Raw genomic sequence first — 205251 nt, 5'->3', positions numbered from 1 at the left:
AGCTGAAGACTTTTTGCATAATTTTATATCAACCGTGGCCACACAGATGAGTACTCCTAGTGGATTCTTCCAAAGAACAGTTGATTCTCTTTTGGGCCTAGTTTGGTCAACATGTGTATCAACAACCAGATGAGGCTGGGCTAATTGCCAGCTCCTCATTCAATATGAGGTCACCCTGACCAGGACCACTGTCTCTACAAGAGGTTCAGTTCCAGGACTGGTGTGACCCTAAAGATAACCCATCCCATAGAAGATGCCCTCATGTCTCCTTGCCTGAAGTCAAATGGCCATAGAGAGGGAGGGGAGGTTAGAAGATGAAATAGGAAGAGCAAAAAGGACAGTAGGGAAGGAAAGAGAAAGAAGACAAGGAGGGAAAGATGGGGTGGGGGGAGAAAGAGCTAGGAAGGAGGGGTAACAGAAATAAGCAGATGTGCCACCTTAAATCAGATGGTGGATGTTTTAGGTATTAGCTAATTGTGCCATCCTCATGTAAAATAATATCCATTGAATTCTAGTCATACACTCTGACTAACAATAAGCACCTGTGCCCTTTACACTTTGCAAGAATAGTAGCAAGGTACAGTTGACATAGGCTCTTGGTGTGAGGCAAATATATATTCAAGCCCTGAGATGTGTGACTTTGGGCATAGAACAACTCTCTGAGGCTCATTTTCCTCATATTTAAGATGAGAATAATATCTACTTTGAAAGATTGTTTACCTTACAAAGATTAGTGGTGCTATACATAAAGTGTTTGGTAAATAGGAGGTCAACAAATGATAGCTACTATTATTATGTGCTTTCAGGAGGCTGCATAGTGAAAACACACAGACTTCAGAGACAAATCAAGGTTTGAATCCTATTTATGCCATTACCAGCTGGATTTCACATCCTCTTTCTGAGAATTAACTCTGTCACCCTTTGAAGTGCTACCTAGGAAGTACAATATAAGAGGTAGAAGCATGGTCTCTGGAGTTTTAAACCTGGTTTATTGTGTAACCTAACATTTCAGAGCCTTAGTTTCCCCATTTCAAAAGTGGGGGGAATAAAAATAGTACCAATTTCCTAGGGTTGTTGTGAGGATTAATTGAGTTAATTTATGTCAAATGCTTAAAATTGTTTCTGGTAGATACTAAGATCTCAAAAAAATTACCTATTGTTATCCTAAAATACTTTCTACACTTACCATCTCATTTATTTCTCATGGCATCCTGTGAAACGTGTATTCCATTCTCATTTTACAGTTAAGAAAACTGACGCTCAGGCCTCTTCAGACTCCTATAGGTAGTAAATGACAGAGCCCAGACTAAAAGGAGTTTTCTCAGTAGCTTTAATTTGTCCCTCTTCTCCTCCATTTTAAACCCTAATACCTGCACTGTTTCTCAGTGCTTTTCATTGAATGCCATGCAATGTGTCAGGTGTGCCAGAAACTCATTCTGGAAATGCAATATAGACTCATTCTCTACAGACATGCTGATGGACTTTGAGCCTACTTGTTAAAAGAGACATGACTCTGAACATTCACCTACATATCTATCATCTTCTATGAAAGCTAGATCTACCACTTCCTGCTTTGCAGGAGTCATTGAATATTGTCTTCCTCCAGAAATCAGAATTCTCTTTCTTTGCACATTTGGTCATCCTGCCAACATGCTTTCACTTTTGTCTGGCCTAATCAGCTAGAATCTAAAGCTCTAAAATATTAATTTCCATAAACACACTTATAATCCAGCAAAGTTGGTTAAAAACACACTTATGTAAAGAAAATTCTAATTCTCTATTGACTTCCATTATAAAGTTAACAGCATGTTTCCATGGAAACTGTCCCCACAACACACTGAATCAAAGCTCTTGGTGAAGAAGGGTCAACTGTGCTGTGTTGCCTAGGACTGGGCAAGACTGGGCAGTGTGTGAAATGATGTACATGAAAACAAAGTGATATATAAATAGAAGATAGTATTAGTAAGAGCAGTAGAAGCATCCACTCTTGGCCTCACAGCCATTCTTGTCTACTTTCAGTTTCTGTAGGGGCTTCCCTACCTTTGATCTTTGTAAGCTGTACTCTGCCCTCCACCCCAATACCTATCATGAGCACTCCTTATCATGCCTTGTTGTTTTTTGACCTCCATAGCACTTACTAATACTAATTGTTTTACATATTTATGGGGTTCTTTGGTCCCTCTCTCTTTAGAATGCAAGCAATATGAGAATGAAGTTTGTTTGTTTGATTTCACTGTTGTATCCCAGCACCTGGAACATCTTGCCCGATATATATAGGTGTTCAATAACTATTTTTTGTGTATGATGGTTACCTTTACTTATTTTTTATTGACACACAGTTGATTTATAATGCTGTGTTAGTTTTTGCTGTACAGCAAAATGATTCATTTATGTATACATTCTTTTCCATTATGGCTTATCAAAAGATATTGAATATAGTTCCCTCTGCTATACAGTAGGACCTTGTTTATCCATCCTGTGAATAATAGTTTGTATCTTCTAACCCCAAAATCCCAATCCATCCTTCCCCACCCCCTTTGGCAACCACAAGTCTGTCCTCTATGTCTGTGAGTCTGCAATAATTATTTATTGAACAAAGGAAGGGATGAATGAATGATTGAATGATGACTGTTGCTCCCTCTGTATGAAAAATCTCATCTATATGTCTCAACCTCCTCCACAACCTCTAGAATGCAGCCGAAGTATCATTTCCTCAAGTAAGATTTCCTGCTGCCTTAATGTTGGTTGTATCACCCCATCAAATCTTGTTACTACAGCCTATGCTTTTCCTATAGAACACACTTGCAATTAATTAAATAACAAATTCTATCTTATTTGTTGTCTGTCCCTCTCAAGACAGACACTCCATGTCAGCAAAGATTATACTGTGTTCAACTCTATATCTTTAGTATCTAGAGTAGAGCCTGACACATAAGAACGGCTTAGTAAATAAGGTATGAATGACTGAATGGAAGTTGTGTCAGTTATGGAATGGAACAGAGGGTCTCAATTTAAGCACTTACTGTTTAGCGTAGAATTCAGACATGTCTAGAGGAGTGGTGGATTAGTGTTTTTGGACTAAAACTAAATAATAAATAAATAAATAGTGATCTATTTAGATGAGGGATTGAGACTTCTGGGAAATAATTCAGCCTAAGGAAAAACAGAATGGAAGCTGACAAAGTTGGACGGAGAGCATGAGAAAGGTAAAACTGAATAGAACATTAGTTTCAGTGTCTACCACTTAGTTTTCTCTTTGTCCCAGGTCTTAGGACACTCAAGCCTGAGTTTTAAAAAGTGTGTGATGGGAGGAAAACCAGTGACAGCTCCTTTGCGAAAAAACAGCAGATTTTAAAAACATGGTGTAGCCCTGCTTTGGGAGCTTTATTATTAAATATAGCCTAAACATAGAGCTACAGGAAGACCCATGGTGGCTTCCAGTTCAAGATGGCAGAGTAGAAGGACATGAACTCATCTCTTCCTGCAAAAGCATCGAAATTGAAAGTAGCTATTGAACAAAAGTAGCTATTTCAGGATGCTGAAACCAACAAAAAAAAAAGATACCCTAAGTCTGAAAACAAAGAAGAAGCCACAGTGAGATGGTAAGAGGGGTGCAATCATGATAAAATCAAATCCCATACCTGCCTGGTGGGTGACCCACAGACTGGAGAACAATAATACCAAAGAAATTCTCCCACTGTTGTGAAGATTCTGAACCCCATGCAAGGCTTCCCAGCCTGGAAATCTGACAAATGGACTGGGAAGGCCAATGGGATTTGATTATAAGTCTTCCAAAGGACTGAGGGAAACAGAGATTCCAGGCTTGGAGGGCACAAACAGAATTTTGCATGCACCAAGACCCAGAAGGGAGGAGCAGTGACACCACAGGAGACTGAACCCAAACTACCTGCTAGTGTTGGAAGGCCTCCTGTGGAGGAGTGGGTTGGCAGGGGCTCACCACAGGGACAGGAGCACTGGAAGGTCCCCCTTGGTGTAAACCATCTTGGAGTTCACCATTAACCTGTAGAGCCTGTAGACTCTCCAGGGCTGGGTTGCCTCAGGCCAAACAACTACCAGAAAAGGAATGAAACCACACTCATCAGCAGATAATTGGATTAAAGCTTTACTGAGCAAGACCCGGCTCACCAGAGCAAGACCCAGTTTTTCCCATCACTAGTCCCTCCCATCAAGAAGCTTACATAAGCTTCTTAGCCTCATCCATCAGAGGGCAGACAGAATAAGCAAGAAGAAATACTGTTTCACAGCAGCTAAAACAAAAACCAAAGTACAGAAAGTTAATCATGATGAAAAAGCAGATAATTATGTCCCAGATGAAGGGACAAGATAAAATCCCAGGGGGAAAAAATAAAAAACCAAATGGAGAGGAGATAAGCAACTTTCCAGAAAAAGAATTCAGAATAATGATAGTCAAGATGATCCAGGATCTCAGGAAAACAATGGAGGCAAGATTGAGAAGATGCAAGAAATGTTTGCAAAGACCTAGAAGAACTAAAGAACAAACAAACAGAGGTGAATAATATACTAGAAGGAATCAAGAATAGAACTGAGGCAGAAGAATGATTAAATGACCTGGATGACAGAATGGTGGAAGTCACTGCCATAAAACAGAATATAGAAAAAAGAATGAAAAGAAATGAAGACAGCCTAAGAGACCTCTGGGACAACATTAAACACACCAACATTCGCATTATAGGGGTCCCAGGAGGAGAAGAAAGAAAGGACCTGAGAAAATATTTGAAGAGATAACAGCTGAAAACTTCCCAAACATGGGAAAGGAAATAGTTAATCAAGTCCTGGAAGCACAGAGTCGCAGGAAGGATAAACCCGAGAAGGAACACACCGAGACACATAGTCATCAAACTGACGAAAATTAAAGACAGGGAAAAACAACAAATAACACACAAGGGAATTCCCATCAGGCTATCAGCTGATTTCTCAACAGAAACTCTACAAGCCAGAAGGGAATGGCATGATATATTTAAAGTGATGAAAGGTAAGAACTTACTACCAAGAATATCCCACACAGCAAGACTCTCCCTCAAATTTGATGGAGAAATCAAAAGCTTTTCAGACAAGCAAAAGTTGAGAGAATTCAGCACCATCAAATTAGCTTTACAACAAATGCTAAAAGCACTTCTCTAGGCAGGGAACACAAGAGAAGGGAAAGACCTACAGAAAATAAACCCAAAACATTAAGAAAATGGTAACGAAAGGGAAGTTGCTCAGTCGTGTCTGACTCTTTGCGACCCCATGGACTGTAGCCCACCAGGCTCCTCTGTCCATGGGATTCTCCAGGCAAGAATCCTGGAGTGTGTTGCCATTTCCTTCTCTAGGGCATCTTCCCAACCCAGGGATTGAACCCGGGTCTCCTGTATTGCAGGCAGATGTTTTAACCTCTGAGCCACCAGGGACTGGTCATCTCTAGTTTAGGCAGTTTGGAGGCATAGCAATGTCAACATGTCCCAAAATTCGGCCACTACTCCTTGCAACCCTTCCCACATACTCCCTCCCTACCTACTTTAACTTGGTGAACTGATGCCACTATCTGCTTAGTCATCTAGGACAGAATATTCCAGATCTCTATCTCTGCTGCCTGGATTAAGTCTTCAAACACTTCCCAATTTAGAAACAACTGGTTTAATTAACATTCAGGAGTTTACTCTCTAGATTTAAGGGAGGGAAATGGATATACTACTGCCAACTGAACAAAAGCAAAAAAATACCCATTTCCTTCTCTAGGAGATCTTCCCAACCCAGGGATCGAACCCAGGTTTTCCACATTGCAGACAGACGCTTTACCATCTGAGCCACCAGGGAAGTTTCCTCATTAAGGAAGAGAGGAGAAGGGAAATAACAAGTGAATTTTCTTTCTTTTTTTTCATCCTTGCAAAATTGGATTGACTTGAGGTCTGCTACAGACTCAGAAAAAAAGAAATGTAGTTGTCTGTGGATCCCCCCCTAGAAACTTTGAAGTTTCTCTGTCTCTGAGACCTGCCAGCAGTGCCTGGCCTTTGCCCGGCCCGGACGCCTGGCACCTCCAAGTGTGCCCTTCTTAAACCCTCCCTCTAACACACGACGCCAGCATTCATGCAAGCAGCAGACAGGGTTCAGCCCTTCTGCAGACCCTTACAGTTTCAGGGAGTGCCTCCCCACAGATGAAACACCTGGGCCTCTGCTCTCCTTTACTCTCAGCTTTTCGCCCCCACACTCCATACTGATACACCAAGGCCTCTGACTGTCCTCCGCTTCGGGCCTCTCTGGCCACGAAACAGCATCTCTTGCCGGTATAGCCCTCTGCCCAATTGCTATTCATCCTTTAGAACCCTTCCAGGACGCCCTTCCCACCCGCGCGCCCCTCCGCGCATACTAACAGATCTTGCTTCTTCCTTTTGTAGAACTCTGGTCACTCTGTCACTCTGTGCTGTGACCACTGCCTGGTTCCCACATTAAGAGATTTCACTCGTTTTCACCCATACCTGCCGCCAGGCCGGCCGACCCCGCCTCTGTACGCGGGAGCCAACGGAGGCCCCTCCACCCCAGTGCCTCACCTTGCGCACCACCAAGAAAATGGTAATAGGATCATACATATCGATAATTACCTTAAATGTAAATGGATTAAATGTACCAACTGAAAGACATAGACTGACTGGGTGGATGAAAACATGTTCATATATGTACCTCCACTTACCATATCACTATGCTTTACCCACCCCCACAAATTGTATGTTATTGTTTTATATTGTTAGGTTAATGTTCCCATAATGGCTTGTAATTGCAATCATCTGTCTTTTTTTCCTGGCTATTGATTGTGAAAACTGATAAACATCTTTTTACTATTGTGATTATGTAACTATTACTCACTTGATACCATTGTATCACAATTCATCAACAGAAAAATAATAGAACTTTATATCACCAAAACTAGGATCTAATAGAAAAACCTGTAATCACTTTTTAAAATCCAGATGCATATTAGTTGAACAATATGAATGCTCAGGTATTGCTTTTTTTCTCCAAAACTCCAGATATATTTCTAATGAGCAGTCATGTTTTAAAAAAACTGGACTATATGATGATTGTTTACTTTTATATCTAGCTTGTTTCACTTTTTCTATTTTCTATTCAGTGCTCCCGTTTCATTTGGTTTATGTTCTCCAATGTCTCAATCTCTTCTTCTTTTTTTTTTTTTTTGGATGTTCTTTCTCAAGCCTTTATCAGGTGTAATAGAAAAGCTTTTGTATACATATATATGTATATATATTTTAGAAAACTTATGAATTTTTGCCTAACTAAAAAACTGATGACATTTTTGAGTCCACTTGTTTGACTTAGTATGATTAGAATGTTAGATTTCTAATTAAAAAATAGATATGCAACAAGCAACAAAGTTTTACTGTATAACATAGGGAACTATAGTCAATATCTTGTAATAAACTATGATAGAAAATGATTTCAAAAATAATATATTTATCTTTGTATAACTGAATCACCTTGCTGTGCACCTGAAACATTGTAAGTCAACTATACTTCAATAAAAAATATATATTTTTAAAAAAGAAGACTCATGGTGCAGAAAATAAGGTCCTTAACATCAGCTACTGGTGGCAGCACCATTTTTGGCAGACATTCGCTGTGGTGACAGTGATGCCAGCAGTGGCTGCAGCAGCTCTGGAATATAAGATGCCTGCAGTTTAAGTGCCCCAAGGAAGAAGAAAATGGTGGAGATAAGTTTCAACTGAAAGGACGGTGTTTTGTTTGTGAGCACATTTCTTGGCAACATCTAAACACAATTAGGTTACAATATTCTAATCCCTACCTAGTAATTTACTTTGTAGAATTTATTTTGCCAAGTCTAGGATATTCTGTTTATTTTGGTAATAACCAGGGACAATTTAGCCTCAGTTGCCCCAGTCATGCCAGCAATTTTCAGCAACATTCACATCTCTCTCCTTCCATGCTTTCAACTGACTGTGTTTTTTTAATTTAATTTTTTATTGAAGGATAATTGCTTTACAGAATTTTGTTGTTTTCTGTCAAACCACAACATGAATCAGCCATAGGTATACATATATACCTTCCCTTTTAAACCTCCCTCCCATATCCCACCCTATCCCACCCCTCTGCCCCTGTTGAGTTTCCTGAGCCATACAGCAAATTCCGGTTGGCTATCTATTTTACATATGGTAGTGTAAGTTCCCATGTTACTCTTTCCATACATCTCACCCTCTCCTTCCCTCTCCCCATGTCCATAAGTCTATTCTCTATGTCCGTTTCTCCATTGTTTCCCTGTAAATAAATTCTTCAGTACCATTTTTCTAGATTCCATATATATGTGTTAGAATACAATATTTATCTCTTTCTGACTCGCTTCCCTCTGTATAATAGATTCTAGGTTCATCCACCTCATCAGAACTGACTCAGATGTGTTCCTTTTATGGCTGAGTCATATTCCATTGTGTATATGTACCACACCTTCTTTATCCATTCATCTGTATGTACATCTAGATTGCTTCCGACTTCTAGCTATTGTAAAGAGTGCTGCAATGAACAATGGGGTACATGTTTGTTTTTTTGTTTTTAATTTTGGTTTCCTCAGAGTATATGCCTAGAAGTGGGATTGCTGGGTCATATGGTGGTTTTAGTCCTAGTTTTTTAAGGAATCTCTGTACTGTCTTTCACAGTGGCTGTATCAATTTGCATTCCCACCAACAGTGCAAGAGTGTTCCCTTTTCTCCACACCCTCTCCAGCATTTATTGTTTGTAGACTTTTGATGATGGCCATTCTGACTGGTGTGAGGTGATATCTCATTGTGGTTTTGATTTGCATTTCTCTAATGATGAGCTCGGAGAAGGCAATGGCACCCCACTCCAGTACTCTTGCCTGGAAAATCTCATGGATGGAGGAGCCTGGTGGGCTGCAGTCCATGGGGTCACTAAGAGTCGGACACGACTGAGCCACTTCACTTTCACTTTTCACTTTCATGCATTGGAGAAGGCAATGGTACCCCACTCCAGTGGTCTTGCCTGGAGAATCCCAGGGACAGGGGAGCCTGGTGGGCTGCCGTCTATGGGTTCACACAGAGTCGGACACAACTGAAGCGACTTAGCAATGATGAGCTATGTTGAGCATCTTTTCATGTGTTTGTTAGCCATGAGCTATGTTGAGCATCTTTTCATGTGTTTGTTAGCCATCTGTGTATCTTCTTTGGAGAAATGTCTTCAACCAGTTATTAGCTTTATTGAGATATAAGAAACATAACAATTTACCTTTTTGTTTTTGGCCACACCACACAGCATGTCAGATCTTACTTTCCCAACTAGGGATCAAACCTGCATCCCCTGCAGTGGGCACAAGGAGTCTTAACCATTGGACTTCCAGGAAGTCCCTCAACAATTCACGATTTTAAAGTGTATAACTGAGTGGTTTTAGTATATTCACAGAGTTGTAAATCACTTTTAGAATATTATCATTGCCCACAAAAGAAACAAGAAATTCTGTACCCATCAGCAGTAATGTTCCATTCCCCCCATCTCCCCCTGAGCCTACACAACCACTCATCTATTTTGTCGCTATAGATTTGCTTATTCTGAACATTTCATATAACTAAATGGGTCATACAATGTGTGACTGCCTTCTTTCACTTACTATAATGTTTTCAAAATTCATTCATGCTGTATCATGTATCAGAGCTTCATTCCTTTTAGTTGATAAATAGTATTCCATTGTATAGATATTTATCTTTATTTATCCATTCATTAATTGATGGACATTTAGGTTTTTCCATTTTGGGGCTGCTATGAATAATACTGCTATAAACATTCAGACTAGTTTTTATTTTCATTTATCTTATGTATATATCTGGAAGAACAGTTTCTGGGTTATATATGGTTATATTTCATCTTTAGAGTAGCTACCAGACTGTTTTCCAAAGAAGCTGTACCATTTTACGTTACCACCAGGAACATATGAAGGGTCTAATTTCTCCACATTCTCACCAACACTTGTTATTTGTCTTTTTGATTATAGCCATGCTGTGCTGTGCTGTGCTAAGTCGCTTCTATCATGTCTGACTCTTTGTGACCCTACAGGCTGCAGCCCACCAGGCTCCTCTGTCCATGGGATTCTCTAGGCAAGAATACTGGAGTAGGTTGCCATGCCCTTCTCCAGGCAATCTTCCCAACCCAGGGACTGAACCTACATCTCTTATATCTCCTGCATTGGCAGGCGGGTTCTTTACCACCAGCACCACCTGGGAAGCCAATAGCCATCCTAGAGACTGTGAAATGGTATATCATTGTAGTTTTAATTTCATTTCCCTAATGGCTAATGACATTGAACATCTTTTAATGCACTTATTGGTAACTTGTATATTTTCTCTGGAAAAAAACTTTATTCAGATCCTTTCCCCATTTTTAATTGGGTTATATGACTTTATAATTGTGTTGTAAGATTTCTTTATGTAAAATGTGGTTTGCAAGTATTTTCTCATTCTTTTGGTTTTCATTTCAGTTTCTTAATTATGTCCTTTGAAACACAAAACATTTTAATTTTGATGAAGTTCAATTTATCTATTTTTTCCATCATCACTTGTGCTTTTGATGTCTTGTCTCAGAAACTACTGTCTAATTTAAGGTCATGAATATTTATTCATATTTTCTTCTAAGGGTTTTATAATTTTAGCACCTACTTTTAGATCTCTGCTCAATTTTAAGTTAATGTTTTTATATGGTGTGAGGTGAGTTCCAACCTCATTCTTTTGTAGGTGGATACCCAAGTAGTTTGTCCCAGTACCATGTACTGAAAACACCATTATTCCCCACCCCATTCAATTGTCTTGGTATGGTGACTGCAGCCATGAAATTAAAAGACGCTTACTCCTTGGAAGAAAAGTTATGACCAACTTAGATAGCATATTCAAAAGCAGAGACATTACTTTGCTGAATAAGGTCCGTCTAGTCAAGGCTATGGTTTTTCCAGTAGTCATGTATGGATGTGAGAGTTGGACTGTGAAGAAGGCTGAGCGGCGAAGAATTGATGCTTTTCACCTGTAGTGTTAGAAAAGACTCTTGAGAGTCCCTTGGACTGCAAGGAGATCCAACCAGTCCATTCTGAAGGAGATCAGCCCTGGGATTTCTTTGGAAGGAATGATGCTAAAGCTGAAACTCCAGTACTTTGGCTACCTCATTGGAAAATACTCGGATGCTTGGAAGGATTGGGGGCAGGAGGAGAAGGGGACGACAGAGGATGTGGTGGCTGGATGGCATCACTGACTCAATGGACGTGAGTCTGGGTGAACTCCGGGAGTTGGTGATGGACAGGGAGGCCTGGCGTGCTGCGATTCATGGGGTCGTGAAGAGTCGGACACAACTGAGTGACTGAACTGAACTGAACTGAACTGAACCCTTATTGAAAGTCAAGTGAGTGTAAAGGTTTTTGTTTCTGGGCTTTCAAATGAATTCCACAGATCTACATTTCTGTCTTTAAGCCAATACCTCACTGTCTTGAATACTGTATCTTTGTACCAAGTTTTTAAATTGCAAAGTGTGAATCCTCCAACTTTTGCTCTTTCTCAAGAATGTTTTGGCTATTCTTGGTTCATTGAATTTACATGTGAATTTTACGATCAGCTTGTCAATTTTTCTAAAGAATCCAGCTTGGATTTTCATATGGACCTGTAGAACAAATTGGGGTTGTGTGTGCATGTGGGTGCCCAGTCGTGTCTGACTCTTGGCTACTCTGTGGGCTTTAGCCCACCAGGCCCCTCTGTCCATGGGATTTCTCAGGCAAAAATACTGCAGCAGGTTACCATTTCTTTCTCCAGGGGATCTTCCCCACCCACAGATCGAACCTACATCTCTTGTGGCTCCTGCACTAACAGGCAGGTTCTTTACCAGTTGAGCCAGGGGTGACCTAGAGTAAAACAGTTTAGAAAAGTTTTCTCAGCAAATCAATAGGTTTCAGAAGTTTACAAAGAACCTTCATACTAGAGCATGTGGCTCTATCTCTCTCTCAGAGAATTTTCAGTAGCTGGTCCTAGCCAAAACTGAAAGAGAGACTCTGACATAAATGTCTAGCAAGCATCCTGCCATAAGACTATCTGGAATATATCTCTGAACTGCATAAATGTGCCAACATGCCCTCTCTACCTAGCTATTTTACAGGTACTTCAAAATGAATTTGTTACTTTCTCTACAATTCTACCCTGTCCCCTAGAAACGTCAGAGTCATCCTTGTCTTTCCTTTTGCCTTCATCCAAATCCATTCTACTTCAGCAATCTCTACTGAATATGCTCCCTGCCCCACCCCCTCCCACCTTCTTTTTGTTCCTACAGCCACTGCCCTAGGTCAGACCTTGATTCTGGACTATTATAGAAACCTCATCAGTTTTGCTATTTCGCTTTTGTTGACCTTATGTGATTTTCCATATCACAGCTGGCATAGTATTTTTAAAAGTGTAAAACTCATCCTATCATTCCCTTGTTTAAAAACCATTAATGGCATTTCAATGCTGACAGCAAAAGCATCCTACATCTTTAGCGTACAAAGCTTTACATGACCTATATCTTAGCTATCTTTTCAGCGCCTCTTCTCCTTACCACATAATTCCCCCATGTATACCCTCCAGTCATATCAACTGTATTGCTGATCATCCTGATCGTGATGCCAATTGTCTTGCTGTTCACACTGTCCACAGTGTTAGCTGAACCCGTGGTAGGCAAGGCGTGAGCTAAGAGGCTGGAAGAAGGCTGGAGGAGCCATAGAACTGCAGACACGTTTATTCTCTCCTGGCTGATGCAGCAGCAGTAGCAGCAGCCATAGCATAACCTAACAGAACACAACCTCTCCCTGGCTGACACACCAGCCATAGCAGTATTCTCTCCTGGCTGATGTAGCAGCTGTAGCAATAGACACACTATAATCTCTTCTCTTGTGGCTGACCCAATGGACACAACTGTAACGCAGCAGTAATGTCGCTGATTTATGGCTGGAGCTCACATATCCCTACAGAACAAAAGTAGCTCGTGACCAAGCTTGAGTACCTCATTACACACATGCGCAGTGCTACAGATGATCTCAGTTGTTAGTCGCTATTTACAAAACGTGGGGCGAAAGAGCCTGAACACGCCATCTTGGCTAATTTGCTCTCTCCCCACACAAACCTTCTTAAATTTTCCTAATATGCTATGCTTATTCATACCCCATGCCTTTGTACATCTTATTTCATTTCCTTCCCATGGTCTCTGCCTGGTGAACTCGTATTTATCTATCAGTCCAGTTCACAAGTCACTTCTTTTGTGAGGACTTTTCAAGCCTGAGGTAATCAGTTTGTTCTCTATGTCATGTACAATTCACTGTTATAAGCACGTCGTGTTATAATTGCTTTTCTAATAGTTCTGACTACCCACTAAACTCAGTGGTGGAAACTGGGTCTAAGTTGGAATCATCTTTACATCCCCAGCTTCTAGCACAGCACTTGGTACAAAGCAGACATTAAGAAAATCTTTGTCAACAATCAATCCTTCAACAAACAGTATGGTCTTATTATTGGGGCTTTCAGCAAAGTCACATTAGCAAATGGATAGAAACCTCATGAACACCTGGATTCAGATGCTCACAGTGATAGATCTAGATTTTAGTACCAGAAAGCTTCTTCTGCAGATAAAAAGGGATTTTTTCCCACTAGACAAATTCATTTTTGAGAAGAATTTTTAAAAACATTTAAAAAGAATATTAGGATTTCACATGTATAAACAAATAGGAAGCTAAAGATGAAAACTGTATTCATTTCAGAAAATATTTTCAGTCTTTTGGATGGAAAGGGACTTTATTTAAAATTATGGTTGGAAGCAACCTAGATGTTCATTGGCAGACAAATGGATGAGAAAGCCATGGTACATATACACAATGGAATATTACTCAGCTATTAAAAAGAAAGCATTTGAATCAGTTCTAATGAGGTGGATGAAACTGGAGCCTATTATACAGAGTGAAGTAAGTCAGAAAGAAAAACACCAATACAGTATATTAACACATATATATGGAATTTAGAAAGATGGTAACAATAACTCTATATGAACAACAGCAAAAGAGACACAGATGTAAAGAACAGACTTTTGGACACTGTGAGAGAAGGTGAGGGTGGGATGATTTGAGAAAATAGCATTGACACATGTATATTACCACATGTGAAATAGATCACCAGTCCAGGTTTAATGCGTGAAATAGGGTGCTCAGGGCTGGTGCACTGGGATGACCCTGAGGGATGGGATGGGGAGGGAGGTGGGAGGGGGGGGACACATGTATACCCATGGCTGATTCATGTCAGTGTATGACAAAAACCACCACAATATTGTAAAGTAATTAGCCTCCAATTAAAATAAATAAGTTAATTTTAAAAATGAAATTGAAAATATAAAAATGCAAAAAATATAAAATTATGTTTAATTACACACACACACTAATCATTAAATAAACAATTTGAGAGTTCATATTCATATTGTATTAAAAAATTATATGTGTCTTAGCAAAGGGAAACAAATATGGTTGTTTTTGTTGAAATAAAACACCTTAATTCTCTTTTTTAATACAGCTTGGCAAAAAAATAACACCAATATTCACGATTAACCTGTTGAATAGTAGATGGCTTGTCTCCTAGTGACCTCACAAGTACCTGCTTCAATTAGCCATAGCAAATAAAAAAAATTTCATCACTTAGTTTCCTTATGTAGGTGCAAAATCAGTCTGAAAAGAGGAAAAATATGTCATTACTTCAGAGTGTCTTGGTGTGTACCTTGTAAAATGAAGCCTACATCTACTGCTGAGTTGTGGAACCTCCGTTAATACTATAGCAAACAACAAGAAAGCATTTTTCCATGAAAAATGTCATGATGTTGTAGTTAATAATCTGATTCATGAATCAGATAGATAGAGGGTTGGTCTCAATGACCTCTTATTTTCCTTCCATTCCCTTCCCTTATTTCCTTCCATTGCCAATATTTTATAGTTCCATGAAACAAAGTCTTCCTAGCCTGTGATTTAAATATATTTACTTTAAATAAAAACTGCTTTACTACAAAGCACATTTGTATGTCTTTCATTACAAAACCAGAGATGGACTTTCATAATAGGGAAAATCAGGACCAAATTATAATTTTAAAAGCACACACTCAAGAATGCAAGAAGTCTTTTCAAGTGACAGTTAAAGGGGGGAGGGAAAGGTCATTTTCTGATAAAGTATTAATAGTACTTCTCAGTACAAATCAAACAGTACAAATAGTATCTTGCATTAGAAAAATTAGCATAAGGTCAGAAACTACCTACCTCTAGTAAATCCTTTTAAAATAGCAAACTATTTAACTATTTTTTATTTAATTAATATTTTTGAATTGCTTATAATTTAAAGTTACAATCTTTTTGATACACAGGGTATATTCATCTTTTAAAATAATTATCTTGTGATTTCTTTTAGGGTTAATTTTCCCACCTGATGGCTTTTCTCTATATGTAGAAAACCTCCAGCAAGGCTTTGAGAGGAATATAGCATAGTCAAGGTCACTGGTTCTGGTAGCAGTCTTAGGGATTCAGATCTCTTATAAACTTAGGTTAGCTCCTTATGAACTGAAGTAAAGTTTTACTAGTTATAAAATGGGTTGTAATAAGGATTAGGTGAGATAACTTTCTTCCAATAATAAATGATCAATAATGGTTGGTATTATTAGGGTGCAGCTCGCAAATGATCATTGTCATTTAGAGCTGCTTGAGTCTTCATTTTGTAGGGCTATCTCAATTAAACATATCTTCCTTTTTTTTGTTTTTACCTTTTCATAAAACTGTTTTATTTTTCATACATAAAGAGAGAAACAAAAAGGAGCAGGAACTTTTAAAGACTACAGATGTGAGCCTGTGAGGGTGGCTAGAGATTTTAACTGTTCACTTGGATTTATAAGGGGTTTCCCAGGTGGCACAGTGGTAAAGAACCTGCCTGCCAACGCAGGAGACAAGAGATGCAGGTTTGATCCCTTGGTGGGGAAGATCCCCTGGAGTAGGAAATGGCAACAAACTCCAGTATTCTTGCTTGGAAAAATCCATTGACCGAGGAGCCTGCAGGCTACGGGCCATGGGGTTGCAAAGTCAGATGCAACTGAGCACACATGCAACTGGAGTTGCAAACAATTTCACTCACTGATTTTTTTCACTGTGGAAGGGAACAAGACTGCCTTTCATTTCACTTCACAAAAATAGAAAACAGGATGAGAATCACTGACTTAAGTTGTAGCTGACAAAAAGAGCGGATTGATTTGTTGAATAAGTAATTACTTATCTAGTGTCTCTAATGTGCAAAGTTCAAGGCAACTTCCCACTATAGGGAACCTAGATGAGGAAGATGTCCTGTTTGCTTCTGAGGAGCTTACAGTTCTGTGGATGAGGTAAGAAAACATAACTTTATTTTAAAATGAAGTATTGTTGGCCTTCGCAAATGGCACTATTGGTAAAGAACCTGTCTGCCAAGGCAGGAGACATAAGAGACATAAGAGATGCAGGTTTGATCCCTGGGTTGGGAAGATCCCCCGGAGAAGGGAGTGAATACCCACTCCAGTATTCTTGCCTGGAGAATCCAACTGACAGAGGAGCCTGGTGGGCTATAGTCCATAGGGTTGCAAAGAGTCAGAGATGACTGAAGTGACTTAGCATGCGTAGTTGATTTATAATGTATGTTAATTTCTGCTGTACAACAAAGTGACTAAGTTATATATGAGTGTGTGTATATATATATATATTCTTTTTTATATTCTTTTTCATTATGGTTTATCATAGAATGTTGAATATAGTTCCCTGTGCTATACAGTAAAACCTTGTTGTTTATCCATCCTATATGTAAGTTTGCCTCTACTAACTCCAAACTCCCAGTCCATCCTTTCCCCACCCCCACCCTACCCCCACCTTGGCAACCACAAGTCTGTTCTCTGTGAGTCTGTTTCTGCTTCATAGATTAGGTTCATTTGTGTCACACTTCAGATTATACATATGTGATATTATATTGTATTTTTTTCTTTCTGTCTTATTTCACTTAATACAATAATCTCTAGTTGCATCCATGTTGCTGCAAATGTGTTTATTTCATTATTTTTATGGCTGAGTAGTATTTTATTGTATTATGTATATATATATATATAAAACACACATCTTCTTTATCCAATTCATCTGTGAATGGACATTTAGGTTATTTCCATGTGTTGGCTGGAGAAGAAAATGGCAAGCCACTCCAGTATTCTTGGAGAATCCCATGGACAGAGGAGCCTGGCAGGCTACAGTCCATGGGGTTGCACAGAGTCAGACATGACTGCAATGACTTAGTATGCACACATGTCTTGGCTCTTGTGAATAGTGCTGCTATGAGCATAGAGGCGCATGTATAGTTGAGTCTTATCTTCATTCAGATATATGCCCAGGAGTGCAATTGCTGGATCATATGGTAACTCTATTTTTAGTTTTCTGAGAAGTCTCCATACTGTTTTCCATAGTGGCTACATCAACTTACAATCCCATCAACAGTGTAGGAAGGTTTCCTTTTCCCTGCACCCTCTCCAGCATTTGTTATTTGTAGACTTTTTAATGATGGCCATTCTGACTTTTGTGAGGTGTTACCTCATTGTACTTTTGATTTGCATTTCCTTAATAATTAGCAGGGGTGCAGGAGTGCCTAGAGGAGCTATTCCACATTGAAGGTCAGGACGGGCGGCGGTGAGGAGATACCCTTCATCCAAGGTAAGGAGCAGCGGTGGTACTTTGCTGGAGCAGCCGTGAAGAGATACCCCATGTCCAAGGTAAGAGAAACCCAAGTAAGATGGTAGGTGTTGCAAGAGGGCATCAGAGGGCAAGACACACTGAAACCATAATCAGAGAAAACTAGTCAATCTAATCACACTAGGACCACAGCTTTGTCTAACTCAATGAAGCTAAGCCATGCTCTGTGGGGCCACCCAAGATGGGCGGGTCATGGTGGAGAGGTCTGACAGAATGTGGTCCACTGGAGAAGGGAATGGCAAACCACTTCAGTATTCTTGCCTTGAGAACCCCATGAACAGTATGAAAAGGCAAAATGATAGGATACTGAAAGAGGAATTCCCCAGGTCAGTAGGTGCCAAATATGCTACTGGAGATCAATGGAGAAATAACTCCAGAAAGAATGAAGGGATGGAGCCAAAGCAAAAACAATACCCAGTTGTGGATGTGACTGGTGATAGAAGCAAGGTCCAATGCTGTAAAGAGCAATATTGCATAGGAACCTGGAATGTCAGGTCCATGAATCAAGGCAAATTGGAAGTGGTCAAACAAGAGATGGCAGGAGTGAATGTCAACATTCTAGAAATCAGCAAACTAAAATGGACTGGAATGGGTGAATTTAACTCAGATGACTATTTTATCTACTACTGCGGGCAGGAATCCCTCAGAAGAAATGGAGTAGCCATCATGGTCAACAAAAGAGTCCGAAATGCAGTACTTGGCTGCAATCTCAAAAACGACAGAATGATCTCTGTTCGTTTCCAAGGCAAACCATTCAATATCACAGTAATCCAAGTCTATGCCCCAACCAGTAACGCTGAAGAAGCTGAAGTTAAATGGTTTTATGAAGACCTACAAGACCTTTTAGAAATAACACCCCAAAAAGATGTCCTTTTCATTATAGGGGACTGGAATGCAAAAGTAGGAAGTCAAGCAATACCTGGAGTAACAGGCAAATTTGGCCTTGGAATATGGAATGAAGCAGGTCAAAGACTAATAGAGTTTTGCCAAGAAAATGCACTGGTCATAGCAAACACCGTTTTCCAACAGCACAAGAGAAGACTCTACACATGGACATCACCAGATGGTCAACACCAAAATCAGATTGATTATATTCTTTGCAGCCAAAGATGGAGAAGCTCTATACAGTCAGCAAAAACAAGACGAGGAGCTGACTGTGGCTCAGATCATGAACTCCTTGACTTAAATTGAAAAAAGCAGGGAAAACCACTAGACCATTCAGATATGACCTAAATCAAATCCCTTATGATTATACAGTGGAAGTGAGAAATAGATTTAAGGGACTAGATCTGATAGATAGAGTGCCTGATGAACTATGGACGGAGGTTTCGTGACATTGGACAGGAGACAGGGATCAAGACCATCCCCATGGAAAAGAAATGCAAAAAAGCAAAATGGCTGTCTGGGGAGTCCTTATAAATAGCTGTGAAAAGAAGAGAAGCGAAAAACAAAAGAGAAAACGAAAGATATAAGCATCTGAATGCAGAGTTCCAAAGAATAGCAAGAAGAGATAAGAAAGCCTTCCTCAGCAATCAGTGCAAAGAAATAGAGAAAAACAACAGAATGAGAAAGACTAGGGATCTCTTCAAGAAAATTAGAGATCTCAAGGGAACATTTCATGCAAAGATGGGCTGGATAAAGGACAGAAATGTTATGGACCTAACAGAAGCAGAAAATATTAAGAAGAGGTGGCAAGAATACACAGAAGAACTGTACAAAAAAGATCTTCAAGACCAAGATAATCACGATGGTGTGATCACTCACCTAGAGCCAGACATCATGGGATGGGAAGTCAAGTGGGCCTTAGGAAGCATCACTATGGACAAAGCTAGTGGAGGTGATTGAATTCCAGTTGAGCTATTTCAAACCCTGAAAAATGATGCTGTGAAAGTGCTGCACTTAATATGTCAGCAAATTTGGAAAACTCAGCAGTGGCCACAGGACTGAAAAAAGTCAGTTTTCATTCCAATCCCAAAGAAAGGCAAGCCAGGCTTCAGCAATACACGAACCGTGAACTTCCAGATCTTCAAACTGGTTTTAGAAAAGGTAGAGGAACCAGAGATCAAATTGTCAACATCCGCTGGATCATCGAAAAAGCAAGAGAGTTCCAGAAAAACCTCTATTTCTGCTTTATTGACTATGTCAAAGCCTTTGACTGTGTGGATCACAATAAACTGTGGAAAATTCTGAAAGAGATGGGAATACCAGACCACCTGACCTGCCTCCCGAGAAACCTATATGCAGGTTAGGAAGCAACAGTTAGAACTGGACATGGAACAACAGACTGGTTCCAAATAGGAAAAGGAGTACATCAAGGCTGTATACTGTCACCCTGCTTATTTAACTTCTAGGCAGAGTACATCATGAGAAACGCTGGACTGGAAGAAACACAAGCTGGAATCAAGATTGCCGGGAGAAATATCAATAACCTCAGATATGCAGATGACACCACCCTTATGGCAGAAAGTGAAGAGGAGCTAAAAAGCCTCTTGATGAAAGTGAAAGAGAAAAGCAAAAAAGTTGGCTTAAAGCTCAACATTCAAAAAACGAAGATCATGGCATCCGGTCCCATCACTTCACGGGAAATAGATGGGGAAACAGTGGAAACAGTGTCAGACTTTATTTGTTTGGGCTCCAAAATCACTGCAGATGGTGACTGCAGCCATGAAATTAAAAGACACTTACTCCTTGGAAGGAAAGTTATGACCAACCTAGATAGTATATTGAAAAGCAGAGACATTACTTTGCCGACTAAGGTCCGTCTAGTCAAGCCTATGGTTTTTCCAGTGGTCATGTATGGATGTGAGAGTTGGACTGTGAAGAAAGCTGAATGCTGAAGAATTCATGCTTTTGAACTGTGATGTTGGAGAAGACTCTTGAGAGTCCCTTAGACTGTAAGGAGATCCAACCAGCCCATTCTGAAGGAGATCAGCCCTGGGTCTTCATTGGAAGGACTGATGCTAAAGCTGTAACTCCAGTACTTTGGCCACCTCATGCGAAGAGTTGACTCACTGGAAAAGTCCCTGATGCTGGGAGGGATTGGGGGCAGGAGGAGATGGGGACGACAGGGGATAAGATGGCTGTATGGCATCACTGACTCGATGAATGTGAGTCTGAGTGAATTCCAGGAGTTGGTGATGGACGGGGAGGCCCAGAGTGCTGCGATTAGTGGGGTCACAAAGGGTCGGACACAACTGAGAGACTGAACTGACTGAATAATTAGCGATGTTGAGCATCTTTCCATATTCCTATTAGCCATCTGTATATCTTCTTTGAAAAAAATGTCTATTTAGGTCTTCTGCTTATTTCAGTTGAGTTTTTTTTGTTTTAATTTTTGTTAAGTTATATGAGCCATTTGTTTATTTTGGAAATTAAGCCCTTGTCAGTCACATTGTTTGCAAATATTTTCTCCCATTCTGTAGATTATCTTTTCATTTTGTTTACAGTTTGCTGTGCAAAAAGCATTTAAGTTTGATTAGTCCCACTTGTTTATTTTTGTTTTCATTTCTATCTCATTGGGAGATTGAGTTAAGATAACATTGGTAAGGTTTCTGTCAGAGAATGTTTTGCCTATGATCTCTTCTAGCAGTTTAATGGTGTCATGTCTGATGTGTAAGTCTTTACACCATTTTGAGTGTATTGTTGTATATGGTGTGAGGGTGTGTTCTAACTTCATTGATTTACAGGCAGCTGTCCAACTTTCCCAGCATCCCTTGCTAAGAGGCTTTTCCCCATTTTATATTCTTGCCTCCTTTGTCAAAGATTGACCATAGATATGTGAGTTTATTTCTGGGCTCTCTGTTCTTTTCCATTAATCTGTGTGTCCATTTTTGTGCCAGTATCACACTGTTTTGATTACTGTAACTTTGCAGTATTGTCTGAAGTCCAGGAGGGTTCTGCCTCCTACTTTGTTCTTTTTTCCTTTTATGGTTTCATATGAATTTTAGGATTATTTGTTTTAATTCTGTGAAAAGTGTCATGAGTAATTTGATAGAGTTAAATCTGTACATTGCTTTGGGTAGTATGTTCGTCTTTTTTTCTAAATTACTTTTTAATTGCAGGAAAATCGCTTTACAATGTTCTGTTGGTTTCTACCATACAACATCATGAATCAGCCATAATTATACATACATCCCCTCCCTTTTGAGCTTCCCTCCCATCTCCTAATCCCACCACTCTAGCTCATCACAGAGCACCAGGTTGGGCTCCCTGTAATACATAACTTCTCACCAGGCCATCTTAGTAATATTAATCATCCTAATCTAAGAGCATGGGATAGCTTTCTATTTCTTTGAATAATCTTTAATTTCCTTTATTAATGTTTTACAGTTCTTGGCATATAATACTTTCTCCACCTTGGTCAGGTTTATTCCTAGATATTTTTTCATGTGGTTTATATATATATATATATATATATATATATATATATATATATACACATACATTACATTCTTTTTCTGATATTTCATTATTAGTACAAAGAAATGCAACTGCTTTCTGTATTTAATCTTGTGTCCTGCTACCTTGCTGAATTCATTTATCAGTTCTAATAGTTTTTGTGTGAAGTCTTTAGTTTTTTTATATATAGTATCATGTCATCTGCATATAATGACAGTTTTGCCTTTTTCCTTCCAATTTGGATGCCATTTATTTCTTTTTCCTATCTGATTACTGTGACTAAGACTTCTATCACTATATTGAAGAGAAGTGGTAACTGGGCATCCTTGTTCCAGATTTTAGCAAGAAGGCTTTGAACTTGTCATGGTTGAGTATTCTATTGGCTGTGGGTTTGGCATAAATAGCTTTTATTGTGTTGTGTTCTCTCTATACCCACTTTGGTAAGAGTTTTTTTATATATATAATGAATGTATGTTGAATTTTGTCAAGTACTTTTTCTGCATCTGTTGAGATGATCATGTGGTTTTACTTCTTTTGATGTGGTATATCACATTGATTGATTTGTGTATGTTGAACCATCCTTGTGAACTTGGGATGAATTTCACTTGCTCACAGTGTATGATCTTTTTTATGTGTTGCTTGATTTACTTTGCTAATAATTTGTTGAGAATTTTTGCATCTATATTCATTTAAAATATTGGCCTATACTTAGAAAACATAAGTTTAAAAGCAAGATTCAGTGTGCTGAATGCAAATAGATTAGCACAAAGTGTGGTCAATTTCTCCTAATACCTTAAAACATTATCTCTTGACATAGAAGGTATTCTTTATTCATTTAAAACATTAATCCATGCATTTCAACTGAAGACCCAGAATCTTGCTTCTATGTACTTGTTCTCAACACAAACAGAGCTTAGGTCCACCTTCAATTTTCCAAGCAAATTGAGAAGGGCAGAAAGTTCTCACATTAGCAAAAGATCTCACTTTTTTGGTAATTGTTGCAACTGCTTTCTTACAAAGCTCTGTTGTCACTATCATTATTGGTATAATTACAGAGAGCCAAACAGGCTGCCATTTCTCTGGCAGGCACCATCTGCCTTTTCAAATTAAATTGAGCAAATTAATTCGTTGCTAAATCTCTTATTGATGTAATGGACATAGTGATCTGTGGTGGTAACAATAGTAGAGAGCCAGGTTTGAGAACTAACTCTACTACTAACCAGCTGTGTGACCTTGTAAAAATCATTTTCCTCTCTTTGCCTTCATTTCCTCATCTGTAAAAATGGGGCTAGTAACAATAATCTCACAGAGCTGGTGTGAGACTGAAGTGTGAAAGTGTTTCATAATCTACACAATTGTGTGTATGTGGGTTGGGGAGTCATTTTGTTTTTGAAAGCAAGTTGGTCTTCCTCTAGTCCAGAGCATCATTACAGTTATTGGGATTTCTCATCCAAATTGATTTCTTTTTATCACAATGGAGTTGTGAGTATCTCAAAGAAAGCTTGCAGGTTCTCATTTAAACACTTGCAGTTTACTCATCTGGATGAAATATTTTAGGACCTTTTCAGGTAATCACTTTTTCAGGTTTCTCTCTTTATAAAAGGCCAAAATTCCCACCATCTCAGAGGTGGGTTTTTTTGTTAGCATAGTATAGGAGGGGGCAAGAAGAAGATGATGATGATAAATAGTGTTGAAGATGTGAAGGGGCTTTAGAAATTAAATAGTCCAACTTCCTCATTTTATGCTTCCCTGGTGACTCAGCTGGTAAAGAATCTGCCTGTAATTTGGGAGACCTGGGTTTGATCCCTGGGTTGAGAGGATCTCCTGGAGAAGGGAATGGCTACCCACTCCAGTATTCTTTCTTGGGAAATCCCATGGACAGAGGAACCTGGTGGGCTACAGGTCCCAAAAGAGTCTAACATGACTTAGCAACTAAACAACAATGAGTCCTGTCTGCCTTTCAAGCTTATCATGAGGATGTAATGAAGCAATGGATATGAATGGGCCTTTTGAAACATTAGGTACATTTTTGTTTTAATATTGCTTATTAGCACAGTAGCAAATGCAGATTTAAGCAGTTCACAACATAGAACCAATCCACTGAGCAACACCTACTCCATGCCTTACAGTTAACAGACTAAGATATTTTACTACAGGTTTTCACAAGGTCATCATTGCATTTTGGGTATCCCTTTACTGTCCAGATTTGGGAAAGCAGAGCCTTCCTGCTTTTAGGAGGGCAAGTTTCCATTCCTGATCCATATGAAAGAAAATTGAAAATGTCAGAATTGAATAAGCAGAAGGGAAGGAATAGACAATGTGGACAAATAAAAATATTGACTTTTATTAGGTGATGCGAAAGTAGGCAATTATGGTCTCAGATTTCTGCTGTTATTACAATAGAAAACTATAAAAATGAGAAAAGTAAAGATAGTTGCTTGGAATTAATTGCGTATGTTCATAGTTTTTGTTTCAGTTGCAACATTTCTATTCATTTAAAAGCCAGAAGAGAAGGAGAGTGCTTTCACTTTTTTCTGATAGAGTGATGGGACCATAGTTAAATAAAATAAAGGGTAGCTACAGGCCTAGGTTTTATTTATGTATATGTGTGCACATATAAAACCACCTCTTGCTAAAGGATGATGATACTCAAAAGCCTTCAGAGACAATGTGACATCTGCTCTGGGGGAGTCACACTTGGGACAACTTGATTGACCATTTTTGGCACATTCTGATCTAAACTGGATTGTCTATTGGCTAACCATCTTTTTTTTTTAATTAGGTCCAACTCTCAGCAGGCACATATTTCCATCTGGTTAAGTTTAGAATGCAAGCTGTTTTTTTTTTTTTTTAACTACCTTAAACCAATACTAGTCTAAGCAAAGGGGTGATATTATATCACTGCTGTCTTCCTTTAAAATGCATTTTCTTTTCCTTTTGCTTTAAATTAGGGTGAATGTCATAGTTTTGAGGGATCTTCAAGCCTGGATTTAAAGAAGCGCAAGGATAAATATTTTTTAAAGATATAAAAAGAAATGGAGAGAAAGAAAATGCTGACATCTACAAAAAATGGTGCATTTGGATGGTAAAACAAGAAGCTAATGTGTTAGGTGCCTGCATTCTCTCAGGGGAGGGAGGTAGCCATAATGAACAGGTGCTTAGTGCATAGAAAGCTTTCTGCTACTTGGGTCTCTCAATGTTTCTATGTCAAGTACTAGCTTTTGAGACAGTGCATCATATTACCGAGTCACATAGAGATACCGAGTCACATAGAGATACAAGAGAGATGACAATAAGCAAAGCAAATTGGTGTATAACATACTAGGGCAGGACAGTAAATCAGAGGCTTGAGGGCTTTGCTTGAAATCAGGTCAATAACGGTGTTGTTGGCCTTTGCTTAACCTCCTCTGCCCTTCATTTTTGGTATTAATTCCCATAGGAGAGCTGGCTTGTTTAGGGATGGAAGGTGAAGGGCAAGTCAGACAATTGAGAAACATGGTTACTATTTCTTTAGAATGTGTTCATAGCCCTGATATTGACAGAACAGCCTTAGGCAGAGCCTCTTATACCCAGGTGCTTTGTGATTCTGTCATAGGCTGGGGTTTAGTGGGTGTCGCATGGTTGTTAGAATTTTTTAAAAACACTATTCATTTGACCAATAGTCTGAATCAGGCTAGCAATGTCAGGAAGCAAGTTCTGGCTGGTGTCAGAAATCCAAGGGTGGTTTTTTTCAATTAAACATTTTAAATTTTGAAATATGTAGGCTCATAAGAAATTGCAAAAATATAGAGTTCCTGTGTACTCTACATCCAGCTTTCCCCATTGATAACATACTATATAACCATAGTACATTATCAAAACCAGAAAAATGACACAGGCACAATATTATAAACTACATACATGCCTTATTCAGATTTCATCAAATTTTACATGCATTCATTTATTTGGGTATTTTAAAGTGAAATCTTATCACATGAAAATTACTATTACCATCAGGATATAAAAACTTGCCATCACCAGAAATAAGTTCCCTTGTGCTACCCTTTTATAGTCAGTCACACCAAGAGTGTTCAGTTTTAACTAAATTTTAACCTCTCTGAAGAGGCCTCTGTTAGGAAATACTCTCCTGAAACCCCTCTTCCAGATCAAACTGCCATGTCTGACCTCCAGAGGAACACTGTTTTCTCATTAGTCTCTGGTACAAGTGTGAAAATTTTTCTCTTTGCTTGGTTTCTCTTATCACAGCTATAAAAGGCTGAAATTTTTAAAAGACAAAAAAAAAAAAAAAAAAAAGAAGGGAGAACACAAGGAAAATAAAGAAGCACAAAACATACACACAAAAAAATCAAGCTTCCAAAAAACTTGTTTTTAAATCCACCCACTCAATGGACATGAATTGGAATAAGCTCTGGGAGTTGGTGATGGACAGGGAAGCCTGGCGTGCTGCAGTCCATGGGGTCACAAAGAGTTGGACATAACTGAGTGACTGAACTGAACTGACTTAACTTGCTTACAAGGCTCTTAAGCCATATCCCATGCTTTATTCTGTCTCCTTAGCTACTTGTGCTTAAGCCCCTAGACAGTGGTTACCACAGCTCCTAGATACCTTGACTATTTACTCACCCTCTAAATCTCCATACGCCAAGTGTCACTATATTTCCTATTACCTATTCCTTATTTTCCTTTCTTCCACCAAGTACCCCACACCCTCAAGCTTATATGGCCTCAGTTATAGTTTCCCATCTAACATTATATCCACAAATGACTGGTGACTAAAACAACTAGTATTCTCATCCTTCAGGTGAGACCCTGAACAATAATATATAAGCACACCTCACTGAGAGTCAATTTCTAGGTAGGTTGATAAGAAGTCCAAGGTCCCTGAGGAGGAGAGAGGGGTCTGGGGCTCTCGAAGAGGAGATAGGGGTCTGGAATTCTCAAGGAGGAGGAAGGGACAAACATCCCCCCCCCCCCGCCCCCGCCAACATCCTTTGTCTTAGTCACATAAAATGTGTTTTTTTTTTCCTTTAAGCCCTGAGCTGATGATTACACAACGAAACAACTGTTTAAACTCTTTACTAAGGATTATATAACAACAATGTATCCTGCTTGAGGACAGTTTCTCCTTTTTGAAAACCTTCTGACTAATCCTTTTATCTTAAAATGTATATTATTGGAATGGGTCTGGTAAGATCTTCCTAGTTAGTTCTAATCCTGTCATCTTAAAATGTAAATTGTGGGAGTGGGTCTGGCAAAATTTTTACAACCTTGAGACATTCTTTGATTTATTTTAATAATCAATTAGAAAACCATATAACTTCCCTTCTAAGTCTAGCAAGTGGGGTACTCTCCATCCCCCCTCTGCTGTCTATGTCAGAAGCTTTCTCTGGCCCTTTTCACTTTAATAAAACTCTGCTACATGGGCTCAGCTGGTAAAGAATCTGCCTGCAATGTGGGAGACCTGGGTTTGAACCATGAGTTGAGAAGATACCCTGGAGAAGGGAAAGGCTACCCACTCCTGTTTTCTGGCCTGAAGAATTCCATTGACTTTATAGCCCATGGGGTTGCAAAGAGTCCGACACGACTGAGTGACTTTCACTTTCACACAAAAGCTCTTGAGTGATCAAGCCTGGTCCCTGGTCCTGAAGCTAAATCTTCGGAGATCATGAATCCGACATCGTTCACTGTAAGCTGTCATCATTTTATTACACTTTGCTTTACTGCTTTGCAGATATCAGTTTTTACAAATGAAAGGGTTTGCCATTCCTGCATTGTCAGATGATGGTTAGCATTTTTTAAGCAATGAAACATTTTAAAAATTAAGGTATGCACATTGCTTTTTAGACATACTGTTTTGCACACTTAATAAGCTACCGTATAGGGTAAACATAACTTTTATATGCCCTGGAAAACAAAAAATTGGTGTGACACACCTTATTGTGATAATCACTTTACTGCTGTCATCTGGAATGGAACCTACAGTATCTCCAAGATATGCTTGTGGCAGTAGCATAAAGCCTAAGATCTCTTGCTACAGAATTCCACAAAGTAACCATAACATCACTTTGAGTTATACAGCATGTTCTCATGTATTTGTCTATAAGAGGGTCTTCTCTTACAGACAAATGTGTGAACTCGGGGGAAAGGACTATATCATTTTTCTATGGCTGTGTAACAAATTACCACAAACTTAGGTACTTAAAGAAACATTCATTTATTACTTCACAGTTCTATAGAAGTCCACACATAGTGTAGCAGTGTTCTCTGCTCAAAGGCTCACAGGGCTGAAATTATGATCTTGGCAGGAGACTTGAGCAAAGAATTTGCTTCCAAACTCATTCAGGTTGTTGGAGAATTTATTTCCTTGAAGCTATAGGATAGAAGTCCCTATTTTCCTCCCAGCTATTAGCTGGGGAATGCTCTTAGCTCCTAGAAGCTGCCCCTCTCCATTGGCAGTTCACAACATGGATGTTTGCTTTATTCCAGACAAGCTGGAGTTCACTCTCTGACTTTTTCCTTGGAGAAAACTCTACTTTTAAAAGTGCTCATGTGATTAGGACAGGCCCACTATATAATCTCCCTATTTAAGATCAAGTATGCCATAGGATATAACATAATCATAGGCATAAAATGCATCATTTTCACAGTCCTTGGGACTATTCAGGACATGAACACCAGGGAGAGGGAAATCTTGAGGGATATTTTATAATCCCACCTACAACAGGACACACTTTTTCTTTCTAATTTCCCTTGAATGCCTTATTCTCCATCCAGAATGAAGGTTGAATGAAGTATTAATATATCATAACTTCTCAATTGATATGCCATGAACAGGTAATATGTAAGGTCATATATTGATTCCTTCAATCTTTGGGAAGATAAATCAGAGCCTGGGGTGAATGAACCCCTAAGCTTAGTGAACTCAAGCTATGAGCTGTCTTGGTCACATATCTCAGGAAGCTGTGAAAATATTAGAAATTTTCTATGTGTGCTTGATACAAAATAGATCAGAAACAACTGTAATAGTTTTGGAAGATCTAAACAAGCTATTCAGACCAGTAAGAAGTATGTTAAGAACTTAGATTTGACAACTGTTCTGGACAAGGACACTGTGATACTTGACAATGACTTGAATGTGCAAGGTACTATTTAGAATACAGACATGCTACCCAAGAATTGTGTGTATTATAAACATTAAAATTCAAATTGAATTTTCCCCATTATTTGACTAAATAGGAAAATGTATGAAGCAATAATTATAAATCTATGTTAATAGGCACATACAATGTGCTGTGTGCTTAGTCACTTAGTTGTGTCCAACTCTTTATGACCCCATGGACCATAGCCCAGTGGGCTCCTCTGTCTATGGGGATTTTCCTTGCAAGAATACTGGAGTGGGTTGCCATGCCCTCCTCCAGAGGATCTTCCCAACCGAGGGATCGAATCCAGGTCTCTTGCATTGCAGGTGGATTCTTTACCATCAGAGCCACCAGGGAAGCCCCAGTTTGTGACAATAACAACATAAATGTGGATGGAAGAAGTGGTATAGGAGGAGAATTTTGTGTAGGACTGAAGCAAAGTTTGTATTAACTAAAACTAGATTGTGATAAATTTAAGAAACTGATTGTAATCTTCAGGGTAATAATTAAGAAAATAACTAAAAATACATAAAAGGAAAAGAGATGGGACTCAAAGTTACAATACAAAACAAAAATCAGTTAAATACAGAAGAAGACAGTGTTGAAGTCAATGAATAAAAAAAGGCATAAGACACAGAAAACAAAGAGCAAAATGGCAGTATTCCTTATTAGTAGTTACTTTAAATGTAAATAAATTAATCTTTCCAGTTAAAAAGGAAGAAACATGAGCCAACTAACTATACACTGCCTATAAGAAACTCACTCAAATTAAAAAACATAAATAGGTTGAAAGTGAAAAATTGGGAAGAGATATCTGATGCACGCAGTAACCAAAAGAGGGTTGGGGTGGCCATAGCAAAGTCATAAAAAATAGACTTTAAGTGAAAAATTGTTATAAGAGAGAAAGAAGGACATTACATGTTGATGAAAGGATAAATCAATAAAGAAAGTATAACAATTATAAATATACACATAGCTAACAAGAGAGACCTCAAATAAATTGAAGGGCAAAATAGACATTTCTACACTAGTATTTGAAGACTACAATAATCCATTTTCAGCAATGGATAGAAAAACTAGACATAAGATAATAAGTAAATAATGGACTTAAGCAACACTATAAGTCAACCTAATAGACATGGACAAATACAGAATATTCTAAACAACAGCAGAATACATGTTATTCTCAAGTGTAAATGAAAATTCCTCTGGGTAGACCATACTTACAAACTAAGTCTGAATAAATTTCAAAAGACTGAAACCACACAAAGTATGTGCTCCAAAAACAATGGAATTAAACTAGAAATCAATAACAGAAGTAAAACTGGGAAATTTGTAGGTATGTGTATATTAAACAGCATATTCTTAATCAATGGGTTAAAGAATAAATAACAAAGGAAACTAGGAAATGTATTTTAGTGAATGAAAACAAAAACACAACATACCCATACTTAGAGGATGCCGAAAAAACAGTACTCCAAGGGAAATCTATTGCTGCAAATCCCTGAATTAATAACAGATCTCAGGCAATTCCCTGGTGGCCTAATGATTAGGATCCCAGGCTTTCACTCTCAAGGGCATGGGTTCAGTCGCTGGTTGGGGAACTGAGATCCAGCAAGCCTTGAGGCACAAACAAAACAAAAACAAATAGCCCATGTCTTAAAAAAAATCTAAAAGTAATATGCAAATTTACACCTTAAAGTACTAGAAAAAGAAGAGGAAATTAAACACAAAGCTAGCATAAGAAAAGCAATAATAAAGATTAGAGATAAATGAAACAGAATAGAAAAACAATAGAGAAAATAAAACCAAAAGTTGGTTATTTAAAAAGATCCAAAATACTGACGACACTTTAGATAGACTAAGGGAAAAAAGAGAGAAGACTCAAATTACTATAATCAGGAATGAAAGGGGAACACTGCTATCTATCTATCTCACTGAAAAAAAAAAGATTATGAGAATACTATGAATACATGGAGAGGGACATGGCAACCCACTCCAGTATTTTTGACTAGAGAATCCCAGGGACAGAGGAGCCTGGTGGGCTGCCATCTGTGTGGTTGCACAGAGTCAGACACGACTGAAGCGACTTAGCAGCAGCAGCAGCATGAATACCTGTATGAAAACAAATTGCAATTCTGAAAGAGATGGGAATACCAGAACACCTGACCTGCCTCTTGAGAAATCTGTATGCAGGTCAGGAAGCAACAGTTAGAACTGGACATGGAACAACAGACTGGTTCCAAATAGAAAAAGGAGTACGTCAAGGCTGTATATTGTCACCCTGCTTATTTAACTTCTATGCAGAGTACATCATGAGAAACGCTGGACTGGAAGAAACACAAGCTGGAATCAAGATTGCCAGGAGAAATATCAATCACCTCAGATATGCAGATGACACCACCCTTATGGCAGAAAGTGAAGAGGAGCTAAAGAGCCTCTTGATGAAAGTGAAAGAGGAGAGTTAAAAAGTTGGCTTAAAGCTCAACATTCAGAAAATGAAGATCATGGCATCTGGCCCCATCATTTCATGGCAAATAGATGGGGAAACAGTGGAAACAGTGTCAGACTTTATTTTTTGGGGGGCTCCAAAATTACTGCAGATGGTGACTGCAGCCATGAAATTAAAAGACGCTTACTCCTTGGAAGAAAAATTATGACCAACCTAGATAGTATATTCAAAAGCAGAGATATTACTTTGCCGACTAAGGTCCGTCTAGTCAAGGCTATGGTTTTTCCTGTGGTCATGTATGGATGTGAGAGTTGGACTGTGAAGAAGGCAGAGCACCGAAGAATTGATGCTTTTGAAGTGTGGTGTTGGAGAAGACTCTTGAGAGTCCCTTGGACTGCAAGGAGATCCAACCAGTCCATTCTGAAGGAGATAAACCCTGGGATTTCTTTGGAAGGAATGATGCTAAAGCTGAAATTCCAGTGCTTTGGCCATGTCATGTGAAGAGTTGACTCACTGGAAAAGACTCTGATGCTGGGAGGGATTGGGGGCAGGAGGAGAAGGGAACGACAGAGGATGAGATGGCTGGATGGCATCATAGACTCGATGGACGTGAGTCTGAGTGAAATCCAGGAGTTGGTGATGGACAGGGAGGCCTGGCGTGCTGCGATTCATGGGGTAGCAAAGAGTCGGACATGACTGAGCGACTGAACTGAACTGAACTGAGATGAAATGAACAGATTTCTAGAAATACATAAACTGCCAAAATAGACTCAAGAAGAAATAGAAGATCAGAACTGACATTTATATAAGTGAACAAGCTGGATTAGTAATCAAAAATTTCCTAACAAAGAAAAGTTCAGGAAGAGATAGTTTGAAAACATTTTAAAAATAATTAACACCAATTATTCTCAATCTCTTCCAAAAAAATACAACAGGATAGAACACTTCCTAACTCATTCTATGAGGCTAGAATTATTCTGGTACCAAAGCCAGACAAAGACATCACAGGAAGAGAAAATTATGTGCACCAACTCTGAATGCAAACATCCCAACAAAATACTAGAAAACTGAATCCAAGATCATATTTCAGTTTAGTTCAGTTTAGTTGCTCAGTTTTGTCCTACTCTTTGCAACCCCATAAATTGCAGCACGCCAGGCTTCCCTGTCCATCACCAGCTCCCGAAGTTCACCCAAACTCAGGTGCATCGAGTCGGTGATGCCATCCAGCCATCTCATCCTCTGTCGTCCCCTTCTCCTCCTGCCCCCAATCCCTCCCAGCATCAGGGTCTTTTCCAGTGAGTCAACTCTTCCCATGAGGTGCCCAGAGTATTGGAGTTTCAGCCTCAGCTTCAGTCCTTCCAATGAACACTCAGGACTGGTCTCCTTTAGGAAGGACTGGTTGGATCTCCTTGCAGTCCAAGGGACTCACAAGAGTCTTCTCCAGCACCACAGTTCAAAAGCATCAATTCTTTGGCGTTCAGCTGCTTATTTAACTTATATGCAGAGTACATCATGAGAAACACTTGGCTGGAAGAAGCACGAGCTGGAATCAAGATTACTGGGAGAAATATCAATAACCTCAGATATGCAGATGACACCACCCTTATGGCAGAAAGTGAAGAGGAACTAAAAAGCCTCTTGATGAAAGTGAAAGAGGAGAGTGAAAAAGTTGGCTTAAAGCTCAACGTTCAGAAAATGAAGATCATGGTATCTAGTCCCATCACTTTAGGGGAAATCGATGGGGAAACAGTGTCAGACTTTATTTTGGGGGGGCTCCAAAATCACTGCAGATGGTGATTTTAGCCATGAAATTAAAAGACACTTGCTCCTTAGAAGAAAAGTTATGACCAACCAAGACAGTATATTGAAAAGCAGAGATATTACTTTGCCAACAAAGGTCCATCTAGTCAAGGCTATGGTTTTTCCAGTGGTCATGTATGGATGTGAGAGTTGGACTGTGAAGAAAGCTGAGCACAGAAGAATTGATGCTTTTGAACTGTGGTGTTGGAGAAGACTCTTGAGAGTCCCTTGGACTGCAAGGAGATCCAACCAGTCCATCCTAAAGGAGATCAGTCCTGGGTGTTCATTGGAAGGACTGATGCTGAAGCTGAAACTCCAATACTTTGGCAAGCTCATGCGAAGAGTTGACTCATTGGAAAAGACCCTGATGCTTGGAGGGATTGGGGGCAGGAGGAGAAGGGGACGACAGAGAATGAGATGGCTGGATGGCATCACTGACTCGATGGACATGAGTTTGGGTAAACTCCGGGAGTTTGTGATGGACAGGGAGGCGTGGCATGCTGCGGTTCATGGGGTCACAAAGAGTTGGATGCGACTGAGCAACTGAACTGACTGATAAACATAAATATCATAAATATCAAATAATACCAATATAAATACCGTATCAACATAACCATATTTGTATCCTAAACCTACTACCTTAGAAAATTCTAGAAAACACAATAAAATACACATTAACTATCTGAACAATGATGTCATTGTATATCATATACACTCTGGAAAACACTATACTTAGGAGAGGATGAAAATGAGAAAGGCAAATAATGTCTGAAGGTAGAGTGGGACCTGGCATATTTTGCTGCAGTGCTGCAATGCTTGCACCTGGACATAACTCTCCTGGAGCAACAAAATAAAAAGAAACTATATGGGACTAAAAAGAAACCGTATGAGACATTACTTTGCCGACTAAGGTCTGTCTAGTCAAGGCTATGGTTTTTCCTGTGGTCATGTATGGATGTGAGAGTTGGACTGTGAAGAAGGCTGAGTGCCGAAGAATTGATGCATTTGAACTATGGTGTTGGAGAAGACTCTTGAGAGTCCCTTGGACTGCAAGGAGATCCAACCAGTCCATTCTGAAGGAGATCAACCCTGGTATTTCTTTGGAAGGAATGATGCTAAAGCTGAAGCTCCAGTACTTTGGCCACCTCATGCGAAGAGTTGACTCATTGGAAAAGATTCTGATGCTGGGAGAGATTGGGGGCAGGAGAAGGGGACGACTCAGGATAAGATGGCTGGATGGCATCACGGACTCGATGGACATGAGTCTGAGTGAACTCTGGGAGATGGTGATGGACAGGGAGGCCTGGCATGCTGCGATTCATGGGGTGGCGAAGAGTCGGACAAGACTGAGCGACTGAACTGAACTGAACTGATATGGGACTAAAAATAACAGCATGCATGTGCAACGAGACCAAAAAACCCAACTGCCAATTCTGAAGAGCCTGGTGCTAAAACAGGGTATTTGAGTAAAATCAAGGTATTGGGCATGACCCCTGTACTCAACCCACCTGAGGGGTGAGCAAACCACCTAAGCCATCCCTCTAGCCTGACACCTGGAGACACCCCTACCTTTTCCCCACATAAGGAACAAGCACATACTCCCCATTAGCAAGTGAGCAAGGGAAACTTTTACTTGTTCTTACTCCCCACTGCTTCAGCAGGGACCCCAATAAAACCTTGCCTGAATTTCTTGTCTGGCCTCTAGTTGATTTCTATTGATTGGGGACAGCCAAAAATCCTGGCCAGTATCTGATTTATGGCACCCACCATGAGGCAGGTGTCCCCTTCTGGGAAAAGAATTTAGCCACCTCCAGGAGCACTGAATGCAGCTTCCCCATGGTGACATCTGAACTCCTTGTTTCAACATCACCACATTTGATAAGTCTACTTTCTTGGCTCCTGGTGGCCTCAGTACACTCATTTAAGCAATACTTCTCCCTCCTCCTTGTCCTTTGCCCTCTGCTGAAATCTGCTTCTTCTCTATCTTCTCTTCTTTCTGTCCTGCTATCTTTCTTTTATGTAGTTTTGTCTGTCCAACTGCTCCTGCAAATCTCTGCCACAGTTGTGGCCACAGTGGAGCATTTAAACATTGAAATACAAAAGCACCCCACATTGCCTGAGATTCTAGCCTTGGGTTGCTTGGTAGGATCTTAAAGAACAAAAAGAAAAGAAAGGAGCTTACATTTTTCCCTCCTCTGCTTTTACAATGTATTAATAATTGTTCTACCTGGGCTCCAGGAGCTTGCATCTCTCTCTTCTGCTTCTGCAGTGTAACTATTCTGCCTAGGCTCTCAGGAACTACCTAATTCATCTGTGGTCCCCAGATTGAGGAGGGGAAAAGGGTCGTTTCAAATTCAAGTGGGAAAACTATGAGATCTCTGATTCTTTCTGTCCTTATGTAAAAATTAACTAGTAAATGACATATATTTAACTGGAAAGGAAATGAGTGTTTATATACATTTTAAGAAATATAAAGGAGGCTCACCAGAATATATTCTGTGTTCATGCGAACTGGTAAATATTCAATATTTAATAAATATCTGGTATTAGGGCTAGCTTAAGCTTGTGGGTTTAATACAGGCCTGTCTTAAGAGTCATCAACATTAAGTATAATACTTTTATTACACCTACGATTACTGAAAGTCAGTAAGTGCACGTAATTTTTGTTATGAAATTTGTCAACAGGGAAAATAACCTGATATTAAATTTTTAAGTAAATGTAACTAGGATAAGCAGAGAAGGCAATGGCACCCCACTCCAGTACTCCTGCCTGGAAAATCCCATGGACGGAGGAGCCTAGAAGGCTGCAGTCCATGGGGTCGCTGAGGGTCAGACACGACTAAGCTACTTCACTTTCACCTTTCACTTTCATGCATTGGAGAAGGAAATGGCAACCCACTCCAGTGTTCTTGCCTGGAGAATCCCAGGGACGGGGGAGCCTGGTGGGCTGTCGTCTATGGGGTCACACAGAGTCGGACATGACTGAAGCGAGTTAGCAGCAGCAACTAGGATAAGAACTTTTTGGTAAACTCTAGAGCAATAATTATGTTTTGGAACTGTCCATCTAAAACAGTCTCTCCAAATCTTGGTAAATCGAAGCTAAGTTAAAATGATAGTAATGGATTTAATATCCAGGCCATTTCAATAAGATAAAATACTGGAACTTTAATTATTAACAGGTCTAAATTTACCTACTTTTGTCTTCTTGTGAGAGAAATTAAGCTGTTTGTGCCACCTTGAGATGTTGTCCACCAATCTATAGGATGCTAATGAAAAAGATAGTTCATAGTTGCTTAAGAAAAGTAGAATTGTGTTTTCAGAAAGGAGGAATGGAAAAGTATTTTGTTAAAGGGAAAAAAAGGGTGATTTTGTCCTAAATCCAGTTGTTTCTGAGTGGAAAGAATAAGGGACAAAGTATGGCTTCAAAGTTGCAGGTTTGTGGAAGAGGAACACTGAGAAGAGTTAGGTATATAGTCAGGATTTTCTAAGTTTGGATCATATTTAATTAGGTAAATGGATTTATCTGTTACCCCAGAAGGGAGGGACTAGTTCCTCCAGGGTTAACTCTTAGCAGAACTTCCTGCCATCCAGGATCAGGAAAAGTATGCTATCTTAAGGAAGTGGCAAATGGAGAAGGGACAATCAGAGTATGTTGATATGCCCTTCCTTTTAATTGATTTATCCCAATGCAAACAGTCTGGGCAAGTTTTCTGAAGACCCTCTTAAGTTTGCTGAAGGTTTTCAGATCCTAACTCTGGCCTTTGATTTAAATTGAAAGGATATCCAAATAGTCCCATTTACTTGCTGTACCCTGAGGAAAAACAGAGAATTTTGGCCGCAGCCCAGGAGTATGCTGACCAACTCACTAAGGACTAATCCAAATATTGTTTTATGGGTAGAGATACAGTCCCACTTCAGGAGCCTAATTGGAATTATAATTCCTGGGAGAGAACAGAAGCCAGGAAGCACATGATCCAAAGTGTATTAGAAGGGACGAGAAAGTATATCAAAAAGCCAGTTAACTATGAGGTTAAAGGAGTGATCCAAGAAGAAAATTTAGCCATCTTTTAGGGACAACTTGTGGAAGCTTTTAGAAAATTTACTAACATTGACCAGTCCACTCCCAAGCATCAATCCAGGCTGGGACAACATTTTATCAGCCACCCTGCCCCTAATATTAGGTGAAAACTCCGAAAGTTACAATCAGGCCCACAAACCCCAATGCCCCAACTCCTAGAGGTGGCCTTTGGGGTATTTAATAATCAAGATCAAGCTGAGGAGGAAGAGAGAAAGTGACATAAAAACAGGCAAGCCAGGGCTTAAGCTAAACTGATGGCCATAGCTGTCAACCATGCCTTGCAACCTCAGGACAACCCAAGGAGGCCAAGGAAGTTTTAACCATTTGCTTGGAGATAAACCAGAAAAGGGGAATGCTTCAAATATACGTCAACTGGCCACTGGGGATGAAAATGTCAGAAAGAGACTCCTGTCCATGCCCACTCTACCAACAAACAGCTCATTGGAAGTGGAAAATGTCCTCAGTCCCAAAGGGAAAGGGGGCTTCCACTCCTAAGACAGCCATGCTGGATGACTTAGGTGGCCAAGGGATTCTGGTGGCTCCTGCCAATGAGATGTCTATCTCTACTGAGGAGCTCCAGGTGGTCCTGGATGTGGCTGGTAAGAAAATCAGCTTTTCTAATTGATACAGGAGTTACCTATTCTGTCCTGATCTTCCTCACTGAGCCTCTTTCCTCCAAAAGTTGTACTGTGACAGGTGTTGACAGAAAGCCTCACATTCATTTCTTCACTGGGTCTCTCCCTTGCCATTTTAAAGAGTGTTTGATCTCACATACCTTTTTAGTTGTGCCTGAATGTCCTACCCCACTAGTGGGGAGAGACCTTGTGGACTCCCTCAGAGCCATATTATAATTAGGAAGCTCCAAAGCAGCCCCTTTTCTTGACTCTAAGACAAATCAGCTAGAAGAGCAAGGTTTTATTCCTAGCCATATTCTACACCCAGTAAACCCTGCAGTTTGGGACAAAAGAACTCCCAGAAGGACTATAAGTGCCCAATCTGTAAAAATTAGCCTTAAGCCAGAACTCGCTTATCCTAACAAGAGACAGTACCCCATAAAGTTGGAATCACACAAAAGTTTGAAAACCCTCCTAGAAAAATTCTTACAACATGTTCTTTTATTGCCTTCTCAGTCTCCATGCCGGAGAAGGCAATGGCAACCCACTGCAGTACTCTTGCCTGGAAAATCCCATGGACGGAGGAGACTGGTAGGCTGTAGTCCATGGGCTTGTGAAGAGTCAGACATGACTGAGCAACTTTACTTTCACTTTTCACTTTCATGCATTGGAGAAGGAAATGGAAACCCACTTCAGTGTTCTTGCCTGGAGAATCCCAAGGATGGCGGAGCCTGGTGGGCTGCCGTCTGTGGGGTTGCACAGAGTCAGACATGACTGATGCGACTTAGCAGCAACAGCAGCAGCAGCAGCAGCAGCAGTCTCCATGCAATACTCCTATTCTACCAGTTGTTAAGCCAAATAAAGAATATCAAATGGTATAAGACCTTAGAGCAGCAAATGAAGCAGTGGTCCTTATACATCCTGTTATGGCTAAAGCTTATAATATATTAGTCCAGATTCCTGGAGATGCTAAATGCTTTAACTGTGCTTGACTTCAAGGGTGCCTTCTTTTGCATACCAGTTTATCCCTCATCTCAGTATCTGTTTGCCTTTGAGTGGACTAACCCTGACTCAGGCCAAATGCAACAATATACCTGGATAGTATTATTGCTTCAAGGGTTTCAGGACAGCCCACACTTGTTTGTCTAGACCCTAAGAAAAGAACTCAAATAAAGGAAAGGGTATGTAGATGTGCATAGCATGGAGATAATATATTAATATGTAGTCCCACCATGGAGGCCTCAGATCAATCAGAATACCATTCACGTTCTTAATATCCTTGAGGCCCAGGGCTATAGGATCTCCCAGAAAAAAAGCACAAGATCTCAAAGCTACAAGTTAAATATCTGGGATATATTATAAACCCTGACAGTCATCTTCAGATAGAAAACAAGCTATATTAGGCCCAAGTGCCCTGAAGACCTAAAAAAAAAAAAATACCCTTCATACTTTCTTAGGCATGGCAGGATTTTGCAGAATTTGGATTCCAGGATTCAGACTAATAGCTAAGCTTCTATATGAATCCACTTAAGGCCTAGATACAGAACCATTACTTTGGACTGGAGAACAAGAAAAGGCTTTAAATAATATCAAACAGGCCCTCACCAGAGCTCCTGTTCTAGGTCTCCCCAATTTAAAATAATTTATTTGGTATATGGCTAAAAAACTTGGGACAGTCTTGGGGATCATTGTACAAAAGTTACTAGAAGTTCCTCAGCCTATAGGCTATTTTTCCAAACAGCTAGACTCCATGGTCCAAGGCTGGTCTGGTTGCTTTATTAGTGGAAGAAGCTAACAAGCTTAACTTTGGACAGCCACAGTCCAGACTTCCAAGGGATTCTGGAGATTAAAGCCCACCACTGGCTAACTGGAGACTGCCTTAGTAAGTATCAGGCTTTACTTGACTCCTCAGAGGTAACCCTCAAAACTTGCCACACTCTCAACCCAGCTAAACTAATGCCTCTGGAAAGCCCAGAACTAACACATTCCTTGAAATCCTAGACCAGGTTGAAGCCTAGAGGCCTGATATAACAGGTCAGGCCATAGAAAAGCCTGAGGAAGAATGGTTTACTGATGGCAGTAGTTTCATTAAAGATGGAGTCAGAAGGGCTGCTGCTGCTGCTATTGTGAGTGCTTATAGCATTGTAGAAGCAAAATTTTGCCACGTAACTCTTCAGACCAGAGTACTGAGCTAATAGCTATAACTTGAGATTTAACCTTGGAGGAAGAGAATATTATAAACATATATATATAGACTCAAAATATGCCTTCTTTGTTTTACACGCCCATGAAGATATCTGGAAAGAGAGAGGACTTTTAAATGCAAAAAATTCCTCTGTATGGGGCTGAGATTTTACATCTCCCAGAAGCAGCTCAAAAAGCCAAAACTACTGGCAGTCATTCACTGCCGTGGGCCCCAAAAGGAAAGTTCTCAAATTATCCAAAGGAACAACAGGGCAGATTGGGAGGCAATAATGCCCATACCAGGTAGAAAACAACATGGATAAAATTCAACAATGAGCCACTTGGCTTCAGCAGACAACTAATCCTTAATTAACCAATCCTTACTATTCACTGATGTTAGTCACTCAGTCATGTCTGACTCTTTGTGACCCCATGGACTGTAGCCCACCAGGCTCCTCTATCCATGAATTCTCCAGGCAAGAATACTGGAGTGGGTTGCCATTTCCTTCTCCAGGGGTTCTTCCCAACCCAGGGATCAAACTCGGATCTCTGGCATTGCAGGCAGATTCTTTATCATTAGAGCCACGAAGAAAGTCACTATTCGTTATGGGTGGGGAAATTAAAAACTAGTTCTCTGGTTTGTTCTCTTGGATCCCACAAGGTATAAAAAACTTTCTGGCAGGAGATTTTCATTTTCTTATAGCCCTTTTCTCTTTAGTCATCATGATTTATGCTATATTTTGTCTAGTGCTCTGTTGTTTTCCCTACTATTGTAAACCTGTGACTAACACTTTTTGGTCCCCAGTTCAGTTCAGTTCAGTCGCTTAGTCATGTCTTACTCTTTGTGACCCCATGGACTGCAGCACACCAGGCCTCCCTGTCCATTACCAACTCCTGGAGTTTACTCAAACTCATGTCCATTGAGTTGGTGATGCTATCAAGAAGGAGACCTAGGACCAACAAATCCAGACCTTCCATTCTAAAAATAGAGAAACATGTTAAACTTTAACCCTTAGATTAGTGAAAATATATACTGAAGCAGAATGGCTTCCTGGCGGGGGCAACATTGCCTCCCCTCTTTGATCAACAGTTAAGGAAGCCTTCCCAAAGTTACCCTGGTTCCTTTCCTTTATAGGCCCTTTAGTGGCTATTGTTGTTCTTCTCATTTTTAGCCCTCATTTGTTTAACCTTTTGGTTAAGTTTATGTCTTTTAGGCTCCAACAGTTTGAAGTAAGGCTCAGGATGGCTCAGAGAATTCAACTAATTCCAGTGGAGGATGGCCCAAATCCCTATAGGTCCTTGGAATAGTCAATGAGGGACTTTTATACTTCTAGGGTAGGCCAGGGTCTATGGCCCTGATCCAGCAGGAATAAGTTTCAGAAGAGACCTTCAGCCCCCTAACCCCTTAAGAATAAGGGTATAGAGTCTCTAAGGGGGGATGAGACAGATTGGGACCTGGGGCCCTTTGCTGCAGTGCTATAATCCTTGTACCTGGACATAATTCTCCTGGAGCAACAAAATACAAAGAAACTCTAAAGGACTGAAAATAACAGCATGTATGCAGAGTTAGGGCACATTCTGGACAAAAGATACAAAGAAACCAAAAAACCCAGATGCCACTTCTGAACAGCCTGGAGCAAGGGTTTTGGGGGCAAAAGCAAGGTACTGATCATGCCCCCTACACACAACACCACCAGAGAGGTTGGCAAGCCACCTATACTATCCTTCTGTCCCAACTCCTGGACACACCCCTACACTTACTCCATATAAGAAACAAGCTCCACTTAGCAAGGAAGCAAGCAAGGGAACTTCTTACTTGTTCTCACTCCCCACTGCTGCAGCAGGAACCCCAATAAAGTCTTGCCTGAATTTCTTGTCTGGCTTGTAGCGAATTTCTATTGACTGGGGAAGGCCAAGAAGCCTGGTCAGTATCATGAATATAATGATGAAAACTGCCTTGACCTCACAGACTCTGAAGGATCTCATGAACCCTCAGACCACATTCTGAGACTCTCTGATCTAGATTTCCAACTTCCCAATATGACATGGAGCCATTCTATTAATCCATTTTTACATGTTTTCTTACTTGCAAGAAGAAGGAAATTTAGACTGGGTGACTTTCTAAAATTGCTTACAATTCTCAGATAGGAAGACAAATGATTAACAGAATAATTATTCATAATCCTCCCTAAGTTTACTTATTTCCCACTAGATCATGATTATGATTCACTTCAAACTTGGTAATATGACTTCTCCAGTCAAAATTAAAGTATTGAGAACAGAGCGGTCATAGAAAAGGTAGCCTGTACATTTTCTCCCCAAGCAACAGTTTCCAATCCTTCCCTCCTTTCTCCTTAACAAATTAGTTTCTGAAACAGGAAAATAATTATTGAAAAATATCCTTACGTGTCCTGAACAATTAAAATATTTTTATTACTGCTTTTTGGTAACTGTAAAGAAAATACCTATAGAAGTTACACAAAGAAAAAGAGAAAAGAATCAAAACCTATCAGTACAAAAACAAAAACAATGACAACAACCAAACAAACTAACAAAACACAAAGGAAGGTAGCAAAGAGAAAAAGAGGGATAAAAGAACTACAAGACAATCAGAAAACAGTTAACAAAACAAAATGGCAATAGTAAATCCTTTCTTTTGGGGGGGTTCTTTCTTTTTTAAAAAATATAAATTTATTTATTTTAATTGGAGGTTAATTACTTTACAATATTGTATTGGTTTTTCCATACATCAACATGAATCTGCCACAGGTATACATGTGTTCCCCATCCTGAACCCCCCTCCCTCCCCGCACCATCCCTCTGGGTCATCTCAGTGCACCAGTAATTACTTTAAATGTAAATGGAAAATACCTAATAGAAAGCTACAGAGTGATTACATGGACTAAAAAACCAAGATCTCACTGTACGTTGCTTACAAGAAACTTACTTTAAATTCAAGAACACACATAGGCTGAAAGTAAACGGAAGGAAAATAATATTCTTAGCAAATGGTAAGAAAAAGAGAGCAGGAGTGACTACAATTACAGCAGACAAAATATTTTAATTCAAAAACTATCTCTAGAGACAAAGGTCAATATATAATGATAAAAGGGTCAATTCAAAATGAATATATTGCAAATATAAATATATGCACCCAACATCAGAGCACCTAAGTATATGTAAGTATATATATTTACAGATCTGAAAGGAGAAATTGACAGCAATGCACTTATAGTAGATTTCAATAATTCACTTTCAATAATGAATAGAATATCCAGACAGAAAATAAACAGTTGACCTAAGCAACACTACAGACTAAATGGACATCACAGATGTATACAAAACTTTCTACTCAACAGCAGAAGAATACATTTTTTTGAAGGGCACATGAAACATTTCTAGGATAGATCATGTTATGCCACAAAACAAGTCTTAATAAGTTTAAGAATATTGAAATCATACCAAGTATCTTTTCTAGCCACAGTAGAATATAACTAGAAATCAGTAACAGAAAGAAATAGAAAAATCTGTGAATATTTGGGAGCTAAATGACATACTCTTAAAGAACCACTGGGTCAAGTAGGAAATCAAAAGGTTAAAAATGATTTTGAGACAAAAATAAAAATGCAGGATACCAACATGTAGCGGATGCAGCAAAAGCAGTAGAAAGGGGGAATTTTATGGTGAAAAATGCCCACATTAAAAAAGAAGAAAGACTTCTCTAGTAGTCCTGTGGTTGGGACTTTGCCTTCCAAATGCAGGGGGCTGCAGGTTTTGCAGTAAAAAAACAAAACATAGAGCAGAAGCAATATTGTAACAAATTCAATAATGACTTTAAAAATGGTCCACATTTTAAAAAATGAATGTATATGGAAAAGTTCTCAATAAAATACTAGCAAACTAAATTCAACAGCACATCAAAAAAGACCAAGTAGGATTTAAACCTGAGATGCAAGGTTGGTTTAACACATGCAAATCAATCAATAAGATACACTACATTAATGGAATCAAAACTACATGATCATCTCAATAGGTTCAGCAAAATCATTTGACACATTTCAACATCCATTCATGATAAAAGCTCACAAAAAAAATAGGTATGGAAGGAACTTACCTCAATACAATAAAAGCCATTTATGAAAACCTTACATCATAATTAGGGAAAATCAGAAAGTAAAGATGCCCACTCTCCATTCAATATAGTACTGAAAGTACTAGCAAGAGCAATCAGACAAGAAAAAGAAATAAAAGGCATCAAAATTGGAAAAGAAGGAAAATTATCTGTTTGCAGATGACATAATCCTATATATATAGAAAACCCTAAAGACTCCATTAAAAACTCTTAAAACTAAGAAACCAATTCAGTAAAGTCATAGTTTTATCCTACATATCAACATATAAAAATCAGTTTGATTTCTTTAACCCAACAGTGATCAATCTGAAAAGGAAGAAAAATCCCATTTAAATGGCATAAAAAAAAATAAAAAGCTTAGGAATAAATTTAACTAAGGAGGTGAAATATCTGTTCACTCTCAACCAAAAAACATTGGTGACAAAACTGTAGAAGGCACAAATAAATGTAAAGGTATCTGTTTTCAGGCACTAGAAGAATTAATATTGTTAAAATGTCCATACTACCCAAAGCAATCTACAGATTCAATGTAATCCTTAACAAATTCTTACAGCATTTTTCACAGAAATAGAACAATCCTAAAATTTGTATGGGTCCACAAAAGACCCTGAAGAGCAAAAACAATTGAGAAAGAATAAAGCTGGGAAAACTGGATAGCCACATGCAAAAAATCATTGCCAAGACCAATGTCAAGAAGATTTTTCCTTATGTTATCTTTTAAGAGTTTTATGATTTCAGGTTTTACACTTAAGTATTTGATCCATTTTGGAGTTATTATTGTGTATGGTGTAAGATATGGGTCTAATTTCATTCTTTTGCATATGGCTATCCAGTTTTCCCAGCACCATTTATTAACATTAAAGGGAGTGTTCTTTCTTCAAGGTGTATTCTTAGCATCCCTGTTGAAAATCAGTTGATCATATATGCTTGGGTATGTTTCTGGACTCTGTATTCTGTTCCATTGGTCTACATGTTTGTTTTCATGCTAGTAACATACTATTTTGATAGATTTCTAATGTGATTTAAAATCAGGAAAAGCCTCCAGTTTTATTCTTTCTTAATTGTTTCTGCTATTCAGGGTCTTTTGTAGACCCATACAAATTTTAGCATTGTTCTACTTCTGTGAAAAAACCCTAGTTAATTTTGCAGTATGATGCTTTCTGAATGTACTGAAAACAGAATTCCCCAGTGGTTTCTGCTCATACCTTGACCCCATCCTTGGAAATTCTCACCCATTTGTCCTAGGTTCCTCAGATATGAATCGAGGATTGAAGGAGTTGAGAACCACTCCTTGACTCCAACATAATTGAATAGCCTTTGCGGATCATTTGATGTGGATTACTTTGTCAACAAAGGTCCGTCTAGTCAAGGCTACGGTTTTTCCAGTAGTCATGTATGGATGTGAGAGTTGGACTATAAAGAAAGCTGAGTGCCAAAGAATTGATGCTTTTGAACTGTGGTGTTGGAGAAGACTCTTGAGAGTCCCTTGGACTGCAAGGAGATCCAACTAGTCCATCCTAAAGGAGATCAGTCCTGGGTGTTCATTGGAGGGACTGTTGCTGAAGCTGAAACTCCAATACTTTGGCCACCTGATGTGAAGAGCTGACTCATTGGAAAAGATCCTGATGCTGGGAAAGGTTGAGGGCAGGAGGAAAAGTGGACGACAGAGGATGAGATGGTTGGATGGCATCATCGACTCAATGGACATGGGTTTTGGTAGACTCCGGCAATTGGTGATGGATAGGGAGGCCTGGTGTGCTGAGGTTCATGGGGTCACAACTGAGTGACTGAACTGAACTGAACTGATGTGGAGCAGATTCTAGCTCTGCTTGTTGTCAGTTGGCTAACTCTGGGCTTGTTGCTCAGTGATTCAAGATCTCAAATTCATCATAGTTCTGGAGGCTTGATGTCCAAAACCAAGGTGTTAGCAGTGTCATGGTCCTTCCCAAACCTCTGGGGGAGGATTCTGTCTTGCCTCTTCCAGTTTCTGGTAGCCTCGGGCATTCCTTGGCATTCAGATGCCATCACTCTAATCTCTGCCTCTGTCATCAAATGGCTGTGCTCTCTATGTGTCTGTCCTCACGTTTTCACATTTTTCTGCCATATTTAATGAATTAGAGATATTCACACAAACCCTATTTACCAGGGCCTGAAAACTTTTCATTGTTAACCAGGAGGAGTTCATTAAAAAACTTTACACTTGTGTTCGAGCTGGTTATGTTAATCATCTTAGAACATTAACTATAATTTTAAACATTAAATTAGGATGGCCACACAAATGGATGCAGACACCACACAAACAAGATGTATTCTGAGCTAGAGGTCAAATGATAAACTAATAGATTTCATGTGATCTTAAAATATGAAGAATAGTGTTAATACCTCTGAGACCTTATAGAGGGCATGACCACTTGAAATTATTATGAAAGCTTCACTTGATATTATTACACTTTTCATTCTTTTTCTTTTTCTTTTTTTTTAATGCAGATATAAATGGCAGGACCTTCAGTTCAGTTCAGTTCAGTTCAGTTGCTCATTTGTGCCTGACTCTTTGCGACCCCATGAATCACAGCACGCCAGGCCTCCCTGGTTGTCCATCACCAACTCCCGGAGTTCACTCAAACTCAGGTCCATTGAGTTGGTGATGCCATCCAGCCATCTTATCCTCTGTCGTCCCCTTCTCCTCCTGCCCCCAATCCCTCCCAGCATCAGGGTCTTTTCCAATGAGTCAGTTCTTCGCATCAGGTGGCCAAAGTATTGGAGTTTCAGCTTCAGCATCAATCCTTCCAATGAACACCCAGGACTGATCTCCTTTAGGATGGACTGGTTGGATCTCCTTGCAATCCAAGGGACTCTCAAGCATCTTCTCCAACACCACAGTTCAAAAACATCAATTCTTCTGTGCTCAGCTTTCTTCAAAGTCCAACTCTCACATTCATATATGACCACTTGTAAAACCATAGCCTTGACTAGATGGACCTTTGTTGGCAAAGTAATGTCTCTGCTTTTGAATATGCTATCTAGGTTGGTCACAACTTTCCTTCCAAGGAGTAAATGTCTTTTAATTTCATGGCTGCAATCACCATCTTCAGTGATTTTGGAGCCCAAACAAATAAAGTCTGACACTGTTTTCACTGTTTCCCCATCTATCTTCCATGAAGAGATGGAACCAGATGCTGTGATCTTAGTTTTATGAATGTTGAGCTTTAAGCCTCTAGCTTTATTACCTAATTGCCCTGACTAGAACCTCTAGTGCAATAGTGAATAGAAGTGGAAAGACCAAACATTCTTGTCTCATTCCTGTTGTTAGGAGGACAGCATTCAGTCTTTCACTATAAAATATAATGTTAGCTGTTTTTCATAGATGGCCTTTATTCGGTTGACAAAGTTTCCTAGTATGTCTAGTTTATCAAGTATTTTTGTCATGAGAGGGTATTGGATTTTGTCAAATGCTTTTTCTGCATCTAATGAGATGATCATACAGTTTTTGCTCTTTATTATGATGGTGTATTACATTGATTTGTGGAAGTTTTATTAATCTTGTATGCTTAGGGTAACCCCCACTTGGCTATGCTGTACAGTTGTTGGATTACCAGTATTTTTTGAGGATTTTAGTATCTTTACACATAAGGGATATTGTTCTCTAGTTTTGTGATGTTTTTTATTTCGGTATCAGGATGATACAAGTCTCAGAGAATGAGTTCAAAAGAATTCCCTCCTCCAATTTTTTTTTGGGGGAGGGGTTTGTGAGGTATTGGTATTAATCTTTTCTTAACTCTCTGGCAGAATTCAGCGATGAAGCAATCTGGGCCTAGGCTTTTCAATTAGTTTTGGATTAGTAATTTAATCTCTTTACTGCTTATAAATCTATTCAGCTTGGCTATTTCTTCTTCAGTCAGTTTAAGAATTTCCCCATTTCCTCTAAGTTATCTACTTTGCTGTCATACAATTTTTCATAGTCTTTTACAGTCTTTTTATTTCTGTAAGATCAGTAGTGATATCTGCTCTTTCATTTTTTTACTATTATGAATCTTCAGTATTTCTTACTGGTCAGTCTAGTTAAAAGTTAACAATTGTGTTGATCTTTCCAAAGAACAAGCTTGTGATTTTGTTAATTTTCCCTATTAATTTTATATTATTTCTTTTCTTCTCCCTTAAGGTTCACTTTGGTCTTCTTTTTCTAGTTTAAGGCAGAAGTTTATTGATTTGAGATGTTCCTTTTTTAAAATATAGATATTTACAGCTATAAACTGATCTCTAACAAAAATTTTAGCTGCATCCCATGTTTTTGTGTTTTCATTTTCATTCATCTCCAAGTATTTTCTAATTTCCCTTGTAATTTTTTGACCCATATTTAAAGTGTCTGATTGCCTTCTGAAGTCCCCAAGTTTTTTCCCTTTATTACTGATTTCTAATATATAGTGGTCAGGGAATACTCTATATGATTTCAATCTTTTAAAACTTATTGAAGCTTGATTTATGGCACAGCATATGGTCTACGAAGACTGTTCCATGTACACTTCAGCAAATTGCATTTTTCACTTTTATTTCCTTTTTGATCTTCTCTCTAGTTGTTCTATCCATTATTAAGTAGGGTCTTGAAATCTTCCACTATAATTGTTGAATTGTCTGTTTCTTCTTCTAAGTCTGTCAAGCTTTTGTTTCACCTATTTTGACAGGTTCCTAGGTGCATAATGTTTAAAATTGTTATATCTTCCTGACAGATTGAATCTTTAATCATTGTGAAATATCCATTTTTATCTTTCAGTTCAGTTCAGTCAGTCATGTCTGACTCTTTGTGACCCCATGGACTGCAGCACACCAGGTTTCCCTGTTCATCATCAACTCCCAGAGTCTACTCAAACTCATGTCTATCATGTCAGTGATGCTATCCAACCATCTTATCCTGTTGTCCCCTTCTCCTCCCACCTTCAATCTTTCCCACCACCAGGGTCTTTTCCAATGAGTCGGTTCTTCGCATCAGGTGGCCAAAGTATTTTATCTTTAATAACATTTATTTAAGGTTTATTCCATCTGATATTAGTATAGACACTAAAAAAAGTTTATGGTTGGTGCTTGCATGGTATATATATATATTTCCATCTTTTTAGTTTTGGCCTGTTTGTATCTTTATGGAGTATTTCTCCTATAGACAGTGTATTTGAACAAATTGGACTTATGAATGTGCTCTTGGAATGGAACTTGTTCATATGTAGGAGACATACTACATTGAGCTCATCTAGTAAATTTCTTATTTATTGTACTTCTCAACTTCATAATTTCTAGTTGTTTTTTTTTCCTATTTCTTTATTGACAAATCTTTGCTACATCTACCATCTGGGTCCTTTCTAAGTCAACGTTTATTGCCTGCTCCCTGCCCCCTCCTCCCTTGTGCAAATGGGTGACTTTCTTGTTTTCTTTGCATAAAACTGGACATTTTATATAGTACCTTGTAATATCTGTGATCTACCTCCTCTGGGGACTGTTATCTGCTTGGTTATTTTCCCTGCAGTGTGCAGTCTGATATTATCTTTCTCTTTTAGTCTAGGCACCCAAGGGTTGCCCCTGGGTTGGCATAAAGCAATTAGTGGTCAGTAAGATTTTTACCCTTTTACCATTGGATGTGTGTGTCCTTGGAGGGTGCTACCATAGTATAGCATACTTTTGACCTATGTTCAGCCAGGGACTAATACTTGAAGGTTCCTTTTCTGTTCTGAGTGGGCACAGTCTTGGACATACAGTGTTTAAGATTACCAGGAATGCGTGCAGTTTTATTTTTAAGCCTGTGTTCCTGGGAGTCGTATCTGGGTGAGAGCAACTTTTTGCTCAGTCAGTATTTTGTCTAGTTCCATGTGCCAGTCAAACTTCTCCCATGTGTTGATGGTCTGCCTGTATTGCAAAATACTTTTAAGTCTGTCCCATGTTCCATTCTGATTATCCTGAGTGAGTGCAGCCCAGCACGTGCACTCAGACTTTTCAATTCTCAGAGTTGCCTGTGTTCCCAGGAGGCACTTCTGGGCTCCCTCTGGTTTAACTTCTGGCTGCTCTACTGATTTGCTTGCACCAGCTCCTCCTAGTAGCTCTCCACCAAGATCTCCATTGTTTTTGACAAGGCCCTTAGGGATAGAGTTCTCCACGCTTTGTTCCAATGAAGTCAGTACCCTCAGGCAGACCTGTGGAACTTTTTGTATTCACTGAATACCTTCACCTTTGGAAAGAACCTCTGCATCAGTGAACAAGAGCTGGGGGCAGAGGGCCCTGAGTGAAACCACCAGTCTATGAAAAGGCACCAGGACATGGTGGCAGTCCATGGTACTCTTGGTTTTTCTCTCCTTGAGTGAAACCTGAGTTAGCTGAGGTGGAAAAAATCAGGGTCCCAGTATTCTCAATCTGTGCATGGAGTGCTTCTACCCGAAGAGTGGGGGTTGGGTGGTAGAAAGGATCTCCAGTCCTCTTGCTTGTGCTTGCCTGGAATACATTTTTTGCAACACAGGGTTGGAGAGATGAGAAATGCAGGCAGTTACCTTGCAGGGTGAAACTGTAGCCCTACAGTAGGAGTTGAGGAAAGAGGAGCCCTATCTTTCCCTAACATCTTCACCACACTTGAAAAGAATAGAGCACTGAGGGAAGAGCTTCTGTAACAAAGACCTGGTGAAGTGGAGAGTATGTGGGTAATTCCTCAAATGCCAGACTCTTGCTGTTCTTACTGAGACCTAATAGGTTTCTCAAATGAATGTTTCTCCATTAGCTTTATGCCCTTTGGATAATTCCTAGATACTTCAAGTGATTTTTTTAAAAAATAATTTTTTACCAGTTAAGCTATTGTTTTGTTGAAGAGGGTCTACAGAGCCCCTTACTTTACCATGCTGGATGTCTCAACCTCAATGTATTTTTGAATATAACTTCTGGGTGGAAATGTGGTTCAGCAAAAAGCATTGAAGGTTGATGCTTTTGAATTGCGGTGCTGGAAAAGACTACTGAGAATCCCTTGGACTGCAAGGAGATCAAACCAATCAATCCTAAAGGGAGTCAACCCTGAACATTCATTGGAAAGACTGATGCTGAAGCTGAAGTTCCAATACTTTGGCTACCTGATGAGAAGAGCCGACTCATTAGAAAAAGTCTTGATGCTGGGAAAGATTGAAGGCAGTAGAAGGGGAAAAGAGAGGATGAGACGGTTGGATGGTATCACTGACTAAATGGACATGAGTTTGAGCAAACTCTGGGAGATGATGAAGGACAGGGAAACCTGGTGTGTGCATTCCATGGGGTCACAAACAGTCACACACAACTGAGCAACTGAACAACAACAACAAAGAAATGGACTGGATGTCAGGACCCAGAATTTTCAACAACTTGACTAATAGTAAGTTCAGTGACTTCTCCTGAAATAGTTTCCTCATTTTAAGAATGAAGAAATTTTACTAAAGGACCTCTAAATTCCTTCCAGCTCTAAAATCCAACGATACTATAAAACAGAAAGTCATCAATGAAAAACATTCTAGTGTAGCTGTGTGAGAACAGGAAATATGCGAACAATCCATTGCCTTTGTTTTAAACCCAAAATGTTCCAACCTATTTCTAATTAAAGCTAGTACATTTCCAATTCTACCTAGCTAATCAAAATACTAAATTTAATGCACAGTTTTCAGTTAAGGCATTTTTCTACCCTAAAGGTTTCCTTCTTAGTCACTAGAACTGAGAAACTGGGGGCAACAGAAAGTTGCCTTTCAGACTGGTCATTAAAAGTATGACAGCTTAATGTTAAGTAAAAGCACTGTAATTTGCTACCATTTTGCCCATATTATGAGCACTGGAAACAATTACTTTCTCTTTGAGACAATTTCAAGTTTTCACTTTTTGCATAAGGCTGTAAGGCCATACTCCCAGAGTGTCTATTAAATCTGTACTTATTTGGAGTGTGTGAAGAGCAAAATATTAATTCTCCCTATGCATTGCAGAAGAGTTGCATCAATTGGACACCCATTTTGAGCCACAAAGACATAGTTTATTTAGTACTAATTATCTTATCTGCACAGATTGTTACAATAATAAATCTGTGGTAAATAAGCTTCTGCATTATTTTATCTTAACCAATTTTAACCAGCTGATTTGACTTCATACTGTCATTTATTATACAGTTTACATTCAAAATCTATATACTCAAAGCAGGAGAGAAGGGACCTTTCTATAAGAAAGTTGCCTTTGTAAACATATTTAAATGCTTTCAACTACAAATACACAGCAGAATATCCTATGATGAAGTTACAAGGTAAGAGAATTATGAGTATCTACTGGTCAAAGTTGCATTTCCTGAGACATCCAGCAATAAAGGATAGGAGCAAGATGGCAGTGTGTGCAAAGTGATCCAGAAATAAGGAATCATATTAATTTTAAATATCTTGCCTTTAAAAGCAAAACATATTTTTAAACTAACCATCTTCACAAACTGAGCTTTGTCAGCATCTAAGGGAAAAGGCAAAATATTTAACTAAAGGTATAGAAAAGGTTCAAATCCCTGCAGAGGAAAAGTAAATGCATATTTTGAGTTTATCCAAATGCTAAGGCCTCTTTCTGATTCTCACAAGTGACCATCAGACTTGAGTTGTTCAAAAATTTCCAAAGGAGCCCATCTCCTCACCAAAATATTTCTCTGTTAAAGCAAGGCATCTGGCCCAGTTTTTATGATCCCAAATTACCTTGGTTTCAATGTAATCTTTGTAAACTGGGATTCCCTTAGGAAGAAAGTAAAATTTTCAATCTTAAAATTAAGGGATATTAAGAAACAAAACCCTATCCCCTGCTCCATTTTCAAAGCCCATATGCCAAAATTGTAGCTTATTCATCCCAAGACATTAAAAAAATATATTATTTTGTGACATTAACTTAGAAATTCTTACTTTTGTGTGGAATATCTTAATGTAAAATTGCACATTATGATAATGTCCTTTTCTTGGAACTTCCTCTGAGTGAATCATCCTAGGAAACTTTTCTTTCATTTTAATTTGTCTATTATATCAGTGTATAGAACCACCTTAACAAGTTGGAGTTAAGACTTAGTTGTAGCCCCTATAGTAACTGTGTTTTTCAGGTAATTTAAGTTTTTATTAGCTGAAAATACTGGTTAATGACCACAGTGACCCAATGGTCTAGAGACCACCTCCAATCATATAAAAGTACTTTCAAATTTCTTAGTGGGGAAATTATCCCCACCCTAAAAACATTCCTGTCCTTCTTTGACTATATGTTTCCCATATCACAGAACGACTTACTTTGAATACCACTATTCACATTCAAAATGAATATTACTAATGATTATTTCAATTTTACCTGCTTGATTATGCAACAAAGTGAAATATTTTCTATCAGCAACATTAAAAATGTACAGAAGGAATTAACAGAAGCAAAATTTCTATCTAGACTAACCATTATTTCTAGTAATGCAGCTGGGTTAGTCAAAGGACATGGTTTTTTTTGGTTGTTGTTCCCCAGAAAAGCAATCACATCTGTGGTTTTAGAGTAAGAAATGTCCCAAACCTCCCCTCATATTGCAGCTGATTAAGCATCTCAGTGTTAATTTCAACTCCAAAAGCAAGATCCTACCACTTGCTCTAATATCAAAGACTAACCATAAAATACTAGCTTCAAGCTACTTATCTAATCACTTTTATATAACAAAACTGGAGACTAGACTTAGATAAGCTTAGATATCTAAATGACAACAATATAAATTGGAAAAAAATTAGTCTCTTTCATACCAAATTATCATTTAAAATACAATAAAACCACAGACCAATGAAATAAATAACACCTTTTCTGAGAAATAAAGCCTCATTATATACAGTTATGCGGCTGTTCATGAGATACACAAGTTTTTCAAGCTGAATGATTACTACCAAACAAATTAAAGCAAATTCAAGTTGGAAAAGGAAAGGAACTTTCTAAGTGAATACATACCAACATTTTATTAATTATTTCTAGCCAGTAAAACTTAATTATCTTGCTTGGGCTCCTCCTTGTTATTTCAAGCTTAAACTCATTACACTACTGAAAAAGGAAGGGAAGATCTGGTAATAAAGTAATTCTGAAGTATCAACACAGATTAGAAGCTTGATCATCTAAATATTTTTGTAATCATCTCCTATTTGTCTAAAGGTTATTAATAATTGTTAAATAGATTTTGCTTTATACGTGTGTGTGTGTGCACACATCCCATTCAGTTGTTTCTTTGTATAACTTCAGATAGCAAAAGCAGTACATTTAAGATGGAAACAGAAAACCCAATTAACATCCTAAGCTTTTTAGATCACTCCCAGTATAGTAAGTCTCAAATTATATCAAGGTTTGCGAGTTTTTAAAGACAAATTATGAATTTTTGTCCAAAACAGAAGCTACATCTCATTTGGTGGAAAAATAAAATTCCCAGCACTACATGACAGTTACAATGCTGGTTAATGATGAAGATTCTATATACCAACATGAGAATCAAGGTTTTTCCTCTTAAAGATATATGGCGGCAAATATTTCTAAAAATTTAAGCATTGTTATCTATCATTCAAGTATTTCAATGGAGAAAGAAAATCTACATTTTTTAAAAAAGAAATAGATACTTTTCATCTAAATTGTCAGCATAAAGGAGGTTTGAAAAACTACACAAATTTAGGAAGCCAATCTGATTTACTGGTTATGGATATCAAATGACTGTCAGGCCTCAAAACGGAAATGGGGTAAAGTCAAGTAGTAACAACAATTATGCTTTGACCACAACTAAGGCAGTAACAACAAAAAAATTAGGAGATAAATATAGATGCCACATCAAATAGATTGTGAAAGATATAAAACTCAATTCCCTTTTCAAATAAATCTTATCTAAAAGAAGGACTATAGAAAATGGGAATGTCTGATTTTTTTTTTAATAAAACAATTCTGCTTCAGTGCAAATGTGTAGTCAAGGTAAAAAGAGGAAGGAAGGAAGGAAAGAAAGGAGAGAGGGAGGGGGTGAGTAAGTAAGGGAAGGACGAAGGAAGAAAGGAAGAAAAGAAAATGTTTCATGTGATTTAGCAGGAACAGTTTCCACAGCCTTTGACACTGTTGACAATTTCTTCTTGTAGTCTCTTCCTTTCTTCCTCTTTGGACACATTTTCTTTCTTTGCATCCCATTTGGGGTTATCATGGTTCTGCACACGGCTGCTCTGTGTATGCCACATTTCTGAATAGATACTGCTAGGGTTAGCAAGCAAATCATGGTGGGTACCACGTTCAGCTACCTTACCCTAATAAGCAAAAATAAGAGAAACATAGACAAAGTCATATAACTAGCATAATAATTGAAAACACATAATACTTTCCAAGTAAGAATTTTGAAAGACTGTATTCATTAAAATACTTTTCCCAGTTTTTTAATTACAGTATATGTGGGAAAAATCAAGGCAGGAATGCCTTTATTACTGTTGAGCTACCAGTATGATAAAAAACCAAAAACCTATTAAATTCTATATAACATAAAGTATTTCGCTTAAAGAAAATAAAGTCTGAATGTTTTATTTTTCATTTTGAAGAGCAGAAAAGGAAGGTGAAGATTTTCTAAAGGTGGTATTTTCTGTAATCAATAAATCAAATTTAAATCAAAAGCACTGTTATACAGAAATTTAAAGGATGTAAAAATAATATGCCAAAACCCTATGTGTATTTTGAAATAAACAAGATTTCTCCATGATGTTTATTTTTTCCAGTAGCTATTTTTCTTAACAATAGCTATTAAACTTAACATTGCATAGATTTGCTATTGATGCCAAACTCTTATATCTACAATTAATTTGTCTCTTGAAAGCTACTGTTAAACATACTGGAAGACAAAAGTAATTTTGTCACGTTCAGTGGTGGTCCTGGTGATAACGACCTTTAAAAATATAACCTTAAGCTAAATAACTGAAATTTGTATGTGCCCACTTCTGAGTGGTTAATTTAAGCATCTCCTTGATTTCTGGCTGGAGAGTCTAAGAATTATTTTGCTCTGCTATTCGAATTCCTCTGGATCCTGCGTGTAGTCCTCAACCCCAAGGTGTGTGGACAACTTCATTGGCATAAAAGTCCCCATGGTTACATATTTTATAATTTTTTATTTACCACTGTAAAAAAAAAACAAAATAAAATTCTCAATGCACAGATACAGAAAACAAATTTATGGTTACTAAAGGGGACATGGAGGGGAAAAGGACAGTAGGAGTACGGAGTTAATAGATACAAACTACTATATATAAAATAGATAAGCAAAAAGGATTTACTTAATAGCACAGGGACTTCCCTAGTGGCTCAGACAGTAAAGAATCTACCAGTAGTGCATGAGACCCAGGTTCACTCCCTGGGTTGAGAAGATCCCCTGGAGAATGGAATGGCTACCCATTCCAGTATTCTTGCCTGGAGAATTCCATGGACAGAGGAGCCTGGCAGGCTACATTCCATGGGGTTGCAAAGAGTCAGACATGATTGAGCGACTAACACTTTCCTTTCACTCATAGTGAATTGTATTCAATATCTTATAGTAACTTACAATGGAATATAATCTGAAAAAAACACCTGAATCACTAACACAACACTGTACATCAATTATACATCAATTAAAAAAATCTTCTATGAAAGCTGCATCAAAAAGTATTAGAAAGAATGGGAACTATTTTTGCAGAAAACTAATGAAATAAATTACAAAAATTTATCCTGTAGTAAAATTGTGTAGTTTAAATTATTTTTACTTGTATTAAAGCATAAATGTACATAGCTTAAAAATAATTACAAAGCTGATAAAAAGTACATTCTTTTGTCTCCTCCTTCTCTACACTTGAATACCTCCTTCTTATCCCCCAATTTTAGCTATTTATTCTGGCATTTACACACATAGATACATATTAATGAGATCCAGCACTTTCAACTATTCCACTTTCCCATGCCTCAAATTTACTCTAATAATATTGGTTATATCATGTTATTTAATATACAATGTTTGCTTTATCATAACTATGTAAGTATTACCTGTTGTCAGGTACTAGCACTTTATATATATTTTCTCCTAATTTCTTATTCTTCCTGGACTTAGTAATTGCCTTGCTTTTTTCATTTGCTTAGTTCTCTGTCACTAATTCACTCTAAACTTTGTCTGAACAGTGTTTTTCTCATTATCAACTATGTTATGTAATTTATTATTTAGCACCCCCACTGGAAGATATTTCCCTCGCAGCTTTTAAGCTGTTTTCCTTATCCTCAATTCTGAAATTTTATGATAATTTGTGTATTCTTTTTCCTCCCTCCGTTTATTGTGGTGAGTACTTGCTAGGCCCTTTTAATCTGAAAACTCATGCTCTGAAGTTCTGGACATTTGGGGGATATTAGTCTTTGGTTATATCCTTCCTTTTCTGACTCCCTTTTTCTAGAACCACCGTTAGTCAAACGTTGGACCTCTTAGACTAATTTTCTTGTTTTCAAATCTTCCCTCTATTCTCTCTCTTTTTGTTTTACTCTTTAGAGATTTCCTTGACTTTATTTCAGCAATGACAGTTTTGATTTCCAAAATCTCTTGTTCTCCAATTGTTTCTTATTTATTTACCACCCCATTTCAAATTTGAAATGATGTAAGAATGGTAAAAATAAACACTTATATATGCTTCTCCTGGGTTAGCAACTGTTAATTTTTCCACATTTGCTTTCTCTCACTTAATCCTATCTCTAAATTTATACTACTTTTTGTTAAATTATTTAAGAATGAATTGTGGACATCATAAACATTTCATCCCAAAGTATTTCATTAGCATGTATCTCCTGAAAGGGCTTCCCAGGTGGCACTAGTGGTAAAGAATCCGCCTGCCAATGCAGGAAATGAAAGGTTTGATCCTTGGGTTGGGAAGATCCCCTGAAGAAGGAAATGGCAACCTTCTCCAGTATTCTTGCCTGGAAAATTCCATGGACAGAGAAGCCTGGCGGGCTGCAGTCCATGGGGTCGCAAAGAGTTGGACACGACTGAGCATGTACACACACATACCTGAAAACAAGGACATTCTCCTATATGACTGGAATACAACTATATCACACCCAAGAAATTAATCTAATTTATAGTCCATATTCAGATTTTACCAATGATCCCAATAATATTCTTTATATATGTGTGTGTGTGTATATATGTATATATATATATATATATATATATATATATATATATTTCCATCCAGGATCCAATTAGGATCAACATGTTGAATTTATAAGTTTTCTAGTCTGTGTGAGTGACAATAACATTTCTAAAATATCCAGGCTTATTTTCTAAAGAACACACTTCAAGTTGTATTTCTCTAGTTTTTCCTGATTGTTCGATCTAGGCTAAACATTTTTGCTGAAATACAATATAGGTGATGATATGTCCTCAGTGTATCATATTAGGAGATATATGATGTCAGTTTCCTTCATAATTAATGATATTAAGTTTGATCATTTGGTTAAGGCAGTGTCTGCCAGATTTCTCTATTTTAAAGGTATTTTTTTCTTTGTAATAGAAAAGTAATCTATGGGTTAAGTGACTATTCTATTCCCCAATAGATTTTCACCATATGGTTTTAGCAAATGATGATATTTATCTAAATCTTTTACTACAACAGTGGCTGTAAAATTATTTTCTAAACGTATCATTCCTTATATGTGTGTTAACATTCTTTTTTTTTTTTTTAACTGAGTTACAATTATGATACAATATTGGGTGAGATGGAGGGCCATGAAGGAGAGGATATATGTATACATACAGCTAATTCACTTTGTTGTACAACTTTGCAAAGCAACTACACCCCAATTAAAACAAAAGAAAGCATACAATATAAGTTTCAGATGTATAACACAGTGATTGTTTTTATATACTATGAAATGATCACCTAAGTTTAGTTACCATCTGTCACCATACAGAGTTATTATTGACTATATTCCTTATGTGTAAATTACATCCCTACGACTTAGTTTGTACCTCTTAATAACCTTCACCTATTACATCTATCTCCCCACTGGCAATCACCAGTGTGTTCTCTGTATCTATGGGTCTGCTTCTGTTGTTTGTTCATTTGCTCAGTTTTTTTTTTTAGACTCCACATATGAGTAAAATCATATGGTATATATTTTTCTCTGATGTATTTTCATTTGGCTTGGCATAATACACTCCAGGTCCATTAATGTTGCTGTAAGTGGCAAGATTTCATTTTTAAAGAAGAGCTTTCTCTAAGCATTACTATAGAATTATAGGTTTTCTTTTTATTCAGTGTGTTGTAATTCACAAGTATCATTTTTTTAATGTTCAAATTATCCCACATTTGGCCAGTGGGAATCCACTCAGAATGCTCCTTGATTCTTTTTGTTGAGGAATAGCATTCTGTGTAAGATCTAGGTGCTAGTTATACTCATTACTCCTGGGATTTCATTGCTTCTAGACCTTTTTCCTGAACAGAGTTAGGAACTTTTTTTTCATCATAAACTAATATTGATAATTCTGTTCCAATATAACATCACAAGGTTCTTCCTCCTATTCTATTCCATATCTCTTTCTTCTCCCAAATAAGACCTTTATTTCTCAACAACATCAATGTATTAACTCATATGCTCAGTCTTACAATATACAGAAAATAGTTTCAAAATAGCTACTCCCATACTACCAACAACAAACTTACTAAGTTCAAATCTGAGTTATCTTTATCCTTATATGCTACTAAGGCTAAAAAATAAGAGTGACGTGTCCAAAAGTTATTATTTGGGTTAGTTCTGCATGCTATTTTTCTTCTGCATGGTTATGTTATCAATTCTTTATGCAGATAGTTTTACTTCTTTCTGTTTGCTTTAAATTCATATTTTTTTTAAAATTCAGTTTTTTTCACTGTCCTCTTTCACCCTTATCAAGAGGCTCTTTAGTCCCTCTTCACTTTTTGCCATTAGAGTGGTATCATGCATATCTGAGGGTGTTGATATAGTCCAGCTTGTGATTTATCCAGCCTGTCATTTCTCCTGATGTACTCTGCACATAAGTTAAATAAACAGGGTAACAATATAAAGCCTGTTGTACTCCTTTCCCAATTTTGAACCAGTCAGTTGTCCCATGTCTTGTATGCTTCTTGACCCATATACAGGTTTCTCAGGAGACAGGTAAGGTGGTCTGGTATTCCTATCACTTTAAGAATTTTCCAGTTTGCTGTGATCCACATAGTCAAAGACTTTAGTGTAGCCAATGAAGCAGAGGTCGATGTTTTTCTATAACTCCCTTGCTTTCTGCATGATTCAGTGAATGTTGGCAATTTGATCTCTGGTTCCTCTGCCTTTTCTAAATGAAGCTTGTACATCTGGAAGTTCTCTGTTCACATACTGCTGAGACCTAGCTTGAAAGATGTTGAGTATAACCTCACTAGCACGTGAAATGAGCTCAACTGTACAGTAGTTTAACAGTCTTTGGCATTGGAATGAAAACTTATATTTTCCAGTCCTATGGCTTATACTTGTTAAGGTACTTTAAATGTTTTATATTTATAAGAAAAGGCTCTATGCACATGACGGCATACAATTGAAAAGTTTAGTAAAAAGCACAAGAGCAGATTTTACTTCAGATACTTAAACATCAATGATATAATAAAGTATATTTATGAAACTTCCCATTTGAGACATTCTGGACAATCATACTGAAAAAAATCAGTTTACTCTTTAGTGAGTATTAGCATTTTTGAGCAAGTGGTAACATAAAAAAGAAACAATATACATATCATGGAAGTAAACATCCTATAAGAAATTTTAGTGATGGAAAAAATTTTCTCTCAGTACAGAATGTAGAGGAGAATGCTTCTGCTCTCAATTCCCAGTACTTATGCTTTCAAAGTGATAAAGAAGTGAAGGTTTACTTGTTAGACAGTAAAAATAAACATAGAGAACATCATTAGAAATAATCAAGTACAAAGGTGGGTGGAGATAAAATATCCCTACAGAGAGGAAAAAAGTAAAACTATTAAAATTTTCAAATCTACTAATTGCAATAGTGGCACTCTGATCTGTTCAGAATATTTAGAGAGTACATTCTTATAGTAATTCCCTCAGAAATAAAGTAGGCTGTCATTTTTCTTACTTTCCTTATGAGGAAAAATACAAAATAAAAATGGCCATGTTTGAAAATGACCACTTTATTTTATGGTAATTTTCTTTTAAACATCAAGGGTGTGTGCAAATATTAGGAAAATGAAAATATGAACTACACTGAAGACATTAAGCAACTATTCTGTACAGAGCAAAAATGAATGCAGAAAATTGTTTTAAATACAAAACGTTTAAAACTGTTTCTAACATATTAGGATTTAATGCTTTCCTCATCTAACTTTGCTTTTAAAATGTTAATAAAGTGTGAATTAAGCTCCTCATCCTTCTTTCTCCTCCTTCCACCCCCTTTGCAGCCCCCGCCTCCTCCTCCCTGCACCCGCTGAAGAGCTCTGGCAATAAGAGTGGTGGCGGTGGTGGCAGCAGCGCCCGCAGCTCCAGCTCAGGTCCATCTTACTCTGTGGCAGCCATTAGACCCCTGCACCCCAGCTTGATGGGCTGGGAGCCACTAGCTCTACTAGGCCACAGTGACACCGCCCTCCCTTGGTGCTCCTCCCAGAGGAGCTGAGTTTGCTTCTGGCATGCCTGCCTGCCTGGTGCTGCCCCAGCCCTCTCAGCCCGTGTGAGGCAGCCTGTGCCCGGCCCCACTGCCACGGGCTGTCTTGAAAACAGAAAGACTGAGGACCAGCACAACAAGGAGAAGGAGCAGCGTGAGGCGAACAAGATCAAGAAGCAGCTGCAGAAGGACAAGCAGGTCTACCAGACCATGCACCACCATCTGCTGCTGCTGGTGAATCTGGTAAAAGCACCATTGTGAAGCAAATGAGGATCCTGCATGTTAATGGGTTTAATGGAGAGGGCAGCTAAGAGGACCTGCAGGCTGCAAGGAGCAACAGGGATGGACTATATAACCCATAGATGATGGCTTCAATTTCTCATCTTCCTGGCTATGTCCTATCACACTTCACATGCTGGAATTGCCGGTCTTAGGAACTTCTAATAAGAATACTATTCTGTTGGGGGATGGGCCCCAACACCTAACCTCTAAAGATACCTGAAAAAAAAATTTAAAACAAATAAAAAACAACAACAGAAGTAATCCTTAATTGAAAAATATGTAGTGTATCAACCAACCAAAGCTTCTAAATAAACAGTGACTGACAGCTTATTGTACCAAAAGTTGGCATTTGAGAGCTATGACCCCTCTCTATTGAAGCACCTCCCTATTGAACCATCTCCTGTGTACTTCCTAGATGCTATGCTACATCCCTGACTGAACCCTACTAATACCTACTAACAGCCTGCTCTTCTATTGATGACTCTGTTCTACAAGTAAAACTTAAGTATTAACAAATGTGATAAATAAAAGTTCTCTGCATGTCTCAGCAAAAAAAAGAGTGAATTAATACATTTTATTCATTTTTTTAAGTGGCATAGGTTGTTCCTATCAATGGAGGTAAAAATGGAATCCTATTAGGATTCAATCTTATTCAAAGAACACAAATTCTAAAAATTTCTTTAGAAACAATGTAAGTTGCTTGTGTTTGTAACAATTTCTAATGTACTTCAAACACTGAACTTTAAAGTTAAATATCTTACCTGGTTCAAGACAATAATTTCATCTGCATCAACCACTGTTGACAATCTATGTGCAATGAAAATAGAAGTTCTATGTTTCACTGCATCCCTCATGGCACCAAGAATAGTCTGCAAGTTTGACAACAAGAACAGTAAGCGGGGGGCGGGGGGAGATTTATCTATTAGGTAAATGCAAATTAAAAGAACCATATATTTCTTAAAAGAACATATAAAATGCCAGTTAATTTTGCTATATAAACTTTATACCACTACCAAACATTCTACCCAATCTAATAGTTACAAAGAAGAGAATAAATCAATCAAAGAGGGAATGCAAATATGACCACATTATCATGCAAAAAGTTAATTTAAGATAGGCAACCACTTCTTTAAATTAGTTTGGGATAAGGTGGATATTTCCCATACTTAAAAACAAATAAATAAAAATGAATCCACTGATGGCAGGAGCATAGCCAAATATGATGTTTATCTGACCAATGAGAGCAAAAACAAAATAAGGAGGCAACCAAGTGATAGGATGCAGAGAAATTTAAAAAAAAAATCAAGAAAAGAAAGAAGACTCAAAGAGCACAGAAGCATTTGCTTTTCCTTAGTTCTAACTCAGAGGACAGAACGATTGACAAGGACAACAGTTCATGTTTAAGTTGAAGAAACTTCTTTTTCAGAAGTATTCTGACTTCTTAAGGTATTCTGGAAAATACACTTTTTTTTTTGCTTACTGTCTGTAAAATGTAAGAGAGGGCTTCCCTGGTGGCTCAGTGGTAAAGAATCCACCTGCAAGGCAGGAGACACAGGTTTGACACCTGGGTTGGCACAATTTCCTGAAGAAGTAAATGGTAACCCACTCCAGAATTCTTGCCTGGGAAATCCCTCAGACAGAAGAGCCTGGTGGGCTACAATCCATGGCGTCACAAAAGAGACATGACTTAGCCACAAAACAAAAATAACAAAAAAGTAAGGCAGCTGTATATATATATTCAGCTATACTTGGAAACCTGGGTCTAAGTACAACTAGCTAGATGGAAATAGCAACATGGGGGATGGGGACAGGACCAATGTCTTCCTATAGGTATCTCTAATCACTATATTTATTAAAGGAATAGAAAGACCTTAAGCTTTATTATGGCAGACTGAAAATCTAAGAAAAGCTATTATGCTTGAGGCAACTCCTCTATCTTACACTCAAGAACTTAAAACTGCTATCCTAATGATGCTCTGGACCTTTTTAAAAGGTCGATTCAAATTTACTAAATCTTCTGATAATTCAATCCCTCTTCTCTGCTGGCAATTAGTGGATTATGCTCCTTGAGATAATAAAGGTATGTGACTCAAATAATGACTGTTGGGGGGACTCCGAATTTGCGATAAATGTGGATGACATATATTTAGATTTAAAATTCTTGTAAGCAGATTCCTAGTCTGCTCATGAATGGGGTCTAATGCAGCTTAAGGTTCTCTTTAAATATAACAAATTGTCAGATTAGCTCAAGATGGCAGAGTAGAAAGACATGAGCTCACTCTTACATAAACACCAAAATCACAACCAACTGCCGAACAACCAAAGGCAAAAAAAAAAAAAAAAAAAAAAAAAAAGTTTGAACCTAGCAAAAAAGATATCCTACATCTAAAGGCAAAGAACACAACAAGATGGTAGGAGGGGCACAACATGATAAAAATTATACAACAGAAGTTCTTCCACAGGAGTGAAAGTCCTAAGTTTCACACCAGGCTTCCCAGCCTAGTTCCAAAGAGATGGGGAAAGCAGAAATGCCACTCTTGGAAGACAGACACAAAGTTGTGTGTGCACCAGGACCCGGGATAAAAAAGCAGTGACTTCATAAGATACTATGCAAGACCTATCTGCTAATACTAGAGGGTCTCCTGCAGAGGCAGGTGGCAGCTGTGGTTCACAATGGGGATAAAGACACTGGCAGTGGCAGATCTGTGGAGTACTCACTGACATGAGCCTATCGGGAGGCCACCATTAACCCCACCCCACCACAGACAAGTGGCTTCAAGTCTCCATGAGCATGGCCCTGCCCACCAGAGGGACAAGACCCAGATCCACTCACCACAGGGCAGGAACCAGCCCCTCCCATCAGGAAGCCTACACAAGCTCCTTAGACAGCCGTATCCACCAGAGAGCAGAAGCAAGATGAACTACAATCCTGCAGCTTGCAGAACAGAAACCACAATCACAGAAAGTTAGATAAAATGAGATGGCAGAGGAATATGTCCTAGATGAGAGAACAAGATAAAACCCCAGAAGAAAACTAAGTGGAGATAGACAACTATTGGAAAAATAACTCAGAAATGGTAGTGAAGATGATCCAAGATCTTGAGGAAAAAAAAGAGCAAAGATTGAGAAAATGCAAGAAAGGTTTAACAAAGACCTAAAGGAACTAAAGAACAGAGATGAATAATACAATAACTGAAATGAAAAACACATTGGAAAGAATCAACAGCAGAATAACTGAGGCAGAAGAAGAGATAAGTGACCAGAAAGACAGAATGGTAGAAATCACTGATGTGGAACAGAATAAAGAAAAAAAATGAAAAGAAATGAAGTCAGTCTAAGAGACTTCTGGGCCAATATTAAATGTAAATATTCACATTATAGGAGTCCCAGAAGGACAAGAGAGAAAAAGGACGTGGGAAAACATTTTCAAGAGACAATAGCTGGAAACTTTCCTGACATGGGAAAGGAAACAGTCATCCAAGTCCAGGAAGCACAGGGAATCCCAGGCAGGATAAACCAAGGAGGGATATACCGAGACACATAGTATTCAACTTGACAAAAATTAAAGACAAAAAAATACTAAAAGCAACAAATAACATACAAGGAAACTCTTTTAAGGTTATCAGCTTATTTCTCAACAGAAACTCTGCAGGTCAGAAGGGATTGGCACAATATATTTAAAGCGATGAAAGGGAATAACCTACAACCAAGACTACTCGACCCAGCAAGGTTCTCATTCACATTTGATGGAGAAATCAAAAGCTTTGCAGAAAAGTTAAAGCTAAGAGAATTCAGTATCACTAGAATGGCTTTGCAACAATTACTTAAGTTACTTCTCTAAGCAGAAAAGAAAAGGCCACAAATAGAAACAGGAAAATTATGAATGGAAAAACTCACTTGTAAAGGCACATATACATTAAAGGAAGGAAACAATATACACAAAAATATGATATCAAAGCCAGCAACTGTGAGAAGAGGAGAGCACAAATGCAGGGTATTGGGAATAAATTTGAAATTAAAAGACCCACAACTTAAAACAATCTTGCTAATATAAAGACTGCTTTATCAAAACCGGGCTTTCCTGGTGGCACAACAGTAAAGAATCCATCTACAATGCAGGAGACACAAGAGACGGGCTCAGTCCCTGGGTTGGAAAGATCCCCTGGAGAAGGAAACGGCAACCCACTCCAGTATTTCTGTCTGGAGAATCCCATGGACAGAGGAGTCAAGTGGACTACAGTCCATGGGATCACAAAAAGTTGTATACGACTGAAGCACTGAGCATGACACATATACCAAAACTTCATGGTAACTGCATACCACAAATCTAAAATATTAACAGATACACACACAAAAAGGAATCCAAACACAACACTAAAGTTAGTCATCAACTCACAAGAGAACAAAAGAGGAAGAAAAGAAAAAAGACCTACAAAAAAAATCTGAAACAAAACAGTGAACAAATGGCAATTAAGGATATATATATTGATAATAACCTCAAATATGAATGGATTAAATGCTCCAACCAAAAGACACAGACTGGCTGAACAGATACAAAAAAATAAGACCACTCCATATGCTGTTTGTGAGAGACCAATTTCAGACCTAGGAACACATACAGACTGAAAGTAAGGGGATGGAAAAAGGTATTCCATGCAAATAAAAATCAAAAGAAAGCTGGAGTAGCGATACTCCTATCAGAAGAAGCAGACTGTAAAATAAAGAGTGTTACAAGAGACAAAGAAGGACACTACATAGTGATCAAGGAATCAATCCAAGAAGAATATATAATAATTGTAAATATATATGCATCCAATATAGGAGCACCACAATATATAAGGTAAATACTAAGAGCCATAAAAAGGACAAATCAACAGAACACAATAATAGTGGGGGGACTTTAATACCCCACTTTCATCAGTGGGCAGAACATCCAGAAAATTAATAAGAAAATACAAGCTTCAAGACAGACTTAACTGAGATTTACATGACATTCCACCTGAAAGCAGCAGAAAATACTTTCCTCTTAAGTGCACAAGGAACATTCTTCAGGATAGATCACATTTTGGGCCACAAATCAAGCCTCAGTAAATTTGAGAAAACTGAAATCATATCAAGCATCTTTTCTGACCACACTATGAGATTAGAAATCAATTACAAAAAGAAAAAAAAACCTGTAAAAAATGAAAACACCCAGAGGCTAAAATACATGTTATTAAATAACCAAGAGGTCACTCTTCAAATAAAAAAGGAAACCATACAATATCTAGAAACAAATGACAATGAAGACATGATGACCCCAAACCTTTGGGATACAGTAAAAGCAGTTGAGAGAGAGAAGTTTACACAGCAATTCAATCCTACCTCAAGACATAAGAAAAATATCAAATAAACAACCTAACCTTACACCTAAAGCAACTAGAGAAAGAATAACAAAAAAAAACTCTTAAGTAGTAGAAGGAAAGAAATCATAAAGATCAGAGCAGAAATAAATGAAATTGAAATGAAGAAAACAGTAACAAAGATCAATGAAACTAAAAGTTAGTTAGTTCTTTGAGTGATCAACAAAATTGATAAACCTTTAGCAAGACTCATCAGGAAAAAAAGGGAGAAGATTTGAATCAATAACATTAGAAATGAAAAAGAAGTTACAACACTACAGAAACACAAAAGATCATAAGAAACTACTATAAGCAACTATATGCCAATAAAATGGACAACATGGAAGAAATGGACAAATTCTTAGAAAAGTATAACCTTCCAAGACTGAACCAGGAAAAAATAGAAAATATGAACAGACCAATCACAAGCACTGAAATTTAAACTGTGATTAAACATATTCTAACAAACAAAAGCCCAGGGCCAGATGGCTTCACAGGCGAATTCTATTAAATATTTAGAGAAAAGCTAACATCTGTCCTTCTCAAAATCTTTCAAAAAATTGCAGAGGGAGGAACACCCTCAAGCTCATTCTACAAGGCACCATCATCCTGATACCAAAACCAGACAAACATATCACAAAAAAAGAAAATTACAGGCCAATATCACTGATGAAAATACATCCATAAATTCCCAACAAAATACTAGCAAACCTAATCCAACAACATATTGAAAGGACCATATAACATGATCAAGTTGAATTTATCTCAGTGATTTAAGGATTCTTCAATATATGCAAATCAATCACTGTGATACACCATATTAACAAACTGAAGAATAAAAGCCATATGGTCATCTCAATAGATGCAGATAAAGATTTTCACAAAATTCAATATCCATTTATGATTAAAAAAAAAAAAACTCTCCAGAAAATTAGCATAGGGGAACATTTCCTCAACACAATAAACGCCATATATGACAAACCCAGAGCAAACATCATTCTCAATGGTGAAAAACTGAAAGCATTTCTGTTAAGATCAGGAACAAGACAAAGGTGTCCACATTCACCATTATTATTCAATAATTATTGAATTATTCCATTATTTGGAAGTCCAAGCCATGGCAATCAGAGAAGAAAAATAAATAAAAGGAATCCAAATGGAAAAAGAAGTAAAACTGTCACTGTTTGCAGATAACATGATTCTATACATTGAAAATCCTAAAGATGCAATTAGAAAACTACTAGAGCTAATCAAAGAATTTAGTCAAGTTGCAGGATATAGAAATCTCTTGCATTCCTATATACTAACAATGAAAGATCAGAAAAAGAAATTAAGGTAACAATCCCATTTGCCACTGTAAAAAAAAAAAATACCTAGGAATAAACATACCTAAGAAGGCAAAAGACCTATACGCAGAAAGCTATAATGATGAAGGAAATAAAAGATGACAAAAACAGATGGAGAGAGATCAAGTTCTTGGATTGAAAGAATATTTTCAAAATGATTATACTACCCAAGGCAATCTAGAGATTCTGTGCAAGCCCTATCAAATTATCAAAGGCATTTTTCATAGAATTAGACAAAAAAATCTTAAAATTTGTATAGAGCCACAAAAAACCCTGAATAGACTAAGCTAACTTGAGAAAGAAAAATGGAGCTGGAGGAACTGGGCTCCCTGGCTTCAGACTATACTACAAAGCTACAGTCATCAAAACAGTTATGGTACTGGCACAAAAACAGAAATATAGACCAATGGAACAAGACAGAGAGCCCAGAGATAAACCCACGCATCTATGGATACCTTATTTTTGACAAAGGAGGCAAGAATATACAATGGGGCAAAGATAGCCTCTTCAATAAATGGTGCTGGGAAAATTGGACAGCTATATGTAAAAAAATGAAATTAGAACATTCTTTAATACCATACATAAAAATAAACTCAAAATGGATTAAAGAGCCAAATAAATAGATCAGATACTATAAAACTCTTAGAGGAAAACATAAGCAGAACATGCTGACACAAATTGCAGCAATCTCTCTTTTGATTCATCTCACAGAGTAATAGAAATAAAAACAAAAATAAATGGAACCTAACTAAACACAAAAGCTTTTGCACAACAAAGGAAACCATAAACAAAATGAAAAGACAACCCACAGAACATATTTGCAAATGATGTTACTGACAAGGGATTAGTCTCCAAAATTTACAAACAGCTCATGCAGCTCAATATCAAAAAACAAACTGAATCAAAAAATGGACAGAAGACATAGACATTTCTACAAAGGAGACACACTGATGGCCAAGAGGCACATGAAAAGATTCTTGACATCACTAATTACGCAAATCAAAACTACAATGAGGTATCACCTCACAATAGTTAGAATGATCATCAAAAAGTCTAGAAACAATAAATGCTGGAGAGGGTGTGGTGAAAGGAGAATCTTCCTACACTGCTGGTAGGAATGTAAAAGAGTACAGCCACTATGGTCAACAGTATAGAGGTTCCCTCAAAACCTAAAAACAGAGCTACAATATGATCCAGCCATCTCACTCCTTTGAACCATAAAATGGTTCAAAAGGATATATGCACCCCAGTGTTCATTATGGCACTGTTTACACAATAGTCATGGCCTGAAGCAGCCTAAATGTCTATTGACAGATGAATGGATAAAGAAGATATGGTATATATATACAATGGAATATCATTCAGCCACTAAAAAGAATGAAATAATGCCATTTTCAGCAACGTGGGTGAACATGAAGATTATCATACTAAGCGAAATAAGTCAGAGAAAGATAAACATCATATGATATTTATATGCAGAATGGGGGGAGGGTTAGATTGGGAGTTTGGGATTGACATGTACACAATGCTATATTTAAAATAAAATGTCAGACGTCCCTGGTGGTACAGTGGATAGGAATTTGCCTACCAATGCAGGAGACATTGGTTTGATTCCTGGTCCAGGAAGATTTCACATGCCATGGGGCAACTACAACTACTGAGCCTGCATGCCACAAATACTGAGCTCTAGGGCCTGTGAGCTGCAATTACAGAGCCCATGTGCCTAGAGCCTATGCTCCACAATAAGAGAAGCCCGAGCACCACATTGAAGAGCAGCCCCTGCCTGCACATCACAACAAAGACCCAGTGCAGCCAAAAATAAGTAACTAATTTTTAGAAAAGTCATTCCATTAAAAAATATATAAGTAAAATTTCAAATTTTTAAAATAAATGGAACAAATCCTCATGCTAAACAAATAACTTAGAAACTAAGCTGTTTTAAACATATGGCAGAACAACTAGTATCGCCTGAACCTTAACTCCATATGCAAATATCAATATATGTCATACATGTTGTGAAGCTGAATTCAGCCCTATACTTCAACAACATGATTTTACTATATATTCAAGTAAAATGTAGTGAATGGAGGCAACTGACAAATTACATCACTCTTATCTTCAGTACTTGGAGAAGGAAATGGCAACCCACTCCAATATTCTTCCCTGGGAAATCCCATGGACACAATCTTCAGTTCTAGATTAAGGGGATTCATTTATGATATGATTGCTGTCAAGTCTTTAGTCTAATACAAAGATGTTATGAAGTCTACTGTGGTTTCTCGGTAGTACCATGACACCGATTTCATAACATCTTAGAGCTTCACAACACTTGTAAAATGAACATAAATTGGTATCAGCACTGTAGGCTGAGTGTGCCAAGTTTGCACCTTAGTGAGTTGCTCCATGATAAGTGAAAGTTTTTCTGGTATGTACTGTGTCAGAACCATTTACATGACTTATTTCAATGTGTGTTATGTGGCAGATTAGGTGATTCCCAGAGCTTTGCAAGATGCAAACAGTATACAATAAGAACAAAAGGTGCCACATAGTTTCAAAAGGAGATATATTTGCAAACAGACTTAAAATATGTGATAATGTAATGCAACCTGGCATTCTTACTATCAATACTTCCTTTATCGGAGAAAAAGGCTAAGCACCTCCTTTTGAAGCTCATTCAAAATACGAAAGAATGTAGCTACTTACTGAAATTTTCATGGAAAAAAGTTAAGCAATGAGAATTGAAGAGTTTTATGTTTTCACCATCATTTACCTCTTCAGTAATTGAATCTAATGATGAAGTAGCTTCATCATAGAGAATGACTGGGGGGTTCTTCAAAATGGCTCTTGCAATTGCTACTCTTTGCTTTTCTCCTCCTGGTAAAGAGAATTTTAAGATAGTATAACATAAAGACATATTTTATATTTCTAGTATTTCCATTAATCACAACCACCAAGTAATACCTTCAATATTTAGTTTTACTCTTGATTATTGTTCATTTTACCCAGTTTTAAGAGTCTATGTTCATATATAATATCCCTTGACAAACTATATTCCCTGGAACAGTAATGTAATTCTGGATTCTGACTTCATGGCAGGTGAAAAGAACAAAGAAGGGAGGTGACAATTTTGATTCTAGAATTACTTCTCTCACCAAAAATATGCTCATGACATACATTATTGTATATGTACTTTATATTACTTCCCAATGAACAATGACTTCAGGTAGAAAAATTCCAATATGACAGAATCCACAAAGCCAAAAACAAATTCAATATATGAAGTCTGAAAACTTAAAGACATGAAACTATGAATATCTAAATTTGTTTCTTAATATAACAAAGTACCATTTAGCCAGTATTCTGAAAGATTTTTTTTTTACAGAAAGCTATTATTTTCACAGCACTCTTCAATGTTAAGGCTGTATCCTAGGACCTCTTATTTCACCTTAGCTCTTTGCTATAGGGCTCTAGCACAGCAGAATTTTAAAACAGAAAGACTACAGAGGCCCAGAAAAGTTAAGTGATTTGCTCGAGATCACAAAGCAAGTTCTGGCAGAATCTGAACAAGACTCGACTAATTCCCAGTCCAATGCTTTTTCTTTCACAATGTATGAACCCACAATTATTCCTAAATATACTCTAAAGAAAATAAAGCAACCTTTATTTCTTCGTTGGGACTCTCATAGGTCTAAGGCCATCAATCTTACATAAAACTTTGGTTGGAAGTATAAAAGATTCCCTGGTGGCTCAGACAGTAAAGAATTTGCCTGCAATGCAAGAGACCAAGTTTGATTCCTGAGTTGGGAGGATCCCCTGGAGAAGTGAATGGCTATCCACTCCAGTATTCTTGCAAGGTGCTTGCACACAGCATGTACCTAGTCAATGCTGTGATACCAGTTTATAATGAGAAATAAGATTCATTAAAATTCATGTAGATAGTCTTCATTCTCTTTTTCTTACCCTCATTCCTAATCTATAAAGCTCCCCCCAAACTAAACTAGAATGAAGAGTGAATGCAAAGAGTGTAGCATGTTTATATAAGTTACATTAATACTTTCAGGCACTAGTTATCACCATACTTTCAGAATTCAAATAATTCAGGGCAAAGAAACATTTTTCTGAATCCTCAAGAAAATCCAGTCGTTTTAGGATAATCCACTATAAAACTTAATAATCATCTCATAATTAAATACTTAAAACAGAAGCCCTAATATTTACTTGGTCACTGAACCAAAAGACAGGAAAATGAAGCTGGCTATAAGGAAATATACCAAGTATCAGGAAATCTAAAGTTATTGAAAACATTCCATAATAATCTAAGAAATTATGAGGAGATACACTGTGCTGTGCTTAGTTGCTCAGTCGTGTCCAACTCTTTGCAACCCCATGGGCTATAGCACGCCAGGCTCCTCTGTCCATGGGGATTCTCCAGGCAAGAATACTGGAGTGGGTTCCCATGCCCTCCTCCATGATCTTCCCAACCCAGGGATCAAATCCAGGTCTCCCACTGCAGGCGGATGCTTTACCATCTGAGCCACCAGGGAAGCCCATGAACACTGGAGTGGGCAAGGAACTGAACTGGGGTCTCCTGCATTGCAGGAAGATTCTTTACCAGCTGAGCTATGAGAAGATACACTATTTACTATCAAATTACTTGTCTCTACTCTTCTTTCCCATGTGAAGAGTGATCTTGGCTTTCCTTTAAGATAATAAGTTAACACTGATCTCACCATGTATCAGTAACTTACTATTAAGCACTTACAGTGTTTGCAGCTGTGAGTGGAAAAAAAAAAAAAAAGAGAGAGAGAGAGAGACCTGCATGATTTCAGAACAGTTACTTCTAGCATGTTGAATTGTTTATAGTGATAGATAGGAAACTGGGAACTTTGCCAAAAGAGACTAGATAAGCATTAGGTTTGTACTCTGTCATTACATTTTCTAGTAAATGGTTCTGACAAATTAAAGTTTGAAGGGTGAATATAAGTGGGGGCCAGGTCTAAAATCTTTGATTACCTGAAAGCTTGAGTCCTCGTTCCCCTACTTGGGTGTCATATCCATGTGGCATTCGAAGAATTGCATCATGGAGTCCAGCTAATTTTGCCACTGCATATACTTCCTCAGGTGAAGCACTGATGTTTCCATATAAGAGGTTGTAGTAAATGGTATTATGGAAGAGGACAGCATCCTGGACCAGATTTATATATATACACACATAGATATGCATGTTTCATATTTTACAAATTCAAACAATAGTAAAGACATAAAGAGTAAAATGTGATAAAAGGGGTCTTTTATTAATATCATCCCTCATACCTGCTTCATTTCCCTTCCCAGAGCTAATCATCATGAACCATTTGTTGTATATCATTCCAAACTTTTTCTGATACATTTATATGCTTAAACATACACCTTTCTTTTTTCCCAACAAAAGTGGGGCCATACTATACAAGTTGCTTTTTTCACTTAACACATTCTGGGGATTGTTCATGTCAATAACAGAAATCTACCTCATTCTTTTTAACAGTTTTGTGATACTAAGGATGTTATCATATTTATCTTATCTATTCCTATACTGATGGATATTAATTAAAACTTTTGCTACTGTAAACAATGTTGAAATAAAATAGCATTGTATAATGACTTATACACACCCTTCTGTAAGAAGGATTCCTAGAAGCAGACTGTTGGGTTACAAGCATACATTTACCCTTGGATAGTATGGCCCAACTGTCTTCCAAAAAACGTTCCAACAGTATATACTCCAACCAACATTGTATGAGGGTGCCAGGTCCCCATATCCTCAACAACCCTGGATATTAATAAGTTTTCATTGTTGCTACTTTTAAGGGTAAAATGTGGTTTTTGTTTAAATTGGCATTTCTCTTATTACTAATGAAATTGAATATATTTCATATATTAATATCTCAGAAGCTTTTAAATTGGACTTAAAACAAAGAAAGCAAAGAATTTATGCCTTATAGATTTTTTGGGGGAGAAAGTTCACTGCAAGCATTCATTTGATATTTCAATTTATTCTGACATGGCACACTAAAGCTAACTTACTTTATGTGAGTATCTACCTCCCACTTTTCTTTCAGTATCCAATGGTTGTAAGGCAATAGTAAGATGAAACAAAGTGATTCTTTTGATTAACATTAACCAGTACACTCAATTAATTAAGATCTTCTTTAATATCATAATCAGCCCTAGAGTTACAGATATTATTTCAAATCATATTTTAATAACTTTTACACCTAATACTAATATAAACTTTTCTTGTATGGAGGTGATAGTTCAATCCAATGAGTTTAAAGTTCTGCAAAGAGAAAATACTTATTTTTAAATATTTTCTATTTAGAAAAAAATGAAAATAAATGCTAACTGGAAATGTTAAAAATACAAAATGTATAGTAAAATAAAAGTTAATTAAATAATCCATAATCCCACTAACCAGCAATAACTACTATTAACATGTTGGTGCATTTTCTCCAATTTTTTTCTGTTACATGTATTTATTTAATATTATAAAATGGAGATATTACAATTTGTTTGGAAATTCTTTTTCAACAAACTTTGTATCTGAGTATTTTTCCATGATACTCAATACTCTTTATAAATATGATAATTTATATAGTTCCTAACTTCTGCTATTATAAACAAACTATAATGAACAGCTTAGCATATAAAAATCTGTTCACTTCTCTGTTTATTTCCTTACTAAAACTTCCTAGAGGCAGAATTACTGTAATAAAGACTAAATATTTTTCAGACTCTTGTTATATACTGCCAATTTGCTCATCAGGAAAGCTGTATGCTTCCTCCAGCAAGAGACTGGCCATTTCACATAGCCTAACCCAAACTAGACATCATGAATTTTTAAATCTTTACCGGTCTGATAGATGAAAAGTGGTATACCATTGTTGATTTAATTACTAAGATTTCTAATGAGGACGAGCATCTTTTCTTTCATTTATTGACGATGTACATTTTTCCTTAGTGAATAAAATGCTTTATTTTTCAAAATAATTCAACATATAGTCTACAAATCACCTAAATCAAAATCACCTAGGAGGCATATTCACAAATGCAGGTTTCTGGGGCCCATAAATAGTGTGTGAAAGGGAGTTGGAATTTCAATAATCTCCCTAGGTGACTCATGCACTCCAAATTTGGGATTCTCAGTGAAAGGGAGGACAGGGCAGAGTGGCATGCATCAGATCAGTTGAGGACCTTTTACAAGCTATATAACATGGACAGAGAAGTCTGGCAGGCTACAGTCCATGGGGTCGCAAAGAGTTCAACATGACTTAGCAACTAAACCACCTATGCTGCAACTAAGTCCCAGGTCTCTCTATTGGCTTTCAGCATAAGAAAAACTTATAACCTATAAGGCTATCTCCTTATCTTCTCAGAGCTTACTCTGAACTTGTTTCCCCCTACAGTCACTCAGCAAATACTTGTAAATGCTCACTATGGGTCAGGCACTGTGCTTGGTACTTGGGGACAAGGCATACCAACTTGAAGTTGGCAGCCAAACTGTTTTATAATTTTTATACATTTACTATGTCAAAAACTGCTCAAATAATAGTTTTCATTTAATGAACAGTTACGTGAGGGACACTGTACTTGGTGCTTTACACATATATTTCTAATCCATATTAATTCTGTCCTATAAGAAAAATGGTATCCTTATTTTACAGATATGGAAACTGAGGCTCACAACTATACAACATATAAGGGTTAAAGCTGGGCTTAGAATCCAGTTCTGTCTGACTCCAGTCTGAGCTCTTTCCTCTATGTTATGTTTTCTTCCTAAGGCTTAAAAAAAATCTTCCCATCATGAAGATTTTTAAATTCATGCTTTTTTGGTAACAGAATATGGCCTGTAGGGCCTAATGCTTCCAACTTAATTAACATATACTGAGTCCTTGGATCCAAATTATTCTAGTAAAAGATTCAGCAACCCAACAAATCTTCCCCCAAATAGGTTTTTTTCCTTTTTTAAATACCTGAGGTACCACTCCCACTGCCCTCCGAAGGCTTTCCAGGCTCACATCTTGTATATTTTGACCAGCAAGGTAAATGTTACCCTTTTGAGGCTCATAGAAGCGAAATAATAGCCTCACTATTGTGCTTTTCCTGAAATAGAAAACAAGGAAAGGTTATATAGCTCCAACTGGCATTAAGGAACCCCTATTTTAAACTACAGTAATCATTTTATTATGACAAAGAAAAAATATTACATTGGGAATCATTAATCAATGATGCAAAATTTTATAAACAACTAAATTACCCACCCTGACCCACTACCTCCTACAATGGCAACTTTCTTTCCTGCAGGGACTTCAAAAGATATTCCATTAAGGACTTTCTGCCCCTCAATGTATTCAAAATGCACATTATCAAAGGCCACCGTAGCTGTCTGTGGTGTGATCTGAAGGGGAGATGCCATCGCTTTGTCCTAGCAGGGAAGAAAAAAAAAAAGCCACTTTATATACCGCCTAGAGTATTGCTATGCAGATAATTTTCTAATTCACAGAGATAAAAAGGAAAATAATGGGAAAGGAGAAAGTTTATAAGCGGAGTTAGACCACTTCTACGCATGCTTTTAAAGATCTGTTTTTTTCCCCTCACTGCTAAGGGCAAAAATCTTGAATGCTCTGATTTCTGATCAATTTGTTTTGGGGAGGAAGAGAGATGGTGGGCAGGGGAGAAAGGAGGTTGAGAATATAAGGAGAGGCAGTAACATATTGTATCATTATTAGCAAAAGTAAATCAAGTGCAAGTACAAATAATTGAAGTTAACAAAATTTAGTGTCTAGGTATAATATTCTTTGCTAATGTTGTAAGGTTTCTAAACATAGAAATAAGCTGTAATAGCCTTTTAATACACATTATAGTCCCAATTCCCACAAAAGACAAAATTAGTTTGCTAACATGGTGATATAAGACTATTATCCCAGAATAATACCATTATGGGATGATGCTTATATGCTTTTAAAAAGGTATTAAATACATTACTTACTTTAATTCGGGTGTCTACCTTGAGTAGAGTAAACAAGGTGTTCATATCTATAAGTGCTTGTCTAGTCTCTCTGTATACAGTTCCCAGAAAGTTAAGAGGTAATGAAAGCTGAAAAAGCAGTCCATTCACCATTACTAAATCTCCAACAGTAAGGGTACCTTAATATGCAGTTGGTAGAGAAAAAAAATACTTTAGATGTCATGAACTTTTCAGTTTAAGAGAAGTTTACAGTTTATTACTGTGGAATACAGTTGAAAACATACATAATCAGCAACTGTAAGGCCTACTCTAATTCCAAAGCATTTTAACCCATGATTTAGGAATATAGGGAACTAGATATGTACTAAGTGGAATGGGAAAAGTCTACCCATACAATACACATGATATATATATGAAAAAAGAATGGTTTAAAAAACAGAAATGGAAGGCTGAAAATCTTTCCTTTCTTTCTAAGATACTAGCATAATATAAAGTAGAATTTTTTAAAAGTATAAATTAAAACATTGGAGCAAATAGATATCATGATTGGGAATGATAAACCATATATTAAGGTCACAGTGAATGAAAGAATCCTAGCTGAGCAAGCAAGTAACAGAAAAGAGGTAAGGATATTATTTATTTTTGAAATGTTTTACAAATGAACAGCTAATAGATAAAAGGTTACTAGTAATAAGACTGCTCGCACTTTAGTCCTTAGGACTAAACACTAAGTTAATTACACTTCCTTCTAGGTCCACAAGAGAAATTAGAAATATCAGATGCTAAAATGTATGTTACTCCTAAAAGAATCAGATTGTAGCCCCACAAACAGCAATCCCAATCAATTAGAAAATTAGTGCTAAATTTGTAGTGTTAAACAAAAGAAAACAACATACCATCAAGAAAACATATTGTGATACAAAAATGAAAGTACTCCAAGGATGTTATAGTACCTTAATAAATATGCTTTATATTTAAGACTAAGACACATATTCCTTTCATTAATATTTATTTATAAAGGTTAAGTAAAACACTGACAAACGTGAAAACCACAGATCTATTACCTGCCACAATTCCCTGACTGGCGAGCACCATTATGGCTGTTAAGCCAACACTGAAAATAGCACTTTGACCAAAGTTCAGCATAGCCAGAGTAGAGGTACTTTTTAATGAAGCAGCTTCATATGTCTTCAAAAATCCATCATATCTTTGTGCTTCATAATTTTCATTATTAAAATACTACAAAATACATAAAAATAGTAATTATATACAAGTATAATTGGAATCAGACTACATCTATGGATACAATTTTGTACTGCACAGGAAATTTTAAAAAGTAACTTTCAATACATTGGACTATGGTACACCTGCAGTTTTCCACTATGGACAGTATTTTTAGAAGTCCATAAAATTCATCCCTGAAATATTTAAAGAATGCCTAGTTAATTTAAATCTAGATCTATAAAAGCTGGCAAGGGACTTCCTTCACAAAGCCTTCCTTTGATCCCGAGACTCTCTAAATTCACAATTTCATTGCCCCCACCACATTATGCCTTCTTGTGTCATCACTTGCATACTTTAACTCTCCCAATGCTTAGCAAATTCTGGGAGGGCAAGGATTAAACAGCAATCATTGATTTTACTTCCCTCCTCATTATTGGACTTAGTATAGTGCTTTGCACACAAGAGGCATTCAGTAATATTTGTTAAATGGAAAAATGAACAAATAAATGAAAGAATTAGTGAAAAGCACTATGCTAGGCACTATGAAGGATAGAGTCAAAACTCAGTGTGCATTCTGAATCAAATGCTAACTATACTGTCACCACCACTTATAAATTGATTAAATAAACAATAAAGTACTATTATTTCACCATACCAAGATATCCTATCCTAATCTGCAGCTCTAATTTACAGCACCTATAATATTAAATGGCAGAACAAATCTTAGTACAGTGTGAAAGGAAGAAAAAGTCAAATTAAACATATTACCTTCACAGTTTCATAATTCAGCAGCGAGTCTATGGCAGCATTGCCTGCATCATTATCTGCTTTGTTCATTTCTATCCTAAATTTAGTTCTGTAAGACAAAGATGTGCATAGGTATGGAATGTCTGCTATAGAAGTGTAACTAATTTCTTCACCTTGAGTGACCTCTGAGGAATACCTTACCTCCACTGTGTGATGGCAACTGTGAATGCTGTGTATGCACCAAGTGTTCCAAGGGTCACCAATGCAAACTGGGCACCACATCTATAATACTGGAAAAGACAAAAAAAGAAATGAGCTTAGTCATTATTCCTGTCAAATAGTTTATAATATATAATAGCAAACCTCAAAGATTCTAATTAAAAATATGTTGGTATAAAGTTATATATATGAAAAACTAAGTAAGAAAACAAATACCTTAGAAAACCAACTTTAAGTTATACACATACTTTTAATTATAAAATATGAAATGGTGAATCATTATGCCTAAAATGCTATGAATGGTGAATAGCAAGAAACCTAGATAATCTGAGTATACCAGTCCCAAGCCATATACCATAATGTCTGCTAACAACAAAAAAACTGTAAGCATTAGCTAAATGACTGATCTATGTGTAGAACTGAACAACTCTTTACAATAACAACATGATAAAAGACTTTAGATACAGTCCCTTGAAGCTTGTGGCAAAATAATTAAACTGCATAATCCTTCTGGCATCATGGAATTTTGCTTTAAAATCATTAGCATGCAACAGTACAAAAGCTTCAAGTACTAAACATCTACTAACAAGAATGTATGATAAAAGGTTGTCATGAAAAAAGTTTTACCTACCAAAACACCACTGACAAGAGTCACCTCAAACATGATGGGAAGAAGATTAAATACTAAAGCACTCAGGACAAAACTGATACCCCTTGTCCCTCTGTCAATAGCCTTTGATAAAGCTCCTGTCTGTCTGCTCAGGTGGAAAGCCAGATCCAGGTTGTGAAGATGCAGAAAGACATTTTTGGCGATTCTTCTGATTGAATTTTGGGCTACCTTGCCAAATACTGCATTTCGAACTTCATTAAAAAAGGCAGCTCCTGCTCTTGATACACCATCTAACAATACATTCAAGAAAAAATGGGGTGGAAAAACATTAGAATTGTTGCAGTGCAAAAAACAGCAAGGGCTCAGAAAATATTTGTACAATGAATGAGCATATCACAGAATACGTACACTAAAAGAAACCTAGAAAACATCTAGCCTAGTGAGTATTAATTTTTCCACCACTATGAAAATCCTTCATTGTTATTTATCCCCATAAGGTCCCAGATGTTGAAAGATTTTTTTCCAAGTAAATACTTTTACTAAATAGCAACCCAAAAGACCCTGATGCTGGGAAAGATTGAAGGAAGGAGGAGAAGGGGACGAAAGAGGATGAGATGGTTGGATGGCATCACCGACTCAATGGACATGAGTTTGAGTAGGCTCTGGGAGTTGGTGATGAACAGGGAGGCCTAGTGTGCTGCAGTCCATGGGGTTGCAGAGAGTCGGACATGACTGAGCAACTGAACTGAACTGAGCCCATAAGGTCTTATTATAGATAAATGCACAGTATCTGTTGAGGTTTTAGGATCTAATTCAATTCCCCCAAGAAACAAATGATAAAATTGATATCCTGAAAAATCCAAGTGCTTTGACTAAGCATGCCCCAACTCAGGTCTGAATCTCACAGAGTATTCTTTCTATGGCATGGGGACACAAAGCATTATATTCTTTATAAATTGCAGATCTGTGTCATGGCTACTGAACATAATTTAAAAACATTTAATACACATATATCATTATTTAGCCATTTCCTATTTAACAGCTAACAACAACAGCAAGAATATAACTATAGTCTTACTAAAAAGATATAAGGAGTCTATTAGAAGTGGCTGTTATGAATTTAATGTCTTATTTCATGTTATTGCTCTCTAGAACTTAGAAACTTTTATTATATAATTTTTTGAAAGTATATAGTATAAAGAACATTTAAAAATCACATATCAAAAAAAATTGCACATAACACAAATATCCAAAATGCTAAGTTATGTTTGTGGTAAAAGGTCATATGCTCAAGTATGATAAAACCCTCTTGAAAAAAGTCAACACCTGTAGACAGATTAAAGAACCACACATACAGCCAATCAGAACTGCTGTTGCCATGGTTGCAACTGTATTTGGTGCATCACTCAGGTTCAGCATGTTTCCCGACATCTGGTTGAGGCTGTCTACAGCATATTTAAACATGAAGGGAACCACAATATTCATGGCCTAAAAACATAAAAGTAGCAATTATCCATCATATACAAATTATTTTTTTACAAAAGTACAAATATTTACCTTAAACTAGCATTTATGGGAATGTTTAGATATTAACCATTTACCATGGAATCATTTTTCCTAGTTTATAAAGATAAAATCTTTGGCAGTGGGAGAGCCGTCATTTCAGGATTCCTACTTCACACTGTCATGTTAATATTCATTTACAAGCTATGTGCATTAGTCAAATGCTCCTGCCTCCATGAAATCATCCCATCATCCACTCAAAAATTCTTTCTTTGTTATCTAAAATCCTACAGAGCTCATGGCACATACAGCAAATTGCCTTATGTTATAGTTACTTGTGTATATATTTTTCTTTTCTACCAGATTCTTGACATTCTGTATCATATTCCTCTTTCTGTCCCACTTATATTGAGTACAATGCTTTGTAGGTAGAAGGTATTCAATAAACATGTGTAAAATTATTTATTCACCAAAACAATGGTAAAACCGAAATTACACTGCAGAAAGGATCTCAAAAGCAGATAAATTATAAGTATCTGTGGCTGATTCACACACCACTGGCAAGGGAAAAAGAAACAACATTGATAGATACATTTGCCCCAGAAAAAAAATCCCTTTGCTCCAGTACCATATAAAACAAAACCCAATGAATACCAAACTAAGCTTTCAAACACCAACCTATTTCTCCATGAGAATACATAAAAAAAAAATTGGGGGTACAATGCTTTCATATATTCAAGATAAGTTAGTCAATCACTCACATTTCACATTTTCTATAAAGTTATACTGTTAAAAACACTAACCATCATTTAGAAAAAGGAAGTTGGTAAAGCTGGCCGTTTTCTTTGAAGAAATTAAATTCATATACATTAATAATGTGAAAACAATTTCATAAGACTTAACAAAAACAATGAAATCCCAGTTCTCGTTAGTTCCATTATTATATCATTAATCTTTGATAAACAGAAAGAATATGGTCAATAAATCTAAGATTAGCTACAACTGACAGGAACTACGTAAACCTTACCAATCAAGATTTCAAATGTATAAAAATGTCTTAGCATCCAATTAGGTACTGTAACATTTAATACCATTAAAACAGACAGCAGATGTTGGAATATTTTTAAGACTCAATGCTATGGAAAAAATTGCTTAAAACTTTAAGATTTATAACTTCCCAAATATAATCTAATAAATAGTTGGTTTCAAGTAACATAAAAATTTCTAAATTCTGATTCCCATATAATCATATATTCTTATGCATTTTGCTTCTACTTGAAATGGTCTCCCTGTTCAATTTACCTCTCCACTTTGTTCTTCAAAACCCACTTTGAATCGCATTCCCATCATGATGCCTTCTCTAAAATCTGCAGCTCTTTTGGCACTTTCTATTTTCTAACCTTTCTTTTTTTATAGTTTAAAGCACAGCATTTGTAATTTTTATCATATATTTATCACTCACTTTATCTCCAGGTGCATGTGTATGGATAACTCAGTGGAAACCTTCTGCAACAAACAAACATTTTGTAAAAATAGCTATAGGAGTAGCAATGGTGCCTAGGTACCTATCACAAATGTGAGAGCTGAATGAAATGGGTATTACCTCTAAAACTGAGAAAACTCAGGTTCTATGATTTTTAATGAGTTGTTTAGTAAGCAGCTTCCCTGGTGGCTCAGAGGTTAAAGCGTCTGCCTTCAATGCGGGAGACCCGGGTTCGATCCCTGGGTCGGGAAGATCCCCTGGAGAAGGAAATGGTAACCCACTCCAGTATTCTTGCCTGGAGAATCCCATGGATTGAGGAGCCTGGTGGGCTGCAGTCCACAGGGTCACAAAGAGTCGGACACGACTGAGTGACTTTACTCACTTACTTAGTAAGCAGCGGGGCTGGAATTAAAATCCAGGTCTACTTTGAAATTCAGATTTTTTTCCAGTATACCATAACTGTATCAGCAGCTTATAAGGCAGGGCCAATAGTATTTAATTACTTTTGTACCTTAAAATGGCTGGAGAAGGAAATGGCAACCTACTCCAGTATTCTTGCCTGAAGAATCCCATGGACAGAGGAGCCTGGCAGGCTACAGTCCATGGGGTCGCAAGAGTCGGACATGACTTAGTGACAAAACCACCACTACCACCACCACCCTAAATGGATACTCTTAAGTGCAATACTTAAACCAGTTACATCTGGTAACAGCTGAAAAGTATTTAAATAAATTTGCACAAGTAATTTAAATAAATTTGATACAGATTCCAGGTTTTCTGTATAATAAGGCTAAATCCCCTCACTTGCATTCCAGTATACCAGGGACTCTTTGGTGGCTCAATGATAAAGAATCTGCCTGCAATGCAGGAAACATGGGTTCAATCCCTGGGTCAGGAACTTCCCCTGGAGAAGAAAATGGCAACCTACTCCAGCATTCTTGCCTGAGAAATCAAATGGACAGAGGAGCCTAGAAGGCTACAATTCATGGGGTTGTAAGAATCAGTCACGACTTAGCAACTAAAACACCACAACACTTTTGAGTGCAAGAAAAAGTAATAGTTACAGCTAGCATGCAATTCTCACAATGCATAGCCTATTATATCTTTGCCATACTTAGAGTGAATTGTCACCGAAACTAATGTATCACCAAGAAAACTGTGCAATTTTATTTTTTTTGAAAATGTATTTACATTTGGTCAAATTGAGAGCATCCTTATAAGCATATAAAGAACTTGAATGTCATCTGTCTGTAGTTAGCACAGTGTTAAGAACATACACTACCTGTAATGATAATTGTTGATTACTGTCAGTTTCCCCATAAAAGTAATTTTTAAAAGAAAAGGAAAAACACTAAAGAAATGGAAAAGATTACATGTAGATGTAATCTACATGTAGACCATTAGTATACCATTACATGTGGCTTCCACTGATCTTGTGATATTTTGAGGATGTGTTCAGTTGCTCAGTCATGTCTGACTCTTTGTGGCCACATGCACTGTAGCTTGCCAGGCTCCTCAGTCCATGGAATTTTCCAGGCAGGAATACTGGAGTGGATTGCCATTCCCTACTCTGGGGGTTTTCCTGACCCAGGGATCAAATCCATGTCTCAGGTCTCCTTCTTTGGCAGGTGGATTCTGGGACTGGGGGTGGTAGTGGTGGCAAATACTGATTTCTCCCTAATATTCTGCCTTCAGCAGAACTAGACTTAAATCATCTCAGACAACTGTGATTTTTTAACTTTTCATTTTGAAATAATTATAGGCTGACAGGAAGTTGCAGAAGTAGTACAGAGACTCATAACCCTTCACCCAGCATCTCCTAATGATGGCATCTATTATATAGCTTTAGTTCAATATCAAAACCAAAAATGTACATTGGCACATTGCTGTTAACTAGGCTATAGAACTCATTCAGTTTTCATCATTTTTAAATGTGTATTAGTGTGTGTGTGGTTTGTATGTGTTTTCTATATGGTTCTATGCAATTTTGTCCCATGTTCAGATCCATGTAATCATCACAACAATCAAGACACAGAACTGTACCATCACCACAAAAGAACTTCCTTATGCTACTTATTTATATTCCTTCATCAAAGATGATGTATCTATCAGTAGCTCATCTCTTTTTACTGCTGAGTACTAGTCTGTGGATGTAGCAGAATTTATTCAACCACTCATTCATATCTGAAGGACACTATGGTTGTTTCTAGTTTGGGGCTATTATTAATAAAGATGTTATGAACATTTTCATACAGGTGGTCATATGTTTTCATTTCTCTATGATAAATGCCCAAGTGGGTAATTGCTAAGTCATACGGTAAGCCTACACTGAACTTTTTAACAAACTGCCATATTCTTTCAAAGTGGCTGGTACCACTTTATATTACTACCAGTAAAGTATGAATGATCCAATTCCTGTGCATCCTCACCAACATTTGGTCGTCACAGTGTTTTTAAATTTTGAAACTATTTTAATAGGTGTATAGTGATATTTCATTGTGGTTTTAATTTGCGTTTCCATAACAGCAAAGATGTTGAATATCTTTGCATGTACTCTCTGTGATTCATATATCCTCTCTGATAAAATATGTTGGTGTCTTTTGTGCATTCTATATTCGGATTGTTTTTTGCTATTGAATTTTAGGAATTCTTTATATTCTAGATATAGCCCTCTGTTGGTTATGTGATTTATAAATATTTCCTTCCAGTACATAGCTTGTCTTTCATCTTACTGAGGCACCTGAATTCCTACCTCACCTAGAGTCATGAGTCCCTTTCCCTAGGAAACAATGGAGGCCAAGGTAAGAACCAGGACTTTCAAACCCATTTGCAGAGCAGTGCCATGAGAGGCCTGCTAAATAGAAAGATTTAAATGAGATCCAGTCTCATGGTACCCCAAATGCCCAGGTTTCGATAAAAAAGTCACTCATCATCCCAAGAATGCCTAAGATGGCAACTTGAATAAGAAAATGCATAGACAGAAATATTAGAACTACCTGACTAGAATTTCAGAGTAGCTATCATAAAAGTACTTCAAGCAACATTTATAAACATGCTTAAATCAACAAAAATAAAAAGTCTCAGCAAATAGAGATAAAAGAAGAAAATGAAAAAATCTGAAACTGAAAATATAACTGACGTAAAAAAGCCTGAATGGATGGGATCCATGGCAGAATGAAGAGGACAAAGGAAAGAATATGTAAACTTGAAGACAGAACAATAGAAATTACTGAATAGGAACAACAGAGAGAAAATAGACACTCCTCTAATTTGGCAAAGACAAACCCAAGAATTCAAGAAACTGAGCAACCATAAATAGGGATAAATCCAAAGAAATCCACACTTAGACACATCAAAATTAAACTTCTGAAAGCTAAAGACAAAAAACTACTAAAAGAGCTAGACACAAATAATACATTAAGTATAAGAGAAAAACAATTTGAAGACAGATTTCCAGGGAGGCTAGCAGGAAGTGGCATTTTTCAAGTGGTAAAAGAACTGTCAACCAAAATCCTATCACCACAAATTAGCCTTCAGAAATGAAGGGAATAGCAACACATTCTCAGAGTAAAGAAAACTAATAAGAATTAATTAACAGCAGACCTGCTCTAAAAGAAATGCTAAAGGAAATTCTTCATATTCAAGGAAATGCTAATAGAAGCAGTATGAATCCCAGAACATTAGGACTGAAGGAAAAGTAACAGAAATGGTAAATATCTAAGCAAATACAGTAGCATATTCTTAAGTTCTAAAAATACATTTGATGGTTTAAAGCAAAAATTAAAACACTGACTAATGGGGTTTTCAGTGTATGCAGGTGTAACACATATAATGATTTGTAAACATAAAGGGGGGCTTAGAGGATGGAAAGGTTTTTACATTTCACTTGAAGCGATAATGTACTGATTCTAAGTAGACCGTGAAAAGTATATTATAATTCCTAGAGCAACTACTGAAAACTTATACAAAGAGATAGACCAAAAGGCACAAGAGATAAAATGGGATAGTAAAACCTGTTCAAATAATGGAAAATATGGTAGGAAAGGTGAAACAAAGCAACAAAATAAAGAGACAATTAGTAAAAAACAAATAATAACATGGAAGACCACTATTTTCAATAGCTAGGACATGGAAGGAACCTAGTTGTTCATCAACAGATGAATGGGTAAAGAAGTCATTGTACATATATGCAATGGAATATTACTCAGCCATAAAAAGGAACACATTTGAGTCAGTCCTAACGAGGTGGATGAACCTAGAGCCTATTTTACAGAGTGAAGTAATTCAGAAAGAGAAAAACAAATATCGTGTATTAATGCATATATATGGAATCTAGAAAAATGGTACTGATGAACCTATTTGCAAGGGAGTAATAGAGATGCAGACATAGAGAACATATTTGTGGACACTGGAGGAAGGAGAGGGTGAGACAAATAGAGAGAGCAACATTGAAACATGCATTACCACATGTAAAACAGGTAGCTGTAGGGAATTCCCTGTTCCCAAGGAAGCAGTTCAAATCTGGTGCTCTCTGACTACTTGTGGGGGCGGGGCGGGGGGCGGGTGGAGGGAGGATGGAGTGGGAAGTGAGAGGGAGGTTTCAGAGGAAGGGGGCATATGTACACCTATGGTTGATTCATGTTGATATATGGAAGTAACCAATGTAATATTGTAAAGCAATTATTCTCCAATTAAAAATAAATAAATTAAGATAAACAAACTCAACTCAGGTCAGCTCTCAAAAATAAAATGGTAGCCCAAACTTCGAATACATCAGTAATTACCAATACAATTATCATTATAATGAGCAATATAAATAAATAATTATTAATGTATCAATAAACAAGCAATTAACAACTGGAAACCAATATTTTTAAAAATTTACAACACACCTCCCCACAAAAACAAATCCTTAAGTATAAACCCAGGGGTTCTCAACCTTTACTACTAACATTTAGATAATTTTTTCCTATAGGAGGGGCTGTTCTGTGTACTTCAGGATGTTTAGTGTCTAACCTCTACTGACCACAAGCTAGCAGCACTCCCCAGCACTGCGCAAATGTGACCAATAAAATGCCTCTAAAGTGTTAAAGTGTCAGTCACTTAGTTGTGTCCAACTCTTTGTGACCCATGGACTGTAGCCCACCAGGCTCCTCTGTTCATGGGATTCTCCAGGTAAGAACACTGGTGTGGGTTGCCATTCCCTTCTCCAGGGGATCTTCCTGACCCAGGGATTGAACCTGGGTCTCCTGCACTGCAGGCAGATTCTTTATTGTCTGAGCTACCAGGGAAGCCCTAGATACTGCCACATGTCCCCTGAAGAGCAAAATCAGGAGAACCACTGATTTTAATTGGGAACCACTGATCTAATCAAATATGTACAGTATCTATATGCTGAAAGCTACAAATACATATGAAATAAATTACAGAAGATCTAAATAAATGGGGAGACATACTATGTTCATCAACTGTAAGAATCAACATAGTAGGGGGCATCAATTTTCCCCAAATAGGTCTAGAGATTTATTAAAAATCCATTTAAGAGTCCCATCCAGCTTGTTTGTAGCAATGATTGAAGAAAAGAAACTAGAAAAGCCAAAATAATTTTGGAAAAAAAATGAGAAGAACCATACTACCTCTCTTTAAGACGTACTATAAAACTACAATACGGAAGGCATTGTGGTTTTGATGAATGGAGAGACACATAGATCAAACAGAATTCAGAAAATGATGACATACAACTATCTGAGAAAGAATAATGGCTCCCTAAATATTTCCATGTACTAATATCCAGAACCTAGAAGATGATATCTTACATGGTAAAATGGACTTTGCAGATGTGATTAAACTAGAGAATATGAGCTGGGGAGAGTATTCTGGATTATCTAGGTGGGACACATAAAATCAAAAAGTTCCTTATAAGTGCGAAGTAGGAGGGCCAAAGTAAAGAAAAAAACGGTATGACTATAGAATCCAAGAGTTAAAGAGTCAAGAAGACTGAAGATGCTGTTAGCTTCAAGATGGAGGAAGGGGCCTCAAGCCAAACAATGCAGGTGACTTCTAGAAGCTGGAAGTGAAACTGAAAGTCGTTCAGTTCTGTCCGACTCTGGGACCCAATGGACTATACAGTTCATGGAATTCTCCAGGCCAGAATACTGGAGTGGGTAGCCTTTCCCTTCTCCAGGGGATCTTCCCAACCCAAGGATCAAAACTGGGTCTCCCACACTGCAGTGGATTCTTTACCAGCTGAGCCCTAAGGGAAGCCCCAAGAATACTTGAGTGGGTAGCCTATTCCTCCTCCAGCAGATCTTCCCAGCCCAGGAACTGAATGGGGATTTTTTGCATTACAGGTGGATTCTTTACCAACTGAACTACCAGAGAAGCCCAGAAGCTAGAAAAGGCAAGGAAACCAATCCTCTCCCAAGAGACACTGGAGGGAGCACAATCCTGCTAAATGGCTTTATTTTGATCCAGTGAAATCTAATTTTGGACTCCTGACCTTTAGAAACATAAGAAAATAAATTTGTGTTGTCTAAGTATTAAATTTTTTAGAAGTTGTTATAGCAGCAATAGGAAACAAAGAAAATTCAATGGGAAGAAGAGACCCTTCATGTAGGAACAACCAGACAAAATCATGAAACTTCATTTAAATGCAAAACAATAATTAATACAAAATGGAGCACAGATCTAAATGTAAATATAACTTTTAGATGAAAACACAGGGGAGAATCTTAATGACCTTAAGTTAGGCAAATAATTCTTAGACATAACAACGAAAGCATAATCCATAAAGAAAAAAATGATGAACTGAAATCTATTAAAATTTAAAACATTTATTCTATATAAGATACTATTAAGGTAACTGGGAGAAAATATTTGCAAATTATATATCTGGGAAAGGTCTCATACAGAATATATAAATAATTCACTAAACTCAACAGTAGAAACAACAGTTCAAATAAAAAATGGACAAAACATTTGCACAGACACTCCATCAAAGTGGACATAGGGATGGCAACAAAGTACAAGCAAAGATATTCAACATCATTAGCCATTAGAGAAATGTATATTAAAGCCACAAGAAAGCACTATGCCTGATGATACCAAGGGTAGTACTAGGTTTGTGCAAACGTAATCACGGTTTTAGACCATGAACTTTAAATCATTATAACTAGGCTCAAATACATCTTTATTAATCAAAATAAGAACCATTACAATCAATACATTTTTGCCAAAGAGAAATTAGTTTGTTTATTCTTATACCATAAAAAGTCTGTGCTTCAGGATTCAACAAACTTTTTGTAAAGTATTTTCTGCGCCTGCTGGTTGTGGAATCATTTTCCCTGAAAAAATGGTGTCAAAATACTTGAAGAAGTGGTAATCAGTTGATGAGAGGTCAGGTGAATATGATGGATGAGGCAAAACTTTGTAACCAAATTCATTCAACCTTTGAAGCACTGGTTGTGCAATGTACAGTCGGACATTGTCATGGAGAACACTTGGGCTCTATCTGTTGACCAAAGCTGGCTGCAGGCACTGCAGTTTTTGGTGCATCTCACTGATTTGCTGAGCATATTTCTCAGATGTAATAGTTTTGTCAGGATTCAGAAAGCTGTAGTGGATCAGAATAGCAGCAGAACACCAAACAGTGACCATGACCTCATTTTGGTGCAAGTTTGGCATTGGGAAATGCTTTGGAGCTGCTTCTTGGTTCAAACGCTGAGCTGGTCATCATCAGTTGTCATATAAAATCCACTTTTCATCACGTGTCACAATCTGATCAAGATATGGTTCATTGTTGTTACACAGAATAACAGAAGACGACACTGCAAAATGACAACTTTTTTTGATTTTTTGGTCAGCTCATGAGGCATCCACTTACTGAGCTTTCTCACCTTTCCAATTTGCTTCAAATGCCAAATGACTGCAGAATGGTCGAAACTGAGTTCTTCAGCAACTTCTCATGTAGTTGTAAGAGGATCAGCTTCAATGACTGTTCCCAACTGGCCATTGTCAATTTTCAACGGCCAGCCACTATGCTCCTCATCTTCAAGACTCTTCTTTCCTTTGCAAAAACTTCTTGAACCACCACTGCACTGTACATTCATTAAGAGTTCGTGGGCCAAATGCATTGCTGATATTTTGAGTTCTCTCTGCTGCTTTACAACTCATTTTGAACTTGAATAAGAAAATCACTTGAATTTGATTTTTGTCTAACATCATTTCCAGAGTTTAAAGTAAATACAAAATAGACAGGAAGTAATACGTTATCAGAAGAGAAGGCTCTACAAATGGACATCACCAGATGGTCAACATCGAAATCAGATTCATTATATTCTTTGTAGCCAAAGATGGAGAAGCTCTATACAGTCAGCAAAAACAAGATGGGAGCTGACTGCGGCTCAGATCATGAACCCCTTATTGCCAAATTCAGACTTAAATTGAAGAAAGTGGGGAAAAACACTAGATCATTCAGGTATGAACTAAATAAAATCCCTTATGATTATACAGTGGAAGTGAGAAATAGATTTAAGGGATTAGGTCTGATAGACAGAGTGCCTGATGAATTATGGAGGGAGGTTTGTGACATGGTACAGGAGACAAGGATCAAGACCATCCTCATGAAAAAGAAATGCAAAAGAGCAAAATGGCTGTCTGAGGAGGCCTTACAAATAGCTGTGAAAAGAAGAGAAGCGAAAAGCAAAGGAGAAAAGGAAAGATATAAGCATCTGAATGCAGAGTTCCAAAGACTAGCAAGAAGAGATAAGAAAGGCTTCCTCAGCCATCAATGCAAAGAAATAGAGGAAAAGAACAGAATGGGAAAGACTAGAGATCTCTCCAAGAAAATTAGAGATACCAAGGGAACATTTCATGCAAAGATGGGCTCAATAAAGGACAGAAATGGTATGGACCTAACAGAAGCAGAAGATATTAAGAAGTGGCAAGAATACACAGAACTGTACAAAACTTCACGACCCAGATAATCATGATGGTGTGATAACTCACCTAAAGCCAGACATCCTGGAATGTGAAGTCAAGTGGGCCTTAGGAAGTATCACTACAAACAAAGCTAGTGGAGGTGATGTAATTCCAGTTGAGCTATTTCAAATCCTGAAAGATGATGCTGTGAAAGTGCTGCACTCAATATGCCAGCAAATTTGGAAAACTCAGCAGTGGCCACAGGACTGGAAAAGGTCAGTTTTCATTCCAATCCCCAAGAAAGACAATGCCAAAGAATGCTCAAACTACCACACAATTGCACTCATCTCACACGCTAGTAAAGTAATGCTCAAAATTCTCCAAGCCAGGCTTCAGCAATATGTGAACTGTGAACTTTCAGATCTTCAAGCTGGTTTTAGAAAAGGCAGAGAAACCAGAGATCAAATTGCCAACATCTACTGGATCATCAAAAAAGCAAGAGAGTTCCAGAAAAACATCTATTTCTGCTTTATTGACTATGCCAAAGCTTTTGACCGTGTGGATCACAAGAAACTGTGGAAAATTCTGAAAGAGATGGGAATACCAGACCACCTGACCTGCCTCTTGAGAAACCTATATGCAGGTCAGGAAGCAACAGTTAGAACTGGACATGGAACAACAGACTGGTTCCAAGTAGGAAAAGAGAACGTCAAGGCTGTACATTGTCACCCTGCTTATTTAACTTCTATGCAGAGTACATCATGAGAAATGCTGGGCTGGAGGAAGCAATAGCTGGAATCAAGATTGTTGGGAGAAATATCAATAACCTCAGATATGCAGATGACACCATCCTTATGGCAGAAAGTGAAGAGGAACTAAAGAGCCTCTTGATGAAAGTGAAAGAGGACAGAGTAAAAGTTGACTTAAAGCTCAACATTCAGAAAACGAAGATCATGGCATCTAGTCCCATCACTTCACGGCAAATAGATGGGGAAACAGTGTCAGACTTTATTTTGGGGGGCTCCAAAATCACTGCAGATGGTGATTGCAGCCATGAAATTAAAAGACGCATGCTCCTTGGAAGGAAAGTTATGACCAACCTAGGTAGCATATTAAAAAGCAGAGATGTTACTTTGCCAATAAAGGTCCATCTAGTCAAGGCTATGGTTTTTCCAGTGGTCATGTATGGATGTGAGAGTTGGACTGTGAAGAAAGCTGAGTGCTGAAGAATTGATGCTTTTGAACTGTGGTGTTGGAGAAGATGCTTGAGAGTCCCTTGGACTGCAAGGAGATCCAACCAGTCCATCCTAAAGGAGATCAGTCCTGGATGTTCATTGGAAGGACTGATGTTGAAGCTGAAACTCCAATACTTTGGCCACCTCATGCGAAGAGCTGACTCATTGGAAAAGACACTGATGCTGAGAGATATTGGGGGCAGGAGGAGAAGGGGACAACAGAGGATGAGATGGCTGGATGGCAACACCGACTTGATGGATATGAGTTTGAGTGAATATTGGGAGTTGGTGATGGACAGGGAGGCCTGGCGTGCTGTGATTAATGGGGTTGCAAAGAGTTGGACATGACTGAGTCACTGAACTGAACTGAATAAGTTATCAGCAAAAAATATAAAGTGAGAGATGTGCATTAATATTATGTATAACATAACCACATTAAGAATGTATTCCAATATCAAAGGTAAATTTCAACAATGCAAAAACTGCAGTTACTTTTGCACCAACCTAATGAATGATATCCCAGGTGGTGCCAGTGGTAACAAAATCCCTGCCAATGCAGGAGACGAGTCTTTCAATCCCTGGTTCTGAAGGATGCCCTGGAGGAGGGCATGGCAACCAAGTCCAGTTTTCTTGCTTAGAGAACTGAAGCGACAGAACAGCCTGGGGGGCTATAGTCCAAAGGGATGCAAAGAGTCGAACACGACTGAAGTGACTTAGCATGCACAGACAATAAAAAGAAGTGAAAGCAACTGAAACTCCTCATATATTGCAAGCGGAAAGACAAACACAGCCATTTTAGAAAATAACCTGGCAGTTTCTTATAGAGTTAAAAATACACTTACCATAACCCAGCAATTCCACTCCTAGGTATTTATCCTGGAGAAATGAAAACTCACATTCACACAAACACCTGTACTTGAGTGTTTACAGCAACTCTAGTTATAATTGCCAAAGAGTGTGGAAAGAAACAAAATGTCCATCAGTGGATAAATGGATCAACAAACTCCAGTATATCCATACTATGGAATACTGTTCATTAATAAAAGGTAATGAACTAGCGATAGAATCAGCAACTTGCATGAATGACAAAGACATTACATTGAATTAGAGAAGCCAGCTCAAAAGCTTATATATTTTATCATTCCATTTTTATGGTATTCTCAAAATGACAAAACTACAGTGACAGAGAACAAATGAGTGATAACTGGCAGTAAGGGGTCTAGAGAGGATATATCTACCAATGGGTTGCAAAAAGGAGCTTTTTTGAAATGATAACACTTTTCTGGGCCATACTGTGACAGTAATTATACAAATATACACCTGTTAAAAATCATAGATCTATAAATCAAACAGTGAGTATATTTTATTGCATGTATACTAAAAATAAAGCCAGTTATCACAGGTCACACTACATCCAGCTCCCTTAGGGGCTGGAATTATCTAAAAATAATGCTAAATGATATTGTATTTCATAAAAAGTGACTAAATATGAACTTTCATATTAAGAAACTGGTTATTTTTACTAAATTATAACCATATGACAAATGAATATGGAATAACTACAAAGTCTCCATGAATTTAAGTTCAAGAGAAATAAAGGAACTTATTCTCACAAAACTTTTTTCTTTCCTAGATGAAAAACTTGAAGTTATATATATATAAATAATCTGCTAAACTCCTGAATTTTCACAGAGACTGGTATATCATAGGGAATTGAAATCATTTAATTTTAACATCCAAAGGTACAATTTGGGACATGGAAGAACAAAGTTAAGAAAAAAGTAAAATCACCATAAACAATGGTCAAAGGTGCAATGTCAAAGATGACAGATGATCTCTGTTCATTTCCAAGGCAAACCATTCAATATCACGGTAATCCAAGTCTATACCCAAACTACTAATGGCAAAGAAGCTGAAGTTGAACAGTTCTATGAAGACCGATAGCATCTTCTAGAACTAATACCCCAAAAAGATGTCCTTTTCATCACAGGGGACTGGAATACAAAAGCAGGAAGTCAAGAGATACCTGGAGTAACAGGCAAACTTAGCCTTGGAGTACAAAACAAAGCAGGGCAAAAGCTAACAGAGTTTTGCCAAGAGAACACAAAACACTTCAAACAACCTCTTCCAACAACACAAGAGACAACTCTGCTACACATGGGCATCATTAGATGGTGAATACCCAAATCAGACTGATTATATTCTTTGCAGCCAAAGATGGAGAAGCTCTATACAGTCAGCAAAAACAAGACCAGGAGCTGACTGTGGCTCAGATCATAAGCTCCTTATTGCCAAATTCAGACCTAAATTGAAGAAAGTAGGGAAAACCACCAGACCATTCAGGTATGTCCTAAATCAAATCCCTTACAATTATATAGTAGAAGTGACAAATGATTAGATCTGATTCAGAGTGCCTGAAGAACTATGGATAGAGATTCATGGCATTGTACAGAAGGTGGTTATCAAAACCATTCCCAAGAAAAAGAAATGCAAATAGGCAAAATGGTTGTCTGAGGAGGCCTTACAAATACCTGAGAAAAGAGAAGCAAAGGGCAAAGGAGAAAAGGAAAGATAATACCTATCTGAATGCAGACTTTCAAAGAACAGCAAGGAGAGATGAGAAAGTCTTCTTAAGTGATCAATGCAAAGAAATAGAGGAAAACAATAGAATGGGAAAGACTAGAGATCGCCTCAAGAAAATTAGAGATAACAAGAGAACATTTCATGCAAAGATGGGGACAATAAAGGACAGAAATAGTATGAACCTAACAGAAGCAGAAGGTATTAAGAGGTGGCAAGATTACATAGAAGAACTATACAAAAAAGATCTTACTGACCCAGATAACCACGATGGTGTGATCACTCATCTAGAGCCAGATATCCTGGAGTACAAAATCAAGTGGGTCTTAGGAAGCATCACACTACGAACAAAGCTAGTGAGGTGATGGAATTCAAGCTGAGCTATTTAAAATCCAAAAAGATGATGCTGTGGAAAGTGCGACACTCAATACGCCAGCAAATTTGGAAAACGCAGCAGCGGCCATAGGGCTGGAAGAAGTCAGTATTCATTCCAATCCCAAAGAGAGGCAATACCAAAGAATGTTCAAACTACCACACAACTGCAGTCATTTCACATGCTAGCAAAGTAATGCTCAAAACTCTCCAAGTGAGGCTTCAACAGTACATGAACTGAGAATTCCCATATGCTCAAGGTGGATTTATAAATGGCAGAGGAACCAGAGATCAAATTGCCAACATCCACTGGATTATAGAAAAAGCAGGGGAATTCTAGAAAAACATTGACTTCTGCTTCACTGACTACACTAAAGCCTTTGACTCTGTGGATCAGAACAAACGGTGGAAAATTCTTAAAGAGATGAGAATACCAGACCACCTTAACTCCCTCCTGAGAAACTGATATGCAGGTCAAGAAGCAACAGTTAGAACTGTACCTGGAACAATAGACTGGTTCAAAATTGGGAAAGGAGTACGTCAAGGCTGTATGTTGTCACCATGCTTATTTAACTTATATGCAGAGTACATCATGCAAAATGCCAGGCTGGATGAAGCACAAGCTGGAATCAAGACTGCCGGGAGAAATATCAGTAACTTCAGATATGCAGATGATACCACCCTTATGTCAGAAAGTGAAGACCTAAAGAGCCTCTTGATGAAAGTCAAAGAGCAGAGTGAAAAAGTTGGCTTAAAACTCAACATTCAAAAAACCAAGATTATGGCCTCTGGTCCTATCATTTCATGGCAAATAGATGGGGAAACAATGGAAACAGCGAGAGACTTTATTTTGGGGGGGCTCCAAAATCACCGCAGATGGTGATTGCAGCCATGAAATTAAAAGACGCTTGCTCCTTGGAGGAAAAGCTGTGTGAAAACCTAGACAGTGTATTAAACAGCAGAGACATTACTTTGCTGACATAGGTCCATCTAGTCAAAGCTATGGTATTTCCAGGAGTCATGTATGGTTGAGAGAGTTGAACCATGAAGAAGGCTGAGGGCCAAAGAACTGATGCTTTTGAACTACTGTGCTAGAGAAGACTTGGATTCCATGGACTGCGAGGTGATCAAACCAGTCTATCTTAAAGGAAATCAACCTTGAATATTCATAGAAAAGGACTGATGCTGAAGCTCCAATACTTTGACCACCTACTGCGAAGAGCTGACTCATTAGAAAAGACCCTGAAATTGGAAAAGATTGAAGGCAGGAGAAGAGGACCACGGAGGATGAGATGGTTGGATGGCATCACCGACTCAGCGGACATGAGTTTGAGCAAAACTCTGGGAGAGAGCAAAGGACGTGGAAGCCTGGCATGCTGCAGTCACGGGGTTGTAAAGAGTCAGACACGAATCAGAGACTGAACAACAAATGACTATTATTGTACCTAAAGATAATAAACTTCACTGAGTTTAAAATCTGAATTAATTGAAAAGAGTTTTTCTTAAAAACCCAGTCATTATCCTAACTTTATCCTAACTTTGCCTAATTAAAGTGTTTTACTGTACAGTGATGAACTGAGGTGGCTTGTTGTTGTTCATTCACTAAGTCGTTCCAGCTCTTTGCGACCCCATGGACTGTAGCTCGCCAGGGTTCCCTGTCCTTCACCATCTCGTGGAGCTTGCTCAAACTTATGTCCATTGAGTTGGTGATGCCATGCAACCATCTCATCCTCTGTTTTCCCCTTCTTCTCCTGCCCTGGATCATTCCTTGCATCAATGTCTTGTACCAAAGTTCTCCTGTTTTTTTTTTTCCTTTTCCCCACTTCACATCACACTGCTGTTTATCACTTATGACTATCAATGTACCTAAAATGTCTTCATCCTCTTTTCAATTTACTAGGAACTGAGAACTAAGCTTACCAGAAATATGTATCAGTAAGAGCCAAAGGACTCTGATGAGCTTCTTTTATAGTTTATTTTGCTTTGTTACATCCAATGATCCTGCATCTTACACTGGTTTTAGGAGTGAATTCCATTAAGATGAGGCTGTTATAAGTCTGATCCATAGATAAATCAGACATTATCATATAATTTTCTGCTGACTGCACAAAAGAGTTACATAAATTAGGGTCCTAAACCTTGAAAATACTACTCCAAAAGTGGCTTATATCAGCCTGAGTTTCATTATTAGAAAATGTCATGGTATTTCATAGCTATAGCAATAAACAAAACATAATTCTTCTTATTCTTACCTTTGCTCCACCTAAAAATCCCAAGGAAATGGCAACTCTAGCTCGTAGATCTGGTCTGTCTTTGGGCCATACATAAGAGAGCATTGCTTTAATGATTTTCCGAGTATCAACATCTTTTAACTGTTGGAAGAGAGAACAAAGAAGAGTTTAACATGTCCTTCAAATATAAGTATAGTTTAGTAATGCAGAATTATATAAATATTTGAGGAAAATACAAAAAATATTACAAATATAACTTTTATTCTGAATCTAAGGTCAATATCCTTTAAACTGAAACTAATTCAATAGATTTTTAAAAACTACTTATTTCTCTTTATTTCTTACTTTCAGCTATAGCCATCCTCATATTGCCAGAAAGTTATTCGTGTACTGTACATTTATTTCTTATCTACTAAGCTATCAAAATATTATATAAAATTTAAGAAACATTTCTATATTTTCATCTTCATGGTCAAAACCTTATGTATACACACACACACACACACACATATATATATATACACAGATACACATACTCTTTATATGTTTATATAAAATATTTTGGAACCCTAAGTCCAAACTCATGATAGAGCAGAGTTACAATACAGTGTTTAGTAAAGTACAAGTCTTGGGATTGACTATATAGAACAGAAGTTGGGTTAGGGTTATTTAAAAAATTTAACAAAACCATATTTTTCCAGTCATACTTAATCTGACTTAAACCTATTGTACATTTTCTTTTTCCCAAGTTCCCAAGGCAACATTCCCATTAATAAATCTTTTTATTTTAGTTTCAGCATTTGGAAACAGAATAAGAATCAAAATCACACTTTCCAAAGCCAAAATAAGATCAGTGTTTAGTTGGTGAAATAATCCCCATTTTAAAATGTGAGGTATCTACTCAATTTCTCAAAAACATATTAAAAAAGAAAAGTTAATGCTCATTGTTGGTGAAAGTGTATGGAAATAGGTACTCTAATAACTGTTAATGGGAGAGTGCACTGAAATAATCTTCCCGCAAAGTAATTTGATATCTGTCATTATGCTTTGAAAATAATTCTGCCCTTTATGTCAAGAATTCTGGGAACTTAATGCTTTAAAAAAATATATGAATATTCTCCAAGTTGAATCAATCTTACTTCCTGAAAATCTCTTGATTTGTCTAGTTCTTTCTATTTCTACCACAAATGTAATCTATTACCATTTCTCACACAAACCACTACAACAATCTCCTAATTGATCTCTTCCCATCCACTCTGCTCCTTGTCCAATTAGTTCAGCCTGCAAAGAAATATTCTCAGTTTAAAACTCTTCAATGGCATCCTATCACTCTTAGGATTAAGATCAAAGTCCATAACATGGCTTTGGCCTGGCCCCTAGCTACCTCTTTAGTCATATCTTATACAACTGATTTCAGTGTTCATGCCACATTATACCTTTCCTTCAGCTCCCAAAATAGACTATAATCTGTCCTGCCATGGGGCATTTGCACAATACCTTTCACTTTGTCTAGAATAATCTCTTTCTCTCTCTCTGTAATACCAACTCGCCCTCAACTCCTTCCAACTAGTGAAAACTGCCAGCTCACGCAGCACTTCCTCAAGGAGGTCTTCTTCCTTAATCCCGGTCAGGATCCTTGGCTCTATTCTCTCACAGAATAGTATTCCTTTTCTTTCAGGGAATCCATTTCAGTTATAAACTATATATATAGCAATGTGATTACCTGATTAACTGCTCTCCTGCTAGAATGTAAATTCCACATGAGTAGTAACTTTGTGTTTTGTGCTCACTGTTGTTGTTGTTGTTCAGTCGCTCAGTTGTGTCCGACTTTTTGTGACCCCATGGACCACAGCACACCAGGCTTCCCTGTCCTTCACTATCTCCCAGAGTTTGCTCAAACTCATGTCCATTGACTCGATGATGCCACCCAACCATCTCATCATCTGTCACCCTCTTCTCCTCCTGCTCAGTATTGTAACTCAATACTATATACAATGGCTGACACACAGTAGGCAGTCAGTGAATATTTATTGAATAAAGACATGAAAATTTAGCTATAAGGATGTTTATTTCCGTGCTGCTTTGATAGGGAAAAAATTGGATTTAAACCAAATGATCACAATGGGGAATTATGTAAATAAGCCACAGTGAATGCATACAGCAAAATATAGCCATTCAGAAATATATACAGTGACACAGAAACATGTTAAGTGAAAAAATCAGAGTACAAAACATATTTTCAGTGGAAAAAATGTTGTATGTGTATGAGTTTTATACATGCATACAAGTGGGTCTGGAAAGCAATACCCTTAAAGTGTTAACATTAGTAGCTTGAGTAGATGGAATCATTGATGATTTTTTTATATTCTTTTTGCTTTCTTGTTTTCTGTAGATCACATACAATAAGAAGAAAATGTAATTCATTTTGAGAGGGAAGAGTTAGATAATTTCAAGTAGATCTGCACAGCAAAGAATCAGGGGAAACTGTCAACATAAACCCAGGAGAACATATTATACAGGGCAGTTTTTATATTATAGTTATTTTATCCAAGGTTCAGTATACTATTTTTCTAGTCTCTTTAATTCATTTATGGAGTAAATAGTAAAAGAAACAAAACTGTCCATATTTATTGAAAACAAGACTACCTTCTTGAGCTGGTTTAAATAAACTGGATTACAAAGACAGGAAATGCTGAGAGTATAATTCTTAATGCTTTATTTTATACACACATATAATCACACATATGAGCTTTCATAACTGGTAAGGTATTTTAAAAATGGAATTAGGCTGTAATTTCAAAATTCATGTTTCGAATTGAACTATTACTAAATAAAAATAATTTAATGTCTTATAACACAAACTGGGGCATTTCAACCACTTTCCCATTTCACAAGTTTCATCTGTTGTATTTTTCTTGCTGGAATAATGGAAAAAAGGCCTTGTTTCCACATATATTTAGAAATACTCTTTCCTGTCAAAAACCTTCTACAACACACCCCAAAATTTCTTCAATAAGGACACAGAGAAGTTATGGCTAAGAGCAAGAAAATTATCCTAGTTGGCTTAATAGTGCATTAAATGTCACCACTTCATTCAACAAAATGGGTTCTAAAGTTGTGTAATCAGGCATTATGAGTCCATTAGGCTATAAGTACATGCCTTTCAGTTGCAGTATATATAATCAACTACAAAGTTTGGAAAATAATGTCTTTTTTTCAGGACAGGCCAATTCAAACAGCCATTTCAGAGGCTGAGGCACATTTTTAAAGTATTTTAAACCAACTTACTACTGCTGCACAAGAATAAAATAAAACTGAAGGCCTCAATATAGATCCTGAAAATGTCAAACCTTTCAAAATTACCACAGTTAATTCACACTGGACACCCAATGGTAATCTTGAAAGACAAAAAATTATCTAAGCTAAAAAAAGATTAGTCAGAGCTTAGAGACTGAATCAGAAATAATCTTCACATCAACTAATCTTTTCAGACTGAGCAACACAAATAGCATATACACCATTTTAAGATCACATTATTAAAGAAAGGTGAAAAATGCAGGAAATGGTCAAGAAGAATGACAAGAAACTGAATTATCTGAAAACACACCATATGAGGAGTAATTATAGTATGGGGGAAAAACTCCAATTTTCTTAAGAAAAGAAAATTCTTTCTCAGGGTAAAAATTCCTGAAGTAATCAACATAGTTTTTCTTTAAGCCTTGTTTACACATAAACAGAAAATATGAAATTTTATGAAATTCTTTACCTTTTCTGTTTATAGTTTTCATAATAAATACAATTTAAAAGTCATTTAAAAAACATAACCATGATAACTACGTATCAGACAACAAAAGTTCACTAAAATGAAAGCTATAGAAATATTAAAAAGGCCTGTAAAAGTAGCAATCAATCTGCTTTCCTACCCTGCTAATATATGCAACATGGCCTTCCTGCCATAGCTAGATAGCCTCAAATTCAAAACACAAACCTGATATTTTAAGTCCCATTAAACTAGAAAACTACTACTATATTAGTATGAGGAATAAAAGTTTTTAGACAGGTCTCAACTATATACTCGGAGAAGGCAATGGCAACCCACTCCAGTACTCTTGCCTGGAAAATCCCATGGATGGAGGAGCCTAGTAGGCTGCAGTCCATGGGGTCGCGAAGAGTCAGACACAACTGAGCAACTTCACTTTCACTTTTCATTTTCATGCATTGGAGAAGGAAATGGCAACCCACCCCAGTATTCTTGCCTGGAGAATCCCAGGGATGGGGGAGCCTGGTGGGCTGCCGTCTGTGGGGTAGCACAGAGTCAGACACCACTGAAGTGACTGCAGCAGCAACTATATACTGGAATTAGCTAGCCATGATAGAGGGAAACAATTAGATTCAGAATAAAACCACAAGAGTAACTAAAGAAGGAATTCAAACTGGCTCACTAAGATCTCTGAATGGCAACAAAATTGTACCTATTTTTTTCCCTAGAAAGCGTTTTTGGAAGAAAAGGTTTGGAGACATCAAAAAGCTGTCAAAGAAGAGATGAAAGTAAGTGAAAACAAGCTGGACAAAAAGAAAACAGCAGGTCTCAGAGAAAGAAGCTTAATCCATAATAGAAACAATGTCTATAAATATTTATTTAACTAATGAATTAACTGTTCTTAAACACATGAGGACAAGTTCTAAGAGGAATACCTAAATGTATTCAATTTATCAATATAGTTATCTTTAATATCTGAAAATTCTGAATACCTAAATGCTTGATTTATTATCACATCTTTGCACAGATTTATAAATATTTACTTATTTGGTATTAATATACAGTTTAATAAGCTTTATGTGGCTGAACAGATAAGAAAAATAATAAAAGGAATATCTACTTGTACAGAGGGAGCTGAAACTGCAATCATAGCATGGTAAGCCAAAAACAAACATGAACATAACATCAGAAGCACCTGACCCAATAGGGTATAACTAGAAAGCCACAAACTGTACTGCTTATATACAGCAGTGCTTAATTCAGCAGGATGACCTGAGAGAAAGATACAGTTGCTCACAGTCAAAAGTGTTGTAAGTGAATGTTCATGTGTGAAAGTCGCTCAGTCGTGTCCAACTCTTTGCGACCCCATGGACTACACAGTCCATGGAAATCTCCAGGCCAGAATACTGGAGTGGGCAGACTTTCCCTTCTCTAGGGAATCTTCCCAACCCAGGGATCAAACCCAGGTCTCCTGCAATGCAGGCAGATTGTTTACCAGCTGAGCCACAAGGGAAGCCCAAGAATACTCCAGTGAGTAGACTATCCCTTCTCCAGCAGATATTCCTGACCCAGGAACTGAACCAGGGTCTCCTGGATTGCAGGAGGATTCTTTACCAACTGAGCTATCAAGGAAGCTCTTGTAAGTGAATACCTACAGCTAACAACCATGTAGACAGGACACAAAAAGGACAATTAAAAAAATTAAAACACGCCTGGAGTAGCTCACCTGGAAGAATTTTCAGATACTAAAGATAACTGTATGTTGATAAATTGAATACATTTTGCTTCTCAAGTCAGTAACTTCTTATTTCTCACCAGATAAGGTTGTTCAGCACTGAAGCAAGAGCATTTTTTCCTACCGAAATTCCATTCATTTAAAGGGAGTGGAGCAGTCTGGTCTTTGATAGGAAAATGAAAGAGTAAGAAAAGAGAAAATGATCTGTTGATAAAGACAGCAGAATCACTTTTTCTTCAGCTGATATATACGAATTCTAGTTTTAGAGACATTCCTAAATTTCAATAGCAAGAAATGTTCTTACAGAATCAAGGGCATTTGTTTAGAAGGAAACTAGTTAGGGTAAAATTTATGGAAAGGAAGAAAAATATACCAAAAAATTCTGGATGCTTCTTGTTTTGTATAAATGTGAGTCATAGGCTGGATGTTTTCTCCCTAAAAACTAATTAAGCAGAGAAGGTTTGCTTTCTAGGTTCTGTTCGTCTGAAGCTGCAATGAAGAACTTATCTGGCAGTGAAAAGGCCCTAGGAAAAAAATGGCTTATTCTATGAGATAGAGTTGTACCCAAGTCAATTTAATAGTTTTAATTAAAAAAAAATCTATGAAGTTGAATTATATTCACAATGGCCAGTCAGTGAAAACTCTATCCCAAAAGGAGGTCAATTTGAGAAATCAAATAAAAATCACAAGGCTGCTTGATGATGGCTGTTATCAGAGCTGCAAACAGCCTCTCCATGTCATCTAGGTATTCCTGTACACTGGTCTGTGTGTCAACTCATTTTAACAAGTTAGAGGGCTTACTATTTCAGTCTCTCCCCAATATTCAATTTTTTAATATCCTAAGTTGCTATTTCACTTGATTATACCAATATTTATATCAAAGCCTCTGATTGCTCTAGTAAATGCTCATCTCTCTTTTAATACTACTAGCTTCTGACAGTATTCAATCAATGAAGATATCTTTACACTTAAAAATGAGATAATGCTTTCACTGTAGGGATAACAGTAGCTTGATAAAAAACTAGGTCAGAAGATAAGAAAATGCTGAGCAGATATCAAATGGAAAAATTTACAAAGTAACTGGAAGACTTTTCCCACATTATTGGGGATAAAATGTCAAGGAAAATCTGGGAAGTAGCCTTTATATTAAGTTCTGCATTATTCATGTATTTATTCAGTTCAGTTCAGTGTAGTTGCTCAGTTGTGTCTGACCTTTGCGACCCCATGAACTGCAGCATGCCAGGCCTCCCTGTCCATCACCAACTCCCAGAGTCCATCCAAACTCATGTCCATTGAGTTGGTGATGCCATCCAACCATCTCAACCTCTGTCATCCCCTTCTCCTCCTGCCCTCAATCTTTCCCAGCATCAGGGTCTTTTCAAATGAATCAGCTCTTCGCATCAGGTGGCCAAAGTATTGGCGTTTTCAGCTTCAACATCAGTCTTTCCAATGAATGCCCAGGTCTAATCTCCTTTAGGATGGACTGGTTGGATCTCCTTGCAGTCCTAGGGACTCACAAGAGTCTTCTCCAACACCACAGTTCAAAAGCATCAATTCTTCAGCACTCAGCTTTCTTTATAGTCCAACTCTCACAACCATACATGACCACTGGAAAAACCATAGCCTTGACTAGATGGACTTTGTTGGCAAAGTAATATCTCTGCTTTTTAATATGTTGTCTAGGTTGGTCATAACTTTCCTTCTAAGGAGTAAGTGTCTTTTAATTTCATGGCTGCAATCACCATCTGCAGTGATTTTGGAGCTCCCAAAAATAAAGGCAGCCACTGTTTCCACATCTATCTGCCATGAAGTGATGGGACCAGATGCCACGATCTTTGTTTTCTGAATGTTGAGCTTTAAAGCCAACTTTTTCACTCTCCTCTTTCACTTTCATCAAGAGGCTCTTTAGTTCTTCTTCACTTTCTGCCATAAGGGTGGTGTCATCTGCATACCTGAGGTTATTGATATTTCTACTGGCAATCCTGATTCCAGCTTGTGCTTCTTCCAGCCCAGTGTTTCTCATGATGTACTTTGCATATATAAGTTAAATAAGCAGGATGACAATATACAGCTTGACGTACTCCTTTTCCTATTTGGAACCAGTCTGTTGTTCCATGTCCAGTTCTAACTGTTCCTTTCTGACCAGCATACAGATTTCTCAAGAGGCAGGTCAGGTGGTCTGGTATTCCCATCTCTTTCAGAATTGTCCATTTTATTGTGATCCACACAGTCAAAGGCTTTGGCATAGTCAATAAAACAGAAATAGATGTTTTTCTGGAACTCTCTTGCTTTTTCCATGATCCAGCAGATGTTGGCAATTTGACCTCTGGTTCCTCTGCCTTTTCTAAAATCAGCTTGACGATCTGGAAGTTCACAGTTCACATATTGCTGAAGCCTGGCTTGGAAGCTTTTGAGTATTACTTTACTAGCATGTGAGATGAGTGCAACTGTGCGATAGTTTGATCATTCTTTGGCATTGCCTTTCTTTGGGATTGGAATGAAAAGTGACCTTTTCCAGTCCTATGGCCACTGCTGAGTTTTCCAAATTTGCTGGCATATTGAGTGCAGCACTTTCACAGCATCATCTTTCAGGATTTGAAATAGCTCAACTGGAATTCCATCACCTCCACTAGCTTTGTTTGTAGTGATGCTTCCTAAGGCCCACTTGACTTCACATTCTAGGATGTCTGGCTCTAGGTGAGTATTCACACCATCATGATTATCTGGTGTTGGGAGCCGTGTTAGGCATTACTGACAAAATGGAGGCACGGCCCCAACCCCCTCTCTGTCCCGCAGGCACGGACCCAGGATGAAGGAGTAGGCCTTGTGATTCTGACTTGTTTTTTCCTCTCCTCGGCTGAGGTGACTGAAAAGGAATATTAAGGTGCTTATTGTTCTTGAGAGGAGCATGAGAAGGCACAAAGCCTTCTGCAGCTGTGTTCAGAGAATAATTCATAAAGTTAATCATTGACATTTGTTCATGGACTTTTACAAAAGAGTGTTCCAGGAGGAGCACATAAGCCGCAGCTTGAGGCCATAGGAGTAATTGCTATCTGAAGCCTATCTGTGAGGAAAATGTTTATGGCAAAGGAGTTTACTGAATTTAGGGCTTAGAAATAATTAAAATAGTTAGAAGTTAAAGATTTAAAGAATGTTGTAATGTTAGCATATTTTACTATAGCTTATAGAGGTTAGGAATTTTAGAGATACTAATGGCTAGAAGCCTTTTTAAGAGATAGTGAGCTCAGGATATTAGGGGCAAACAGGATTTAGAAAGATAAGAAATAAACTGAGGAATGTAGCATGAATTAAAATGTAATCACAAGTTAACTACAGGACACATAAGAGGAAGTAGGTAATAGATGGTAAAGCTGATTCTGAGAGAATCACTGAAGCAGAAAGTCTGTTTGAGGGGCAACAATGATTTATGGAGATAATAAATCTGGGTGAGGGGGAACTGAAAATGTCAAACCTCTGACCTAATGCTTTTGTAAAAGTATAAAAGAAAATCTTAAACTTGAAATAAATTTGCAGTCCAAGAAAATTGAGAGGCTGCGTCGTTACTCGCTGACACCATCCCTTCCCCTTCAGGTTGAATCCCTGGTTGCTGGAGCAATCTGGGTCATGAAGATCTTTTTTGTACAGTTATTCTCTGTATTCTTGACACCTCTTCTTAGCATCTTCTGCTTCTGTTAGGTCCATACCATTTCTGTCCTTTATTGAGCCCATCTTTGCATGAAATGTTCCCTTGGTATCTCTAATTTTCTTGAAAATATCTCTAGTCTTTCCCATTCTGTTGTTTTCCTTTATTTCTTTGCAATGATCACTGAGGAAGACTTTCTTATCTCTCCTTGCTATTCTTTGGAACTCTGCATTCAAATGGGTATATCTTTCCTTTTCTCCTTTGCTTTTTGCTTCTCTTCTTTTCACAGCTTTTTGTAAGGCCTCCTCAGACAGCTATTTTGCTTTTCTACATTTCTTTTTCTTGAGGATGTATGTATTAGTACAGGATTATCTTCCTGGAGTAGAAATGGCAAACCACTCCCGTATTCTTGCCTGGAGAATCCCATGGACAGAGGACCCTGGCAGGCTATAGTCCATAGGGTCGCAAAGCATCATACATGTCTGACCATGACTGCAGCTTACCAGGCTCCTCTGTCCATGGGATTTTCCAGGCAAGAATACTGGAAATGGAGTGGATTCCCATTTCCTTCTCCAGGGGATCTTCCTGACTCAGGAATTGAATCCAGGTCTCCTGCATTGCAGGCAGATTCTTACCGACTAAGCTATGAGGGAAGCCCCTAAATTAGTATAGGATTATCTAAATATACTAATAATCTAAAGACTATCTAAATATACTAATTATCTAAATATACTAATAAGATTATCTAAATATACTAATAGATGCTTCTTTAAAAGAGGGACATAAAAAAGTTTAAATGCAGAGGTAAAGTCCCAAAAATCCTTTAAAAATTTGAAGATTCTATTATAAAACAAGCAATTCTTTAATTCACCTATTTTAAAAAGAGGAGCTTCCAAATAGTGAAACTGGCACTCTTTTTTTCACAACCTCTTTACTATAGCCACAATGGGTAAGCAAATGATTTAAATGCCTTCTGAGAAGAATTATTAATGCTTATTAAAAGTTTGGAACATACAAGTACAAATGCACAGAAAGTAAAGTGATAAAAATTTCAGTTGGTTATAAGGTGAAATCTGTAATTTGTAGAGTGAAAAAATTTCTATATGGTACTTTAGATATTCTGCCATCTTAACTGTTAAGTTTCTGGGGACTTCCCTGGTGGTCCAGTGGTTAAGAATCCATCTGCCAATGCAGGGGATACAGGTTCAATCCCTGGTTCCACAAGCTATGGCGTAGCTGAGCCCGTGTGCAACAACTACTGAAGCCCTCACACCCTAAAGCCCATGCTCCGCAACAAGAGAAGCCATTGCAACGAGAAGCCTACACACCACAACTAGAGAGTAGCCACTCCTTGTTGGAACCAGAGAAAGCCAGCAAGCAGCAATGAAGAGCCCATGTACCACAATGAAGACCCAGCACAGACAAAAATAAATACATAATAAATTAAAAAATAAACTGTTGAGTTTCTCAATAGCAGGGACTATGACTTCTTCATTATTGTATCTCCAGTTACTTAAGATAGTTATGCACAAGGCAGGTATTCAATAATACATGCATCTAAAATGAATGGGTAATAGTAGAGTATAGGACTTATAATAATCTCACATTGTAGTAACACCAGGTAATATTTACTGAACATTTCCTGTGACAGGCACTATTCAAGAGCTTTGAATGGTGTGAATCATTCAAATTCCCTTTGCTGTGCTTATCATCCCCATTTTAAAGATGAAGAAACTGATACATACAGAGTTTAAGTAAAAGTCTTTCTAGTAGGAAGTGATGGAGCCAAGATTCAAATCTAGGCAGTCAGTCTCCACAGCTCAGGATGTTAAGTAAAACTCCATGCCACCTCTTTCGACATGAGTTTGAACAAGCTCTGGGAGATAGTGAAGGACAGGGGAGCCTGGCGAGCTGTAGTCTATGGGGTTGCAGAGTCAGACACAACCTAGTGACTGATCAACAACAACAACAACACTGCCTCTTTTCTGGTGTGCCTTCATGCTTTACTGTTCTCTCATTACTTTTAGCTAATGAGGCTAAAGTAACACAAAGATGGCAGGGAACAAAGGAAAAAGAGACCAAATATAAAGATTTACAATGAGTTTTGCTTTGCTTTTATTTTATTGGAGAATAAAGATTATCTTGAAGTCTACATTGCTTGAGTCTAAGAGATATGACTGCTTTTCCTGCATTATTCAACATATTTTTGGTACGTTTAGAGCATTACTTATAAACTATCTTTAAGAGGCCTTGCTGACCATCCTGAAAGCTGACAGGACTGATGCAAACAATATGGTGTCATGCCATATCCATATATCAATAATATATGCTGAACAAATTTCAGTATTTATATTCTTTTTTAAAATTCTAAATGGCATTGAAACATGTATAATATCATATGTGAAACGAATCACCAGTCCAGGTTCGATGCATGATACAGGATGCTCGGGGCTGGTGCACTGGGATGACCCAGAGGGACGATATGGGGAGGGAGGTGGGAGAGGGGTTCAGGATGGGGAACACGTGTACACCTGTGGCAGATTCATGTTGATATATGGCAAAACCAATACAATACTGTAAAGTAATTAGCCTCCAATTAAATAAATTTATATTATAAAAAGACAATCAGGACAAATGTTAATATGTAAAAATGGGAAAGAAACATGAATGTGATGTGTTTTAAATTCTGTGAGAGAAGCTACAAGGGGATTAAAGAAACAGGGAGAAAAGCACTGGAAAGGTTTTCTTACCAATCACCTCCCACCAATAAAATACTAACATTTATTTACCTGTCTGAAATTCAGAGAGTGCTTTTACATAAAATTTGTTTACTTGCCACTAACCTTGAAAATATCATTTCTACTTAGAGATACCATGTATATACTGGTTGGGTGAAGTTAAGAGGAAGAAAATAAAGGCAAACTTAGAGAAAGAAGGTCAGATGGAGAACTGTATAAGAGTATTCCAGTGACAGTTCCACTCACAGAAAAAGTGTAGTGCACTTTCAATCTTTTGATTTCAGTGACCCTACTGTTTAATTTTGTCTGTATAATGATAATGATAAAGAATATGGATAATTAAATAAATGGATCCTGTAAATGGAGTATTTACCTTGAAGCTAGGGGACATTCTAGAATCTTTCTAAACCAAGAATATAGAAGGGAAAATGTTATCATTAACACATACATACACACACACACAACTTGTAAGAGCTAAACATAATTTATCTTATAAGGATAGATGATAATAACAAATAACTTCAACAAATACTACTTAAAATAAAGAACTAAAATGTTTAGGTTGGTAACTAAGTTTTTTATTTTTTAGTCAATCATGACATTTTTTGTCTTAAGCCTGAGAAAAACTCATCTACATAACCATATGGTTTTGTATTAGAAAATCTGCAGTTACATGAGTCAATCAAAATATTCTGGAATATAATAATTATATATATATATTTTATATAATTATAGCTATCTTCCAATCAGCTATAAGAATTTTCAGGTACTTGTTATTGTCTCTTACCCCTTCTTTCGGGTCTGTGTGGAGTCCTCCTCCTGCATGACCATGCCAACATGTCCTCTTTTCTATCAGTGGCCATGTCTGGAGAGCCTAGTTGAAGATAATACCAAGCCATCCATTAGCTATTAAAGAATCTCACATCTTTAAAAATTTGACTTAGGCAGTCTAATCTGATGAATGTTCCCCTAACAAATTCAGAGGCATAGCTTTGAGCCTAGCATAGCTAAGTAAAATACCTTCATAATAAGCTTACAGATACACTTACACAAAGAATATTGAGATATAACAAATTACTCATACAGAAGTTACTTTCTCTAAATAGTTTTTGAAATTAATATTTAAAAGACTTAACTTGTAATGTACTTCTATTTGATTTATACCAGCTTTCTTATTGTCATTTGCTACTAAGTACTGTGTAATCCTTAACTCTCATCACTGGCAAGTATATAATACAGTTAATTAGCTATATCCCACTTGCTTTCCATGTGTATAACATGTTTGCTTTGTAATTCAATATAGTTGATTTTATATAATTCATTCTTATTATTCTGACTTGCACATATATATATATAGAAACAAAGTATCTTTAACTACATCACAGTCTATCTTATGTTACAGTAATTTGTATAAATCTTTTGTTTTTACTCCTACATGGCAAATTTCTTAAGATTTGGGACATTCTCTCATATTCTTGTATCTCCTATGGCCCATACCACCATGTCTTGCAGATGGGCTTGTTGAATTAGTTTATAAAACAAAGCTATCTACAAATTTTTCAACTAGTCTAGAAGATATCCGAACATCTTACCTTTTATAATTTTTTAAAAAGCCCTAGATTACTGATCAGTTTAAAAAAATCTTTTAATCACTTGGAAAATATATAATAGTTGAAAAGATAGTAAAGATTAAGCTTTTTAAAATTTTAGGCTTGCTAATTTGAAAGTGTTTCCTCAAAAAAAAACTTAATAAAGTACATGGATATAATAATGCTTCTTCAGTAGCCATAATAATAATTAGTGAACAAGGGCATAGTTCTTTACAATCACAATTGTGTATCAATACTGAATCCTAAGAGTATCAGCTCAGGGCCAAGCTATGAAAGTGGAATTACAGAAATCAAAAGTACCTTCTTGTTCTCATCAGTTGAGACCCAAAAAGTAATTGCCATAAATGGGTCATTAATTTGTGGATCAACAATCGTAAAGCATTTTTAAAGGAAAAACATCAAAAAGGAATATTTACTGTGACAATGTCATTTTGTGACATTTTTTTCCCTTTAAAAGACTAATAAGCTATATCAAGGGATCTGGTAAATAACTCACAAGATAATGAGGTCATCAACAAAGCAAAATATTTTATATATTTATAAAATAAAAATAAACAGTGGTATCATAAACAATGAGAAGATGGAGCACATTCTCTCTTAAAACTTTAATAATGGAAAACCTAATTCATATCTACAGCTTCTGCATAAACTAGAACAATGCCTTGTATCTTAATGGGAAAAGACTGTCTTCTAATTTTCTTGTCTTTCTATCTTAAGAGATTTATTTGTCTCATTTTAAAGCACTGAGAATTTTTAAAGGTGTCTTTCACTTACATTAGCAATGAAAATCAACCTTCATTAACATGTAAACTAAGCATTACCTATCCCACGGACTCTAATAAGCTTAGAGTCCCTTGATATTCTGCTATGTGAACATCTTCTAAGGTAAAAAGAAACTTTACTCACTTAAAAAATATACAGCATTCCATACATCACATACAAATTACCATGATAAATTTAAGCATCAACAAGCTGCCATTACATTTATAAAAGTTTTCTAAAAGTGTTACTCTTGTTGGCACTGATCTCGAAAGAGTCAAATATATCTCTCCAGGGGTAGAAAAATATCAAGATTTATTTTTCCATTTCCAGTAGCAGAAATATATCTTGTTATTCATCTTGCCAGTATTTAGAAAAAAATGAAAAGGAAAATTATTTGAAAAATATGTAATATAAATTAGAAAATGCTCAAAGGGCTTACACATTTTTCCTAGCTATATGTAGAAGAAATGTCTGCTTCATCTTACCCTTGTAGCATCTAATAACTCTCTTGAATAGTCTTTTCCTAGTCTCTGCCATGTAGTATGTCTTAATAACTCTGAGATCTGCAGAAGAGAATAAAAAAAGAGGTCAGAAATTTCAGAGTGGACAGTTAATATTCAAATATTTCTTTTACAGTCCAGGTGTTGTGCTGTACTTAGTCGCTTAGTCATGTCAAAATCTTTATAACCCCAAGGACTGTTGCCTACGAGGCTCCTCTGTCCATGGGGAGTACTGTTCATAAACATGCATAAACTAAAACCATAGCCAATATGAGAAAGATGCTTCTAACACATATCTAAAATGGCAAAAAATATGTGGTCCAGATATAAATTATTTTACTCATTGAAAGTATCAAATTGTACTTTCCATTTACCCTCTTTCTCCCTAGGTTTCTCTTTGTTTCTGAAAGCCTCTGAAGTCTTCAACCCCATTTCTTTCTTAAATGGTTTCTCTGCTCTTATCAAACACTCTTCCCTTTACTGAACTTTATTATGTGCTCCTTCTTTAGTCTTAATTCTGAATGCTAAATTTAGATAATGGTCATAAGATCAGTTTTGTCAAGGTTTATAACCAGGTGATAGACTCTTGGGCCAATCTGTTGTGTTGATAATATTCCAAAAGTGAAGTTGAAAGAAAGCAGAAAAAAAAATAAACATCTCTAAAATGGACATGAAAGTGAAAGTGAAAAGAAAGTGAAGTCGCTCAGACATGTCCAACTCTTTGCGACCCCATGGACTGTAGCCTATCAGGCTCCTCCGTCCATGGGATTTTCCAGGCAAGAGTGCTGGAGTGGATTGCCATTTCCTTCTCCAGAGGATCTTCCTGACCCAGGAATCAAACCCGGGTCCCCTGCATTGCAGGCAGACACTTTACTGTCTGAGCCACCAGGGAAGCCCAAAATGGACATACAACCTTCTAAAATGCACCATCAATTTAGTGAAGAAAAATTTGCATCTTAGGTTAAGGATCTACCAAAAAGCAGGTAATACATTGGCTTTCCCTAAGCTACAAATGAGTTGTAGAAATGATTAATGTTTTCATATAAAAGTCAATGCTGTACACTGCAAAAGAGCAAAAACAACCAAAAAAAACAACCTCCATACACACACACAAAAGCTAATCAAATTACTGAGAAAATTAACTCAGTTGCTTTCTAGAATGTAACCAGTGGGGGCAGTTTCTGTTTATGTATACTTGTAAATAGGGGCTTCCCAGGTGGTGCAGTGGTAAAGAATCTGCCTACTAATGCAGGAGATGCAAAAGAAAAGGTTCAACCCCTGGGTCAGGAAGATCCCCTGGAGGAGGGCATGGCTACCCACTCCAGTATTCTTGCCTGGAAAATCCACAGACAGAGCAGCCTGGCAGGCTACAGTCCAGGGGGTCGCAAAGAGTCAGACACAGCTGAGCACATACTTGTAAATATATAGGCATTCCCTAAATTATAAAAATTTCAAAAATACTAATAGCTATTTGCACTGTCTTGCCAAGCCCAAGCTCCTACAACCTGCGATGTACCCTCAAATCTGTACAAGACTTCTATTGTCAATGATGCCTTTCTGGTGCTTATGTCAATTGTTCTCCTTACAGCTTTTCACCATGCTAAGACCTCAAACAAGCTTTACTCCCTCACTGTCCTATTTTTCATAACCCCCCAGTTCAAGTAACTATAAATCAAGTAAGATATCGCACGTTTACACATGCATATACAATTTAATCTTCTTTGCCTTTCAAAATTCGCCCCATTATCTCATGATGACTATCTATCTTCTTTATTCTCTCTCAAAACACTGCCTCTATATTGTCAATAAGTAAAAGACACATGTTGCTGATACACTCAAATTAACAACAAAAACATACTTTCTAAAGTGACATTAGTCAAAATAAAGAAAATTTACCGTAAAATTTAAGTAAGCCCCTGAAAGTATCCATAAAATCCCTTCAAATTTTCTAGCTATCTATCCTTCTCTAATCAATCCATATTTCCCTTATGCATCAGGATTCAATGTAAATACTTTTTAAATGTCCATATTCACAAAGAACTTCATACTAAGATAGCATTGTAAAATTATGAACTATTTCAGGCATATAAAAAGCTCAGAAAATAATGAATACAATATGTATTCACTACCCCACCTAAGAAATAACAGATAAAAAGACCTTGACATGCTCCTATACAATGTCATCTCTTTCCTGATTCCCAGAGAAAATCATTTAAAACATCTTTCATTGCAAAAGCAAAAACAACAGTCACATAATGTGTTAACTCCTTTTGAGGGCTAGTCCCATCACTATTTAAAATATAATTTCTACAAAAAAAAAAAAAAGAAGCTCTGATTTCCAAACAACAGACTTAAAAACAATTCTGAAACACAACGTATCTGTCCATTAGGGATTACCTCTACTATTAAAAGGACTTCCCTGGTGGCTCAGATGGTTAAACATCTGTCTACAACGTGGGAGACCTGGGTTCGATCCTTGAATCGAGACGATCCCCTGGAGAAGGAAATGGCAATCCACTCCAGTACTATTGTTTGGAAAATCCCATGGACAGAGGAGCCTGGTGGGCTACAGTCCATGGGGTCTCAAAGAGTCGGACACGACTGAGCGACTTCACTTTCAATTTCTACTATTAAAACGCTGGAGAAAAGAGTTTATAGCAAAAAAATTACTTAAAAATGGAGAAGGCGAGAGAGGGGACATATGTATACCTATGGCTGATTCAGGTTGATGTTTGGCAGAAATCAACATAATTCTGTAAAGCAATTATACTTCAAATAAAAATTAAATCTTTTAAGAAGTCAAAAAATGAAGGAGGGCAACAAGAGAAAACAAGATGATTAATTCTTTAAAATTTGATTAGAAAATTAGAGGGTTGAACTAGATGCTCTAAGGTCCCTTTTAACTCTAAAATTCTGTGATTTTTTATGGAATAAAATGATAATGCTGCAGTTATTAACTGGATTTTAAAAAGCTTAACTGGGATTATACTTATTTCTTCAACAAATCTAGCATCTGATTTTATTTATAACCCCACCCCTCAAAAGACACACACAGAAATAAACCATATATTATTGAAAATAATAGACATGACCAATGTACACAGATACTATACAAATGCAGTATACTGGAAATAACAATCTGCCAGTCTGTTTGAAGAGGCAGACAGGTTAAAACACTGGAGAGTCATGTTTATTTTACCTAAAAGAGAAGAAATTCTGGCAGAGCCTAAAAGTCAAAGATTTTGTGGCATCCAAGCATAATAATGTATGCTCTCATTTTTATCAACACTATTTGTCCACTAATTAATATAAATATTAATCTTTTGATAGTTGCATAGGCACAATATTTTACTATGTGTAGACATTCAGTTATTACTTACGAAAATATTATCAACACTAAAACCATCAACCTAGTAGACAGAACCTCCATATGATGAGACTAAGACTCAAGCAAGCAAACCTATTCCAATTACATTTTTCCTTTAAGATAAAAATTACATTTTACTAAAAAATAATCCTATTGGGCTTCCCTGGTGGCTCAGTGGTAAAGAATCCCCCTGCCAATGTAGGAGACACAGGTTCAGTCCCTGATCTGGAAAGATACCACAGCCGTGAAGCATCTAAGCCCATGCACCACAACTACTGAGCCTGTGCGCTAGAGCCTGAGAGCCACAAGTACTGAGCCCCTGCTCTAGAAGTCACCCTGCCACAACTACTGAAACCCACTCGCCCTAGAGACCAAGCTCTACATGAGAAAAGCCACTTCAATGAGAAGCTTGTGCACCACAACCAGAGGATATCTCCTGCTCACTGCAACCAGAGAAAAGCCAATGCAGCAATGGAGACCCACCACAGTGAGAAACTAAACTAATTAATTAGATTAAAAATAATCTTATTATATAATGTTTTAGTGATTATTAAATATGATTGTATCCTTTTTATTTATTTGCTGCACAGTCTTTAGTTGCAGTGAGGGGGGGTTACTCTCTAGTTTTCGTATGCAGATTTTTCCTTGCAGCGGCTTTTTTTGTTGTGGAGCATGGGCTCTAGAGTGCTCAGGTTTCAGTAGTTGCAGCAATTGGGCTCAGCAGTTGTGGCTCCTGAGTTCTAGAGCACAGGTTCAATAGTTGTGGTGCACAGGTTAAACTGCTCCACAGCATGCGGTATCTATCCCGATCAGGGATCATACCCACGTCTCCTGCACTGACAGGAGGATTCTTTACCAATGAGTCCCCAGGAAAGCCCAAATGTATCCTTTTTAGAATAGTTATTTTTCATGATACAAGTAATGTTCAGTGTTTATGACACTTTAAGAATTACCTAATAATAGGTTAAAGAGCAATGTATAAATTGTCAATTGGAAACAAAATAACGTTTACAACTATCCATCCATGATGCATGTACTGCTTAACAATATCAAACAGTCATGCATGAATATTGTTATCATTTGATCATTAAAAAATATCAAACATTTAAAATTAAACTCAATATATTTTAAGGAGAAACTATCATAATTCAAAATTACATTTATCTCACTTTAAAAGTTTAAAAGTCTGAGATAAATGCTATTTGAACTTGGTTTTCTTCCCAATTTCTTCAAAACTAGCTGGGAGTGGCAGGGGGCAGGGGTGGATGAAGAAAAGGAGAGAAGGTAGTAGAGAGGTGGGTGAAGGACTTGAGGGGTAAGAATGGAAGAAGAAGAGGAAAGAAAATGCTAGACTGACTTTTTAGATTTTGTAGCTGTATTTCTTAATTGTAAGTTGAAGGATAAATAATTTCCTTCATTATGTTAGATATTCAATAAATGTGTGCTAAATGAATGAATAAATGGCAGCATAGCTCAAGAATCATGGGCAGCTCATTCACCTAAGTATTCATTCATTAAACCACAAAATCATCGAACTACATCACTGTAAAATTTGATGACTCTAGAACAGGGGTTGTCCATTATTTTTTTCTCTATAAAGGGCCAGAGAGCAAATATTTTGGGGTTTGCAGGCATACCATGTGTCATAACTACTCAACTCTGTCACTGTAGCATAAAAATAGCCACAAATAATACATAGATAAACGTCTGGCTATGTTCAAATAAAACTTTACTTATGGACACTGAAATGTAAATTTCAAATCATTGTCATCTGTCAAAAAAAAGTTATTCTTCTTTTGATTGTTTTCCCAACCATTCAGTTCAGATCAGTCGCTCAGGTGTGTCCCACTCTTTGTGACACCATGAATTGTAGCATGTGAGGCCTCCCTGTCCATCACCAACACCTGGAGTTCACTCAGACTCACGTCCATCGAGTCAGTGATGCCATCCAGCCATCTCATCCTCTGTTGTCCCCTTCTTCTCCTGCCCCCAATCCCTCCCAGAATCAGAGTCTTTTCCAATGAGTTAACTCTTTGCATCAGGTGGCCAAAGTTCTGGAGTTTCAGCTTTAGCATCATTTCTTCCAAAGAATACACAGGGCTGATCTCCTTTAGAACAGACTGGTTGGATCTCCTTGCAGTCCAAGGGACTCTCAAGAGTCTTCTCCAACACCACAGTTGAAAAGCATCAATTCTTCGGCACTCAGCTTTCTTCACAGTCCACCTCTCACATCCATACATGACTAGTGGAAAACCATAGCCTTGACTAGACGGACCTTTTTTGGCAAAGTAATGTCTCTGCTTTTTAATATGCTATCTAGTAACAAATGTTAAAAAAAATTCTTAGCACAGAGGCCTTGCAAACATAGATGGCATACTGGACTTGGCCCAATGGCCATTACCTGCTGATAACCTGCTCTTGACAATTTCTAAAATTCCCTTCAGCTGCCTCCTGCTCTGAATGACTTCTAAAATCCCTGCAGCTTCTAAGGATTCTCATAATGACACAGCAAAACAAAACACTTCTACAAAAAAATCATTATCACAAAAAATAAACTCATGAACAAAAATTATCCACAGAATTCCCCTTTTCTTTAATCAATTTTCCTTTTTATCTACCAAGTTTTACGTCTCTGAGGGCATAACATCAGTAGCAGGCCTATTTAGTAGTTTGCACAAAAATTCTTCATATATTTGTTTAGGCAACTTCTGTGAAGAAAGTTTAGACTTCATTCCCCATTCATATAAGAAACTCTTTGTCATCATGAAACCTGGTTAACTCTTTCATATGTTTCATCTAAGTGATGGGAAATTCCATGCTGTTTACTAATAAAGTAATAAAGAATTACAAGGCATTTGCCAAATTCAGGGCAATAAAAACTAATGACTCAGTGTTAAAAGGTAAAAAAAAAAAAAAAGACACAAAAAACAAACAAAAAAAAAACACACAGAACCTCAGAACCGGTTCATTTTTAAATCATGAAATTAGGGAGAAAATACACGAAGAGAACCTTATCATATTAAAAGTAATTCACCAAGGGCATATTTTAGAGACATTTAATTAATGAATTATTTCACTGGGCTGACTTCCAAGAACTTTAGGAAACTGGTATAAATCTCTGTGCTTCTAAGATTCCTAGCCCTATTGTGTTTGTGCACAGAATGGAGACATTACTACACACAGTGCAGCTGGAATGCGGAGATAATATGAAAGAAGTTGAGAAAGTAGAATTGGACCTATTTTTTTTTTTTTGCTACTTTACAGTTTCAACTTCCATTTTTTATATTTATTAATATGGACTTCGGAGAAAATTCTGAAGTACATTTCTTAACTCTAAGTCTCACTGCAGACAATCTGAATCAGTAGCAAATCTGACACTTTTGTTTAGTAATATTTTTCTATAAATGTTCTCATTATGTTTGCTGCTTTTTACTGATATGCAACTGGTTGGCAAATTACCTGGAGAAATTACACTAAACTCATACAGGATAGGGTTTTCATTTACTTGCATCATTCTGCAAGGCTCACTTATGCAGGTTGTATCCAAAATAGTTTTCTTTATATGCATTCCAAAAAAATCTAATAACATGCAGTCCTTTGGTAGAAAAGACATAATCTTTGCCTATAACACAGGTAAAGATTTAAAATATTGATATAAACATAAAACCAACTCCAAGACATATAAATGATACCTAAAAAGCTTCAGATGACCACTAGATGAAAAAGGTATTTTAAGGAAGGTATTTGGTTTTGTGAATTTTAAATCCCTTTAGACTTATTCATATTTAGTTTCTTTCTTGCATGCTAAAAGTTAAGTCCTACTATAGAGGTTGGTAAAAACACACAGTTGGGGCTGAGAGCAATCTGCCATTCCCTTCAACATAGGTGTCTCCTCTTTATCGTTTTGCTACCTCTTTTTTCTCTCTTATAATGTGCTAGTAGATTTTTCTTTCTCTTCTATCTGCCTATCTTGTTAACTGTTAGTTTAATTTTTCTCGTGGCACTCAAAGCTAAGGTTGCTAACCTCTACTCCACTATCTCCTCATGGTCTTATTGAACAGAAACAAGACAGAGAATACAACTGTAATATTTCTGATAACAAAATTATTGTCCAAAACAACTTAGTTCCACAAAAGAAAAAAAAATGAATCTTTTCAAAAGATACTGCACCCCTTCAAAAATATATACGCAAAAATTTAATTTTGCTATCTCTCATTTCTCTCTTTCAGCGATGAAAACTGTTAAGAGTTTTTTTCTAAAACTATCCACTCTTCTTCTCAATTGCATTTTGAAAATTCATAAGGTGACCATAATTCATACAATGGCTAGAACACTTGTTTTCATATAATGTCAGGAAGAAAACTAACAGCTCTCTTACAAGTATTTTATGGGCTGTATATTTTTCCAAATGTCTTCAAGAGAAGCAACCTAGAGCCTTAAAGTCACTCTAAAACTGTTTCAAGAGTAAACAAACCTTGCTCTAAATTGCCATATTAATGTTCTTAAATTGGATACACAGTTGCAATACAAAAAGGTTTTTCTCTTACACACTGTACACAACAAATTTAAATAAGTGTTCATTATGTTTTTGAAGTTTATAAGCTAAAGCTAACAGATGCGGGCAAAAATATCACAGAAAGACCAATGCAAAGGTAGGATATATCTAGATCACCTTTCCACTATCATCTATCCAAAAACACCCTTAAATTTTAGTTCATTCCTTGAGATGCTTAGCCCAGAACAGGACAGCAGATTAGCTGAAGGCCAGAGTAGTTAGCATTTTATCCCATTTTTGTATTTTAATTTGAATTTGTTTGCTGAGATACTTTAGCATTATGAAGCAACATGGATTATAAGCAACTATACAGTCTAGAGCCATACCACCCTGACTTCACCTGATCTTGCCTGATATTGGAAGCTAAGCAGGGTCTGCCTGGATAGTACTTGGATGGGAGAAGCAGCTTTACTACAACCATTTTAAATAAAAACCACAGCAGCTACCATTCACTAAACAATCATTATTTGGCTGACCTTTTGCCTAATACTACATTATCTCATTTAATTCTCACTACATGGACATCACCAGATGGTCAACACCGAAATCAGATTGATTATATTCTTTGCAGCCAAAGACAGAGAAGCTCTATACAGTCAGCAAAAACAAGACTGGGAGCTGACTGTGGCTCAGATCATGAACTCCTTATTGCCAAATTCAGAATTAAACTGAAGAAAGTAGGGAAAACCACTAGACAAAAATCAAATTCCTTATGATTATACAGTGGAAGCGAGAAATAGATTTAAGGGACTAGATCTGATAGAGTGCCTGATGAACTATGGACGGAGGGTTCGTGTCACTGTACAGGAGAAAGGGATCAAGACCATCCCCATGGAAAAGAAATACAAACAAGCAAAATGGCTGTTTAAGGAGGCCTTAAAAATAGCTGTGAAAAGAAGAGAAGTGAAAAGCAAGGAGAAAAGGAAAGATATGAGCATCTGAATGCAGAGTTCCAAAGAATAGCAAGGAGAGATAAGAAACCCTTCCTCAGTGATCAATGCAAAGAAATAGAGGAAAACAACAGAATGGGAAAGACTAGAGATTTCTTCAAGAAAATCAGAAATACCAAGGGAACATTTCATGCAAAGATGGGCTCAATAAAGGACAGAAATGGTATGGACCTAACAGAAGCAGAAGATATTAACAAGAGGTGGCAAGAATACACAGAAGAACTGTACAAAAAAGATCTTCACGACCCAGATAATCAAAATGGTGTGACCACTCATCTAGAGCCAGACATCCTAGAATGTGAAGTCAAGTGGGCCTTAGGAAGTATCACTACGAACAAAGCTAGTGGAGGTGACGGAATTCCAGCTGAGCTATTTCAAATCCTGGAAGATGATGCTATAGAAGTGCTGCACTCAATATGCCAGCAAATTTTGAAAATTCAGCAGAGGCCACAGGCCTGGAAAAGGTCAGTTTTCATTCCAATCCCAAACAATGCTCAAACTACCGCACAATTGCACTCATCTCACATGCTAGTAAAGTAATACTCAAAATTCTCCAAGCCAAGTTTCAGCAATACGTGAACCGTGAACTCCCTGATGTTCAAGCTGGTTTTAGAAAAGGCAGAGGAACCAGAGATCAAATTGCCAACATCTGCTGCATCATTGAAAAAGCAAGAGAGTTCCAGAAAAACATCTATTTCTGCTTTATTGACTATGCCAAAGCCTTTGACTGTGTGGATCACAATAAACTGTGGACAATTCTGAAAGAGATGGGAATACCAGACCACCTGATCTGCCTCTTGAGAAACATGAATGCAGGTCAGGAAGCAACAGTTAGAACTGGACATGGAACAACAGACTGATTCCAAATAGGAAAAGGAGTATGTCAAGGCTGTATATTGTCACCCTGTTTATTTAACTTCTATGCAGAGTACATCATGAGAAACACTGGGCTGGAGGAAGCACAAGCTGGAATCAAGATTGCCAGGAGAAATATCAATAACCTCAGATATGCAGATGATGCCACCCTTATGGCAGAAAGTGAAGAGGAACTAAAAAGCCTCTTGATGAAAGTGAAAGAGAAGAGTGAAAAAGTTGCCTTAAAGTTCAGCGTTCAGAAAACGAAGATAATGGCATCTGGTCCCATCACTTCATGGGAAATAGATGGGGAAACAGTGGAAACAGTGTCAGACTTTATTTTTTGGAGCTCCAAAATCACTGCAGATGGTGATTGCAGCCATGAAATTAAAAAGACGCTTACTCCTTGGAAGGAAAGTTATGACCAACCTAGATAGCATATTCAAAAGCAGAGACATTACTTTGCCAACAAAGGTCCATCTAGTCAAGGCTATGGTTTTTCCAGTGGTCATGTATGGATGCGAGAGTTGGACTGTGAAGAAAGCTGACCACAGAAGAATTGATGTTTTTGAACTGTGGTGTTGAAGAAGACTCTTGAGAATCCCTTAGACTGCAAGGAGATTCAACCAGTCCATTCTAAAGGAGATCAGTCTTGGGTGTTTATTGGAAAGTCTGATGCTAAAGCTGAAACTCCAGTACTTTGGCCACCTCATACGAAGAGTTGACTCATTGGAAAAGACTCTGATGCTGGGAGGGATTGGGGGCAGGAGGAGAAGGGGACGACAGAGGATGAGATGGCTTGATGGCATCACCGACTCAATGGACATGAGTTTGGGTGAACTCCGGGAGTTGGTGATGGACAGGGAGGCCTGGTGTGCGGCGATTCATGGGGTCACAAAGTGTTGGACACGACTGAGCAACTGAAATGAAGTGAACTGATAATCGTACAGGGTATCTACTATTATTACTATTTCCATTACAGAAAGTAGATACTGAGGCTCTGAAAGACTACCATGCTCAAACCCATACAGCTAGTAAGTGGTGGAATGGAGATGGACATTTCTAACATTATCAGTACTAACAATATCAATATTGTCATTGGATCTAGTGAGTTTACTCTAGATCATGGAAAAAGCAAGAGAATTCCAGAAAAGCCTCTACTTTTACTTTATTGACTACGCCAATGCCTTTGTGTGAATCACAACAAACTGTGGAAAATTCTTAGAGATGGACATACCAGAGCATCTTACCTGCCTCCTGAGAAATCTGTATACAGGTCAAGAAGCAACAGTTAGATTGTACATTGAACTACAGACTGGTTCCAAATTGTGAAAGGAGTACATCAAGGCTGTATATTGTCATCCTGCTTATTTAACTTATATACAGAGTACATCATGAGAAACCCTGGGCTGGATGAAGCAAAAGGTGGAATCAAGATTGCTGGGAGAGATATCAATAACCTTAGATATGCAGATGACACCACCCTTATGGCAGAAACTGAAGAAAAACTAAAGAGCCTCTTGATGAAAGTGAAAGAGGAATGTGAGAAAGCTGGCTTAAAACTCAACAGTGAAAAAACAAAGATCATGGCATCCAGCCCCATCGCTTCATGGCAAATAGATGGGCAAACAATGGAAACAATGACAGACTTTATTTACTTGGGCTCCAAAATCACTGCAGATGCTGACTGCAGCCATGAAATTAAAGGACACTTACTCCTTGGAAGAAAAGTTATGACCAACCTAGACAGCATATTAAAAAGCAGACATATTACTTTCCTGACAAATGTCTGTCTAGTCAAAGCTATGGTTTTACCAGTAGTCATGTATCGATGTGAGAGATTTAGTATAAAGAAAGCTGAGTGCTGAAGAACTGATGTGTTTGAACTGTGGTGTTAGAGAAGACTCTTGAGAGTCCCTTGGACTGCAAGGAGATCCAACCAGTCCATCCTAAAGGAGATCAGTCCTGAATATTCATTGGAAAGTCTGATGCTGAAGCTGAAGCTCCAATACTTTGGCCACCTGATGCAAAAAGCTGACTCATTGGCAAAGATCCTGAGGCTGGGAAAGACTGAAGGCAGAAGAGAAGGGGACGATAGAGGGTGAGATGGTTGGATAGCACCACCAACTCAGTGGACATGAGTTTGAGTAAGCTCTGGGAGTTGGTGATGGACAGGGATGCCTGGCATGCTGCAGTCCATAGTGTCGCAGAGTCAGCTGAACTGAATTTACTCTTCCTGATGGATAACCCTGAAATGCCTAGGTTAATTTTCCTGTGGTTAACAAGGAGGACGTTCCATTGTTTGTTTGCTTTTTTTTCAGTAAAAAATATCAACGCTACTGTGTTAAACACAAAGGGCAACATCACCAAAAGTGGCAGAATATGAAGCTTCAAAAAAGTGCACCTCCACTAAAACAATGATTAAGCTGTCAAAAACTGACAAAAACAATTTTTCTAAAACTTCTGAAATCAACCAAAAAATGTACAGCAAGTAGGGAATTGCATAATAAGGAAAGAAATTGCTAAATTACAGCAGAGAGTATTATGACATTTGTGCATACCCACCGACCATATCCCATTCTGCAGATCAGAGGTATCTCTCATTCCTCTTATGACTGGCTGCTACCAGAGGTGGAAATGTGAGCCTCCTTGCTCAAATAATTGTGGTTGTATTTTTTAAACTGTCTGGCAGCTTCCTAAACACCTTGCTCAGGGGCTTACCTTGTTGTGCATCCTTCAGAACTCTCTTCAAGTTGGAAGTGTTTAATGTTGTTTGTTGTAAAGTATATAAAGTACACATACTAGCTGCAGACGCCTGGAGCAAGAGATAATGGGGCAAGCAGGAGAAAGAACATAAGTCTAGGAAGAGAGTCTGGAGCAGGAGGTACATGGGAAAGTAAGGACTTCTTAAGAGTAGAAACTTCTTTTACTTCTTAAGAGTAAAAAAGAGTTATATTTTTTAAAAAGTAATGAAAGATAAAGGAACACAAAAGTATATCAACATTACTTAATATGATGTGGATGGTGACTGCAGCCATGAAATTAAAAGATGCTTGCTCCTTGGAAGAAATGCTATGACAAACCTAGACAGCACATTAAACAGCAGAGACATTACTTTGCCAACAAAGGTCCATATAGTCAAAGCTATGGCTTTTCCAGTGGTCATGTACGGATGTGAGAGCTGGACCAAAAAGAAGGCTGATTGTTTCTCGGCCTTTTGGCTAAGATCACATGTAGAAAGCTGACTGCTAAAGAACTGATGCTTTTGAACTGTGGTGCTGGAAAAGACTCTTGAGAGTCCCCTGGACTACGAGGAGATCAAACCAATCAATCCTAAAGGAAATCAACCCTGAATATTCACTGAAGGACTGATGCTGAAGCTGAAGCTCCAATACTTTGGCCACCTGATGCAAAGAGCTGACTCATGGGAAAAATCCCTGTTGCTGGGAAAGATTAAACACAGGAAGAGAAGGGGACGACAGAGGATGTAATGGTTGGATGGCATCATCAACTCAATGGACATGAGTCTGAGCATCCTCCAGGAGATAGTGGAGGACAGGGAAGCCTGCAGTCCATGGGGTTGCAGAGAGTCAGACACAACTGAGCGACTGAACAACAACATTGACCAAAACACTTTTATGAGAATTCCATATTACAATGAAGAAGCTGAAGTAACCCCCAACAAGGACAAAGTCAAGAACAATGCAATGAAATAAAATGACCAAATTTACTTTATCTACATGAGCCCCTCCCCTAACCCAGCAGAGCTCAGTGCCAAGACAGATTACTCAGACTTGCAACTTCTCCTTCAGGGGAAAAGAGCGAGTGCAACATGTCACTTACATCTCAGAACTACAGAGTGCTGCCCAAGGTATTGGATTCTCTCTCAGCTTACTCAGAATGCTGATGGACCAGAACAGTTTAGGTGCTTGCAGGCAGCTATGAACATAGGAAACCTGGCATGGCTTTGTGTAATTGGAAGGAGGCATGCACCCTGAGGCTTCCCTTCTGACAGTGAAGGAGAGGAGTGCAATAAACATGTGTTCAATATACAACTTTCAGAGTGCTGCCCAAGAGACTAGTTTCTATCTCCCCTCACTTGAAGCTCTGACAGAAACAGCATAGTTTGGATTCCTGGCAAATGCTGAGAATGATGGAAAGTGGAAAAGCAGTGTGCTGTGGGTGGCATATTCAGCTTGATAAGAAGGTTCACAACTCAAGGCTTCTACTTTTGAAGGGAGAGAAAGGAGTGGACCCTGCATCCAATATTCTGATTTTTCAGGGGGCTTTCCTAGAGACTGGTTTCTGTTTTGACCAACTCAAGTGTAGATTAGACCTGGCATATAATAGATACCTGGTACAAAAAAACTCCCTTGATGATGTACAACTGTTTCAGAGAACCAGCAATACAGCATACAGATACCAGAGCAAGCAAGAGACTATGAGGTTCTGAAAAGAGAAACCAACAAATCACTCTGATTAGAAATCTGCAAACACAGGTTGCCAGAATTCTGAGCTGGGATGATTGGTGTAGGTCTTTCCCTGTCAGTGCCAGCACATAAAGACTAGATGACATGGCTATTTCTTCAGAGGTGCAGATATCAATACAAAGCTAAAAGGAACACAAAAAGAGGAGAATAAGGTCTGAGCAAAGGGACAAAATAAAGCTCCAGAAACTGATACTAATGAAATCAAGGTGTATGACTATCTTGACAAAAAGTTCAAGATAACTGTCATAGAAATGCTCAATGGGAAAAAAAAATGCTCAATGAGGTTGGGAAAATTACGGATGAATGAGAATATCAAGAGAGAAAATATAAAAAAGAAAACAAAATTGGAGATATTTAATATAAAAACTGAACTAAAAAATTCAATGCCTGGGTTCAACAATATATGCAATATGCAATATATATGATCAGATTTGGCCATATAGAAGCATCAGCCAATATGAAGAAAGGTCATTTGAAATTATCCAGTCAGATTAAAAATGAAAAAGAACACAGAAGGATTAAGGAACTTAAATGACCACATAAAATGAATCACCCTTCATATTATGGGAATCTCAGAACTAGAAGAGAGAGAGAGAAAGATATATAAAGGGATTATTTAAAGGATAAAAGCTGAAAACTTACCAAATCTGGAAAGGGAAATGGACAACCAGACTCAAGAAGCCTAAAAAGAACCACTAAAGATGAATCCAAAGAATAAAAGAAGAATCCAAAGAAGTTCACATCAAGACATTATAGTCAAACTATCAAAAATCAAGGACAAAGAGAATTTTTTCCACAGTGAGAATTTTAAACACAGAAAGATTAAAGTGACTCATCACATAAAAGGGAGCCCCAACAGGACTTATAGCAGACTTCTCATCAGAAACTTCACAGATCAGAAGGGAGTGGAATGATGTATTCAAATTGATGAAAAGAAAAAAAAATGCCTACCAAGAATACTATATCCAGTAAAACTCTACTTCAAAAAATGAGAGATAAAGAGTTATAGATAAACAAAAACTGAGATCATTTGTCAATGCTAGACCTGATATAAGTTATCATAAAGGGAGTTCTTCAAGTTGAAACAAAAGGACACTAAACAACAACACAAAAACATGTAAAACTATGAAGCCAGCTTGGAAAAGTAAAGACATAGGCAAGGAAATGCTGCAACAATGTAAAAGTTGTACAAAGATCGCTTTTTCTAGTACTTGAGTTAAAAAAAAACATAAATGGTAACTATAAAAAGATGTAATTCTGCTATCGAAAATATAAAGTATGTGGGAGATGGTAAAACTAGCTTTTATAAATGATCAATGTGAAGTTGTTATTAGCATAAAATATACTACTATGTTTAATGAAAGTTCATGATAACTACAAAGAAAATGCCTATAGAATATACATAAAAGAAAACAAGGATCAAAAAATATTACTACAGAAAACAAAGCAACCAACCAAACACAAAGGAAACAAGGAAAGTGGGACAAATGAGCTTTAAGACAGAACACAATTAACAAAAATGGAATGGTTAAGTTCTTATCTATCAGTAACTACTTTAAATTTTAATGGACATTCTCCAACCAAAAGACATAGAATGGCTAAATGGATTAAAAAATCAGTATCTAACTATATACTGTCTTACTAGAAACTCACTTTAGACTTACAGACACATTTAGGCTAAAAGTGAAAGGACAGAAAAAAAATATTCCATGAAAATGGTAACAGTATCAGACCAAATAAATTTTTACCCAAAAACTGTCACGGGTGACAAAGCAGGACATAATATAATAATAATAAAAGTTTCAATTCACCAGGAACATGTAACAGTTATAAATATATATATACCCAACATTAGAGCACCTAAATACATAAAGCAAACTTTCACAGAAACAAAGGGAGAAATACATAATAACACATTAACAGAGATTTTAATATCACACTTTCAATAACTGATAAACATACATATATTCAACATGAAATGAAGGAATGTGAACACTACCACAGACCAGATGGACCTGACTGACAAATGAAATTATTCCACCTAACAGTACCAGAATAGACATTCTTCTCAACTGCACAAAGAACATTCTCCAGGATAACCACATATTAGGTCAAAAAACAGATCTTAACAAATTTAAGAATATTAAAATCATACAAAGTATCTTCTCTGTTCTAAATAAACTGAAATTAGGAATTAATGGGAGACGGAAAATACAAATAGAAACCACAGTAAAATCACTTTACACCTGTTAGGAATGGTCATTATAGAAAAACAAAACAAAAAACAAGTGTTGGTGAAGATGTAGAGAAACTGGAACTCTGTGGACTTCTGACAGGAATGTAAAATGGTTCAGCTGCTACAGAACACTATATGGAGGTTTCTCAAAAAATTCAAAATTAAACCACCATATGATCCACCAATCCCAGATCTGAGCATTTATCCATAAAAGTTGAAATCAGGTACTTGAAATTATATTTGCATGCCCATATTCACTTCAGCATTTCTTGTCATATGTGATGACATGAATGAACCTGGAAGATATCATACTAAGTAAAATAAGCCAGTTGCAGAATGACTAATACTGCATAATACTCCTTATATGAGGTATCTAAAGTAGTCAAACTCACAAAAGCAGAAAGTAATGTGGTTACCATGGACAGGGAGAAGTGGGAAATGGAAAGTTGATGCTCAATACACATAGTTTCAGTTACGCAAAATGAAAAAGTCCTAGAGATTTCTCATAAAACAGTGTGATTAAAATTAACAGTACTTTACTACACACCTAAAAATGTTTTAAGAGGGTAGATCTCAGTCTACGTGTCTTTTTTTAAAAATCACGATAGAGGAAAAAATAGTTTAAAAACTTATGGAGGAGACGACAAGGCAGTAGAAGCATAATATTTTCATCTTGAATTCTCATATTACAAACAGATAACTATACAAACAAAGAACAGAACTTATGAACAAAATACACAACAAAACTAGGACACAGTAAAATCCCCTTGCACCTCATAACACAACCACAGAGTTTGGTTCAGCAACATGATCTGAATGGTAATGGCAATTCTATAGCAATAAGCTAATACCATATGCAGACCTGAGACCAGGAAAATACCCATACAGTACTCACCAGAAAACACATCGGCCAAATAAGGAACAATAGGTGAAACTGGAAGGGCTTTGGTCCATTCCACTAGTGGATGAATGCAAAGAGTATCCGATAATAAGTTCTAAAGGAGGTGGAACAGCCTAATCCCATGAATGCTAAAAACTGACCAACAAAGGCTCCTTTTGAAGACACAATGAGGGACTACCCTGGTGGTCCAGTGGTTAAGAATCCGCCTGCAAATACAGGGGACCCACGCTTTATTCCTGGTCCAGAAAGATTCCCCATGCTGCAAGAGAACTAAGCTGTGTGTCACAACTACTGAGCCCACACTCTAGAGCCCACAAGGCACAATTACTGAGCCCATGTGCCTGCAACTACTGTAGCTGGCATGCCCTACAGCCTGTGCTCTGAAACAAGAAGAGCCATTACAATGAGAAGCCTGTACACCATAACTAGAGAGCAGTCCCTGTTCACCACAATTAGACAAAGGCTGCATGCAGCAACAAAGACCCAGTCCAGTCAAAAATAAATAAAAAATAAATTTTAAAAAAGACACATTGAGGACAAACTGCATGAAGTGGAATTAAAATTGAACAGGACTAGGGAAGAAAGGAAAAGAAGACCCAGACAAAGGTAACAATGGGAAAGAGAGACCAAATATCACCAAAAAAAAAAAAAGATGAAAAAGCTCCACAAAGTTAGAAAAGCTAGCTGAACCAAACTTCCTTCTAAAATCTCAGCCAGAACAGTGTGGAGATTCCTTAAAAAACTGGAAATAGAACTGCTATATGAACCAGCAATCCCACTGCTGGGCATACACCCTGAGGAAACTAGAATTGAAAGAGACACGTGTACCCCAATGTTCATCGCAGCACTGTTTATAATGGCCAGGACATGGAAGCTACCTAGATGTCCCTCAGCAGACGAATGGATAAGAAAGCTGTGGTACATATACACAATGGAATATTACTCAACCATTAAAAAGAATTTATTTGAATCAGTTCTAATGAGGTGGATGTATTATACAGAGTGAAGGAAGTCAGAAAAACACCAATACAGTATACTAATGCATATATATGGAATTTAGAGAGATGGTAACGATAACCCTATATGCGAGACAGCAAAAGAGACAATGTATAGAACAGTCTTTTGGACTCTGTGAGAGAAGGCGAGGGTGGGATGATCTGAAAGAATAGCATTGAAACATGTATATTATCATATGTGAAACAGATCGCCAGTCCAGGTTTGATGCATGAGACAGGGTGCTCAGGGCTCGTGCACTGGGATGACCCTGAGAGATGGGATGGGGAGGGAGGTGGGAGGGAGTTTCAGGATGGGGAACACATGTACACCCATGGCTGATTCATGTCAATGTATGGCAAAAACCACTACAATACTGTAAAGCAATTAGCCTCCAATTAAAATAAATAAATAAAAAAAAATAAAATCTCAGCCATATGAAAATCAACAGATGGGTGGAGCCAAGATGTCAGTGAGGGAAGACATGGAATCTGTGCCACACCTAGGATACCTAACAGGCGCCAGTGGGGAACTTCTTGCAGACAAGTGAACCAGAAGAGACCGGGAGAGAACAGGTACCAGGTAGGAGGAAGTGTAGAAGCTCGAGGCCTGGGGACCAGTGATTGAGGAGCCGTTGGAGGAGGCAGAGCAGTTTTGGTGCTGAAAGAAATTTGGGTGCCTGGAGCAGTTTGGGCACCTTTGGGCCCTGGGAGCAGGCTGTCTGCTTGCCTGGGAAGGGTTGTATCCTTGGGGATTGGAAGATCTACTGGGAAAAGCCCAAGGGGTTCCCCCTTTCACTTTGCAGGAGTGAGAGGCTGCTGGGGAAGGGGAGTAGTTTTGATGCCATAAGTGGTTTGGGTGCCAGAGGCAGTTTGGGCACCTTTGGACACTAGGAGCAGTATGCCTGCTCGCCTGGGAGAGGTTGGGATCCTCGGGGATTGGAGGATCCACTGGGAAAAGCTCCTGGGTTCCCCTTTAACTTTGCTGTGACTGAGTGGCTGCTGGGGAAGGGGGAGAAGTTCTGGCACCAGAAGCAGTGTGGAAGCTTCTAGGTACTGAGAGAGATGTATCTGCTCCACTGGGAGAGAGAGAGATCTCTGAGGGAATAGAAAGATCCACTGGGCAAGCCCATGGGGTTCCCCTTTCATTTGGTTGTGGGATGCATTCTAGAGCCCAGGGGCTTGAACATCTGCCCTCCAGGGCCCTCTCTATTCACCTGCATAGCCCTTTGCCCTCTGGGGCATACTACACTCTTCAGGGACCTCTCCACCAGGGGAGGCTCCTGCAAGGAGAGAAAAATGCCTGCTGGCTTGGGAAGTCACCTGCAGAGTTTCAGGAACAGGGAACTGCCTAGTGTCACTCTCCCAACTCAGCCCTGGGGAGACTCCTAAGGGCCCCAGGCTGAGCCCTCTGCCCTCTGGACCACCTCCCCCCTCCAGGGCCCTCCTCCAGGCCCAGTCCTTTGCCATTTGGAAGCCCCAGCCCCAGGGTCCCCCTCTATTCTCTGGTTTCTTCCCGCCTCCTAGGTCTCCATCCTCTTCAGGTCCCTTCACCCTTCCAGAGGCCCTGTCTGCCTGCTGGACTGGCCCTCCACCATCCAGGACTCCCCTCCACACATGGAAAAGCAAAAAATAACATACAAAGGAGTCCTCAAAAGGCCAACAACTGATTTTTCAGCAGAACCTCTGCAGGCCAGAAGGCAGTGGCAGGATATATTTAAAGTGATGAAAGAGAAAACCTACAGCTAAGATTACTCTACCCAGCAAGGACCTTATTCAGATTTGAAGGTGAAATAAAAAGCTTTATAGAATAACAAAATTTAAAAGAATTCATCACAAAAAAAGAAAAAGAATTCAGCACCATCAAATCAGTCTTACAACAAATGCTAAAGGTAATTCTCTAGCAGGAAACACAAGAGAAGAAACAGATCCACAAAACCTAAACAGTTAAGAAAAATGGCAATAGAAACACACATATCAATAACATTAAATGTAAATAAATAAATGCTCCAACCAAAAGACACTGACTGCCTGAATGTATACAAAAACAAGATCTGTGTACATGCTGCCTCTAAGAGATCCACTTCAAGATGTAACGACACATACAAACTGAAAGTCAGGGGATGGAAAAAGATATTTCATGCAAATGGATACCAAAAGAAGGTGGGAGCAGCAATACTTATATCAGAAAAAATAGATTTTAAAATAAAAACTATTACAAGAGATAAGGAAGGACACTACACAATGATCAAGGTATCAAACCAAGAAGAAAAGCAATTATAGATATTTATGCACCCAACATGGGAACACCTCAATAACATAAGAAAAACACTAACAGACATTGAAGGGGAAATCAACAGTAACACAATTGCAGGGGACTTTAACACCTCATACCAGTGGCAGATCATCAAAACAGAAAATTAATAAGGAAATGCAAGCACTAAATGATACATTAGACCAGATGAACCCAACTGGTATATTCAAGACATTCCATCCAAATGAAGAAGAATACACTTTCTTCTCAAGTGCATGTGGAACTTTCTCCAGGTAGATCACATCTTGGGTCACAAATCAAGCCTTAGTAAATTAAAGAAAACTGAAATTGTATCAAGCATCTTTTCTGAACACAATGATATGAGGCAAAATATGAATTACATGGAAAAATTGCAAAAAAATACATGGAGATTAAACAACACACTTCTACATAACAAGAGGTCACTGATGGAATCAAAAATACCTAAAAACAAATGAGAGTGAAAACACGGTGACCCAAAACTATAGGATACAGCAAAAGCAGTTCTAAGAGGGAAGTTTAGCAATACAATCCTACCTCAATAAACCAGACAAACATCAAATAAAGAATCTGTCTTTACACCTAAAGCAAATAGAAAAAGAGCAACTACAAAAAAAACCCTCCAAAATTAGTGAAAGGAAAGAAATTGTTAAGACTAGAGCACAAAAAAATGAAAAAGAAATTAAGGAAATAACAGCAAAGTTACATAAACCTAAAAGCTGGCTCTTTGAAGAGACAACCAAAATTGGCAAACCACAACCAGACTCCTCAAGAAAATAAGGGAGAGGACTCAAATTTAAAAAAAATTATAAATGAAAAACGAGAAGTAACAACAGACAATGTAGATACAAAGGGTCATGAGAGACTACTGTGAGCAAATATACTCCAACAAAATGGACAAACTGGAAGAAATGCACAAGTTCCTAGAAAAGTACAACCTTCCAAAACTGAACCAGGAAAAAAAAACAGAAATCATGAATGGACCAATCACAAGCACTGATATCAAAACTGTGATTAAAAATCTTCCAATAAAAAAAAAAGCCCAGGGCCTGACGGTTTTACAGGTGAATTTTACAAAAAGTATAAAGAACTAAAACTTATCCTGCTCAAATTCTTCCAGGAAATTAAACAGGAAGAAAAAGTCCCACTCATCCTAGGAGAGCATCATCACCCTGATACCAAAACCAGACAAAGATACCACCAAAAAAAAAAAAAATTATGGGCCACCATCACTGATGAACATAGCTGCAAAAATCCTCAAGAAATCTGAGCAAATAGAATCCAACAGCACATTAAGATGATCTTACACCATGCTCAAGTGGGATTTTCCCAAGGATGCAAGGATTTGTCAATATCCATAAATCAATCAATGTGATACACCATGTCAACAAATTGAAAGATAAAAAACAAATGGTCTACAATTGTATACCTGTGGCGGATTCATGTTGATGTATGGCAAAATAAATACAATACTGTAAAGTAATTAACCTCCAATTAAAATAAATAAATTTATATTAAAAGAAAAACAAATGGTCATCTCAACAGATGCAGAGAAGACTTTCTACAAAACTCAACACTCATTTATGATAAAAATGCTCCAGAAAGTAGCCCTAGAAGGAACTTACCTCAATATAATAAAGGCCATATAAAACAAACCCACAGCAAACATCATTCTCAATGGTGAAAAACTAAAAGCATGTCCTCTAAGATCAGGAACAAGACAATGGTATCCACACTCGCCACTATTATTTAGCATGGTTTTGGAAGACCTAGCTATGGCAATCAGAGAAGAAGAAAAAAAAAAAAAAGAAATAAAAGGAATCCAGATTGGAAAATTAGTAAAACTCAATCACTGTTTGCAGATGACATAAAAACCCTAAACAATCCACCAGAAAATTACTAGTTAATGAATGTACTAAACCTACAGGATATAAAATTAATACACAGAAATCCATTGCATTTTTATACAAAAACATATAAAGAACAAAAAGAAAAGTTAAACAATTCCATTCACCACTGCAACAAAAAGAATAAAATAGCTAGGCATAGACCTACCTAAAGAGACAGAAGACCAGTATATAGAAAACTATAAAACACTGATGAAAGAAATCAAAGATGACACAAACAGATGGAGAGATACACCTTATTTCTGGACTGGAACGATCAATATAATGAAAATGACTATACTATTTAAAACAATGTACAGATTCAATGCAATCCCTATCAAACTATCAGTGGTATTTTTCACAGAACTAGAACAAAGAATTTCACAATTTGTATGGAAACAAAAAAATACCATGAATAGCCAAAACAATCTTGAGCGAAAGAATGGAATTGGAAGAATCAACCTTCCTGACTTCAGGTCAGTTCAGTTGCTCAGTCACGTCCAACTCTTTGCAGCCCCATGGACTGCAGCACGCCAGGCTTCCTTGTCCATCACTGACTCCCGGAGCTTACTCAAAGTTATGTCCATTGAGTCGGTGATATCATCAACCATCCTCTGTTATTCCCTTCTCCTGCCTTCAACTGTTCTCAGCAATAGGGTCTTTTCCAATAAGTCAGTTCTTCATATCAGGTAGCCAAAGTATTGGAATTTCAGCTTCAGCATCGGTCCTTCCAATGAATATTCAGGACTGATTTCCTTTAGGATTAACTGATTTGATCTTCCTGCAGTCCAAGGGACTCTCAAGTGTCTTCTCAATCACCACAGATCAAAACCATCAATTCTTCAGTGCTCAGCTTTCTTTATAGTCTAACTGTCACATCCATATATGACTACTGGAAAAACCATAGCTTTGACTAGACAGACCTCTGTTGGCAAAGTAGTGTCTCTGCTTTCTAATATGCTGTCTAGGTTGGTCATAACATTTCTGCCGAGGAACAAGTGTCTTTTAGTTTCATGGCTGCAGTCACCATCTGCAGTGATTTTGGAGCCCAAGTAAATAAAGTCTGTCATTGTTTCCATTGTTTCCCCATCTATTTACCATGAAGCTATGGGACTGGATGCTATGATCTTAGTTTTCTGAATGTTGAGTTTTAAGCCAACTTTTTCACTCTCCTCTTTCACTTTCATCAAGAGGTTCTTTAGTTCTTTGCTTTCTGTCATAAGGGTGGTGTCATCTGCATATCTGAGGTTATTGATATTTCTCCTGGCAATTTTGATTCCAGCTGTACTTCATCCAGCCTGGCATTTCTCCTGATGTACTCTGCATATAAGTTAAATAAACAGGGTGACAATATACAGCCTTGACATACTCCTTTCCCAACTTGGAACCAGTCTGTTATTCCATGTCCAGTTCTAACTGTTGCTTCTTGACCTGCATACAGATTTCTCAAGAGGCAGGTCAGGTGGTCTGGTAGGTGGTAAATATGTATTTCAAAATGATGGAGCAGAAGGACATGTGCTCATCTTCTCCTGCAAGAACTCCAAAAATAAAAATCGCTGCTGAACAACCGTTGACAGAATAAAGTTGGATCCCACGAAAACACTATACCCCATGTCCAAGGGCAAAGGAGAAGACCCAGCAAGATGGTAGGAGGGGCAAAATCACGTTTAGAATCAAACCCCAAACCCACCAAAGATGCTCAGAGGGCTCAAACAAACCATGTGTGCACCAGGACCCACAGACCCCACAGAGACTGAGCCAGAACTGTTTGCATGTCTCCTATGGAGGTACCGGACAGCAGTGGACTGCTGCAGTGGCAGGGCCCCTGGATGAATTAGACTTGGGTATGGGATAAGCCCTCTTGGAGGAGGTTGCCATTAACCCCACCATAGAAGCATTAGAACTCCCCTGCCAGAGCTGGGGAAACACTCTCTTGCAGGGCACAAACAAAACCTTGTGCACACCAGGACTCAGAAGGGAGCAGTGACCCCATAAGAGACTGACCCAGACTTGCCTGTGGGTGTCAAGGAGTCTCTGGCAGAGGCATGGGTTGGTGGTGGCCTGCTGCAGGGTTGGGGGCACTGAGTGTACCAGTGCCTGCACGGGACCTTTTGAATCTTCATTATGTCCACCATATTTTGGCCTCAGGTCAAACAACAGGGAGGGAACACAGTCCCACCCATCAACAGAAAATTGGATTCAAGATTTACTGAGCATGGCCCCACCTATCAGAATAAGACCCAGTTTTCCCCTCAGTCAGTCTCTCTCATCAGGAAACTTCCATAAGCCTGTTCTCCTTCTCCATCAGAGGGCAGACAGAATGTAACCACAATCACAGAAAACAGACCAATCTAATCACACTAGGACCACAGCCTTGTCTAACTCAATGAAACTATGAGCCACTCCGTGTATGACCACCCAAGATGGTCGGGTCATGGTGGAAAGTTCTGACAAAACGTGGTCCACTGGAGAAGGGAATGGCAAACCACTTCAGTATTCTTGCCTTGAGAACCCCATGAACAGTATGAAAAGGCAAAAAGACAGGATACTGAAAGATGAACTCCCCAGGTTGGTAGGTGCCCAATATGCTACTGAAGGTCAGTGAAGAAATAAGTCCAGAAAGAATGAAGAGACAGAGCCAAAGTAAAAACGACACCCAGTTGTGGATGTGACTGCTGATGGAAGTAAATTCCTGACTTCAGACTAGTACAAAGCCACAGTTATCAAGACAGTATGGTACTGGCACAAAAACAAAAATATGGGGCAGTGGAACAAGATACAAAACCCAGAGATAAATACACACATCTATGGACACCTTGGGGGCTTCCCTCATAGCTCAGGTGGTAAAGAATCCGCCTTCAATGCAAGAGATACCAGTTCAATTCTTGGGTTGGGAAGATCTGCTGGAGAAGGGATAGGCTACCCACTCCAGTATTCTTGGGCTTCCCTTGTGGCTTAGCTGGTAAAGAATCTGCCTGCAATGTGGGAGACCTGGGTTCAATCCCTGGGTTGGGAAGATCCCCTGGAGAAGGGAACGGCTACCCACTCCAGTATTCTGGCCTGGATAATTCCATGGACTAGACAGTCCATGGGGTCGCAAAGGGTCGGACACAACTGAGTGACTTTCACTTTCACTATGGACACCTTATCTTTGACAAAGGAGGCAAAAATACACAATGGAGAAAAGACATTCTCTTCAACAAATGGCGCTCAGAAAACTGGTCAACCACATGTAAAAGAATGAAATTAGGACACTTCCTAACACCATACAGAAAAATAAACTCAAAATGAATTAAAGACCTAAACTAAGACCAGAAACTATAAAAACCCTTGGAGGAAAACAGAGGCAGAAGACTTTCTGACACAAATTACAGCAAGATCCTCTATGACCCACCTCTAGGAGTAACATAAATAAGAACAAAAAGAAACAAATGGTACCTAATTAAACTTAAAAGCTTTTGCACAACAAAGGAAACTATAAACATTAAAAGACAACTGTCAGAATGGGAGACAATAGTAGAAAGTGAAACAACTAACAAAGGATTAATCTCCAAAATAGGCAAATAGCTCATGCAGCCCAAAACCAGGAAAAAAAAAAAAATCAACAAGTGGGTAGATGACTTAAACAGACATTTCTCCAAAGAAGACATACAGATGGCTAATAAACACATGAAAAGATGTGCAACATTGTTCAATATTCAGTTCAGTTCAGTCGCTCAGTCGTGTCCAACTCTGCGACCCCATGAATCGCAGCATGCCAGGCCACCCTGTCCATCACCAACTCCTGGAGTTCATTCACACTCACGTCCATCGAGTTGGTGATGCCATCCAGCCATTGCATCCTCTGTCATCCCCCTCTCCTCCTGCCCCAATCCCTCCCAGCATCAGAGTCTTTTCCAATGAGTCAACTCTCCGCATGAGGTGGCCAAAGTACTGGAGTTTCAGCTTTAGCATCATTCCTTCCAAAGAAATCCCAGGGTTGATCTCCTTCAGAATGGACTGGTTGGATCTCCTTGCAGTCCAAGGGACTCTCAAGAGTCTTCTCCAACACCACAGTTCAAAAGCATCAATTCTTCGGCGCTCAGCCTTCTTCACAGTCCAACCCTCACATCCAAACATGACTACTGGAAAAACCATAGCCTTGACTATTAGAGAAATGCAAACCAAAAGCACAATGAGGTATCGCCTCACACTAGTTAGAATGGCCATCATCAAAGTCTACAAACAGTAAATACTGGAAAGGGTGTGGAAGAAAGGGAACCCTCTTACACTGTTGCTGCGAATGCAAACTGATACAAACACTATGGAGAATAGTATGAAAATTCCTTAAAACACTAGGAATAAAACTACCATATGACTCAGCAATTGCACTACTGGGCATATACCCTGAAGAAACCATAACTGAAAAAAGACACATGTACCCCAGTGTCCATTGTAGCACTGTTTACAATACCTAGGACATTGAAGCAACCTAGATGTCCATCGGCAGATAAATGGATAAGGAAGCTGTGGTAAGTATTACTTATACACAATAGACTATTACTCAGCTATAAAAAGGAATGCATTTGAGTCAGTTCTAATGAGGTCGACAAACCTAGAGCCTATTGTACAGAATGAAGTTAAGTCAGAAAGAGAAAGACTAATATCATATATTAACACATATATATGGAATCTAGAAAGATAGTACCAATGATCCTATGTGCAGGGCAGCAAAGTACACACAGACATACAGAACAGACATCTGCACACACTGGGAGAAGAAAAGGGTGGGATGATTTCGGAGAATAGCACTGAAACATATACATTAACATACCTAAAACAGATAGCCAGTTGGAGTTTGATATATAGTGGGAGTTTGATATATGACACAGGGAACCCAAAGCTGGTACTCTGTGACAATCTTGGGGGATAGGGTGGGGTGGGAGGTGAGAGGGGATCCAGGAGAAAGGGGACACATGTATGTCTATGCCCAATTCCTGTTGATGTATGGCAGAGGCCATTAGAATATTGTAAAGAAATTATTGCCTAAATAAAACAAATTTTAAAAAAAAGACAATATGGTATTGGCACAAAAACAGAAATATAGACTATAGAATACTTAAACTACCACATAACTGTACTCATCTCACACACTAGTAAAGTAATGCTCAAAATTCTCCAAGCCAGGCTTCAGCAATATGGGAAATATGCACTTCCAGATGTTTGAGCTGGTTTTACAAAAAGGCAGAGGAACCAGAGATCAAATTGCCAACATCTGCTGGATCATGGAAAAAGCAAGAGAGTTCCAGAAAAACATCTATTTCTGCTTTATTGACTATGCCAAAGCCTTTGACTGTGTGGATCACAATAAACTGTGGAAAATTCTGAAAGAGATGGGAATACCAGACCACCTAACCTGCCTCTTGAGAAATCTGTATGCAGGTCAGGAAGCAACAGTTAGAACTGGACATGGAACAACACACTGTTTCCAAATAGGAAAAGGAGTACGTCAAGGCTGCTTATTTAACGTATATGCAGAGTACATCATGAGAAACACTGGGCTGGAAGTAGCACAAGCTGAAATCAAGATTGCTGGGAGAAATATCAATAACCTCAGATATGAAGATGATACCACCCTTATGGCAGAAAGTGAAGACGAACTAAAAAGCCTCTTGATGAAAGTGAAAGAGGAGAGTGAAAAAGTTGCCTTAAAGCTCCACATTCAGAAAATGAAGATCATGGCATCTAGTTCCATCACTTCATGGCAAATAGATGGGGAAACAGTGGAAACAGTGTCAGACTTTATTTTTGGGGGCTCCAAAAATCACTGCAGATGGTGACTGCAGCCATGAAACTAAAAGATGCTTTACTCCTTGGAAGAAAAGTTATGACCAACCTAGATAACATATTCAAAAGCAGAGACATTACTTTGCAGACTAAGGTCCGTCTAGTCAAGGCTACGGTTTTTCCAGTGGTCATGTGTGGATGTGAGAGTTGGACTCTGAAGAAAGCTGAGTGCCGAAGAATTCATGCTTTTGAACTGTGGTGCTGGAGAAGACTCTTGAGAGTCCCTTGGACTGCAAGGAGATCCAACCAGTCCATTCTGAAGGAGATCAACCCTAGGATTTCTTTGGAAGGAATGATGCTGAAGCTGAAACTCATTGGCCACCTCATGCGAAGAGTTGACTCATTGGAAAAGACTCTGATGCTGGGAGGGATTGGGGCAGGAGGAGAAGGGGACGACAGAGGATGAGATGGCTGGATGGCATCACCAACTTGATGGACGTGAGTCTGAGTGAACTCCGGGAATTGGTGATGAACAGGGAGGCCTGGCGTGCTGCAATTCATGGGGTCACAAAGAGTCGGACACGACTGAGCAACTGAACTGAACTGAACAACATAGAAAGCCCAGAGATAAACCCATTCACCTATGGGCACCTTATGTTTGACAAAGGAGGCAAGAATACACCATGGAGAAGATAGCCTCTGGAATAAATGTTGTGGGAAACTGGACAGCCATGTGCAAAAGAATGAAACTAGAACACTTCCTAACACCATACACAAAAATAAACAAGATGGATTAAAGAATTAAATATCAGGTCAGAACTACAAGGCTCTTAGAGGATAACACAGGCAGTATGCTCCATGACATAAATCACATCAAGACCCTCTGTGACTCACCTCCTAGAGTAATGAAAATAGAAAAATAAACAAATGGGACCTAATTAAACTTAAAAGCTTTTGCAAAGCAAAGCAAACAGTAACTAAGATTAAAAGACAACCCTCAGAATGAGAGAAAATTACTAGAAATGAAACAACCAACAGGATTAATCTCCAGAATATATAAGCAGATCATGCAGCTCAAAACCAGAAAAAAAAAACACACCCCAATCAAAAAATGGGCAGAATACCTAAAGAGACATTTCTCCAAAGAAGATATAAAGAGAGCTAATAAACACATAAAAAGATGTTCAACATCATTGATTATTAGAGAAATACAAATCAAAACTAGAATGAGGTATCACCTCACCCCAGTCAGAATGGCCATCATCAAAATTCTACAAACAATAAATGCTGGAAAGGATCTGGAGAAAAGGGAACCCTCCTACAGTGTTGGTGGGAGTGCAAACTGATTCAGCCATTATGGACAACAGTCAAGACAACAGTTAGAATTGGACATGGAATAACAGACTGGTTCCAAATCAGGAAAGGAGTGCATATAGGGTGCATATTATCACCCTGCTTATTTAACTTATATGCAGAGTGAAAGTGAAGTCGCTCAGTCGTGTCCTACTCTTTGCCACCCTGTAGTAGCCTACCAGGCTCCTCTGTCCATAGGATTTTCCAGGCAAGAATACTGGAGTGGGTTGCCATTTCCTTCTCCAGAGGATCTTCCCAACCCAGGGATCGAATCTGGGTCTCCCACATTGTAGGCAGACGCTTTACAATCTGAGCCACGATGTGGAGAGTACATCACGAGAAATGCTGGGCTGGATGAAGCACAAGCTGGAATCAAAATTGCTGGGAGAAATATCAATAATCTCAGATACGCAGATACCACCACACTTATGGTAGAAAGCAAAGAAGAACTAAAGGGCCTCTTGATGAAAGTGAAAGAGGAGAGAGAAAAAGTTGGCTTATAACGCAACATTCAGAAAACTAGAAAACTAGATCATGGTATCCAGTCCCAAAACTTCATGGCAAATAGATGGGGAAATAGTGGAAACAGTGACAGACTTTATTTTTGGGGGCTCCAAAATCACTGCAGATGGTGACTACAGCCATGAAATTAAAAGATGCTTGCTCCTTAGCAGAAAAGCTATGACCAACGTAGATAGCATATTAGAAAAGCAGACATATTACTTTGCCAACAAAGGTCCATTTAGTCAAGGAAGAGATCACTTCAAGAAAATTAGAGATACCAAGGGAACATTTCATGCAAAGAAGGGCTCCATAAAGGACAGAAATGGTATAGACCTAACAGAAGCAGAAGATATTAAGAAGAGGTGGCAAGAATACCCAGAAGAACTGTACAAAACGATCTTCACGACCTGGATAATCACGATGGTGTGATCATTCATCTGGAGCCAGACATCATGGGATGGGAAGTCAAGTGGGCCTTAGGAAGCATCACTACAAACAAAGCTAGTGGAGGTGATGGAATTCCAGTTGAGCTATTTCAAATCCTGAAAGATGATGCTGTGAAAGTGCTGCACTCAATATGCCAGCAAATATGGAAAACTCAGCAGTGGCCATAGGACTGGAAAAGGTCAGTTTTCATTCCAATCCCAAAGAAAGGCAATGCCAAAGAATGCTTGAACTACCACACCATTGCACTCATCTCACATGCTAGTAAAATAATGCTCAAAGTTCTCCAAGCCAGGCTTCAGCAATACGTGAACCGTGAACTTCCTGATGTTCAAGCTGGTTTTAGAAAAGGCAGAGGAACCAGAGATCAAATTGCCAACATCCACTGGATCATGGAAAAAGCAAGAGAGTTCCAGAAAAGCATCTATTTCTGCTTTATTGACTATGCCAAAGCCTTTGACTGTGTGGATCACAATACTGTGGAAAATTCTGAGAGATGGGAATACCAGACCACCTGACCTGCCTCTTGAGAAACCTATATGTAGGTCAGGAAGCAACAGTTAGAACTGGACATGGAACAACAGACTGGTTCCAAATAGGAAAAGGAGTACATCAAGGCTGTATACTGTTACCCTGCTTATTTAACTTCTACGCAGAGTACATCATGAGAAACGCTGGGTTGGAAGAAGCCCAAGCTGAAATCAAGATTGCTGGGAGAAATATTAATAACTTCAAATATGCAGATGACACCACCCTTATGGCAGAAAGTGAAGAGGAACTCAAAAGCCTCTTGATGAAAGTGAAAGAGGAGAGTGAAAAAGTTGGCTTAAAGCTCAACATTCAGAAAACGAAGATCATGGCATCCGGTCCCATCACTTCATGGGAAATAGATGGGGAAACAGTGGAAACAGTGTCAGACTTTATTTTGGGGGGCTCCAAAATCACTGCAGATGGTGACTGCAGCCATGAAATTAAAAGACGCTTACTCCTTGGAAGAAAAGTTATGACCAATCTAGATAGCATATTCAAAAGCAGAGACATTACTTTGCAGACTAAGGTCCGTCTAGTCAAGGCTATGGTTTTTCCAGTAGTCATGTATGGATGTGAGAGTTGGACTGTGAAGAAGGCTCAGCGCCGAAGAACTGATGCATTTGAACTGTGGTGTTGGAGAAGACTCTTGAGAATCCCTTTGACTGCAAGGAGATCAGCCCTGGGATTTCTCTGGAAGGAGTGATGCTAAAGCTGAAACTTCAGTACTTTGGCCACCTTATGCGAAGAGTTGACTCATTGGAAAAGACTCTGATGCTGGGAGGGATTGGGGGCAGGAGGAGAAGGGGACGACAGAGGATGAGATGGCTGGATGGCATCACTGACTCCATGGACATGAGTCTGAGTGAACTCCGGGAGTTGGTGATGAACAGGGAGGCCTGGCGTGCTGCGATTCATGGGGTCGCAAAGAGTCAGACACGACTGAGTGACTGAACTGAAACTGAACTGACGGTTTTTCTAGTAGTCACACATGTGTGTGAGAGTTGGACTATAAAGAAAGCTGAGCACCGAAGAATTGATGCTTTTGAGCTGTGGTGTTGGAGAAGACTTGATAGTTCTTTTGGACTGCAAGGAAATCCAACCAGTACATCCTAAAGGAAATCAGTCATGAGTATTCATTGGAAGGGCTCATGCTGAAGCTGAAACTCCAAATGTTTGGCCACCTGATGTGAAGAACCAACTCTTTGGGAAAGACCCTGCTGCTGAAAAAGACCCTGCTGCTCAAAAAGATTGAAGGCAGGAGGAGAAGGGGATGATAGAGGATTAGATGGTTGGAAGGCATCACTGACATGATGGACATGCATTTGAGTAAGCTCTGGGTATTGGTGGTAGACAGGGAAGCCTGGCATGCTGTAGTCCACGGGTCGGAAAATGCTGGACACAACTGAGCAACTGAACTACTACTACGTTACATAGTTACACATATTTTTGTATCATACAATGAAATAAAACATATTAAGATAGTATGCGCTCTGAATAATCATTTAAAAATCACACTCGCTCTAAAAAAAAACATTATCACTTGCTATTCAGAGCTTTTCTATTATATGTGCCAACTTAAACTAAAATATCAAATTTAATGTTAATGGATTAATAAACACTGATATGGTGATTACTCAGATATAGGTGCTCATTAATGGAATTATGAGCACCTTATGAAAAAGACTCCAGAGAGTTCCTTAGGCCTATCTACCATGTAAGGATACAATGAGAAGACAGCTATTTATGAATCAGGAAATGGGCTCTCAACAAACACTGAATTTCTCGGTACCTTGATCTTAGACTTTCCAGACTTCAGAAATGTGAAAAATAAATTTCTGTTCCTTATAAGCCATTAATATATGGTATTTTATTAGAGCTGCCTCAACTCAGACAACCTCAAATAAACAACCTTAATTTTCACTTCAAGGGTTGACAAAGAAAAAACTAAATCCAAAAATAGCAGAAAGAAGGAAATAATGAAGACTTGAGCAGAAATAAATCAAATAGAGAACTTAAAAAAAAATAGAGGGAATTCCCTGGCAATCCAGTGGTTAGGACTCAGGTCTCTCACTGCCAGGGGCTCAGATTCAATCCCTGGTTGGGAAACTAAGATTCTACATGCCACATGGGGTGGATAAAGAATTTTTTAATTAGAAAAAATAAACAAACTGAGAAAATATTTGTAAATCATATATGTGATGAGGTTTAATATCCCGAATAAAGAAATCCTACAAGTTAGCAACAACAACAAAACCAAACACTTCAATCAAAATCTGAGTAAAAGACATCAACGGACATTTATTCAAAGAAGATACACAAATGGGCAATAAGCATATGAACAGATGCTCAACATCAGGAAATATTAGAGGAATGTAAATGAAAATCACCATTAGATACCACTTCATACCCCTTAGGGTGGCTACTATCATAAACCAAGGAAACAGAAACCAAACAAACAAAACCCAGAAAATAACCAGTGTTGGAAGGACAATGAGAAATTGAAATCCTTGTGAATTATTGCTGAGAGTGTCAAATGGTGCAGTCACTGATGAAAATGCTATGGCAATTTCTCAAGAAATTAAAAACAGGGTTCCTATATAATGCAGCTGTTCCATTTCTGGGTATACAACTATAACAATTCAAAGCAGGGATTCAGGTATTTGTACATCCATTTTTATAGCATTATTACTCACAACAGCCAAACGGTGGAAGCAACCTAAGTGTCCACTTACTGACGAATAGATAAACAAAATGTAGTATGTGCATAAAATAGAGTGTTACTCAGCCTTAAACAGGAAGGAAATTCTGACACATGTTACAACATGAATGAACCACAGACATTATACCAAGTAAAAAAACACCAGTCACAATAAGACAATATAAATAGTCTATGATTCTACTTATATGAGGTACCTAGAGTAGTCAAATTCAGAGACAGAAAGCACAAACACATGTTGTTTTGTTGCACTTCACAGAATTAAAACAAACAAACAAACAAATTGAAGGTTTGTGGCAATCCAGCATTGAGCAACTCTTACTGGCACCATTTTTCCAATAGCATTTGCTCACTTTGTTTGTCTGTGTCACACATTGGTAATTCTCACAACACTTCAAACCCTCCACCAACCAAAAGGTTATGACACACTGAAGGCACAGATGATGGTTAGGATTTGGGGCAATAAATTATTTCTAAAATTAAGACATATACATTTTTAACACTTAATGCTACTGCACACTTAACAGAGGTGAAGTCGCTCAGTCGTGTCTGACTCGTTGTGACCCCATGGACTGTAACCTACTAGGCTTCTCCGTCCATGGGATTCTCCAGGCCAGAATACTGGAGTGGATTGCCATTTCCTTCTCCAGGGGATCTTCCCAACCCAGGAACGAACCCGGGTCTCTTGCATTGGAGGCAGATGCTTTAACCTCTGAGCCACCAGGGAAGTTACACACTTAACAGACTATAGTGTAAACAGTAACTTTTATATGCCTTGAGAAAATAAAAAAATTCATGTGACTTGCTTTTTTGATATTTGCCTTATTGTGGTGATCTGGAACCAAACCTGCAGTATCTTCAAGGTATGCCAATAGAATGGTACTTGCCAGAGGTAGGAAAGGGCTTCCCTGGTGGCTCAGTTGGTAAAGATCTGCCTGCAATGCAGATGACCTAGGTTCAATCCCTGGGTTGTGAAGATCCCCTGGAGAAGGGGACGGCTACCCATTCCAGTATTCTGGCCTGGAGAATTCCATGAACTCTATAATCCATGGGGTTGCAAAGAGTTGAACATGACTGAACAACTTTCACTTTCAGAGGCAGGAAAATGGGGCAAATAGGGGGTTAGTTTGTAGTTAGTGGGTACAGAGTATCAGTTGGGGAACATGAAAAAGTTCTGGAGATGGATGGTGGTAATTACTGCACAACAATATGAATATATTAAATGGAACAGAACTGTGTACATTTCAATATGGTCACAGTGGTAAACTTAATGTTAAGTATATTTAACCACAAAAAATAACCAAAAACAACTGGAGGGGGGAGCTACACCATGCAACACGTGGGATCTTAGTTCTCTGACCAGGAATTGAACTTGTACCCCTGCAGTGGAACTGTGGAGTCTTAAATGCTGGACCATCAGGAAAATACAAAAGAACCAAATGTTTTAAAAAATTTTTATAGGATAGAGTGAAAACAGTGCTCAGAAAGAAAGCTATAGCACTAAGTACACATTAAAAATGAAGAAAGACTTCCCATGTGATACAGTAGATAATAATCGGCTTGCCAATGCACAGGACACAGATTTGATCCCAGGTCTGGGAAAATTCCACGTACTGCTGAGCAACTAAGATCGTGCACCATAACTACTGAGCCCGCTCTCTAGAGCCTGTGAGCTGCTACTGAGCCCACTCTCCACAACCAGAAAAGCTAACATAATGAGAAGCCTGCGCACCACAATAAAGAGTAGCCCCTGCTCGCTGCAAACAGAGAAAGCCTGCCACACAGCTACAAAGAACCAATGCAACTAAATTAAGTAAAATTATTTTAAAAAATGAAAAAAGATATCAAATAAATAACCTAACTTTACATCTTAATTAACTATAAAAAGAAGAGTAAAAACCTAAGGATACCAGAAGGAAATATTAAAAATTGAAGTGGAGATAAATAAAGAAAAAACAGTAGAGGGAATCAACAAAAGCAAAAGTAGATTCTTTGAAAACAGCAATGAAATTGACAAACTTTTAGTCAGAATGACAAGGAGAGAGACAAGTAACTAAAATTAGAAATGAAAGTAAAAACATTACAATAGGCCTTACAGAAATAAAAAGGATAAATAATTGTATGCCAACAAATTAGACAACCTGGATAATGAGGACAAACTCCTCTCATAATAAAAATTACCAAACATAAATTACTCCAAGAAGAAACACAAAACATGAGAACATTCACAACAAATAAAAACACTGAATCAGTAATACAAAAATTTCCAACAAAGAAAATACTAGACTACATCGCTTTGCTGGTGACTTCCACCAAGCACTTTAAAAAGAAATAATTTAAATCCTCCTCAAACTCCTCTTCCCCAAAAACTGAAAGGGAAGGAACTCTTTTGATCTCATTCTTAAAACTAACGTTATTCAGATGCGTGTGTGCTCAGTTGCATCTGACACTTTATGACCCCACAGACCATAGTACACCAGGCTCCACTGTTCATGGGATCTCCCAGGCAAGAATACTGGAGTGGATTGCCAATTTCTCCTCCAGGACATCTTCCCATCCCAGGAATCAAACCTGCGTCTTCTCTGTTTCCTGCATTGGCAGGCAGATTCTTTACCATTGAGCAATCTGGGAAGCCCATTAGAAGAAAACTAAATACCAAAATCCCTTATTAATATAGAGGTAAATAGTCTAAACAAAATACTAGCAAACTGAGTCAAAAAGTATGTTAAAAGGATTACATACAATATTCAAGTAGGATTTACCCCAGAAAAGCCAGTGGTTCAACACAAGAAAATCAACAAACATACTATACCACGTTAATACAATAAAGGGGAAAGAAACACTTGATCATCACAACTGATACAGAAAAACAGCTAACATACCCAACACCTTTTTGTGATAAAAACATTCAGAGAACTGTGAACAGAAGGAAACTGCTTCATCATGATAAACCATGTAAAAATGACAGCTAACATCATACTTTGTGGTGAAAAACTGAGTGTTCTCCTTAAACATGGATGACAGCTTTTAACTACTACTACTCAATACTGTACAGGAAGTTCTAACCAAAGCAATTTAGGAAAGATAAAGAAGGTGGTTGAGGATGGAGAAAGTTAAGGACACACACTGCAACACCAACTGTAAACTTATAATAATTGAAAGTGCAGGACTGACATAAGGATAGCCATACACACTAGTGGAACAGAATTCAGAGTCCAGAAATATACCCATACACTGATGGCAACTAATTTTTAAAAGGGAGTCAAGTGCATTTCATGAGGGAAAAAAAGTCTCAAGAAATGATACTGTAACAACTGAATATCCACATGCAAAAGGATGAAGCTCAACTCCTACCTCAATCATATAGAAAAAGAAGACCTGAAACCATAAAACTCAGAAGAAAATATAGAGGGAAATCTTCATTACTTCAGATTAGGCAATAGAAACACATGAAAAGGTTCTTAATCTCATTAGTCATTTAAAGAAAGGCAAATCAAAACCACAGTTCATTATGACTTCACATTCATTAGGATTGCTATACTAAAAATCCCCCCCCCCAAAAAAATGCCAGAAAATAAGACATGTTAAAAGAAATATGAAGAAACTGAAACCTTCTCACACTGCTAATAGAAATACAAAATGATTCAACTGCTGCAGATAACAGTTTTGCAGGTCTTAAAAATATTTAAACACAGAATTACCATATGACCCTGTAATTACACCCCTCAATATGTACACAAAAGAACTGAAAATAGGAGCACTGAAATATATAAGGCAAAAACAAATGGAATTAGAAGGAGAAAGAAACAGTGATACAATAATAGCTGTATCAGCCAGATATACTTTACAAGTGCACATGGAACACTTTCTAGGATAAATCATATATTAGGCCACAAAATTAATATTAGCCAATGTTAAGAACACTGAAATCATATCAAGTATCTTCTCATACAACAATGGTATAACACTAGAAATCAGTAACAAGAAGACATGGAAAACTCAAAAATACATAGAAACTAAAATATTCCTACACAACCAATGGATGAAAAGAAAAATATTAAAAGTGAAATTATAAAATACCACAGTCAAGTTGGCAGAATAGGATGCAGAATTCATCTCTTCTCACAAGCACATAAAGAATATGTCTACAAACAAAACCATTCTCACAGATCACCTGCTTAATATTAGTGTAAGGCACACTTAAAAAGACAAGAAAAATCTCCTTGCAACCAGGTAGTATGAAAAAAAGAAAAAATGAATCAAAGAAGAAATCAGTATCCCTGGAAGAAGCTGAGTTTGTTGGTACTGCTTCATTTTTTTTAATTAAATTTTTTCTTCCATTTTGACTGTTTTAAACACAAAACAACAAAGTAAATGGCAATGGGATCATACTTATCAATAATTACCTTAAATGGGTTGAATGCCCCAACCAAAAGACAAAGACTGGCTGAATGGATACAAAAACAAGACCCCTATATATGCTGTCTACAAGAGACCCATCTCAAACCAAGGGACACATACAGACTGAAAGTGAAGGGCTGGAAAAAGGTATTTCATGCAAACGGAGATGAAAAGAAAGAAAGCAGGATTAGCAATACTCATATCAGATAAAATAGACTTTGAAATAAAGGCCATGAAAAGAGACAAAGAAGGATACTACATAGTGATCAAAGGATCAATCCAAGAAGATATAACAATTATAAATATATATGCACCCAACATAGGAGCACCGCAATATGTCAGGCAACTGCTAACACGTATTAAAGGGGAAATTAACAGTAACACAGTAATAGTGGGAGACTTTAATACCCCCTCACACCTATGGATAGATCAACCAAACAGAAAGTTAGCAAAGAAACACAAACTTTAAATGATACAATGGACCAGTCAGACTTAATTGATATCTACAGGACATTTCACCTCAAAACAATGACTATACTAAAGTTGAAGTATATAAAATTAATACACAGAAATCCCTTACATATACACTAACAGTGAGAAAACAGAAAGAAAAATTAAGGAAACAATTCCATTCACCATTGTAATGATAAGAATAAAATACTTAGGAGTAAAATCTACCTAAAGGAACAAAAGACCTATATAGAAAACTATATAACACTAATGAAAAAAATCAAAGATGACACAAATACATGGAGAAATGTACCATGTTCATGGATAGCAAGAATCAATATGGTAAAAATGAGTAAACTACCCAAAGCAGTCTACAGATTCAATGCAATCCCTATCAAGCTACCAACGGTATTTTTCAGAGAGCTAGAACAAATAATTTCACAATTTGTATGGAAATACAAAAAACCTCAAATAGCCAAAGCAATCTTGACAAAGAACGGAACTGGAGGAATCAACCTGCCTGACTTCAGGTTCTACTACAAAGCCACAGTCATCAAGACAGTATGGTACTGGCGCAAAGACAGAAATATAGATCAATGGGACAAAATACAAAGGCCAGAGATAAATCTACACACCTATGGACACCTTATCTTTGACAAAGAAGGCAAAAATACACAATGGAGAAAAGACAATCTCTTTAACAAATGGTGCTGGGAAAACTGGTCAACCACTTGTAAAAGAATGAAACTAGAACACTTTCTAACATTATACACAAAAATAAAATGGATTAAAGATCTCTATGTAAGACTAGAAACTATAAAACTGCTAAAGAAAAACATAGGTAGAACCCTCTGTGACATAAAGCACAAGATCCTCTATGACCCACCTCTCAGAGTAATGGAAATAAAAACAAAAATAAACACATGGGAACAAATTAAACTTAAAAGCTTTTGCCCAACGAAGGAAACTATAAGCAAGGTGAAGACAGTCTTCAGAGTTGGCAAAAATAATAGCAAATCAAGCAACTGACAAGGAATTAATCTCAAATATATACAAACAGGTCATGCTGCTCAATACCAAAAAAAATAAATGACCCAATCAAAAAATGGGCCAAAGAACTAAATAGACATTTTTTCCAAAGAGGATGGACAGATGGCTAACAAACACATGAAAAAATGATCAACATAATTTATTATCAGAGAGATGCAAATCAAAACCACAATGAAGTACCATCTCATGCCAGTCAGAATGGCTGCTATCAAAAAGTCTACAAACAATAAATGTTGGAGAGGGTGTGGAAAGAAGGGAATCCTCTTACACTGTTGGTGGGAATCCAGCATAGTACAGACACTATGGAGAACAATGTGGAGATTTGTTACAAAAACTGAAAACAGAACTGCCATAAAACCCAGCAATCCCACTGTTGGGCATACAAACTGAGGAAACCAGAATTGAAAGAGATATGTGTACCCCAATGTTCATCATAGCACTGTTTACAATAGCTAGGACATGGAAGCAACCTAGATATCCATCAGCAGACGAATGGATAAGAAAGTTGTGGTACATATACACAATTGAATATTACTTAGGTATTAAAAAGAATGCATTTCGATCAATTCAAATGAGATGGATGAAACTGGAGCCTATTATACAGAGTGAAGTAAGCCAGAAAGAAAAACACCAATACAGTATACTAATGCATATATATGGAATTTAGAAAGATGGTAACAATAACCCTGTATGTGAGACAGCAAAAGAGACACAGATGTATACAACAGTCTTATGGACTCTGTGGGAGAGGGCGAGTGTGGAATGATTTGGGAGAATGGCATTGAAAGGTGTATAATATCATATGTGAAACGAATTGCCAGTACAGGTTCAATGCATCATACAGGATGCTTGAGGCTGGTGCACTGGGATGACCCAGAGGGATGGGATACGGAGGGAGGTGGGAGGGGGGTTCAGGATGGGGAACACGTGTACACCCATGGAGGGTTCATGCTGATGTATGGCAAAACCAATACAATATTGTTAAGTAATTAGGCTCCAATTAAAATAAATTAAAAAAAAAGAAAATTGTAATAGGAAAATCCTTCAAGCTACGTTTTGGCAATACATGAACCAAGAACTTACAGATGTACAAGCTGGGTATTAAAGAGATAGAGGAACCAGAGACTACATTGCCAACATTTGCTGGATCATGAAGAAAACAAAGGAGCTGCAGAAAAACATCTACTTCTGTTTCATTGACTATGCTAAAGCCTTTTACTGTGTGGATCTCAAGAAACTGGGGAACATTCATAAAGAGATGGGAGTTATCCAGAACATGTTACCAGTCCCTGAGTAACATGTATAGGGGTCAAAAAGCAACAGAAACGAGCTTGGAAAAACTGACTGGTTCAAAATTTGTAAATGAGTACAACAATGCTGTATATTGTCACCTTGCTTATTTAATTTATATGCAGAGTGCATGCTAAGTTGCTTCAGTCATGTCCAATTCTTTAAAACCCTATGGACTGTAGCCCACCAGGCTCCTCTGTCCTTGGGGATTCTCCAGGCAAGAATACTGGAGTGGGTTGCCATGCCCTCTTTCAGAGGATCTTTCTGACCCAGGGATCAAACCCATGTCTCTTACGTCTCCTTTATTTGCAAGCAGATTCTTTACAACTAGCGCCACCTGGGAAACCCTATATGCAGAGTACATCATTTGAGATGCAGGGCTGGATGAATCAAAAGCTGGAATCAAGATTGCCAGAAGCATCAACAGATGATACTACTCTAATGACAGAATGTGAAGAGAAACTAAAGAGCCTCTTGATGAGAGTAAAAAGGAGATTGAAAAAGCTGGCTTGAAACTCAATATTAAAAAAACCTAAGATCATGGCATCCTGTCCCATCACTTCATGGCAAATAGAAGGGGGGGGGGGAAGCGGAAGCAGAGACAGGTTTTATTTTTCTTTGGCTCCAGAATCAGTGTGGACAGTGACTACAGGCATGAAATTAAAAGATGCTTGCTCCTTGGAACAAAAGCTATGACAAACCTAGACAGTGTATTAAAAAAGCAGAGACACTTTGCCAGTAAGGGTCCGTATAGTCAAAGCTATGGTTTTTCCAGTAATCATGTACGGATGTGACAGTTGGACCATAAAGAAGGGTGAATGCCAAAGAACTGATGCTTTCAAATTGTGCTTGAGAGTCCCGTTGGACTGCAAGGAGATTAAACCAGTCAACCCTAAAGGATATCAACCCTGAATATTCACTGGAAGGCCTGCTGCTGAAGCTGAAGCTCTATTACTTCAGCCACCTGATGCAAACTGTCAGCTCACTGGGAAAGACCCTGATGCTTGGAAAGACTAAAGGTGACAAAGAAGAGGGCAACAGAGAATGAGATGGTTAGATAGCATTACCAACTCAATAGACATGAATTTGAGCAAACTCTGAGATAATGGAGGACTGAGGATCCTGACATGTCTTGAACTGTTGGACACGACTTAGCAAGTGAACAACAACAATAGGAACATACATTATCATTAATCATCTTAAATATAAATGGATTAAATGTTCTAACAGAAAGACACAGACTGGCTGAATGCTCACACACACACAAAAAAAAACTTTATACACTGTCTACAAGAGACCCACTTCAGACACAGGGACACATAGGGAAAGTAAGGGTACAGAAAAAAGATCTTTTCATGCAAATGAAAATCAAAAGAAAGCTGGAGTAGCAATTTGCATGATAAAATAGACTTTAAAATGAAGACTATGACAAGAGACAAGGAAGGACACTATATAATGATCAAGGTACCACTCCAAGAAGAAATAGAACAAATTTAAATATTTATGCACACACAATAGAAGTATATCAATATGTAAGGCAAATACTAACAATCAAAAAAGAGGAAATCTACAGTAACACAGTAACAGTGGAGGACATAAACACTCCACTTATACCAATTGATAGATTAGACAGAAAATTAAGGAAACACAAGTGTTAAATGACATATTAGAACAGGTAGATTTAACTGATATTTATAGGACATTCTATGCAAAAACAGCAAAATAAACTTTCTTCTCAATTTCACAAGAAATATTCTCCAGTATAGATCACATCTTAGAACACAAATCCAGCCTCCATAAATTTAAGAAAATTAAAATCATATTAAACATAGTTTCTGACCACAACACTGTAAAATTAGAAGTTACAAGAAAAAAAACTGTAAGAAAAATACAGACATATAGAGGCCAAACAGTATGACACTAAATAACCAAATGTCACTGAAGAAACCAAAGAAGAAATCAAAAAATACCTGGAAACAAAAGGTCACTTTTGATGATGCAAAATCAATGCAATACAGCAAAAGCACTTTTAAGAGGTACATTTATAACAATACAATACTACCTCAATAAACAAGAAAAATCTCAAACTAACTTCATACCTAAAGCAACCTAGACAATGAAGAACCAAAAAAAAGTTAGCAGAAGAAATAAAAAAGACCAGAGCAGAAATAAATGAAATAGAAATAAAACAATAATAAAAGATCAATGAAACTAAAAATTAGTTTTTTGAGAACAAAATTGATAAATCTTTAGACAGACTCATTAAGAAAAGGAAAAGAGAGGAGACGTGAATCAATAAAATTAGAAATGAAAAAAAAGTTACAACAGACACCATAGAAATACAAAGGATCGTAAGAGACTACTACAAGCAACCATATGTCAATAAAACAGACAACCTGGAAGAAATGGACAAATTCTTAGAAAAGTACAACCTTCCAAGACTGAACCAGGAAGAAATATAAATTATGAACAGATCAACCACAAGCACTGAAATTGAAACTGTGATTAAAATCTTCCACCAACACAAGTTCATGACCAGATGGCATCACTGGTGAATTTTATCAAATACTCAAAGAGTTAACACCTACTCTTCTCAAACTCTTCCAAAAAATTGCAGGAGATGGAACACTCCCAAATTCATTCCATGAAGCCACCATCACCCTGATGCCAAAACCTGACACACATCACAAAAAAGACTACAGGACAGTATCACTGATGAACACAGATGCAAAAAGCCTCAACAAAATACTAGCAAAACCGAATCCAACAACACATTAAAAGCACCATACACCCTGATTAAGTGGGGTGTATCCCAGGGATGCAAGGATTCTTCAATATATGCAAACCAATCAATGTGATACACTATATTAACAAATTAAAGAAAAACCATATGATCATCTCAATAGATGCAGAAAAAACTTCTGACAAAATTCAACCCCTATTTGTGATTAAAAAAATCCCAGAAAGTGGGCATAAAGGGACCTGACCTCAACACAATAAAAGTCATATATAACAAACTCACAGCAAACATCATCAATGGTGAAAAACTGAAAGCATTCCCTCTAAGATCAGAACAAGACAAAGGTGCCCACTCTCACCACTATTATTCAATGTAGTTTTGGAAGTCCTAACCACAACAATCAGAGAAGAAAAAGAAATAAAAGGAATCTAGAAAGGGAAAGAAGTAGTAAAACTCTCACTGTTTGCAGATGACATGATTCTCTGCAAACAAAATCCTGAAGATCCCATCAGAAAACTACTAGAGCTAATCAATGAATTTAGCAAAGCTGAAGGATACAAAATTAATACATATAAATACCTTGAATTCCTGTACACTAACAATGAATGTTTAGAAAGAGAAATTAAGGAAACAATCCCATTTACCACTGCAACAACAACAAAAATACCTAAAAATTAACCTTCCTAAGGAAGCAAAAGACCTGTAAGCAGAAAAATTAAGATACTGATGAAGGAAATCAAAGACGATACAAATGGAGAGATATACCATGTTCTCGGATTGGAAGAATCAAATGGTGAAAATGACTATAGTACCCTAAGCAATTTACAGATTCAATGCAATCTCTATCAAATTACCAATAGCATTTTTCACAGAATTAGAACAAAAAATTTTATAATTTGTATGGAAACACAAGAGACCCAAAATAGCCAAAGCAATCCTGAGAAAGAAAAATGAAACTGGAGCAATCAACTTTCCTGACTTCAGACTATATGACAAAGCCATAGGCATCAAAACAGTATGGTACTGACACAAACAGAAATATAGATTAATGGAACACGATGGAAAGCCCAGAGATAAACTGATACACCCAGGTCACCTAATCTATGACAAAGGAGGCAAGAATATAAAATGGAGAAAAGACAGTCTCTTCAACAAGTGGTGCTGGGAAAACTCAACAGCTACATGTAAAAGAATGGAATTAGAACACTCCCTAACACCATACACAAAAATGAACTCAAATGGGATTAAATACCTAAATGTAATGCCAGACACTATAAAACTCTTAGAGGAAAACATAGGCAAAAGACTCTCTGACATAAATCGCTGCAAGATCTTTTTTGACCCACCTCCTACAGTAATGAACATAAAAACAAAAATAAATAAATGGGACCTAATTAAACTTAAAAGCTTTTGTACAGCAAAGGAAACCACAAAGAAGAATGAAAAGGCAACCCTCAAAATGAGAGAAAATATCTGCAAATGAAGCAACTGACAAAGGATTAACCTCCAAAATATACAAACAGGTCATGCAGCTCAATATCAAAAAAACAAACAGCCCAATCAAAAAATGGGCCCAGGACCTATATAGACACTTCTCCAGAGAAGACATACGGATGGCCAACAAACACATGAAAAAATGCTCAACATCACTAACTACCAGAGAAAAACAAATCAAAACTACAATGAATTATTTCATGGTGGTCTGAATGACCATCATCAAACAATAAAAATTGGAGAGGGTGTAGAGAAAAGAGAACTCTCTTATGCTGATGATGGGAATGTAAATTGATACAGCCACTATGGAGAACCTTATGCAGAACACTATGGAGAACAGTATGGATAGAACTACCATATGATCCAGTAATCCCACTATTGGGCATATATCGAAGAAAATCATAATTCAAAAATATATATGCATCCCAATGTTCACTGCAGCACTATTTACAATAGCCAGGACTTGGAAGCAATTTGAATGTCCATCAACAGAGGAATGGGATAAAGAACGTGTGGTACATATATACAATGGAATATCATTCAGCCATAAAAAGGAATGAAACTGTGTCATCTGCAGAGATGTGGATAGACCTAGACACTGACATACAAAGTGAAGCAAGTCAGAAAAAGAAAAATATCATAGATTAATGCATGTTGTATACAGAAAGATGGTATAGCTTATCTTATTTGCAAAGGAGAACTAGGGACACAGACATAGAGAACAAACATACAAATACCAAGGGCAAACGGGGATGGGGGAGGGCATAAGTCAGACGAATTGGAAGACTGGGATTGACATATGTACAGTACACTGCATAAAACAGATAGCTAATTAGAACCTACTGTATGGCACAGGGAACTCTACTTGATATTCTATGGTGATCTAAATGGGAAGGAAATCCAAAAAAGAAGGGATATATGTATATATATGGCTGATTTACTTTGCTGTACAGCACAAACTAACACAGCAGTGTAAAGCAAATATACTTCAATTTTAAAAATTAAAAAATACTTTGAGACAAAAGTGAAAACACAACATACTAAAACTTATGGGCTGTAGTGAAAGTAGTTCTAAGGCAAGTTTACAGTAATACACATTGGGGGAAAAGAAACAACTGAAATAATAAACCTAACTGTACACCTCAAGGAACTAAAAAATCAGAAACTCAGACCAAACTTAGCAGAAAGAAGCAAACAATACAAATTAGAGCAAAAATAAATAGAGAAGAAGAGAACAATATGAAAGATTAACAAAATTAAAAATTGGTTCTTTGAATCCAAAACAAAATTGATAAACCTTCAGCTAAACTAGCCAAGAAAGAGAGACTCCAAATAAACAAAACCAGAAATGAAGAGACATTATCACTGATATCACAAAATACAAAAGATCATAATAGTTATACACCAACCATTCCAACTGGACAACCTAGAAAAATGGATAAACGCCTAGAAACATTAAATCTACCAAGACTGATCAGGAAGAAACAAAAAACAGAGCATAGTGACTATAGATAATAATATTGTATTTTATAATATTAACTTAAACAACAAGGGTCTGAACTGTGAGGGTACACTTACACAATCTGTGGTTGGTTGAATCCACAGATGCCAAACCATGGATATGGAGGAACTGCCTATACAGAAACCCTACTGTATGTTACCTGCAGATTTTGAACTGTGAAGATGGTTGGTTCCTCCAACTCCTACATTGTTCAAGGGTCAAGTGTATATTTGAAAGTTGCTAAGAGAGTAAATTTGAAAGTGTTTATCACAAGAAAAAAACACTATGTGAGGTGATGGATGCTAACTAATTGTGCTAATCATTTCACAATATATACATATATCAAATAATTGTTTTACATCTTAAATTAACACTGTTATATGTCAATTATATCTCAATAAATCTGAAGAAGAAAAAATTGAAAACAAGAACTCAAACAAGTATAATACATGTACATGCTTGTCTATAATAGCATGATTCACAATAGTGAACAGGTAGAAATGGCCCAAAGGTTCTCAACAAATGAATGGATTAAAAGTGTGGTATATGCATGCATATACAAAGAAATAATATCCAGCCATTAAAGGGATGAAATACTGACACATTCTACAACATAGATGAATATCTGAACTATTATGCTAAGTGAAAGAAGCCAGACCTAGAAAGTCACATATTGTATGATCCTATTCATATGAAATATCTAGAACAGATAAATCAAGAGACGGAATGCAGACTGATGGGGCCTGGGGGGTGTGGTAAGAATGGGGAAAACTACTTAGGAGGTAAGTTTTACTTTGGAGCAATGGAAATACTTAAAGCGTTAAAGGTGATGGCTGTACTACATTGTAAACATATTAAATGTCACTGAATTACTGAATTTAAAATGGTTATTTTCATATTATACAAATTTCATCTAGTAATTTTTTAAAAGTAATTGAATATGGAATTATATCAAGGGCATTTAATCAGAAGTAACAAATGAAAAGCTGGACATGCATTTCTGAATAGTTTATCAAATAAAATAATAATCACAATTAAATGGTTTTCCCAGTCTTACATGAAATTAATTAGCATTCCTAGCTTTGTTATCAAAACCAGTAAATACATTTATTTGTGGATCCTGGCAGTCCCTAGGACTTAGAACTGATTAGTTTTTTAAAATACACAGTCATCTAGCATCTAGATCTTCATTTCTACATACCATTTTCCAATAAAAGGCACAAGATTCCTGGTAGAAATGGATGATTTCAACACCAGGTCAGGGAAATTATAAGATGAATTTGGACACTGCGTGGTGTCAGAAAGTAAGGAAGCAACGAAAAAGGATGGAGGTTGGTCCAAAGGATAAACAAGAGCCAATCTAAAGGAGCTTCTAGTGGCCCAGAGCTAGGACAACTAGAGCAACAAAATAAAAGTTGAGATTATTAAATTATAATCCATAGAATATATTTTATTAACATCTGTGAGTTCACCCTGATATAAATAAGTGAATAACTAAATGAGGGAGAAGGGAACAGCTCTTCTTTACAAAAGATGTCCCATTAACAACTGTAAAATGAGGAAACAAAAAAACAATGTATTTATTAGCTGAACATCACAGTAATAACTGTTGTAGGTACACTAACAGTAGCTGGTGAAAGTTTAAGGAGAAACATGGTATTTGCATATTCTCAAAGAATCTACCTCAAGGTGTTTTTTAATTACAAAGGAGAAAATAGTACTTCTCACTGGAGAAGCCCAGTAGACATCACCTTAATCATGCAACGGAGGTTAACATCACCAGTAATAAGACATATCAATACCATGTATCCTCTGATATTCTCGTTGTTCAGTCGCTCAGTCGTGTCTGACTCGTCGCAAACCCCATGGACTGCAGCAAGCCAGGCTTCCCTGTCCTTCACCATCTCCCAGAGCTTGCTCAAACTCATGTCCATTGAGTCAGTGATACAATCCCATTATCTTGTCTTGTTGTCCCCTTCTCCTCCTGCCTTCAATCCTTCCCAGCATCAGGGTCTTTTCTAATCAGTAGGCTCTTCACATCAGGTGGCCAAAGTACTGGAGATTTGGCTTCAGCATCAGTCCCTCTAATGAATATTGAGGGTTGATTTCCTTTAGGATTGACTGGTTTCATCTCCTTTCAGTCCAAGGGATTCTCAAAAGTCTTCTCAAACACCACGGTTAAAAAGCATCAATTCTTTGGCCCTCAGTCTTCTTTATGGTCCAACTCTCACATCCATACATGACTACTGGAAAAACCATAGCTTTGACTAGTCAGACATCTGTCAGCAAAGTAATGTCCCGGCTTTTTAATATGCTGTCTAAGCAATTTGTCATGGCTTTTCTTCCAAAGGAGCAAGTGTCTTTTAATTTCACGGCTGCAGTCACCATCCACAGTGATTTGAGAACCCAGGAAAATAAAGTATGTCATTTTTGTTTCCATTGTTTCTCCATTTATTTGCCATGAAATGATGGGACTGGATGCCATGATCTTCGTTTTCTGAATGTTGAGCTTTAAGCCAGCTTTTTCACTCTCCTCTTTCATCCTCATCAAGAGACTTTTTAGTTCCTCTTCACTTTCTGCCATAAGGGTGTTGTCATCTGCATATCTGAGGTTACTGATATTTCTCCCGGCAATCTTGATTCCAGCTTGTGTTTCTTCCAGTCCAGCATTTCTCATGATGTACTCTGCATAGAAGTTAAATAAGCAGGGTGACAATTATATAGCCTAGATGTACGCCTTTCCCAATTAGGAACCATTCTAATGATTTCCTTTAGGATTGACTGGTTTGATCTCCTTGCAGTCCAAGGAATTCTCAAAAGTCTTCTCAAACAACACGGTTCAAAAGCATCAATTCTTCGGCCCTCAGTCTTCTTTATGGTTGTTCCATGTCCACTTATAACTGTTGCTTCTTGACCTACATACAGGTTTCTCAGGAGGCAGGTCAGGTGGTCAGGTATTCCCATCTCTTTAAGAATTTTCCATAGTTTGTTATGATCCACACAGTCAAAGGCTTTAGTGTAGTCAATGAAGCAGAAATAGATGTTTTTCTGGAACTCTCTTGCTTCTTCTATGATCCAATGGATGTTGGCAATTTGATCTCTGGTTCCTCTGCCTTTTCTAAATCCAGCTTGAACATCTGGGAGTTCTCAGTTCATGTACTGTTGAAGCCTAACTTGGGGAATTTTGAGCATTACTTTGCTAGCATGTGAAATGAATGCAATTGTGGGGTAGTTTGAACATTCTTTGGCATTGCCCTTCTTTGGGACTGGAATGAAAACTGACCTAATATGATGCAGTGAAAAAGACATAGCATAATATTTTACTGTTTAAGACACTGTAATATGGCTTCTACCACCATATCACCATGAATACTAAATGAGCTACTAATTGCTAAATTCAGTAACATTTTGCATATTCATCTTACATATCCTGTCATATAATACTATTGACCATTCCCTCCTTTCTGTTTTTTTTTTTTTAAGATTTTTCTTTCATGTGGACCATTTTTAAAGTCTTTACTGAATTTGTTACAATATTGCTTCTGTTGATTATGTTCTGGTTTTTTGGCTGCTAGGCATGTGGTTTCTTAGCTCCCCAACCAGGGATCCAACATACAACCCTCTGCAGTGGAAGCCAAATTCTTCACCACCAGACTGCCAGGGAAGTCCCCCCTCCTTTCTATCGATAAAACCCTCTCACTTCTTGGTTTCTAGCATACCAATCTATCCCTATTCCTTTAAAGTTTCTGGCCACTGCATATTCTCCTTGTTGGACTATTCTTTCATTTAAATTTTGGCAGTCTCATGAGTGTCTTCCTTAGCCCTATATTTTTTTCTCCTTCTACATAGTCTGCAGAAGTTATCCACGGCCACTATAAAAAAATTACCTCCGTGATGATTCTCAAACTTTACTGCAAGTCTAAATCTCTTTCTAGAGTACCTACCCCATATATACAACTGTTTGTTAGACATTTTCATAATGATGTCTCCTAGATAGCTTCAACTCCACATACCCCAAGCTGAAATCACCATTTTCTCCAACTTCTCAAATTTGCTTCTCCACATCTTAGTTAATAGCATCACTATCCATCTCGCTGCCTAAGCCAGATACCCAGGAATTATATTCTATTTTTTCTTTACTCTCTGTATTGAATCACACAGTAACTCCTGCCCATTTTACCTCCTAAATAACTCTATAAACACTGTCATAATCTCCCTTGAGAGTCTCATCCCTTCTCTCCAATATTAACATTAAATTCTCTGAAGCTCCATCAAGTCAAGTGTCTCCCTACCTTCAATCTTGTCCATTTTCAATCCACACTCCAAACTACAGCTTTTACAAAGAAGACATGTTGTTTAATATCTTTTGCCCTGAAATATCCTCTTCTCTTTCATCAACCAGACCAGTATCTACCTACACAGCCTTCAATACTCATTCATAATTCTTTATTTACAAAGTTTTCCCTGACTTCTCTAGACTGAGAGTGGTTCCTGTCAAAAACCCTACACACACCTCTACTAAAGCACTTAACATACTTTATTTTGAACAGCTAGTTACCTGTTTTCTCCTCTAAATTGTAATTTCCTGGAGGGCAAAGGCTATGCCTTGTTCATAGTTGTAGCTCCAGTACCTAGTACAATGTCTGACAAATGGCAGGTAACCAATAAATGTTAAGACTGGCTGAAGATGGTATAATGTTCTTTTTGTAAATGTAAAGCTGTAATAGGCAGTAGTAAACTCTAGAAACATTAGTATGATTTTGCTACTTTCGTATGTATGATAACATTCTAAGCTAGTAATACTAACATATAAGAATTCATTTAAAAGATAGTTTTACAGTGGGCTCATTTAAATGCTATTCATTAAAGCAACAGATTATAGTTACACAAAAGGTCCTAAATAAGAAGTGAAATTTATCAGTTTGAGTTGTGGAAAATAGAGCTAGCAAGATGAAGGGGAAAGAGATGAGTGAAAGGACTTGGCTCATAGTGTCACTAATTAGCTGGACTTTAAGCAGTATTCAAAATAGAAACAGTGATAGTAGCCTAACCACACGAGCTGTACAGGCAGTCCTCACAAAATCCATTACCAAAAATCATGTTTTATTACAGAACCATAAGTCAAAATTGCAACAGAAAAATTTACAGCACTTTACAATTCATAAACTGCTTTCATATCTATCAATTCACTTGATTCTCCCCAGAATAGTGGGTGATAGGTAAGTTTTATTCAAATGTCCATCATATAGCCTAAAAACATTGAGACTAAGGTAAAGTAGCTAAGACAAAGTAATACTCTCATGCTTCAAAATCTTTCATAATCCTTCAAAACCTTTCAAAATCATTTCATGACATTAGACTGCTTGGTGATAAATCCTGACAACTCTTCCTCACGATAGGCAGTGCAGGCCCTTATCACTTCTCTTGTATATTACTTCAATATCCTCCTAACTGATGTTCCTATCCCCAATCCCTGTCTATTTCCAATCTGTCCTTCAAACAACAAGCAGAATCATATTCCTAAAACAAATTTGATAATATCATCCCTACTTCAAATTATTTTCTAGGCCAGCCATGTCCAGCAGAACTTTCTGTGATTATGAAGATGTTCTGTATCTATGTGGTCAAATAGCCACCCAGACATGTGGCCATTGAACACTTAAGATATGTCTTATGTGACTAAGCTACTAAGTTTTAAATTTTATTTAGGTTTAATTGCAATTTAAATAGCCACATGCGGCTAATGTCTACTGTATTGAAAGTACAGCTCTAAGCAATTAGGAATCCCCTTTTTTTTTTTGGATCCTGGTGAAGACCGATGAATAAATAAATAGGTTATACCAAAGTATTAGAGAATAGCTGCCTTTTTCTTTTTTCTTCTTTAATTTTCTATGTTTTCTAATCTTTTAGTAGCTGGTATGTACTATTTTGGTAAATTTTTTTGTAAATGCAAGCACTTTATTTTGAAAAAAGAAGCATGAGTATAGATCTTTATTGAAGTGAAGTGAAGTGAAGTCGCTCAGTCGTGTCCAACTCTTTGCGACCCCATGGAGTGTAGCCTACCACGCTCCTCTGTCCATGGTATTTTTTAGGCAAGAGTACTAGAGTGGGTTGCCATTTCCTTCTCCAGAGGACATTCCCAGCCCAGGGATTGAACCTGAGTCTGCCACATTGTAGGTAGACACTTTACCATCTGAGCTACCAGGGAAGTTATAGATCTTTATTAGGCAGCATCGAATATATAGAATACCTGTTACAAAAATTGAAGAAACTGCTGAAATGAAGAGGAAATACTGGGAAACAATATTCAATAAACCCTCAATTGCCTAGTAAAGTGATAACCAAAACTGGCTACAGAATATTTCCAGGAAAGCTTCTTAAACTTGTTAAAGACTGTTTTACATGTTAAAAATTAATCATTAAGTCATATGCAAGAATGCTAAAATAAAATGCATTACTAGTAGACAAAACAGAGTTCATATGAAGATATTAATACAACCTATCAAAAAGATCAGAGCACCAACTGAAAAATTTTAATATGAAAATTTTGTCATTATAAAAACAAGTTTACTAAATGCCAAACTAGAATAACAAGTGAAAGTTCCTTTTTGCTGTCCTTTGGCCTCCCAATCCATCTCCTCTCCAGAAGTATGTTTGCAGTATACTATTCCAGCTTTTTATGTATTTACATACACACATGCTATCATGGACTGAATTGTGTCTCCTCCAAATTCCTGTTCAAGTTCTAACTCCCAGTATCTCAAATGTGACTGTATATGGAGATAGGACCTTTAAAGAGGTTAATTAAGATAAAACAGGGTCATTAGGGTGAACCCTAATATATGACTGGTATACTTATGAGATGAGATTAAGACACAGACATGCACAGAGAAAAGACCTTGTGAGGAAACAGAAGGCAGCCATCTAACAAGCCAAGGAGAAACATCTCAGAAGAAATCAACCCTGCCAACACCTTATCTCAGATTTCTAGCCTCCAGAACTGTGAGAAAATAAATTTCTATTGTTTAAGCCACCTAGTCTATGGTACTTTTGAGGCAGGAGGCACATGGATCGCCCTAGAATAAAGCAACTGGAGATTCATTCCCTATGGATCAAAACTCCAAGACAATAGCAGGACAATTAAGGGAGAAGGCTGGGCCCTGCCCAGACCACATATTTCTCATTCTCAAAGTCAGGAGACCTCCCCAATCACACATGCACAGACAAGTTCCTTGGAGGCCAAAGGGGAGTTATGTCAAGGGATGTTCCCTACCCAGACACGTTTTCGGTAAAATCCCTCTTGGCTAAGAGATGTGATCCCAACCACACAGGATCCTGAGATATACCACATATGGACTGTGAACCAGGCAAATCAAAATGACTAGCCAAAGGAAACCTGGAAAAAATACCCCATAAAAGTAATTCAAACTGCCATCAGGGCACAATTCAGGGCCTCCCCCTCTAGTCAGCCCATGTGCCTATCCACACAGATTGTACTCTTTTTCCTCTTAGTAAATACTTAACTTGCTTCACTGCTTTCCATCTTTGTGGGAATTATTTTCTGCAAAGCCAAAGATCCAGGGCCCTTGTCACTGACCACCAGTCTTGTGGCTAGGATCTGGTGCTTTCACTGCCTTGACCCAGTCCAATCTCTGGCTAGTAACCCAGCCCCACTCCAAGCCATGGCAGGCTGAAGCCACCCGAGATCACTTTGTTACAACAGCCCTAGCAAACACATATGTACAGACAGCTGTTAAGCCACCACAGTTAAGAACGGCTGAAGAAAGAGTTCACACTTGGCAGATATTTGTATACTTAAAAATATGTATATATTACAATGACAAGTTACTCATGATCAGTTAAAAATAATTTGATAAGTAAACCAATAGAAGCTTCAACTTCTCTTTTCCAGTATGCTTTTAAAAGCATGATAAGTTAATTTAAAAAAGCCTACACTCTTAGGATATAGTTTCTCTACTCTAACATCTCTCACCCCTGGATGTGGTAAAGAAAACTTAGAGAACCAATAAACTAATAAACAGCCTGCAGTTAAAATTGCTACAAGCATTAAAATTTTATATATCTTATCCCTCAAAGAACTCCATCTTGTAAGTCATTTTTTAAGCAAAAGATGCCTACTAATAAAGTAACTCAAAAATGTAAAAAGCATATATGCTTTGGTTATCAAGCAAACACTAACATTCAGTGAGACTACCGTACCACAGTACCACCTAGTGACAGAAATGCAATGGACAAACTTAATAGGTTGCCCTCAAGTTTAATAATTCCACAATCTGATTATGATTTTGCTGAAATATACACTTTACATAGAAATGAGCCTTCTATTCTGACGCATGGTCCTGAAATATACCCTTTACATAGAAATGAGCCTTCTATTCCAATGTATGGTACTAAAGCAAACATTATTTATTCCACGTTAGACTTTGTTATGATTTGGTTATAGGGTTTAATCACTCATTTCATTAGTATTCTCTGAGTGCTTGCTACATGTGAGACACTATGCCCTATTCTGGAAGATAAAACAAGGTGATTGGAATGTACCTGTCTTTTAGGTGCATAAAATCTTATCTTCTCCACAAGACACACATGATAACTGTATTAGTAGAAAAAGGTGTTATAGGAATTCAGAGAAGGAAGAAATCAATGTCTTACAAGCTTATAAGGAATGGTTCTATTGGCATAAATTGGTCCTTGAGCTAAGATTTGAACAAAAGAAAGGAGTTAGAGAGGACATTTCAGACAGAGAGTATGATATAAATAAAGGAACAAAAGCAAAAAAGCACAAGGTTCAAGGAACAGTGAACAATCCAGGGTGGCTGGAGGGGCAGGGTATTTATAGGAAAATAGTTAATAATATGGCCAGCAAGCTAGTTAGGTGAAAATTCTTTAGGGCCTTGAACAGCAGGCTAAGGTGTAGAGTCCACTGAAGTCCACAAGCAGGGAACCGATACTTAACACATGTTTCAGAAAGAATAATCCGGATGTTTTTTGTGTAGGATGGGATGAAAGGATGAATGCCTAAAGGTAGTGAGAAAAGTCATGCATAAACCTACACAGACCTAAAACTAGGGCAGAAGTTGAGAGACTGAAAAGGATAGAATAGGCCATTGCTACTACAATGAAGTATTCACCTACCTCACAGGGCTACTGTGAAGATCAAAGGATATAATAAAATATTTGAAAAGTTTATTTACTCACAAGTGACAAACCTTAAAATGGTGTGGAGAGCAGAAAAGAAGACTTTAGGGAGATTTTAGAAAAAGGAGGAGGAAAAAAATGATTAAAAGACCTAATTTTGGTAAAGACTGAGTTAAAAAAAAAAAAAAGAAAGACTGAGTACTAAGGAAAATAATGCCTCTAAGTAAAAAGAAACAGGATCTAAAATTTGTTGTCTCAGCAATATAAAAATTATGTACATTTAAGAACTGGAATTCAAGGGGAAAATGGAAAATAAGAAGTGAGACTGTGGGTATTTTCCTCATGTTTCTATTAGATGTGATTTTATACAGTTAAAAAGAGAAATGTGTAAAAAAAAAATAAAAAAGGAAAATTATAAGAATCACATACAGAACAAGCAACTTTGCCTCTATTATACAGTCTATTTTATAACATGGCAAGAACACACTCCACACTCCCTTGAAAAACCAACAACTTTAAGATCACAACACTGAATATCAACGTATTACTGTATCTTCCACTTAATAAAAACAGGTTTTTACGCACCTGTGCATTTTTCTAGAGGGGAAGATCATAGCCTTTATTAGATTCTCAAAGGACCTATTGTTCTAAATAAAAGTTTAGAATCACTATTATGAACTTTTATCCCCCCTACTATTAATTACCAATTCAAATTATGTCAATGGTTTAGAGAATGTTATTCAACTATTTCAGAATGAGGGGTCCTCTGAATTCCTCTTCTCAATCCCCAGTGCCACTTCTGCAAGTGGCAGAAGACCTTTAGACCTAGAAAGGTTTCAAGACCTTTTTATATCCACTCCTATCATTCACAGCCCATGTTTAAGGTTCATTTTATTTTATAAAAAATTTTATAGTAATGCTGCTATTCTCCACCACTTCCTTAGAACCTTTTCTACTTTTCCAGATGATTTTAGAACGTAGCTTACTTTTCCTCCACTCTAATTCCATCTCCCCAAGACTGGAAAATACTACACTCAGCATCAATCTCAGTTCTCCTACTCCTACACTTAGATCAATAAGTAGTATCAGAAGAGGTAGAATACAGTTTTACCCTATTAAAAATTCACGTGAACTTCAATGTAGCCTATGTTGTTCCTAGAAAACTACTACCAGTAATAAACTAGGATCACAAAGTAGAGGTAGTATATATTCAAAGGGATCAGTCAATCAGTTCAGTTGCTCATCAGCTCCTTGTCACCAGCAGAAAACCTTTTGTAAAATGAGTGTTTGATTGTATTAAACTCCCTCTTCAAACTCCCTCTTCACCAATATCTTACATATTGACCTTCCTCCACTGCCTCTTTGGAGCAGTTTCTCAGAGCTATCTGAGGTGCTATCTCCCAAGCTGTTGTCCTCATTTGTGCATCTTTTTAGTTGACAGTTATGGCGACTGATGAAGGGACCCAGAGTGGACTTTTCTCTTTCACCTGAACTCCATGAGGGATCAGAGCTTTGGTACCAGCAGCAGCCTCCTGCACCCATCTGATGCCCCAGGGAGTGCAGACAAATTTGGGTAAGACTTGACTGGTTCTCAGATCTCCCATATTGGTTGAGATCCTTAATTTTACTTGGTGGTGGAGCAGGTTACCTGTCCCCTCCCAGGCAAAAGATACTTGCAAGGGAGGGGCAGTTGAAATATACCAGGGCATAACTACTCAAGGTCTACATGTAAAGTGGGGCTTGGAGTGGGGATCAGTTGAAATATACTGAGAAATACCTATGTAGCTGAAAGATACTTGGTGGGGAGGGTCTGGATGAAAGACACCGTGGAGGAGGAGTGGTGCTGGTTTAAAGATACCAGGGAATACCTACCCAGTGGAAAGGTACTGATGAGGAGGTGCTAGTTTAAAGATACCAAGGTTGCTCAGTTGGAGGAGACTGAATGGTCTGTGCTAAGTAGTTTGGACACCAGGTAAGAGGCTGATGTAATGCTTTTCCTCAATTTGGCTGCATTAATAGAATTCGTCAGGATAAAAGTGAAAGGTGAATTTTATCCATGACAAATTCAATTTAAAATGGGAAATAGATCCTCTCAAGTACAGAAACAAGGAGCATCAGAAAGCAGCTTTTAACACTCCAGCCACGGTTAGTGAAGTGAAAGCTGCTCAGTCGTGTCCGACTCTTTGCGACCCCCACGGACTTAGAACTTGGTTCTAAGTCCATGGAGTTCTCCAGGCCAGAATACTGGAGTGGGTAGCCTTTCCCTTCCCCAGGGGATCTTCCTGACCCAGGAATCAAACCGGGGTCTCCTGCATTGAAGGCAGATTCTTTACCAACTGAGCTATCAGGGAATCCCAGCATTATGTACATACAAAACTTATACTTGCTAGTACCTAGTTAATTGGGGAAATTATACTAAAGGAAATCTCAACCTAAAATGTCCAAATTGTTATTCTTATGATATTCCAAGGAGAAGAAAACGGCAACCCACTCCAGTGTTCTTGCCTGGAGAATCCCAGGGACAGAGGAGCCTGGTGGGCTGCCATCTATGGGGTCGCACAGAGTCGGACACAACTGAAGCGACTTAGCAGCAGCAGCATGATATTCCAAAATTGCTATTTTTATAGGCACCATTAGAAAAAGCCAGGTGTAAGATCAAACAGACTGAATGGATTGCTTACTTTGCTATCTAGAAGGTTCTAAAAGAGGAAACAACAGAGTAACTTCTTTTCAGGAAACCAAGAAATTGCTTGAAACTACACTGGAGCTAAAAAAGGCCGCTATCACTAACTCTGCCAGGTCACAGGTGTAGTGGGACTGGGAACTCACATTTGGGGAATTTATGCCATTTGGTTTTTGATTTCTGGGCATCTCTTTGCCATCTTCTTGAGGAATTGTTGTCATTTGGCTTTTGGTTTCTGGGCATCACTTTGCTGTTTGTTCTGTTAGGCTTTTGACTTTGGGGCATCTCTTTGCCTTTTGTTTTATTTGGAGTGATGTAGGAGACAGGAATAATAAAAGAAAAGCAGGCCACAGCAAGGGCCGCAAAAGAAATTATAATTATTGATAAACTGGATGTTATACGGCATGAGACTCTTGGAACAAGTCCAGAGTAAACAGTTTATAATCTTGAAAAAAGATGATTCTGGAGTCGGAAAAGATTCTGGAGATGGAAAAGATCCTGGAGTTGGAAAAGATCCTGGAGTCAGAAAACCGACCCCAGACTGTTTCTCAACTGGGGTCTCAGAGTCACATGTTTTATGTATCTGGTGGAAATTCTATAGATAAGAATATTAATCTTAGTTACTGATTTGTTACTGTTTCCTAATTACTCAATGGTTAATGATCATTTTGTTCTTTGGCCCTGAAGGCCACATGAGTTATAGTTTAACTCCCCACATATTCTTTCATTCACGGCTGAAAGTATAATAAAGCTGGCTTGGATTCAGTTTCGGCACCTTCACCTTGGAGCAGTGTTGGTCCCCTGATCCTCACTTTTCTCTGAATTCTTGTGTCTCGTTTCTCATTCTCTCGCAGTATCCTGCTTTTGGAAATCCTGCTTGTCGAGCTGGTCTTGACAGAGTGTGACTTCCGGTGGTAAGGTTCTGGTTTGGTTTGGTTACTTTCGTTTGAGTGTACAGATATCAGGTACAAATTCCTTGAGATAAAATGGGAAGCACTTCCTGTAGGGTTCCACACCACACCCGGGACCTCTTTGGGAAAAATTTTAAATGACTGGTCAACCTATAGCTGTGATTCCATGACAAACAAAAATCACCTAAAATTATTAGATCTTTATTGCCACAGGATGGGAAAATGGACTAAAGTTCCCTTATGTCCAGGACTCTTCTCCTATAATCAACAGTCTAGGGCTGCTCAAACTAAGACTTCCACTTGCCCATAGGGGCAATCCCTGCTGGGACCAGTCCACCTTTACTCTCAAGGACAATTTGAGCACTATCTGGCCTAAATTTTGGTTATGAAACTATGACCACAGAACAATAAAGATGATTTTTGACAGTGTGGTCACAATATCCTTTAGACTCCAGAGAAAGCTTAAAGGAGAAATTATCTCTTTAAAACTCCTGCGCTAAGAGAATAAGTAAGTAAGTAAGTAAAGTCACTCAGTCGTGTCTGACTCTTTGCAACCCCATGGACTGTAGCCTACCATGCTCCTCCATCCATGGGATTTTCCAGGCAAGAGTACTGGAGTTGGTTGCCATTTCCTTCTCCAGAGGATCTTCCCAACCCAGGGATCGAACCTGGGTCTCCCGCATTGTAGGCAGACGCTTTACCGTCACTCCTACTATACCTTGAGGACCAGAGCTCTCTGAATCACTTATCTTATTTAGACCATCTCTGAATTCCTTAAACTGAAGAAAAAAAAGGGAACAAAGCCTTTTTAAAATTTTCCTATTCCAGCTCTTATTTACAATTCAGTTCAGTTGGTCAGTCATGGCCAACTCTTTGCGACCCCATGGACTACAGCATGCCAGGCTTCCCTGTCCATCACCAACTCCCAGACCTTGCTCAAACTCAAGTCCATCGAGTCAATGATGCCATCCAACCATCTCATTATTTACAATTAGTGGGTTTTATATTGTGATACCTGATTTATGACTAAGTTTAGAAGATGAAGCTCGATCTCGCATTGTGCCTGCGAGGAATGTTTGTCTAAAGGATATGTGTATGTCTCAGCATGTGTTTTGGTCTTTGGATAATATTGCTGAGGTTAATTTGTAAATGAGTTCTAATAATCTTATTGGCCTAAAGAAAAGTAAGCAGTTACAAACCAAACAACTCTAAATACAAGAGAAACTAACCTAAATGAGTTTTAGGTTCACATGAACTGGGAAATATTCAGTATTAAATGAATAACTGTTACTAATGTTTGTTTGTTGATCTAACTAATATAGATAGGTCTAGGAATTATTAACATTAAGCACAATATTTTCATTGTGCCTAGGTTTAATATTGGAGAAGGCAATGGCACCCCACTCCAGTACTCTTGTCTGGAAAATCCATGGATGCAGGAGCCTGGTGGGATGCAGTCCCATGGGGTTGCTAAGAGTCTGACATGACTGAGTGACTTCACTTTGACTTTTCACTTTCATGCCTTGGAGAAGGAAATGGCAACCCACTCCAGTATTCTTGCCTGGAGAATCCCAGGTATGGGGGAGCCTGGTGGGCTGTCGTCTATGGGGTCACACACAGTCGGACACGACTAAAGCGACTTAGCAGCAGCAGGTTTAATATACAAATAAAAATATGTCAGCAAGGAAAGTAACTCAAGTGAAGAAACTCTTAAGGAAAGAAAATGTAAATGATATAGGAGCTTTGAGATAAACTCTATTAAGAATAATTAAACTTTAGGAATGTTTATCTAAAATACTCTGTCCAGGTTTTGGTGGCCTGAATTTCTAGTGGTGTGCTAAACTAAGTGATGAAATTTATTGAATAGATAGGTTATTTCCAAACAAAATAAGATTCGGAAACAGTGACTACTGAAAACTAATTTCCTCTTACAGAGAAACTAAAGAGATTTTGAACTATTAATGAATAATGTTTGGTACCATCCTGAGATGTTTCCTGTAAGAAAGCAAATGAATTTTTTTAAAGAAATTATCACTGGCAGGGCAGTCCCAAGAAGGCAGAGGAATAGGACAAGGAGACCACTTTTTACCCCACAAATACATCAAAAAGATCATTGCATGTGCAGCAACTCCCACAGGACAACTTCTAAATGCTGGCAGAGGATCCCAGAAAGGCAAACCAATCTCCTCAGAATGAGGTAGGACAAAGGATAAAGACAAAAAGGGAGACAAAGAATTGTAGGGCGCAGGTCCATCCTGGGGAGGGAGTCATGAAGGAGAAGTTTCCAAACAACAGGAAACCCTTTCACAGGCAGGGTCAGTGGGGAGCTTAGGAACCAAAGAAGGAAGCATAACCGAGAAACTTCACCACAGAAATTGTGCCAAATGGCAATTAACAGTTGAGAAGTGGCTCACACACTCATGTCCACCCATATCAAGTGGGGGCTGCGTGTGGAGGCATGGGCTGCATCGTCGGTCCTCAGGGAAAGGACCAGGGTTCAATGCCATGAGAACACTCAGACGGGGCTAATGTGACATACCACAGAGAGAAAGGGGAAAACTGTGGGATCGCCAGAAAAACAAAGGACCATTACCAAAGGAAGGCTCTAACACCACACTCTGACTCCTGGCACGCTCACAGAACAAAGGATCGCACCCTAGTGAATACTGAAGGGGGGAAAGCTGGCTACCATTTATGGCCTCAGAGGCAGAGAGGCAGGCGTGCAACAGCCAGAGGCAGAAGGCAAGGGGTAGCTGCAATCTCAGCCCCAGAGATGGCATCTGCCACCAAGCTGTAAGCAGATCGCTAGTTGCTACCCATGTCTTCCCGGTATCTTGGACAGCTCAGATCTACCAGAAGTCAGGAGTGTCACAACCTAAGACCAGCTCCTCTGAGGAGACACATGGTTCACCTGGGACTATGCCCTTGCAGCTCACCTGGGAGCCCAAGTGGCTTTTAACTGGGAGATGCATGCTCACCTTGGGCTGTGGCAACGCCCATGTGCTTCAGCCACTGCAGGTGCTCAACACATACGCCAGTGGTGTTTGCAGTGTCCCTCCGTCTCCAGAGCACAACTGAGAATTATCTCCAAAATATTCATGCAGCTCACGCAGCTCAATACCAGTAAAATAAAGAACTCAATCAAAAAGGGGCCAGAAGACCTAAACAGACATTTCACTAAAGATGACATACAGATGGCTAATAATCACATGAAAAGATGCTCAAAACCACTTATTATTAGAGAAATGGAAATCAAAACCACAATGAGGTATCATCTCACACTGGTAAGAACGGTCATCATCAAAAAGTCTACAAACAATAAATTCTGGAGAGGGTGTGGAGAAAAGGGAACCCTTTAGCATTGCTGGTGAGAATGCAAATTGATACAGCCACTATGGAGAACAGTACGGAGATTCCTTTAAACACTAGGAATAAAATAAATCTTATGACCCAGCAATCTCACTACTGGGCATATAACCTGAGGAAACCAGAACTGAAAAAGACACATGCACCCCAAAGTTTATTGCAGCTCTATCAGTAGCTAGGACATGGAAGCAACCTAGATGTCCATCGGCCAATGAATGGATAAGGAAGTTTTTATACCTATACACAATGGAATATTACTCAGCTATAAAAGGGGATGCATTTGAGTCAGCTCTAATGAGGTGGATGAACTAGAGCCTATTATACAGACTGAAGTAAGAGAAAGACAAATACCATAATTAATGCATATATACAGAATCTAGAAAGTTGGCACCAACATCAACCATATTGATGAACAACAAAAACCTATGCTTTACAATATTGTAAAGCAATTATCCTCCAATTAAATAATTTTTTCTAAAAAGAAATTATCACTGGTATTTATGTTCACCAATCTACAGAATGCTAATATGAATGATAATTCATGGTTGCTTAAGGAAAGTAGGATGTGTCTTTTCAGTATGGCATGAGGAATGGAATTGCATTTTATGAAGGGAAAAGGAAGGAGGTATGACTTACACTTGGCTGTTTCAGGATGGGACAGCAAAGCAATGGAGTAATGGGTACAGAAAGTAATAATTTTTGTGGAAAGTGGACCCTGAAAAAAAGAGTTCTGCGCATGGTCAGTACTAAGTTTATTTTATTTATTTATTTATTTATTTTTTCAGTACAAACTAAGTTTAATAGCATTTGCTACTGGTCAAGAGAATAAAGACACTTAATTTCACAATACATGGTAATATATACCCCAGTTATTGTTAGTTGAGGCTATGATACTGTAATAATATTTTTTAAAATTTATATCCAGAGAGGAGGTTATTCATGATGGTTTTGTGCCAGCTGTTTTTAGGGTCTTGGATCACATTATAGATATTTAGAACTATGATCCTGTGACTTATGTAGGACACCTAATATGCTGAGAATCTGGCACTTGAAATCCTGTTTTTATTGCTGGAGGTCCCCATCTGTGGTTGACCTCTGTTGTTCTAAAAAATGAATGAAAATTTAAAACTCTGAAAAAATAAATGTAATTAAGTTTACTTTTAAATGAATTTAAAAGTAAACTGGTGTAAAAACTTGAATTTGGCTTTTTACTGTTAAGAGTACACGCTTTCTTCAGATGGTTAACTGCCTTTGATAATAGATTTACGTTTCTTTTCCTCTTAAATGATCTGTTCTGTATTTACTTTTGCAATTCTTTATTGTTACTTTGGCTAAGTGAATAGCTATTGTTTCAGAATGACCTATGGTCCTATCTGACTGAGTGTTCTAAACGCTTTGAATATTTATTGACAAAACTTCCTAAATCAAATTCTAATGAAGCACATTTGAATTCTCGCTAACTTTGGGATGTTTCAGAGGGCTCCTGAAACATCCCAGAGAGATTAAACCAATTAGGTTCATCTGGTATGTTGAATTACATGGGAAGTATTGTCAATATGCCAGCAAATTTGGAAAACTCAGCAGTGGCCACAGGACTGGAAAAGGTCACTTTTCATTCCAATCCCAAAGAAAGGCAATGCCAAAGAATGCTCAAACTACCGCACAATGGCACTCATCTCACACGCTAGTAAAGTAACGCTCAAAATTCTCCAAGCCAGGCTTCAGCAAGACGTGAACCATGAACTCCTTGATGTTCAAGCTAGTTTTAGAAAAGGCAGAGGAACCAGAGATCAAATTGTCAACATCCGCTGGATCATGGAAAAAGCAAGAAGAGTTCCAGAAAAACATTTATTTCTGCTTTATTGACTATGCCAAAGCCTTTGACTGTGTGGATCACAAGAAACTGTGGAAAATTCTGAGAGAGATGGGAATACCAGACCACCTAACCTGCCTCTTGAGAAATTTGTATGCAGGCCAGGAAGCAACAGTTAGAACTGGACATGGAACAACAGACTGGTTCCAAATAGGAAAAGAAGTCTGTCAAGGCTGTATATTGTCCCCCTGCTTATTTAACTTATATGCAGGGTACATCATGAGAAACGCTGGACTGGAAGAAACACAAGCTGGAATCAAGATTGCCAGGAGAAATATCAATAACCTCAGATATGCAGATGACACCACCCTTATGGCAGAAAGTGAAGAGGAGCTAAAAAGCCTCTTGATGAAAGTGAAAGAGGAGAGTGAAAAAGTTGGCTTAAAGCTCAACATTCAGAAATCGAAGATCATGGCATCTGGTCCCATCACTTCATGGGAAATAGATGGGGAAACAGTGGAAACAGTGTCAGACTTTATTTTGGGGCTCCAAAATCACTGCAGATGGTGATTGCAGCCATGAAATTAAAAGACGCTTACTCCCTGGAAGAAAAGTTATGACCAACCTAGATAGCATATTCAAAAGCAGAGACATTACTTTGCCAACTAAGGTCCGTCTAATCAAGGCTATGGTTTTTCCTGTGGTCATGTATGGATGTGAGAGTTGGACTGTGTAGAAGGCTGAGCACTGAAGAATTGATGTTTTTGAACTGTGATGTTGGAGAAGACTCTTGAGAGTCCCTTGGACTGCAAGGAGATCCAACCAGTCCATTCTGAAGGAGATCAGCCCTGGGATTTCTTTGGAAGGAATGATGCTGAAGCTGAAGCTCCAGTACTTTGGCCACCTCATACGAAGAGTTGACTCATTGGAAAAGACCCTGATGCTGGGAGGGATTGGGGGCAGGAGGAGAAGGGGATGACTGAGGATGAGATGGCTGGATGGCATCACGGACTCGATGGACGTGAGTCTGAGTGAACTCTGGGAGATTGTGATGGACAGGGAGGCCTGGTGTGCTGTGATTCATGGGGTGGCAAAGAGTCAGACACGACTGAGTGACTGAACTGAACTGATTGTCAAATGAGTAATAAATCTCAGGTTATATTAGATGGTAAATGTTACTGATATCCTAGAAATTATATGGAGTTCCTGAAATTCTGATATGTCCTGGTAAAATATTATCAGTCATAATTCTAGTTATATCTTAAATTTTTGTCACAGCTTTCAAAATATTGCTTCCTTTTCAAGAAGATTTACAGAAAGGACTTTTGGATAAATTCAAGTTTCTGAACTGGGTAAGACATTAAAGGATTCTCAAGGGAAACCTGATGGCTTCACAAAGATTAACAAAAGGACTGAATGAACTGGTGAATATGCTTATAACTTTTATGGCTTCTACCTGAAAAATTACTGGTTTGAATCTGTGTTTTCCGGCTATAAGGAAACCTTCCCCTCATATAACTTACAGCAATTTGGTAAAATGATATTTTTGTAAGCAAAACTGAAACATTATCTTTTCTATCTGATCCCTTCAGAGATTGGAAACTCTTAGGTTTCCAGTACCTTTATCAGATAACTTAGGAAGGCTATCTCACTAACAGGTACAGAAAGCTCAAGAAACTTTGGAGACCTTGAGAAGGGAGGAATTCACCTAGATCTGTCAAGCAAAATCTGTGATAAGCCTTTGGTGTGACTTTCCTAGCCCTGAGAGGATTTAAAAAAAAGAAAAAAACAAGTTCAGTCTGAGATTCTTTTTCTTAATTAACTTATTTTAATTGGAGGATAATTACTTTACAATATTGTGATGGTTTTTACCATACATGACCAACATGAATCAACCATGGGTGCATATGTGTCCCCCCCATCCTGAACGCTCCTCCCATCTCCCTCCCCACCCCATCCCTCTGGGTTGTCCCAGAACACCAGCTTTGAGTACCCTGCTTCATGCTTGCACTGGTCATCTATTTTACATATGGTAATACACGTTTCAATGCTACTCTCTTGAAATCATCCCACCCTCGCCTTCTCCCACAGAGTCCAAAAGTCTGTTCTTTACATCTGTCTCTTTTGCTGCCTTGTATATAGGATCATCGTTACCATTTTTCTAATTCCATATATATGCGTTAATATACTGTATTGGTGTTTCTCTGGCTGTATAATAGGCTCGTTTCATCCACCTCATTAGAACACACTCAAATGCGTTTCTTTTTATAGCTGAGTAATATTCCATTGTGTATATATACCACAACTTCTTTATCTATTCGTTGGCCAGTGGACATCTAGGTTGCTTTCATCTCCTAGCTATTGTAAATGGTGTTGCAATGAACACTGGGGTACATGTGTCTTTTTCAATTCTGGTTTTCTTGGTATTTATGCTCAGCAGTGGGATTGCTGAGTTGTATGGCAGTTCTATTTCCAGTTTTTTAAAGAATCTCCACACTGTACTCCCTTGTGGCAGTACCAGTTTGCATTCCCACCAGCAGTGTAGAGGGTTCCCTTTTCTCCACACCCTCTTCAGCATTTATTGTTTGTAGACTTTTCGATGGCAGCCATTCTGATCAGCATGAGATGATACTTCATTGTGGTTTGATTTGCATTTCTCTAATAATGAGTGTTTTTGAGCATCTTCTCATGTGTTTATTATTACGTATGTCTTTTTTGGAGAAACGTTTGTTTCCTTCTTTGGCACAATTTTTGATTGGGCTGTTCATTTTTCTGGTATTGAGCTGCATGAGGTGCCTGAATATTTTGGATACTAAGTCTTTGTCAGTTGCTTCATTTGCTATTATCTTGTCCCATCCTGTAAGGCTACCTTTTCACCTTGCTTATAGTTTCCTTTGTTGTGTAAAAGCTTTTAAGTTTAATTTGTTCATTTTTGTTTTTATTTTCATTACTCTGGGAGGAGAGTCATAGAGGATCTTGCTGTGATTTATGTCAGAGAGTGTTCTATGTTTTCCCCTAAGAGTTTTATAGTTTCTGGTCCTACATTTAGATCTTTAAACCATTTTGAGTTTGTTTTTGTGTATGGCGTTAGAAAGTGTTCTAGTTTCACTCTTTTACACATGGTTGACCAGTTTTCCTAGCATCTCCATTGTATATTTTTGCCTCCTTTGTCAAAGATAAGGTATCCACAGACTTTATAAAAGTTTTAGCAAGGCAAAAAAAGGATGTCCATGATCAATTATGGTTATAAAATCATTAGGCAAAGTTTACTGAATCCAGATTTATTTCACAAACAAACTAGTTTTAATTTGGTTATATCTGGTAAAAACAATGATAATTTTAGGGAGAAAAAGCTGTTTCAATTAACATTAAATTCCAGTTAGTGGAGGTCTGTATCTGCTAAAACTCATTTCCTGGATAGTTCTTTGCTGTTATGGTATATTAACATAAAACTTAATTGACTTATTAAAGGACATCCTAAGTTTGGTTTTGAAGCTCATCTCAGCAATCTATCTTTGGATGAAGATCAAATGTCTCACAACCTGCAACTAGGACTAGAAAATGACATAATTTAAGGGACTGTCTCCAACCCGGATGGAAAGACTTTTTATCAAGTACTCTTAACTATCTCATGCACAGTGAAACTGAAGGAAAACTGATTCTTGGGTTCATATTTCACACTTAAAAAGGGCCCAGACACAAAACTGAACTGTAGACAGGACTGCTGATCTCAAACTCACTTTAAAATCACACTTGAATAGAGGAGGAGCTACACTCACACCAGGACGAGAAAACAACGACATCAGAGGTAGAGAGCTTGCCCAAAATGTTCGCCCTGATTCATATGATCATTTATAATGTTTTCTTGACTTCTTGGACCTTTGCTTATAAATCAAACCTTTTCTATCATGGACACGAGACTGCTGCTGCTGCTAAGTTGCTTCAGTCGTGTCCGACTCTGTGTGACCCCATAGACGACAGCCCACCAGGCTCCCCCGTCCCTGGGATTCTCCAGGCAAGAACCCTGGAGTGGGTTGCCATTTCCTTCTCCAATGCATGAAAGTGAAAAGTGAAAGTGAAGTCGCTTACTCGTGTCCAACTCTTAGCAACCCCATGGACTGCAGCCTACTAGGCTCCTCCGTTCATGGGATTTTCCAGGCAAGAGTACTGGTGTGGGGTGCCATTACCTTCTCCTGGACATGAGACTATGCTAGTTTTAAAACTCAATCCAATTACTGGGTTTATGGCTAATTATGTATGTCTAGTACTTCTGGGTTACTTTGGTGGATTTCCCCCTCCAAAGCTCTGACTGGACTGCCCCTAGGAAATTTATTTTAGAAGACAGTTCAGTCCTGTTCTGTCTACTCATGATATTACTAGATGGCATCCTGTCACCTGGCCAATTAATAATATCTGTTCTGACCCTGGCCATAGATTTAAGTTTTCTCTTCAGTTCAGTTCAGTCGCTCAGTCGTGTCCGACTCTTTGTGACCCCATGAATCGCAGAACGACAGGCCTCCCTGTCCATCACCAACTCCTGGAGTTCACTCAAACTCGCGTCCATTGAGTCAGTGATGCCATCCAGCCATCTCATCCTCTGTCCCCTTCTCCTCCTGCCCCCAATCCCTCCCAGCATCAAAGTCTTTTCCAATGAGTCAACTCTTCGCATGAGGTGGCCAAAGTACTGGAGTTTCAGCTTTAGCATTATTCCTTCTGAAGAAATATCAAGGTTGATCTCCTTCAGAATGGACTGGTTGGATCTCCTTGCAGTCCAAGGACTCCCAAGAGTCACAATCAGAGCAACAAGCTAAGTCTCAATCAAAAACTGTAACCTCTCACCTACTAAAAGGAAAACACTCACAATTATGGGATGAATCTACATAGTTAACACCAGGCTATGGTCATTTAAGTTTAAAAGCTCTTCTATGTTGGAAACAATGAAATCATACTAAGAATGATCAAGTTAGTAACATTATGAAACTAGGCTGGTGCCTTATTACCTTAGAGACAGTGATTGGTACAGAACTGATAAGGTCAGGCAATCAGGGATTCACTGGATTGCATCTAATGGAACTTGACAGATTGTGGTATTAATTTATGGCCTTGGCATCTACTGGGATGGATAGGAAGGTGTAGTCTGGGATTCCCCTGAACTCAAGATTATATATAAAACAAATTAGAGGTAACCCCAGATAATCTACCATTGATACGAGTCTGATGAGTCAAGAGATCTGTATTCTACCAGTATGACCATTTAGCAGCTATTTTTTGTGCCTTCAACAGGACTGGGAAATGTAATTGACCACACTGAAGCCTTAACAACTTTCACTCAACAAGCTTTAAACAATAGTAACCAGGCTATTAGCCTACTGAACTCTGAGCTCTCTATGATAAGGAAGGCAATGCTACAAAACTGCATGGCCCTTGACATCCTTACAGCATCTTAGGGAGGCACCTGTGCCATAATTCAAACTGAATGCTGTGTTTTCATACCTGATGAATCCTCTAATGTAACACATTTGATGAACTGCATGAAAAATCAGATTTCTGCCTTGAGTGACCCATTCCCTAGTCTTGATCATCTTTTTAAAAAACTGGTTTGGTGTGGGAGGCTCATGACTGAAACATTTACCTATAATTCCATTAATGTTATTAATTATATTATTTGCATCTTGACTGTTTTTACAAGATAATACATACACTGATTCTTGTATTACCAAGTGTATGATTGAGCCTCCAACAAAAATGATGATGACTAGACTTGAAGCAGTTGATCAAATGTTTAGCCCAGTATGTGATCAATGACTGTAACAGTGTAGCTTTAGATATGGGAGGATGTTAATGAGAGGGAATATTTTCCTGAACCATAACTAGAAGACAGGTGTCCAGAGATCTTTGACTATTAAAACTTGGTCCAGTAATAGCACATTGAGTGACCTATCAGCAAAATCTTCTCGAGAACTAGGAATGAGCCTTCTAGCAATGTGGGACAAAATGGTCATGAAATGCCTCCCAAAGTATGGTAGAATTTATTACCATCAGGAGGCCTTGTCAACTACAAATTAGCATTTGCCTGTCAACTACAAATTGGCACTTGCCAACTGCATTCACCATCAACTGAACAACAAGAAGGACATTTGCCATCTGCCTGTGCTGCTGCAGCTGCTGACCTTTGACACTCCCTGAACGGAATTCAGGGTGGAAAGTGAGGCACTCTGTCCTCCAGGAAAACTGATGGAACAAGTCTCTATAGATAGATATTTTCAGGAACTGGTTTTAAGACCCCAATCTTTGCATCTCCTCATATCTAGAAAAGCACTAAATCCCTTCAGGATGACATCAGCTCCTTGTGACTAGCAGAAAACCTTTTGCAAAATGAGTGCTTGATTGCACAGAACTCCCCCCTTCAGCAAAATCTTATATATTTACCTTCCCTCTCTGCCTCACTGGAGAAGTCTCTCAGAGCTATCTGAGGTGCTGACTCCCCATCTGCAGTCCTCATTTTGCCCCAAATAAAACTTAACTGGCAATTCTCACGACTGTATCTTTTTTAGTCAACAGAAACCTGCAAAGAGATCCATAGACACATTACAGTAAAAACAATGAAAGCCAAAAAAAGGGGGAAAATCTTGAAAGTTAAGTTCAGTACAGTCGCTCAGTTGAGTCTGACTCTTCGGGACCCAATGAACTGCAGCATACCAGGAGTCCCTGTCCATCAGCAATTCCCAGAGTTTACTCAAACTCATGTCCATTGAGTCAGTGATGCCATAAAACTATCTTATCTTCTGTTGTCCCCTTCTCCTCCTGTCCTCAATCTTTCGCCGCATCAGGGTCTTTTCAAATGAGCCAGTTCTTTTCATCAGGTGGCCAAAGTATTGGAGTTTCAGCCTCAATACCAGTCCTTCCAATGAATACCCAGGACTGATCTCCTTTAGGATGGACTGGTTGGATCTCTTTGCAGTCCAAGGGACTCTCAAGAGTCTTCTCCAACACCACAGTTCAAAAGCATCAATTCTTCGGCACTCAACCTTCTTTATAGTCCAACTCTCACATCCATACATGACCACTGGAAAAACCATAGCCTTGACTAGACGGACCTTTGTTGGCAAAGTAATGTCTCTGCTGTTTAATATGCTGTATAGGTTGGTCATAATTTTTCTTCCAAGGAGTGCCTTTTAATTTCATGGCTGCAGTCACCATTTGCAGTGATTTTGGAGCCCAAAAAATAAAGTCTGACACTGTTTCCCCACCTATTTCCCATGAAGTGATGGGACCAGATGCCATGATCTTCGTTTTCTCAATGTTGAGCTTTAAGCCAACTTTTTCACTCTCCTCTTTCACTTTCATTAAGAGGCTCTTTAGTTCCTCTTCACTTTCTACCATAAGGGTGGTGTCATCTGCATATCTGAAGTTATTGATATTTCTCCCGGCAATCTTGATTCCAGCTTGTGCTTCCTCCAGCCCAGCGTTTCTCATGATGTACCCTGCATATAAGTTAAAAAAACAGGGTGTGACAACATACAGCCTTGACGTACTCCTTTTCCTATTTGGAACCAGTCTGTTGTTCCATGTCCAATTCTAACTGTTGCTCCCTGACCTGCATATAGTTTTCTCAAGAGGCAGGTCAGGTGGTCTGGTATTCCCATCTCTTTCAGAATTTTCCAGTTTATTGTGATCCACACAGTCAAAGGCTTTGGCATAGTCAATAAAGCAGAAATAGATGATTTTCTGGAACTTTCTTGCTTTCTCAATGATCCAGTGGATGTTGGCAATTTGATCTCTGGTTCCTCTGCCTTTTCTAAATCCAGCTTAAACATCTGCAAGTTCACAGTTCATGTATTGTTGAAGCCTGGCTTGGAGAATTTTGAGCGTTACTTTACTAGTGTGTGAGATGAGTGCAACTGTGCGGTAGTTTGAGCATTCTTTGGCATTGCCTTTCTTTGGAATTGGAATAAAAACTGACCTTTTCCAGTCCTGTGGCCACTGCTGAGTTTTCCAAATTTGCTGGCATATTGACTGCAGTACTTCCACAGCATCATCTTTCAGGATTTGAAATAGATCAACTGGAATTCCATCACCTCCACTAGCTTTGTTTGTAGTAATGCTTCCTAAGGCCCACTTGACTTCACATTCCAGGATGTCTGGCTCTAGGTGAGTGATCACACCATCGTGATTACCTTGGTTGTGAAGATCTTTTCTGTACAGTTCTTCTGTGTGTTCTTGCCACCTCTTAATATGTTCTGCTTCTGTTAGATCCATACCATTTCTGTCCTTTATTGAGCCCATCTTTGCATGAAATGTTCCCTTGGTATCTCTAATTTTCTTGAAGAGATCTCTAGTCTTTCCTATTCTGTTGTTTTCCTCTATTTCTTTGCATTGATCACTGAGGAAGGCTTTTTTGTCTTTCCTTGCTATTCTTTGGAACTCTGCATTCAAATGGGTATATCTTTCCTTTTCTCCTTTGCTTTTTTCTTCTCTTCTTTACACAGCTATTTGTAAGGCTTCCTCAGACAGCCATTTTGCTTTTATGCATTTCTTTTTCTTGGGGATGGTCTTGATCCCTGTCTCCTGTACAATGTCATGAACCTCCGTTCATAGTTCATCAGGCACTCTGTCTATCAGATCTAGTCCCTTAAATCTATTTCTCACTTCCACTGTATAATCATAAGCGATTTGATTTAGGTCATACCTGAATGGTCTTTCCCCACTTTCTTCAATTTCAGTCTGAATTTGGCAATAAGCAGTTCATGATCTGAGCCACAGTCAGCTCCCGGTCTTGTTTTTGCTGACTGTATATAGCTTCTCCCTCTTTGGCTGCAAAGAATATAATCGGTCTGATTTTGGTGTTGAACATCTGGTGATGTCCGTGTGTAGAGTCTTCTCTTGTGTTGTTGGAAGAGGGTGTTTTCTATGACCAGTGCATTGTCTTGGCAAAACTCTATTAGCCTTTGCCCTGCTTCATTCTGTTTTCCAAGGCCAAATTTGCATGTTACTCCAGGTGTTTCTTGACTTTCTACTTTTGCATTCCAGTCCCTTATAATGAAAAGGACATCTTTTGGGGGTGTTAGTTCTAGAAGATCTTGTAGGTCTTCAAGAACCATTCAACTTCAGCTTCTTCAGCATTACTGGTCAGGGAACAGACCTGGATAACCATGATATTGAATGGTTTGCCTTGGAAACAAACAGAGATCATTCTGTCGTTTTTGAGACTGCAGCCAAGTACTGCATTTCGGACTCTTCGTTGACTATGATGGCTTCTCCATTTCTTCTAAGGGATTATTGCCCGCTGTAGTAGATATAATGGTCATCTGAGTTAAATTCACCCATTCCAGTCCATCTTAGTTCGCTGATTCCTAGAATGTGGATGTTCACTCTTGCCATCTCCTGTTTGACCACTTCCAATTTGCCTTGATTCACGGACCTAACATTCCAGGTTCCTACGCAATACTGCTCTTTGCAGCATCAGACCTTGCTTCCATCACCAGTCACATCCACAACTGGGTGTTGTTTTTGCTTTGGGTCTGTCTCTTCATTCTTTCTGGAGTTAGTTCTCCACTGATCTCCAGTAGCATACTGGGCACTTACTGACCTGAGGAGTTCCTCTTTCAGTATCCTATCATTTTGCCTTTTCATACTGTTCATGGGGTTCTCAAGGCAAGAATACTGAAGTGGTTTGCCATTCCCTTCTCCAGTGGACCACATTTTGTCAGAACTCTCCACCATGCCCTGTCCTTCTTGGGTGGCCCTACATGGCATGGCTCATTGTATCATTACACTATATAAATGTACATTTTTTTCTATTTTCTTCTTTGTACTGATTTAAAAAGCAATCATATAAAAATATTTACATAATGTATGGTTGAGCCTATAACATAGAGAGATGCAATACACTTGCCAATAACAGCACAAAGGAAATGGATGGCAGCACAGCTGTATTGGGCTAAGGAATGAATCCAGATGATAACTCAAACACAAGAGAACAAATGAAAGGACCCAGAAATGACAAATATGAAGGTTAAAATAACAAAAGCCATAAATATTTATTTACCCTCCTTTCTTATCTCAACTTCTTTAAAAGTCATAAAATTATATAAAGTCATAATTATCACAATATATTGTTAGGACTATAACATTTATAGATGTAATATATAGAGAAGTAAACCAACAAAGTGGGGGAAGGAACCAGAGCAACGCAAAAGTAATGTTTCTGTAACTCACTAGAATTAAGTTATAAAATACTTAGAAGAAAACGTAAGGGTAAATCTTCATTACCTCAGATTTGGCAATGGATTTTTAGCTATAACACGAAAAGTATGAGCAATAAAAGAAAAAAATAGATAAATTTGACTTCAACAAAATGAAAAACTTCTGTGCTTCAAAGGACACTATCAAGGAAGAACAAGACAATCCACACAATGAGAGAAAATATTTGCAAGGCATATATCTGATAACGGACTTGAACCTAGAATAAGGACTCTCATATCTCAATAACAAAAAGAACAATAATCCAATTAAACATTGGGTAAAGGACCTGAATTGACATTTCTCCAAAGAATACATACAAATGGCCAATAAGCACATGGATAGTTGCTCAATATCTTTAGTTATCAAAGAAATATAAATTAAAACCACAAGGAGACATGACTTCACACCCACCAAAATGGCTAGACTAAAAAAGTCAGATAACAACTAATAGCTAGGATATAGAAAAATTGGTACCCCCAGACACTTCTGACAATAATGTAAAATGCTGTAGTCACTCTGAAAACCAGTTTGGCAGTTTCATAAAGAATTAAACATAGAATTACCATATGACCCAACAATTCTACTCTTATGTATACACCCAAGAGAAATGAAAATATTATGTCCATATAAAACTTGTACATGAATATTAAGCACCATTATTCATAACAGACAAAAGATGGAAACAACCTGAATGACTATCAACTGATGAATGAATAATCTTACATCCGTATCATCAAATATTATTCAGCTATAAAAATAAATGAAGTATTTAATGCATGCCATAACATGGATGAACCTTGAAAACAAAATGCTAAGAAGCCAGTCTCAAGGCCGAATATTAAAAGATTCCATTTATGTGAAATGTCCAGAATGACAAATCTATAGAGACTGAATATAGATTAATGGTTGTATAGGCCTGGTGGGGAAGGGGGAATGAGGGTGATGGCCAAAAGGTTTCTTTTTGAGGCAATGAAAATGTAAAACTGACTATGGTGATGGTGGTATGTACTGCTGAATATACTAAAACCCATTGAATATAATAAATCCATTGAATTGTACACTTTAAGTGGGTGACTTTTAGATATGTGAACTAATCCCAATAAAGATGTTTTAAAAAATGAAGAAAGTACATTATCATTGTCAGGATCAAGAGTTAAGAACTCATTAAACAAAGATTTAAAAAGCACTATGGATTATGTATATGATGCCTCAGTTTCTACCATATCAATATTAATGAAATAAATCCAAAATTCTTTCAAAACTTGTAAGTCTTTTTAATATGAATTAGTATAATAGACTGGCAACTGTATAATAATCATTATAATTTAGGTCTTATCATATGAAATCTTTCCATTTTAAGAAAAAACTTTTTCTTAATAAATAAACTCAAATAAATAATAATAAACAAAAAATGGATTAAATACCTAAATGTAAGGCCAGACACTCAAACTCTTATCCTAGAGGACAGGATAGCCAGAACACTCTGACATAAATCACAGCAAGATCTTTTTTGATACACTTCCTAGAGTAATGAAAATAAAAATTAACAAACGGGACCTAGTTAAAAGCTTTTTGCACAGGAACAGAAACCATGAACAAAACAAAAGGACAACTCACAGAATGAGATGTGACAGACAAGGAATTAATCTCCAAAATACACAAGCTGCTCATGCAGCTCAATAGAAAAAAAAATGAAAATATGGGTGGAAGACCAAGAAGACATACAGGTGGCCAAGGGGCACATGAAAAAATATTCAACATCACTAATTATCACAGTAATGAGAATCAAAACTACAATGAGGTATCACCTCACATCAGTCAGAATGGCCATCATCAAAAGATCTACAAACAATAAATGCTGGAGAGGACTTCCCTTGTGGTACAGTGGATGGGAGTCTGCCTGCCAATGCAGGAGACACGAGTTCAATCCCTCGTATGGGAAGATTCCACATGCGGTGGAGCAACCAAGCCCATGCACCACAACTACTGAGCCCATGCACTAAGAGCCTGCAAGCCAGCACCACAACTACTGAAGCCTGTATGCCCTGGGGTCCACAAGCCACAACTACTGAGTCCACATGCCACAACTGCTGAAGCCCTTGCATGTAGAGTCCGTGCTCTGCAGCAAGAGAAGCCACTGCAGTGAGAAGCCACTGCAACAAAGAGTAGCCCCCACTCGCCACAACTAGAGAAAGCCTGCACGCAGCAACAAAGACCCAGCTCAACCAAAAATTAATTAATTTTAATTAACTGGGAATGTAAATTGTTGCAGCTGCTGTGGAGAACAGTATGGAGGTTCCTTAACTAAAAATAGAGCTACTATATAACCCTTCAATCCTGCTCCTGGGCAAATATTCAGGAAAAAACATAATTCAAAAAGATACATGTACCCCAATATTCATTGCAGCACTATTTACAACAGCCAGGACATGGAAACAACCTGAAGGTCCATCAACAAAGGAATGAATAAGGAAGATGTGGTTCATATATACAAGGGACTATCACTCATCCATAAAAAAGAACAAAATAATACCATTTGCAGCAACATGGACAGACCTAGACACTGTCATACTGAGTGAAGGAAGTCAGAGAAAGACAAATATCATGTGATACTGCTTATATGTGGAATCTAAAAAAAATGATACAAATGAACCTATTTACGAAAAGGAAATCGAGTCACAGATGTAGAAAGCAAATTTAAGGTTACTAAGGGAGAAGGAGGTAGGCATAAACTGGGAGATTGGAACTGACATGTACAAACTGCTATATTTAAAATAGATAACCAACAAGGACCTACTGTGTAGCACAGGGAACTCTGCTCAATGTTATATTGCGGCCTAGGTAGGAAGGGAATTTGGGGAAGAATGGATACATATATGCATGGCTGAATCCCTTTGCTGTCCACTTAAAACTATCACAACATTGTTAACCAGCTATACTCCAATATAAAATAAAAAGCTTAAAAAAATAGACAACTAATAACCTATTATATAGTACAGGGAACTCTACTCAATACTGTAATGACCTATATGGGAATAGAATCTAAAAATAATGGATATATGTATAACTGATTCACTTTGTTTTACAGCAGAGACTAACACAACATTGTAAAATCAACTATACTTCAATAAAAAATTATTTTTAAAAAATGAAGAAAGTATCAGTGTCAGGATCGAGAGTCAAGGACTCGTTAAACAGAAAAAAAGGCACTATGGATTAAGTATATGATGCAATTTCTAACATATCAATATTAATGAAATAAATATAAAATTCTATCATTCAAAATTCTTAAGTTCTTTAATATTAATTAGTATAGCAGAGAGGCAAGTGTATAATAATCATTGTAATTTAGGTCTTATCATATGAAATCTTCCCATTTTAAGAAAAAACTTTTAAGCATTTCCTTCTATGAATAGTGGTCTAGTATAATTATGAGATAATGGGTTTCCCAGGTGGCTCAGTGGTAAAGAATCTGCCTGCCAAGCAGGAGATGCAGGTTCAATCCCTTGTTCAGAAAGATACCCTGGTAAAGGAAATGGCAACCCACTCCAGTATTCTTGCCTGGAGAATTCCATGGACAGAGGAGCTTCGTGGGACTGAAAGAGTTGGACACAACTCAGTGACTAAACAATTATCACATATTCACTATGTGATTAGTGTCTGTCACAGTTTTAATTACCCTTATATAAATATCTAACACACAAAAGGCAATAAACAAATGAATGGCCTTAGTGGCTGTCATTTATCCATATTAGAACTTAGTCTCTTCATCTGCAAAATTAGAAGGCCTGGATATGATCTTTTCTAAAGTAGTACCGTTCAATAGAAATTTCTATAATAATGGAAACATTCCATATCTATATGGCTACTCAGCCTTTTTTTTTTTTTACTCAGCCTTTAAAATGTAACTAGTGCAACTGAGGAATTAGTTAATTTAAAGCTAGCAACTACCACACTATACAGCACAGCTCTAGGGCATAATCCTATGTGAAAAACACATTTCCCAATACATCACTGTAACCACATACAGCTTGGCTTAAAAAAAAAAAAAAGAACTCCCATATGATCTAGCAATTCCATTTCTGGGAATATATACAAAGGAAATGTAAACACTAACTCTAAAAATATCTGCACCCCCATGTTCACAGTAGCATCACTTACAATAGCCAAGACATGGAAACAACCTAAGTGTCCATCGATGGATGAATAGACAAAGCTGAGATCATGTATGCATGTGTGCTAAGTTACTTCAGTCATGTCTGAAGCTTTGTGACCCTATGGACTGCAGCCTGCCAGGTTCCTCTGTCCATGGGATTCTCCGGGCAAGAACACTGGAGTGGGTTGCCATGCACTCCTCCAAGGGATCTTCCCCACCCAAGGATCAAACCCACATCTCTTAAGTCTTCTGCACTGGCAGGTGGGTTCTTTACCACTAGCACCACCTACTAAGCCCCAGGAATGAATGACACACATACACTCATAAAACAATACTTCCCTAAATATGTATAAAGCATTGATATTTTCTTTCCTGTTCTACTAAATTTCATTTAAAAACAGTGCTGATCCAACCACTAATATGATTTCATAACACAGCACTAAGGTTCCTTTCAGCTCTAAAATATACTATACATACTAATGATTTGTTCTAAAATTCTGCACTCAGTGTTTATTTTGTAATCTTAACCACAAGCAACTAATTAATCTGAAAATTTGCCTCAGGTTCTATCAGGGTCCACTTTAAGAGCCTTATAATCATTCATCTCCCTGTTAAACTGACATTTTCAAAAAAGAGGCAAGAGTTGCATGCCTTTAAGTAGAAAACAATGGTAACATCTTTTCCTTGCTTTTTACACTTCAGAAATGGTAACCAAAGGAAATGGCAGGATATAGAGGAGAGAGTGGAGGAAACTGTGGGGATAGTGTTCATGTAAAGAGAAAGCTAACTTTTTTATTGCCATTACTTCCTCTGAAACTCTTAATGACTTCTCCTTCCACCTCATTCTTGGAGCCTGAAAGTCCTACAAATTTTATCTTAACTTCATCTGGCTTATTAGAGGACTAGAGAACAAGACTGGTTCCCAAGAGATCACATGTTACAAATTTCAACTACAAAATACTTTAAAAAAAAACTTTAATAAAAGGATCTGATTGGCTTCTCTAGCCCAGTCTGCCATCTCCTATCATGAACTCTGGTTCTTGCTCTCTCACCTGTGGGCCTTTGCACATGCTATTCCCTCATTAACTAACTTCTAATTTTTCAGATCTTGGCTTAGGTATCAGTTACTCAAGGCAATTTTCTCCACCTCAAGATTAGTTTTGATGCCTCTCGTGTATATTCTTCCAGTACTTTGTACCTCCTCCATCATTGCACTACTGTATTATAATTGCTTTAAATATTTATTGACAAAGAATAAAAACTTAAGAGGTTGTTTATCATATAAAGCTAACAACATTTTAATGATCCAGATGAACAAGGGGTGCCAATTAAGCTTTTTGTCAATTATAGACAATAAAAAGATATACTGAAGTACAAGCATTATAAAAATAACAATTTAAAAATCTATTCTAAAATGAGAGATAATAATGAATACAAATATTAAGATGCACTGTAGCCACAGCTACATTCATTAGTTAAAGATACGATTATGGCTTCCAAAATGACCTGTGTACATACAGGAACACTATTTTCAAATCAAAGGATAAAGGTGTTTACATATAAATTTAGGGCGGTCTATGTTTTGGAGACAGAGATAATTACGGTTTGAGTCTATCAAGGAGCCCTGTCAGCAAGGGAGCTAACTGGAGCTAATTCAATTTGCCGCTTGTTTATAGGTAGCTTGTAATCTTCCAGCGCCCTCCAAATTGCTACTTCCCGCTGAATAAAATCTCAACCATTGGCAAATTGGTCCCAAGCTCTATTACCAACTTTGGAAAGTAGCCCAGTTTTCCTTGCATTTAGAAAAGTAAGCTGCCTGGGAATGGTATCTGTGTGTGTTAGTCGCTCAGTCGTGTCCGACTCTTCGCGACCCCATGGATTGGGGCCCGCCAGGCTCCTCCGTCCGTGGGATTGTCCAGGCAAGAATACTGGAGCGGGTAGCCATTTCGCTTCTCCAGGGTATCTTCCCCACCCAGGAATTAAACCCTGTTCTCCCGCATTGCAGGTAGACTCTTTACCGTCTGAGGCACTAGGGAAGACTATGGTGGTGTCTACGCTGCCTCTTTAATTCAGAGAAAAAACTGGCAATTATGAGCGTCACTAGTGCTCCAGGTGCCCTCTGCCCGAAACCTTATATCCCGTTCCCACTTACTGTATCCTAAGGATTTTCTTCACCCTCTCCTCACATTTCTAACCCTAATTTCCTTCACTAATGCTGCTCCAAGTCAGCCCTGACAACCTTTCTTCTTTGCACTGTCTCTGACTCAAAAATACAAGAGCAATCTTTTCCCTATAGGTCCCCTTGTCCTTCACCCTACACATTCCAAGTGAAGGGCATCTCACCTGAGAGATCCCAGCAGTTCCCGAGCCGCGGAGCTGATGTGACCTCCACTTCGGACCTGGGCCCCGGAAAGAGACTAGAGGCCGAATCAGAATCACGGCGGTGCCGGCGCTTTTCGAAAGCAACCGCCGCAGCTGCCCAGCGCCAGGAATGTATCGCGAGCAGCGCCATCTTGAGCGAGGAAGAGGAACCGAAGTAGAGGATTGTGGGACTCTGGCGGTCGGAACTCGCTGCCTTAATCCTTCTCCCCCGCCCCCTCTCCCTCCCAGGGCGGAGACCGGAAATAGCTTCTCTGTAAAGATTCAGCCACTTTAGCGTAACTGCTTCCCCTCGCACCCCGCAGCTGGTTTTCGAGTGTTTTTTCTTACAATCCCACCATCTATTCATCACCTCTACTGTATAGTCAGAAGGGATTTGATTTAGGTCATACCAGAATGGCCTAGTGGTTTTCCCTACTTTATTTAATTTTGTGTTTCTCTAAATTTTTCAATAAGGAGTTGGTGGTCGAAGCCACAGTCAGCTCCTGGTCTTGATTTTGGTGACTGATAAGAGCTTCTCCATCTTCAGCTGCAAAGAATATAATCAATCTGATTTCAGTACTGACCGTTTGGTGATGTTCAGGGAATGATGCTAAAGCTGAATCTCCAGTACTTTGGCCACCTCATGTGAAGAGTTGACTCATTGGAAAAGATTCAGATGCTGGGAGGGATTGGGGGCAGGAGGAAAAGGGGATGACAGAGGATGAGATGGCTGGATGGCATCACAGACTCTACGGACGTGAGTTTGAGTGAACTCCAGGAGTTGGTGTTGGACAGGGAGGCCTGGTGTGCTGCGATTCATGGGGTCGCAGAGTTGGACACAACTGAGTGACTGAACTGAACTGATATGTAAAATTATTTCTTGTGTTGTTGGAAAAAGTTGTTTGGTATGACCAATGTGTTCTTTTGAAAAAACTCTGTTAGACTTTGCCCTACTTCATTTTGTACTCCAAGGCCGAACTTTCCTGTTACTCCAGGTATCTTTGACTTCCAACTTTTGCACTCTAATACACAGGCTGGAATCAAGATTGCCAGGAGAAATATCAGTAACCTCAGATATGCAGATGACACCACCTTTATGGCAGAAAGTGAAGAGGAACTAAAAAGCCTCTAGATGAAAGTGAAAGAGGAGAGTGAAAAAGTTGGCTTAAAGCTCAACATTCAGAAAACGAAGATCATGGCATCTGGTCCCATCACTTCATGGGAAACACCTCATGCGAAGAGTTGACTCATTGGAAAAGACTTTGATGCTGGGAGGGATTGGGGGCAGGAGGAGAAGAGGACGACAGAGGATGAGATGGCTGGATGGCATCACTGACTCGATGGATGTGAGTCTGAGTGAACTCCGGGAGTTGGTGATGGACAGGGAGGCCTGGCGTGCTGTGATTCATGGGGTCACAATGAGTCAGACAGGACTGAGTGACTGAACTGAACTGAACTCTAAGATGAAAAGGATATCGTCTTTGGTGTTAGTTCTAGTAGGTGCTGTATGTCTTCATAGAAAGGGTCAGCTTCAGCTTCTTTGGCATCAGTGGTTGACAGGATGCGCAGTTAAATTTGAGTTTCAGGTAACGGTGAATCATTTCTTAGTAATGTCCCAAAACGTATTTGCTAAATCCAGCAACCCTATCCTGTCAGTCATCTCACTCTTCCGCCGACTCCAACTTGGTGCCAAGATCCCCTCTCTCCATTTTCCCTCTGAATATTCTCATCACTCTCCAGTGTACTACTGCTTAGGGCAGGTTAAACTGCAGATATTGATGTCCCCAGGGAGGAAGCTTCATCCGTGAGATTCACTGTGAGATTCACTTGCTGTGTTGTTGTTGTTTAGTCGCTAAATCGTGTCCCACTCTTTTGTGACCCCATGGACTGTAGTCCGCCAGGCTCCTCTGTCCATGGGATTTTCCAAGCAAGAATACTGGAGTGGGTTGTTGTTTCCTTCTCCCTGCTGTGTTGTAAGCGCTTTCATTTGGCTGATTGTTCTTCGCACAAACTTTGGAGCAGTTTTCCGTTGGTTTTCTGTTGCTCTTGGAAGGGTTAGCATTGTTTGATCTTTGTTGTGTTGAATGGTTTGCCTTAGAAATGAACCAAGATAATTTTGTTGTTTTTAAGATTGTACTCAGGTACTTCATTTTAGACTCTGTTGTTGACTACTAGGGCTACTCCATTTCTTCTAAAGGAGTAGATATAATGGTCTTAAATTTGCCCATTTCCATCCATTTTAGTTTACTGATTTCTAGGATGTCAGTGTTCACTCTTGTTATCTCTTGCTTGACCACATCCAATTTACTGTGATTAGTTGACTTAACATTCCAGGTTCCTATGCAATATTGTTCTTTGCAGCATCAGACTTTACTTTCACCACCACACATATCAACAACTGAGCATCATTTCTACTTTGGCCCAGCCATTTTATTCTTTTGGATCTATTAGTAATTGCCCTCCACTCTTCCCCAGTAGCATGTTGGAAACCTTCCAACCTACAGGGAATTGTCTTTCAATGTCATATCTTTTTGTCTTTTCATACTGTTCATGGAGTTCTTGCAGCAACAGTACTGGAGTGGTTAGCCATTCCCTCCTCCAGAGGACCATGTTTTGTCAGAACTCTATGGCCCATCCATCTTGAATGGCCTTGCACAGCATGACTCATAGTTTCACTGAGTTACAGAAGCCTCTTCACCACAACAAGGCTGTGATCCATGAGGGGCTACAGTCCATAACTCCCAATAAAACTGAACTAATCACTCTCACATTGTGCTTTTATTTTTTTGCTCAACACCAGCACTGTCAGGATGTGGGTCTAATGTTGTGCTAATTTGAAAAATTTATATAAATACTTCAATTAGGTTTTATGAGGAAATTTTATTTTAAAACCATTAACATTCATATACATTTCATTAAAGTTTGATTACAGAATTCCCTGGGGTCGAGTGGTTAGAATCCTCCTTCCAATGCAGGGGACACAAATTCAATCCCTGGCTGGGGAAAATTCCATATGCCATGTGGCAACTAGGCAGCTACTGAGCCTGTGCTCTAGGACGATTAAACCCACATGCTGCAGCCACTGAAGCCCATACACTCTAGAACCCATGCTCTGCAACAAGAGAAGCCACCACAATGAGACACCCACAAACCACAATGAAGAATAACCCCATTCACTGCAACTAGAGGAAGTCCATACACAATAGCAAAGACCCAGTATAGCCAAAAAAAAAAAAAAGTTTGTTTTAAATGTACTTTTTGCTATCATAAATTTTCTACCCCTATAGATTTGGAAGTCTAAACATTGAACCATTATTCTAGGGAGGCTTAAGAGGGAGAGGATATATCTATACTTATGGCTGATTCATGTTGTATGGCAGAAACCAACACAACATGTAAAGCAGTTATCCTCCAATTAAAAATAAAATTTAAAAAAAGAAAGAAAAGGAACCCTTCCTTCTTAAAAATTATGCTACTGTGTGAGAATGAATATTTTAATATTCAAAAATAAAACAATTTTTTGGGCTGAAGATGGTGGAGGAGTAGGTAGACATGGAGTACATCTCTCTCCACAGATACATCAGAAATACACCTTCAGACACAGAAGGTCTTGCAGAAAACACCAGCTAACAGTGTGTAGGAATACATGACCACTGGAAAAGAACATATAGACCCATGCAAAACTCAGTAGGATGAGCAAGGAGTGGAATAAAGAGGACAGTGAGGAGGACTGGACCTGCACCCAGGGGCTGGGGAAACTGAAGCAGGGATCAGATCCCCACAACAGGGCAATTGTTTGGGACAGAGAAGCACTTGAGGCTGTTGGGGAGTGAAGCAGCTGATGTGTGACAGTCTGAATGGAATGAGAATCACAGAGACAATCCATGTCTTAGCCCTACACACTCCAGACAGGGACACAAATCCCCTAGAAAGTTCAGCGGCTGGGAGGTGAAGCGTAGGGATTTGAGATCAACCCGAGGGCAAAGTCTACTGTTGACTGTGGGGAGACAGCCTGAGGGAATGTGAGGGAGGAAATCATGGTGGGAAATGCCTGTGGAGGAAAACCAGGCAGCCATGGAGGAAAGGGGATATTGCTGAGTTATCACTGTAACCGCTTTTCCCCCACATGCCAACACCAGCAGCTGAACAACACAGAAAGACCCCAGAGAGGTTGGCCCTTGGCATGGCGCTTGACATGGCACTTGACATGCCGAGCAACAGAGAACGACCCAAGCCAGGAAAGCCAGGCTTGAGTTCACCAATGGTGTTCTTTAGTTCAGTCCAGATGCTCAGTAGTGTCTGACTCTGCGACCCCATGGACTGCAGCACGCCAGGCTCCCTGTCCATCACCAACTCCTGGAGTTTACTCAAACTCATGTCCATTGAATCGGTGATGCCACCCAACCGTCTCATCCTCTGTCATCCCCTTCTCCTCCAGTTTTCAATCTTTCCCAGCATCAGGGTCTTTCCCAATGAATCAGCTCTTCACATCATCAGGTGGCCAAAGTACTGGAGTTTCAGCTTCAGCATCAGTCCTTCCAATGAATATTCAGGACTGATTTCCTCTAGGACTGACTACTTTGATCTCCTAGCTGTCCAAGGGACTCTCAAGAGTCTTCTCCAACACCACAGTTCAAAAGTATCAATTCTTCGGTGCTCAGCTTTCTTTACAGTCCAACTCTAACATCCATAAATGACTACTGGAAAAATCATAGCTTTGACTAGACCGAACTTTGTTGGCAAAGTAATGTCTCTGCTTTTTAATATACTGTCTAGGTTAGTCATAACTTTTCTGCCAAGGAGCAAGCGCCTTTTAATTTCATGGCTGCTGTCACCATCTGCAGTGATTTTGGAGACCAAAAAAATAGTCTCTTACCGTTCCCATTATTTCCCCATTTATTTGCCATGAAGTAATGGGACCAGATGCCATGATCTTAGCGTTCTGAAGGTTGAGTTTTAAAGCAACTTATTCACTCTCCTCTTTCACTTTCATTAAGTGGCTCTTTAGTTCCTCTTCACTTTCTGCCATAAGGGTGGTGTCATCTGCATATCTGAGGTTATTGATATTTCTCCTGGAAATGTTGATTCCAGCTTGTGCTTCATCCAGCCCAGCATTTCTCATGATGTACTCTGCATATTAGCTAAATAAGCAGGGTGACAATATACAACCTTGATTCTATATCCAAATCCTTTTCCTATTTGGAACCAGTCTGTTGTTCCATGTCCAGTTCTAACTGATGCTTCTTGATCTGCATACAGATTTCTCAGGAGGCAGGTCAGGGGGTCTGGTATTCCCATTTCTTTCAGAATGTTCCATAGTTTGTTGTGATCCACACAGTCAAAGGCTTTGGCATAGTCAATAAAGAGGAAGTAGATGTTTTTCTGGAACTCTCTTGCTTTTTCAATGATCCAATGGATGTTGGCAATTTGATTTCTGGTTCCTCTGCCTTTTCTAAATCCAGCTTGAACATCTGGAAGTTCATGGTTCATGCACTGTTGAAGTCTGGCTTGGAGAATTTTGAGCATTACTTTGCTAGCGTGTGAGATGAGTGCAACTGTGTGGTAGTTTGAAACATTCTTCGGCATTGTCTTTTTTTGGGATTGGAATGAAAACTGACCTTTTCCAGTCCAGTGGCCACTGCTGAGTTTTCCAAATTTGCTGGCCTATTGATTGTAGCACTTTCACAGCATCATCTTTTAGAATTTGAAATAACTCAGCTGGAATTTCATCACCTCCACTAGCTTTGTTTGTAGAGATGCTTCCTAAGGCTCACTTGACTTCGCATTCCATGATGTCTGGCTCTAGGTGAGTGATCACACCATCGTGATTATCTGGGTCATTAAGATCTTTTTTGTATAGTTCTTCTGTGTATTCTTGCCACTTCTTCTTAATATCTCCTGCTTCTGTTAGGTCCATACCGTTTTCTATCCTTTATTGTGCCCTTCTTTGCTGAAATGTTCCCTTGGTATCTGTAATTTTCTTGAAGAGCTCTCTAGTTTTTCCCATTCCACCATTTTCCTGTTTCTTTGCCCTGATTACTTAGGATCTCAAGTTCTTTGAGATCAAACTTATTTTGAAAACAAATTAGTCCATTTGGATATATTTGGTAGAAATGAGGGTAATTTTAGAGGGAAAAATATTATTTTTCAATAAGTGTTAAATTTCAGTTTTGTTACTGGAATTCAGTATATACTGACTCACTTCCCAGAGAGTTCCTTGCTGTTATGCTATATTAATGTAAAGTTTATTGAATTATTAAAAGATATTTTAAGTTTTGTTTCTGAAGCTTATCTCAGTAATCTTTAGATGAAGATAAGATGCCCCATGACTTGCAACCAGCAGATTATGTATACTGGAAAAGACATAATTTAAAGGACAACCTAGATGGAAGAACCTTTATCAGGTGTTCTTAACTAGCTCATGTACAGTGAAACTGAAGGGAAACTGACTCTTGGATTAATTTCAACTTCCAAAGGCCCCAGATTGGTCTATAGAGAGAGGACTGCTGACCTCAAACTCACTTTAAAATGACACTGCAATAGGGAAAACTACACTGAGACAAGGACGAGATGAGAAGAAGATGAGACAAGGATGAGAAGTAGACAATTTACCCATGATGTTGGACCTGATTTGCATGATCATTTATAATGTTTTCTTGAATTCTTGGACCTTTGAATATAAATCAAATGTTTTCTTTCGTGGACATGATCCTGTGCTAGGTGTCTCATACTTCTAGATTACCTTGTTGAATTTCTCCACTACAGGCTCTAATTGGATGACCTTTAGAAAATTTATTTTACTTATTTTTATTTATTTATTTATTGATGTTTATTTATTTATTTTAATTTTAAAATCTTTAATTCTTACATGCATTCCCAAACATGAACCCCCCTCCCACCTCCCTCCCCATAACATCTCTCTGGGTCATCCCCATGCACCAGCCCCAAGCATGCTGTATCCTGCGTCAGACATAGACTGGCGATTCCATTCTTACATGATAGCATACATGTTAGAATGCCATTCTCCCAAATCATCCCACCCTCTCCCTCTCCCTCTGAGTCCAAAAGTCCGTTATACACATCTGTGTCTTTTTTGCTGTCTTGCACACAGGGTCGTCATTGCCATCTTTCTAAATTCCATATATATGCATTAGTATACTCTATTGGTGTTTTTCTTTCTGGCTAACTTCACTCTGTATAATAGGCTCCAGTTTCATCCATCTCATCAGAACTGATTCAAATGAATTCTTTTTAACGGCTGAGTAATACTCCATTGTGTATATGTACCACAGCTTTCTTATCCATTCATCTGCTGATGGACATCTAGGTTGTTTCCATGTCCTGGCTATTATAAACAGTGCTGCGATGAACATTGGGGTACACGTGTCTCTTTCAATTCTGGTTTCCTTGGTGTGTATGCCCAGCAGTGGGATTGCTGGGTCATAAGGTAGTTCTATTTGCAATTTTTTTAAGGAATCTCCACATTGTTCTCCATAGTGGCTGTACTAGTTTGCATTCCCACCAACAGTGTAGGAGGGTTCCCTTTTCTCCACACCCTCTTCAGTCTTGGTCAAGCTACTCTTGATATTAGCAGGTAGGATCATCACACCTGGCCAATTAATAATACCTGATCTGACCCCGGCCATAAATTGAATTTTCCTTTAAAGTTACTCAAAGCTAAGACAGAGAAATACATAAAAATTCAGCCAAGGAATAAAACTTCCCACAGTTATGGGATGGATTTATATCCTTAACACCAGGCTATGGTCATTTAAGTTTTAAGCCCGTTTTATCTTGGGAACAATGAAATCATACTAAAGATAGCCAGTGTAGTAACCCTAAGAAGTTGGACTGGGAGCCTTATGGACAGTTGTTGTTCAGTCACTCAGTTGTGTCCTACTGTTTGCAACCCTATGGATTGCAGCACACCAGGCTTCCCTGTCCTTCACCATCTCCCAAGGCTTGCTCAAACTCATGTTACTAAGTTGGTGATGCCATCCAACCATCTCAGCCTCTATTGTCCCCTTCTCCTGCCTTCAATCTTTTCCATCATCAGGGTCTTTTCCAGTGAGTCAGCTCTTCACAAATGGTGACCAAAATACTGGAGCTTCAGCTTCAGCATCAGTCCTTCCAATGAATATTCAGGACTTATTTCCTTTAGGATTGACTGGTTGGATCTCCTTGCAGTCCAAGGGACTATCAAGAGTCTTCTCCAACACCACAGTTCAAAAGCATCAATTCTTTGGCACTCAGCCTTCTTTATGGTCCAACTCTCACATCTGTACATGACTACTGGAAAAATCATAGCTTTGACTAGACAGAAATTTGTCAGCCAAGTAATGTCTCTGCTTTTTTAATACACTGTCTAGGTTTGTCATAGCTTTTCTTCCAAGAAGCAAGTGTCTTTAATTTCATGGTTGCAGTCACTGTCCATAGTGATTTTGGAGCCCTAGGAAATAAAGTTTGTCATTGTTTACATTGTTTCCCCATCTATTTGCCATGAAGTGATGAGATCAGATACCATGATCTTCATTTTTTGAATGTTGAGCTTTAAGCCAGCTTTTTCACTCTCCTCTTTCACCTTCGTGAAAAGGTTCTTTAGTTCCTCTTAACTTTCTGCCTTAAGGATAGTGTCATCTACATATCTGAGGTTACTGATATTTCTCTGGGTAATCTTGATTCCAGCTTGTGCTTCATCCAGCTCAATATTTCACATGATGTACTCGCATATAAGTTAAATAAGCAGGGTGGCAATATACAGCCTTGACATACTCCTTTTCCAATTTGGAACCATTGTTCCATGTCTGGTTCTAACATTTCTTCTTGACTTTCATACAGGTTTCTCAGGAAACAGGTAAGGTGGTCTGGTATTCCCATCTCCTTTAGAGTTTTCCAGTTTGTTGTGATCCACATAATCAAAGTCTTTAGTATAGTCAATGAAGCAGAAGTAGATGTTTTTCTTAAATTCTCTTGCATTTTCTATGATTCAGTGGATGTTGACAATTTGATCTCTGGTTCCTCTTTTTCTAAATCCAGCTTGTACATCTGGAATTTGGCTAATGTACTGTTGAAGCCTAGCTTGAAAGATTTTGAGCATTACTTGCTAGCATGTGAAATGAGTGCAATTGTGCAGTAATTTGAACATTCTTTGGCATTGCCCTTCTTTGTGATTGGAATGAAAACTGACCTTTTCCAGTCCTGTGGCCACTGCTGAGTTTTTCAAATTTGCTGGTATATTGAGTGCAGCACTGTAACAGCATCATCTTTTAGGATTTGAAATAGCTCAGCTGGAATTCTATCACCTCCACTAGCTTTGTTTGTCATAGTGCTTCCTAGGGCCCACTTGACTTTGTACTCCAGGATGTCTAACTGCAGGTGAGTGATCACACCATTGTGGTTATCTGGGACATTAAGATCTCTTTTGTACAGTTCCTTTGTGTAATCCTGCCACCTCTTCTTAGTATCTTCTGCTTCTGTTAGGCCCATACCTTTTCTGTTCATTATTGTGCCCATTTTTGCATGGATAAATTGGCAATATATAATTTCCCAGAAAGATAAATATTCTTACAGTGCAGACTCTCAGGTGACCTGAGAATATACAGGGCTGCACCTAATGGAATTTCTTGGGTTAATTCTTATTCAT

At 38.1% G+C, this 205251-nt stretch overlaps 1 protein-coding gene and 1 pseudogene across 1 annotated transcript; one reads left to right on the top strand and one right to left on the bottom strand.

Annotated features, from left to right (window-relative positions):
* Positions 1–52610: 52610 nt before the first annotated feature.
* On the bottom strand, positions 52611–195780 carry ABCB7 (ATP binding cassette subfamily B member 7). The gene is given in 17 exon segments (XM_005700613.3): positions 52611–55897; positions 63309–63416; positions 72045–72148; positions 74288–74459; positions 77284–77413; positions 77572–77735; positions 78300–78457; positions 79343–79517; positions 80271–80358; positions 80451–80539; positions 81100–81368; positions 82434–82566; positions 99423–99542; positions 112065–112151; positions 114135–114212; positions 195591–195689; positions 195691–195780. Coding segments are annotated over 17 exon segments (2259 nt in total). The 5' UTR covers positions 195760–195780; the 3' UTR covers positions 52611–55681.
* LOC106503806 lies at positions 62302–62672 on the top strand (annotated as a pseudogene).
* Positions 195781–205251: the final 9471 nt, after the last annotated feature.

This window comes from Capra hircus, assembly GCF_001704415.2.
Source record: "Capra hircus breed San Clemente chromosome X unlocalized genomic scaffold, ASM170441v1, whole genome shotgun sequence".
In the NCBI taxonomy this organism is placed as follows: domain Eukaryota; kingdom Metazoa; phylum Chordata; class Mammalia; order Artiodactyla; family Bovidae; genus Capra; species Capra hircus.
Note: the sequence above shows the minus strand (reverse complement) of the source record. Positions and strands in the feature narration are given on the sequence as shown.